At 39.7% G+C, this 288358-nt stretch overlaps 3 protein-coding genes, 1 long non-coding RNA gene and 4 pseudogenes across 5 annotated transcripts; 3 read left to right on the forward strand and 5 right to left on the reverse strand.

Moving 5' to 3' along the window:
• The first annotated feature begins 1818 nt into the window (after window positions 1-1818).
• Window positions 1819-134890, forward strand: AFF1 (ALF transcription elongation factor 1). Its single transcript, XM_024574744.4, has 20 exons — window positions 1819-2450; window positions 37377-37497; window positions 37906-38829; window positions 77165-77209; window positions 82855-82941; window positions 83968-84004; window positions 87397-87448; window positions 100470-100524; window positions 100646-100683; window positions 102726-102882; window positions 110345-111283; window positions 120225-120328; window positions 121105-121366; window positions 122270-122361; window positions 122571-122628; window positions 125264-125400; window positions 125995-126066; window positions 126458-126595; window positions 128565-128770; window positions 129722-134890. The coding sequence occupies exons 1-20, from the start codon at window positions 2314-2316 to the stop codon at window positions 129841-129843; spliced, it is 3783 nt and encodes a 1260-aa protein (XP_024430512.3). The 5' UTR covers window positions 1819-2313; the 3' UTR covers window positions 129844-134890.
• Window positions 134891-138111: 3221 nt separating this feature from the next.
• LOC123478120 (uncharacterized) lies at window positions 138112-139594 on the reverse strand. Its single transcript, XR_008426654.1, has 3 exons — window positions 139417-139594; window positions 138975-139081; window positions 138112-138327 (listed from the first exon to the last, which is right to left on the reverse strand). It is a non-coding gene; the product is annotated as an uncharacterized lncRNA (long non-coding RNA).
• Window positions 139595-144953: 5359 nt separating this feature from the next.
• LOC112317836 (translationally-controlled tumor protein-like) lies at window positions 144954-146324 on the forward strand (annotated as a pseudogene).
• Window positions 146325-152425: 6101 nt separating this feature from the next.
• On the forward strand, window positions 152426-152971 carry LOC128780753 (olfactory receptor 52H1-like). The gene has a single exon (XM_053923462.1). The coding sequence runs from the start codon at window positions 152426-152428 to the stop codon at window positions 152969-152971; it is 546 nt and encodes a 181-aa protein (XP_053779437.1).
• Window positions 152972-154957: 1986 nt separating this feature from the next.
• On the reverse strand, window positions 154958-226477 carry KLHL8 (kelch like family member 8). 2 transcript variants are annotated; one of them, XM_053922527.1, is made up of 11 exons: window positions 226305-226477; window positions 222367-222451; window positions 194530-194892; window positions 182952-183500; window positions 179402-179588; window positions 169731-169874; window positions 167983-168094; window positions 159433-159601; window positions 159051-159210; window positions 156377-156578; window positions 154958-156148 (listed from the first exon to the last, which is right to left on the reverse strand). In XM_053922527.1, the coding sequence occupies exons 3-11, from the start codon at window positions 194740-194742 to the stop codon at window positions 156025-156027; spliced, it is 1860 nt and encodes a 619-aa protein (XP_053778502.1). In that variant the 5' UTR covers window positions 194743-194892; window positions 222367-222451; window positions 226305-226477; the 3' UTR covers window positions 154958-156024. The 2 variants fall into 2 exon arrangements, with proteins under 2 accessions (XP_053778502.1, XP_024430519.1); XM_024574751.3 differs by lacking the exon at window positions 222367-222451.
• LOC112317717 (keratin, type II cytoskeletal 8 pseudogene) lies at window positions 212108-214122 on the reverse strand (annotated as a pseudogene).
• A 14241-nt stretch (window positions 226478-240718) lies between the features above and the next one.
• Window positions 240719-241430, reverse strand: LOC112317716 (large ribosomal subunit protein uL30 pseudogene; annotated as a pseudogene).
• Window positions 241431-262830: 21400 nt separating this feature from the next.
• LOC112317853 (tubulin alpha-1B chain pseudogene) lies at window positions 262831-264168 on the reverse strand (annotated as a pseudogene).
• Between the last annotated feature and the right edge of the window lie 24190 nt (window positions 264169-288358).

A 288358-nucleotide genomic window follows, 5' to 3' on the forward strand; every position in this document is an offset into this window, starting at 1 on the left:
ATTGAACGACCGTCATGGTACAGATGTATATATTGAATGAAGTATTTTACTGTTCCGATTAAGGCAGCCTGTTTACATTTTTAAAAAATTTAAGATATATTAGAAAGATTTTGCCATCTATCTCTTCAATTAAAAATATACTTATATTTTTAAACATGTCTGTCCATGTTTTGCCAAATAAATGATGGAACCTTTAAAAGATTAATCTGTTTTCACTCTAGGATAACAATATCTAGTGCACATGTGTGATTAAACTTCGGATGTGTTGTTCAGGACACGCACTGTGTATATTGTTGCCGCTCCGCGTGTGCAAGTCATTCACTCATTGATTTAAAGAGCTAGTAAAAACGTGCTCTAGTGATTCAAGAACCCATTTCACATCGTAGAATAGTCTATCTAAGTTCTGCCCTGTTTATTAAGTCATTTACCTTTTGTGGTTTTAGCATACCTGGTTGCTAGAGGATTAACAAATTCAGGAAATGTAGCAGTGATTTAGCATATTCTCACTCTACAGAAAAACTTATTTTACTAGATGATTTTTTTTCTTTCAAGTAACATCTTCCCACTGTTTTCATTAGAAATTATCCACTGCGCTCTGGCCAGATGGCTCAGTTGGTTGGAGCGTTGTCCCGTACAGCGAAAGGATGCGGGTTTGATCCCTGGTCAGGGCACATAGCTAGGCTGCATGTTTGATCCTCAGTTGGAGTGTGTAGAGGAGGCAACCCATCCATGTTTCTCTGTCTCTCTCCCCCTTCCTCTCCTTCTCTGTCTCTCAAAAATTAATACATAAACAAAATCAATAAACATATGCTTGGGTGAGGATTAACAAAAATTATTCACCATACCAGGCAATTACTAATATAGTCCTAAGTTTTTAAAGGGGCAGTGAAGATTGACAGGTGATTTTACCACTGATTTGTCAGTTAAGTTGGATGTATTAGTTGGTCCAATTTGAGCATATGCTGGGGCCCAGGAATTCTTCACCTGAAGTCTACAGAGCCTTGGGTCTTGCTAAGTGGGTTACAGGGCATCATGTCTTTGTGTTATTCTAAAAATAGTTTTGACCTCTCAGAAGGTTTTGGGACTCTCAGGAGTCCACTAATCACACTTCGTGAACCACGAATAGATATGCATTGGGCCTTCCTCCCACCCCCAGCCTCCCAGCTTTGTGTGTGTGTGTGTGTGTGTGTGTGTGTGTGTGTATGCCAGACATCAACATGTCTGTATCCCATGGCTTCTTAGTTACACAGTCTGGCATATATATCCCTTTGAGATGGGCAACACTGTCATGATTCTAGCTAGAGTGGGGAGTCCACAGGACAGGCATTCACTTAAGAATTTCCACCTCCTACAGTGTGCTGCGGTCCCCATGACAGCTGAAACACACAGCCTCACTCCATCTCTGCTCACGGAAGTTTCGCCCTGCTTAGCTTTAGACACAGTTTAAACTTGAGTGCTTTCCCAGGCCCTCAACAGTATGTGATTTCTTTTGTACTTCTTACGTTTACAGTATTGTTCTTTTGCATCCTTAGTAATTTTTGAAAATTTAGTCAATCCCTTAAGAACCAAAATGAATCCGTTTCGTTTGTGATCTGCATGTTGTCTCCTAAAAAGGGCGTTTTGTAAATATTTGTCTCAATGTAAAATGAAAACAAAACTGAAAGCGAGCAAAATAAAACAAGTGTGCTTTAGTTGAACATTTCCTGATTGCGAGCTCGCATTGCAAAGATCAAAAGTAGCGAACGTGGTTCGCTGGTTCGGTTTTATTACTTGCTCACTGCAGCCTCTTGGGGCCCAGTCTCCATCAAACGCTCAAACTGGAGCTGGAGTTCTGAGCGGCCGGGTACCGTGTGTTCCGGCGGTGTGTTTGTACATTGTTAAAGGCTGGCAGAGCACCAGCCGGGAGCCTGCAGGCGGGGCTCCACCACGAACGTCCGAATTGGCGAATTGGCTGTGTTCGGCGCTAGGGCTGAGCGCCCCCTCCCGTGCAGTGCAGCCTCCAGCCTGGACCGGCCGAGCGCCTGCCCGTTTAAGGAGGAGGACTGTACCACCAGAACTTTCTTGACGGGTGGCGGGGGGCGTATTCAGCGAACTCGGACAACTTTAAAGGAGCCAAAAGACGATTTCCTTTCTCTTCCAACCTGGCCCGAGTTCCAGTGCAGCTCGGTGGGAGCCGTGAGCTGGTGAGCTTTGGACGCGGGCCGCCTCCGTCACCTTTCTCCGAGTAGTGCGGCGGCTGTGGCTCCGACAGCGGACGCGGTGTTCCCCGGCCCGCCCCAAGTGTGGCTTGCCTGCGGAGGCCCCAGTGCCCGGATGTCCATCAGGATTAGGGAGAGCCAATGCGGTCGGAGCCCGAGGCTGCGTGGAGGACGCCCTGGCTCGGGAGCAGGTAGTCCCGCAACCTCGGGGCGCCGCGCTCGGGAACCGTCCCCGCCCGGCTCCAGCAAATGGTGAGCGTGGCGCTGGCACAAGGGCCGCGGGTGGGAGGCTCTGATGGACAGAAGACCCTGAGCTCTATCAGCTGAATTATGGCAGCCCAGTCAAGGTGAGCCGGGCACGGAGAGAAACTTCTACGATCTGTTAGTGGCGGGGAGAACCGAAGGTGGAGGGTGGGGGGCGTGGGGGGAGGTCGGGTTGCTGCGGAGAAGACGGGCAGGAAGCAGGCTTATCATTGCTTTCTCATCATTCCTGATGCTGGGGTCGTTATTTAATGTCAGATTAAAAAAACGGTTTAGAGAATATACGAGACGGTTCCTGTAGAGTAGAGCAGAGCGACTGAGTTAAAGTCAGGATTAAAGTTAAATTTCTGCCCTCGTACAAAAACAATCGTTGATTTCAGAGAAATAAGTTGATTGAACTTGTCTGCCTTTGCCCAAATTTTCATTTAGTTTCTTTGTGCACCTCCCTGTGGTTCTCGTGATTTCCCCCCTCCAGTGTTGTGAGCAGAGTGTAGTAAACCGATTAGCGTTAACCAGTTCACCTTGGAGAGGGGGGTTGAGAATTTGCCTGCTGAGTGACTGAAAATTTTACCGCTGGGATGTACGACTTCGCGTAAAACGACACAGCTTGAATCTGCTGAGTAGGCAAAGGCCAGGAGCGTCCCGGGCCGGGACCGGGAGAGGGTCCTCAACTTCAGTCGGCGGCAGAGGAACCCTGTTGTGAGAACCTGCAGCTCTGACTTTCCGCGGTTTTTTACCTAATTTGTAACACAAGCGTTAAAGACTGATGACACGGCATTCGTGTTTATTATACAATTCCGACCGTTGTGTGATTTCATTTTAGTTGTGACAGCAGTTGGTGTCAAGGGAAAGTTTGGAGTTAGGTATAGATTCTTTTTTTTTTTTTTTTTTTTTTACTTTTACAATAGTTTTACCAGAAAGCAGTTTGGCGTCAGGAATTAAAGTATTAGGAGGGCTCTTCAGGTTGATATTTGAGGGATAGTGATTTGGGGGTATCTTAGAAGGCTAACCACATTTCTGAAGGTACAGACAGATCACTGAGAGAAAATGAGGTTTTTGATGTTGACTTTTAGGATGAGACTTTGAAAATTTTCCCCAAGAGACAGAACTTTCAAGGAAGAAAAAGAACTTCTCTATATGGAGCACCTCCTATGTGCTACCTGCTTTGTATATTTAATCTTCTCAACGCAGTGGTTTAATCCTTGCCCCCATTTTATTGATAGTTCTAGGAAAGGGGTTCTTAACTTGGGGCCCGGTCGTAGAAAAACTTGGATTAGAAACAAAAGTTGCCTATTTATTTTTGCTGACCTCTACTGAAATGTAACTGTCACGAGTGTCCATTGCATTAAACAGATTAAGATACCTTTATCTAAGGAATTCCGTAAATGTTATCTACTGTATAGAAATAGGATTTGAACTCAGGGTTAAGTGATTTCAAAAAAAAATGCCTTAGCCCTCACAGTAGTTAAGAATAAACAGATTTAGTAGCTACATCACTTTTATTAAGTAGGCAAGTGCTTTTATTTTCCCATTGGGTTAGTTAGGGAAACTGAGGCCCAGACAGCCCGTCCTTGCTGAGGTGAGGTGTTAAAAGGGAGCTGCAAAGCCTCAGTATAAGTGTAGAAAAAGCAGTTTCTGCTAAAAGTGCTTTGTTCCAACATGTAAGAATCTGACTTCTTGGTGTGGCAGTTTAATTTAACAGCAATTGAAATAGAAGGACTTGATGTATTTAATTCTGGTACCTGGCCTTCATACATGCCCTTGAACTAGGAACAAAGCCACAAGGTCCATGTGTGTTGTTTTCTTAGCCTGCATAATGGGAGTATATCTCACAAATTGCAAATGTCCATTTTCTCCAGTTACATGTGGAATATGGTCCAAGTTCACTTAGACACCGGGAGAGTGGGTAACCTTTAAGATCCAAAGAGAGACTATGTGGAGAAGGTTGCAGATATTTGTGGATTTCAGGGAAACCTCAAAGTTGGGCCAAGTTGCCCTGAGTAGTCCCCTGAGTGAAATTGAACCGTCGTCTGTGATATGTATATATAATCTGGGGTGGCGAAATCCATGTGCCACACACAGTATCTGTTTGCTCTTGAGACAAGGAATTTAGATTGCTGGACTCACTGGACCTAGCTGTTCCCAGCTCAGTATATTCTAACCACAGTAGTTTCAGTGTGCGAGTTTCAATTTGATTTTTTTTTCTTTTAGTGGAAGATGTAGGTGGGAACTTAGATGAACTGAATTTTGTGTATTCACTGATAGTGAATACATGAGCTGACCATGGCACTTTTATTGTTTGGCATTGTTATTAGGTGATATTCTTGATTTGTCACTAATAGGTGGTACATGACTAATTTTCATGTGAATAGGGCAGGTAGTGCAATGTTTCTCCATGGTCAGCTTCTTAAGGCAAGATATTACCTCATATATTTTAAGTATCCCCTGAATAAGTTTGAAGTACTTTGTGTAAGGGAGGGACCTACCTAAGTATTTCTTGGTTTGTGAAATTTTATAAATTAAGGTGTATATACCTCTTCCTCATTTTAAAACCTAAAAGTAGGAAATTGATTATTTTGTTTTGTGGTTGATTTCTTCTCTAGAAAAGAAAGACATTTATTGAAAAAGGTTAATTGCCTAAGTTTTAAGAATTAGAATTTGGTTCAATATTTTGAAAACATTGAGTGTTTGGATTGAGTTGTCAGAGTTGTGGTGAAAGGCAATCACAACTGTAACAGTAGTTATGGCAGGAGTGTGCGATGGCCTCAGCTCTCAGATTTGTGTGTGCTTTCTCTGGAATTTATAAGCACAGCAGATACATTGACTACACTTCCTAGTAGGAATTGTAACGAACTTGCTTTCTCTAATGTGAAATAGTTACAGATTCTGGCTTTTGTTTCCAAATTCTGATCTAAAGTGCACAGAGACTATATTTTTAAGAATATATTTTTATGGAAGTATACAACCTGGCATGCCCTCTTTTGAGAACCATTAAGCCTGTGATAGGCTGGGGAGGGCAAAGAATCCCAACACTTTACAGATGTGTCCTTTTCTCTGAGGATTAGCTTGCTTTATATTGAATAGTATGTCTATGAATCAAATAGAAAAGAGGGCTTTGTATGATTCCCGATCCCTGCTCACCCCCTTATTGAAGCAATCTCTGAGTTCTGGGAAGGAGTATATACATACCTTCAACTACCACGAGGGATTAATTTGTTTTAAAATGCGCCTTGTGTTGCCTGAGAAGCCCTGGCTGGCCCCTACCTGAGGATGAGGTAGTGTACAGGTGGGAGCTGGGCAGTTGAACTAGCTTCTTTAGGAGAGTAGCATTTGGTGACTGAGAACATCTCAAAAGAAAGCACTTTCACACAAACAGCAAAAGGAAATTAGGTTTATCAACTCTCCCACAGTTTTTTTGTTTGTTTGTTTGTTTGAATTTGACTTGTTAATGAAATTTTTAAAGAGAAAACAATAAAGCAAAATCAGACTGTTCCCAAGATTATTGTGAAGCTGGTCTTTGGTGGCTCTCTTTGACTTTCATGAGGGAAGTTTTTCCATTACAAAAAAAAGAAGCAATGCTGTTAAACTGGTGTAGAACCAGTTTGCTCCACCCTGTGCCCCCACCCCTGATTTATGTACTCCTGATACCTTGGAAGAAAATTCCTGAAAACAAAGAAGCTCTGAATAAATACAAGCAACTATCAACGACGATTGCCATGGTATTTGGAAAATGCAGTTCAAGGAAGTGATTTCAAGAGGGAAATAATTTATGCACTGTTTGACTCAGTGAATGTCTTCATTTTTTCCCTTATGACAGCATTGTAAACAGTGTCCTTGACAGAAGAGAAACAGACAGGTCTCTTAAATGATTTCCTGGTCATCCTGAGAGCGCAGCGGAGCTTCCTGACTCACAGACTGGAGCTCCTTCCATGATAAAGATGGGAAGGAGGATTGAGTCATTTTTTCAGTCAGCTGGTTTATGGGGATGTTCTTTGGCAAAATTAAAGTGATCCCTTGAGAGATTTAGGGGATTCTATACTAGACCATGAAAAGGTATTCAACCGCTGTTTCTATGTTCTTTTGAGAATGGAATTCAGTGAAAGCTATATTTAAACAATTTCAATATCAAATATATTCAGTAATGAAGAAATCTTAATCATGGATAAGAGAAACCTATTTACTCCTCTTGGTGCTATCAATTATTTGTTTTGAGCACCCAAAGCTATATATTACCTAAGAGCTGTCAAATGGAGGATTAGAAAGCTGACTGCTTCGTGACTGCTTTGAGATACAACATGCAACCTGATTGCTTCTAAATATATAAACTTCGTCTTCTATTAGCAAATTTCTTCGTGTTGTTTATTTTCCAAGATTGGCAGAGAAACTGAACTCCAAGGTCTCCTGTCTTCTAAAAAAGGAAGTCCTGCATGTGAGAGAGGACTGCAAGCCCTGAGTGGGAGAATAGTGCATTCTGACTTCCCCCGTGTGCTGCTGGGGAATGTGCTCTGCAGTGCACCTTTAGGACAGGCTTTCTTGGCTCAGAATTGTCAACATAGCACGCTTGGCTATCATAATCTCTTTGTTGTGGTTCAGATACATTTTATCGGTAGAGGGTGGGTGCATAGCTTTCACAGTTTAAACAATTACCTAGCTTTTTTACTTATGTGAAGAAAACTTGGGGGGTGCTAAACTTGCATTTTACCTCTGCTTCAGAGTGTTCTCGATTCATTTTATTATGAATATGCCATGTATTCATTTGCTCAAAATACGACAGCAAGTAGAATGCACAGTAAGGTCTTGCTCAACTATAAATGCATCAGATGAAATTTGACTTTAGACCTCAGGGGGGAAAATAAGATTTATAGCTTTTGGTGTTAATGTCCTGGACACCCAGAAGTAAAAATTAACTTTAAAACCATCCATGTGCCGACTTTTTGTGTCTTGGCAGTCAGTGACTGTGTGTTGTCAGTCCTTTCTGTGTGCAAACTTTTCCCTTTTCCCATCTACCCACCGTGACTGAGAGCTGAACCCAATGGCCACACAGCCAACAGAATTACTGTCCTGAAAATCTTTTTCTCTGGTGAATGTTGTTTTCTTGTGTTGGTTTACTGGCTTTGTTTTTAATGTAGCCAGATTGAACGCCTATCTGATTCTTTTTTGTTGTTGTTCTTCGATCCTATCAGATTCTTAAGGCTATTATTCAAAGCAGTAATTTGATGTCAGACTTACCTAATATATTCAGAAGAAACCCCAAGTGAAATCTTGTCAACGGGGAACTGAAGCAAACAGAAAGGGACAAGTGTATTGTGTTTCTGTTGACACCTAAATTGTCTTTATTTTGGTATTAGGCATTATATTTCCGAAGGGCACCCACAGTTTGGCCACATTCTAAAAGTACCAAGAATTGTTCTTCCTCCATAATGACTCATGACGACGGTCCCTTGGGGATCTGCAGGCCACATGACCTTTTGTTTGGAGGGGGGCTGGGGAGCACTAGAGGTGTGACTCCTGAGAGGCTAGTTTACCTTTACTTTATCCGGAAGGGTATCGCCTTTCTTTCCAGCATCGCTTACTGTGGGATGGGCAATTAAACAATAGTAAAAGAATATTTTAGGAGCAGTGTGGTCATACTAAGTGCAAGGTTTCCAAGTTGATTAGACTTAGGAATCATCATGCAGGGTGAAGCTTGGGGTGGAGCCCTGCTGGCTCTGAGGCCAGGGGCCTACCTACCGCACTCTGAAATAGGGATGTGTGTGAGAGACATATAAACCACAATATACCTTGTGCAGTGCAGTTGCATTTGATTTAATATATACTCATGTATATACAATGTGCTTTTTCTCCCCTCTGTTGAAATAGGCATGAGGTTGGTGGAGAAGGTAGATACCTACCTATGTAAATGTATGTACTCATTACAAACGGTATTAGTTGAAATGACCAAATGCACCTATATTAAAGAATAAAAGGAAAAAGAAGGCACCAAGAAGTAATGCCCAATGTTTAATTATGCAGAACTTGCCCATGAACTGTTCCAAGGACCTGGATATTTAATTTATTTAATTTACCCTTTCCTATCCACCCTGGGCTCCCTGCCAAAACTGCTAGCTCCCCCACACACCACCTCCTTTATCAGGTGGCATTTGGTTTGGTTCCCAGGGGAAAGTTGTAAGTGTGAATTTGTCAATTATATCTAAAGTTTATGAATCTGAAGCGAAAGGTTTTTTTTTTTTTTTTTAAACAAAAACACTGTCTTGGTTTACTGTTGTTGAACAAATAATATTCAACAAAAATTTTAAAATAAGACTCCTACTGGGAAGTAAATGTTAAAATTATAGCAGATGTTGGTTCCTGTAACGAAATCCAGGAAACGCTTTCTGGTATGTGGGTGTTGTAACTTTAGTTCTTGGAACTTTCCTTCAGGAAACTGCCTTGTCAAAAGCAGGGCAGTCAAAATATATGAAGCACAATTCACAAACTGTGTTGTGCAGTGTAATTAAATTTTGATTTGGTGCACATGCTGTTGTGGTTGTGGTAGAGCTGAGGCTATCACGTGACTTTTATCCTGGATAACGTGCATCTGGATAACTTGTTAAATTGCTTCTCTCCCTTCCCCCATTCTCTGCTTTAAAGATACAGGTGTATCTGATTTACTCTGGATCTATGTTTATGGAAAGTGTGGTATGAAATTAACCAGTTCCCATTGTTTTGTACAAAGTATGAAACGTTTCCTACCCAGCTTTGCAGAAATCACTTATTTTTGTCTCACAACTGAAATATTAATATTTTACTCTAGACATTTCTAAGATGGCCTTATCTAGTAAGTTGGTAGCTCTCTTACCAAAATGCTAATAAAAATTTGAGTCTGCATTGTTATGGTTTCTAAAAAATTATTGAAAGCTGCAATTTTCAACTGGTGTGCCTCAAGAATTTTAAACATTCAATACCTGACTGCTTAGTCAGGGGCACTGACCTCTTTTCCCTCAGATTGTCAAATAAAAAAAATGACAGCAGTTGTCTGGGGTGAACAAATCAAAATTATACCTGGTATCGCTTTTTTTTGTTTGATTGGCAATAATACATATATTTTTTGGTGTGTGAATTTTAGTGATCAGTTTATGTGTTCCATGAGATGGAAACAGTTGAAAATCACTATTTAAAGGGGAACAGAGCCTCTCATTGAGTTAATGTGCTACATTTTAAATAGTTTTTAAAATTCATTAAAAAGGGATATTCAATGGTACAAAGTTCTGGCCAGTAACACAAAGCAAACGCTGCCATTTTATTTATTTTTTTCCTCGTATCTTTGACCTAGCAATTACACTTTTAGGAATTATGTTTTTCTGTTGTTCTTTTGTAGTCTGTGTATCATTTCCTGCCTCAGTCCCCTTTTAGAGTTAGTTGATGGTGTGTAAATACAAATTCATACCAGCTGGAAAAAATTAGGCAGCAACCTTTTCTAACATTAGCGTAGTAAAAATCCAAATGAAAGCCAGTGTGTTACATTTATTTCACAGTGAAATTCTGCTACCTGACAATGTTGAAAAGAGTAATGAGATTAGTGTTGTCTTCCTGTCGTGTTGCTTGGTTTTAGTGAAATTCAAAGTAAACCAATTAAAACTTAGTTTATGTTTTTAAATGGGACTTATGTCCAGAAGACAAATAAAAGCCCTAAATTGAAAGTTTTAAAAGATTAAGTTTGTTAATCCTGTCATTTTGCCAATAGTATTGAGAGTGTGCGGGTTTTGTTTTAACCCTCATGTGGGGCCTCTTCTTACAAACACCTTTATCTTTTTTTTTTTAGCAGTGCTGTTTGTCCAAGGATAAAGTGAGAATCATTGTGCTTACTTACTGCCGAGTTTGTTTTCTAGGTTTTTAAAATGCTGTGACAGTTCTCATGATAAGCCTAGAATAAAACTTCGTTTCTTCCTGAGGTCACCCATATTCCATGGTGACACCCCTAAAATATTTGTCTCATCCATTGTTTTAAAAGAGCAAAGTAGAAGCTGTGCTCGTCTTTGGTACTTCGGAAGTAGCTCCCTTTCTTCGGTGCAGGGAGGGGGCAGTGAGTGTTACTGTCACTCAGGTCTTTAATCTTCTGTGTCATTTCTTAATTTGTGAATGTTTCTTCCTCGCCCAATTTTTTGACAACTTTGAGGTATATTTTACTATCATAAAAGTCACCCATTTCAAGTGTACACTTCACTGATTTTTAGCTACTTTACTGAGTGCCCCAACCGTGGCCATGATCACTGCTGGAACATTTTGTCCCTCCAGTGTGATCCCTGTGCCCATTTATAGGGAATCCCTGTTGCCAGCCCCGTGCAACCACCAAGCTACTTTCTGTCTCTGTGTACATTTGCTTTTTGAGGGCACTGCACATACGTGGAACCTTGTGGGTTTTTGCACAGTTTTTTTGAGGTTCACCTATGGCACAGCATGTGTCAATAGCTCTGCCCTTTTAATTGCTAGATAGTATTTCATTGTCTAGATATGGTAGGCTGCTTGTTTCCAGGGTTTTGTTTTTTTATTATGAATAATGCTGATATGAACATGTAAGTCTTCCCGTAGACATTATTTTCCTTTTTCTTGGTTAGATAACTTAGGAGTAGAAATGCTGGGTCCTATGATAGTTTTATGCTTAACTTTTGAGAAACCACCAAACTTTTCCAAACTATATGTCCACTGTAGCCTATGTTTAAATCGATGTCATTCAGTGAACTTGTTAGTTATTGACTGTCTTCATACTCAGCTGGGCTGTGAAAGTAGTGGTTCGGGATGTGATCGATTTTGCATTTGTTTATTTAAAAATGTTATGTTTTAAATTTATATATGACTTAAAAACACAATTCTTTTTTCTCATAAAATATCCTTTATAGTATTTAAGTTGATTGAGCTTTTTGATGAAGAAACTTGCATCAAGGAATGCTTAAAGAAAACTAAAATAAAATTTAAAGTATCAATGCATGCTGTTGTCAAAAAAGCAAACAAAACTCCCAACCTACAATCCAGAAACCTCTCAAATAACAAAAATATATTATTAAACATAAATCCTTTATTTTGTAACTGTTAAATTGCCATAGAAATTGTTATTTCAGTGTGCTTTTAAATAAGACCATTTAGGCTAAAATTAGCTGTTCTTATTCACTACAGCCTCACATGCAGAGATATGTTATCTAAGTGAAGCTTCTGGAAGTTATCATTCAAACGTGGGCCCTGCTAGGGGAAGGTGGTGACGGTGTGTTCTCAGTTGGTGGTGTGCTCCAAACTTCAGGAAAAGATAGATCTGTTTTATGAACAAAATTCTTTTATGAAGTGCTTTGAAATTATTGTTAGGTGCAAGTGTAATGGTAGCGAAAGTACCTTTTTAGCATTCTGTTGCTATTTGCAAAAACGCCGGGGAGGCCTTGGTTAGTCCTCTCATCACAGCTGCCTTCCCGAATCTGCTGTGTGCTTTCAGCTTCGGGGCCTCAGTGCATCACAGCGTGGTGTTGGAATTCACTGCTTCTAGGTATTAATTTACCTGCTTAAAGATTACATCATATTACTTAGCTTTGTGACTATGGCATATTCGTGTGTGTGAACAGTGCTGTCAGTTATCCGTGTCGTGCATGAAGAGTGCCTGTTGTTCTCTAAGAGCGACCAGCCACAGTGTGCAGGTTTCTAAGTTAGTTAAGATAGAGTGTCTTCCTCCCCACCAGGAGAGGAGTTCCTGGTTCGGTGGGAGGAAACAGGCAGAAAATAGCAAACAAACCGGCCGAGTAAACAGCTGGAACTTGTGTTAACTGCTGTGACTAAAACAAGGGAGCTGTGAGAGAGAATAATAAAGTGTGAGGAGCTTGGTCTCACACGGGCCAGGAGGACCTCTGAGGAAGTTGACCTGAGGTGGAGAAAAAGCAAGTCATGACATGTTAGGCTAGAGGGAGGTGACTGGCCTTTCAGAATGTACCTGGAAGTAAGTGATGATGGTGGGAAGAACGGCACCATCATCACTTTAAGCAGTGCAAATAGATTGTAGGAAATAACCATCATGTGGCAGTTTTTCAAAATAAAATATTTAGTTGGTTTTGTGGATTAATTCTACCAAAGCCTAGCTATGTCGTTTTGGGTTTTTATTTTAATGAGGGCAAAATGAGTTCTGTAACATTGTAACTTGCACTTTCAAAATAGAGACTATATTTTCTTTTCTCTCTTACAGTTTTACATTGAGTATTATTTTATATTAGTTTCAGGAGTACCGCATAGTAGAAAGTCATGAGGCTGTGTTTTCTAGAAGTTAGCTTTAATTGGTGTGTAATTGTAAACAAGCTAAGCATGTGGAAAAGAAATTTGAGAGGACATTTTTCTTAGTTTAGCAGCCACCAAGTGAGGGATGTGATAGGATTAGCGATGTTCCCGCGCTGTGGGTGCGGTCATGAGGGAGTGGATGAAGGCTTAGACAGTCAGGAGGATTTTTAGCCGGAATGTTAAACACAAAGGTGAATTTACAAAGCACCCTTTTCTACATGTGAAAGACTGTTTTCGGGAAGTTGGGCGAAAGCTTCCCTTCTCTGCCAACAACAGATCTTGAAATAATTTATGTATGTTAAGTTAAAACAAAGCCCAGGAATGAATTTATCCTTGAGGTTAAACATGAAAACACAGTAGAAGGTGGTGTTCTTTTAGTAGTTTTAGAAATAGAAAATAGATAATCTTCTACCTTGGATATTTCAGGAAGCAGCAGATGGTTTAAGTACCTTTTCTCAAGGGATTATGTGGCTTCTTGAAAAAGATGCGATCACAGCAAACTAGAACTTCAGAAACTGAAAGTTCTTCTCTCCTGCAGGCATCACAGCATATTGGGTTGTATGAAGTGGTTCCAGGGATCTGCATTCATTATCACCTCCTCTCTCTCTTTTTAGATTTTATTTATTTGTTTTTAGAGAAGGGAAGGGAGGAAGAAAGGGAGAGAAATATCAATGTGTGGTTGCTTATTGAGCACCCCCTACTGGGGACCTGGCCTGCAACCTAGGCATGTGCCCTGACTTGGAATTGAACCCGTGACCCTTTGAGTCGCAGGACGGTGCTCAATGTACTGAGCCAGACCAGCCAGGGCTTACCTCATCTCTTTTGTGTTTCTGTTTTAGTTACTTTCAAATAAATGTATTTGTTATAGGTCTTTTGCAGTATAATATATAATAATTATGACTGCATTGTGAACATAAAAAAGAAAGCATGTTCTTTATTTTCAGGGTGTAGAGTTAAATGTGTGTTTTTATGTTAGACCTGCCTTACATCATTTCTATATTTGTTTATCCTGTCATGTAGTGAGAGGTGAATATGTACCTCATACAATTAAGTTTCTATTTCTTCTAGTATCTTCTGAAATTTTTGCTTTACAAATGTTGATGCAATGCGTTTATGCATAAATATTTATAATTGTTATGTCTTTATTTTAAAATTGCCTCCTCCAGAAGTAGTTTATTATACATTGTTCTAGAAGGTTTTTGTGAGTATTGGTTATTAAAAAAAAAAAGATATGTCTTTAAATCTAGTGTCTATGTGGTGGTTTTTTTTGTTTGTTTGTTTGTTTAAGAGTGAGGGAAGGGTTCCAGAATTCTCCTTCACTCCCCCACAATGAGCAATTTCTGTTCTCTGTATTCAAGAGCCATCATCAAACTCAGTCACTGTACCTTAATAATGTGTTTTAATAAATGACAGAGCTAGTCTCTCTCCATTACTCTTTGTGGTTTTAGATTCATGGATATTTTCTCAGGTGTACTTTTCAAGATCAACTTGAGGATTTTGTTTTAAAAGTCTAGTGGAGCCCTGGCTGGTGTGGCTCGCTGGATTGAGTGCCAGCCTCTGAACCGAAGGGCTGCCCTTTGGGTTCTCGGGCAGGGCACAGGCGTTGCAGGCCAGATCCCTGGTTGTGGGCCGGGCCAGAGGCGACCCTCTGATGTTTCTCACACACGTCAATGTTTCTCTCCTTCTCTTCCTCCTTCCATTCCCCTCTCTCTGAAAATAAATAAATATAATCTTTAAAAATAAAGAAAAAAGAAGAAGCTAGTGGAGTTTTAATAGGATGACTTCCCAAAAAACTTAAAACCTCATCCTGTTTTTCAGAAGTGTTAAAGTTTTAAACAGGATTGCTGTGTTGTCTGTAGATTTTCATGGAATGGAAAACAGTAAGTTAGAGTGCCAGGTACTAGCCAGACACCACTTGTTTATCTTGGAGACCTTTGGGAAATCCTGTTGCCTCAGTTTCTCCAGAACGAAGTGAAAATGTACATTTTCTCTTGTCATAAATAAATGCATTATTAATATAACTAAGTGGAATCATTTCGGTAGGTGATTTATGTCTAGCTTTAGGCAGAAGGAGCATTATGTAGTTTTTGTATTGCTGTGGATAGTATGTCACTTTCCAGGAGACTTTTTCATCATTCACTTTTTCTTAACCATAATGGATATAATTTTGTCTCTTTAAAACCTTTTTCTAGTTCAGTAAAACAAAAGAAACAATATATTAAAGTTAATTCTAGTTGAAGTGAAAGAGAACTGTCTTCATTACTCTCAATAGCTTGACCAAATGCTTTCTTTTTGTTCCTTTTCAGCTTTTTCTTCACACATTAAATATTTTCCCGTATTCTTTGTATATGTTTGATAAGTGATGGAGTCAACGTACAGGGAAAATAAAAGGTCAGACTACTTTAGGCTGTTGTGGTCTTTGAGATTGTCATTCTGTTTTAAATTTGGAGAGGAATAGAAAATATTTGCAGATCTTTTATGCTTAAAAATGTCATGCCAAGAATACATTTTTAAAAGTGAAAAAGTGGCCCAGATCATATTGACTAACCAAGGTGGTATTTTGTGCCTTGTGTACGAGCCATGATGCGTATGGTCTGCCTGTGATGCCGGTTATGGAAGATACACCAAAGACCCTGTTTATGAGTTTCGCTCGCTCGTGTTTACTTACAAAATGGTCACAGCTGAAGGACTAGTATAGTCCACGAAGACCCCTAGGATTTTTTTCTCTTCTGTTCACACATGCAGGTGTATATACACGCATGCTCACATAGAACCCACGCATTGCCTCAGTTGGACGAATTGGAATCATGCATGCAGACTGAAAACATTATTTTAACTCTGCTTTCAAATATTAGTTTTAAATTAGCTGGTGAAAAATTATGTTTTTTTGTTGTTCTTGCTATCAGTCTTGTTTAAAAAATGACAAAGAAATAACAGACTTTTGGTAGTTGACTTTGTAAATTTTAATCTAATGATGTTTATTTAAATAATCAGGTACAGAAAATTCAGACACTTAATTTTTATAGAATTCCTTTAAATATTATGACCAAACTGTAGGACAACAAGAGTCACTGAAATTATTCATTTATTTGAGGGAAACATATCTGATTTAATTCAGAAATTATGTTTTCACTATATTTCCATTGTTGAGCTGGTAAGAGTGGGTGGTTATTTCAGTAGGTGTTGGGAATTAAAAACAAAAGTACAGATTGTTTCCTATTTACTAACTACTTTTCTTCCAAAAAATGGATCTGGAGCACAGATAGTATTTTGCAGAAGGAGCAGTGAAAAATCATGTAGAGTTTTGGCCTTCGGCTGAACCCAGAATGTTTCTTCACTCAGTGCCAAAATGTCAAACCTTTGGAACAATAATGAATAAAATAGTGCAATTGATGACACAACGCATAGAAACCATGCTTGAATATGACAGAGTATCCTACACTTAAGTTGGTTTTTGTTTGTTTGTTTTGGAGGGAAGAATTATGTGAGGGGCCTTTAGGTTTTAATAGGAGAATGTAGGGAAAAATGAATTCTTTTGGGAGCATTTCTGTTGGTAAACTTGAGTACTTTGAGGGACAGAGGCTTTATGTGTAATTTTGATATGTGATGATAATTAATTATCATTTATCGAGCATTCTGTTATGTTCTGAGCCATGAGTCAGGAACTTGACGTATTAGACATCGAATTTCTAAGTAGGAATTGTCTCTCCCATCGTACAGATAAAGAATGTGAGGCTCATGGCGATTAGTTGACCGAGGTTATACCACCAGCAAGTGACAGCCGACATCACAGCCTCTACCGATCTACTCCAGACTGTCCTATAAGTGTGTTCTTTGTCCTTCATATACTGTATTTCGCCATGTGTAATGCCCTCCCATGTATAATGTACAGGGAAAAAAAAATCTTCATTTTAATTTTTAATTAATTATTTATATTTAGAAACAAAACCGATTATTGTATTCCAGGGCATTATTTTGCATACGAATATCATTACTGCTTTCTAGAGTTACTTTTAATGCATAAGCATAAATAAAAGAATTAAACACATTTATATAGATCCGGAATTAGTACTACCCATGTATAATGCGCATCCTTATTTTTCCCTAAAAAATTTGGGCAAAAAATTGCTCATTATACACAGCAAAAGATAGTACTTACATATAGGGCCAGTGGCTTGGAGCCACGGACAGAAGGAGAAAATGGAACGTGGTTGTGTGTGTAAGTCTGTCTTTTACCTGAACTGTGACTGTGAGACGGGACAAGGGAACAAGGGTAGGAAACATGGTAAGTGTAAAATCCCTCTCCAGGTCAAGAAACGTGCAGAGAAATGGGAAGTCAGTGTCCCCTAACCCCCAGCACTGGGAAGTGCTTTATCCCCACAACTCCGTTACCACATGGGGAATTAGGGAGGTGAGGCAACTGTTTCAGGTTGTGGGGTATTTGTAACTCAGGGAACTCCTGTAATACTTGGAAAGGAAGATATATGTGGGTGGAACCTTCCTCATAAACCTTCTTCAGGATGACAGTTATAAGAAACTCATTTTGTAATGAAACAGACATCCTTCTGCCTCTTCCTTTTTGTACGTAATGCAAACACTCCTTTGCCTTTGCTGCAGGACACCACACTTTTCGTTCTGTCCTTGGGTTCTCCTTTCTTCTGCTGGTCTCTTACCCCGTTCCGTATGCTTTGTACTGTGTTTGGTACTGAATTATCTTACTTCCTCCTTGGGAAGGGGATCGGGTAGGAGAAGCATAGAAAGAATGGGGACAACCAAATGCCTGTCTTACTTTTGCCCAGCACTTGGGCTCCAGCTGTATACATTTATTAATAGCTCACAGTTGTTGAATACTTAATATGTGCTAGGCACTGGGCTAAGCACTCTGTATACATTAGTTAATTTAATTCTTACCACAGCCCTAAACCTTTGGAACCGTTATCGCCATGCAGAAAAGAGAAAACTAGAGTTCAGAGAGTTTGTGACTCACCCTGTGGGCAATAGCTAGTAGTGACAGTCTTGAAAGTGCCTGTACAAATGTAGCTACTGGGAAAGACTTCCTGTGTCTGTTTTCAACCTGTTCTGTTGTGATGGTTGCTGTCTGAGTAGAAAAATCACTCAGGGACTTGGGGAATGTTCTCATTCTCTATAGCAATGCAATGGTTCTCAGCATGGACGCGTGCAGAATTTTACCACCACCGCACCCACCCATGGGGATATTAGCAGTGTCTGAAAACCTATTTGATTGTCACAGTTGAGGGAGAGGGTATGCTACCATAATCTTAGAGGCCAAGGACCCTGCTTAAACATCCTGCAGTGTACAGGACAGCTCCCATCAAAAAGAATGATTTGGCTCAAAATGTCTACAGCAGTGCAGTCCGTCATGCACGGCTGAGAACTCTCCAGGTTCCCCTCGTTCATAGGTGCGAGGATATTTGTGTGGGCACCTCTACATTGTAATCGGACTGCTGCTCATTCAGTCCTGGCCTCAGATGTTAGGTATTTACCCTGTTTGTTTGGGACACAATGTGCAAAACAGTGCTAGGTATCTGTGTGGATTACGCAGCCCTATAGAAAAAGGAGAAGTGGTCACACTTTTCTTAGTGGTGAAGAAAATGGAAGGAACACTTCTGAATGTGGTGAAGAGAAAAAGGTTTGTTGAAATAGAGGGAATTTGAGGTGGGCAAAGGCTTGGATGGCTACAGCTGTGAATTTGAAAAGTGTAAAACCCGAGTAGGGTAGATAAAGAGCTCAGTATTCTTTTCGGGGCTGCAGGTACATCCAGGGGACATTTCCACACTTTTCTTACCCACTTGAGTGCTCTCTGTATGCTATACACTTTAACAGTCATTAGCTCACTTAATTCTCAACTTAATCTCAGGGAACTTGTACTATTATTTATCACCAGCCCCCTTTAATGGCTGGTGTAATTGAGACTCAGGTAGTTTATGTGACTTGCCGAAAGGATCACAGATAGCAGGTGGCAGTACCCAGGTTTGAACCCTTACTGACTCTAGAGACCATCTTCTTTAACAAGCTTGCTGGGCCGGGTGTCTGCTGTGAATCACTCAGCCTCCTCTCTGCCTTCCCCTGATTCGGCAGAACCTTGGTCGGAGACTAGCAGGCAGCGGTCTCCATTTGGGGACCTTGAGTGGACATCTGGTTGTTCTGAAGCAGGAGGTGATGGAAGGGTCAGAGTTGAGGAGGGCCCATTAGCAGAGACCCTTCTAGAGGGCCAAGGAAAGAATTCTGAGTGACTAGGGTCTTAATGTGTCTGGCAGGGAAGAGGTTGATTGCAGCTGCATTTTTAACCAGTCAAGGGAGAAAACATGCAGAGAGGGAGATTGGTAGGTGTAGGGTGACCACCTATTGTTATTACAGATTCACTGGTGTAGAATGCGTTCTGAAATCTGGGCCTTTTGTATATCAGATGCAACTCAAACTAGGAGAAACAGAACCATAGAATGAGGCCCTCCTTAAAGCCCAAAGCTTTCTGGCTTGGTAATTTTGTAGAAAGGACTTGCAGGAAAAACACTTTGAGATATGAAGAAGGAAATGTGATTCTGGTGGTGGTACTAAGTCAGTACAGGAAGAAATAGGACAAGAATTGGAGATTAATTTTCCAAAACCTCACAAACAACCTAGTTCTCAAATAGGAAAAAGCAACTATTTCTTTTAAAAGATGAAGGTTGGAGGAGGGAAAGGTAAATTTAGTGTTCTAAGTGGCTGCTAAGCCGATTGCCCTGAAAGCTGTCGAGATGGGAGCCTGAAACTTACTCCTGCAAGGGTGTGTAACCACTGGAGCAACTTACAGTTCCTCAGCAGAGCAAACAGCAGAAGCCAGAGCAAGAGCTGAAAGGAGCGAGGCAAGGTTTCCTCAGCGTGCACAGACCGCTCTCCGGCAGGCGCGCGTGGACTCACGCTGGCTCCTTTCCTCCCCAAGGTCCGCTGTGCCATTTGATCAGAGAAACTTGTGCTTGCAGGTCAGTTACTTTCTGATAAAACTTCAGATTTCACCAGAAGTCTCGAGATGTGCCTAATGGAAAGATGGGTGAGCTCCCAGCGTGTGGCATCCTCTCGGATCCTGCTGTATTTACTAGTTTATTCTTGTTATTTTTCCTGACAGTCTGTGATGAGAGTTTGCAAACACTCAGAAAAGTTCGAAAGGAGAATTTCATGGTAAAAAGCTTTATTCCCAGATTGTGTTATTAATGCTTAATTATACTTGCATTACCAGGTGTCTGTTCATCTCTTTACTGCTGTATCTGTCCACTAATCTCTCTTCTGTGCTGCTTCTGTAAGTTGCAGATATCAGTGTACTTTCCCTACTTCACCTTGTATGTCATTAAAGTTAAGTATTTATTTACAGGTTTTTTTCTGTTGCCATAAAATTTATGTGCCATGAAATGCACAAACCTTAGGTGTCCTGGTAACCTTTTGACAGTGCGTATACCTGTGTAACCTGAACCCCCATTAGGATACAGAACCAGTCTTGGGGTTGTTCTGTGGTGTGTATGAGGGAAGATGATTAGAAGATAAGTGAATATGCACATCGCTGTTTTATTTTTCTCCATTTACAGAGCTGTACAACTGTTTGGCCTCTCTGGGCCTCGCTGGAAGAAGAGTTGTCTTGGGCCACACATTAAAAACATTGTGACACAGACCCACAAAAAAAATCTCATAATGTTTAAGTAAATTTATGATTTTGTGTTGGGCTGCATTCACAGCCATCCTGGGCAGCATGGGGCCCGCAGACCACAGGTTGGACGCCCTTTTAAGATGTCATTTCTATTTTTAAGAAATTGTAAGATGAGTTCTATGTGTTTGATAGTATCTCATTTTGTAGAGAGTATTTAGGTAATTTCTTGAAGTCTCAGACCAAAACCTTTGAATTAAGATACTTTTCCTTTACCCAGGTTGTCTGTAGCTAAGAATTCTCTTTGGTTGCTTCATTGGGTTTCTGGGATTTTCGACCCTCCTAAGGTATATTCAAAATTGTTTTTAAAAATGAAATCTCTCACAACTATTACAGACTAAAATCTCTTCTGTCTTTGACCAGGGATATGGTAACTGCTTTTTTTAAAACAAGCAAAACCTTCTCTACAAAGTGCTTTGAACACTTGAGTCTGACTCCAAAATCATTAATGATAAATAATTTTGGAATTAGCCTTCCTTCATTGAAGACACTTTGTGGGGAGTAGAGACCCCTGTCGGTTCTTTGAGACCTCCCCTTTTCTGGGTAATAGTAAAATGCCCCTTGACAGACTAAGCCACCCCCTGCTGCTTTCAGGGTGCATGGTTGAGAGAGGTGCTCAGGGCATCGGGCCGTGCTTTCCCAGGGCTGTGCTGTGTCGTCATGAGTAGGGAGGCAGAGCCTCCCCTGAAAGAGGTGGACTTAGATTGGATGCCGTCACTCATCCTACCGTGCGCAGGCCCAGGGCTCTCAGGGCTTCTCTCCAGCCTGGAAGAAAGAAGTCGGGGGGTGACGGACTGTCTTCCTAAGTAACTGTGCAGTGAGTGGATCTGTAGGTAACCAGGGACCCCCAGCTGAAAGTGGGTAAATTGTATTTTGTCAGTCAAATTACCTTGTTGCACGTTACTTGTTTATTTCTATTTTGTGGCCTGCAGCTTTTGGTAAAGTCTGATGTCGATGTTCCAGCCCTTTCTCAGCTCTTTTATTTTAAGGGAATAGTTGAGTCTGTGATTCGGCCAGAGTCTAAAGGAAGCAGCAGCGGCCTGAGGGCAGGATTAATTAGAGAGAGGCCCCTAGGAGGTTTTAAATTCTAAGGAATGAGACATAAACATGTGTAAGAGGTTTACTCTACCTCTATTTGAACATCTCAGCTTAATTTTATCAACTGTCAACCTATTTCCTTACACTGTCAACCTGACAGATGTCCTTTTATTTCCATAAAGGTATTCAAATTTAGTGGTGCAGTCTCCCAGCAGATTCTAAAGAACCAGGACATTTGAGGAACAGTAAGTTCTGACCTTTAATAGCAGCCACAGGCTTCATTCTTCATATTTTCCAAACACCACACCCGCCCTCTGGAGTAGATAGCTCAGTGCGGTTGGATGGACTCACTGTGCCTTGGGAGTTCTTCATCCAGAGCTTCTAGTGTTTGCTTCTCCTCTGCCATCTCCTTCATACCCTATGCTTTTCCAGGTATTTCATCCTAAAATTGTAAGGATTGGTGGTGTGAATTTTATTATTCCATTGGAGATGCAGCTGGCATCAGTGACTGGAATGTTTTTTTGTGCCTCATACTGCATCTCCCGAACTTCTACCAGCACGCTCTTTTTACAGCCCTTTTGAGGCTTGATGTTAGGCTAGGCAAGGTGTCGGTAGTGGGGAGGCTGAGGCCTAGAATTGTTGGATAACATCGTAGAGAGAGTGGCCGCCAGCTCGGCACGCTACATTGTACCAATCTTTTGGAATGAAAGAGGAAGGCATTACAATTAGAAAATTAGATATAAGAATGGAGATTTTTCATCTCTCTTTATGTCAGGAAAGCTGGTAAGAGAGACATTTGGTGTTACTGAAAGACCCATATATTTCAGCAGAATTTATTTCAGAAACAACCTGCACTCCACTCGTTTAAAAATGAAACTTTAAAATTTACCCTTTATTTTTCTTTCTTAATAATTTAAGGCCTAGTACAGTGATTGCCAAACCTTTTTTGTAAAGGGCCAGATGGTAAATATTTTAGGCTTCGCCACCCTTGGGTCGTTGTTGCAACTAGTCAGCTTTGCAACTATTCAACTGTTGTTTTAGGGCCAGAGCAGCCACAGGCAGTGTGTCTAAACGGATGGGCAGGGCTGTGTTCCAATACATTTTATTTACAAAATCAGACAGTTGGGCCAGATTCGCCCCATAGGCCATAGTTTGCCACCCCTTGGTCTAGTCCATCTTTCTGCTTTGTACATTTTTAGGTTGAAATTTAAATATTGACCAATATAAATCAAAGAGGAATGTCTAAATTCCGCCCCCACCCCCTCTGCCACTGGTAGCCTTATTCTCCTTTAACTAATTTTACTTGCAAGTCTGAAATTTCTGTACTAAGCATGCCAAGAATTTAAGAAACAGTTTGGAGCGATAATGTTCAACTAAATGTTCCTTTTAAATTTACTACTAAACTGTTTTAAAACGTGGAATTTTCAATGTTGCTTCAGCAAACAATGACACCTGCAGGTCTTGATGTAGTATAAAATCATCTGAATTGAAAAGTCAGGCCAGACATTGCACAGCAAGAATCCACAGTGAGTGGGCTGGTGCGTGTGGGCAGTGAGACTGTGCTCGTTGGGTCCACCGGGAGGGAAGAAAGTTTGGGGGCAGCGATCAGTTTTGCTTTTGTGATCATCGCAGGCCACGGTTAAGGCCACTTGTATTCTAAACTTGGATATCTCCTCTGCATTCATTTTCTAAAATTGACCCTTTTCCACATGCAAAGTAATCTGAGACCACCGTTCAGGCTGAGGACCGGCCACAGACTATTGTCAGGCGATAGCTGCCCTAAGAGGCCATTGAGGATCTAGGCCAGCCCAGTGGGGCTAATGGCTGTAACAGACGGTCATCCCCACAAATTATCAAGTGTCTTTTGGAGAAATTTGGAGTGGGAGTTGGGGGATGAGGTGAAATGGGTGTGTGGATACCCCACAGTGAATGAGCATTCCTGTGACTTAAAAGCTTTTCATCGAGGGCATGGGGCCCCTTCCTCTCTTCCAAACTTCTGCTCATCCTTCAAGCTCAGATGTCACTGCTCCTAATTAAATCATCCCAGGCTCCTCCATTTAGACTTCTTGTTTTTCTCTATTGATTCTTTAGCACTTGTAGCCAACCTCTTCAATCACTCTTAGAGCCTGCCCCTCCCCCCTTTGTTTACTTCTCCCACTAGATTGTGGAATCTCCTCAGGTCTAGCACATACTTGGGGCCAGGGCCATCAGTATTTACTGGAAACAAATAGATTTTCTGCTTTCATTCTGTGAGGCTTAAAATCTTGAATTGGACTACAGAAAGCTATAGTATAGATAAGAGTATTCATGTCCTTAAATAACTTTAAGTGGCATAAATCATTTAAAATGCAATTTTAATATATGAAGACAATATTTTACAATTACAGGGCTTGTTTAATATAAATTATTCGTATATTTGGTAATTTTGAATGTTTGCTTGTTGTTTTCTTAAAAAATAGATGTATTAGCCACTGCTTTTCAAAGAGAGTAAAAAATGAAAACTTGAAAACACTTTAAAGCACTCTCTAAAAATGCCAGAGTCTTTTCTTATCTTTTAAAATTAAACTCTCAGATTCTAGTTATTAGTGTTGAAAAGGTGGAGGAATACTTAATTAAATTTGATAAATATCCTTTGTTTTATGCAAGTGAACTGCCTGTTGGCAGCGATGGGGAAAAGATAATATATTTTGCATATAAATATTCATGGCTGGGCCAAAATCAGCCCAAAGAATCCTGACAGGCTTTGTAAGGCTCATAACTCTGCTTAGCAGAGGTCAGCATGAAGGAAGACTTCTCCAGGAAAACAATGACTTACTGTTTAGCTCTCAGGAGATGCCAGTTATAGTGAGTGGTAGGAGGTGAGCTGGGGTTATGATGAAAATGAGAATATTTAGAAACATGTACTTGTTGCTTGTTGCCATATAAAATACCAATACATGTTTCCAGCTTTTCTCTCCTATAATAATCTCCTTGTTCTTCCTACTTGAATTGCCTGTGGGATGAAATGGAATAGAATAATGAGAGTGCCTTTTTAATGACATTAAGCTTCTTTCTGTGGAAACAAGTGTGACATGCAGTTGAGGAGAGATAACTGTAAGTCAAGATATAAAAAAAAAATGCTGATGATTCTGTAAAAACCGTATATGAACAGTTTGTTCTTACACTTTGTCTATTTTGTGTAAGATGCAAATAAAATTAGATATCTGTGTTTTTATGTCCATTTGTTTGTTAGAGACTGAAAAAACTTTTCAGTCATAGAAAGTTTATCTTTTCCTGTGTGTGTGTCCACAGCAGCCCGTTTCACTGTGTCTAAAATGTAATGGGCAGGTGTGTTTTACCACTTAGGTTGATTGGGGAATGGAGGGCCCTTGAATTTGGCTTTGGATATACGCTCCCATAATGGAATGAGCTGCTTTAAGTGGATAGAGGAGGAGCTCTAAAACGTTTTCTGTTTGCTTGTTTGTTCACTAACTGGAGAACATGTTGATGGGTCTCTATGTACTCACTTCAAGAAAAAGATGTTTTTTAAATGTTTTCTTCCTTTTTTTTTCTCTTATCTTAATGTTTTCTTCTTTAGAGAAATAAATTGCATCTTGCCAGTTTCCTTGGTATCCTATTGTTCCCCACAATCCTGATCAATATACAGACATCGCTTTTCCTTTCATTTTCCAAGTGTCAGCCTTTTCCTGTTGCTTTTTGCTGCTGGTTAGCAAGTCTAAACGCTGAGCATTTGTTCTGGCTGAAGCTATACTTGGTGCATTGGCCCAGTTTCAAACGGTTCTTCTTATCGTAGGTGGTGCAATTGGTTCTCTGGAATGTGTGTGTTAGAAGTTCAGTCATGGGGAGGGACCCTTCCTTTTGGAATGGTAAATCCTGTACAGGTTTCCAAGCTGTTCTATAGAAAATAATTCATTCAGTTCGGTGTGTGCTGGGCACTATCTGGAGCTGTTAAGTGACAAAATCCACTTAGTATGTCTGATTTCTTATAACTGTAGAATTAGTCTCTCCTTTAAAAAAACCAAACAAACAAACAAAAAAGCCCAACTTGCACCTGAATAATTTCTCCAAAGACGAGTTGCCCTTTTTTGTCTTTTAATCCCCTTAGGGACATTTCAGCAGTCTCATGAGATACAAGATTAATTTGGAAATGACTTACTCTCTTGCTTTCTGTTTGGTAGTTGAAAAGTTGATATATTAATCAGTTATTTACAGGATGCTCTTCATAGCTGCCTGGTTTTTTGAAAAAAATAATAAGTCTTTTGAAAATGTTTCTGTTAACTTTAAATTGTATGATGTAAAAAAGAGAGAGAGAGAATGAATGAGCGAGCCCCGGCTGGTGTGGCTCAGTGGATTGAGTGCTGGCTTGCAAACCAAAAGGTCACTGGTTTGATTCCCACTCAGGGCATATGCCTGGGTTTCGGGCAGGTCCCTGGTAGAGGGCATGTGAGAGGCAACCACACAATGATATTTTCTTTCCTTCTCTTTCTCTCTCTCTTCCCCTTTCTCTAAAAATAAATAAATAAAATATTTATTAAAAAAAAAGAGAGAGCAACCACTACTTGAGTTTGCATGTATATGCAGAATTTCTTCCATTTAACCAATATCCTTTTAGCCTATGGGTCAGTATTTCTTAAACAGTGAGGAGCAAGAAAAAAAGGTGACTGACCTGCAGAAGTAAATTCTTCCTAGAGGAGAGTGTCGGGGAGCCAGTAGTAATTAAACAGATAAATGAATAGACAAGATAATTTTAAATAGTGATAAAAAAAGATAAAACAGGGTAAAGTGTTAGACAGCTCCTGCTGGTGGAGCCAAGTGGCCATTTAGATCTGGGACCTACCCGAGGAGTTGATTTTTAAGACCTGAGCCATTAGTGACAACATCCTCAGCTATAAGGACAGAGAATCCAGACTAGGATCAGCAGCACCCAACTTGTAGAGCTCAACCTGTTCCAGTCAGGGAAAGGCCACTGTGGCTAGTATTTGAGGAAGGACAGGGGGAGGAATACATATGGGGGGTAGCAAGTAAGGGGAAGTGTGCTGGGGATGGAGCCCAATAGGCCAGGCTTCTGAGTGAATCTCAAATGCTGAGGGAAGCCTGTGCAGGGCTTTCAGCGGTGGAAGGAGCCACATAATCCAAGGTGCATTTAACAATTATCTCTGTAGATCTTGTATTTTCTTTGTTTTCCCCCAGGATGTATTTATACCAGCATGAAGAACTTTTTCATGGGGGGGGGGGGTTCTGTTACATTTTAATCCTGGGGACAGTTTATTAATATTGCACTGAATCTTATTGATTTGAAATTAAATGTGTATCTGCTATAAATGTGGCTCAAATGTTTTATTTTTAGTGTAGTTTACTTGGGCTTTTATGACTAAATAAGTAAGGCAAACTGAAGAGTGAAACCTGTAACGTTGATAAACATACGTGTGGTGGTATTAGTTGAGGCAGCTTTCATGGCTGATCTCGGAAAGAGTGACGTCAGCTTCCTTCTAGGTTTGAGTCATTCGATGGGCACAACAGTCTGGTAAAATTGGCTCTAGGTTTCAGACGATGAATCATATTTTGTCATCAAATAATAAGACCTGCAGAGTTCAGGAGAATTCTGGATTGTTTGAAATTGAGTAATGCTTAAACATAACAGTTGGCCCTTGAACAGAATGGGGATTAGAGGCACTGACCTCCTGAGCTGCCGAAAATCAGTATAACTTTTGACTTGCCCCAAATCTAGTGGTTCCTTGGTGTCTGGGGGAGATTGGTTCCAGGAACCCCTGTGAATACCCAAATCTGAGGGTTGCGAAACCCCCATATAAAAAGGGGTCGCTCAATGCAAGCTTTCTGCATCTGTGGCCTCCCAACTGCAAATGAAAAATAGGGCAGGTATTAATTGAAAAAAAAATGCACACAAGTGGACCCACACAGTTCCAACTCATGTTGTTGAAGGGACAACTGTAATCATTTCAGTCAAAGTTGTGTATTAAGCACCGCTTTTTGCTAAGCACTGTGCTCTCAGGAGTAGTCCTTGCCATTAAGAAGCTCATAGTCCAATAAGGAAAATCTGTAGGCACTTGTACAGTTCATCTCATCTTTGTAAATGGAAACATGGACAGATGTATCCCGGAGGAAGAAATCATTCACAGCAGAAGATGAGAGGTGAGAGGGGAGGTTGAGGCTAGAGGCAGTGATACTTTGGAAAGTTTTGAAAGTTAAGTTAGGAGTTCATTAGGGAACTGGCAGAGAGAAGGTCTGTGTTTTCCCCAGCCTCCCAGATCCTTTACTCAAAGGGTCAAGAGGTGAGGAAGTGAGTGGATACTCCGTGAGTGGAAGCCAGGTGGTGAAGAGCATTGCTTGGTGTATGCACCCATCAGCTTTGATCCTATAGGCAGCAGGGAGCTCAGAAAGGTTGTTAAGTAGGTGAATGACAAGATATGATTCATGATTTTTTGGAAGATCAATCAGGCAGCTATGTGGAGCTAGATAGCCCGAGATGAGGAGCCTATGCTCCCAGTGAGAAGTGTCCACACAACCCTAAATTGTGGTCGCTTTGTAGATTTAATGCCCAAAACATTTTTTAAAAAGTTGAGTATGAATTAAACAAGGCAAACCTTTAAAAAAACAAAACATTAAGCTTGCTTGTCTACATTCTTTCTTAGTTTGTGACCGCAGCTTTCTGTAATGATACAGACTTTCTCCCGCCTCATTATTTGATAGGGATATGGCGTGGTTCTTTGTGGTCTGTTGAGTGTGCAGTGAGGATGGCCTGGTCATGAGTGCAGGGCTCCGGTGGGTCCCACGCAGACCAGACTTGCAGGGGAAGAGTCAGCAGCTTCTGCCCGTGTTTCTGGTTGGTGCCAAATGAACAGTGCCAACAGAGCAGGCGGTCAGAGGTGGCTCTGATCACTAGGGACCTTTATAACTACAGAGGGAGACATAAATAACTGGTCAGGTGGCAGATTTATCTCTAGTGACCCTGTTGCCACTATAAGGGGGTATTTTCTGTATGTCCTTTCACTGAACTGCCAGGAAGTACTGTGAGCATTTTAGGGAACACTTCTCAGAGAGTGGATTTTCTGGAATTTGTCAGTAACATTACGTTCTCATTTCAAGTAACATTAAACAAATATTTTGTTAACTCCCAGTTATAGATCGTCAAATCCTTGAGGTTGAGAATGACTTTTTCCCACTGGTGTGCTTTGTATAATTGTGTCATTTGCCTCCTGACCCTCCTCAGTCAGTACTAGGTTTTTTTTCTCAAAATGTGTTTTGACGGGAAGGGACTTGATGTACTGCACATGGGAATGCATTGAGCTCATCTGACTCCTTCCCCTCACCGTCCTTTGGTTGGAGCTGCGTGTCCCGCCCACACATTTCTTCCACTCCCCTTTAAGATCAATTAATGAGGAAGACAAGTTCTTGTACTTTTGCATCTAGATGGTAAAAATGCCTCTCAGCCCTGGCTGGTGTGGCTCAGTGGATTGAGCAGCAGCCTGCAAACCGAAAGGTCACTGGTTCAATTCTCACTCCGAGCACAGGTCTGGGTTGCAGGTCCTGTGCCGAGTTGGGGGCGTACGAGAGGCTGATCGATGTTTCTCTCCCTCTCTTCCTCCCTTCCCCTCTCTCTAAAAATAAATAAATACAATGTTAAAAAAAGTGCCTCTCAACATACAGTTCTGTGGTCTAGTAGGAGAAACGATAAGAAAAACAGAATAGGCTACAGTGAGGCTACTCCACTTAAAAACCAGCAGCGGCTGGTGTTGGAACCTCAGGGCATAGTCTCTCCTGTACTGCATTATGCAGGTGGGTCTATAGCTATTATTTAGGAACAATCTGATTCTGAGTCCAGGGTTCGAAATCAGTTTTTAGAGGCTCCAGTGACAGTTACTTCCAAATGACCAATATTGCAATATTTCTTGACCCGTGATTTATTTGTATATGAGACTATTTTTTCTTTTAATCAGAACTGTTAACTACACAGATAAGTGAATAATTTTTGTGAAAAGAATGATAAGACGGACGCTTAAACAAAATACTCCCTAAATCAGTGATCCCCAACATTTTTGGCACCAGGGACCAGTTTTGTGGAAGACAGTTTTTCCACGGACCTGGGAGGCAGGGTGGGGGGCAGGATGCAGAGCTCAGGCAGTGGTGTGAGCTAAGCTTCCCTTGCTGGACGCCGCGCACCTCCTCCTGTGCAGCCCGGTTTCCTAATCAGCACACCGTGGCCAGCCTCTTCCAACCCTCACCTAGTGCTCCCTGGTAGATTTTTGTCACATGTGGCCTTTCAGACGTTGGTCCACAGTAACATGAAGTCCTTAGTACCTGGCAGATTCATTTTGAAAGGTAAATTAACACATCTCTTGTAAGAATTGCAGTGACTTTTTTTTCAAGTTTGCCCAAGTAGGGGCTGTCTCAATTTAAAACTCATAGTATGCTTTTCAGCTATATATAATATCTTAAAGGTTGATTTAATTTTGCAAAATGGACTCATGCACAACTATTTCAGTATTACAGTGAGGCTGAGCATTCTGTGACAAGCAGAAGTGAGTACCAGAGAGAGCTGTTACTTTGAGAAGGATCCCCTGGGAGCTCCTCCAGGAAAACAGCTATGACATAATGCTGTTTTGTCATTTGACTTGGCTGATACTTGTTTTCTATATAAAATCAGATATTGTATTAAGATTAAGTCTCTGATATTTTTTCTTTATGCAGGGTGGGGCAAAGGTAGGTTTATGGTTGTGAATATGTGAAAGTTTATTGTATTATTATTTATTAATTATTGTATTATTTTCCATACGAACAACTGTAAACCCACTTTTGCCCCACTCTGTATTTATTGTGTGTGATAGGGAAGGTTATGAGGGTGAAATCATGGGACGATTTAGCTGAGTGATTTTTATTATGAGAGAGGCTGTTGCAAATTCTTTCATACACACAAAGTAAGAGAGGTGAACATTCTTCATTTGTTTGAAGCAATATTTGTCTGCCTTCAAACATGGAGCCACTTTGACTTCTTATGTTCAAATTGTATTTTTGAGTCATGCATCTAATGACAAAACTAATTTTGTGCTTTGAAGTACATTGATATTTTTCATAAAGGCAATATGTAACAATGTTCTCTGGGTGTTAGATTGTGGCAATAGAAAAACGTGGAAACAAAGGGCCCGAAGGTGGACTTAAAAAGTCAACAGGGGTACCCCGACCAGTGTGGGTCAGTTGGTTAGGTGTCATTCTGCAAAGCAAAAGGTCGCTGATTTGATTCCCAGTCAGGGCGTGTGCCTGGGTTGAGGCATGTGGGAGAGGCAATCCATCGATGTTTCTCTCCCTCTCACGCCCCTTTTCCCTCTCTAAAAATAAATAAGTAAAATCTTAAAAAAAAAAAAAAGAGTCAAGGGGTGGCTTTCAAAATAAAAAAGTTGCTTGCACAAGTAAGAACACAAGCCTGCTGTCCTTTTGCCTCTGCCGCTTTGTGACACTTCTGTTACTGCTCTCTAAGGCAGAGATGCCCAACTTTTGTGAATTGACGCGTGAGTTTTATGTTTTGCTCTCTCCTTTGTACTGTCAAACCAGAATGGCATAGTGCCTCTAAAACAGTAAAAAGACCCATTCTTTTCCATAATTAATGTGCTTTGTTGACTTTAAGATTTTCCCTTACCTTCCTGCCAGTGTCTTTTCCATGCCTCTGAAGATAAATCCACAGAAGAAATTACACTCTATCCTCCAAGAGAGAATTAAACTTTTAAATGTGAGTTCTAGAGAGAGGTGGTCACATCTCGAAGAGGAAGGCCTGTGTGAAGTGACCAGTCAGGGGTGACAAATGGGTAGTCAGCTGTGCACAGCCTGCGCTGCGGGCTGGGAGTTGCCATGGAAGCACCCAGTGGCATTCTGCGATCCTGCATGAGTGACCTAGATTAGCAGCCCGGCCCGCGGGCTTGTGCCTGGAAGAAGGTGCTTCCAGCCTGCCGCCTGCAGAGCCAGCACTCTGCCACACACTTGAAGCCCAATGCAGGCCTTTCTGTTACTGTCTTTTCCTCCTTCTACATGAGTTATTTCCCTTTCAGTGCAGGGGACAGAGAAAAGGGAGGCTCACTCTCACTGATACTTACAGAGCCCTGATTTCTTCATTTTACCACAGTGTTTTCACACATCCTCCCAGAAGCATTTGAAAAGCCCAAGTAAATGTGCCCTGACAGGTCCCAGCATGGGGCTGACTAAATGACTGCATTTGGGGCCGAATGGCTAGCTCTGAATTCCACAGGAGTGTCACCACCTCTCTGAAAGTGAGAGCATCCTGGCATGTTTTAGATTTCCAGGCTTCATTCAGACTCCGGTGCTGATTTACAAAGCCGGTGGAATTGTCTGCAAAAACACCTGTGGTGCAGTTCACCTTAGTCATGGCTTGTGCCTTTGTGTTCTGCAGGGTGAGTCTCACACGCCACTGTTCTCACCAGGCACTGGAAACTGAGTCTGTGGTGTCCCCCATCAGTTTTTCTAGTTCACTTAGTTTAAAAAAAATGTGGTAGAGGAGGTGGTTTGATGCATTTTGCAGAGATCATTTTGATGCATTAGTATTGAACTTTGCAGATGGTAGACAGTAGTATATGATAAAAAGCAAGAACTTGGCTACTGAAAGATATTCTTTATCTAAAAATATTTTTGCAAACTTCTGGGGAACTCATGGACATCTACTAGGTGGTGAGACTTTGCTCCCTCCCCAGGGCACATCAACACGTGGACTTGTTTTGGATGCAGTCAGCTGCTTCAGATGACCATGTGACTTGATGGTTTTTGCTCCCCAGGTGGGGACTCCTGGGCTGACCAGAAGGCTGGCATTGAGGCCCTAGCAACAGAGCCATTGTCAGCCAGCCGCACATGAATGGGAGCAGAGCCTATTAGCAGGCTGCTTTGGTGCAAGTTTATTTACAGTCTGTCCTTGAAAGAAATTAATGTGAAGAATCCCTTTGCCCATTAGAAGTGACTTGTGGATTCAGAGGTTATTATGGGGCCAGTGATCTCAAATCTGTAAATTTGAAAAAAGACTCTAATATGAGCATTGTAGCACAGTTTTTGTAAGTCGTAGAGCGACTTCGAGCTGTCGGCCGTCCCTCTGTCAGAGGGCCCTCTGTTGTCAGGTGCGCAGGCAAGGGCAGGCCTGCGTGGGCGCTTAAGCAAACATGTTCCGTGCTGTGAGATTGCTCTGCTGTCAAGGACACTACCTGGATTGTAGATGGGACTAAGGAATCATAAAGAATCAGAGTGCTTTCAAGTTGACGCACTCTAGCACGCCTTCTTTGTCGTTTCCGTGTTTAACACCGACGGAAAGCTGAGTGTGCAGACTGTGGTTGAGAACACACACTTCGTGCCACGCAAACCTGCCTTTGAATTGTTGATGTATCATTTATGGAATTAATAATCTCCCTTTCACAGTCATGAAATTCAATAGGACACATTTGGTATACCTACATCAGAGCCAGCTGAGTAACAGATGCTAAGTGGTGGCAGCCCTCAGCCATGCTGCTGCCGTCATCATCGCTGCTGTTTTCAGTAAGCCCAGAAAGGCTGCTCTCTCACAGTCCTCAGCATCCCCTAGAAGCTTGTCGAACATGCAGATCTCAAGCCCCACCACAGACCTACTGAATCAAATTTAGGGGTGGAGTCTATGCACGCTGGTTTTAAGGAACCCCCCAGCTGATTCTGACACTCACAGAAAGCTGATAATCTCTTATCCAATGCAAAGTGCTGTGTAGAAATCAGCAACGAAGAACTTGCATCTCTATTCTATGTGGAACAGTGAGAAAGTCTGACAAGGCTGATGTTGGGGTGAGGTTATCCTGTGAGAGCAAGAATGCATTTTTTCCCTCCACACCGGAAAAAAAGTGCCTTTAATTAAATGAAGTGATAGTCAACTTGTAATTATTCAAAGGTAATTACAGAGTCTGTGAATCATATAGGACATTTACTGCTTCCTAAAATCCCCCATTTAAAATATTTCCATCCACCCCCCTCCTTGCTTGCACCTTGTTTTAAAAACAATGATGTGTAGAGGTTGAACAGTGGCTTATGCTATGAATTGTGTTCATGTTTTTTAAAATTTTAATTTCCCCTGGTTTCAAAATGGAACCAAGGAAAGGAAAATCTTCATGAACATATTTGCCTAGTCATTTTTAACAAACCATTTCTTAAGCCATTGCAAACTTGGAATAAGGAAAAGCCAAATAAATCAGAAAACTCCCCAGTACAACTGGCAAATTCCTGTCTAGTTACAAGAAGTTAGGTAACCCAGAAGAAGGAGTGCTCACAGCCTACCTTACGTATTCCTGGGAACTGGGAACTGGGCCTTTCCCCTGCTGCCGCCCTCTGCCCCGCCCTGGAGCCTTGCTGAGTGAGACCCATCAGACAGTGTGGGTGAGAGGCAGTTTCTGTCAAAGTCTGGACCTCAGAAAACGCATCCCACCAGTGACACTCATGCTGTGTTTCCTCACCTGACGACCTTTCAGTTGGAGGGGGTGGTGAATAAACAAAAAAAGATGGTCAGTGTTTGTCTTAAAATTGGTGTAGTATTACATGTCTGCCAATAAAATTTTTTTAAACTCATGTAGTAAAACCTTAATTAACTAGAATCTTTAATTTAACTGGATTTCCTTCCTGTGGGAGGCATGGTTTTTGAATGACGTAACAAGCAAACCAGTGTTAGGAATTTATAAAGTTGGGGTTTTGTCTTTATTTCTGTAGCGGTTTTTATTATTTTAGACTGAAAATCTACAGGTGTGATGAAATCTAGCCGATGCTGAGCTTATTGATTTAGAAATATTTTAGTAACTTTAAGCCAGTGTAGTTTTTTAAAAACGCATGTGTCATCGACAAGAAAATGAAGCGAGGACTCCAAGCAGCCTGATAGTTGAGGTGCTTCTTCTGTTCACACCCTCACTTTTAAACCTGCAACTGAGAATTTTGCAATTTGGGGTTCCCTTTTCTGAGACAAAGGTAGCAATTACTTAGAAGTGGGCAAAACTCTTAATTTATAAAGCAGAACCAAAGACTGTCAACGGTTACAAGCGAATAAAGGTATAGGGACTGCACTGTGGTAACCAGCAGAATCAGGAAAGCAGAGCAGAGTGCATGCCTCCTATGGTCCATGTACCGGGTTGCTTTGGAAAAGAGAAGCCGGAGAGTTCAGGGCACAGGCCCCACCCCTCCTTGCAAACAAAGTGGCTGAAAAACAAGTTTTTGAAGGAAAAAAGAAGTTATTTCCTGATCAGCCTCTTACATGGCTCCCATGGTTGTATGTTAATATTACTTTTTTTTTTAAGCAACGAGAGTAATCACCACAATCCTAAAATAATGGTAATGAATTCTTGAAAGATCATCAACTCTATGGTGCTGTTACCAAGCAGAAGCAGGCCTGTCTGAAATGTGAGATTCCAGACCGTTAAAGACTACGCTCTGGAGTCAGTCTAGTTTTTCCTGGACTTTGTCAGTATGTTGACTAACATAAATTGTGTGTTGTGTAGTTTTAAGAGTTTTCTTAAAATCTGATACTGAGATGTCCATTATCTAGGTTTGGTTTTTGTACGATTACCTAAGCTGAGAATTCTTTACCACACCCTAGGGAATTCAACCAGGTAGCTTAGCCTCTCCCTGCCTTTAGATCTTGGATGAAAGAGTGGTGATTGCAGGGGACCGGATGTGTAAGAGGAACAAATGGTAATGGCAAAAACACAATAAGAATAAATTTTTAAAAGGAGCTATAGAAATAGATCATTTTTAGATGGTTATAATTTTTAAAAATGGGTTTTATGTATGTCTTCTAGAGTTAATATTTTAAAAGAAAATTATAAGTTTATAAAAATATATTGTAAGCATAGTGGCTGTTTTTAATGTTAAAATATTTAATGAGTAGTGTTTATCTAAAGTACCATGCTTTGGCACCAGGAGAGAGAAATGTGAGTCCTGTTATAAATGTGAGTCCTGTTATAAATGGAGGTCACATTCCAGGGGAAAGGGGAGAAGAGAAAGAACCACTCAAGATGTTAATGTCAGCACAAACTCAGTGGATTTTAGGAAGCCTTTAGAGTGGGTGACATTGGAGTCACTCCAGAGATTTGCTGGTGGCTGAAAATTGGAGGTGTGTGTGTGTGTGCATGTGTGTGTGTAGTTGAGAGAGAGGTCGAGGGGATTTGTGTGATTAGCAGGAACGCATCAAAGTTCAGGATATCACTGGGGGCAGGGTGTAGGCTGGTGTGGCTGGAAAATAGAGGTGACTTGCAAGAGAGTTGTACTTTCTGGGTAAGCTGATCCTGGAAGAACTGGTCATCTTTTCAGTAAAAGGGGGTTCTGGGGTAGAGAGCAAGAGGCTGACCTTTACAGGGTATGTTTAGGGGGTCCTGCCAAGTGGAATGCATTTGGCAGGCCAGCAGGGAGAAAGGGTGATCATTTCTAGAGTAGATCTGTACTTGATTATGGGGGAAGTTTAATAATCTTAATGCAAAAGCAAGGATTTAAGAGTTTATTCTGCCCTGATTGGGTAGCTCAGTTAGTTAGAGAGTTGTCCTGATAAGCCAAGGTGGCAGGTTCGATCCCTAGTCAGGACACATACAAGAATCAACCAGTGAATGCACAAATAAGTGGAACAGCAAATCAATGTCTTTCTTTCTCTCTTTCTCTGTCCCCCTCTCTTTCTCTAAAATCAACCAATAAATAAAAATTATTTAAAAAGTAGAGTTTATTCTGCAGCAGTAAAGAGCCATCAGCTTATTATTCTAAAATATGGATAGTGGCATGAGAATCAGGGCCGTAGGTCAGATTTCTTTCCATGAAAAGTCTAAATTAGATGGAAAGATGTGGGGAAGGCAGGGAGACCAGTAAGTAGGCTCTTGTTAGAGAAAATGAGAGAAGTTATGAGAGAGCAGAGAGGCCAGGATGTGGGGTCGGGGAGGATGTCTGGCATCACAGCTAGAATTTCTAAGGGTACACATAACTCTTGGTGAGATAATTGAATATTTCCCTACTTATTTATTCAAGTAATGTTGGGGTAAAAATTCGGTAGATAACTAGAAGCAAGTCTGTGAAGACTAAGTCTTTTATAGTTCTTATTTTCATTATTATATCTCACATGTGCAGTTTGGCAGGGAGAGGCTTGTGTTGCTGACATGGGCCAAGCCTGCTTTTGGGGTAGACGCTAGCTAACACGCTCTTTGGTTTCCGTGTTTTGTTTGTCAGTGAATGCATTTTAACCTTTTTGGTGCCAGGGCTTATGATTTAGGGTACATTTTTATATGGTTTAACTAAGGCAATCAGTTTACATCTAAAATTGGATTTTCCCATCCTTGGCATTTGAAATGAGAAATAAAAATGATCTTCTTGAGTTTACATGCCAGGGCAGTCCCGGTAGAATAGGCTGAGAATAAAGTAAATGCTGTTTTGGGTGCCTGGTAATCTTTTAATTATGGAATAAGCCTTTTGATTTTAATCTTCCAAAATGTACAGTACTGATCCAGGAAAACAGCTTTTTAAAAGTTCACATCCTGCTGACTCTTTCAGATGAAAAGCTGCCACCTCTCCTTCATACTTTGTGAGCTGAAAGTAAAAATAATTGTTAATCTTGTCTCAGTTCCACCACTACCTATAAAACACTGTTCGGTTTGGAGTCAGTCTTGAGCCAGGAAGGTAGTCACCCAAAGTGAATGCTTAGGTTTCTGGAACCAGAACTGAGGCTGGAGGGTCACAGCCTGTTGACTGAGCCTTAATCTAGGAGTGAGTTGAGAGACTTATCCTTTCTGTCAATCACCTTCCCTGCCATCGCTTCTTCTTGACCTACCCTTGCCTTCCTCAGCCATGTATGTACGCACAGCAAAACTTGGATACTGATGAATTTCATTGTTTTTGTTATTCTGTGGCATCTGAAACAGCTTGTACAATGAAGACAGAAATCTGCTTCGAATTAGAGAGAAGGAAAGACGCAACCAGGAAGCTCACCAAGAGAAAGAGGCATTTCCTGAAAAGATTCCCCTCTTTGGAGAGCCCTACAAGGTATTTATTGTATACTGGAAAGTCTGATTTATCATAATATTTAACTCTGTGATAAAAGTGAGTTTGATCAAGGTCCACTTGAAAATGACTGTGAAAATGAGACAACTTACTCTAGAGATTGTTTCTGAAAACAAATTATGAAAATTCTGAACATTGTTAATCAAAATTACCACAGTTTGTGGTAATGTCAGTCTTCTGTATGTAGTAATATTTTTCATGACAGGTGTTTCAACAGGGGACCTTAGTTTAAAATTGTACATTAAATTTTGTGATACACATTAAATCGAAGTGCTTTCTTTTTTAGTGGTATTATTTAACATGATGTATTAAATGTTGGTTTGCTTGTTTTTTTTTTTTTTTCTCAGTATATAACTTTGCTCTTATTTTTCTTTTCCTTTTTTTTTCCAGACAGAAAAAGGTGATGAGCTATCCAGTCGAATACAGAACATGTTGGGAAACTATGAAGAAGTAAAGGAGTTACTTAGTACCAAGTCCCACACTCATCATTTGGATGCTTCTGAAAGCAGGTTGGGAAAGCCAAGATATCCTTTATTTCCTGAGAAGGGGAGCAAAATTCCATCTCACTCCTTCAACACCAGTGTCCGTCACCAGCCTATTAGCACTCCTGCCTCTGGACCACTTTCTGCAGGTAACATTAGCCACAATCCAAAGATGGCACAGCCAAGAATGGAATCAATGCCAAGTCTCCATGTCAAAAGCTATGCACCCCCGGACAGCCAGCACCTAACCCAAGATCGCCTTGGTCAGGAGGGCTGCAGCTCTGGTCATCACAAAAGTGGTGACTGCAGAGCTGATGGAGACCACTGTAGTTCAATGACAGACTCAGCTCCAGAGAGGGAGCTTTCTCCTTTACTCTCCTCTTTACCTTCCCCAGTACCCGCTTTGTCACCTGTACATTCCAACCAGCAAATTCTTCCCAGGACACAAGGAAGCAACAAGGTTCACGGCAGTAACCATAACAATAAAGGCTACTGCCCCGCCAAATCACCCAAGGACCTAGCAGTAAAGGTCCGAGATAAGGAGACCCCTCAGGACAGTTTAGTGACAGTTTCCAGCCTTGGGGTAGTTCCTCCCCCGCCGCCTTCTCAGTCTTTTCCCCCACCCACCCTCCCCTCAAAAAGCGTTGCAATGCAGCAGAAGCCCACTGCTTACGTCCGGCCCATGGATGGTCAAGATCAAGCTCCTAGTGAGTCTCCAGAACTAAAACCTCCGCCAGAGGATTACCGGCAACAGACCTTTGAAAAAACCGACTTAAAAGCGCCTGCCAAATCCAAGCTCACTAAGCTGAAAATGCCTTCTCAGTCAGTTGAGGTGAGTGGAATTTCATATCTGGGGCAATTCCAGTGTGAAGAAAGATTTTTAGAAGGAAGTTCTGGAGAGTTGGGGGCGGGGGGTGCCAGTAGTTTTTGGGTAAGGAAATTCATTTTTGGTCTTAGAATCTTGTTGACTTACACAAACTTCAGGTCTGAGGTGCAGTACTGAGGGCAGTATTAAAATGTGATTTGCACAGAGAGTTTTTGGAAATCATCTTATTGAGCCATAATTTACATACAATAAAATATAGAGGTTATAAGAATATGATTTGCCGTTTCAAAAAGTATGTATACCTGTATAACCCACAACCTAATAAGGTGGAGGACATTTCTGTCATGGGAAAATTTCAAAGAATGTTTTGAGCTGTCTTGACTTTGTTTTATTGATTTTTTTGTTGTTTTTTTTTACTTTGGTGGTGGCTGGGGGGACACTGCCTTCTTTAACGTTGTAAAGAAAATAACTTTTTTGGTTCCTCAGCCCCAGTTAGTTTATCTTGAGATACAAACCATAAAAAATAAAATAAAAACAAGGTCAAAATGTTGAAGGCAAACTACTAATTTTTAAAGATTTGTTCCTTGTAAATTATAAGAAACTTTGAAACTAAAGTTCTGTTCTAATAGATTTTATTTCCCACCTAAGAGAGAAGAGTGGGGTGTGCTGATATTTGAGAGTGGGTTACACATGTAATACAGAATATTCTTCAACTGTGGCTTTTTCAAGTAAACAAAATACTGTATCTTTTTAAACAAAGAAAAAATTCCTTTTTCTTCCCTTTGATAAATGGAAGCATTGTGTCTGAGGTGACTCAGAAATACATCCTATCGCTGTAATTCTAAGTTATTGCCACTGACTCCAAAATTCAGATTAGTAATGTAAAGTAAAATATTTGAAGTGAATTTTTAAAGCTTATCTGTTAAATTAAAGCCTGTGATTTTGTTAACATCTGTCGTATAAACATTCTAATGTGCATATCCGTTGCTCAAAGACTTGTGTACACCTGGATAAGCAGTCTTACATAGTGTTAGAAGGAAAAATTCCTGAAGTTTAAAGAAAAAGAAGAAGCAGATTCCAGGATCCTTGGTTGGAAAGATAACCCTTATTTTAAGGAGAAAAATGTGTTCCTTTATGTTGCCAGTTTTTGGTGTAGAAGAGGTGAGGGTTGTGTGTCCAGTGTGCTCTCGTGTATCCGGACGTCTTCAGAATGTGACTTGTTTGGTGGCTGAGGAAAAATGAGAAAGGGGCAAATAAAGCAACTGGTAGAAATTACCGTGTTGGCAGAACTGTGCCTTTAAGTCCAACTTGTGAAGATCCACCAGAATGAGCCATTTATTGAACATCTTGTGCTTTGATGGGATGTAGGGGGAGGGAGAAAAAATGAGGGAGGGAACAGGCAAAGTGTGTTCCTCCTTCCTCCAAAGGAGGGCCAATCAGCCTGCCTTAGATTAAAATAGTAAAGAACTTAATAGGATTTGCTTTGCTTTATCTGTCAAATAGGATCTGTTCTGTTTTCCTAGTTTAAAGAAAAAACAGATAAGGGGAAAATTTAACATTCTTTTTTTTTAAGAGAAAAAAAAGCTAAGCAACTAAAAATTGCTTTAAAACAATTTTAAGACAAAATATCAAATATTTGCATTGTCCACCAAATATATGCCTAAGCTCAGGGCAGAATGCCCAAGAAGAATGAGTCGAGGTGGATGGGATACACACATGAACCAATTCCAGGACAGTTTAGTACAAACAGCCCAATACGAGGTGCTTGAGCAAGCTTCAAGTGTCAGCTGCCACACAGGGAACCCACGCGAATGTGGCCAGTAGGCTTCCCATAGCCTTTCAGAAAGAGGATCCTACTTCACATTTTGCTTTTTTGGTGAAAAAAAAATAAGCAGAGTTGAGATTTCTCCAAGGTGGTATTTAATGTATAATTTCAAACATTAGGACTATATTAGATGGCCCTTCCATAGTTTCTGAGTGGACATTTGAAATGCTAACAAAATCTTCCATAAGTTTGGTGATTGGAGAATGGGGTTTTCTTGGCACATATGCACCTGCTATCAACACTTTAGTAGCTAAAACTTTTCATCTTTGGCCTGTGTTTGCAGCTAGCATTCCTCTGAATTCTGTGGCTCTGTCTGGTTTCTGCTCCGGCTTCTCAGGTTGGTGGCAGCTATACTGCCAGCCCCCTTGGAGCCCATGGGCAGTGCTGGTTTCGGGAGGGGGGTGAAACTGAGGGCTCAGGGTGTCCTTTGTGAGGAGAGTTAGGACCCATGAGCTTGGAGTGAAGGGGACTAAATCTGCGATGCATGGATAGCGGTACTACCTAGGTAGGTTTTGGATTTGATTAGCTCTTTAAACTAAGATCTCATATTGTGCATACTTAGCATTAGTTTTCTGTTCACACACCCAGTTAAATTGGTATATTTTTATGTTTCTAAGAAAATGTAGATTGAATTTAAAACCTCAAATGTAATATTCTGGTGTCTCCAAAGAAAGCATAGAGATGCGGGACAAAAACAGGGACAAAAACGCAAAGAAGCTAACTCTGAATATAGAACCAGAATGTTAGCAATATCCTGAGTTATTTGTGGCATTGGGCCAAAGGACAGAGAATGAGGCAGAAGAGGAAGTTGGCTATTGGTAGAGCTGTGAGGAGAAGGGGGCTGGGGTAGCGAAGTGGTTTTTCTTTATTTGCTTAATTTCTCCTAAGGCAAGTCCGAGGAGGTTGTCTTTCCTGGTTCTCTGAATGCGAGGGTTTTGTGGTTTGTCTCACTGCTCTCCCTTCCCCACTGCTTCCACGAAACAGTATTTTACAAAGTAAACCGAAATGGGAAAAAGTCGTTTCATCTGTTCGGTGTGTCTTCTTACTCAAGCACACATAAGTGTGGAATCTGCCCTTTTACTTCATGGGAAATACTTGGTTTGTATATTTTAGTGGATTCTCCTAAAAAATGATGTTCTGCCCGGACTGGTGTGGTTCAGGGGGTTGGGTGTCCTCCCGCAAACTGAAAGGTTGCTGGTTTGATTCCCATTCAGGGCCTATGCCTGTGTTTGTGGGCCAGGTCCCAGGTAGGGGCTTTTGCAAGAGGCAACTGATCCATGTTTCTCCCTCTTGCTCTTTCTCTCTCCCTTCCCATATCTCTAAGTCAATAAATTGTTTTTTAAATGATGTTCTTTTCTGGGACAAGTCATTCTTACATTTAAAACTTAATCTTTCCTAAAATCCTAGAGGAAAAAAATATCAAAAATTTGATATTCTGACTAAAGGCCTGGCCTGCAAGAATCTGCACTTGGTTTTCTCTGGGTGTCAGTTTTGGTTTTCTGTCAACTAGAAGAAGATGCATAGTAGCTTAAAACCCGTCTGAGGGCATAGCCAGTGCTGGCTGATCTCATTGGGTAACTTTCAGCTCCAGGCATGTACATCAGAGATGTACCTGCCCAAGTGGAAGGTTGAGGTCTCTTTATATTTGTCTTTTTTGTCCAAAGATAACAATGGAAAGTGAGAGAAAAACCCATGGCATCCCTGTGTGTGTTCATGAGCATGGTCCCCGGAAGGGAGAGTGTGCTTGGATACCGGATTTATGAGATAAGCATTGTATTGAAAGGGAGAAAGGGAATAAGCCGAGATAGGTGTATCAAATTGTGTGCTGGACTAAGAAATTAGAATTTTAAAGCTAAACATAAAGCCCTTTCATTTTGCTAATAAGGCGTAGGAGGGTAAAGTCACTACATTTTGCTGAAATGTATAGTTAGTAGCAGAGCCAGAGTTAGAACTCTCAGTTCTATGACCTTTATGCTTTGTTTGTTGTTACCTATGACTGAAGAGCATTGGAGGATTTTGAGCAGGGGAGTGATATCCTTTTTGAAAAAAATCATTCTGGCTCCTTGGTGGAGAATGACTTGGAAGGGCAGGAGTGGGCAGGAACAGGGAGAACAGTTAGGTGGTGAGTGGCGATGGTGGTGGCTTGGAGTTAGGATTGTAGCTAACCGGTGGACATAGTGAGAAGTGGACACATTTCAGATATATTTGGCAGGGAACTGATAGGGCTTTGTGATTGATTGGAGATGGGAGTGGGCCTGAGGTGAGTGACAGACAGCGGGGCATCAAGGGAGGCTCGTAGGGTTTTTTTGTTTGAAAGGTAGGGATGGTGGGATGATACTAACTTCTTGACATGGATTCGACTTGGGTGAACAGGTCTGGAGGGAAAACCAACAGCTCTGGATAGATCATGTATTAAGTTTGAGATGCCGTTCTATGCCGTTCTGTGTCCAGGTAAGACTTGACCATTGGCAGGCATAAGTAGTAGACCAGCTTAGAGAAAATGTTAAGACTGGAAATAGTAAATTCAGGGTTTGTTTGCATGTGGTAGGTATTTAAGACTTTGGGTGGAAAGAAATGACCTGCTAGGTCTTCAGAAGCAAAAACTGGAGATCAGTTGGGGAACTTGAGAATCTATATATCAGTGGAAATTACAGGTTTCTGGGGGTTTTTTCCTTTCTTTTTTTTTTTTTACTTAAAGTTTGAAGTATACATGGAAATGGTACAGTTATCTTAATTTGCATCCCAAATAAGTCTCTGGAACCTAGCAGCATTTACTGTCAATCTGTGATTACTTCTATCTCCTCATATGGTCCTCCTCCATTCAGCTCCAGATAAATCAGGCTTTGAGCCCCAATGGTCTCTTACTTCTATAAAGCATTGCTCTTTTCCTTGTGACCTTTCAGGACATCATTTAGGAACTTTTTTTGTTGTCACATGCTTCTACCTAATTTCCCAGAAGTGGCACCTGCAGTTGTGAACTCACTGTTGGACTAATTTGACTTATGGCAGCTCTTAAATTGAGCCTTCCGTTCTCAGGAAACTGTCAGCTTAACTGAGTGAAATAATCCACAGTGGAACCCTGTGTGATTATGATTCACTTTGTGCCCATATGTGCCAATAATCTTTTCTACTTCTGTATTTAGCTCTCTTACTGTCTTAAACCTTGAAAGAGGAACTGTCCTATTATGAAATGATCTACCCCTGCAGGCAGCTAACTTTCAGTTTGGCAGTGGTGTGTATTCTGCTGGTGCACCACTCAAGATGCAATTTAGAAGCCCACTATCTTCCATATAATATACACTGTCAATTTAGCAACTTTTAACTCAAGTATCTTGAGGACCTACTGTTTGCCAGGCCTAGTGCTGGGTATGGGGTTACAGTGGGGAGCAAAGCCAGGTGGTTCTACTCCTATCTAGTTGGAAACTGACATTATTCAAACAACCACTGAAGTCAATGTGTGAGACCTTTGACTAGTGCTATAAAGGCATTTATGCACTATTATACGATTGATAAAGGGACTGTGACTTAGAACGAAGGAGCTCAGCAAATTCTCCTCTGAGGAAGTACTATTTGAGCGAGACCTGAGTGTTGAGTAGAAGTCACAAAAGTGAGGGGTGGGCTTAGTCCGTTGAGGCTGCTATAACAAAATACCACAGACTGGAGGGTTTATAAACAACGGAAATTTACTTCTCACAGTTCTGGAGGCTGGAAGTCCAAGATCAAGGCACCGGAATGGTCAAGTTCTCTTGAGGGACCCTGTCTCTGGTTTTCAGCTGGCACCTTCTCATTGTGCCTTCATGTGGTAGAAGGGACAGAGATCTCTCTGGAACTTCTTTTATAGGGCACTAATCCCATTCGGGAGAAGTCTACCCTCGTGACTAAGCATTTCCCCAAAGCCCTACCTCTTAGTATTCTTACTTTGGCGGTTTAGGATTTCAGCATGAATTTTGGGAGCACATAAACATTCCTACCATAGCATAGCAGGTGTGTTAGGGGTTAAGCAGCATCAGTGTACAAGCAGAGGGAACAGTATGTGCCAGTGGCTTGTGCCACGTGATGTAGAGACCAGTACAAGTCCTCTTGGGTTTTAAGCCCAGTACTGTAGATCAAAGGGAAATTCTGCATTCATTCTGGAAGTTGGCAGCACATCATAATCATCCAGGAAGCCTGTTAAAAATACAAAATTGCCAAAAAATAAAAATTCCCTAGGAGATTGATTCAGCAGGTATACAGGTAGGCTCAAGAATCTGTATCTGTGATTCTTAGGAGTTTTGTTCTAGAGCCTGGAAATGAAAGCTGTTCCAGAAGAGATGATAACAGGCCACAGGGAGTGAGAGAAGGGCCGCTTCCCATTGGTTACAGTCTTCCAAGTGGGCCTCGACAAAGAATTGCCCTGAATCAATGGGGCTTTTATCGAAAGTAGGATATGACAGTAGCTTTAGGGGAGAAGCACGGGAGTGGGATCCTAAGCCTTCACTCTTCTCTTTCTCCACAGTTCATATTTTCCTTTCTTACGCCCCCAATATTGTGATGCTTGTGGGGAAAATGGGATTCTGGTACAAGCTTCTTTAGCTTTCTTCGGTTTTCTTTTTTTCTTTTTTTAAAATATAAAGTATTTTTATTATTTTTTCAAGATTTTATTTATTTGTTTTTAGAGAGAGGGGACGGGAAGGAGACAACGAAGGAAAGAAACATCAATGTGTGGTTGCCTCTTGGACAGCCCCTACTGGAGACCTGGCATGCAACCAGGGCATGTGCCCTGACTGGGAATCGAACTTGTAACCATTTAGTTCATAGGCTGACGCTCAATCCACTGAGCCATACCAGCCAAGGCTCTGGTTTTCTAAAACTGTTTTTATTATAGTAACTTTTATAGCAAATTTGAGTTAGACTCCATGAGCTAGCTCTCAGTTAATTTGGGCATACCTACATGGCTTATGTTAGGAAAATGATAGCAAAGCAAGAAGGTAATTTGTGTACACAATTACCTCATGATATTGGGTCTCTGGAGCAGAATACTTTCAATCTATGAGAACTAATGAATAGTAAGTAACCTGTATCATCTTAGAGACTGGCTAAATTTTAGACCCCCAGATATGTAAATATAGAGGTTAAAAAGTGGTAACAAGCTGCAGACAAACGTATCACAGAGACTACGAACAGCCTGAGGGCTACACGGGGCCTGTAGACTCTTGTTTTGCTATGTAGTGTGGTTCACCCATCACCCCCGCTGCACCTCCTTGAGCCAATATTTACAAACTGGAGAATTCTGGTGAGAATTCAGATTTTCTGATTCACCAACTAGGGCTGAATAGAAACTGCCACCTTTAATTTCCTAATCCTGGCAATTTTTTGAGTTTGAAGAAATACTTTAAACTCTGAAGGAAACATTTTAAATAACATAGGCAAAATATTTTTTAAAAGCTCTAAAACTGCTAGAAATGAGCCCTGGCTGGTGTAGCTCAGTGGATTGAGTGCCACATGCGGACCAAAGGTTTGATGGTTCAATTCCCAGTCAGGGCATACATATACTTGGGTTGCAGGCCAGGTCCCCGGTAGGGGGCGCAGAAGAGGCAACCACACATTGATCTCTCCCTCCGTTTCTCCTTCCCTTCCTCTCTGTCTAAAAATAAATATTTTTCAAAAAAAATAAAACTGCTAGAAATGAGGTAGTACTAAGAACAGAATTGCTTATAGTAGCTCAAGAAGAAAGCCTACAGTTGACTCTTGAAAATCTTTTTGGGTGACATTAATTAGAGTTGTACATTTTACTTTCTATTCCTTCTCAAAATGCCAGAAAGTACATTTGGTTCTAGGATAAGAACTTTCTGTTGCTCCCTGTTGTTTTCACACTTGAGATGTTTGTGGAGGGTTATTGGATCCCCCCTGGGTCTCTCATGTTGTGCCTTTGCCAAGATAGAGACATTTAACTCTTCAGAATGTTTCCAGGCTGTGCGCTCTCCCAGGCCCTCATGTAGCCACCCAAGTCATTTTAGCTCTTCTGCAGATTAATTGTTTTTTATTTTGAGCCAACTGATAATCTTCAGGGACAGAAAACCAGATATTCCAGTGGGACTCCTGTTGATGACTTGAGTTAGTGGTTTTGATTTTAGCTGTTTTGGTGGGGGGTGACCAGTACTTATAAGATATTTAGGTTCGTGTTATTATAACAAGTTTATTTTTGACCTTGTATGTCTCCTCTCCAGTTGCCAAGGTCTACTTGAAAATCATTATTTTCCAAGGTTAACTTTGCTGCATGTTCACATTTTCCAAGAACTTTATAAACAGCTATTTTTATATTGATGTTGTTCCTTTCTGTAATTGTTGAAATCACTAGGTTGGCAATTTTTTCTTCCCCCACAGAGATTGAGGGTTCATGCACACCATTAGTTTTCTCTTGAACTTTATTTAATTCCCTGTTTAAGCTTGGCCTACTTTCTGTCCACATTTTCCCCCCTAACCCTGTGGTAATTTGTCAAGCCCCTTCTGATCTCCTTAATCCGTTTGGCTGAAGGGTTTTGAGGTTTAATGTTTTAATCTACAGCCTTACTGTTTTAAGTAATTAGAGGTCCTATTTCTAGCTGTGTCCCTTAGATAAATCGCCTTAGGGTTTGTTTGGTTTTTTGTTGTTTCCATTTACAAATTAATAGAACTCTGAAAATTCATATTGGCAAGAATTTGAAGTTTTGAATAGAACAACATGAACTGAAAGGAAAGCATTCTATGTTACTCAGTTTTCTTACAGTCGTTCTTAGAAACTCAAGCTTTATGGATTCTCCTTTTCCTTACAGCTCAATTTTAAAAATGCTCCACCCTAAAGCAAGTATTTGCTGTTGCATTTTAGAAAAAAAATTTTTTTACAAAATTTTATGCTGTAATTAAGAGTTTCTTCCAATATTTTTCATGCTTGAGAACATGTTAACTGTTAAAAAAAATTTTGCTTATTAAATAATCTGGACATTCCTACAAAATGTTAAAACTCTTTCCTGTCAGGAACAATGTGGTCATAGAAAAATTTGCATTTTTTACATTCTGGATTTATGCCTTTTTAGTCCACAAATATTTAAATATCCACTAGTGTTGAAGGGAGCTAAGGGGGGAGACTCTCTTGCACAGTTAAAGGTATAACATACTGTAAGAAATAAAGTATAATCAGCATGGATCTATTCATTATGGAAAGCCCATACTGTTCTCACGCTCACTTTATGGCGGGAGCTGTTCCGCATGCTCTCTGTGCATTAACTCATCAACCCCACAACGCGCCCATGTGGTAGGCACTGTTGTTACTGCTATTTCCCTGAGAGTCTTAACAGAGATAGAGAGGCTCATTTGTCTGAGCTTACCGAGGCCTTACATGCTGGCTAAATCCAGATCCAAGTATTCTGGCTCTCGTCCACACCCTTAACTCTGACACCTACATTATGTTGACTTTGAAGAGAGGACACTATACATTTTTTTAGAACTGATTTTTGTAAGTACTTGGATATTAGTGAGAGGATTAGGGAAACGAGAGACATGGAGAGAAGTCTGCTGGAGTAGCTGGGCCTGTGGTTCGCAGAGATTGGGTAGAGGCAGAGCAGAGCAATGGGGACGTGAACCTGCATGGGGAGAGTGGGGTCAGTTTTTGAAGTTCTTTTATTGCTTATTGGGTAACTTATCCAGGAACCAGAGTCATTAATGCAAAGGAGAAATTACTTTGGCTTCATGGAAGACAGTGCATCATGGTATTATAACTTTGAGATCCTGGGCAAGGGGTCTACCCTCGCTGTGTGCAGTCAGTTTATCCATGTGTGCGGGGAGGCTCCTGGGCTGAGGTGCTGGGTGTGACGCGCCTGAACGGTGTTCGGTGCATAGTAAGAGCTCACTCAGCAGGTGGTGGTAGGGGCGATTGGAGTTAAAATCTGAACTGGGCTTTAAGGAAAAGTATAGGATTTAGACAGAGGGTTATCAAAATGAGGAATTAGTGATGTTGAGGAAGTAGGGAGACTGAATATATTAACTTGTTCACTGGAGTATACTTAAAAAATGTAAGTGGGATCAGCTCCAAGGGACCAGGATTTGCCAGTTAAGGTGTACTAGGTGGATAAAGCCCTAAAAATTTGATTTTTAAGTGCTGAAAATAAACTGAAAAGCCTAGTGAAAGGAAATATTTCACTTAGGGGTTATCAAGCTTTTAAAAACCGGTTTTCCAAGATGAGGGCAGCACTGCCCCCCGCAGTTCCCACTTCCCACGCATGCCCGATGGCATCGGGGCGCACGCTCACACCCAAAGAGCAGCATTCTCCCGGTTGGGCAGTCCCTGGTGTGAGTGCTTCCCTGTGTAAAGATGTACGCAGTGGGAACTATTTTAGTTTTACTGCCTCCCCCACCCCCTTTTAATTTCCAAAGCACTTGCGTATTTGCTTCTCTCTCGATTGTCACAGCAACCTTGTGCATAAGGCAGGGCAGTTGGCATGGGTCACCATTTTATATGCCATGGAACTGTCTCTCATGAAGGTTACTGTTCCAGCTCGTTAGTGGCAGAGAGGGGAGCACAGAACCAGGACCCTTGGCTACTAGTTCTTGTACTCTTAATACCGTGCGCGCTCACACACACACACACACACACTCACACACACAGGTTTTTGTGTGGTAATGGTCATTTGTGTAACATTTATTTATCAAATTTATTGGGGTGACACTGGTTAATAAAATTATATAGGTTTCAGGTGTACAATTCTATATTACATCATCTGTGTATTGTACTGTGTTCACCACCTGTATAACACTTTTATTTAAAGTGTCAAGGGCTCTCTATTTTTCTGCATGGCCTTGCCTTCATGTCGGCACCTGATAAATCATGCAGATGGTAGGTGTACAGATAATGATTAAAACTCACTTTTGGTCGTGGTGGTCATAAGCCCACTCTCTCAGGCCTTTAACTTTGCTTCTGTCCTTTAGAGAATGAGGCCACCAGCTATGTATCTTTCTAATTCTCTCCACCTGTGATGACTCAAAAAAAAAAATCTTGTCTATACCCATCATTTACCTCTTCACCTTTGATCTCAGAAGGTGGTGTTCTTCCCCTAGCTCTTCCACCTGCATGCCTTCTTTGGTTACCTTAAACTTTTCTTTGATCACTTGGCTCCTTTCTAACAGTCTGCCCTTAAAGTCAGGCCTTTCCTAGCTGAAAGGGCAAAACAAACTTTCTCAACCCGTCGTAGTACTCTAATCACATCTTTCTCATTCCCTTCCCTTCACAGCGAAGCTCTGAAGAGAGGTAAACATTCGGTGTCTGCTTCCTCTCCTTCTGGGCACTTCCTGAACCTAAGCTGGCTGGCTTGTGCCTCTGTGACTCCAGGTGCTGCCCCAAGAGCCCCAGTGGACTAAATCAAGGAATGCTCTGAGTAGCCTGTTTGACCCCTCTGTGGCATTTGATGCTTTTGCCCACCATCCGCTAAACACTGCCCTGTTCTGTTGTCTGAGTTTCTCCTGCCCCTTCAAACATGCCTTAGTCTCCTTTGGAGGCTGCCTGCCCCACAGCCACCCCTCTCCCCAGGGCTTTGCTTTCAACCTTTTCTCCTTCTGTAGCTTTTCCCTGGTGATCTCATCTGCACTTAGGGCTTCAAATACTGAAATACTGATGAATGCCAAATTGACTTTTCTAGCCTAAAACTCCAAAGTTTTCTGAGCTCTAGATCCTTTTACACAACTGCCCACTGGACTTTTCTTGTAGATGATGCACAGTTATATCAAACTCAACCTGCCTACAACTGACTTAATTATGTCTGTCTTCCCTTGTACTCCTCTCTCTCTCTCTCTCTCTCTCTCTCACACACACACACACACACACACACACACACACACACACACTTTCTCTCTTTTTCCTCCTGGTCATCAGCTTCAATGCCTTTCTGGCCCCTACTTTACCCATCTGCTAACCCTGTTCTATGGAGATTACTTTGTAAGTATTGATTGAAAGCTTCTCCTTTCCCTTCTCTTCTCTTTTTGTGGAGCCATCCTGCTCCACAAAAGAGTGATTCTTATGTGTGAATAGCTGGTCAAGTTATTCCTAGTTTAAGGTCCTTGAATACCTTTTCATTCCCTTCAGGGTAAAAATCCAGATTACCTCTGGGCGCCTTCTTGATGAGACTTGCCTGTCTCTCCAGGCTTGGGTTGTCGCCCTGTGCTAAAGTTCTGTGTCCCTGAAGTAGCCACTCTGGCTTTCAGAGCTAACTAACTTCTGAGCACCTGGTGTCCAGGCCTCTAGTCTCAGCACTTGTCCTCGGTGCCATCCACTGTCTTTCTCCAGGCGGTAAGACTGTGGGGGCAGGTGGTGTGTCTCACGTGCTTGTTTGTCCTGTAGCACAAGCGAGGCCTGGGCCAAAACGAACACTTTCTGCACTGTGCTCAGCTCGAGGAGCTCTTACACAATTCCCTTTGATCTGCAGTCTGAAAGATGATCTCTTACAACTGTTTGTCACAGAAGAGAGGGGGAAATCAATTTGATACAGGACTACATTTTCTACTTAGGACGCTCAAATGGGAAGCAGGCATTTAAGTTCAACAATTTTTGAAGGAATTGTTTAACTTTTTATTTTCCGCCTAAGTGTTTCCCAGGTCACTTCAGGCATTGTTGTGTGTGGATTTGAAAACAAGCAGCCAAATCTGATCATTAGGCATTCTTAGTAGACTTCCAGCCTCATAATTGCTGTACTTTTCAGTATTGAGTTTGGAGATTAATCAGGTAGTCAGTATGTACTACGAACATACAGGTGCTTTTCTCTATTTTAAATAAGACACTGAATTTCCTTTAGCATGTTTTGGTTTTTATTAATATGAGGGGTAAATACATATAGTAAAATTACTGTTAATCTCAAAGTTTCTCATTTTTTAAAAATTATATTTTATTGATTATACTATTAAGTTATTCTAAATTTTCCCCTTGCTTCCCCTCCACCCAGCCACCCCCCCCCCCCCCCCCCCCGCTCCCTCAGGCAATCCCCCCACCATTGTTCATGTCCATGGGTCATACATATAAGTTCTTTGGCTACTCCCTTTCCTATACTGTATTTTATATCTCCCCACGGCTACTCTGTAACTACCTATTTGTACTTCTTAATCCTCTCACCTCTTCATCCATTCCCCCACACCCTCCCCTCATCTGCCAACCATCAAAATGCTCTCTGTATCCATGATTCTGTCTCTTCTTGTTTGCTTAGTTTATTTTTTAGATTCAGTTGTTCATAGATACGTATTTATTGCCATTTTATTGTTCATAGGTTTGATCTTCTTTTTCTTAAATAAGTCCCTTTAACATTTCATATAATCATGGTTTGGTGATGATGAACTCCTTCAGTTTTTTCTTGTCTGGGAAGCTCTTTATCTGCCCTTCGATTCTATATGACAGCTTTGCTGGGGAGAGCAGTCTTGGTTGTAGGTCCTTGCTTCATGACTTCAAATATTTCTTGCCAATGCCTTCTAGTCTGCAGAGTTTCCTTTGAGAAATCAGCTGACAGTCTTATGGGAACACCTTTGTAGGTAAGTAACTTCTTTTCTCTTGCTGCTTTTAAGATTCTCTTTTTATCTTTAACCTTTGGCATTTTAATTATGGTGTGTCTTGGAGTGGGCCTCTTTGCATCCATCTTGTTTGGGACTCTGTGCTTTCAGGACTTGCATGTCTATTTCTTCACCAAGTTAGGGAAGTTTTCTTTCATTGTTTTTTTCAAATAGATTTCCAGTTTCTTGCTCTTTCTCCTCTCCTTCTGGCATCTCTATGATGTGAGTGTTTGAATGCTTGAAGTTGTCCCAGAGGCTGCTTACACTACCCTCAATTTTTAAAAAATCTTTTCTTATTGTTCTGATTGGTTGATTTTTGCTTCCTTCTGTTACAAATCATTGATTTAGTTCTTGGCTTCATCCACTCTGCTGTCGTTTCCCTGTAAGTTGTTCTTTATTTTAATTAGTGTACCCTTCATTTCTGACTTGTTATTTTTTATGCTGTTGAGGTCCTCACTAAATTCCTTGAGCATCCTTATAAAGTGTTTTGAACTCTACATCTGATAGATTTCTTGTCCCCCTTTTGTTTAGTTCTTTTCTGGCATTTTGATTTGTTCTTTCCTTTGGGCCATGCTTCTTTGTCTTCTCATTTTGGCGGCCTCCTTGTGGTTGTTTCTATGTATTAGGTAGAGCTGCTATGACTCCCTATCTTGGTAGTATGGCCTAATGTAGTAGGTGTTCTGTAGTGTCCAGTGGCACAGCCTCCCCTGTCGCCCAAGCCGGGTATTTGAGGTGCATCCTTCATGTGAGCTGAGTACATCCTCCTCTTGTAGTGGAGATTGATTGCTGTTGGCAGGTCAGTGGGAGGGATTTACCCAGGCCAGTCAGTTGCAACAGTTGGCTGTGACCACTGACCACCAACCTGTGCTCTCCGTTGTGGATCAGCTGTGTGAGGGTAGGGTGATAGTCCTCTGACATGGTATGTAGCTGTCTACTGGATATGCAAGCTCTGGGATTTCCTGGGTAGTGTAGTCCAAGGTCAGCCCTCACCTGTGTTTTGCCCGGGGCACTCTGCCTGAGCTATGAAGCAATCTGAGATGGCTCCTACTTGTCCTGACTTGAGGTTCCCAAGTGAAGGCAAGCTGTGAGTCTAGGCTTGTTGCTGTTAGTGCTGTGCATGGTGCCACTTAGCAAGAGGTATGGGGATTGAGGGCACACTGAAGCTGGCTGTTGCTTACATGAAAGGATTTAGGAAGTTGTAAAGTGTGAGCCAAGACCAGCCATACATATGGAAAAGCATTTTGGTGGGATAGAGTCTCAGGGGATCTCCAGGGTGGGACACACAATGTTAGCCTGGTTGATACGACACCCGCCTGCTGACTCCCTGGCTCTGTAGGGGGGAAGAGTTCAGAAAAGGGACAATGGCCTTTGCCTGCCTGTCTGTCTGGGATAAAACTGCTCCCCGGCTCTGGCCTTGATGCCAGACGCTTCAGTTTCTCCCTGTATGCCACTGGTGCCTTTCAAGCTCCTACCCTGGTGATGGAGTTCATAGAGAGTGAGTCTGAGTAAATCTGTGTGTGGGTTCTTTAAGAAGATCTGCTTGGGACTCCTTCCTGGGCTGGGCGACCTGGTGTGGGGCTGGGACTCCTCACTCTCAGGGTATCCCTCCTAAATTTTTATCCACCACATGGGGATGTGGGGCCAGCCCTTTCCGTGTCTCCATCCCTCCTACCAGTCTGGACAGATGAGGTTTCTTTAATTCTGTAGTTGTCAGACTTCCATTCAACTTGAATTCTGATGGTTCTGGGTGATTGTTCTATATTTTAGTTGTGATTTTGATGTGGTCATGCTAGGAGGTGAGGCGTGTTTACCTGTGCTCCCATCTTGACCGGAAGTCAAAGGGTTCTCAATTTTAAACATTGTGTCATTCATTCAATCATTTTTAGGGAATGAGCCAACCATTTTGGGTAGGGGCATTAATAATTCTAGACCACTTGGATATCACTAATTGGTATCTTAGTAGCTTAAGAGTTATGGATCCTGAAAATGCCTGTCTGCCAACCTGGGTTAAATTTTCTAGTAAGATTAATTACTTTTCAGGAAAAACTAAAACAGACATCAGAGTCCTTTAAGTACCTTATATTCTCTCAAGATTCCAGTGACTTAGTTGCTAAGATGAGGGAAGACACTGGTGTATTGTTCTGAACCTAATTGAGTCCTTTATTACGTTATGACTCACCTGTAGTTCACAGATTGGTTCCTTGCAAGTCATGTAAAATTACTACAGTGTGGTTTGTTTTGCTAACTTGGTTTATGTTTTTATTGATCTGTCAGGCTGCATTTGCCAATTGCGGAAGCAGGCTTTGGAAGGAGCTGGTGCAGCGAAGAGGGGACCATCACCGGGCAGCAGCGAGTCTGCCTCAGACTTCTTGCCCAGCCCCCTTGGCTGAAGGCCTTTTTAGAATCTTTTTTTGAGGGAAGTATAGATGTCCATATGTACATGGGGCTATGTTTAGCATAAAAAGAGACTCTTCTCTTCAAAATTGAACATGTTTCCCGATCTCTCATTTCCCCATTCAGGAGAGAAGGCGGTGTTAAAGCCAGCACTGGAGAGTGCTCCCCCACACAGTGGGGCAGGGTCTTGTACAATGTGTTGATTTAGTTGCCAGCATCTCAAAGTACTAGATTTCATATTGAAATCTGAATTTTGATTTTTTTTTTCTTAAAAAACTGGAAGCACTGGCAACATAGGACTTGAATTTCTGCAAAGCAACAATTGGTTGACCTCTTAGGGTACATGCCCTGGGTTGCCCCAGTCCTACCTGGGCCTTGCACATCCACTGCTTGACAAGCTCTGTAGTTGTTGGTGTTCTCGCCTGTGAGTTTCTATATCCTTGTGATTATTCCTTCCTTTGGCCTATCGGAGGGATGAGAACCCAAACACGCCAAAGACATTTCTTTTCAGAAGGATTTGTAATGAAGTGTGCTTAATGGTGTCTAGTTAGAAAAAAAAGTGATTGATTTGTCAAAATTTTTAAAGAAATTATGTGAAGTAGGCCCTACTTTGTTACTTTATCTTTTGCCCTTATTTCCAAGTATGGAAAGTTTTCCTATAAGCCTATAAATGTGTGTGGCTCAGGCACTTGTTCATATTTTAATTAAAGAAAAAAATCCATAATTTTAACCTACCATAAAGTTGTTAAACTTTTGTGCTTTTAGGTTTTGCCACCAGAAACCGTAGAACTTTGGTATTTACCTCCTTGTCACCAACGAGAAAAGTGCTCAATTAGTTTTTTGTAGTGTAGCGAGGAGATGGATAGCCATTCGTGCTCTTTTCAGTTCTAAAATATTACGGATCTTTTTAAAAAAGGAGTTTGCGTTCTAGCAGTTGGACTCTGATGTTGTTTCCCACACCAAGTCCAGTAGCATATCTTTTAATACCTTTTGTTCCAAACTACTCTTCTTGTTTTTGTAGCAAATAATAGATAGTTGGTTTTTAGCACCCATTCAGCAAACAAAAGCTGCTTTCCTTCCTTTGATCTTAGCAACATACAGGTCCTCAAATTCAATAGGTCCTCAAACAACGTCATTTTGTTCAATGTCGTTTTGTCATAATATTGATTAAAAAAATCTATTCCAGGCTGGCGCCACTGTCTGTGGGGGGTTTGCACATATTCCCCATGTCAGCCTGGGTTTTCTGTGGGGAATCAGTTTCCTGCCATTTCCCAAACATGTATGTGTTAGGTGAGCTGGCGAGTCTGCATTGTCCCTGGATGAATGGGTGTGGGTATGGGTGGCCCTGTGATCGAATGATGTCCTGTCCAGGGTGGGCTGCCACCTTGTGCCCTGAACTGCCATGAGAGACTCTAGTCACCCTCAACCCTGAATTGAAATAAGCGGTTGAAAGATAATCTCACTTGTTTTTATTAATCTTTATTAAGTGTATGTATAGTTTAGATTTATTTTATTTTTTAATTTTTTAAAACTATTTTATTTACTTATTTTTAGAGATAGGGGAAAGGAGGGAGAGAGAGAAGGAGAGAAACATCAATGTGTGGTTGCTTCTTGCATGCCCCCTACTGGGGACCTGGCCCACAACTGAGGCATGTGTCCTGACTGGGAATTGAACCAGCGATCCTTTGGTTCTTAGGCCCATGCTCAGTCCACTGAGCTATACCAGCCAGGGCTAGATTTATTTTAATATTTAATATTAGAACTATTGGAGTCTTTATTTAGAAGTCTGGTGATGTATTTGTGACCAGAAATATAACACTCTTCTTTATTAATGGGCCTCTGATAAAACTGATTTTGTTACATATCATTTCATTCAAAGTTATAGTTCCAAGAACCTATCAAAGACATTTAAGTGAGGACTTACTGTGTGTGTGTGTGTGTGTGTATATATATATATATATATATATATGTGTTTATTACTGTATGAACAGCCTTTACTGGTTGCAGCTGGAAGTGGAAGAGATGGAGGTGGAGTGGATATGACGGCTCCAGCTCCTGGGGTCTTCAGAAACTCCACTCCTCCTCCCCAAAATACTGATCTTACTAGTATTGATCCTACATGAGTTATATAGACAAGTCATGTTTGTGTGTACAGGTACAAGTTTGTATACAAGTAAACTTACTAGTAGGGTATAAGTGTGACTGTTTGGGAGAATTTTCAAACTATTTTTTTGTTGTTGGATGCCATTTTTATCCTGTAGCATTATCAGTGCTGAAAACTTTCATGTGTTAATATTTATTTACAACTAGAGATGAATAATAATTATATAATAGAACATATAATCCAGGGACTGCTACAAACTTTTTGGTGGTTGTTGGAGGGAAGGAGATATACTTTGTTGTTTCTTTTTCTAATTATATGTGACTTTTATGCATTTATAGGTAGTGGTTAAGAACATGAATTTTGGCATAAGGAAGACTTTGTTTTGAATCTTTACCTGAAATTAGCCTCAATTTCTTATTTGTAAATAAGAAATACTAATAGAATATTCCTCATAAGGTAGTTCTCATATTTAAATAAGAAAATATATGTGAATGAGAAACAAAAATCACATAATCATATCAATAGATGATACAGGAGAAACTTCCAGTCTCACAGGAAAGTCCATTGGAGGGATCCATGGCATCCTAGAATGTACACAAACCCACTAACCCTGGAGTCAGCTCCAGAAGGGCCCAATTCGCTTGTGGGTAGTGGGGGAAGTAGCTGAAAGTGAGATGAGAGCTGAGCAAGCAGCATTGTTCCCTCTCTGACCTCTCCCCCACATCTAATACCACAATGCAGCAAAGTGGCTTGTCCCACCCTGGAAAATACCTAAGGCTCTGCCCCTTACAATGTAACAGGGGTGCCAACACCAAAAAATATGGCCCAAATGAAAGAACAGATCAAAACTCCGGAAAAAGAACTAAGTGAGAGTAGATAGCCAACTTATCAGATGCAGAGCTCAAAACACTGGTAATCAGGATGCTCACAGAAATCACTGGGTACAGCCACAAAATAAAGGAAGAAGTGTTATTTCACTAGAAAAGTGAAATAAAGAAAAATATACAGGGAACCAACAGTGAAGGGAATGAAACTGGGACTTAAATCAACAATTTGGAACAGAAGGAAGAAATAACAATTCAAAAAAAATGAGGAAATGCTTAGGAACCTCTGATACAACTTTAAATGTCCCAACATCTGAATCATAGGAGTGCCAGAAGAAGAAGAGGAAGAGCAAGAAATTAAGAATAGGAAATGGAGAAACCAAAGACCTTAAATGTAATGAACTGGGGGTGATTGGGGTAGGGGGGAACGCTGGAGGCAAGGGGCTGCAGTGCAAAGGGGGTAAAGGGCAGCAAAAAATGGAATAACTAACAGCATAGTCAATAAAATATACTTTACAAAATCAGTAGATGCTTACAAAGCACTTAATAAAGTACAGCACCTGTTTAGGACAAAAAACACTCAGCAAAGTGGGAGTAGAGGGAGCATACCTCAACATAATAAAGGCCACATATGAGAGACCTACAGCCAACATCATGCTCAGTGGGCAAAAACTAAAAGCTTTCACACTAATATCAGGAACAAGACAAGGAAATCAACTTTCACCACTTCTATTCAACATAGTACTGGAAGTCCTAGCCACAGTGATCAGACAAGAAGAAGAAATAAAATGTATCCAAATTGGAAAGGAGGAAGCAAAACTGTCATTGTTTGCAGAGGACATGATAGTGTACCTAGAAAACACTATAGACTCAACCAAAAAACTACTCGGAGACCTAACAAGTGAATTTGGCAAAACAGTGGGATGCAAAGTCAATATTCAGAAATTGAAGGCATTTTTGTACACCAACAGTGAAGTATCAGAAACAGAAACCAGGAAAAAAATCCCATTTCTATAGCAACAAGAAAAATAAAGTACCTAGGAATAAACCTAACCAAGGAGGGAAAAGACCTGTACTCAGAAAACTACACAACACTGAAGAAAGAAATTAAGGACGGCACAAATAAATGGAAGCAAATACTATGTTCATAGATTGAAAGAATTAGCATCATTAAAATGTCCATGTTACCCAAAGCAATTTATAGATTCAACACAATCACTATCAAATACCAATGACATATTTCACAGATATAGAACAAATATTTCAAAAATTTATGTGGAACCATCAATGACCCGAATAGCCTCAGCAACTTTGAGAAAGAAGAACAAAGTAGGTGGGGTCACCATACCTGATATCAAACTATATTACAAGGCTACTGTAATCAAAATAGTCTGGTAGTGGCATAAGAACAGACATATAGATCAGTGGAACAGAATAGAGAACCCAGAAATAAATGCAAGTGTCTATTATCAATTAATATTTGACAAAGGGAGCATGAGCATAAAATGGAGTAAAAATAGCCTCTTTAACAAATGGTGTTGGGAGATCTGGACAGGTACATGGAAAGAAATGAAACTCAATCACCAACATGCACCATACACAAGAATAAACTCAAGTTGGAGAAAAGACTTACATATAAATTGTGACACCATAAAAGTTCTAGAGGAGAACACAGGCAGGAAAATTTCAGATATATCCCACACAGCAATAGTTTCACCGATATGTCCCTAAATCAAGGGATATAAAGGAAAAAATAAACAAATGAGACTACATCAAATTAAAAACCTTCTGTGCAGCTAAAGAAAGCATCAGCAAAGCCCTGGCTGGTATGGTGGCTCTGGTTTTAGTGCTGGTCTGTGAACCAAAAGGTCGCCAGTTTGATTCAGTCAGGCACATGCCTGGGTTGCAGGCCAGGTTCCCAGTTGGGGCTGTGCAAGAGGCAGCCAATTGAAGTATCTCTTACACACTGATGTTTTTCTCCCTCTCTCCCTCCCTTCCCCTCTTCTAAAAATAATAAAATCTTTTTAAAAAATCAGCAAAATAAAAAAGGAACCAACCGTAAGGGAAAATGTACTTGCTAATGATACTTTCAGACAAGGATTTGGTCTCCAAAATGTGTAAAAATCTCACACGACTCCACACCAGGAAGGCAAACAGTTCAATTAAAAATGAGCAAAAGACCTGAACAGAGACTTCTCCAAGGAGGACATACAAAGGGCCTATCGGCATATGAAAAGATGCTCAACATCATTAGCTATTAGAGAGATGCAAATTAAAACCACAATGAGATACCATTTCATACTGGTCAGAATGGCCATCATTAACAAATCAACAAACAAGTGCTGGAGAGGGTGTGGAGAAAAGGGAACCCTAGTGCACTCTTGGTGGGAATGCAGACTAGTACAGCTACTGTGGATAACAGTATGGAATTTCCTGAAAAGACTAAAAATGGAACTACATTTGGACCTAGCAATTTCACTGTTGGGATTATATTGTAAGACTCCTGAAACACCATTCAAAAGAATCTGTGCTCCCCTATGTTCATATCAGTGCTGTTGACAACAGCCAAGTGCTGGAAACAGCCTAAGTGCCCATCAGTAAATGAGTGGATCAAAAACTGTGGTACATTTTCACAATGGACTACTGTGCAGCAGAAGGAAAGAATGAATTCCTACCCTTCGTGACAGTGTGGGTAGAACTGGAGAGTATTATGCTAAGTGAAATAAGCCAGGTGATGAAAGGCAAATACCATATAATCTCACCTATAAGTGGAACCTAATCAATAAAACAAACAAATAAGCAAAAAAAAAAAAAAAAAAACCAGAGACATGGAAGTAAAGAACAAACTAAAGTGACCAGAGGGGAGGGTGAGGGGCATAACAGGGGAAAGAAGGGGATGGGTCAAGGAACATGTACGAAGAACCCACGGACAAGTACAGTGGGGTGGGGATTGTCTTTGGGAGCAGGTGTTGGATGGGGCAGGGGAGAGCAACGGGGATGGGAGGAAATGGGGACAACTGTAACTGAACAATAATAAAAAGGAACAAGAAAATGTACAGACACCCTTAGATCAGTGACTGGCATGTAGTAAACACTGTTTTTAGTAAATAACTTGTATCTACATCATCACCATAGTTATTTTAATATTGTCTCAATGTGTCAGTAAATGTAGTGAATTCACCTCTTTGCCTTGGCTTAGAATCTGAAATTTAGATGGTTTTTTAGACTTGAATGTTAAGGCTTTAAAGAAACGTAAGTGGGACGTGATGTTCCTAAAGGATTATGCTGTGGGGTTGGAATATTGGGGTTCATTTTGCTCCACCTTTAAAATGGGACAGTTCTGCCTGACCTACAGGGCTGCTGTGAAAATGAATCGGGATCTCATTGCCTAGCATGTAGTCAGTTTGGGATGACCCACTTTCCCTTGATACACACGACAATAAAAGCACACTCACCGTCAGGAAGGTTGTTTACTACCTGTCTTTAGGTGGTCTTTATTGCCTTTACAGCTATGTTTAGAAGTCACCAGGATACGAAGACGTTTCCTATGTTCTGGGTTGGTTTGAGGGTGTTTCCCAGTTGTGGTGAAATCACAAATTTCTGTGTCATGGGTTTAATTTTCCTCAGATTTTAAAACATGATGCTTCTAAAAATGAGATTTGAGTAAATATTTTGTGCCACTAATAGAGTATTGAGTACCTGCTGTATTTCCGGGATTCTGGAATTACATTAGTTATAGTGAGAACTGCATGGGGCCAGCTTTCAGTTGCTTTGGGCATCATACGGAAAATGGAAGAAAAATGATGGCTCTGAAGCACAGGTCACATAGCATTTTGTGTCGAGGTCACAGATGCAGTAAAGATAGGCACAAGTGGGCATATTTTCATGTGATTTGTGAATACTTCCTGTATGTGGTACAGAGGATGGTGACACTTGTATAAATTAATAAAGCGGGATGCTTTTACCAGGTCGGGAGTCAAAGTGTTCCAAGATACCCATTCAGATTTGGTTCAAGTGTGGATTGATACGCGAACGTCTAAGAGAACAGGGGCACCAGTCTTTATCTTATGTAACCTAATGGGAGTTCGGAAAAATATGCATGCTAACACATGAAACCCAGAATTTCATACACTGTCTTACTTCGGATGAGGCCAGGTAAGAAAGTGAGTTGATCTTAAGGTGATTTAAATAAAACAGTGCAGGTAGTATTACAAGAAGGTGTCAATGTCATGGTATTGTGAAAATGAATGAAGTTTGGGTAAAACTGTTTTATACTATATTTTGAGTTATGAAGGAAAAAAAATTAAAGTTCAGTTGGAGATGGAACAGTGTCATAGAAGATAGGTAAGCTTGAGGCGTGGAGTGACTTAAAATATTTTCTTGCCTTTACATATGAAGAATCTCTTCATGCCTGAAGAACTTCCCTCAGTTCAGAGCTAAATTTCTCCATTATTTTCTTTCCCCCTTCCTCCACCCACTCTGTCCAACTGGTTCTTAATACATGCTTCTACTACTGACAGCTGCTGTTACTCCTCCAGCAAATACCATACGTGTGGAGAGTTTTCTGGAGTGAGGAGTGTCTTTCAGAAGGCTTTTATAATAGCACTTTTTGAAACTTATTTCTGACCTTGCCAGTAGGTGGTCCTGCAAGTTACTGCGTGGTGTACAGGATTTGCAGGGGACTTGAGCTGGACTGTATCTGAACATTTTCAGAGGTGAAAATGGTACAGGGGATATCAGAATATGATAGAGAATCATTATGTAGTGATGTTAATATATAGCCGATTTGGATAAGAGTGTTACAGCTTGTGTTTTATTTTGTTTGCAAACAGTAATTATTTACTGATTGGCACTGTGGGATAGATCATGCATTCATCCTTAAGAGCAAATCTGATGGCAGAATTTCAGAATAGACAAATACTCAATATTGCTCTAGTAGTTGGTTTAGTAACCCCCACCCTGGGGATCGTGGGCCATCATTGCCCTGTAGATCAGCAGTCTTCAGCCTTTCTCATCTCATGACACACATACATTTATTGACCAAAAATAGGTATGATTTTGATTCATTCACACCAGATGACTATTGTTGTGTTGGCTGTTTTCTTCCTTTTCTTTTCTTTTTTTTTTGGGGGGGGGGAGGGGTCAGTGCCCCTGACTAAATAGTCAGGTACAGCATGCTTTGAAACTCTTGTGGCACACCAGTATTCCTCCTGCAGTACTCCAGTTGAAAATTGCTGCTGTAGACTATACAGGAACAGTTATGGGAAAGGCAGGGTTAGCATGGCCAGTCTTTGCTTTCCCCACCTAATCATGCAGCTCTTCTCAGGGGAAGCTTTTATGCTCCTTCTCTCTGTCCAGTGTATGGCTTGACAGGGGTGGGTGTCCTGCGGGACAGAACCCTACAGGTTTATCAGCACTGGCCTGGTGGACAGCACCACAGCCCCTGCCCCAGCTCCTCCATCCTCCTATTCCCCAGGCCCCAGGATTCCAGCCTCTAACCATTACCATATTTTCCATACATTAGTTAATTCAGAGTTCACTAGAAACATATTGCAGCCACCAGTGTTCAGTAGGTGATGGCTTCTTCGGAGCTGGAGAGACTTTGGCTGCTTCAGGGTAAATCACAGGGAGGTGCAAGCAAGCATTGTACTATCCATGTATTAAAAGATAGAAAAGTTGTTGTCATCCATTCCTTTAGCATTCCCTTCCCCATTCCAGAGGAAGTTTCCATAGATAGCCATTAAGTAAAAATTGTGTTTGGGTGATGCTTTGGAGAAGTAGGAAGGCTTAGAATGGAAGAAAAGGAGAAAAAAAAACCCACCAGAGACTTCTGTATCATGGTAGGATAGTATAGTAATCCAAGTGATGTCTGTATTTTATTGAGAAGTACTGTGTACCACGCACTGTGCTGAAGCCCTTTGCATGCAGTGTGCTCAGCAGTTGGTGCCTGGCAGAGCCATATCTGGAAGCTGGTGTGTGAGACTCGGAAGCCAGCCGAGTCCTAGCTGAGTCCTAAGCACTACCCTGTAAGGCCAGAACCACTGGGGATGACTTGGAGAAACACCTGAGATTTTTTAGAATATTCCAGTTTGCAAAGTCTGCTCAAGCTCCTTCCATAGAATGCATTGAAACTCAGTTTAAACTTCACAAGAATTACTGTGTCATCTGGGCAAATAGCAAGTGATGAGGTAGGGTGAGAAGTAGGGTGTAGGTTATTGAGTTCACGTTTGTAGCTAAGCAGGATTCCAAATCCATGTGTGTTGTACACTTTTGGGGCTGTTGTGAAATCCACAGAGTCAAGGACCTTTTGGGTGTGTTTTTAGTGGCTATATGTATCAGCCAGACTTTTCTGCTTCTATAAGCTCTAGGTAGAGACTTGATGAAAGCAATAGGTCAGCCTTTCCTTTGTGGCTGGAACTCAGTTCCTATAGATTGTCTTTGGAAACACGTGTTTCTAATATGTCAAAATTGGTTTGGCTAAAAAGAACTAGAATATCTACATAGTGAAGTTGAAATGCACTGAATGTTGTTCAGTACTTAGTTGACTATTACTCTTATCATCATTCTGATTTTTATTTCCCGTTGATGTGCTAGATAAAAAGTAATTATGCAGAACATATACGCTACCCATAAAAAGTTTTACTTTTTTGTTTTTTTTCTGATGCATAAACTTACAATATTATGAACTGCTTTAGTGTTAGTGAGTAACTTCAGTAAAATATGAAGGTGACTATGCTGAGGGATAAATAAAAAAAATTAAGATAATTTGTTTTAAAATTCACAATGTTGAAATTAAATGAACTCCTCCCCCCCCTCCCCACTATAGATTTTTTTAGGTTTAGGTTTCGTTGCCATTGGTCCCTATGTGCACACATGTGTTCATAAGGCTGGGCTGTAACGTGAGCATGAAAATTCTCTTACCTACTCCATGAGTAAATTGCCTTTATATCTTGTCTTACTAATATGTATGTACACATGATACCTGGTGGTAGAATTAGTTGTATAGAAAATTATGAACTAAATGGGGTTTTTAGTTCAGACACATTTTCAGGGGTAATTGTACAAACACACTACTTATTAGGTGGGGTTTAATAGGAACTCCCACTGGTGGCTGACATATTTTCCTTATGCACTATCAGCTGCCTTAAATCCGGTAGATTTTTATATTGACTTGTATAAGCAAAGATTAAACCATTTAGGAGGTTTACAGGTAGATGGGAAGAGTAGAGGATTGCCCATTTCATAAAGCTATATATTTTTAAACTATGAGCGTGGTGCTTTGCATAAGTCAAAACTGCCAGAGGGACAGATGTTGCTAATTTCAAATGTACAGGGGGAAGGCAAATATTGCTAAGCAACGGTGCACTTGCGAGAGCATTTTTAGGAGCAGAGCCAGGGGAGTTATGCCTGGGAGCAATTGTAGCTTCTTATGGCTCAGTACTAGGGAAGAAATGAAAAGTTCTTTCGTTTCTGGGCCGCCATTACAGCCAACAGCACAAAAGACAGTGACCTAGTGGCACATTAGCAATTAGGGGCTGCCAAAGGGATGTATGAAAACAGGAAAGCTTGTTTGCCATGTAGGAAGGCATGTTCAAAAAGGTAAGTGCCCCACAGTGTACAGCTGCCCCACAGTAAGTACGAGGAAGTGCAAGCCTGAAGTTCAGGTGGGGAAGAGGAGGCAAGAGAAAGACCTCAAAACAACTGCCCCCCCCCACCCCGCGCCGTTTCCCACTTCTTTTCCTTCCTCCGTCTCCCTTTCTTTTTTTCTTTTTTGCCTCCAGTTAGGGGCTAACATCAAAGAATGATCAAAATAACGTCTGTAGTTCAGTGCTGCTGTGTGCGTGACCTTATAACACTTTCTAGCCACAGGTATTCAGCCCCTCCCATATCCCCTCCCTTGGTATACACTTGATAGGTAGCAGACAGGTGGTGTGGGGTGGCTTTTTTTTCCCCTTTCAGCTGCCACTAGAGACTTGGACTACCTCTTGAGACTTGCGTGGTTGTTGGTTTGGATTATGGATTTTCCTTTCTCTCCTCCCTGTTTCTCTCTCTCTCTTTCTAAGGAAATAATGGAGTAAGAGTAGAGAAAATATAATATTATACTTTTGTACCTGTACAAATCACAGCATATTTTTTGGAGGATGTGTTTTAAGGAGATTAAAAACATTTTAAAATAAGCAATTCCTTACCACTTGGATATTTTGGTCTATCTTTCAAGCTCTGGTCTTAAATTTCTAGATAACTCAGCATATGTTGATGGTGTCTTTTGCCTTCTTAAAGTAAAGGTATAAATTGAAGATACCGGCAGTTAAAAGCTTAAGTATGTGTGTGTATACACTCTCTTCCACCCCTCTCTGCCCCGCCCTCCTTCCCTCCCCTTCCCTCCCCTCTCCCCACCCCCAGATTTTATTGCTTTGTTTTTGTTTTTCAGCAGACCAATGGAATTGAAGTCAGATTTAAAAGATTGTGTAACTCCTACCCAATTTTATAGTAGTAGTTTTGATTTCTGCTGGCCCGGGAAGATTTCAGAGTAGTCGTACTCCGGTACAGGCAGGTGTAGTGGGTAACTTGTAATGTTCTTTATCTTTATGGGTCTCACTCATTTATGCAGCGCAGTCTGTGGTCACACAGTTGTGTGGGGTGTAAAGTTATGGGATGAAAGTCTGGCTGGAGAAGATGACAGTGTTTCCACTTTTCCCTCAGGAGATAAAATTTACTTAGTTTGAGGTTAGGCACTAGTGAATCTTTGATCAGCCATGAAAGAGCTGGGACATTGAGCAAAGATAATGAGAAAAGAGGGAGAACCCTCAAGTCATATGTTGCGAACTGTTCCTTGATTGACTTGAATTCAGGTAATACTGTGTGGCTTCTTTTTTAGTAGGAAGTATGCCATAAAATGTGTTGGAGAACCTGTTACTGCTTTAGGAAGCAGTGGAGTTTTCTAGTGACTTAAGTCCCACACATGTAATTTTTTTAAAGCCAATGTTCTAGTTAAGTCCAGAAAAAACTGAGGGTTTTTTTTTTTCCTTCAAAAATCTTTTGAGAGAATTGTATTAAGGAAACAACTGCCTTTTCCTTTTTACCAAAAACAGAGTAAAACAGATAAGACTTACCTGCTCAGGAGCCAACCTAAAACTTTTCAGATATACAGCATTATTATAGTGATATACATAATACTCTGTGTATTTTTACAGAGGATTTGGCTGTCAACCAATTAAAGAACTTAAAGTTGGAAGAAGGCTCTTTTAAAAAAAATGGCACATGCCCCTCCCCCTCAGCCTTCCTACCCCCCAAACTGGCCATGTGATTCTGCTGGTGTCAGAAAGTGAAGTGGCTCCGGAGCATTCTCCCAGGAGGCTGTGTGCCAGGTGTGGGGAAGAGCTCGGAGAGCCACAGTTGGGTTTGCGTAACAACTGAGATAGGATTTACTGCTGCTTGTTTGACCCTCCCATCATTTAAACGCAGTTTTCAAAGTTGCTTTTGCTGCTATTACAGTGATTGCCACTATTTCATATTATCTGTTCTCTGGCACCTAGACTCTACTCTGGAAGAGTTTAGATGGAAAGGCAGAAACAGGAACTACAGTCGATGCAAGAACATAGGGGCATTTTGACAGATGTAGTTGAGTCACACTATGCCTTCGAACCCTCAGAGTTGGAGACCTGGGCCAGGGCTCTAGAGTGAAATCAAAAGAGTACTTTTAAAAGTTCCTCATTACATGTGTGTGTCAGTGTGAGGGGACGAGGTGGGCCAGGGGACTGTGAGAGAAATACATTGAGAAGGAGAAAGGTGCAAGGAGAGCTACTGGCTGCTTCATGTCTTCAAAATGGGTATAAACCTCCTGTCTGTCACTTTCTGGATTTTGGTCATATATGCTGTGGGTGCTCGCACAAGCTTAAAATTTAGCAGCTTTAGATAACATTTATTTTACTAGCAAAGAAAAATTTTTCCTTGGCACATTTTAATACCAATTTTTAAAAATTGAAGAATAATTTTTTCATATATATTTAAATGCCCCACCCCTTATATTTACAAAAAATACTGGCACTTGTTGAGTGATTAAATATTTGTTCAAAGCTTTGTTATTAAACATATTTTCACTTCAGTTCAGTAAGTCGGTTTATCAGATGAGTTTTCCTGGAAGTCTGATGTAATTTGTCTATACTTTCAGGCCAAACTTACATACAAAGGTAATGCAGGACCAAAAAAGATTAAGTCTACCAGAGATTCAGTGGAATCAGTAAACTTTTTTTATTTTATTTGCCTAAAAAGAATGGCTGAATCTGGTTTTCAATAGATTAGAGAAAAGCAAAATAGTCTCTTAAATTTAGGTGCTCTTTGATAATAGGATTAAATAAATGACTTACAACCATAACATCATAGTATTAAATGAGTTGTACTTTTCACTGAATGCTCTTTGGCCCTTTTATAGACCCTGGCAAGTAACCTGGTTGTTTGTTATCCAACATTAAAGCCAAAAAAGAAAAGAAAAGGAAAGAAATGTACTCATTGAGAATTAAGACGTAAGGGCGAGGCCGTCTCGATTTGCTTTCTCCTCTGTGTTTATTATAGAACCAGTACTCCCCAGGGTCGTGTGAAGCTTAGATTGTTCCCTCAGAGTATATATATCCCTCTAGCCTGTTGCTTCAGTAATTTTTTTCCCTTTTCTCCCCGCTGGGTTCTGTTTTTTTTTTTTTAAAGTCATCGATGTCAGGAGACAGACAACCAGCACCCAGCCCAGAGAGGACTGTTGGGATTATTGCTGTAATAAACCCAGGATAAAATCTTCAGGTCTTTTCAGACAAAGCCTGGATTAAATGGTTTATCTGACTCATATGACTTCAGTTTCTTTCAGCCTCATCCAGAAAGTGATGGAAAGGTTTTTTTTTCTTGTGACTCTGTAGTCTTAACTTATACCCAGCTCTGAAGAAAAAAATGTCCAGGCACCCTGTGAAATATAGAATTAGACATGGTTCCTGCTCATGGTTTGCCCTTGAATTTGATAGGCATATGTGCTCAAAGAAGGAGCAGTGATACAGGTTTATGTAGCTATAAATCTGGTCATGGTTGACAAAGTAACTTAATAGTATTATTTTAGACTCAGAACCATCAGCTAATATGATTCTTGAGAGAACACTTGTGTGTCTGGGTGTGTCTGTGTGAGGTGGGGGGAGAGAGGGAGAGGGGGAGAGAGAGAGGAACAGACAGGCTAGATGGGGATGGAGTGAGTGTGGTGACAGAGCACCAGCAAACTGCAGTTTAACCCCTTCTCCGCAGTGAAATATTTTAGTTGAAAGGGCACTCATGCTTTGCAAATTAATGCACCCACTCAAAAATAAAATTTATATCCCTCTTAAAAAGGAAGTTGTTTAGTAAGAATTGGTTGTAGAGTGGGAGATAAATCATATAGTTAGGCCATTTGAAAGAACTTGTCAGTTTATCATCACTGGAATAGAATCAGCATCAAGACTTGTCTTTTGTGGTGCCTTTTTTTTAAGCAGTGCATTTTAGCCAGTCGTATTCATGGTTGCTGTGCCCACAGGGGGCTTCATGGGATCTCACGTGATCTTTTGTCAAAGGCATGGTATTTTACAGTTTAGACCAGCAATTTTCAACCTTTTTCACCACATGGCATACATAAATACCATATTTTGTCATGTATAATGCACACGTTTTTGCCCAAATTTTTGAGGGAAAAAATAAGGATGTGCATTATACATGAGTATAATGATTACATAACATGGGCACAATAATCCCATGTATAAAGTGCACAAAAATGTGGGTGCACACTATACATTGACAAAATACAGTAATTACTAAAATTCTGCAGCATACCAAAAAATACATTTTTTGCTGTTCTGACAAAAAAAGGTATACTTTTGATTCATTCACACCAGACAGCTATTGTTTATTACTTGTTGTCATTTTTTTATTTGACAGTCTAAGGGAAGAGAGGTCAGTGCCCTGACTAACAGTCAGGTATTGCACGTTTCAAGAATTCTTGTGGCACATGGGTTGAAAATTGTGAGTGAACATATTGCTTCCAAAATACAGGAAAAAATTTCAGAATTCACTTATTCCATAATTTTTGGCAAGTTCATGTTTCTGGATTTTGATGGAGAACCCACATGATCACAAAATCAGATTTATTTATTTCACAAATATTACTTGCATTTCTGTAATCCAGAATTATGCTAAGGCCCTGGAAGGTGATGGAGAAGAATCAACTCCAGTCCCCACCCGCATGAAGCCAGTCTCGAGAAGACAGGTTAGAACACCATGGCTCTCCTTTCTGAGCTGAAGGTGACAGGACAGTCCGCGAAGGAAGACTTCCAGAAAAGGCAGCCTGTGTTTGTGGCACACCTGCTTCCACACTCTCTGCTCTTTTCCAGATGCTTCTGCATGAGTAGAATTGCTTGACCTTTTCACAATACATTTTTGTTGATGATAACTGTAGGTGACCTATAGATTGCTTATCATTTTTAAAACATCTTGTCCTTTATCAATCTCCTTTTTTCCTCTCCTTGAAAAATTCATTTGAAGAACTGTAGAGATTTCTGCAATTAGCATGACAGTAACTATGTTAACCTTCACATCTCACAGACAGTTTAGTGTTTAAAAGAGGCTTCCAGGGTCCATGTGACTAGTTCTTTGTTGCCTTTTAGAAGTTTATCGCCTTTAAAAAAACTATGCCAACCCTTTCCATTATTTGAAAATATTTGGAAAGACATGGAGGGTGTTTAATTTTTTGAAGGGATAATTTAACAAAGTTGTTTTTCAATTTATATAACAATACTATTCATTATTCTTTAAGAAAACTGTTAAAGAGTATCTTATTTTCTGTTTTCTAACTCATTATCCCTCCTTCCATATTAACAACCTATAGCCTTCTTTAAAAAAAAAAAAAAAAAAATGTGTACTCGCCCTGGCCAGTGTGGCTCTGTTGGAGCATCATCCCATACACAGAAAGGTCATGAGTTCGATTCCTGGTCAGGGCACATACTTAGGTTGAGGTTTGATCTCTAGCTGGAGAGTCTATGAGAAGTAGCCAATCGATGTTTCTGTCTGTATATCTGCCTATCTGTCTCTCTGCTCCCTCTTCTAAAATCAGGAAAAAATGTCCTTGGGTAAGGATTAAAAAAAGGCCAAAAAATATTAAGAAGAGAAGTCTATACTATGAGTGTATCCATAAATCTGTCCAGAGATTTTCAAACTTCTTATCCTAAAATTCTGGGTGTGGATAGTTGTCCAGAGGGCTTGATACTTCTGAAGAAGCACTGGTAGCACCTTTTTGCCTTTCCCAGCTGAAGCGTGAACACCCAGGCAGTATGAGTGCATCTTTGGAATGGGTCTAGTTATTTGGGTAACTTACTGTGAGTCCGCAGAATAAAGTTAATTTTATGTCGAAACCTTGTTGAGGCAGGCCTCTGGTTTCCTCCTCTAATCTGTTTTTTGGAAATACTGATTATGGCATATTAATGATAAATGCTTGACTTTATTTGTATGGCATTAGCTTTAACATGTATTGTCTCATTTCTTCCTCAGAACAATCCTATGAGGCTTTATGTGTTTCAAAAGTGTCTGCTCAGTCAGTATTTAAGTGTGACTGATCAAAAGAGGACCCCTCCCCCCAAAAAACACCCTCTCTTTCAAGGGCTATATATAGTCTAGTTTGGGAAATACGAGTGAACTAGCCAGCAAACACGGGGCCACGTTTTGAGAGCATGGGTTTCCCCCAGGAGCACCTCACTGTCCATTCGGGGAAGTTGACTGTAAATCTGTGCACAGGCCAGCGTGCTGAGTGCTCGCTGGGGCAAGCCCAGAGCGCCGAGGAGGAAACTGGGGCCTACGCAAACAGGTGTGTCCTGGGGAGTAGAACACTGCGTAGAGAAAGGCTAATAGAAAATAAAGCAGATGTGGCAGAAGACATTTAGGTGTATTTTGAGAAAACTTTTATCCCTATTTTTTTAATCTCAATTTAATTTTTGTTTTTATTTATGAATAGATAGCATATTTTGTAACTCAGAAATTAAATGATAAAAAGATATACACTGAAGATCTTCCTCCTATTCTACCCCCCACCACCTAGTTTAACTTTTTAGAAATGACTTCCAGTGTGTTATTCTCAATGGTATCTTAGGCATAATAAGTGACTCCACAGACATGTTCTTTTCTTACTGTTACCTTATTTACAGAAATTCTGGCACATACTGCATCTTGGTTTTCTTTTCCTCCTGCTTAATAGTGTCTTAGGGATAAATCAATGCATGAAGAGCCTCCTCTTTGTCGTAGCTGCATAGTCATTTCTGTGGAAGCTGCAGGTACTACATTCTCTTAGCCGGTTACCTGTAGTTGGGTGATTAGTTGGTTTCTAGTATCTTCTATTTTCAAATTAGGCTGAAGTGAGTAACTTGTACTTATGTCTTTTATACATGTAGCAGTTGGTGTTGGAAGTCAGATTGCTGGGTCAGAGTATGAGAAACTAGAATTGGTGACTGTCACCAAAGTGCTCTCTTCAGAGGCTGGGCTGCTCTACCTTCCCACCAACCAGGGTGTTCCCACCCCTCCGGTACTGGGTGCCTGCTTCCCCATGTCTCTCTCTCAGATACCGTATTGTCAGTCCTTTGTTTTTTGTTTTGCCAATCTGATATGTGAAAATAGTTTCTAAGAGTATCTTAATGTTTCTAAGGAGAAAACAATTTCTTCTTTGTCCTTAGTATGCTTATTTCCATGTAGTTTGTTAATTAAGATGTTAATTTATAATTGAAACAAGCAATGGTGTTTAGTAAGTCTTTAAAGCTCTAAAAATTGGAATTGGAAACTTACTGTCGTATTTGGAGTCCTGCAATGGAACACATGCCAGCCAGCAGCGTGCGATAGGTGGTGATTCAGCAAGGCCGCACCGCTCCCTGCCCCACAGAATTTGTAATCTGGACGCCGCAGAGACAAAATGTGCCGTGCTTTGACAGGAAAGTGCGTACAGCTGTGGGAGCACGTGCACAGCTTCAGGAGGGAGGGAGTCAGGGAATGTTCAGGTTTTACGTTTGACCTTCATACCAACCCTCTGAAGCGATTCAGATTGGAAATGCTATGCCTTCCTCACCATGAGGAAGTAGTCACAAACAAGTTGAATCTCATCCAGGATTGCAGGGCCAGAACTGGAATCCAAGATCTTTGGCTTCCTTCCTCAGCATGCTGCCTTTGTGCTCCCTGCAGTTCCTGGTTGGTGATAACTGAGCCTTTTTGAGAATTGCATTGTTATAAAAGTGCTGCTCTGTTGAAACTTGAGAGACTTAAAACACGGTATTGCAAGAGCTTCCTGGTCTCACTGGTAAGGTATATTTCTTCCATCCGGTTCTTTTTAGCTTATTAAAACAAACTGTGCCATGCTTAGAAGACATTCACTAACATATTTTATTTTGGAATCAGCACATTTCCTTATGATCACACAATGTTATTCCAAGAGGAGTGAGAAATCAGACCAAGGCCGGCATTGCTGCCTTTTCTGGTCTAAAGTTTCTGTACTAAGGGATGTATCTAGAGTTGATGAGTTCCTTCAGCACAGTAGCTTTCTCCCCCTGCCAAGCCAATGATGTCGAATCTTATAATAGATGATATCAAATGGAGGAAATAATAGTATGTAAAGAGTTTAATGCACTATCACGTACAATATGTAGTCAATAAGTATTGGATTGGCCAAAAAGTCTTCATGGTTTTTTCTATAAAAGAAAAGATAGATAGTTCATTTTCACCAATAAGTTTATTGATTTGGATATTTTGAGTATGTCAGTTATCTCCTGCTATTGGCTTCCAGTGGGTAGAGGCCAGGGATGCTGCTAACCACCTTCTAATGCGTAAGACAGCCCCACAGCAAAGAATTATGTGGCCAAAATGTCAGTAGTACCAAGAAACTTTGCAAACCACTTGTGACACATTCACTCAGTCATTGCACCTTCCCCGTGCACTTCATACATCTCTTTTTGCATTTCAGTTGCATTTTTACCTTTCTTGAAGTAGTAGAGCATTATACACTGAAAATGTTGCATATCTTCTTTCATCTTCAATATTAAAATAGCTGCACAAAAATTCACCAATTTTGGTGTGTTTTTTTTTTTTAAAATGCACGCTGACATGACAGCTGTCACAATACAATCTAACAAAATTGTTTCGAATGAAGTTAAAGACAACTAAGCACTACTAGGGCCAGCGCATGGAAAAAACCAAATGAACTTTTGGCCAACCCAATAGCTGTGGCCATTAGAATTATGGTTCTTGTGTTAAGGCCGTACCCCACTGGGGAAGTGAGGTCGCTGCTGGGGGTGCTGTCCACACACAGGACTGCAGGAAGGGAGTGCCGCCTCCTCTGGGCACCTGGCTACTGAGGGGGGACAGCAGTGAGATGTGTGGCTGTAAGTGCCCTGTGGCCTACAGCATCTTGACTCATGCAACCAAAATAGACTTTTGTTGTTCCTTTTTATCCTCTCTTATTCATTGCGGATATCTTACTGAAGATCTTCAGCTTTAACTCGGCAGTACTGAAGGGAGGCTGACCGCTTCCTTTTTGGCTGCAGTGTGAAAGACAGCGCCTGAGCAGGAGTGGCGGTCTCAGCTGGAGAGCCAGTGGGGATAGTGGATTTTGTGCAAGGGATAAGGCCAAAATGGTTTGTTGAACTGTCCCTCCCTTTTTGGAAAGTCTCCTTCCAGTGGCAGACTTGGAGGAGCCAAGTTGTACTTCATTAACCAAGGCAGCCTCTTCTTCCAGATCTTGCTCTGCAAACACATCTGAAATAGCTGTACTCTAGTTTAAGAGTCTCTGATTTGGGGGAAGAGCAGAGCTGCGAATCTGAGTTAGATGGGACATAAAATAGGCTCTAATATACAGACTATGTCCTGACCTCCCCTCCTTTAGATGCAGTTTTAAATGTCCCTTGGTGCACACAGAAATCTTTAGGGGTAAAGGGGCATTGATTCTGATTCTCTTAACTTTCAGACAGTTCAGTGTAGATGTGTGGGTGGGCAGAGAGAAAACTATGAAACAAATGTGGTAGAATGCCAACATTTGGGGAATTGGATACGTTTGTGGGAATTCTTTATACTATTCCTGAAATTTTTCTGTAAGTTTGAAATTTCTAAAGAAAAAGTTAAATATATATCTTAGCATTTTTCCATGCAAGTACATATATTTACATTATTATTTTACATCTGCATAACATACTGCTAGGTGTACTGTACAGCTTTTTATCTGGACTGCTGTTATTGGCCATTGATCATTTCCAGTTATTTGCCATTATAAACAGTGCTGCTTAGAGATCTTTAAATATGATGTATTCTCAAGTATTTGAAATGGCATCCCTAAACCCCTTCGAAATATTCCCACTTCTATAATAGACCTCATGGGAAAGTTCACAGTAAATTAACCAATTATTACTTGAGCCTAAGAACTTATTCAGAATTTTTAATAGGTCATGTGGCGATTAGCAATATGTATGTTACTGTGACACTAATAAACAATCAGCTATAGAAAAATGTCTTCAGTCCTGGTTTGTCTCATGTAATAAAAATACTAATTTTGTTTTTTAATAGTTTATTTTTGTATTGTTTCCTTTACCATTTACCGCCCCCCCCAACCCTATTCTACCTCCACCTAGCCCCCGCAGTCAGCACTGCGTTGTCCGCGTTCATGGGTCCTTTTTCTTTTCTGCTCAGTCCCTCCAACCCCGCTCCCCATGGCTGTCAGCCTCATGTAATTAAAATTTTAGAAAAAACAAATCTTTCAGTGACATGACATGTCTTGGATCCAAGTGTTAACTGCTTGAGTCATTATGAAGATCAGAAAGTCTTTTAGTGTCCTGAAGTTGTAGCCTTTCGATCTCCTTCTTTTGGAAGCAGCGGGCAAAATATCTTTTTTGCCCTCAGTCCAACAAGCTTCACTTTTTCATTGATTGCTAGATTTTTTAATTGGATTCCCCTTCCAGCAATAGACAGTATGAGGGGACTGTGACCGGAGTCCCTACAGTCATAGGTTCTGTTCTATCGATTCGCCTTCAACTTCTAATTGTTCTTTTTCCTAATGATGCGTGTGAAAAAGTGAGACCATAGAATATCATTACATTTTCACCTCAGGTCAAAACAGCCTTTATTTCTGCTAAAATGTTTGGGTATTAATGTTCGGTTCAGGATTTAGGCATCTGTTCCTGGCTTTGAAAACAGAGAGGGAGTAAGCAGGTCCAGTTGTCGTGCATGCTGCCTGAAGGCAGCTCATGGCGTGGCAGGTACAGAAGAGAGCCGAGCTTCCTGGATTGGACCTTGTAACTTCCAGGTCCTTCCCCCAAAATAACAAACTGCAAATACTTCAATAACACCCATTCCATGAAATTTATGTGCTGTAAAAATGGACTCAGGCAGGTCAAATCACATTTGAATTTTGACATGTCCATTAGAGTCACTTCTAGGACAGCATGAATGTCGTTTGTTCTTTTCTTTCTTTTTCCTTCTTCCTGTAAGAATAAACTAAAATGAAAAAAAAGAATAAAATGAAGGAAACAGACTTATGAACTCTAATTCAGGCATTAGCAGCCAATGCTGTATTGCATTACACTCAAAATAGAAACGATGGCCGGGAAAAGAAGCCTTCCCCATCTACCCTAGCTGTGAGTCAGATACTGCAGCGAACTGACTAGCAGGGCCAGCGCCTTCTGCGTCGCAGCGGCCGCTGCGGGAGGGGGTGTGTGGTGTAGAACTTGCCCAGGGCACTTGGCTCATGAATTGACACCCATCAGAAGTTACTGTTCCTTTCAAAACCATGAAGTCATAAGTTGTGTTTCATGTCTGTAGTTAAGGAAAAGGGTTTTTTAAATTTTTTTTTCTTTAAAAGATTTAACTTTTCCACTTCTCTTCACTTAAAAACATAAAGACTGTAAAATGACATTTCCTAGACACTGTCTCTGTGGTGTATTGGCAGCAGCAACCATCGTTTGTTTAGCTGGGAACAGGGCAGGGGTGTAAATAGTGGGTCCTTTCTCCAAGACACTGGGGGCAGACACCAAGACAGTGTCTTTCTCTGGGGAAGAATCGAGTGTGTGTACATATGTACATATTTTTTATGCATGCCAAAGATCAAAATACTGACCCAAAGTGCAGCTAGAGACATTTAGCTTTAAAATGAATATTTTGGCAGGTTAAGATATTACCAAGAAATGTGTCCTTAATTGGATGTTGGCCTCCTTACTGTAGACTTACACCAAGACATTCAGACCAGCACCATCTGTGTGCTCATTTAACTTGGCTCACTGGGTGGATGTTGCTCCGAAGGAGCAAACTATAAAACACTGGTTCTGCCTCCACCTTGTTATCTTTGTTATTCCCTAGATTTAAGAATATCCTAAGTTTCTTTACATGTTTTCCACTGGAAACTTTTGACCCAGAGGTCATAATTAGTCTGTTATTGAATCCAGTAGAATCCCCTCCCCCATGCTCAAGTCAGGTTAATCTCTTCTATTTTAATTCATCCAGGGTGTAAAGTTCCTAATATTTAGCAGGTACAGGGTAGGGTCCTGAGGTGATTGCACTTATGAGAGTATTGCTGTGTTAATACCAGCATCCGCTAACACTGTAATTTTTGTGTGTGCTTATTCTTTTCTTCCTTTTCACTTTCAGCAGACCTATTCCAGTGAAGTCCATTGTGTTGAAGAGATTCTGAAGGTGAGTTTATCGTTACTGTTTCTCACTTGAAGAAATGTTTAAGTAGGAGGGTGTATATCTATTTACTTTGACTTCAGTGAAAAGTTGCCATTTCAAACCCTTTTACATAACCCCCACCCCACCCCAAACACTTCCAAAAACAAAATTACCAGAACAGTAATGGAGTCTAAAAACACAGTGGAACTGTCGGACAGATTTTATTAAATAAAAGTGATATCTTCAAACTGCAAGGCGTTTGGACCAGAGTTTTGAGACCTCTCTCTCAAGTTTTGCTGGTTGTCGGGCACTGGAGAAAGTTGCCCACTTCCCAGAAGGGAAACTCCCTGCAGCGATGCAGTAAGGGAAGCAGCAGCTGCTAACGAGAGCTTGATTTACACCTCTTGGTGGTTTGTAGGTGGCATCTTAGGTGTATAGCCGTATCTTCAATGACACCATAAGTTTATTATTTAAATTTTTTCTTTACTTGTTGAGAGAGAGACAGGAGAGAGATCGATTGATTGATTGCTGTTCCACTTACTGATGCAGTCATTCATTGGTTGATTCTTGTATGTGTCCGGACTGGGGATCAAACCCTCAACCTTGCTGTAGCGCAATGATGCTCTAACCAACAGAGCTACCCATCCAGGGCCAAGACCATGAATTTTTAAAGAGGTACAAAGAATAACAGAAAGCAAATGGACACCTTTAGACCTACAAGGAAGGCTTATTTTTTTTGCCCTTGTTTCTCGAGTGTGCCGTGAACAGTGTGCTGCTCCTACATACACATCATTGAACCCACTGCCCGTTCGCTCGTGTTTTCGTTCACGAGGATGGCAAGTTCTTTCTGGGCTTTAGTTCCAAGGAGGGGAGTTTCCCTTCATGAACCAGCATGCTTGCTTTTTATCAGAAAAGGATGGTATAAACTGTTATGTTTCCCATTTTGGCTTTAATTTCTAGGAAATCTAGAGTTGAAATTAATGCTCAGTTACAGTAACTGTAATAATTGAGAGTTTTATTTCTCATTCCTCTATAGCTTTTAATTTTCTTCCATGTCAGTTTTAATGATGCTCTTGCTTTATCTTTCTGTAAGTTTTCTAATTATTTTGGAAATAGAGAAATATATTCGACACATGTACCTATTAATTTGTATTTCTACTACTCACTCTTTTTCCTCCAAATATACACTTACCCAATTTTTTCTTTAATTTTTCATTGTAAAGTGAGGTGGAGCTGAAACTAGTAATTAACTGTACTGGTTATCTTCTCACTTACGAAATTTTTGTAAAAGCAGTGTCTAACCAGATGTTTGGAAAATATTTTTTTGTTTTATAGTCTTTTGTCCAATTGTATTGTAGTTAAGATTTTCTGAGAAAGAAATACCTCTAAGGAAGCATCCTTTGTCCTCCTAAAAATAAGAAAGTTTTGTTAACCAGCAAGCACGAATAATAATAAACAAGTTATCTTGATCAAGTTTTGTTTGATGCTCTCCCTCTGGTATTTCTGAAATTCTGTGATATGGTGAGTCATAAAAACAACAAATGACTTTGAAAATATGGCCATAACATTTCCTCTGAAGTTGTGTGTGATTTGTTTTATAATCATTTCCAAAATAAGTGCAACGATATAGATCAGTTATCTCTGCATATGTCAAATGCTTCTCTTAGGTTTTGATGTGTGTTAATAGATGAGTGTCGAATCCTTTATCTAGGATGTGGTATTAAAGCTTCAGACAAGCATTTTCAATTTAATAAACTCATCCACTCTTCCTCTCCACTCACCCAGCATCACGTTAATGAATTCTTACTAATCTGGAAATGTTTGGAAGTAAATGGTTAATATAAGCAACAGGTGATTATTTTTACTTGAAAACTACAAATAGGGAGACCCAATGTGCTGACCTCTTAGAGTCTGTACCCTTCCCCTCCATCTGTGGCCTCAGTTAAGTTGTGTGTTCTCCCTGGGCCTCAGTTTCCTCATTGCTAAAATGAAGGCCCTGGGCTAGTAGATGACCTCCAGGGTCCATTCCAGCTTTCTCTTTCTGATGTCGATCCAGATACTTTCCTCTTCCTCATGGTTCCTGTTGTTACCTTGTACCGGCAACTTATGAAGATTGCCAGGAACCCTAACGCAAATCTTTCTCGTGGGCAATAGAGGCAGTAAACAGTTTTCTAAAAGAGAAAAATCAATCATGGAAGATATCGTTTGACTCTCCAGGGGAAATACTAAGGATGGAAGTGTTTTAATGAAGGGGAAGTGGTAACCTATAACTTCTACAGGCTGATAGAGTAAGAATATAGCAGACAAGCACTGCTGGAAACCAGGAATTGGCCATGTACAAGGGTTCAGACAGGGCAATGTGCCCTTCGTGGGTGAATGCAAATACTTCGGGATTGCTCCTTACGGTGGTTCAGCCTGTACAGTCTCTTGGGGGAATAATGCAGAACTTGTAGGTGTTACCTTAGTGCAACATTCCAGCAACATTGATACAATGAGTGGTAACACTATTGTTTGTTCACTCATTTATTCAGCGCATACCCACTAAGCTTCAAATACTTTAATAGGCACTAGAGAAGCCATATGAATAAGACAGAGCCCTTGCTCTTATGGATGTCATAGTGGGGAAGATGAATATATAATAAAATGCCAGATATTGATAAGTGGTATGAGTCACTGTAGCAGGCAAATGACTAAGCAGAGGAAACAGTGCAAAAACCTTGAGAGGGGAACAGAGTGGTGTGTTACAGAACATCAAGAACTAGACCGTGCTCAGAACAAAATGAGCAAGGTGGTGTGTGGAGCAGCGACAGCAGCTGTGTCACCCAGAGGCCAGGATTGTGGCAGTGCCACGTATTTCTGCTTCCTGGTGTGATAAGTCATTGTTAATGCTGGGAGCAGATTCATGGTCTCGCAGTTCTGGGCAGCTTCCTCCCCTTATGGTCCCAATTCTCTTAATGCCTAAATCCCTGTCCTAAGCTAGGCATTTAGGGAAGGACATAAATTCTGTCAGACTACCAGCAAACCACTCCGGACCTGAAAGAGTTTATGTGCATTCCAACTTCCTAGTTCAATAGCCAGGACAGCCTTAGGCACTGAGAGTACAGTGGGTGTTTTCTGGGAATAATCGGTGACTGAAAGTCATAGATTGGAATTCTAAAGAAATTGGAGTTTTAAACCAATTCTTTTTTTTTTAAAGATCTTATTTATTTTCAGAGAGAGGAAGGGAAGGAGAAAGAAAGCGAGAGAAACATCAATGTGCGGTTGCCTCTTGGTCTCCCCCACTGGGGACCTGGCCGCAATCCAGGCATGTGCCCTGACTGGGAATGGAACTGGTGACTCTTTGGTTCACAGGCTGGCACTCAGTCCACTGAGCCACACCAGCCAGGGTATAATTTTAAATTCTAAAGAAATCCTTGGAAAATTTCAGGGTGGGACTTTCAGACAGCTTCTGAATTAATTATGTTTTTACACGGTAGCATTGTAATGGTCAGATAAATAAAATGGAAAGGAGCTCTGTTTGGTGCAATATTGAAGTTCTTTAAAAGCTAGACTTTTAATTAAAAGTTGTAATGCTTTTAATTTTTTAAGTGCTGTGTATGCACAATGTATCCCAGCATTTCATTTAAGTTATCCTTAACTCTTCCGAAAATCAGTGGTCTCAGTCTGCCTGTTATTGAGAACTGAGGCACAGAGAGCTCAGGCAGCCAAGGCTCACACGGCCGGTGAGGGTCAGGGTTAGGGTTCCAGTGTGGGGCTTTGGCTCCAGAGCTCTTACATTTTAGTACAGAACCAATGGCTGGATAAGGGGACACTTTAACCTTTAATAAAAATTACTCAAAAAACCCCCAGCATCAGTTACTTTGCTTGTTACTGTGCTAGGCCATTTATGTTGATCGTGGGGCTGTAGCAACCTAGAGAGTGGCTGTGGGAACAGGCCAGGGAAGATGCGGGCCAAGACTGGGAATGGAAAGAACCTGCTAGAGTTCTGTGTCCAGTTGTTGCAAGGATCAGTGGGCACTTTCGTGGTCATAGAGAGGTTGGTCAGTATTTTGAAGAAAATGAAGTGTTATAATACACAGCGTTATAGTGTTACGATACACTATAACGCTGTGTATTATAACACTTCATTATTTATTACCTCCTCTCTATAACACTGTGTATTATAGTGTTATAATGTTATAATACACAGTGTTATAGAGAGGAGGTAATAAAGCCTGAACTAGGGTCATCGGATTGCTGGTAGAGTTGCGTGTCGGTCTTCACACCCGTTTGCCGGCAGGTCTGACACATGTGGTGTCGTGAGCAAGGGAGCATCCCAGACAGGAGTCACTCACACCTGCTGGTGTCTTTCCACCATGCCAGGTTTATTAGGGAACACCTCCCCACTGAGCCAGTAAAGTTACGTACACGTAGAAATGGGCAGAGCAGGTGTCCAGAGCAAATGCCCAGTCGCTGGCGGCGTCTGCAGGGGGAGAGGCGAGTGTCAGTCTCAAGCCAGGCGGCTGCAGGAGCAGCACACGTGGGGTGGCATGGAAGTCTGGCAGGGCTCCAGGCGTGACCCGTGGTACAGCCAGCCTCCAACCTCAAGTGGTTGGAGCTCTGAGTTCTTACAGGCCACAATGGGCAGAGGTCCCACTCACGTCAGTGTCCAGATGGAGCCCTTGTCCAAGTGTCCAGACTTGTGTGGTTTTGAGCGTTCCCTTTCACCCCATTATCTCAGTCTTGACATAGTATTTGGCTTAACTGTCATGGCTGATGGTAACTCCATATTGCATTGTTAAAAGTGTTCAAAAAGTCAGCTCAGCTCTTGCTCTATACATGTGGGAGTGTATTTTTTTCTCTTAGACTGGGAAAGCAAGAGACCTGTATTCTGTGCTCTCAGCCACTGGCTTCCTAGGGCACCCAGTCCAGTCATTTTGGATCTCAGTTTTCACAATTACAAAACAGAAGGGTTGGAGTTGATGATCTTCAGTGCCATTGCAGCTCTTTAACAAAGTGAATGGGTTTTCCAATGATTTTTTTTAGTAAAGTAAAATATAATTCATGAATGTGCTGAGAAAAAAATTATGTCAAGATAAATGTATTAATTTATAAAATTTAGAAACCTTGCCTCTGTGAAGAGGGAATAGAAATTAAACTTCTGTTAATGGAAAGGGAAGATACTTTTTTAAGGCTCTCTCCTCCTAACAGGTCTTATGTACTAAGAGTGTGTATCAAGGAAGGGTCAAATCCATTAAATCTCTCCCAGGAGGAACAAGTGACCTGTATTACTTGTTTGCTCAAGTCAAACAGGAAAGTTCTTCTTCCTTTGAACTTAAATAATTCCAGGAAATGTAATAAAGAAGCTGAGGGAGAAAGCAAGCATTGGGCAGAGACTCAGTTTTCAGTTATATAAGCTCTGGTAATACCTATCACGTTTTTACGCTGTATAATATTCAGAGTGTTAAAACTGTTCCTGTTCTATGCTCTTGTTCTTTATTGAACTGATTTTGGAAATCTTCAGCTTTTGAACATAGCCCATTAAGTAGGAGTTTTAAAAAAAGTAAATAACTTTTAAGGTTTCACTTTTCATTTACCATCAGTTCATTCTACTTTGTTTAAAAAGTTAAGTAGCAATAAATGTTCTATTTGTAACTGACTTTTTCTTCCCTTTCCAAATCTCTTTTCAGGAAATGACCCATTCATGGCCTCCTCCTTTGACAGCAATACATACCCCTAGTACAGCTGAGCCCTCCAAATTCCCTTTCCCCACAAAGGTAATTCCTTGCAAGTGTAGCAGGCACTGCGGCCGCAGTGAAACTCTGGCTCTTGCTGTGAGCCAGATCACTCAATTATTACCTGTTGAAATCTTTGGCGATTGGATTAAAATCACAATTAGTTTGGCTTCTGAAGTGCTTCATAATGCTTTCAAACACTTTACTCTCCAAATTATGTCAGTTAAGACATCTTACATTTGTAAAGGGTTTTGTCGCTTCTGAAGGCATTCAGGGCTTTCCAGTAAATGCTCTCATCTGAGGGTCATTACCGAGAAATGGGGAAACGCGGGTACAGGAGAATTGAGGCAGGCTGTCTGATTCCTAGTTTAGAGTTTAGACATACACATATACATACAGACACACATACATACGCACATACACACACACACATCCCACACATACACACACACACATCCCACACTATTCACATCTCATAAATTTTCTTAAAGTTTAACTTGATTAGCTACACTTGTGCTGGCTTTAATAACAAACCAACCAGCAGCTGACTTACATGCTTCTGTTGCAGTATTTGTGAGCAGTGTAGTAAAAATAAAAACACTACCATTTTTCTTTTGCGGGGGGGAGTCATACTTTAGGATAGCCTTTAGAGTGTAGTAGTATCATCTTCAGGTCTGTGTTCTGTCTAGCATGGTGTGCATGCACATTATTGACATATTATAGCTATTCCTTTCCATGGTAATTGTTTTTAAAAGGTTATGTCTACCCAAGCCAGTATTTGCCATGTTACATACTTTACTAATGATACTTTACTAATTAGATATTTTCTAATGATAGTTTTTTATTAAAGATAATTCATTGTCACTGGTTTTAAGGTAAAACATATATTTTGTTTAAAAAAAAAATCTTTGCTCAACACCAAAGGAGAAATAGACTCTAAGAAAGAAGGGAAGCAATAAAACCTAATTTATGTAAAAATTATATTTATCAGCATTTAATAGATTTAGACATGATGCAACCTTAGACTTACAAGCCTTAATAACTGGAGATTTTTATTTTTCTTTCCAGGATTCTCAGCACATCAGTTCTGCCACCCCAAACCAAAGTAAGTAAATGTCTGGAGCTGATTGTTGCCCTGAAGAGCAAAGCATGATTTTAACTCTTTTAATATTAAAAAAAAATCATTAATGACAAATGCCCCGGCAGAGATAAGGGCTTCCTGCTTTGGAAGACGAGGAAGGGAGGGCACACATAAAGCTGTTCTTTAGGTAGGACTTCAAGGTGTTGCGAAAACTTCGTGAAGATGTCTTAGTAAAGTCCTTAACAAATATAATTTGGTATTACCTGAAGCATGATAAATATCTTGAATGAGACTCTCGAAGCGTTATAATCCAGGAACTGTATACCAGGGTGAGCAAAAGTAGGTGTAAAGGTGTGAGGGACAGTCTTCTGAGTTAATAAAGCTATTGTAATAGTCACACCCTGCATGTATTTTTCCATACAAACTGTAAACCTACTTTTGCCAACCCCTGTATAAGACCTGGCTGGGATATTTTGTGTGGTTCTTGGGGGTTTTTTTGTGTTGTTTTTTGTTTTTAACATAAAAGTGAGAAACCTTCATAAAGAATACAGCACATTGCTTCTTTAGCCCCTCTATATGGTATTCACCGTATAATTCATTTTTGAACCCCTTTAGTGGATTGTAAATACTTGAAAATTCAGGGGGAAACAGAAGAAAAGTAACTAGTTCCAGGTTTTCTCTTCATCAGTAACCCTGGTAAAGTCTTTGTATCCCAACTACATGCAAGATAGTTTATGCCTTACAAAATTGGCTAGGGTATTTGTAATCATTTGGTGCATTATTACTGTGTGTAAGTGCCCAAGTTAGGAAGTTTTAGTCTCCAGTCTTTGATGGGGAGACCAAAGTAGGTTGTGTGCCTGTGCGTGTGGCGGGCGAGGGAGCTTAGAGATAGATGTTCCAGGGAGGTGACTCTGCCTTCATGTCTCCCGGCCTCATTCTTTTCCCTCACTTACGTTTTTCCCCCTTGATCACTCTATCATTTGTTAGATGAGAGGAGAGTAAAAAGATGAAAAAAGCAGAAACAGAGCATCTTTCCTCTAGAGCAGAGGTGGGCAAAACTTCAGCCTGAGAGCCCAGTTTGTTCTGCAGCTCGTTCTTGTAAAGGAGGTTTTATTGGGACACAGCCATACCCATGCATTCATTATGAAGCCACAAGGTATTGCAGGCAAAGTGTGAAATACTCGTCTGGAGGATTTCTGGAGCTGTGAGCTAGGAACTGTGGACAAAGACTAAGTACATATGAGAAATATATTGATCTGAATGACCAAATATGTATTTCTTATAAATCACAATGACACAGCACTTTAAATACATATTTATTATAATTGGAAAAAATACACATACATGTCTGACCATTACAGAAAAAGTTTGCTGCCCTCTGCCCTAGAGATACTGAATGAAGACTTACAAAGAACTCTAACTAGGTTTTCCCCAAAAGCAGAGAAGTAAGCCTGACCATCTTGCCACAGTGTTGTGTGAAGAGCAAGGTAAACTGAACAGAAATCGATGGCTGCTTGGGGAGATCGGGAAACCTCTATCCAAAAACAGCTAACGGGTCGAGTGGCACAAGCGTGTGGGTGGGCCGCCAGCTCAGTGGTGGACAGGTGGCCGCAAGTGGCTCTTCTGCACCTGCAAGGGCTGCCAGTGCACAGATCCTGTGCCTGCCGCTGGCTCACAGCTTCATGGCCACCTCCTGGTCTAGAAAGACCTTTCTATCCTGTAACTGATGTCCCCTTGTAGCAAATATAGTTAAAGATGGATTAGTAAGTGCTTTCTTGTCCAGATATGGGTGGGTCCCGTCGAGGCCTGTGGAGTCGTGTGGGCCGATTATCTGTTGCTCTGATGAGAAATTGTCAGGTGCAGCAGATCTCCGGTAGATCTTGGCTCACGGATGTTGACCCTGGGGTCTTCCGTGCTGCTGCCAATTTGTCTGTCGGTGTTCTGAGAACCCTGCTTACCCTTTGTGAGGATGTGGCCTTTGTGGGGTCTAGTTGGACCCGAGAGGGGTCTAACTGTATGTTGGGTGAACAGGGTGTAGAGTTTATGGGGATTAGCTTTCAGAAAGAGAGTGACTGACGTGTTTGTCAAAGTATGCCCAGCAAGAGAATGTAAACATCTTGAAGAGTGGTTGTAAGGTTTTGGAGCCTTGTAAAGGCTAGAGGATGAGGTCTACCTGTGCAGGTCCTGGCTGCCTGAGGATGACCAGAGCCTCGTGGAGCTTAGGGCCCAGTCAAGAGGACTGCATGGGAATCCCTGTGAGTGGTCAGAGGGGTGATTTTAGCCCCCCTAATTTGTCGTCCTGGGCCTAGCTTTCTCGCCCGAAGGGGAAGCAACTTTAAACTGTCATGGAAGAGCTGCTGACACCATGAGGATAAAGTGACTAATTAACAAATATTCAGGGGTCTCCACATCACATTTCTGAAAAATAACACTCACCATTGTCTAACAGGCCCCTGTATTTCCATTCCACCTGAGTTCTGTTTCAGGTTCTCCTTACCTCATGCTTAGACAAAACCAGCAGCCTCTTACCTGGCCGTTGCCTCCACACTTTTAACGTTTCCTGCTCCCTTCTAGGTTACACCAGGCTGCACCTCCAGGATAACCTTTCTGAGAAATCACTTTACTGAGCCCCGGGTACACCTTTGGTGGTATCTCATTGCCCAGCAGATAAAGTCGTAACTTCCCATCCTGGGATTCAGAGCCCTCCAAAATCTGATTTACACCTGGGTTTTCATGCCGTTCAGCACAGATTCTGCACGCCAGCCTTACCCCTTCCCAATCCGAGCCACTTTGACCCCCCTCGCTCAGTACCTTGTTCACATCGTCTCATCCGCCTGAAGTTCTTCCCTACCTTCCTGCCAGAAGTCATTTTGTCAAAATTTCAGCCATTCCTTGTGACACAGTTCATTTTCTTCCCTGTTTAATTTGCCTTTTTTAATCATTACCAACAGAGGGACCGTTCCCTAGATTCCTGGGGCAGTTAGTTTATGATTGATTTGTATACTTAATCTCACACTGCTTCGGGCTGTAGGGACTTGTACCCTGTTTGATGTCCCACAGTCAACTGTGAGCTCATTGAGGACAGGGTCAAATGCCTTGAACATCCTGTCTACTAGGCAGTCCGTACAGAGCTGTTGAATGCATAAATTTGGGGGCTGTTGGATAATGGAGGAACAGGTGGGAGGGAGAGCATGGTTGGCCAAGGAGAGAGACTGTACAAGGAGTGCTTGCAGATCACTGGTGGATACAGGAGATCATACCAGGTGGGGGGCGGGGAGAGCACCCTGTCATGGTGTAAATGTAGTAAGTGTTCAGATGGAAAAGTGAGGGGAGACAGCAAAAAAGGGAATTTGTAACTACAAATCTCATGAATATGTGTCGCTGTGCTGCTCTAACCACTTTTCCCTCCCCCACAGAACAGTATGATACAGCTTCGAAAACCCACCCTAACTCTCAGCAGGGAACATCGTAAGTAAAATGCTTTTGTTTATTAAAAGTTCATAATACATTGTAATTTCCCATGTAAATCTATTGCTTGGTTTATTTTTTATTTCCTTCTCTCAAGTAATGACTTTCATAATATCCTGCTGCATCGCAGAGGGAAGAAATGACCCATATTTATATATTTGGATTAAGTACTGTTGAAAATTTGGACACCATAGGAGTGTTTGCTTAGGGGGTCCCTCAAAAGAAAGGCATTTGAGCTGCTATTCATATATTTAGTGAGGAAAATAGAAAATTTTAGCGTTACAGATTTTAGTCTTAAGTAGCTTTAGCGTTTGGAAGCAGATTTTGGGGGATGTGCACAATTTAAGATTTTCTGCCCCCCTTTGGCCTACTTTGAAAGAATGAGTCCTATTGCGCAGCTGTTCTTTATTAAGGCCAAGTAAGTCCAGATATAGTTTGGGTTTTTGAAACAGTTTAAACTATATAATAAAGATTTTTAAATCAGCATTTTGACCCAATTTGTCCTTTCTTGATGGTAGTGAACTAATAGTTCTTTTCACACACCTAGAAGTGATGTTGAGAGACTAGGAGAGAAGGCCTTTCTCTCCTTCAGTATCTGAGCAGTCACTACCAATGTGGAGTTGTAGTTACAGAGGGTTTCAGGTTCTAGGTCCAGCTTTCTTCTGTTGTCTAGGCATAGTATTTATTCCATGTATTTTGGAAGGGGGGATTGCTGTGGATTGAATATTTTTTAACCTGCATAGTTGAGGTAAAGAGGTAATTTTGCCTTCTCGCTATGGCTGAATGTGGGACCAAGGTAAATCACAGGTCCCAAGTGCTGCCACTCCCTTGCTGACGTGTGTTTCGTTTCTCCATAGCAAAGTAAGAGAAAAAGAACAATAGAATGAGATTTTTTAAAGGTAAATTAATTATAGTTTAAGTGATGGATTGTGTGTGGGGGGTGTAATTAAAATCTATTTATTTGTGGTACTGGCATGCCAGAGGGTGAGTTTTTGCTTGTTTTTATTGTCCTCTTTAGAAAAAGTGTTTGACTATATGTCAGTTATTCTTTCCCTTTTTCTTTTTTCCCTTATCTTAAAAAATAATTTTACTGGCTCCCAAATTTTGAAAGTCTGGAGTCATCTGCTTAGATTAATGACATGGAAAGGAGGAGGAGGTTTGTCAAGCCAGTCAATAGCTGGTAGAGAGTAGAACCACCTCTCAAGGACCGCCATTGTAATAATTCTGTAAAAGCTCGGTAACTTCCCCAAGGTTTACACTTTGTGCTCTTTATAATGGATGGTAATAGAGCCCTTTAGACCGTTAAAGGCCCCGGCCAGTGTCCTTGGGGGTAGTGAGGAAGGGGGGACTGATGAACTTGCCTCCCACTTGGCAATAAGAGTAGAAGGAGGAGCTCTTCTAGGAGGCAGCACCAGAGGGAAGCAGCTGTGCCGGGGGCCTGTGAGCAGGGGAAGAAAGGCAGTGAGGTCTGATCTAGGCCTAAGAAGTCGCTTCAGATCCAGCGGGTCAAAGGTGCACCCTCCCATAGTGGTTTCCATCAGATTTCAGGCTTAGGTAGTTGTTCAGGACTTACACCATTTTCTATGACAACTTTGCTACTCAGAGAAATGGGTAGTTCTGGAGGTTAAACTACTGGAATCAGAGGCACCTAGGTTTCTAACAGATACACTTACATCTTGTGACACATGTACTGTTTTCTTTACAAAAACTGTTAATTTCCTATATATAAAATTAATTAGAAAATAATTTTGTTATGTTCCTAATTGATTTAGGGGAGGGATGAAAGTAGGGCCTCGTGGAGGCGAAGAGGAAAGGGAGAGTGGTCCGGGAGGGAGAGGTGGTACTGAACCTGGGTGGGGAAGGGGCTGCGCGGCTGTGGTTGCGTGGGGGTGAGGGCGGTGGTATCAGCACATGCCCAGATGAAACGTGTCTCCAGGGTTAAGGAGTCACATTTATGGAGACTGGATGAAAGCTTTGTTCCAGTTAATTTGTAAGGCACAGTCGTTTTGGATTTAGTGCAGCGAGTCTCTTAGTGCCCACAGGTTCGTTTGAGCTAGTGTCAGCATTACGGCTCTTTGACGTGTACTTACCTGTTGGGAGGCACGCACCGTGCCAAGGAGATAGTCTAATGCACTTTGAATGTCAGGGGAAAATGTTACTTGCAGAGTCATTTGTACTTTGGTTTTAAAAATCCAGATCCAGGTCATAATGCATTTTCTTTCAGAGTTACCAGTACTTGGGAATCCTTAGAAAAGTGGAATAGTATGTGTGAAGGAAAACAGAAGGGCCTAGCATGAGAAAATAAGCTGTGGAGAATCGGTATTAACTTATATCTGTCCAGACTTTGAGGGAGGGGGCTGGTTAACCAGGTGGTAGAAGGATGTAGGTGTGAAAGAAGTATGTGCAGAGTCATTGCTTTTGCTTTCTGTAGTTGAAACTCCAGTTACTTCTCAATTGATGAAGTCCTTCTGCCAAGCTCTGCAGGTGAGTGATTGGCTAGGATGTCAGTGCTGGTTACCCCTAAGGTTAGGGCAGGAAGTGTTGCTCTGCAGGGGTGTCTAACCTTTTGGTGTCTCTGGGCCACCAAAAGGAAGTGGTCTTTTTTGGTCAATTGGAAGAAGAGTGGTCTTGGGCCACACACTAAATACATTATGACACCGAATCACAAAAAATAATTCATAATGTTTAAGTAAATTTGTGATTTTGTATTGGGCTGCATTCACAGCCATCCTGGGCTGCATGCAGCCCGTGGGCTGTGGGTTGGACACCCCTGCAAAGGATCCTGGCATTAGAATCCTCCTCTTTTCCAAGGCTTAGATCTGTTGAGTTCTCAGGGCAAAGTACAGACTATTGCAGAGTACAAATTATGTGTGTGTGTGTGTGTGTGTGTGTACACGTGTATATATATAGGACATAATAACTATAATTTATATAACTTATATAATTGTGGACAGTTAGTTCCCTTTCTCTGCAGCCAGATGCAGTGTACTAATATCAATTCTTTTGTCAGTCTCTCAGAAGGGGTAATCTGTTAACGTTTAGGAAACTGTGTCATAGGTATTACTGTTGCTAACTTTCTTTTTCCTTCCCAACCCTTACCCCCAAATTGCCAAGCTCTTACTAGAAAGTACCCTCCTTTATTTTTCTTGTATAGGTCTCAGAAGTCATCAGTACTTATTTACACTAAGAGACAGAAATTAGCCATTCTAGCAATTTGCAGTTTTTATTTACTTACATGGGAAGTTATGGGAAATATCCGAATGTAAAGGCTGGGATTGGGATCATCCCAGAAGTTTGATGAGAAGAAATGGCACAAAGTTAAAAAAGGCTGGGAAGACTCTGATACCTTTTTAAATGAGCCTGAGGTTTCAACTTTTACTCAAAACTTTATTGTTCTTTTAATATCTTGGCAAAGGAAGCCGTGTTCTTTCAGTTTATTGTAATATAAGTCATCACATCAGGACACGTGTCAGCTGAAATGTCCTAGAATTAAGTGAAGAAGTGGCTTACTTGGACCAGTTCATTTGAATTATGTTTAGCCTAAGGAAATTATTTATAATTTTCCTTTTCAAAGTACTTCTTTTTGTCTTATCTTTAAATGTTAGCTTATATCACGTGAGAATGTTTTGCCTGTGTGCTTTATTTTAATGGCACCTCTCACTTAGAGTGCTGTTTGATGATAAATATTATGGAAGAAGTGGTAGAAGTCACCCTAATGTGCAAAGCTTATAAATTATTTGTCCCTGAGATCATACCCCCATCTCCTGTAAAGAAGGAATGAACATTTGTGCCAATCAGGTAGTTGTACATCAGTGAGTCTGCTTTAAACCATCAGCGTCACAGAATGGAAGTGGAGATCCCATCCTTACTAATTCTCCATGCTCACTCCCAGGCGTTTCTGGGAGAGGGTGCACTGTTCTCACTTCCAGCTTATCTGATCCAGTGACTGGGGATCTTATTTAAGACCACAGTTATTGGTCTTCATACTGCATTAGTAACCTAGATAAAATTAAGAAGTGTTTTGTTTGTTTTCCAGAGAAAAGGCAGAGGTGTAAAATAAAAGAAAATAAGGCATTTAGCTTTTTTTTTTTAACGTTTTTACATTCGCTGATGTTCATCATGCTATTGCGAACTGAGAATTTGTAAGATTGAGTATTGAAGAATTTCTGTTCTTGAATGAAAGCAAACAAAAAGAATCATTCTGTGCAATGTTTTGGTTTTTTTTAAATCTGCTTATTTCAGAATTATACTCACTAGGGCACACTGAACCAACACTTAGAAAACACTGCAACTCCCAAATGTAGACTCACCTCTTTGCTCCATCTGCACTGTGCTGTGACTGGCTTATGGTAGAACTAGAGTCTCTTTGGAATAGTCAGCTTCACTCTTGGACTTTCAGCTTTACTAGACAGTATTCTAGCATCTCCTGCGGGACAGTGTTTGACTTACCATTGTGTATGAGTTCATGCTTGGAACTTGAGTAATGTTGAAGGGATATTCTGATGAGGCTATGAAAGAAGCATATTTTAAATAATTACAAAAACACTGCTAAGGTGCTGAATAGATCATCTTCAAAGTATTCATTTTGGAGCTATACTTTCTCACATGATGTGGCTATGGCTTGTACTACTTTGGGAGCACCCCTTTAGGATAACATTTACTCCCATACTTGGCCTTAGACCAAAGGTCAAGTAAGATGGAAAAGAAGAGTTAACTTTGTCGTATAACAGCCAAGTATTAAGGCAGTGAGCCTGTTTGTGTCGTGCAAAAGAAAGGTTGTTCTCATCATTTTCAAACGTGCCTTTTACTCCCATTATATAGATTACTCTTTGGGCTCGCATGGCTCCAGGTGACTTGCAGGTATTTTCAGAAATTGCCATTATCCATTCAGTGCTAAGTATTGAACACAGAATGCTTTAGGTACTAGGGAGAACAGTGGCCAGTAAGACAAAATTCTTGTTTTCCACAACTTTTAACTAAACGAGATGGCCTGTAATACCAGCTAGGTGACATGATGGTGACTGGCTTGGGGGAGGAGTTTCCCTGGGTGGTGGTGATACTTCTGGGTGGGAGGTCAGCAGAGGTTTCTCAGAGGAGGTGACCTTTGATCTGGAGCCTGAATGGTAAGAGGGAAGCAAAGAATGCTTGCTACCTTTAAAGGGGCTTGATAATTTATGCTGCAGGCTCTTAGGCATTGGAAGACATCAGGAAATAATTCTTACTGGAAGTGACTACTTTGAAGTAGTTTATTTGCATATGTAAAACTGGTTTTAAAGGAGCCCCTAAGGGTCCACTTAAGTCTCCCTTTTCATCATAACTGCTAATTTACTACATAAGTGACCCCTGACTGATTTAAACATAGATTGAAAGATTGAATAAAATATGTTTTAAATTTCTAAGACTCTGTTAGGCCTAAACTGATTTGTGCATCTCACCCACTCTGGGATGCTGGGCTGTTAAACCAGCAATCTTTACTTCATGGGTTCATATTTTTTCTCTCTCCCTACTCCTTTCCTCTTACCCTCTCCCCCTGCCCCCTCCCTCTTTCCCCACAAAGGCCTCCAAGGCCATCCATAATCCACCCCTCTGCCTCCTCCCCCACCACCCTCGCCCCGCCATGTAAAAGCGCACTTTCTTTTCCCACCACATTGGCCTCATTGTTGTGCTCTATGCCTTGAATACTCTTCCCCTAATTCTTCCTCCCTTCAGGCTTTTCCTTGGATGCCATCCCCTTATCCACACTGGCTTCCCTACCTACACTGTGGAGAACAGCACCCCATGCCTGTCCTCTCTCTTTTATCCTTTCGTTCCCCTCCATGCGCTTCTTACCCATTTAGGAAGAATATCTGTTTATCTCCCTTTCTCTAGACCAGCTATTTTCAAGCTCTTTCATCTCATGGCACACATAAACTAAATAAAATTCTGCCCCACACAAAAAAATGTATTTTTTGCCCATCTGACCAAAAAAAAAGGTATAATTTTGATTCATTCATACCAGATGGTTATTGTTGTGTTGATTGTTGTCATTTTCTTTTTTTTATTTGACAGTTGAAGGGAAAAGAGGTCAGTGCCCCTGACTAAATACTCAGGTATTGCATGTTTTAAAACTTCTTGCAGCACAGCAGTTGAAAATTGCTGCTCTAGACACTAAGTGCCTCAAAGGCAGGTATTTTTGTCTGCTTGGAGTTGTATTCATAGAGTCTAGAGTAGGGCCTGGCATAGAATAGTAAGCACCCGAAATAGATGTGGAAGGAAAACTCTTACACATAACCTGGAGCAACTGTCTGTAAGCAATATTTAATAAACATTATTTTCAGCAGTAATTTTTCTAGATTTTGTTTTTAGTCATCCAGTATGTCACCTTTGCCACCAGCATATTATTCGTCATAGTTAACTGGTTCAATCTTATTTTTTAACATCAAATTTTCCCTGACTTATACTCTTGTGCTTTTTCATCCTTATTTGACCTCAGATAATCTTTATTTCATCCTTGGAGTTTAAATAATATTTTAAACCTGTGACAACCGTTTTTACCTTACCAACCATGAGCCCAGTTGCTGCACTAAGTCACATAGTGAGACATTCCCCTCCATCTCGTCAGTCCGTAACCTGGTGAACCGTGTCCGTGAGTTTGAACCCCACCTGCCAACTCCCCTAGTCATTCGGAGAGGCCCCGTTCATGTTGTGTCACAGCTGCTTAAGATCTGCTTTGTTATTGTTATTTATTGTATGTGACGGCCTCTTCATAATTTGTGGACTTCCATCATCCTCTACAACGCATTTGTAGTCCTTGTTTCTGCCCTTTATCAAAAAAGAAATCAAAGCCTGATTGAATTTAAAGTTTTGGGAATTGTGTGTCTGTTTGGCACCCCTTTCCCACAACCCATTGCCTCTTCTGTCCCCAAATCAGTTTTAAGCTTGTGAGGTTGTGCAAGTTGGTACACTCATTAGTGGTTTCTAAAATGCATTGCTTTCCTTACCATTTACGCATACCTCATACCAGGACGGTGACTTATTAGTTATTGTGAGCTTGCTTTCACTTGTTCTTTCCCAAATAAAATGTATGGCCTGATGATAGGAAACATTAAGCCAAAAATCATTGTATTTAAATAGTTTTGGGTTTGAAATTGAGACGTCACAAAATATTGGCAGTGAAATCTTGGGCGAGGCCAGCCCTGAGGCATGGAGATGGAATAAAGGCGTCTTGTCTTGTGTGTCTTCGCTCAGTAACAATGGACTCTGAGTCACTGAAGCCTGCCTGCCGGAACCTGCACTTGGCTCTGAGCTTTACGGAACAGCTGCTAGAAAAATGCATTTGTGCAAAGGGGTTTGAGAACTGTTTGTAACCTCTAAGTAAAAAGTCTACCAAACCAGTAGTGTAAAATGTGGTGAGACCTACATGGCAGTGCGAAGAGCGGCTTTACCTGAGCATTCGGCCTCTTGAACAGTGCCAGGGTGGGCCGCACCGTCACCTGTGCTTTGAAATAACTGCTCTGTCTTAGCATTTGAAAGCAAAATGAGTTACTTGACCAGTTTAAAAAGTACATGAGGTTTAAACTTCATTGACTTTTGTAAAGGAAAAATAGTAAATTTATTTTATTCCAACAAGATAGTTATTTTATTTATTTGTCCTTTCTCTTTTTATCGATAGTTATTTTCTTTTAAATTAAAGTCTTCTATTTGTGGGTGCTGGAATTTAGATTCCATTGCATCAGTTAGGCTTTCTAGCCGTTGGGTCCTGTGTGGGCCAGAGTAAGGGGATGGATCAGACGGAATGGCTTGTGCGTCCTGCCTCCGGCATATAGCAGCTTCATGATCGTAGGCAAGTTAGGTGGCGGTTCTGTGCTGTTGCCTCATCCTTGGAACCTGAGAAGATGATCAGAGGCAGCCCATAGGGTTGTGAGTAAAGGGAATGCGTGTGAATTTCTGATCACAGAGTGGGTGCAGCTTCGTGGTACTATTCCTTTTTCAGCAAAAGGGGTGCTTTTCATTCAGCCAGCTTTGTAGGGTACCTGCCAAGTTCTAGACATGGGAATTGAGAAGGTACAGATGACTTGATACTGCCTCAGAAAACCTTAGAGTTAGCTGAGTACGTCCTTTGGGCCTCAGGTTCTCTTGACCCAGATTCTCTTGGTATGAATGGGACTGGGTCTAAGATAATTGAGTCTCGTTTAGTGGGTATAAAGATGCTCACCCGGATGTGCTGTAGTTAATTTTGTCATTTTTCACATTCAATGACCAGTTCTCTCACATATAGTATGTGAAGTATAGTATAGTGTGACATGCTCATGTTCTCAGCCTCGGATATCATTGTTTGTGGGGCAGGTAAGGGCTTTAGCAACTGACTCTTTTACAAAGTTTTTCTTATCTCTAAAAATGAAACTTTTACCTGTCATCGGGTTACATTTTCCCCAACTATATAGATTCTTTTTTAAAAAAAATCACAGTGTCATCTGTGATTAATTTTTAGTTACGGTTTTTAGGTGACCTTTTTTCTTACTAGAGATGCAATACATGATTTTTTATCAAAAACTTTAGAAAATGTTTCTTTCCCCCACTACGAGCTTGCTGGTTTATGTTAGGCTGCCCATCTCTGATGATATAAACTGGTTTCTGGAGGATTCCCTGGTTACTGTTGGAGGGGACAGGCACTGACAGTACACCACGTGTGCTAATTTTCATGTCAGATAAGTTATACCCATGAATTTTGATTAAATGAAATGCCTATGCCTAGTACAACCCATGTAGTGAATAGATTTTGTGTGACTTTACTGGTTTATCATTGCTTTTTGACTAAGTGTTCTTTGGAGATACCTTCAGCAATCTTCCTCCAGTGGTCACTGCCCTTCAACTGTTAGGTCCTGAGTAAGTTTCGCACCTGGAGGCCTGTTTTGTCATCATCTCATCTACTTAATGTTCTGAAGAGGAAATTTTCAGAATCTGAAACAGCATTTTTTTTTTCGGTCCCTTTTATTCCTTAACATCAAGTAGAGGTAAAAGCCACAACATACCCTTTCTGATTTATTCAACATATCTTACATACTTTGTGATTGTCTTTAGGAGAATACATTCATGGAAGCTAGGCATTCAGTAGCTTGGCAAACAACTTACGGGGTATTTAGTCCTTTGCTTACAATGGGAAGCATGTTTGAATTGCATGGCTATTGAAGTTTCAGGAAATTAAGGCAAATCAGTTTTATACAAAACAAACCCAATGAGTAAAGACACAAAGAAGTTCATTTACTGTGGGTTTTTTGGTTGTTGGTTAATACTGAATACACTTTGTGAGATTTCTTTCTCTTACTTTTATTCCAAAGTTATATCTTTTATCTTTTGCTTGTGTGTGTGCCCCAGCCAAGCCACTATTCGGCAGTAAACTTGTTGAGTGACTTTTCCATATATACCATTGTGATTTCTGCCAAGTCCTACATCTGAAGGCTGTGTTTTCGAGCCTCGCTAAAATAGGAACTTAGCTTTCCTTAGAAAAATATTAAGTGAAATGTGTATTTAAAAGCTAACAATTTTCATGTTTTTGAAAAACTTACACAGGATGTTTTTTAGTACATTTGTTGATGAAAATACTTCCTTGGCAGAATTACAACGTTGCATGCAGACAGTCATTATGAAAGAGCCAAGTTTTATCATTTGTTTTCATTAGAAAATACAGTGATTTTACCATGGATTCCCCAACTAATGATGCCTGTTTGTCTCAGTGGCAGGTAGTGGGCTGCCGTAAAAGTAGTTAGTGAGATTATTAAGAGGTATTTTTAGAAATACTGAAGGGTTGTAACCTCCAAGATAATTTGTTTTTTTGAGCATCTATAATACTGAAGCAGACTTTTTTTTTTTCACTTTCTCTTAATACCATTTCCTGAAATACCCATGCTAATAAATTTGGGGGGAAGTAGAAGGAGCATTTACTAATTTATTCCTTTGATATTTAGGCATGCCCATGGAATAAGGTAAAGGGGAAGAGATAAGAAAGGGGCTAAGATGTGAGTTCATGTACAGATTAGAAAGTGTTCACTTTTAATATTTAGGTTCATCATAAACCAAATTGCCAAGAGATGAGTACTAATACAACTTCGGGGCAGTGAACTAAGTTTTTATTTTAACCAGAATGATAGCTGTGAGGTTAAATATTTTCTAGACAATGATGTCATTTGTATTACTACTCTTTCCACTGATCAGTGTTCAAGCAGACAAAAGAGACTTTTTGTATGTATGAAAAATAAAGTTCAATAGTAATAATGTCCTTTGGACAAAACTGCAGGATAAGTGCACTCTTTGGTGACTGTTGCCTGATACTGTGTATATATTTGATTTATATATAGCACTTTTTAAGTGTCTGGCACTATTTTAAGCATTGTACACATATTCATTTGCTGCTAACTCATTCCCTGGTTAATCATTTATTCTAGTTCTTAGAGAATATCAAAGGAAATAATTTGAGTGTGTTCCCTTTCTTTTCCCTCCCTCCTTTCCTGTCTACTTACCTACCTTCCTGTCTTCCTACCACGTGCACATGGGAGCTTTAGTCTTGGGGCTGACAACAAATCCCCATCTTGTGGTAGTTCTACCTTTAATGTTCAGGTGTGTGAAAGATTCAGTTTTGAGATAATAAGGAGCTTTGGACTTCTGTGTTATAATTATAAAACTTATATTTCCATGAAATAAAGCATTGGATGAATAAATAAATCCTACACATATCCCACCCTTTTTGGTGGCAGGGGTGGGGAGGTGGTGGTGGATTATATTTAATTGATTATGCTATTACAGTTGTCCCAAATTTTCCCCCTTTGCCCCTCTCCACCCAGCACCACCCTCTCCCTCAGGCAATCCCCACACCATTGTTCATATCCATGGATCATGCATATAAGTTCTTTGGCTACTCCATTTCCTATACTGTATTTTACATCCCCACTGCTATTCTGTGACTACCTATTTGTACTTCTTAATCCTCTCACCTCTTTACTCATTCTCCTACAACCCACTCCCATCTGACAACCATCAAAATCCTCTCAGTATCCCTGATTCCATCTCTGTTCTTGTTTCCTTAGTTTGTTTTTCAGATTCAGTTGTTGATAGATATGTATTTATTACCACTTTATTGTTCATAGGTTTGATCTTCTTTTTCTTAAGTAAGTCTCTTCAACATTTCATATAATCATGGTTTGGTGATGATGAACTCCTTCAGTTTTTTCTTGTCAGGGAAGCTCTTTATCTGCCCTTCGATTCTATATGACAGCTTTGCTGGGGAGAGCAGTCTTGGTTGTAGGTCCTTGCTTCATGACTTCGAATATTTCTTGCCAATGCCTTCTAGTCTGCAGAGTTTCCTTTGAGAAATCAGCTGACAGTCTTGTGACACCCTTGTAGGTAACAAACTTCTTTTCCCTTGCTGCTTTTAAGATTCTCTCTTTATCTTTAACCTTTGGCATTTTAATTATGGTGTGTCTTGGAGTGGGCCTCTTTGCATCCATCTTGTTTGGGACTCTGTGCTTTGTGGACTTGCATGCCTGTTTCCTTCCCCAAATTAGGGAAGTTTTCTTTCACTATTTTTTCAAATAGATTTCCAATTTCTTGCTCTTTCTCCTCTCCTTCTTGCACCCCTATGATAGGAATGTTGGAATGCTTGAAGTTGCCCTACAGGCTGCTCACACTGTCCTCGTTTTTTTTTTTTTAATACTTTTTTCTTATTGTTCTGATTGGTTGTTTTTTGCTTCTTTCTGTAACAAATCATTGATTTAATTCTTGGGTTCATCCACTCTACTGTTGTTTCCCTATAAATTTTTCTTTATTTTAATTAATGAATCCTTCATTTCTGACTTGGTCTTTTTTATGCTGTTGAGGTCCTAACTAAATTCCTTGAGCATCCTTATAAACAGTGTTTTGAACTCTATATCTGATAGATTGCTTATCTCCTATTTGTTTAGTTGTTTTTCTGGAGTTTTGATCTGTTCTTTCCTTTGGGTCATGTTTCTTTGTCTCCTCATTTTGGCAGCCTCCCTGTGTTTGTTTCTCTATGTATTAGATAGAGCCGCTTTGACCCTGTGTCTTGGTAGTGTGACCTAATGTAGTAGGTGTTCTGTAGTGTCCAGTGGCACAGCCTCCCATATCACCCAAGCCGGGTACTTGAGGTGTGCCCTTTGTGTGGGCTGAGTACACCTCTTTTAGTAGAGATTGATTGCTGTTGGCAGGTCAGTGGGAGGGATTTACCCAGGCCAGTCAGCTGCCCACCAACCTCTGCCCTCCATGGAAGATCAGCTCTGTGAGGGCAGGGTGGTGGTGCTTCGACATGGTCTGTAGCTGTCCACTGGCTGCGGAGGCTCTGGGGTTTCCTGGGTAGTGCAGGCCAAGGTCAGCCCCCAGTGTGTTTGCCCGAGGTCACCCTACCTGGGGTATAAAGCAATCTGAGATGCTGCTACTTGTGCTGGACTTGTCAGTTCCCAGTCGAAGCCAAGCTGTGAATCTAGGCTGGCTGCTGCTAGTGCCAGGCCTGGGGCCCTTAGCAAGAGATTTGGGTGCTGGGGCTCACTGAGGCTGCCTGTTTCTTGTTTCAGAGGATTTTGGAAGTTGTGAAACACGAGCCAAGACCAGCCTTTCATGTGGAAAAATCTCTGTTAACAGCTTGGGAGGCATGCAAATTGGATGGAATGGAGTCTCAGGGAATCTCCAGGGCAGGGCAGTGTTAGCTAGGTTGATAGAGTCTCCCATATGGCACCCTCCTGCTAGTTCTGTGGCTCAGTCTGGATGGATGTTTTTTCTTTAATTCCATAGAGTTCATACTTCCATTCAATTTGATTTTTGACTGTTGAGTGGTGGTTATTCCATAATTTAGTTGTAATTTTGATTTGATTATTCACAGAGGTGATCAGTGTACCTGTGCTGCCATTTTGAATTGAAGTCCTCATCTGTCCCATCCCTTTTTTTAATCATTAAGCATATTTTCTGTGTATATGTTAAAAGGAGTTACTGGAAATCATTCTAAATTCTGCAGTGTCTGTGTCCCTGCCCATTTTAGCATGCTTGAAGATGACCTTCAACTCAGTGACAGTGAGGACAGTGAGATCGAACAAGTAAGTTTTGTATATCCTGTAGCACCAGTAATCCTTTTAAATCTAACATTTCGGAACTGCTTATCCTAACCTGTTTTTTGTTCTTTTCCTGGGCCTTCCTTCCCTTATTGTGAATGCCTAGACCCCAGAGAAGCCTCCTTCTGCATCTGCACCACCAAGGTATCGTGTGCGGGTTTCTCCTCACCTGTACGAAACGTTTGCATTTTCCTACAAAATGGGAAAAACACAGCCTTATTTAGTACTTTGGTAACTTCTTCATGGGGAAGGAGAGGGAGGATCGCAGTTAAAAGAAAGTACCTATTTAATACTTTGGAAGCCTCAAATAACCTCAGAGAGGTTGTTAACTCTGCAAAAGAGAAAGAGCCCTTGCACCCACCTAAATCATCAGTTTGGGTGGTTAAAATTTTTGAGAACTTAAAATAAACCTACATCACTTTCATCAGTATTACGTAACCAGTATTTGAAAAGTTCTGCTGAAGAGCCCAGCGTTTCTTTGAAAGTGACAGCATTGCTGTATTTTCAAAAATTATAAAGCTGAACTTTCCATAGTGCCTGTTTTTTTAGTCAGGAATTTTCTGTTACAGTTGCTTTGTAAATTGACTGGCAGTAAGTACATTTTAGTGTGATGGAAATGGCATTGTTTTCATTTAGTAAACAGCTTCGCCATGTTTTAGAAAACATTATGTTTTAATTTTTGGAAATGGAAACTATCTAAACTACTTCTGGTACTAAATTTAATGATTTAATTTGCCAACATCTGACCTCACGGACAAAGAAGGGCTAAACGGCACCGTAGCTGTTTGACTCCCTTGAGATGTGGTCATCCGTTCTGAGACAAGCTCAGCAATAAAGACCATCGCGTACATGTGATGTTACGGTTAATGTGGAGGAAGCTCATGTAATTGGGCAAGGTCTTATGGATCCATAAGCTCTGCTCATTTATTTATATTCCATTTTGTTCAGTAATTTCTAGCGGCTTATATTGACTCATTAAATATGACAAAGTAGCCTAACTTGAAAGTGGAGGAAAAGAAAATAGAAAAAACAAAGTGGGGATAAATCAAAGGCAGGAATAACACTGCAAGTGATGATCATTCTGTTTTTCATCCCTGACTTAAGCTCTTTAGCTGCCAGGGTGAAAATGATCACAAACTTGAGGCAGCATTTATATGAGGAAATTATGTCATAGTATAGTGTGTTTGTTTTTAAGTGGCCTCAACTCGTTTTATTTGTTATATTTTTAAAATTCTACTTATCCTAATATAATTTTATTTAATAAATTTAATATTTTAGGTAGACTTGGAGACTTTCGAGAATATAGATATTGATTTACTGCTTTCACTAATTCCATCAAAGGCAAGGTTTTCAGATATATTTTGAAATTCTGTGTATGCTCAGCAGTGTTTTCTCTGCTGACATAGAGTTATTGTCCTGTTTTGAAAACCGGGAATGGTTGATCTCTACTTTGGCTGATATTTGTGGATTATCCTAAGCCACTTGTAAGGAATGGCCCATTTTATAATTCTGCCCAGGATTGTGCCTGGCTTGCCTTTGGGGTCACTTTCCAAAGGAACACCATTTATATTCAATAGTCTCTGGCAACCATACAGTTCTCATACAGACTTTCTCTATATAGAGGGAGATTTTAATGTATTTGCTATTCTTTCTTAAATTAACTTGTTTGGGTTACCTATAGCAGGGATCAACAAACTTAAAGTGTCAGAAAGTAAATATTTTGGGCTTTGTGGGCCATATGGCATGTGCTGAAGCTAGTCAGATTTGCTTTTGCAGTGTAAAAGTAGACATAGGTAATACATAAAATAGTAGGTTTGGATGTGTTCCAATTAAACTTTATTTAGAAAAACAGGCAGCCAGTGCAGGTCATGGTTTACCAACGCCTAACAGAAAGCACCCAGCATCTAAGCGAAATTAGTATAGCTTGCAATATTTTCAGGAACAAAATTCCATAGGCTTCTCTTTTATAGACTTATCAGGTAAGCTGTTTTAAGGGTTTTTTTTGCTGATTTTTGAGCCTTTATAGTCCTTTCTGTCAACTGGATGATACAGTAATTTAGTAATGTTTGTTAATATTGAAGCGTTTTCTTTTGAGTAGCAGAAAAATGAGCAAAGCAGGAAATAAGAGGGAAAAAAAATCCACCTTGCATAGTGTCTTCAGAGAATCTCTCTTGGTTGCTTTGCAGCGCTCCACAGTCGCTTCCAGAAGCAGCGGCCTCAGCACATTCCAGTGGTGCAGAGTCAGAGAGCACCAGTGACTCAGACAGCTCCTCGGACTCGGAGAGCGAGAGCAGCTCAAGTGACAGCGAGGAGAATGAGCCCCACGAACCCCCGGCTCCTGAGGTACTGTGTCCCCTCCAGGAGACCATGTTAAGATGGCAGCATTCTGGGGCTAGAGTCCACTGTGGGCCAGACCGTGGGACTGAGTGGTTTTGTGCCCTGGGGCCGTGTTTTCCTGCTCCGACTGTGTGTGGGACCAACTCTTTCTATTTACTTATTCCTTACCAAACGTTTGGCAGTGGAGGTTTGGGAGAGAGATCTTCTCTCTCCTGCTTAAAATGATATGCTCTTCTCTGCTGTGGCTAGTGTGTTTTGAAGGGCAAATCATTAAGAATGTTTGCACACCATTATCTTTTTCCTTCTTTTGAGAAGAAAACTCATTTTTAGTAGACTGCTGTTTTAATATTAATGAGGGTTCTTTTAGAAATTTCAGGAATGTGTGAATTAAGGAAATCAAAAGGAGGCAGCCTGATTTAGCAAAGGGCAGGCACACGAACTACAAATGAGTCCTCAGAGGTTCTATTTTTGAGTCACTAAGAGCCATTAAAAGGATGGTGTAGTGATTTTGTCAGGGCTGTGTTGCTTTGCACCCTCTGCCCCATGTAAAACAGGGATAACTGTGTTTGCCTGTCACCGCCCTTGGGAAATATTGTAAAGGTGAACAGATGAGATTGAAAATCTCAAGCACTACATTTTTCTAGAGGATTTATGCTACCTACTGGATTGTCGATGCACAGGAGATTTAGTAACAGCCACAGGGTTGCCAAATGCTCTCAAGACTTAGAGCAGCGATGTAAAACTTGTGCTGGAAAAGGCCACTTGGTGAAAAGGGGAGGCATTTTGGGTGAACTAGACCAGCTTGTGTAGAGAAAGTTATTCCACATAGTTAAGATGGGAATTCTGGAAAACGAATATTTCTGATGAAGAAAGTGTTACAGTTCTCAGTATTTGTTTCTGCTGTTCAGAAAGCAAGGCAGTTAGTTCCACTGGAGCATCGACCGACTCCATCTGGAGAGCACGCAGGGAGGCCCAGAGCCGCGTCTGAGGGCAGGGGAGGCTGACACACAACCGGGTGTCATTTTTTGTGTGATGGGAATTTATGTCTGGCCCAGAGTCATGGCTCAGTGGATATTCTTTTGGAGTGGATAACCACAGATCAGCGGTAACTGCACTTGCAGTGCCTTTCAGATTTTAGAAGCTGCTCTCTGTGTTTCTGGGGGTTCTTTGTTTCCTTGTGTGATACTAATTGCTATTGAAATAATCTGTCTGTGCCCCGGGGAAAAAGATACTGAATGTGCCCTGCAGACAAATTATGTGATTGTTCACTGTTAATGTTTATAAGAACTTGGCTTTGTGTGTCACCTTGTTCAGTAAGAAAAATCTTCATGCTCCTTATGCTACTGATAGAAGGAACAGAATTCAACTAAATAATAAGATTATATGCAAATAAAGTAGAAATGGCAATAGTTGAAGTTTTAAAGAAAGATTAATCTGGAATTTGATTTTGTGAAACAATGACGTCTTGCCCAAGAGGTTACTGAGATAGAGACTCAGATAAAAAATAAATGTTCCCATCCTACTTTATTTTTAATTTTTATTTTCTTTATTGTTATTTATTTAAAGTGTTCATATCTTTTATTAACCCATATACAAGGACTGGTCGTCTGGGTTGTTTGAAACAGTCGGGCAGACAACATGCACCACAGTACCGCCTGTCAGAGGGGCTGGCCATGTAGCTAGCCTCCAGCACCACTTCCACCTGGAGGTGCTCTGGATGGAGGCGGCGGGTTCTGCCATTCTCATCCACCATGTACTATTTGGGGACAGCCAGCTTAACCCTCTTTCTCCTATGCATATTCTTCTTGGGAGTGGTTTAAGACTTCTTCATTTTCTTAGCACTACCACGAAGTCTCAGCACAAGGTGAAGAGTGGGCTGCTTTTGAATGCTGCGGTCAGACAAAGTACGTCAGTCTTCCAGTGGCCTGCCAGCAGAGATCAGTCTTTGCGTATCTGGAGGAATTCCTTCTTTATCCTGCATCGTGGCCTTTACATTTTCTCTTGTACCTGAGGGTTCGACCTTGAGAGTGTTCTTCCCCATAAGGGTTTTCACAAAAATCTGCATCTTGGCTGCAATTCCACCACAGATGGTGGGTCGGGGGGAAAAAACACCTACTTTATTTTTTTTTAAATCGCCTCACTAAATAGGTTCATGTTGGTACTTTTGTATTGCTGTGCAAGTCTAAACTTGGTATGGTTTGCATATTTTATACTGAGGTTCGACTTCCCTGGAAATATTTTGTCTTTGTCTGGATTTTAAACCTTTAATTTTCCTGAAGGTATTTAACTATTCTCCTTTTCTTTTAAAATGAATACTTTCCTTATTGTAAATCTCCTGTATTAGTTGAGAGTAACATGAATTTTATACATAACAGGCCATAGTTACTAGTTATTACTTTCTCATCCTTTTTTAAATTCTATTTTTAATGCTGAGAAATTTGCTTTTTATGGCTGTATTTTAAATTCATTTGATGAAGTACTTTAGTAATCTTATGAGAATCTGAAATGTTATATGCCTGCCAAATGAGCTGGTGGTGAACTTGGGAAAAAGCAGACTTCAGTGTTTGCTTTATAGAAGGGATCAAAATATAATTCTCAGCTTTTGAAAATATATGGGACACCTCATCTTTTTACTGTTTAAGTAAAATTCAGGGGGAAAAATGATTCTGTTCTCAGTTATTCAGGGATATGCTTAGTTTTCTAATCTGTTCATTGTCTGTTTCTTTGGTAGTGAATGACCAAGGTTGATTGCCTTTGAGGCTCTTAACCCTCCCACCACCCTAAAAGATTGGTAGCTTTCTTTTCAACCGTAGAGAACGTAGCAGCACTGAAGATTCAAACCCATAGGCCTTTCACTCTGAAGCCTTTTTATTTCCTACTGTACCATGCTGCTTCTCTCCGTCCTTATTTGCTTTTCTTTTTTCTTTTAATTCTTGGATGCATACTCCCTCACGACTATGGTATTTTACTAGAAAAGTAGTCATATATTGTACATAGCTCACAGCTTTTTATACAAAATCATAATTCATTCTAAAATATGTGAACTTTTGCCAATTTGAAAAATTAGGAAAGAGAAAGGGACATATGGTCAAACATTTATTAAAATGCTTAATGAAAATGTATCATATTTTTTCACTTCCAATGTACACTGTTTGGGTTCCTGCAGCCCTGGAGGGCTGGGGACAGTGCATGGGGAAAGGCAGAGGGAGAAACGAAGACTCAAACCTCGATCCTGTCCAGCACTTGCACGCTTAAAATTCATTTTAAAATATATTTGTAATCAGTCCCTTATGTAAAAGTTTCCCCCATTCCAACAGCGAAATAATACCTGACCTTGAAGGAATTCTAACCATTTCACATCTTTATAGTAGGTACACAGGAAGGATTGTCCCTACCCCTGCCCCTCCATCTGGGCACACAAGCTCAATTTGACTCTGCAATTGGGCCATACGCCTGCCTTCTGGACATTTTTAGGACTGCAGTTGGAGAAAATGTGTTTTATTTCTGTAACCAGGACGTTCCATTAGGGACTACTAAATGTATCTTACACTGTCCTGTTTGGGGAGAGAAAAGGCAGATGATATCTATACCAGAATTGACTTTTCTCGTCGGTTCCAGCACACATACTTTTCTGTACAGTGTGTCAGTGACTGGAGTTCGGCTGTACATGAAGCCCTGGAGAGGTGTACCCATACCTTTCCCAGGAAAGGGTTTGAAGGGTTTGGTTCCTGACGGGATTGTCACGTGGTATCTCCCCATGCTTTGTCCCCAGTTAACCACTAGTATTACCACACCCCCAAGCTTTCTCAGGAAACAGTGTCTGACAAGTAGGTATTGTGTGCTAATCTTTTCTCCACCCTTAACAGTCATCTTGTCTTGTTAGAATGTTGAGTACAGTTTTAGATTCCACATGACAAAATTTCTGGCACATAAGAGTAGTTTCTTTCTTCCCTTCCTCCCTGCTCTGAAAAATCAAATGCAAGCCTGGGTAGGGAGCTGATGTAGGTACAGGGAACTGTAAGGGAGATGTGTTACTGTAAGCAGCACCATGGGGTAAACAGAAGAAAGCAGTTATGTAGCCATCTTTTTGCTGAAGCATGGTTTCATCTGGTTCCTTAAAGTTCCTATTAACTCTGTCCTGTTTCAGGAACACTTAATTACCTTTTCTCTGGCCTGAAAGCCTTTAAACTATATTCATATATCTTGTATGTATTAAGTTCACATGGTTTTACAGAGTTGAATATTTGGGATATTTCACTTGGGAAAATTGTTAGCAATCTTCCCTGTTAAATATTGTCCACCTACTGGAGTCACCTCCGTATCCGTAATTGAATCAGTTAAATCCTGTATGGAATATCTTTCAGCTAACTTTCTGGTGCATTATGTATGTGATTTAGTCATTACTATAAACCACCTGTCAGGGGGAGAACCAAGATGGCGGCGTAGGTAGACACACTGCGCCTCCTCGCACAACGAGAACTGACAGAAAATTGAACGGCAAGGAAGTCCGACACCAAGGAAATAAAACATAAACATTCATCCAGACCGGTAGGAGGGGCGGAGACAGGCACTGGGGCAGAGAGGACTCCTGTGGCCATGGCAGGACCAAGACTGGCGGAGTGTGGGATGAACAGGGCAGGCAGTCTGACCACTAGCAGACCCTGCGGCCCCACATTCGCGCACAGATAAACCGGACAAATGACAGGGAGCGAAGCAGACCACGTAACCCAGGGCTCTGGCGCTGGGAAATAAAGCCTCAAACCTCTGATTGAAAACGCCAGTGGGGGTTGGGGTGGCAGCAGGAGAGACTCCCAGCCTCACAGGAGAGGTCGTTGGAGAGACCCACAGGGGCCTAGAGTGTGCACAGGCCCACCCACTCGGGAACCAACACCAGAGGGGCCCAGTTTGATTGTGGGTAGCAGAGTGAAAGATTGAAATCCGGAGGAGAGTGGAGCGGGCGCCATTGCTCCCTCTCAGCCCCTCCCCCACGTACAGCATCACCTTGCAGCCACCAGTGTTACCCCGCCCCGGGGAACACCTAAGGCTCCGCCCCTTAAAGTAACAGACGCACCAAGACCCCCCCAAAAAATAATAATAATGGCCCAAATGACAGAACACTTCAAAGCTCCAGAAAAAAATACAACTAAGCGAGGAAGAGATAGCCAACCTATCAGATGCACAGTTCAAAACACTGGTTATCAAGATGCTCACAGAATTGGTTGAATCTGTTCGAAAACCAAATGAAAAAATGAAGCCTATGCTAAGAAAAACAAAGGAAAATGTACAGGGAACCAATAGTGATGCGAAGGAAACTGGACTCAAATCAACGGTGTGGACCACAAGGAAGAAAGAAACATCCAACCAGAAAAGAATGGAGAGACAAGAATTCAGAAAAATGAGGAGAGGCTTAGGAACCTCCAGGACATCTTGAAACGTTCCAACATCCAAATTATAGGGGTGCCAGAAGGAGAAGAGGAAGAGCAAGAAATTGAAAACTTATTTGAACAAATAATGAAGGAGAACTTCCCTAATCTGGCAAAGGAAATAGACTTCCAGGAAGTCCAGGAAGCTCAGAGAGTCCCAAAGAAGCTGGACCCAAGGAGGAACACACCAAGGCACATCATAATTACATTAGCCAAGATTAAACGCAAGGACCTACATCCAAGATTACTGTATCCAGCAAAGCTATCATTTAGAATGGAAGGGAAGATAAAGTGCTTCTCAGATAAGGTCAAGTTAAAGAAGTTCATCATCCCCAAGCCCTTATTGTATGAAATGTTAAAGGGAGTTACCTAAGAAAAAGAAGATCAAAAATAGGAACAGTAAAAATGACAGCAAACTCACAGTTATTAATGACCACACCTAAAACAAAAACAAGAGCAAACTAGGCAAACAACTAGAACAGGAACAGAACCATAGAGATGGAGATCACATGGAGGGTTGTCAATGTGGGAGGGGGATAGGGGGGGAAAGGTACAGAGAATAAGTAGCATAGATGATAGGTGGAAAATAGACAGGGGGAGGGTAAGAATAGTATAGGAAATGTAGAAGCCAAAGAACTTATAAGTATGACCCAAGGACATGAACTATAGGGGGGGGAATGTGGGAGGGAGGGGGTGGGCAGGATGGAGTGGAGTGAGGGCGGGGGGAATGGGACAACTGTTATAGCATAATCAATAAATATATTTTAAAAAAACCCAAACACCTGTCAGATGAAAGAAAAGCATATAGCATGAATGAGGTACTGCCCTTTAAAAAAGTATATTCATTGCTTACCCTATTAGACACTAATATTTTTATGCGGCACATGTTTGGGCACAGTAATACACCTATAGGAATGCTCAAGGAACTATCCCAATGTATACCACCGTATGTGAGACCCAGTAGTGGAACTTGGAGATGCAAAGGTCTGTGTCATTCTGTTAGCAAACCCTAACGCCTCGTTGAAGAGAGATGGTGGGATGCATCAAGCATCAGTTAACAGCAAAGATTTAAACAGTGGAGGTAACAGGAGATGCCGGGGACTTCTGTTAATTTGACAAATCACTTGCACAGATAATCGGTATAATCTCATTGCTCTGAATTGTGTGCTTTGAAGCCTGCCTGTGTGTCTTAGAAAAATAGGGCCACTTCAGCTCATGTTGCCTGTGACAAGAGACATAATGCTTGATTTTTAAAGAATCCAAATGGGACAGATGCTCATCTAATGTGCCCTCACTTGATTCTTTTTATTAAGGTGTTAAATTTGAGAATCATTATTTATCTTGATATACTGAAAACCTTTACAGATAAATGCTTATCATGTTTTTAACTAAATAAGAGAAATGTTATCTAGTCTGAAGAAAGTAATTTTTAGTTGAAAAGTGTGTAAAGAAAAGGATAAAGCATGAAACCTGTAGCTAATCACCAAGACTTGGTTTATTCATTAGTGTTCTTCTGGAAATCCTTGACAAAAGAATTCTTTTTATTGCCTATTATTTTCTTTCTTTCTTTTTTTTTTAAATTTAAAAATATTTGTTGAGCATTGCTAGATGCTGTTTAAGGCTGCCTATTCTGATAGAATAGTTTGTGAGTCAAAGTGTGTCAATTCTGTTTATATAACTAATTACCATTAGAACAAAATATTAATTACTGTTAATACTGTGGTTCCCATTAGAACAAAATATGTTGCAAAGATTTCTCAGCAGGTCAGTGGTCCGCATTGGTCAATACTTAATGGTCTATTATGAGTCAATATCTACTAAAGCAAAACTCCTGTAACACAACAAATTGAAAGATTGGTTTAAGAGTCAATTCTTATAGATTGTGACCTGTAATTGGAGGAGGATAAAAAGGACCTGATCTTAAGTGTGGAATGATGGTGTTTCCCAGGACAGTGCTGTAGGGTTGGGTGAGTAACCAAGGGAAGAATTGGTTACTGTATTAACCTTTGGTCAGTTAACACTTTTCTCTTTTTTCTTGTTTCTAGCCTGAACCTCCTACGACAAACAAATGGCAGCTAGACAACTGGCTGACCAAAGTCAGCCAGCCGCCAGTGCCGCCAGAGGCCCTGGGGAGTGCAGAACCACCACCACAGCACCCAGACGAGAAGGGCAAGGGTGGCGACAGTGGCACCACTAGTCACGAGCGTTCAGAATCCAAAGATCCTCCCCCCAGAGGCTCCGGCAGAGCCCCACGGGTCCCTCCTGAAGGCCCTCACACTGGCAAGAGGAGCTGTCAGAAGTCCCCTGCCCAACAGGAGCTGCCGCAGAGGCAGACTGTTGGAAGCAAACAACCCAAAAACTCCATCAAGGTCTCTGCCCCAGCAGACTCTCGGGCCAGCTTGCAGGTGGAGAGTGAGCCGGGACTTCCCCATGGATCCAAGGACCACCCTTCCAAAGAAAAGCCCAAGGTGAAGACGAAAGGGAGGCCCCGTACTGGCGACGGCAGAGAGCCTAAACCAGCTGTGCCAACCTCCAGTGAAAAGAAGAAGCACAGGGGTGGGCCCCAGGCCCCCTCGAAGGCGCTCTCAGGTCCTGAGCCCACGAATGACAATGTGGAGGACAGGAGCCCTGAGCATTTGGCCCTCGTTCCCCTGACTCAGAGCCAGGGTCCCACACACGACGGTGGCACTGGTGGTAGGACTAGTGGCTGTCGCCGGGCAGTGGTGGTGCAGGAGGACCGCAGGAAGGGCAAACTCGTGGTGCCTTTGAGAGACACCAGGCTGCTCTCCCCACTCAGGGACACTCCTCCCCCACAAAGACTGATGGTGAAGATAACACTCGACCTCCTCTCCTGGGTGCCCCAGCCATCTGGGAAGGGCAGCCACCAGAAGAAACCAGAGGACAAACAGCCATCGGCAGGGAAGAAACTGGATTCTGAGAAGAGAAGCTCAGACAACTCAAGCAAGTTGGCCAAAAAGAGAAAGGTAAGTAGGGGGGACTGGCCTTTCCCTACAGTGTAGCCTGTACCTGCTGTTGGCTTAGGGCTGCCTTTGCTTGGCCCTTGATTGCAGCCCTGAGTTGTCTTAGAAGAGGCTGGAGGTGTGTGTTTGGATTGGAGATGGGCTTCGCTCCTAAACCAGTCACTCCTTTGGTGTAGACTCTGATGCTTCCCACTCTCCTGCCAGGCCTCACCACGTGTCAGATGCCGTCAGCAGTCTCGCCGCTCTGAGAAAAGACGAGACACTCATTGAAAAGGATATCTTATTTTAGGATAATATAGCATTGGGGGGTACATTTTTCTTTATTCTGATAACATCGATATTTACTACAGGCTCATTTGATTTTTCTCTGGAAATTATAAACCTTACATGAACTGAAATGTTAATCAGTATTCTGAGCGTCTGAAAGCGCTGCCCTACACTAAATTTTACTCCTCCTGCGGGGTGATCTTTTTGATACTGACCCTGCGTCAGGGCCATGTGCTACCTCGCTGATTTGAACACACCAGATTTAGAGCCTGTGACCTCCACTATTGACTTCTATTAATAAGTAGAAGATTATTTAATAAGGTTTTAGAGCTATTGTATTAAACTTATGGTTAGGATATCTTGTTGACTAATATAGGCGGGAATGGTACATTGTTAAGTATTAAAAATCTGTCGTTGTATTTATTACAATTTTTGGAAGTTTCACTTTAAAAAGGAACATAGTAAAAAAAAATATCTCTGCATTACTTAAGACCCTCAGTTACATGGACATGTTACTATTTTGGACAGTCTCCTTTCTTCCTTTATTCTTAATCATTGAGCTCCTGATAGGGTGTTTTTGCTGTTTTCTTGATGAAAGATTGGTGAGTTTTTTCCCCAGTGGCTTTCCCGAGCCAACCTGCCTCAGATTCAGAGTGAGAGGCCCTAGAAGAGCCACCTATTTCCTGCTGAGAAGGAGTAAAAATTGTAACGCTCTTGTAACTACAGAAGAAACTTCTTACTCAGTTGTGGAAGTTGAGCTAAGAATAACAAAGGACAAAAAGATCATGAAGTGTGCTGTCATGTCTGTGATGCCTCCGCCAGGTTAAAAATATAACATGACTTTAACAAGTAGTAAGGGTGGACTGTTTTCCTCAAAACCTTGTCGAAGGGGCCCCGAGGGCGTTGCCACCAGGGCTGCCGCAGCCCGGGGGGGCTGAGTGCTCACTGGCCTTGTGGTTCCGGCTGGAAGAGGGCACATTCTTCCTCTCTCCCGAAAGCCATAAAAACAGTGTTTGTGTGTGAAAGGTGCAAAACTTAATGGAGAAAGTTATGGTGGCCCTGGCTTGGAAAAAGGTACCTGCATTTAATGTACCTGAAAAGACTGCAAAAATACATTCATTTACCTTCTTCTCCTGAGAAATCTTTTTGTCACCTATCCCCCCAGCTACCATGGTCTTGTCCTGTTTCCAACACTAATCTCCTGCATGAGCTGGAGTGAGAAGTATTAGCTTGTAAAATGCTTCCTAACCAGGTGAAAATGTTGGAAATCGGAGGCTTCCCCAGACAGTTCTTAGCCTAGCCATTGCTCTCTGCAAATCTAGAAGCATTGCTTGCAGCTCCAGAAAGGGAACCTCAGCTCTCCCTATTGAATATGTGACCTCTGCCCTCCAGTAGCCATTCCCAGTCCTTGGCTAAGCTGTGCTGGGGCGGCTCATGTGTCTTTCTGTTTGGAGCATGGAGAAATAACGAGCCCCTCATCTCAGTCCAGTGGATGCTTTCTCCAAAGCCCTGGCAAGCAGCTGAGTGGTCTGGCCCTGGGAATAGTCTCCCCCTTTGCTGTGGCATTGACGGAATCAGGGTAAGAAGCAGCAGTTGCAAACCCTGCCTTGTCACTGAGGTCCCCTGAGGAGCCTGCAATACTGATGGGAGGGTATGCGTCCTCAAACCCCTCACACCCATTGGTATTTTAAAACTCTCAGTGAATCCTAATGTCTCGGGGTCCGGGAACCCCTGCAGCAGAGCCTTACTCGGGGGCCAGCATCGTACAAAGCTAGTTTCTTTGTGTAGAGAAATTCCTCCAGTGCTGTGTTTAGATGTCATCACCTAGGCAACCAGGAGTTCCTTGCTTTAATTATTGGGTTGGCCAAAAGTTTGTGTGTTTGTTTCCATACAATGGCTCTAGTAATGCTTAGTTGTCTGTCTTCATTCGAAACAGTTTGGTTAGATTGTATTCTGACAGCTGTCATATCAGCAGTGCATTTTTAAAAAACTTAGACCAAAATTGGTGAATTTTCATGTGGCCATTTTAATATTGAAGGTGGAAGAAAATGTGCAACATTTTTCCCATTTTATACTTCATTATTTCAAGAAAGGTAAAAACACAACTGAAACTCAAAAAAAGATTTGTGCGCTGTATGGAGAAGGTGCTGTGAATGATCGAATGTGTCAAAAGTGGTTTGCGAAGTTTCATGGTGGAGATTTCTTGCCGGACAATGCTCACGGTCAGGTAGACCAGTTGATGTTGATAGTGATCAAATCGAGACATTAATTGAGAACAATCAACATTCTACCACTTGGGAGATGGCCAACACACTCAAAATATCCAAATCAATGAAGTTATCAGTGAAAATGAAAACTGTCTCTTTTGTTTTACAGAAACAAACCAAATGGATTTTTGGCTAACCCAATATGTCATTAGTTAAAAATGTTACTTAGAAGCTTTCAGATAAATATAAAAATCAGCTCACTGTATACCTATTTTAAGAGCAGAGGATCATGTGTCATTCGGTTTTACTTCCTGCTGGGTTCCAGGTATGACTAGTGTTCAACATTATTAATCTCAGGTCCTTCCCTGTGTGGGGTGGGACCCCCTTCCTGTCAGGACACTGAATCCTCTGGTCAGGGCAGCCCAGCATGTGGGCCTGGGAGCTGTGGCAGAGGCAGGGCTGTCCTCTTTTTAAAAAAAGTTAGAGCACTTTCCCCCAATTTGGGTAGTAGAGACTTGTCTGTGTTCTTTAAGTGTGATCATTAGAAGAAGCCCTCTGAGGGTATAGTGAGAGTAGCTGAAGAATGGGCCTGATCTTTCACATCAGTGGGATTAGCCTTTTCATCTAAATAGTGTCTGTTCTCTCCTGGCATAAAATTTAGCAAACATTTTCAGAGGGTAAACAAATCCTTGAAGCCTTATGAGAAGATGATCATAAAGAGTTAAAGGTGATTACAGCTGTCATGAAGCCATCAGACGTGGCACCTATAGAAATACACACACACACACACACACACACACACACACAGCCCTGGCTGGGTAGCTCAGTTGGTCAGAGCATCGTCCAATATGTCAAGGTTGTGGGTTTGATCCCTGGTCAGGGCACATACAAGAATCAACTAATGAATGCATAAATAAGTGGAACAAAAAATTGATGCCTCTCTGTGTGTATCTCTCCCCCTTCCTCCTTCCCTCCCTCCCTCCCTTCCTATGTCTCTAAAATCAATAAAAAAATTTTTAAAGAAATATATATATACACATACACATGTATATATAATTTTATTACTTTAATGGAGTGGGTAGAGAACAATTCATGAGGAAAAGTGGAGAAAATTTTGAGGGTTAATAGGCATGAACATAGTACTCTTTACATAAACTACAGAAGTTCATCCTGATTATAGTTTGGTAAATTACAACTTATTTTTTCCTTTTAAATAATTTTTATACCAAGATTGTGTTTCCACATTTGAAAGAAAAGTTGAGGGTGAGAAGCACCGGGGAACAGCCAGCCAGGCCAGCGCAGCTGGGAGAACTCTTCCAACTGCGCGTGGTGCGCGTGGAGCTCCAGGTGTGCGCCTGGCGCTGGTCCGGGCACTGTTGTAACTGATCCCTCATTTAATTCAATCATGTTACAAATTGCCTTTCCAAAAAGTGCCGCACTGTCTTAGTAGTCATTTTCGTAAGTAATAGGACAGGAGGTACATTCCTTCAAGTCTTTTCCTTTTTCTAAATAGTTGCTCTACTGGCCAAGAAGGTTTGACATTATTGGGAACAAATTTCAGAGCCGTCGTTTATGTGTGTTTTGAGGCATGGGAGGGGAAGTTACGGGATGTGGTAGGAAATGTGAAGTTTTACTGCTTGAGGATGGTTGTTGGCTCAGTCCTTCCCTTCTATCCAAGGTCTGACTGTCTTTTTTTTTGCTTTTTTCCCCCAAGGTCTGTCTTTTCTTGGATTTTTCTCCAGATAACATTCTCAGTTATTATTTTTCAAAATCAAGGGTTTGAAAAGTCCGTCATAATTTCCTGAAGCTACTTCAATCTAATTTCTTCATTCTTATTAGTTACTCTAAGAACATTGTAACCGTATGCACGTTAACACTGTTTTAAGACATGCCTGTCTATTCTCTCACCTTACAGAGGAAAAGAAAGTGGATTAATTTTCCTTTTCTCTAGAACTTATCCCAGTGACTATATCCTGTCTTCTCAGTGAGTCCTGCCCTCCGCCTTGGCATGGACTTGGGCTTGGCATCTGCTGTGTCATCTTCTTATCGAGCCTCCTGCAGAGGCACATCCTGGAGAAGCACCTGAAGGTCCATCCCCACAGGCTGCTTCTCCACTTCCTTTGCATTCGTGCTACCAAGTTCCTTCGCTTCCCTGTGGGAGAAAATGGCAGTCTTAGAATTTAAGTGCCGAGACCTCACAGGTCAATTGTTCAGCCACTGCCTGATGTGGATGAGATCTAAGAGGCTCAAACATTACTTGGCTGCTTAGTAAAAGATTTGGAGTTGAGGTATCCTCCCAGTTATTTTCTTTCACAGGTGTCTAGTGGGGGAGAGTACCTTGGAGAGAGTCACAAGGTCATAGTTCAAGACCATTATACTGACTCTGGCAGCTATAATATCATCCCTGGCTCTATCCCTATATTGCCCACACCCTGGTACTCCCTCCCCCACCCACTCCCACACTCCTTCTCCACTTCACTTTCTCTTTCAGATGTTCCTCGTCTCTCCCCATTACAGCCAAGTTCCCATTACACTATCCTAACACCTGTTAGAAACACTGCGGCATAAAAAGGGGGTCAGTTCTGAAAAACTCGCCTGCATTTCCCTGCTTCATACAGGTAGTACCTGGATGGTGAGCCAGGTGTGGGACAGGCTGCAGGCTGCCTGGCAGAGGTCTCTCCCAGAAACCACCTTGTTCTAGCACAGTCCCATTTCTTCCTTTTATGGACTTATTCTGCCCTTTGCTCTACTCTGTGGGTGGGGCACTTCTGGCAAATACTGCAGGGCTGCCTGACCCAACAGGTTGAGAAAAGCAAACAAGTCAGTTAGGACCAGGTCGCCGCCAGCGGCCTCCTTTTGTTGTAGGTGCAGCACCACTGAGACACGCACCCTCCTGTGGAAGGTGCCTTCTGACTCCCGGACCTCAGACAGGGTTCCCTGCAGTGGGGGATACGCCACAGGGCAGAGGAGACGTCTTTTTCCTCTTTAAGAGAAGTACATTACTCCCCTCTCATTTTCAAATGGCTCCTTGATCTGGAAGAATCTCAAAGACTTCTTGCCTCCTGTTTTCCAGTCTGGAAACTCAAGTCTGCATTTCCTGCCACCCGGTATTGCAAGGCTCCCTCTTCCTAAAACCATCCAGGGACCTCAGCCGTGCCTTCAGCTGCTGAACTTCATTTCCGTGCCAGTTAACAAATGCTTACTAAGTGCCTGCTCCAGGGACGCCGCTGTGACTGTTCCAGATGGAGGATGCCAGGGTTCCAAGTGCACAGTGTACAGAAATACTGACCTCAGGCCCCTGGGCTTGAGCTCAGTCAAGCGAGCAAAGTGAACAGAAGGGGATTTTTGATTTAGTTGGTTTAATGGCTTACTTTCTACCAGCTTACTGAATATTACCAGCTTCTAAGTTGCTACATGTCAACATAAAGCACATTATTCTAGTAAGTGCCAACACTTTTAATGCTAGCCTTGAAATCAGTATTTACTGATTTCTTGTGTTTGGGCTGTTCTTTGAGTCACAGATTGGCACAAGCCAGGGTTACAACAACCAGTTTGTGACGAATGACTCACTATGAATCTTATTTTCATATGTGGTTTAGAAGGTCTGCCACTTTGATTTATAGTCATAATTAGCAAGTCCTAAGCAGCATGAAAACACACAAACAAGTTAACGCTCATTCTACCCCTGGGGTCTGGTATTTTCTTAAGGAAGTAACCTTGTGGACAGTTTATGCTTAGTTTTTCCTCAGGAACTTATGTATCATTACGTGCCTAGAGATACCTTCCATTGCAAAAAGTGTGTATTACTAACTGCCTCGTGTACAGTGTCTGGGTATTTCAGCAAATTCTGGGGCTTTTCCCAAAGGTAAGTTTTCCATCTTTTTCACTGCTTGCTGGGCCAGTTTTTCGGCCTTTAATCTAAAACTCAAGAGAACTTACTAGGCCGACTGGTGGCAGAGCCCCTGGGACACAGTAGGTTAAGTGATGAGGAGGGTGCCCCTGGTAGTGGGTCCTCTCTTGACCCAGTCATTTCCAATTGATTCTTTCTTCTCTGCCAACACTGACCGACTCCCACGTGTCACCAGGACCGATTACTGGGGGCATCCTGTGTGCGGGCAGAGTCCCCACAGGCATGCATTTCTGAATGGCGCTTCAGGACTCGCTTCTGCCACTGAAAGCCACCGAAGGAACAGCTGGTGACAGTTCCTGATGTGTTTCAGTTGGGCCTTTGGGTTGCGCTTATTTATGTCACATTTTACCTCCTTGTTAGGGCCCTCGAGATACTTCTCCAGTCTTCTGTAATGAATGATCATGTTTTTAAGGAACTGATTTGTTAGTTTCTTACCTCACCTGTACGTTGTATAGTTCCTTCTTTACGTTGCAGGCTTCCTCTAGGAGAGAGTGGAGAGCAGCACTGTCCATGAGAAATAAAGTGTGAGCCATATAGCTAACTTACAATTTTCCAGCAGCCACATTAAAATATATAAAGAGTATAAAAAGAAAACCAGTTAAATAATTTTCATAATTTAATATCTAAAATATCACTTTAATGTTTAATCAAAATAAAAATCACATTTCCCTTTTTTACGCTAAGTCTTTGACTTGTCACCTGTCACTTGTCACTTGGGACTAGCCAGTCCAAGCACTCCCTCAGCCAGGCCGGCGGAGCAAGAGCGCAGGACAGTGCAGAGCTGAGGGCCTCTGGAGGCAAAGCCTTCCTCCTTCTTAGTGTTCTCACCGAGTGCACAACAAGAGATTAAACACAAGTATCTTTACAAACCACCTGAGATGATCCATTTTGAGACCAGAAATGAAGTGTTTTTCCCGAGAAGCTGATGAAGGGCTGACCGGAAATGCTCGCTCTGGCACTTCCCCAGTGTGGATTGCAAGGAGAGGGCGTGTTTTCTCTGTTTCCCTGTCTTTTGAGCAGGGCCAGGCTGCTATTAGTATTTGGGCAAAGCTGAAGCCTACACATCTTATTTTAGTCATTTTTCTTGGAGCTGTTCAGGGAACAAAAGAGAGACAGTGGTAGAAACTGGGGCCTCCTACAAACAGTTAATTTGAAGAATGTTTTTTCCTTTAAAGCTTGAAGGGATTGTCCTACATTGATGGGTGGTGTCCCAGATTTCTCTCTCAGTGAACTGACAACTGGAAGAGGTTAATTCTACATGGGCATCGGAATTAATTGAAGGACTCCCACCAGTCCCTTCACTGTCACATGCTGGAGACGCAGTGGCTCCTTCCCAGGGGGTGGGGTCTGTGCCCAGACCCTTGGGGAAGGAGGCCACCGTGCTGTCCCTGGGTCTGCATGGTGAACTTTTTGTAAACTTGGTGTGTATGCTGACAGGTGAGCACAGGAACGTCAGAGACTTACACCATGAAGAATTCTTCGTTCTCTTAATGATTTTGTGTATTTATCTCATACTTTAGTTGGTATAAAAGGGATGTTTTGAGGAACTTAACTCCTGTAGAATTAAATATCCCATCTCACTGAAATCATATTCGCAATTCTTCATTTTCTATCAAATGTCTTGAAAAATAAACACATGAGTCTATATGTGTAGAGAAAAATATAAAGACAATACTTTTTTAAAACTGGTATCATTGGAAGAAAAAGTTCACTGGAATCCCAGAGCAACTATTCTTATTTTGTTGTGTCTTTCTGGACCTATCTCTAAAACATCTAGACAGATGATTTTTTAGCCTGTTTTGTTTTTAACAATGTACTTGTGTTTTCATTAGAAGAAAAGCCGAGCCCCCTGACTGGTGTAGCTCAGTGGGTTGTGTGTCGTCCTGCAGACCAAAGTGTTGCCGGTTCAATTCCTGGTCAGGGCACGTGCCTGGGTTGTCGGCCAGGTCCCCAGCTGGGGGCATGCAAGAGGCAACCAATTAATGTTTCTCTCACACACTGATGTTTCTCTCCCTCTCTTTCTCCCTCCCTTCCTGTCCCTCTAAAAATAAATAAAATCTTAAGAAAGAAAGGGAGGGAGGAAAGGGCGAGCTTTAAATACTTTACTCCTAATTTTACATGACCAATGAATTAGTGGGTATAAATGGAAGGTTCTTTTGAACGGAGCAGGGGAGCCTTAATCATAAAATCATCTGTTGTTACTGGATGTGAGTGTGCATGTTTTATTGATTCTTTTATATTTAGAAAAACACATGATGTGTTGAAGCCTACTACTTACTCTTCTTGTTGGCGCTATTTAGACATCCTCCCCTTCCTGGGTATCAAGAATAGTCCTTCCTCGTGCGAAACTTGGTCTCACACAGATCCCAGCAAGTCCGGATTCCTGCCGACCTCGCCCCGAACATGCTCACATAGCGCAGGGACTCCGAAGGCGGTTGTGTGCACAGATGGATGTCTCCAAAAATGGAGTTCTCCTTGCATTTGCTGTGTATTTTTTTGTCCTATTTTGCCTATGCCATTGTGTTGGTAACAGTTGTACTTTGTTATGCCACAATTATAGGGTGAAGCAGAAAGGGACCATGAGGGCAAGAAAGTCCGACTGGAGAAAGAGACTAAATTGCAGTCATCATCCTCATCTTCCCACAAAGAATCTTCTAAAACAAAGTGAGTACGGAGATTAGGAACAGCCTTGAAAGGTGATCGAGTCTTCTTGGGTCTTGACATGGCAGAATGTTTTCTGCAATAGAATGAGTGGATTAATGAACTCGATGTGGCTCGTTTTGATGATGTGTTAATTTTTTCATTTTGCTTTCATCCCTAAGGACCTTAGAGAGATTACAGGTCATTTGCCAACAAACTTGGATTTATCAAGTGTTTAAAAAATGGAAAATCTCCTTAAAACCTGGAAATAATTTTTCTAAAAGAATTTTTTACATGAAAATAAGAAAGGTGCCATTACTGTCCCTGCTTTGCAGAATTGGAAACTGAGGCATAAAGAGAGGCAACAACTTGTCCAAAGTCACAAAAAGTAACTGTGATTCTCTCTGATTTGTTTAAAAAAATGCTTCATAAAATGACGCAGCCAACCAAGTGCATAGTGTCGCCATGTGGGAGGGCTCTGGGAGAGAGGACTCAGATGTGAAAGTGCCTGCCTGTCAGAGGAGGGGCTATGCAGGCTGACTGGGTTCAGAAAAGTTAGGACCACTGGCAGACTCAGCAAGCGTAGGCACAAATCACAGAACTTTATCTATTACTCATCAGTTGGACTTAATTTTTCAAAGGCATCAAAAAGTCCCTGGAATTTGGCCTTTCTACAGAGATGGATTGCACGCTTTCTGACATTTTAGTCTTTCTCAGCCATTGCGTCCTTTTAATTAAACAACTAAGTTACGAGGTTCATGTTCTATTTTAACTTAGTTTTGTATGGTGTTTCATTCCAGAACACCCCGGCCCTCCTCTGAGCCCTCAAAGAAGGAAATGCTTCCCCCAACACTTGTGTCGTTATCCTCCTCCTCCTCCTCTTCCTCATCCTCCCAGAAGCCAGCTAAGCCTGCACAAAAGAGGCCAAGGCGGGAAGCACACCCCTGTGGCCAGGACCCTCCCAAAAGTGCCAGTAGTACCAAGGACAACCATAAGGACTCTCCTGTCCCCAGGCGCAGAAAAGCAGAGGGGAAGGGCTCTGGAAGCTCTACAGAACACAAAGTAAGTAGGGGAAGCCACAATTGCATAAAATGCGATATATTGATATATCTTTAAATTCCCAAACTGGGTAAGTTCCTAATGACACTTCAGAACTATTCACCACTTTTATGAAGGCAATAGTTGTTTGTGTTTAAAGTTCGACTCTTTAGAGAGAGAGTAAAAAGTAGTTAATAAGTAAATGAATATTTAGGGGTCAGCTTATTCTTAAAGTGATTCAAAAGTGAAATATCAGCCCTGGCCGGGTAGCTCACTTGCTTGGAGCATCGTCCCGATAACGCCAGCGTTGCGGGTTTGATCTCCAGTCAGGACACATGCAGAAACAGCCCATGAACGCCTCAACGAGTGCAGCAACAAACTGAACGGTCTCTCTCTCTCTCTCCCTCTCCCCCTCCACCCTGTCTTCTCTCTATCTAAAATCAATTTTTTTTAAAAGAAGTGAAATGATCAGAATAGATGTTTTGTGTTAATTTTCTATCAGGTCTTTTATAGTAAGAAATGGTTACCCTGGCTAGTTCTTGGTTTGCGTATTTGATCTCAGACACTTCCGTTATTGATGGTAATGGGAAAACATTATCCACCTTTCTCAAATACGTATTCCTCTTCCTGTTAACCAGGGTATGGGTTTATTTGGTGTGCATGTGTGTTGGCTAAAATAAAATGTTACATTTGATTTTGTTCATTTTCCATTGTCATGGACAGTTTTGTCTTACGTCTCTTTGAGTCTCCAGTATAGTCAGAACCTTTGATTTCAGTTAAATCTAGCTGGGAAAGTGCTGGACCAAACTAAATTGTGCAGTGTTTTATTTCCTTTTTTAAACTATTTTGGGCTAATTTAAAGGGATGGTATATATAGGTCAATGATCTTAAATGTTAGAGTGTGATCTTTGTAATGATTTTTTAAAGGGATCTTCTGGAGATACTACAAATCCTTTTCCAGTGCCTTCTTTGCCGAATGGTAACTCTAAACCAGGGAAGCCTCAAGTGAAGTTTGACAAGTAAGATTCCAGATGCTTCTTATCCTTTATTTGTCCATTTCTTCTTCCTACTCCCCCTCCTCCTCATTTCCTTTCCCCTTCTTTGCATCCTCCTCCTTTGCCCTCCACCCACTCCCATCCTTTTTCACTCTCTCGGTCTTCTTCAGTCATCCTGCTCCAGCCTGTAATTTCGGTTCCCACGGCCCTCCTGATCGTTTCTTCTTTTTCAGACAAGCAGATCTTCACATGAAGGAGGCGAAGAAGTTGAAGCAAAGAGCAGAGTTAATGGTTAGTCTTGGTCCTTTATCCCTTTGGTAGAATGTTCTCTGACAGAGTGTTTGTAATCTCATTCTGGTGTATTCCATAGCACTAACTACAGTGGGAGGGGTGCCGGCATTGGCCACAATAGAAGCAAGATTGGCAGTATCTTAATGGGTGAGGGATAAGGGATTCTTAGTGAATTTATTTTGTTTGACCCCATTAATTGATCGTGGACAAATACACAGAGTACCTCGTCACAAGTTTTGTGTCTAAATGAAGGAAAGTTGATGCACCTGGTGGTGTTTTATTTAATACCCGAGTGCTTCCCTGTGCCACTGAATCAATTCTTTGGGTATGAAAAATGAGTGCTACTATTGGAAGTTGATCTATTTGTGTTCACCCTGAAATGTTTTAAAAGATGAGGAGCCTATTTGCATTCCAAAATGTCTTAAAGCCCTTGAGAGGCTAACCTGAGGGGACAGCAGACCAGCGCCATCGGAGGGGGATTTTCAGATGGAGGCTACGATTGCACTGTTGGTAAACGTGCTTTAAAAGCGTGAACTTGCTACCTGGTGGCTGTTGGACTTTCTGGAAGTTGGTGGTTTTGGTCTTAATTGCAGACATAATTAAATATGCTTTTATATCTCTGCTGCACTGTAATTACTAATGTTTGCCCTTTGTCATAATTAAGCATTTAAACTTAATGTATTCCCCAAACCCAAACCGCGACAAACACCGTACACTGAACTTTGCACCACAGGAGAGGAGTGTGGGTCGCCGTTGTTCCTTCACACGCAGACCTGACCTTGAGCTCTAGGGGCCCACAGGTTGCCAGATCTGAGCGGTCCGCAGCCGCCTTCGGGGCTGTGGCCCTGCGCGCGCAGCCCCAGCCTGTAGACCAGCATCTGTTCTCAGGCTAGGGAGGGCTGGACTGAAACCCTGGGATCCGGTCCACATTTGTTGGGACAAAAGTTGGGGTCCTTACCATGCTGGATGCTATAAGGGGGCCAAAGACAAGCCTCTGTAAGTCTGAAGCGACCCTGTGCCAGGGTGACGTGAGTCAGATTAAGAGGATTTCGACCATGCCAAGCAATGGCATTTTTCCATCTTCTTCCCCCCGACTTTCCAAGGTTGTTGCTAGCACTATATAAATCTTCTGAGTTTTGAAAAAGAATGGTTGGTATTTTGTCAGCCAGTTTTCTAAAACTTGTCTTGACATTGGACACTTTACTTACTAGATTCCTTCATTATTCAAAAGGCAGTATTTTCAGGGAACTTTGTTTTTGTTTTTCTTTTAATCTGTACCTTTGCACGTCTCCTCCCTACCTAAGCTGACCATGTGGATAACGACAACTTGCTGTATTGTAGTTTCTTTTATTTATACCTAAAGCCAATATATTTGCAAATTTTGGAAATTCCATAAAAATATTGTATTGAAAAAATAAATTTGAAGAGTTAAATTTCCAGCAGTGAAGTAAACCAATAAGGTCTTGTACTGCTGACTAATTGGGCCATGCTAGTTTGATTTTTCTTTCTGTCACTGTCTTTCTGAGCATAGGTGCTCTAGAAAAAAATATTTTAAAGTCAATTTATTTTAAAAAATTGAAATCAGCAGCCCTAAACCAAATTTCTTTGCTGATATGTCACTATCTTTTTATACTCCACTTGCATCTTTACTGTTTTCATTCTTTTTTAATATCATCAAGTTGAAAGCATTAGCAAAAACTACAAACTTGGCAATGTGCTCCTCAGTTGCTTTTAAACGATGTGTGGCGCACACACCCTGTGTCAAATAGAAAGAGGTGCTCGCCACAGTTTCAGTGGAGTTGGCTGTATCCCACTAAGTGAGAAGAGTGTTAAGCGATAAACTGTGTATCCACCAATATCTGATTTCATTTATATTTCTACTTTCCCTCCCAGAGACTCTGGGATTGCCCTGACCAGTGTGGCTCAGGTGGTTGGGTGCTGTCCTGCAATTAGAAAGGTCTCCTGTTCGATCCCTGGTCAGGACGCCCATGAGAGGCAACTGATCGATGTGTCCCTCCCTCTCTCTTTCTCCCTCACTTCCCTCCTCTCTAAAAATAAATACAATCTTAAAAAAAAAAAAAAAGACTGGGATTTTATCCCCGCTGGCCCAGGGGATATCTGTACACTGAGCCCTGACTTCCAAAGGAGATTAGACAATCTGTTGTGCTGTAAGGTACATAGAATGATTGTTGTTTATCATAATGTCGAAGAGTCTCATGAACCATAACATCTTCTACTTATCGGAAGATAAATTCAACCCACACAAAGAAATTTGTGTCTGCATTATTCTAGATGGGCAGAGTAATCTATTTCTCAGGAAAATTACATGATGAGTAATTAGTAACAAGGGGACTGTGTACTCATTGCCTTGGTTTGAATATGCGCTTTAAGGTTTTGCGAGCATTGTTCTGTTACAAAATTATTTTCTTTTGTTGTACTGAATTTGTGTTTAAAGAATGTTTTCAGTAGGTCAGAGCCAATAGGCTTTGTTAGTCATTTTGAGTTGTTTTGCTCTCACACGTCTCTGTAGCCATAATTAAACTATGACAGTGGAGGGAAGTTACAGTGAAGAATGTGGGTGAGCAGCTAAATAAAAGCCTGTCTTAGGCCTAACAATGACCATGTTCTTCCACAGGCGGACAAGGTTGGGAAGGCTTTTAAGTACTTGGAAGCCTCCTTGTCCCTCATTGAGTACGGGATTGCCATGGAGTCTGAAAGCCCGGCGTTCAAGTCGGCTTACTCGGTGTACTCTGAAACCGAAGACCTCATTAAGTAGGTGCCAAGTCATTTTGCCATCCTCTTAAGTACTTCTCTTTCCTCACCTTTACTGCCGTAAGCCATTTGAACCTTAGTACAAAGACAGCTTAATAAAGGGGAACCTTAAAAAAGCTACTGATCCAGGAACTTTTTTTTTTGTCCTGAACTAAAATTATATTCTAGATGAATGCTAGAACAGAAAAGCTGGCTCCAACTACATAATCTGCCAAGTGCGCTGTGAAATGCCAAACCTTTCAGGGAGAGGTTGGATTTTCCAGTTTGGCATTCTTATCAGATGCCCTCTCATCTCGGTTTAAGTTCCCACCTTTGTCATCCGCATTTCAACAAGGGACTCAGTCAGGACACCAGTCTGCTGGGTTCACGCTGCTGGTCAGGCCAGAGAAGAGACGTGTGCTCACCTAGTTTTCTGAATGGCCGGCATTGTTGCTATAAAGCCTCTGCATTGCTCTCGTCTTCACATCCTCAGTATAAGTCAGTATAAAGCCGAGAAGTCAGTATAAAGCCGAGACAAACATAGTAAGATGTCTCTGTGTCAGGGATTTTCCAACCGCTTTGTTTGACCTGATCTATTTTCATGTCTTCCCATAGATTCATAATGTCATTGAAACCCTTCACAGACCCCACAGCATCAACACAAGAGAAAATATTTGCTATTTTATGGTGAGTACATTTTTCTTTATGGGAAAAGTATCACATTTGCTTTTGTATCTTTTGATGTTATAAAAAAGATTGTGAAATTTGTTTGCTTAGCATGAAAATTGGAAAAAAATTTAAAGGTGATCACTAAGATTAAGGTCAGGATTAATCCCACTGATAGTTATTATGAAATGGCACCTAACTGCCGTTTGATTGACGACTCAGTATCCGCTTTGGTCTAGCGACTTGAATTATTTCTGTGTATAATTGTGTTTTTCGGCCAGTGTTTAGTTCTGATGGCAGTGAGCAGGGCAGTGAGACCCTTCATGCCAGTGAAGAGTCCCAGTGTGTCCACTAGGTGGTTAGACGGCTCTCTTTCTTTAGTGGTGACCCCCGCTTCTGTTTATGTTCGCAGCATGCGTTGCCAGGCGATTTTGAACATGGCAATGTTTCGTTGTAAAAAAGACAGAGCAATAAAGTATTCTCGTACTCTTAACGAACACTTCCAGAGTTCTTCCAAAGTTACACAGGCACCTTCTCCATGCATTGCAAGGTAATGATATGTCTCATTTAAATAATTTTCACTATTGGGTCATTATTTGCCTCTTGCTTTTGCAACCATTTGTATATACATGTGACTTTGGCTTTTCAAAAAATTGTATATATCCATGTGCTGATTTGCTTTTTAACTAAGTTATTTGCATGTTTCTACTTTATTAGGAAGTTTAAATTAAGGCATTTCCTGATTGGGTAACATAAAAAGATAACTGCAAAAACTGTATGGTCAAGCCCTGACTGGTGTGGCTTAGTGGGTTGGGCATCATCCTACAAACCAAAGGGTCACTGGTTCAATTCTTAGTCAGGGCACATGCCTGGGTTGTGGGCCAGCTCCCCAGTTGGGGGTGTGCAAGAGGCAACCAATCAGTGTTTCTCTTGCACATCGATGTTTCTCTCCCTGTCTTTCTCCCTCTCTTCCCCTCTCTCTATAAAAGTAAATAATATAAAATCTTTTAAAAAACTATACGGTCAAAATGTTAGACCTTTGAGGACCTTTAGATATGCATAGCACCGCAGACCATAACAAGGGAAAGCCGAGAGAACCAGAACCAAAGTCCTTTCTCCCTCTATCCTTATCATCTTGGAGTTTCAGTAAACAAGAACTCTCCAGAAACACAGGCCCTCAACCTTCTCCAGGATCCATAATAGTGATGTTAAGAATAAAAATGATTATCTCTAGTTAAATTTTCCACCAACTTCTTGACCTAAAATTGTTCATCTGTGCCATAAGTTGTTGAAAAATAATCCTTGTGCAAGTGAAGATGGGATTTTCTTCCCTATAGTACTTGCCTAGTATTTTTTTTAATTGGTTATACCCCTTGAAAGTTTCCAGTTCTGATAGGTTTTGCTATTTTAAGAGTATCGCCTAGAAGATTGCCCTATTTCCAGTACATTCAAAGGAATAGGTTCCCATGTGGTTTCTCAGGAAAAAAAAATCCTGAATGAGAAGTAACTCCCTACCTCTGAAAGTTTTCACGACTCCCACCTCTGCAATATTATTCTAAGCTTACACATTGTCAGTCACATTACTTTAGATAAGTCCTTTACCAAAAGAAGGGCAGGTGTAGCCACATCTTTCCATTTTATATCCATTAGGTGTAAGTGATTTCACTTGTGTTTTTCATCGACCCACATGGAGGCACTTGTTAACTTGCAGGTATATAGTTGAGAGGGGAGAGTAAAGAGAAGGTTGCAAATCCGCTCGTGCTTCCGGGCTCCTGGTCTCCTCGGAGACTGTACTACGGTCATTCAGTCTTGATTCAGCAGATATTTATCTAGGGCCTACTCTTAGCACCTACTTGGCTTAAGTGCTAGAAATGCAAAGGTAAATAACAAATACCCCTACCTTCAAGGTGCTCCTAACCCAGAAAGGAATAAAAAGAAAAGTGTGGAATGTGAGAAATGCAATAGATGAGTTAATAAATAAATAAATAAACAAATAAATAAATGCAAGAGAAAGGCTCAGGGGCAGATGGGAAGCCCTGATGTATCCCCAGTGTCTAGAAGAGTGCCAGGTGCACAGTAGGTGCTCAGTTCGTGTTTATTGAGTGGATGAAAGAATGAATGTGTAAGAGATAATGACCATGTTCCCAGGGCAGTGTTGTCTTACTAGGAGAAGTTGGAGCGGGGGTCGGAAGGGAGTAGACTCCAGGGTTAAGGAGTAGACGACGTGAACAGTGTGGGAAAGCGGGTCTGGTACAGACTCGCCCACCACGTTCTACTCTACGTCTAGTGCAGGACACCTGGCTCCTGTCCCTTTGGTGGGGCCCATCTCACTGTGTTTTATGAATAAATTCCTGGAATACTGAAGGTGAAGTCTATCTCTTTGACCTTGTAGAAGTGATTGTCATTTTGGCAAGTACACACTGAAACTTGGTGACTTGACCTACAGTTTCAGAGGCAGGAAATCTGTCCTTTGGGGGCTTACGTGATTGACCAGTTCTCTCTGATCTTCCGCCTTCCAGAAGCACAGGCACACCGTCCCCTCTCTCTCCGATGCCTTCCTCTGCCAGCTGCGCAGGGTCCCAGCCGAGCGCTGGCAGTGCGGGGAGCAGTGGGATGCCTGCCGCCATCCAAAACATGACCTCTTCCTACATCACCATCACTTCCCACATTTTTACCGCCTTTGATCTTTGGGAGCAGGCTGAGGCCCTCACAAGGAAGAATAAAGGTAAGTGGCTTTGGGGTGGCAATGACTGGGGCATGGGGGTTGGGAGCAGCAGTGTTTGTATTTTGTGTTCAGTTTTTTGAAGAATAAGAAATGTGTATCTATTTACTTTTCTCACATTTTCTCCATTCCACTTCATAACCTAGTTGTGATTCTTGCTTGAGCTCTGCAGCACGGAGCTGAATTTCTGTAGCCAGACCTTAGCAAGGTGGGAGTAGGCGTGGCTTCAGCACCTTGCCCCTGCAGAAGTTCTGGCACCATCACTTTGGCCTGAACTGAAGCAGTAGCCAAGGGCGAGGCAGATGCAGAAGGAAGATCACGTGGCCGTCCGTAGGCAGAGCCGAGTTGAGCTATGAAGTGGCATAACCTAAATCCTGAGTTTAGTGTTTGTTTTCAATATGTGTTAGGAAGATGGTTAGGACAGTACACGAAGTGTGGCATAAGTAACCATTCGTCAAACTTGTGTGAGACGAAGGCCCTGGGAGAACTCCAAAGTGTAGGAGGAGGTGGAGCCGTTGAAGGAATTGCCTGGTGTCGGTGACCACTAAGCAAGTGCTTGCTTATATGTGAACGCCAGATTCACACCATGACATATTTTTTCCTGGCTGTGGCCGCTTAATTTCCTCACATCCTCTTAGAACTTAATTTCTTAGCAGCTAATGATAATTTTTAAACACGTTGTATGTTTTTTTTCTTTCATTCATCCACTGATCCAAAAGTATCCATTGGTATTATCCAGTGCCCAGTTCCTACCTGGCTAGGCTAGTGAAGGCTTGTGGGGAATGAACAGGCCGTTATGGTGGCAGACTCTGAGATTTTGCCGTGCTAGATACAGTATAGGCTACTTTGGGGATTGTTTGTGGAACCAACCCCCCAAAAAATGATGTTTTGTTGCTGTTTTATTTTCATGTGGGCAAGAGTGTTTACCTGGTTTTGGTTTTGCTTTGTTCGCAGAGTTTTTTGCTCAGCTCAGCACAAGCGTGTGCACGTTGGCCCTCAACAGCAGTTTGGTGGATCTGGTGCGCTACACAAGACAGGGTTTTCAGTGGCTCAAACAAGGAACCAAAACACCTTAATGGAGGCCCAAGTTGATTTGATGCCCTGGGCCCTATTTTGCACATTGGAAACTTCAAAAACAGTCCAGACCTTTGTCTCATCAGGATACCAAACTTGAGAAGCACCATGACATGGCCAGGACATGTGTCCACTTAAACTCTCAAGAATGATGCGGTCGTTGGTTGAGCACCATGGTTATGCAGAAGTAGGAATGAGGAGGCTGGCTTCAGAGATGACCTTTGTCTTTCGAAAAAAAGGACAAGTGCAATGTAGCCTAAGGGGGGTATACGAATGGTCTAGAAACATTTCTGTATTTTTTTAACCAGCAGGATACAAATTACAAATGAAATGAGGAAAAACAGTTTCAACTCTGAAAGCAAATTCATGTCATCTCAGTAGCCACACTAGTCCATTCCCAGAAGGAAGTATTTTTTTAACAATGAATTTTGGTGGTGTAGGGTTCTGTGGATGATTTTTTTTCTTTTAAGTTTTTTTGGAAAATATTTGTTTAGTAAATTCTAACAGCCATCTATAAAACATAAATTGTGAAGGAGCCCACTCTGCCCCACTTTCTGCCAGTGAACAGTTGCTCTGATGATACTGAGTATTGTCATAACTTAGAGAATTGAAGGCAACCCTCCCACTGCCTAGAGTCCTGCGCGCTCATCCCAGCCCTGATTTCTTCATTACTGTGTTGAAAGTCAGCCCGAGTCGGAGCAGTGGAAGGAGGCGCCACAGCACACATGGAGGCCATCGGAGGATGGGATGCTGTCATTCCCACCCCCGGCTTCAGCAAAAAGCAGTCTCCAATGACTATATTCTGAATTTTCTACTTAGGGAAGAAGGGAACCAACATTTATACATAACCAGTTGGCTAAAGGGCTTTTTAATTTTTGTTTAAGGAGAGCTGGAATTTGAGGTGCTGATTTGTGGCCTATAGTTATGGGGTAACTCACGTTATCTTACAACTCAAGAGTTTTGTCAGTGAACACAGACAAATGAGATCTACTTAGAGAGGCTATATTTTTCTGCTACGAATTATTTTATATTTATAGCAAAACTAGACTTTCACAGCCCTTAATTGTCTAGGGGAAATTAACTCCCTGAAAGGATATGGGGATTTGGGGTGGTTCGTTAGACTTTAAAAAAATCACCGCCACATGCCTTCGTTCCAGAGTGTTCTCAGCCAGCTAGATTTGACAGACTGAAGAGGAACTGTGGCCTTCCCATCAGTTTGCTGCCGTATTATATACATTAAGCCAAGTTCATTTTGAGTGACCTGAACTGAAAGAACAGATCCGAGTCCCACATATCCATAAGCACGGATTTTCTTTGACACTTTCATTGACACATTGAAGGTTATTATTGGAAGCATTATTTTGAGTGCCAATTTTTTTACCCCTTTTAGAAGTAGAATTTGCACACATTAAAATTGAGGACTGAGTGTTATCTCTACAGTTGGTTTATTTTTCTCCCTTTACCCCATTCTACCCCTCTACACATTCTCTACCAAGCCTGTTTGACATTTGCCTATTTATTTATTAGTGAAGAAGGGAGTGAATGCATCTAAGGTCCATAGAATGAATATAAGAACTTTCTTGGTAATTTGGTGAATATATAAAGGGATGTATAGAAGATGGGAGTGACGCTTGTTTTCCGCAACATGAATTGTGTGAAGCTGTTACTCCACTGACTTATCCAGCCTGTTTTGTCTCATGAGCTAGGGCCCATCTGTTACTTCATAGTTAGGTTAAACCAGAGAATTAACAGTAGTAGTAACCTGTGAGCATAAGAACTTCATGCGTGGTCTCAACATTCTAAAGTGAGCCACCGTCCTTTTTAAATTACTCATTTAAAAAGCAACCTGTGATTAAATGAACAATAATTGCCTGGTAGATTCTATGCTTGTGACATTGTGTGCCCTCTTATATGTAGGAGACAAGATCCTGGAATCGGGCATATGTAATTATTTAACATCTTTTTTTCTTCCCTTTATTCCCTTGGCCAGTCCTGCCCCCTCCACCCCAGCGCTCCTCGGTGTATGTCACCTGTCATTTTGGAAGGACGTGTTCTCTGGGACAGGTGCTTATCTTTGCCAACTGTGCCGGAGTGAGCGTGTCCTGTCAGCGAGCCACTGTGCTCCCTTGGCAGAGGATGTTTCCAAGTTGATTTCTCAGCGAACACTAAAAGAAGTGATTGCTTTTGCAGTGGCCTTAAGCTTGGTATTTTCTTTCTCCCTGACCTTTATGTTAAATTTTAGTTGTCCCTTGAAAAATGAATCATTTTGCAGAGATTAGCTTGTTTTGATCACGGACTGCAACGTGCATTCTTCGTAAACGAGAACGCCTAGTGCCTACTTTTTAAATAAGGGTGTGAAAGGTAGTGACTTGATGGCTCCTTCATGTTCATCAGATTTTTTTGGGCTGTTACAGTTGTATATAGAAATCAAAAGGCTTTGTAAATCATTTGCACTTTTTCACTGCATGCTTACATTTCGAAAGAATGTGTACTGAGGTAGGTAATTGAAAGGACTAGTTTTAAAATTAAGCCTTTGACTATGTGAAGTTCTTACAGCAATAACAGTGTGCACTTCACAGTGAGGCAACGCAAAGCGTCTGGGGCGGAAACCCAGTGTGAAACCTTGCCTTTGCCATTGCAGTTCCGTGTGTCATTGTTAGGAATGGAAGAACACGGTCTTTCTTCTAAAAATGTTGCATGTTTCTGCCCTTTCTGGAGATGATGACTGAACTTGAGGCTCCAGCCAGACTCAGGACCCTGCTAAACAGAGAAAAACACTTCCCTGAAATTTCCTGCATCTCCATGTGCTAGCCGAGGTGGAGAGCCCACGCGCCCAGCAGCACGTCAGCAGGACTAGAGACACAGTGGCCACGAGGCTTAGCTGATAATGCGATTTAATCACAATACTGAGTGGGAAAAGCATCTGATTTCTTTGAACAAAAGGACCTTTAAGATCTGTTTTAACTAGAGTGTTGTGCTATTTCCCTCAGACAAATTAGACTACATTTTTCTCCCTTGTTCTATATCCTTTAATTCCAGAGCTCAGGATATTTAAAACCTAAAAAAACACCCACTTCTGACTGAAAACTTGCCTTAACTGGTCCCTTAAATATTGATGTTAGTAAGATCAGGAGCTTACTATTTTATTATGGTTCCCGTTTCATAATTTTTAGCTGTAAAAAACTCCTAGTTCTGCTACATGAAAGGAGGTGTGTGGGTGCACATATGCATGCCCACGGAATAAGAGGCTGATTGAATCGGACATACTTATTGTGCCTTCTGTCAACCAGACCTGACTTTGGAATGATACTGTGTTTGTTTTGTCATGCTTTACGAGACGTTGTGTGGATTGTGCGCCTTTTGCTGTCCTGCTTCCTGGCTTGGTGTATCTGTGCATCTCTACGTAAATGAATCAAATAAGGCTGGATTCCCTACCTCCCACCGCAGATTCTACTTTTTTTAAGGATTTATTTTCCCAGACACTACATAAAATCTTTGGAAAAATCCTTGCCACTTCATCTATTACACTCTGTACCACTAATTAGCAGCATTTAAGTCTTGCAAGAATATTTTAGAAACACAAACATCAAGATTTGCTCACTAGAAGGAAGTTAGGCATTCTTGGCTGTGGAGGGTGTCAGGGTATGGCGGTACTTGCTCCTCCCCTTTCTGTAGTGGGTCGCCTCGGTTGTTTTTGGTCCTATTTAGATTTTATAGATGCGAGGTTTTTCCTGTGCCTTTTTCAATCTTCTAACTTTTTTGTTTTTTGCAGGAGGTGGAGAGGCAGGATAGCATGGTGTTGGGGACTTTTCCTCCAAACATTGTGATGTATTTCTACCATGTAAATGTCAAACACTCAGTCTAGTTGTGTTGGTTTCTCAGCAACTGAGAATGGGTTCTGACCACTGGCCACAGCCCTTTGGTTTTTGTGGTGAGTTGATGCACATCGTCTACCACCTTTCTTAAGGTAGCTGTAAGTTTCCTATTGTCCTGGAGGAAAATCACACTATATTGTTTCACTGTGTGCCAGATATCAGCAGGTACTGTGATGGGTAGAGAAGTGCCTATGTTTCTGGACCCAGGAGGGCAGGAAGGATACGTACAGCTCTCTGTGAGCCTAGATGTTACTCTATTGGCCTGGAATGACAAGGGAGTAAGACCACTGACAGAGAGGCTGGCCAGGCTGCGCTGCTCAGACCAGGCAGTGGCTGACTTAAGAAGATAACTTGCTTTGCTTAAAAGTAGATGTTTAAGCGATGCTTAACACAGGCAGTATTAACTTCTCCTTTTGTTCAGGCCATCAACATGTATTGTTAAATTACTGCACATCCCCCTTAATAACAAGTGTACACTGTTCATGTTGGTGTGTGTGTGCGCGCGTTTATATGCGTGTCCCCCAAATCTTTTTTTTTTTCCTGAATGTGACTACGTTTGGATGATACCTGAGCAGGGTTGCCTTTTTTTTTTTAATTTATTACCATATATTATATTATATTATATTTTTGCTTTCTTGTAACTTTAAAGTCAAATCTTGGTATTATTAAAATTGTTTTAAAAGGGATAAGTTGTCCAGTTGATAGGAGGATCACTGGTCTGTCTCTAAAATAATAAGAATTTTCCTTAATTATTGTGGAATAATGTGCCAGCTGTGTCGTCCACACAGTGACTGTGTTTGTAGGAGGGAGAAGCAGCGGTGCTCTCTGTGGGAAGACGTGCAGCACAGATAAGGGGTCTCCGTGTACTTTCTCTACTTCAGCAGTGGAGCTGCATCTTGGGGCTTTTGTGAATAAAATTTAGCTGCCTTGTATAGACCTTCGAAAGAGACATGTGATCTATGAAAATTACAGGTTTTTTTTTTTTAGAAGATATATTTGCAAAAGATCTTTCCAAAGAGAATGTGCCACAGATCTTTTGTTTGTTGTTCTCTGTAATGAGGGTTAATTTCTGTTAAAAAAAAAAAAAAAGCATATTTGATTTGTTCACCTTCAAATTCTTTTCACAAGAAGATCGAGCTGTAAAAAAAAAATTAATAAAAATTTAGAGAAATCATTGGGTTGAATCATGCTTCCATTTTTGTCCAAATTTAAAATTCCTAAAATTGTTATATTTAATTACCATTTACAGCCAAGGAAAGGCTCACATGGAATAATGTACCCTCATTCACAATACGGACATATTTATTGTTAAAATGGGGAAAGTGCGGGCCCTGGCTAGCTTATCCTTCTGTTCAGTTTATTTTCAAGATCTTAATCACACATAAATTAGCTTTATATCACAATTGTGGCTTTTTATCCTTCTAACATGTGCCAGGTGCTACATTGGCCAAGTTTGCCGATTTGCCATTTCTTTGCTGGGTAGACAGATGTAGAATGCTGATATTGAATCTAAAGGCCATCTGTTCTCTCCTCCCCTTGCCACGCTGAAAGAAATGCTGTCCTCCAGTGGTTTTATGAAATCAGAAAGGACTGAACTTACTGAATTTGAATCCTGGATTTCCAGTTTGCTATGTGATCTACCTGGTTTTTTCTTGCTTACAAACTTGGCTCATTTGGTATCTGCCCAGTAAAAGCGAGGATCACATTAGGTGATACATGAAGAGTGCTTAGCATAGTGCATAGAGTAAACATTCAGAAACTACTGGCTATTTAAATTTATTCTCCCCTCACTGCACCACAATATCCTAACATCTCACCCTCCAGCCTCTGACTGAACACTCATAAAGACCTCACAACCCACCGCTTCCTCTTTAATTTTGTTTTTCCTTCCATTAGGGTGACTTCTACTCCTATTGGTCCTAATGAACAAATAGGGACCCATCCTTGGCAAGCTTGCGGTTACGTCTCAATAACAAGCGTGCGTTGGCAAGTTGGGTAAAGGGAGTATTTTATTCCTGATGATGCCACAGGGAAGAGCTCATTCGCAAGATGGGTTATAACATCTTTCCTGGGCTCTCATCTTCTTCACAAAATCTTCCATGTCATATCTCGTTTGTTTCTCAGGAGTAGTTGGCCCTCGTGGCAGCACGTTCTAACCAGCGTCCTCATTGTACACTGAGATTGTTTCTAATGTGGGGTATTGTAAAGGGTGCTTCCGCAACCATCCCTGAAGCAAACTACTTGAGCAGCTATAATATTTTACCTTATTTATGTAAATGTGTGCATGTGTGTATTTATGCCGAGTTACATTGCACCCCTAAAAACTTTGGTATGCACTTCCTAGGACAGTTTCCAACACAACTGCAATACCTTCATATCATCTGAGAAGATTTCTTAACATCTAATATTTAGTCCATATTCAAATTTCTGAAATGGTTCCCCCAAAGGTCTTATAGCTTATTTTTGAGCCAGAATTCAGTCATTTCATGTATCACATTTAGCTGTTAAGTCTCTTTAGCCTTCATCCGGAACCAAAAGATCTTTATTTTTTTTATTGTAAGGTTCTCCATCTTAGATTTGTGTTTTCCTAAGTCTTTTGAATTCTTTTCTCTATCTCCATATTTCCTGCAAACTCGGTTAGGTCTAGAGGCTTGATTATATTTAGTAACAATACTTCGTAGGGTCTGTGAACTTCATATTACATCACTTCAGAGGCACCTAAAATCATTGTTAATGATGCTAACTCTTGAGTCTTTGGTTGAGATGTGATCACCAGAAAACTCTGTGGTAAACACAGGCTTTTCCCTGTTTCAACAACCCTTCACTTAGTGATTTCAGCATGTACTGATAATCCATTCCTTTGCCAATTCTCAGTATTGTTCAGAAAATGCAAGGGACAGAATCACCAAATGTGGTAGGTGAAAAGCAGTGTCTTCTGATGTTTTCATTTACATTATTTCTGTTACTGAATATATATATGACCAAAAATTACATACATGTATATAATATATGTAATACATATATGTGATTTGGGGGGGTCACATATCAAGTTGCCATTTGCAGAGCATGGGTTATGTGACCAATAAGGTAGACCCACTGCAAGTGTCTAACTTGGTAGATGTGAGGAAGGTTTTCGCCTCAATCATGAGTTCACCTCTAGGAAGGGTACAGTTAATGAGGAAAAAGGATGCTGAGCAGTAAAAAAAAAAAAGAGATACTTCCAGTCTATTATTCACCTTTTGGATATTAACCTCTTACTGTGTTGTAAATATTTCCAAATTATCTTTTGCTTTTCATTATGGCATTTTTTTTTTTTACATTTTTTTAAGTAGGTCGACTTCTACCAGCGCTTTTGCAGTTTCCGCTTTGGTGTCTCAGGTAGGTGAGGGCTGTTTCCCAGACTGAGTCAGGGTCACTACCACTGGGTAACAGCAACAACTCGGAGGTAAGTAGCAATTTCCCAGTTGTGTCCTCAGTCTTTTTATAAGCAAGTATTTAGGCACTTTGGAGCCTGAATTATTTAAATAGATACTTGTTCCCTACTTGTCAGGGTCATTGGGAACATAAAATATCACAATCCAGGTTCCTTTAAGCAGGACATTTGGTGGCATTCAGGACCCTCCAGTCAAGTCCAAAGGACTTTGAAGCCCAACGGGTCTTAGTGGTTTAGTAGCTGTTACTCTGGTTGTGGTAAGAAAGCTATACCCATCTTGTACGTTTTGTCTTAGAACAGGACCGTTTCAGTGTTTGTGGTTTCCCTGTTTCAACTTGGCTGAAAGCAGGACCAGAGAGACACCACAGCTATAATAATAAAGACCTGTGCCCTTCAAACAGACTGGAGGGCGGCCTGGCAGTACTTCCCAAACACATGATTCCATTTGAGGTTTTTTAAAAGACTGCCTGCCTGCCCCAGATGAGTGCTTTAAATCACCCTTCTCCATAACTGGAGCCCAGTCTCAACCTCTCATTTACCTTATTTCATGTGTGGAAGGCAGAAAGAATTAGGGGTTTATAACTCCACTGCTAAGTCTTTCTGCAAGTTATCATCTAAATACAACAGCAACACACACAGACAGGTGCATGCACACAGGCTTCCACGCCTGAGGACACTACTGAACACGGAAAACAAACTGTATGCAACTGCATGGGCTGCAGAGAAATGTCTGTAACCGTCCAACTCCATGCTGGAGGCTTGAAAGAAGCTCCTCCTGCAGATGGGACTTGGTACCCAGGATCACAACTGAGGACATAACAAGCATCTCAGAAGAGCAATTAAAATTGTGGTGTAATAAACCTTTAACGAAAATAGCATAAAACAAAAAATTTAAAGTCACGAACAAGGTAAAGTCAAAAGGTGAAATTCTCAGCATATCCGAAATAATTAAAGTAGGCAACAGAAGGAAGTTCCCCAGGGCCCTCCCCCAAGTTGGATAGTAGAGGGCTGGAATGAAACTAGCTCAGAAACTGGTGACTCTGAAGGCTGAACGCCTCGGTCCCAGCTGGGTGCTTGCCACTCACCACGCAGTGTCCGGACGATGCCGTCAACCAGAAGGCAAAGCAACAATCATCTACGTCGTGCAAGTCACCTGAATGTCTGCTGCTGTACTTCACCTGTTAACAAAAAGGGGAGGGTTAGTATACACGATATTGTAAAGTCTACATAGTAAAAATAGTAGCAGTGATGTGTTAAAGAAATAAACAGAACTTACTAAAAAAGACCACTGTCTTTCAAAATTAAAATCTGGAGAGGGGGGTGCTCTGAACATTGGTTGCATTTTTCAAAACAATTTATAACACTTCAGATCTGTTTGCAGAACTAGCCGGGCAAGCGTACACACCCGCTGCTCTGTGGTAGTTTTTACGAGAAGAGTTAAACAACACTGTTTTGGCCGCAGTGGCAGAATCACTGGATTAATCAAAATTTCCACCTATTCCTTAAAAAGCAGTGTTCATCATAGCAACATTTTAAAAGTTATGCTATATGTTAAAAATTAATCTTTAATTCAGTTTTCCCTCATGTTCAGTGCTTATCCTGATTTTGAATCAACTTCCTCCTATCCAAACCTTATACCTCTGGATTGAACCCTATTTACAATGGAGTGGAATTACTGTGTACCAAAATGCCCCACAGAACTGGATGGTTCGGCCTTCTTCCTCTTGCCTCCGTATGACTGGAACAGTAAATCAGCTGCGGTTGGGTCCACCCTACGTGCTCTACAGTTCTGTGTTCAAACATTTGGGTACAGATACATACAGACCTGGGCATTTATAGACGTAGGACAGTCCAATTTATTGTTGGGTAAGTGCATTGTGCTGGAGCACAGCAAATTAGGAAAACTTCAGGTATGTGCCTCTTCTCCACTTTCTAAAAAATAAGTGAGATCCTGTTTGAAGCAAAACTCGTAAGTACTTACTTTAAACCATTAAATATTTGATTCTACTACCTAATTTCCTGAAGCCACATCTCTCTCACCTTTTTTTTTTTTCACTCACCTCTTTTGCAATCCTTAAATCCCTGGCCAGATTCCTTCCTTAGCTCACTTGAATTCACTATTTTTAATGTGCACTGTGCTCTCTACTTTCAGCAGAACCCTGGGAGCCTAGAGGCAGCTGAGACCCATTCTCCTAAATTTTTTACAACTCTCTACGGGCATATTTACAAAGTGTTAGCTAAGAATACCAAAGAGCCACCAGACATACCATTTGTGTGCAATTCATTAAAAAAATTTACATTCATTCCACTGGTAAGAATTAATTACTCCTCTGGTTCTGGTTTGAAAGGATGTGGTAGGTTTGAGTCAACAAAACTCTCTGGGCTTTTCCTCCCCTTCATAGGCATCAGCCACTCCACAGGTGTAAGCCCTTATCCCAAAGCTGTAAGTGCAGAAAATGGATGAGATCTGAAACACAGAGGCAGAGTTTTGACTACAGTGCCCCTCCAGGGATTAAACGCCACAGTGAGCAAGCCAGCTCCTGAGGATGATTAACAGAGCTAATACGGAAATTATTACCAGGCCTCAAATTGCACTCTGTGGGCTCAACAATGCAGTCGCAACATGGAACAAATGTAAATTTTAACGAGTTTTAGCTTTAGGCTTCTCATTAGTGCTTTTATTCCAAATGTAATATGCAGAATGCACCACTAGAGAGCAACCATTCCTTTAGGGAAAAAAATACTGTAGGAAACACATTGATTTAACCACGATAAGATACCACTTCACACCCAGGAGAGGCTGTTGTCACAGAAAAACAATGAAGTATTGGAGAAAAACCAGAAACTTCATAGTGTACTGGTAGGAATATAATATAGTATAGCTGTAACAGTGGATAATTGCAACCCTCCCCATTCTTTTTTTTTAAGATGTTATTTTTTTGAGGGGGAGGGAGGAGAGGGAGAGAAGGCATGTGCCCTGTCTGGCAATTGAAACAGCAGACTTTCGCTTTTTGGGATGATGCCCAACCCGCTGAGCCACACCAGTCCAGGCAACCCCACCATTCTTCTGACATCGTTTCTGTAAGTGCTGACTCTAATACGTAGCTTGCAGATAAATAGCACGTGTGTATAAGAATCCTAGGAACCAACTGCTCGAGGGAGACAGACTCTGACCTTCACGCGTACCTGCTTCAGGTTTGCTGGCTTCCATCCATGGAGCCGGGATGACTAAACCTGGACGACGCGCACTGGACCGTCACTCGCCTTATCAGAAAGGACTGTGCTCCTCTGTGCGTAGAGAACTTTGCACCCCCCTCTGCTGTTGATCTTTTTGTTCTGTTCCCCTCTCCCTCCTTATAAAAACCTCTGCCTCCACTGAGAAGTGGACATGGGCTCTGAGTTCTCCATCTTCCAGGTTGCTGGCACCTGAAAATAAACCACTTTCCTTTACATCAGCACCTGCCTCTCGAGTCTAGGCTTTCGTAGCAGCAGGCAGCCAGATCTGTGTTCAGTAACATAGCCACTGTGGATAAGTTTACTATTTTCTTTAAAAGTCTGTTACAACCCAGCAATTCCACTTGTATGATCCCACCTAAGAAAAATGGAAACACGTTCACATTAAGACATACTCATAAACGTTCATGGCAGCATTAGGCATAACAGCCAAAAGTGGGAAAGAATCAAAATGACCTAGTGAATGGATAAATAAAATGTGGTTACCCATAGAATGGAATACTCAGCAATAAAAATGTTACAGTATGGGTGAAATGAACTTAAAAATCTGCTAAGTGAAAGCCCAATGCAAACGACTAGAGTGTTATTTCACTTATGCACTACCCAGCAAAGGCTGCTTGCCTCTGAGGTGAGGCAGGGAGGGGAGGAGAGACTGACTGTAAGAAGGGCCCCTGAGAGTTTTGAGGGGGTGATGAAATGTCCCAAAGCTGGCTTACCGTGATGTCGGCATTAAATCATGAACTGTAAACACAGTGGGTGAATTTTATATAAAATTTACCTCAAAATAAAAAAGACTTGCAAAAAAGCACACTTAGTACTGCATAAGAAATGGAGCAGACAGAAGGAAAACTATGGCACTGTGTTAGTGTGTAACACAAACAGCCACTGTGTCATTCAGCCCTGAGCTCTGGTTTCCAGCAGGAAAAATGATCGTTGTTTACAGACGAATAGGGAGAAATCAGGGAATTTATGGTCAGGTAAAAATGTTACTACTTTTGGCGAACAGCCAAAACAAATTAAAAACAAAAAACAGTTGCAAAGTTCCAGGCAATTATTTTCTGAACCTACATCAGTACACGGAGTCGTACTTACAAAGGGACTTAGAACAACACATCAATGTGCTAAGGGACGGGTGTATATAAAGTGATAATTGAGACATTCAGGGCAGAGATACGAAGTGATGGACACATGTAAGTAATCTTACATGTGATGAATTATACTTTCATAAACTAAATTTACTCAAGGGCTTCAAGTATGAGAAATAGATGGGATCATTCCGTTAAGGTCTACGAAGATACTCAACAAATAACTTTCATGGAGGGACTTTTAGTGCACAAGAGAAAGGTAGGTGAATATTAAGATAAAACTGCCTTTTGGCACCTGTGGAACGGTAGTGGCAACATTCTGCTCTGGGGGTTATGAATGTCCAGATAATATAAAGCCTGTCCTATCACTGTTAGTTCTCAGGTAAATTATAAACAACATACTTTTTAAGTACTTTACTGAATTCTCAAAACAGCAAACAAGGAAACCTCCCAGGCCAATTTATGTATCAGCTGGAACCTGAGCAGGAGTGGTAAGTAAACAGAAGACTGGTTGCTCTGAGGACAAAGGCCATTGTCAAGGCTGAGACTGGGAGACTGAGCACCTCAGTCAAGGGGAGGAGTCAAACCCCAGCACTGGGAATCAGGCCAGAGGAGAGCTAACGAGTCCCAGGAGCAGTTCCTGGCCTGGAGAAGCAAATGCAAAACCTGTCACGGAGGACATGCCCAATTAGGAACCTCTAGATTTCTACAGGTTCCACTAAGTGTGTGAGTTTACAAAAGAATGTCACCAAACTCAGGAAAGGATAGCGCCATACGGAAAAAGTCAGAGACAATAAATAAATTTAGACTCCCGATGACAAGATACTGGATTTATCAGCCACAGGATACAAAGTATGAAAATGCCCAAAGAATGAAAATGATAAAAAAACAAAAAGAACTGAGTCCATCAAACAACCAGGCTTATGTAAAAGAAAATGAAATACAACTTTCAGAAATGAAAACATTGTAACTGAAATGAAACCTTTAATAATTAAGAGCAGATTATACAGAAATGAACGTTAGAAAAAGAGAACAGTAATATTCAAGTTTTGTCCATGGCAAAAATTTTCAGAGCAGAAAGCCTCGCAGATGTAAGAATTACAGCTGCACTAGCATGACAAATACAAAGACACACCCAGGTGGCCTTGTAGGGAAACTGCAGACCAGATGAGATCCTAAAAGCAGCAGAGAGAAAAAGGAAACCCTGTAGATGGCAGATGACTTGAAATACAAAGGAAACCATGACACCAGAAAAAGAACTTCAAAAAATTAAGACAAAACTCACTAGAACTGTGTCTAGTAAAACTATCAAGAATAACAATAAGTGCTGTGGCCCTTATTCCACAAAATTTGTGGAATAAACTTTCTTACCACACACAAAGATAACGGACATGATGGATGAGTTCATCAACCTGTTTGTAGCAATCATTTCACAAAGTATTCATGTCAAATCATCACATTTTGCACTTTAAATATATACAATTTTGTCAATTGTACTTTAAAACTGAAAAATTTTTATATATAAAAAATGACAGTAAAATAAAAACATTTTCAGATGTAATTCACCCCATTACCAGATTAAAGTAGAAAAACCATGTTTACCTCGAGAAGAAAAAAGGCAACTTATAAAATTCAACCGCTATTTGAAATTTCCTTGCCCTAATTAAGAATAGCAAAACCTACATTCAATATTGTAGAGCTGTCAATACTCCCTAATTAACCTACATGTTAAATGTGATTCTATTTCTTTAATCTACTGAAGTTGCTCTTTTCCCAAAATGCTTGACAAACTAATTCTATTTAATGAAAGAGTGAAAGACCAAGACCACTCCTTAAGAAAAATAAGGAGGGAAGACTTGCTCGTCCCTGTGTTAAACCAGGGGTGACAAACTCATTTTCACTGGGGCCACATCGGCCTGGCGGTTGCCTTCAAAGGGCCGTATGTAATTTTAGGACTGTATAAATGTAACTACTCCTTGACTAGGGGCAAGGAGCTCAGTGCTGCTGCTGGGTAGAAACAAGGTGCCAGGCCGGATAAAACAAGGTGGAGGGCTGGATTCGGCCCACGGGGCTTGTGTCTGCCACTTGTGTCTTAAGACCGTTAACGGTAGTTTTTGGAATCCCCAGATCGGCTTCTAGTTCTCACACTGTCACTCACTGATCTTTGTTGATTGTAGCCCATACACATTCAACATTCTCAGGTGATCTGTTGGTTGCAGGCCTTGCAGAACATGGATCACTTTCAACAGATTCTTGACCATCTTTGAAGCATCTGTGCCACACCCTTATGTGTGCTGCACTCATTGCATCATCCCCGAAAGCCTTCTGAATCATCTGAATAGTTTCCACACAGAAATATTCAAGCTTAATGCAGAATTTGAAGCAGATTGGTTGCTCTACTTGCACAATCATTTTGAATGTGATGGCCACACAGTACACATGCTCACTCAATGGTGTCTACCACCTCACTGACTAGTACATTGAAGTTGTCATTGTTCACACATGTACATGCCAGTCCACTCTCCTTGGCCACCAGGTTACACTGATGTCACAAAAACTGTTCTCATTATATTAACAGTGGCTGGACTTTTTCTGGACAGACCTTTTGTAACATATAGCTCAATGAGGTAACAGAAAATGAACACACCTGTGTAACCACCACCCACTGAAGTAAAAATTTGTTTCTGCAAAAGCCCTCTGATTCCTAACTACTGTCCTTTCTGTGCTCCTTAAAGTTAACTACCCTCCCAACTCTTCTAATAGGATGGATTAATTTTGCCTGTTTTATATACTTTGTATAAATTGATTCAGTCATAATGTACGATTTTGTTTCTGGGTTGGTGAGGTTTCTCCATATTTTGTGTAGTAATAAGTTACGTTCCTGATTGGATAGTATTCCATTGTAATGACCATACCATAGTGTGTTTAACCATTTTTTTAATATTGAAGGAAAATCCAGTTAGTATTATGATTGTTGCACACATGCACGCAGTTCTATCGAGAATATACTGAGATAAGAACTGCTGGATCACATGTTCAATTTACAACTTTCTGACTTTTAGAAGAGATGGTAAGAAATTTCTTAAGACACAAAAAGAACTACATTTGAATGTTTAATTAATTTTTCTTACCAAAACACCAAAATGATAACCACAAGCCTCAAACTGGACAGATATGTTCAATAAAAATAAATGGAAATATTAGAATACATTACGAAGAATTCTTAAATACAAAAATAGAAAAAATACAAATAGGAAAAATAGTGAAAAAACATCAAGAAGTATTTCACAGAAGGAACAGGAATGACAAGTAATCAAAGAAATATATTTAATCAATAAGGGAAAAATAAAACCACAATGAAACATAATTTTATACCTGCTAGATTGGCAAGAATTAGGTGTTACAATAGCAAGCAAGTGGTAAACCATGTCAACTGGCACACCACTTTGGAAAAACCTGTATTATTTATAAAACTGATACAAAGCTAACCAAGCACATACCTACAACCAACTCTACTTGTAGGCATATACTCTAAAAGATACTCTTGCACACATGTACCAAGAAACTATATGAAATATGACTGTTCATTTTAGCACTGTTACAAGCCAAGAAAAACTATATGCAACACAAATTACAACTTTTCCGCCAGGTGCCCCCAACCCCCAAGCACCACCTAAGCTAGCATAGCCCTCCTCTCCTCCCAGCTGCCGGTAACCTCATCAGCAAGGATGACATGTTTTCTGGTATCTACAGCATCTGGATGATTACAGTCGGGCTGTGCCTGGAGGGGAAAGAGCAACAGTGGGACAGAGGGTAACATTGATGACTTGGTCATTGGTGGAAACATCTCCACTGAAGGTCCTGAGGGCAAGGTTTCCGAAAGCACAGCCGTCACTGGTGTTGATATTGTCATGAACCATCATTTGCAAGAAACAAGCTTCACAAGAAAAGCCTACGAGAAGTACATCAAAGATGACATGAAATCAACCAAAGGGAAACGAAGAAGAGAGACCAGGAAGAGCAAAGCCTTTTATGACAGGGGCTACTGAACAAATTGAGCATATCCTTGCTAATTTCAAAACTCCTAGTTCTTGATTGATGAAAACCTGAATCCAGATGGCACGGTTGCTCTGCAGAAGTACCGTGAGGATGGTGCACCCCCGCATATGATTCTCTTTAAGGATGGTTTATAGAAGGAAAACAGTTAAGAATCTGGAATTTGGGTCATCGTAACTGGCTGCTGCTTTTCATCCACACACTAGGACTAGGACAAATGGGGCCAATGTTATCTTGAGCTCTTCATTTATTTTGACCTTGATTTGGAGTGGAGGCATCGTTTTTAAGAAATGAATGGCATGTAGGTTGTATAAAAATAAAATTATTAAAACTCATTTGAGAGAATGCCTCTTAGTTTAGTACATATTTAAATTCATCCTGTATAGAATTCCTGGAGAAGCTAAAGCCTGGTTATACACCACTACTAAAGCATAAGACTGTCTTCAGATAATTTCTACAGTAAAAACAACTCGTGAGACTGGAATATAAAAAAATGAGGATCAAAAGTCTTAATTCGGAGTTGAAGTAAAGGGAAAGACCAGGCTCACAGGAGAGCCAACATCTGAAGTGGATTTCTTAGACATTTCATCACCTACAAACAGAACTGGAAGAGATTACCAAAAGAATAAAAAGAGACTAATACAGTTGGAAAAAAATTACAAAAATAAATCTGTTGAATAAAAAAAATAAAATACATAAGACTAACATATCAGTATGATACTATTTTTATTTATTTATTTATTTACTTATAGACAGAGGGGAAGGGAGGGAGAAAGAGAGGGAGAGAAACATCAATGTGTAGTTGCTCTCATGTGCCCCCAGCTGGGGAACAGGACTGCAACCCAGGCATGTGCCCTGACTGGGAATCAAACCGGTGACCCTTTGGTTTGCAGGCCTGCACTCAATCCATTGAGCTACACCAGCCAGGGCGATATATATATATTTTTTATGAAGCTCATCAATAAAAGTAAACAATATGTAACTTAGGGATATATGTATAAAAAACTAAAGGAAAAAAAGCAAACTAATGATCGATTCAGGATACTTACCTCTCAGGTAGAAGGGTAGGCGGGCATTGGAATTGAGAAGGCACACTAATGTAGAGTCGATCCTACCAGAAATGTTCTAGTTCTTAGTTAGGAAGTAGGTATATGAGTGTTTTATTAGTATACTTGATAACATCTATGTTGCATATATTTTATATATGTATCAAATACATACAGAAATATGGTGACCAGTGGCTACCAGAGGCAGCTAGTTGTAGGGAGTAGGTGAAACGGGTGAAGGATAGCAAAGACCAGTTCTAAGTCCTGGGGATGTTACGTACAGCATTGTGACTGTAGTTAGTAATACTGCATCACCTATTTGAAAGTTGCTATGGACGGTGATGGATGTTCAACTAGACTAACTGTGGTGACCATTTCACAATGCACAGAGAGCGAATCATGCTGTACACCTGAAACTAATAGGTCAATTACATCTCAATAAAATAACAGGAAAGTGTCAAAAAAGAAGAAATATAGTGACCAGAAATACTTTTATATTGCTAAGAAGAGACTGAAAAAGCACATCATCTTCCCTTAAAGGCATACAGACCATCTTGTGAAAGCAGAGTTATGTAGCTAGTTAGGTGGAACAGTTAACTTTTTCAGTCATAAAGAACACTGGTCAACTACTGATTAGTTGTGGGTCTTAAAACACTTAATGTCTTTGAAACTATTTTTTAACTGTGAAATGCAGAATTACTGTAGAGATTAAAATATTATTTAAAATGTTGTTATAAAATAACTGGTACAGACTATACATTTAAAAAATTATACGTATCAATACTCCCCATGACTAGTGCTCAAGTTTAAGAAATTCCTATTCTTAACTCATATTCTAACACATTTGTTCAGGAAGACTGAATTTAGCCTCAATCATTAAGATAATGGAAGAACGATTTGTCAAAACAGCAACAAAAACAACTAGAATTTTTTTGCATTCAAGTAAAGTTTGCCCTCAAAGAAGCGATATACTTCATTCACTGGAGGAGCTATTGCTCAGGGTGACTTTAGTACTCTTCCACTAAAACTGTTTACTTTTGAAAAATTTTTTCCAGTGAAAGAAAATATTCTTTGTGGGTAGACTGCACCTGTGATAAGCATGAAATATTTTGAATCAAGTATGATGAATAAAGCACTCAGGACCACAGCCAAGTTAAGACCCTGCTCAAAATCAACGTGACTTTCATGAGACCAGTTCTTAGATGACAAATGGGATCTTCAGGCTGCTTTTCCAAAGAGGAGTTTCAGATTAGTTTTTAGCAATGACAACACAGCTAAAAAAAAATGTACCTTCATGAAGTTACTACCTAGAAGGACAACATTCATCTTAATGCATAATGAATCTTATTTCTATACAGTACAGGTCTGCAATTGCTTGAGAGACAGTTGCTTAGTGGCCGATTGTACCGGTTACCTTTAACTTTTGTAAGGGTAACAAACATCTTCCTATTTTCAATTAAACAGAAAGATCCTTTTTATGAGAAAAATATTGCAGCCAACCTACTAAATCAATTTGTATTTGAGTGATGGAGAATAAATAATTACATTGCTTTGATAAAATTCATAAAAGTAATCAGTGAGAAGTTTTACCGACTGTATAGAAAGACATTCCTATTTAGAATAGATGCAATGTATTTTAATAAATAGCGTTGATATGAACCCAACTCTTTGATCTCAGTACTTGATAGTGTATATAATAATTTATTATTTTGATTTGCTCTGGAGTATTACTATACAAATTTATATATGGTCTTAAGACAATATTATGTTGAAGTTTTATTGCCACCTGTAAACTCCACATAAAGGGGAAAAGAGACAGAGCCAACGGCATCCCAATAGTAATTTCTTTAAAAGTCTGAGATGAGAAATCACAGAAAACATTCTTAACTGATAAGACATGAATAGATTCTAAATGCATTCTCTACACGGAGGAAAAGGGAACAAAAAATGTTTCACATTTATCATTTGCAAGAGTAGTTTATGCAATTTCAACAATCTCTTAACTAGACATTTCATAGCATTTTAAGTTCAAAATACATATGGTAATTAAGAGAATGAATAATACTCCTCAGAGGGAATACAAGGTTTATTCAGACATTAAAAAATAATCAATTAGTTACACAAAATATGGTGAAATTAGTCAAAAACAATATCAAGTAATTTGTTTTTAAAGTGGCAGTGCAATAACAGTAAAGCAGTGGCTTTAATGACTATATGGGAAAATCACACAAAAGCACCTAGAAATATATCCTGAAGAAATAATATGCAAATTTTCATTTTTTCTTTTTTCCATGTACAATTTCAAAATTTAGCTCTATTTTATATCACTTTTTGATGGGCATTTTAACATCTGAGCTAAAGTAACAGGCCTCACAATCACGGAGCCATCTTTTAATATTTCATCTCTTTATACCTATGAATATAATCATCTTTCAACTCCATGATTCCTTCAGCCTGATTCTCATTTCATATCTTAAAGAATATGTGTTTACTAAAGAGATTGGGCATATGATTCCGCTATTTATCTTTTCAACCACTGCCAGGTCCTTCAAGGCTGCGCTTCTGACTGTGCACACATAATGTGCCTGCCAGTCAGCCACATTTCCGTTTGCTTCATGTGACTTCTCCTATGAGTAGTTCGTATTTTATGGGTAGCTGGGGTACCAACTTAGTATGTTAGATGACTACTGTAAAATAAAAATCACAATTGGAAATGTAACATCTTTCTATTCCTAAATTCTATACACATGACAAAGGCAGAGATGTTAAAGAAAAAATATTTTAAATAATCTTAGAAATAAGATCAAAATCCCCTTCACCACCAAATAAACAGAACAAACTAACTAGTAACTACAGCTTGACAAGCACTGTAATACAGGAACACCATCAGATATGACAAATACACAGTTGAAGCCAGGTTTTGAGACTTATTCTCTACATTCGGCCAGTTGTAGCCAGTCTTGTAAGTCCTACAGAGTTAAATGCACTGGGGACCGTCTGAATATGGTTATAGTTATATAAGAGAACACTGGTTCAGATCCAGCAGTGACATATGAACTTGCTCACAGGCTGAGAGCAAAAAAATGGCATAATTTGGGAACTTTTAAATCTGCTTCATGAAAGACCTTTTTCTGCTACGCTGAGCTCTCCTACAATTTTGCCTCTTTTTTTTGGAGGGTCTATCATACCTAATAGATACTAGCTTTTGTAATGTAGCTTTTTGATCTACTGCACTGACAAGCCCAGGTTGCCCTTTAATGAAGACCTCCAGCGCTGCTTAACTAGGTAATGAACTTCAGGGCTGGCTAGATGGGGTTAGTGTTTTTCATTCCCCTGCTTCCCTGTGAACCAGAAGACTGACCAGTAGTGAACTATACTGAATTCTAAGGCATGACTAAAGGAAAATTTAGAAAGGTCTGGAACAGAAGTATCAAACTGCATTGCAAATACAAAATAGAAAATATTTAATATTCTTCATAAATATTTATAAAAATATATACATATAATGAATAGGTCATTTTATAATGCTGGTTAAAACCATCAAAAGCTGTTAAATCTGTAGGTATATGAATATCCTGGCTTCAAATTAACGTACAGAAATATTTTCAATTCAAGTTCAATAAATATACCAAAGGGGATTAAATAAAACAGGAAAGGAGAACCAAGATGGCGGCGTAGGTAGACACACTGCGCCTCCTCGCACAACCAGAACTGACAGAGAATCGAACAGCAAGGGGGACCAACACCAAGAAAATAGAAAATAAACATTCATCCAGACTGGTAGGAGGGGCGAAGACGGGCACCGGGGTGGAGAGGACTCGCGTGGCTGTGGCGGGACTGAGACTGGCGGAGTGTGGGACGGATGGCGCAGGCAGTCCGAGCACTAGCAGACCCTGCGGCCCCACATTTGCACAGATAAACCCGGAGGGCCGGACTCAGAGTGGCAGAGATCGGGACAGGCAGAGCAGCGGGTAGCACCCCGCGGCCCCACATTCGTGCACAGATAAACCGGGACGAACGGCGGGGAGCGAAGCAGATTGCGTAACCCAGGGCTCCAGCACGGGAGAAATAAAGCCTCAAACCTCTGATTGAAAACGCCCGTGGGCGTTGGGGCGGCAGCAGGAGAGACTCCTAGCCTCACAGGAGAGGTTGTTGGAGAGACCCACAGGGGCCTAGAGTGTGCACAGGCCCACTTACTCGGGAACCAGCACCAGAGGGGCCCAGTTTGATTGTGGGTAGCGGAGTGAAAGACTGAAATCCGGAGGAGAGTGAGGCGGGCGCCATTGCTCCCACTCGGCCCCTCCCCCACGTACAGCGTCACAGCGCAGCCACCAGCATTACCCCACCCCTGGGAACACCTAAGGCTCCGCCCCTTAAAGTAACAGACACGCCAAGACAAAAAAAAAAAAAATGGCCCAAATGACAGAACACTTCAAAGCTCCAGAAAAAATACAACTAAGCGACGAAGAGATAGCCAACCTATCCGATGCACAGTTCAAAGCACTGGTTATCAATATGCTCACAGACTTGGTTGAATCTATTCGAAAAACAGATGAAAAAATGAAGCCTATGCTAAGAGAAACAAAGGAAAATGTACAGGGAACCAATAGTGATGCGAAGGAAACTGGGACTCAAATCAATGGTGTGGACCAGAAGGAAGAAACAAACATCCAACCAGAAAAGAATGAAGAAACAAGAACTTGGAAAAATGAGGAGAGGCTTAGGAACCTCCCGGACGCCTTGAAACGTTCCAACATCCGAATTATAGGGGTGCCAGAAGGAGAAGAGGAAGAACAAAAAATTGAAAACTTATTTGAACAAATAATGAAGGAGAACTTCCCTAATCTGGCAAAGGAAATAGACTTCCAGGAAGTCCAGGAAGCTCAGAGAGTCCCAAAGAAGCTGGACCCAAGGAGGAACACGCCAAGGCACATCATAATTACATTACCCAAGATTAAACGCAAGGATCTACATCCAAGATTACTGTATCCAGCAAAGCTATCACTTAGAATGGAAGGGAAGATAAAGTGCTTTTCAGATAAGGTCAAGTTAAAGAAGTTCATCATCACCAAGCCCTTATTATATGAAATGTTAAAGGGAGTTACCTAAGAAAAAGAAGATAAAAAATAGGAACAGTAAAAATGACAGCAAACTCACAGTTATTAACGGCCACACATAAAACAAAAACGAGAGCAAACTAGGCAAACAACTAGAACATGAGGGTTGTCATTAAGGGAGTGGGAGGGGGTGAGGGGGGGAAGGTACAGAGAATAAGTAGCATAGATGATAGGTGGAAAATAGACAGGGGGAGGGTAAAAATAGTGTAGGAAATGTAGAAGCCAAAGAACTTATAAGTATGACCTATGGACATGAACTATAGGGGGGGAATGTGGGAGGGAGGGGGGTGGGCAGGATGGAGTGGAGTGGGGGGGGAAATGGGACAACTGTAATAGCATAATCAATAAATATATTAAAAAAAAAAAAAAAAAAAGACAGGGACATAGTTACTTAGGCTTAATCACATGATATTGCTTATCTACAAAAATAACCATCTCCTATGGTTTATTAAGAAATGTATAATATATATAATGTATATATAATGTATATAATGTATAATGTATATATAAAGGTATAATGTATAATAGCAAATAGAAGGGGGCAATCAGGGCCAATTCTACAGGTGCCAGGTCATCTAGGGGGCAGGAGTTGACTTGCATGTAGGCACCCTGAATGTGACAGTTGCAGTCTTCAACCATGCCCAGTACCAGAGTGGAGTTGTTGTCTTTCATAGCCCATTCTGACAGCTGATTTGTCCTCAGGGCTCAAAAGCCAGTGGATCCCGTACTGAAGTGATCATGTATAACCTGAGCTGTTACAACCCCAGTTCCTTTATCCTTGTGGGAATACCTGGCCTGGAGAAATTCCACATATGGATTGGGATTCCCTTTTGTGTCATCTATGTTGTGGCTATTGTGGGCAATTGCATCCTCCTCTACCTCATTGCAGTTGAGCACAGCCTCCATGAACCCATGTTCTTCTTCCTGTCGATGCTGGCTACCACAGACCTTGTCTTGTCCATTGCCACAGTGCCCAAACTGCTCAGTAACCTCTGGCTTGGCTCCCAGGAAATAACCTTCTCTGGTTGTCTCACCCAGATGTTCTTCCTCCACTTCAGCTTTGTGGTGGACTCAGCCATTCTGCTGGTCATGGCATTTGATCTCTATGTGGCCATCTGCTTCCCTTTGAGATACACCGTCATCCTGACTCCGCAGGTGATCATCAAGCTTGTCGTGAGCATTGTTGCGAGGAGCTTCTCTGTTATCCTGCCAGATGTTTTTCTGCTGAAACGCTTACCCTTCTGCAGGACACGTATCATCCCACACACATACTGCATTTGGTGATTGGCAACACCAGGAACCCAAGCACATGTGGGTTGGACCCACACGCTGTGCAGCAGAAGGCAAAGGGGGTTTTCATCATATTATAGAACTAATGTATGAAGGCAGAATATAATGAAAAAGATACCTACCCTTAAGGTCACAAGATGACTATTTAAGGGAGACTTAAAGTATTTAAACTACAGGGAAATAAGTGAAACTTCTCCAGAGGGTGGTACCTAATAGTATAAATAATAAAAAAGGGCTCAAGTATTCTGAACAATTCAATAACAAGGACTGAGAAAGGTGGGCTATTTGAGAGGCTGAAATAATGGGAACAACCTTCAGGAAAAGAAAAAAACTTCAGAATGTATAGGAAGCACCTTTTCTATAAATGGAGAACCTGAAAATAAAACGTTGCAGGAGCAGCAATAGTTGAGGAGCACAGTGCTGCCTATCTGAAGTGAATATTAAGAGTAGATTAACCCACCACAAACAAATAACAACAAAAAATCACTCAGCAAAATGTTTTATGATTAGTCATTTAGTTGACAAATAAGTATCAGCTTGTGAAAGGGCCTGAGGCAACATTAGCCTGAGGAGCTGTGGTTGCAGAAACTACTTTCTGCCAAGAACTAAAAGTGATTTTTTTTTATCTGATCCAAATGGGATTGAGGTACAGAGGCAAAGTCCACATGCTATAAAATATCACCAACCTCTCATGGTTATTTTATTTGCCTTTTGTCTGTGGTGAGATAGTTTGCAAAAATGATTTATTTACACACGGGCATAATATATATTGTGGGAATTGTTCCAGAAGAGCTGGAATCATCCGCTGACTCTGGGAAAACAGAGGAAACTAAAGAAAAACAGAGAAAACACAAGAAGGAAGCATACCTACTCTTTCTGGCTTGGACAGTTTACCTTCTTCAAAAGTGTTATTACTGTATGGTTGATTGTTTCCACTGTGAAATGAGCTTCATTCCTCTCCTTGGGCTTAATCAGCAGTGGTGAGAGCTCTTGGCCTTTCAAAAGCCCCAAGGGGTTCTGCTCACTCAAGGTACTGCCTGTCCTAGATAGAAGACCTGGAACTGCAAGGACTTAGTAGTCCACCCAGACTTTGGGACATCAGAGCCTCAAGTACTAGACCCCTGGGAAGGGCCTCATTGTGCCCAATTGATTTCGTGGCAATGGTCCCTGGTTGATTTCATGACAATGGTCCCTCAGGATACCACAAGCTTGAGTGCCTTCTTTGAAGTCCAGGAATAGGAATAAGAGGATTGTTCACTTGGCGGTCCTCATCGAGGGCTTGGGTTTGGTGAATATTAGATAATGAGCAAGGCAGACAAGGTGGGAAGTCAAGGGCAGATCTCAGACCCAGATCCTGGAGGATGCCTACTAAAGGACATATAGAGGCCCTACAAGGAGAAACACATTAGGCTAAGAAAAGACAGCATGGACTCAGATCAGCTTTCCTCATGAAATAGAGACTGTCGGCATGGGGACCAGATTTTAATGTCTTAAGGGGTTGGAATGAGGACAGATAAATGGGGCAGAAGAAAACAAGTAGAATTGGGCTATCTTGAGGACACAGTTCAATAGCCAAAACCAAATGCTTTGAGAGCTCAGATCTAGAAGAGCAGACTCGGGCTCTGTGGTTTCCTTGTGATTGAAAGTTTCTATCATTATGTGGGTTTCTGCCATCTGTGTGTATTTGCATGTGTTTATAATAATAATGATATTACATGATAGTTGCTATGCATTGAGAACTTAACATTTCCAGTCATGGAGTTGAGGCCTTTGCTAATGTGGCTGCCACAAAAATTCTATGAAGAAACAGGTGTTTTAGAGAGATCAAGTACTTTGTTTGGTATAATGAAAAAAATAACACCGATCAAATGTAAACCCAAGATATGGGACTTTAAAATTTGATTTCTTCAGCAGTAAAAATAATGTGACTTTAAAAAAAAAAAAAAAAAAAAAAAAAAAAAATAAAACAGGAAAAAAATCTTTGTTTTACCAACAATATCTTTTATTTGTGATGAATGACTTGAACTAACCAGTAAACTATAGTCTACATAAGGTTTATGTAAAAATGCATTCATTTTCTGATAATAAATTAATCCAGATTCTGTACAGTTAGAAACACCAAGATGGTGGCAAATAGCAAAATAAGGAGTTCAGAATCAAACAAGTCAAAAAAGAGTGTTGAACACATATTTTAAGGTTCCCCTCATTAAGCAGTCACATAAGCTATATCCTTTTTTTCTCAAGGTTTCTTCACTGGGCACCAGAATAACATCAACTCTAAAGCCTTCCTGTAGTATTACCCTGGTTCAACTTTTGATTATGTAAAAATTCCTTTTTGTATGAGATGAAAAAATAAAAGTGTACATTCGTTCAGGTGGAATTCGTTCAGCTAGGTCTCTTGGTATCTTAACAAGTCAAACTGAAATTAAGATCTTCTAACACTCCGCAAGTTTCTGAAAATGCAGCCAAGTGGCACTCAGAAAGAGGACACATTTGTTTCTACTTCTGTAAATATCCAAGAAATTGAAAAATCAACACCTACAAAAAAGCAAGGCATAAATTCATCAGCACCAAATAGAATTGCTCTTTAAAAGAAGGTTTCTTACCTATCCTGATATCCTGGTGTTGATGAATAGGTTCTAATGTGCCCTCTAGGAAAAATCCACTGCCTAAGGTTAATACCTTTAGGCAAAAGAAAATGTAAAACTATGCAAATGACTCTGTTTTACATTTTGATTCATCTACACTTTTTAAAAGGGATTCTAACATTTGACATGACTTTAAACCTTTTTTCAGAGCAGGGATGGTTTCAAGTTACAATGTCTTCCTTCCCTACTCAATTATTTGCTAAAGTGGAAAGAAACAAATTTAATTACTAATAATTCTTTACCTACTATTCCAAAAGTTGCACTTAGTCACAATACAACAGTTTACATTTAAATAAGACTCTAGTAGTAACTAAAATTATTCAAAGATGGTCATACAAAATCTGGGTCATCTTTCTTGACTGTCAGACAAGACTAAATCGTTGATGGCCGAAACTCAAATCACATGCAGTCAACCACATTATTGGGCCCGTGCCCTACATCTCGAATTTGGCTAGTTAAACAGGCACACACAGCTACACCCGCTCCAGCTCTGCAGTGAGACACAGATCCAACCAGCTCCCATCTGCAAAGACAGCGCAGAAAGAATGTTATCTTGAAACAAAGCATGATTCACTCAAAATATCAACAAGATAAAAACTGCCTATTACGGGACAGGTTTTAAAAGAGACCAAGCTTTCTTAGGGAGATGAGATATCCCAAATGTTTTATGTTAACTACATCTAGCAGCATTTTAGCACTGTGAAGTAATCAGTTACTGGAAGATCCCATTAAAGCAGATAACAAAAATTACCTATTCAGCACTGGATCAAATGCTTCTACAGTATTTAAGTATGCATTGCCATTATGACCACCAACTGCAAAGATCTTGCCCATCACTGTTGCGATCCCCACTCCACCCCTGGGAGTGGTAAGTGCTGCTACATAATCCCACTTGTTGTTTCGAGGGTCATACCGCTCAACTGAACTCAGAGGAGAATTATCATCAAAACCACCTACAGAGAGAAAAAATTTTAAAGAGCATTACATTTTATAGAAATTAACTGCTAAGTCTCAATTCAACAACTTCAACAAACCTAATCTTTTAAAAACATTTTAGAGAACAGAGAAAGTCCGGGAAAAAATGCACCTCAACATCTATCACCACTACCAACTCCTATTAGATATTTTCTACAATTCAAGATAATTGAAATAGTATTTTATTGCAATACAAGGATTTAATCTTAAAGTAGGAAATACTGTAGTCCCTGTATCTAAGAATATAATTTAAGAAAAAAGAAAAAAAACAACAGACATTCCTATAATTTTTCCTTAGCTTCCTATGAGCAAGCAAGACAGCACTGAGATTCCTCTGTGTGTACATGTGTATTATATTTTTAAACAGTAACAAGGCTTGAGAAGAAAATAAACTACATTAAGTCATTTGACTCATTTAGATATAAGTTAAAGTTTTCCAACTGTTTCCTTTAATACTGTAACTACCATCATAACTAGAAACGGTAAACTAGGATTGAATTCCTACCAATTTTTGCCAAGACTACATCCTCGGGCTACAATATTGTAGGTGATGACAGTCCTCTTTGCAGATCATTCTAACAATGTTACTTATAACATCTCTGAGGGTTAAACATAGGCTGTTATTTTAACAGTGCTTGCTTTTTCCTTTACAAATAAATGTCTCTCTTTAGGCTCTATTTCAGTCTCCATGAGTAACAGTTTTCTTTGGTGACTAACCCTATTTTCCTGAAGACAGAAGTATTGATATTATGATCACCCTATGTAGAAACAATGTCAGTAAAAAGAATATCAACATGTAACTTCTCTAATGGCTTTAACTTGATGTAATCAACTTAACTGAGGTCAAATTCACCAAATTTATGTGCATAACTTGACAAATAAATGTATCAACAAATGATAATAAATATCATCACCACCATGACATAGAACATTTTTTCATTATAATAAAGAGTTTAGTTTTAATTATTGCTCATGCTAATGTAAAAGATTAAGTTTTTATTGGTTATATTTTTCATAGCCCTCTTTTGCACTGGCTCCCTATCATTTCCCTACGTAATGCATATAAATGTCTAAGAAAGAATTCAAAGCAGAGGAAAGAGGATGCAACCAGCTTGTGAGACATATGCATACAGTTACCTCCAAAGCTTTCTTACTCAAAACAATTATATCTGTTTTAAGTAGGATTTGAAGACTTAGAGGGTTTTTTTTAATGTTCAACCTGGGTCTGTTTTATTCTTACCATATTTGTTCTAACTATAAGGTTAGATTTAAAAGTAACAGCAACAATGATACTCCTATTGACATAACATATATAATGCCTATGCTGGACAGGCAGCTGTGAGGTGGCAACTGTGTACTGTAAAATCTGGTTTCTCATAGACCCAAGTCCAAATTCCAGCTTTGTCACTGGTTAGTCATATGACTGTGAGTAAGTTATTCATCCCTCTGCGACTGACTCCTTCACAGAACTGCTGTGATCAGGCAAGATCTGAAGGTAAATTATGTTATCCCTCCTCTTCTTTAATGCACATGAGCACTGGAAGATTCAGCATTACTTTTATTACTTGCAGATATGTAAATGCTAACAATATTCCACTCTCGTTTCAAAAACTCTAAATTATGTAACACCAAACAATTTACGTCAACATAAGTATGACATGTGCTAGTGGCAAACTCTGAATTTGTTTCTTCCTCTGCAAAGGAAGAAATTACTAATCCCAATATAGCTACCTATTCATTGGGTAACTACAAAGTACCAGATGCAGTTGGAGATTCTTAACATATATCACCTGTAATTCTTAAAACAATTTTGAAAGATAGGCATTATTATTCCCATCTCTCAGTCCTTTAAAGCCTTACTATTAGAAATGAGTGGACCAGAAATAGCATCAGTTATCACTAGGGAACCGATAAAAATACAGAATCTGGGCCCTTCCTCTGCATTTCAACAATACCTCCGTATTATTCATACGCATATCAAAGTTTGAGAAAGCACTGCCCTATGGTTCCTTCCAACCCTGCGAATCACAAATCAATATAATGATGCTAATACCCATCCTGTAGTGCTTAAAGTAGTCAACATAATTCCCCTGAGATGCAAAAAACATGTCTTAGATCTTTAAAGATTTTAGCAAAGCACATTCAATTTCTGCCCTTAGATTAAAAAATATGTATCTTATTTAAATGTAATCCCTTAGTTTAGATACACTTACTAGGAGTATGGAGTAGCAAGTATATCTAAACTTCTACATGGAGGCAGAAGTTTCAAACATGAAACAGGAAGATGTAAACAAAAAAGCATGAAGTCAACCCTAAGATTTCAAAAGCAAACCTTAAGACGGATTCCACTTGAATCTAAATGCATTATAATTTGTGTTATTGTGTTGTTTTATAACACTGTAGTTGTATACCCTGTAAAAAATTAGACCAGAGAAATACCATCCACTCACCAACAACGTATAAGCAACCATGGAGCTCACTAACTCCATTGCCCGCTCTTCGTTGACCCATCTCTTTAACTTCTATCCACTTATCCAGATGTGGATCATACCGCTCCACACTAGATAAAGAAGCCACTCCATCGTTGCCACCTACTGCATAAACATGGTTCTAAGTAAAGAGAAAATAAAAACATATCACATCAGACTTTGAATTTACTTATATATTATCCTGATGGTAGACCAGAATCTTGAAAGCAAGCAGCATTTTGTGAAATAATATGGTGTATAATTGATATGTGCACATTGAAGATATGAATATACCAGATCTTCTCCTATTTGGTTAGGGATGTGATACAATACGATCCAATGAGCAAGTTGCCATATAACTTACTATTAGAGCCACAGAGCCAACTCCTCCACGGGGAATATTCATTGGTGCGACTGTACTCCACTGATCACATTCTATGTCATATCGCTCCACATAGTTGAAGCAAGTGTTGTCATCTAACCCTCCAATTGCATAAATTGGGCCTCCTAAGGAGGCCAAGGCAATTCCTCGCCTGCAAAGTTGATAAAACACACTTTAGCATATGGTTTTGTTTTCAGAAAACAGGTAGCAAAAAAACAATTGTGCTAATGCAAGTCATTCATGATGTTAAACTTCAGCGTGTATTTAGACTTATCAAAGCTTCTAAAGGGATGGTTACAGTATTGCCAAATGTGCAAGTCTATGTTAACAGTGCCCTCCAGAATTTTATGATGCATAGTCTATACAGGTTACTTTAAACTCAAGTGAAGTAATAAGGTAAAACCCAACGAGATACTATAAATGGAGTCCAAAATATTCAATTAGTAAAACACGGTTGCATAATTGAAAGGTTGATGAGTTGAAAGCTGATTTATTATGGAGATCAGAAGTCAATGACATTTCCAAATTCATGTAATTTGCAGAGCATGTTTTGTTGCAGGGTTTCACTATACTGCACAAAAGAACATCAATTTTTATATTACAAGCTTTATATCATACTGCTTTACTTATGTAAGACATTTTTTTCTGTTCTTGGAAAAGAGGAGATTTAGCCCATGTTAAACTACTGTAATGATGATCAGAAAAAGATCACATAAATTTCTTAAAAAACACAGTGTAGCAATCAAAAGTTGAACTATTCTAGAACTATTATCTGTCACTGACGTGGTATGTACTTTAGAAAAAGTAGTGTATTTTATAAATCTCTCCTACCTTGCTTTTTCATCTGTAACCCATTTGAGACAGGAGAAGATACAGCTAATATTAATGAGTTAATGCAGATGAAGTACTAAGAACAGTGACTAGCTCCTATTTAGTGCTATGTATTAGCTATTGTTATTGGTGAGAGCAGCAGTTCTACTGAGATTCTAACTCTAAGTTTATCAAAGCAGTATCCTAGGAAAGAATTCTTAAGGATAATGTTGTCATTCATTTTCAGTCACCTTAACCTCTTTTCTCTTGAGTATAAAGCAATGACTCATAAAATATTATGGTTATACAGCTATATGCCAAGAAATATGAAAACCTGGGTGAAATGAACAAATTTCTAGAAAAGCATCTAGGAAAAAAATCTTCCAAAACTGAATGAAGAAGAAGCAGAAAGCCTGAACAGACCAGTAATACCTGAAGAAATCAAAACAGTTATCAAAAAACTCCTGGCACACAACAGCCCAGATGGTTTCACAGGAGAATTCTTACAAAACATTTGAGGAAGGGCTAATGCCTATCCTTCACAAACTATTCCAAAAAATCCAAGAAGACGGAAGACTCCCAAACTCTTTTTATGAAGCCAGCATCATCCTAATCCCAAAACCAGATAAAGACACAACAAAGAAAGAAAACTTCAGGCCAATATCGCTGATGAACATAGATGCTAAATTCCTGAACAAAATATTCACAAACCGCATCCAGCGATACAGTAAAAAGATCATCCACCATGATCAAGTGGGATTCATCCCAGGGATGCAAGGATGGTACAATATTTGCAAATCAATAAACATAATACATCACATCAACAAAAGACAAACATAACATGATCATATCAATAGATGCAGAAAAAGCATTTGCTAAGGTACAACACCCATTTGTGATAAAAAAACACTCAGCAAAGTGGGAGTACAGGGAGCATACCTCAACACAATAAAGGCCACATATGAGAAACCTACAGCCAATATCATACTCTATGGGCAAAAACTAAAAGTTTTCTCACTAAGACCAGGAACAAGACAAGAATGTCCGCTTTCACCACTTCTATTCAACATTTTATTGGAAGTCTTAGCCATAGTAATCAGACAAGACAAAGAAATAAAAGGTATCCAAATTGGAAAGGAGGAAACAAAACTGTCATTTTTTGCAGATGACCTGATAGTGTGCACAGAAAATCCTATAGATTCCACCAAAAAATTACCTGACCTAATAAACGAATTTGGCAAAACAATGGGATGCAAAGTCAATATTCAGAAATCAAAGGCATTTTTGGACACTGACGACAAAATATCCGAAACAGCAATCAGGAAAAAAGTCCCATTTACTATAGAAAAAAGAAAAATAAAGTACCTAGGAATAAACCTAACCAAGGAGGTCAAAGACCTGTACTCAGAAAATTACACAACACTAAAGAAAGAAATTAAGGAAGACACAAATAGAAGCATGTACCATGTTCATCGATTAGAAGAATTAATATCATCAAAATGTCCATACTACCCAAAGCAAATTATAGATTCAACACAATCCCTATTAAAGTACCCATGACATATTTCACAGATATAGAACATTTCAAACATTTATATAGAATCATAAATGACCCCGAAGAGCTGCAGCAATTTTGAGAAAGAAGAACAAAGTAGGAGGGATCACAATACCTGGTATCAAACTATAGTACAAGGCCACAGTAATCAAAACAGTATGGTATTGGCATAAAAACAGAAACAGATCAATGGAACAGAATAGAGAGCCCAGAAATAAACCTAAGTCTATATGGTCAATTAATATTCGACAAAGGGGGCAGAAGCATAACATGGAGTAAAAATAACCTCTTCAACAAACGGTGTTGGCATATCTGGACAGTTACATGCAAAAAATGAAACTTGATCACCAAATTACAGCATACACGGAAATATACTCAAGATGGATAAAAGACTTAAATATAAGTTGTGACACCATAGAAGTCTTAGAGAAGAACATAGGCAGGAAAATCTCAGATATTCCACCCTGCAATACTTTCACCAATATGTCCTCTAGAGCAAGGGACATGAAAGAAAGAATAAAGAAATGGGACTTCATCAAATTAAAAATCTTCTGCATAGCTAAAGAAAACATCAACAAAATGGAAAGGGAACCAACTACATGGGAAAATATATTTGCAAATGATACCTTGGACAAGGGTTTGATCTCCAAAATATATAAAGAACTCACATGACGCCACTCCAGGAAGATACACCACCTAATTAAAAAATAGGCAAAGGACCTGGACAGACACTTCTCCAAGGAGGACAAACACAGGGTCCAGAGACATATGAAAGGATGCTCAGCATCACTAGCCATCAGATATATGCAAATTAAAACCACAATGAGATGCCACTTCATATTGGTCAGAGTGGCCAACATAAATAAATCAACAAACAAGTGCTGGTGAGGTTGTGTAGAAAAGGGAACCCTAGTGCACTGTTGGTAGGAATGCAGACTGGTGTAGCCACTGTGGAAAACAGTATGGAATTTCTTCAGAAAACTAGAAATGGAACTGCCTTTTGACCCAGCAATTCCACAGATGGGATTATACCCTAAGAATCCTGAAACAACAATTCAAAAGAACCAATGTATCAATATGTTCATAGCGGCACAATTTACAGTAGACAAGTGTTGGAAGCACCCTACGTGCCCATCAGTAAATCAGTGGATCAAAAAACTATGGCACATTTACTCAATGGAATACTACACAACAGAAAGAAGGAACTCCTACCCTTCGTGATAGCATGGATGGATCTGGAAAGCATTATCCGAAGTGAAATAAGCCAGGCAGTGAAAGACAAATACCATATGATCTCACCTATAAGTGGAACCTAATCAATAAAAAAAACAGCAAGTAAAATATAACCAAAGACATTGAAATAAAGAGCAAACCAATAGTAACCAGAGGGGAGGATGGAGGAGATAATGGGGGGAAAATGGGGAAGGGTCCTCCAGGAACATGTATAAAGATCACATGGACAAAGCCAATGGAGTGTAGAATCAAGGGTGGGAGGTAGGAATGGGTGCTGTGAGTAGGAGTGGTGGGGGGGAAATGGAGATAACTACTTGAACAACAATAAAAAAAGAAATATTTTTAATTTAAAAAATAATAAAATATTGTGGTCATAAAAATTTGCAGGTGTGCAAACACAAGTCTGCACTCTAGAACACAAGGGTGCTATATGATGGCAGAAATAAGTGTGCCTAATAATTTTCCTCCTCATTCACACACCAAAGCACAAGAGCACATGACATTGGCTAGTTCCTATCCCTCAAAAGTCTCCTCTTGATTTTCATGACATTGCATGTTAGTGTTCCCTCCTACATCTCTGGCTGGTGCTTTACAGCTTCCTCTGTCAGTGCCTTCTTTTCTACTCCTTCATTAAATTATGAAGTTCCCTAAGGCCTCTTGTCACCCTATTGCTTCTCACTATAGGCAATCTCATCTTTTCAATGGATTTATGGTAATTCTAATATCCAGACATATATCCAACTTCTACCTCCAATCTGTCTTGCTGGCTCTTTAACCTTCACTTTAGTGTGACTTGAAACTCACTGTCTACTTCCCCATGATAGGCAGAATTCTAAGATGTCCCCACCAGGGTATTTACTCTCTAGTTTTTGCTTATGATATGCTCCATTATAAGGCAAAGGAGAGATTACATGAGTGTCTACTCCAATCATACATGCCCTATAAAAGCAGAGAGGTTTATCCAGCTGGTAGCAGAAGAAAAGTCAGAAACTTAAAGAATGAGGTGGATTCTGCATGCCACTGCTTGTTCGACAATAGAGGGGAACACTTGGCAAAAACCTGACAGTAGTCTCCAGGAGCTGAGAGTAGATGCTGGCCAGCAGCCAGTACAAATGAAAAACTCCACCCTACAATCATAAGTAACAGAATCCTATCAATAACCTACAAGACCTTGGAAGAAGCTTCTTCCCCAGAGCCTTCAGATAAGAGCTCAGCTCAGTCTACACCTTAATTTTGGCTGTGTGAGTCCCTAAGTGGAAAATCTAGTCATACCTGTTGGATATCCGACCTGTGGAATGGTGAGCTAAAAAATGGATGTTGCTTTAAGATGCTAAGTTTGTGGTAATTGGTTACACAGCAATAAAATACTAACAGACTCATCACAAGACAAACAAAAATTTTATTCTGTTCCTATCTTGTTTTGCCTAATGCAAAAAAGTCACATCACTATCCATATTCATATGCTTAAACCAAGAACTGAAGAATCATCCTTGCCTCTACCTTATTGTTCTGTCTAGCTCCCACACCTAATTATTTTGCTGATAATACACTTTTGAACCATCTCTCAAATATGTCTTCTTTTCTTTATCCCACCTTCTATTACTTTAGTCCAAGTCACCATTATTTCTTGACTGAAATATTACAATAATCCTTTTGCTTTCCCAGACTGTTTTCATGATGGTCTTCAAATCCCTCCTCCATTTCATATGTAGAGCATCTTAGAAATGACAAACATGATTATATCATCCCCATGCTATTAAAAAGGGCATGTGTTTATATGTAATTCAAAACCCACTAGATAAAATAAATCTTGGCAAATCTGAAAGGCCCTCATTCCACTGTGGCCCACCTCCCGATTTTCAAGGATTCTTCATTTCTTTCTGCACACCCCCACCCCCACTCTCTACCCACTACTATTTAACTAGGCTAAATTATTGTATCCCTTCAGACCTTGGGTTAAATGGGACTTTGTTAAGATCTTTTCCACTCTCCAGCACCCTTTCCTTACTCTGTGCTAACATCACTACTGCCCGTGTACTTGTGTCTTTATTTGTATTTTCCATTCTAGAATGTAAGCTCTATGGAACCAGGGACTTTGGCTGTCTTATTGTTGTATCTTCAGCCCTTGGTATATCTTGCAGTGGTCATTTATAACCAGTATTTGTTGAATAAATAAATCAACCCCTAGAGATGCTCTGTTAGGATGAGGGGTTTCAATAAAACCACAGGTTAAAGAAATACCAGTGTCCATTTTAGTGGGGAGATGAAAAAGAAGGGAGGGGAGTAAAGAAAACCAGTTATTTTACATGAGAATATGATCTTGGAATGTATACTGAAAAAAAAAGATTTGGGGGAATACAAATTGGTAAGTAATGACAAAATAATTGTAGTTCTGTTATTTTTTTTATATAGTTGGGTAGCTATTGTAACGTGCTCAGGGAATATTTTAAAAGATTAATGAAATTCAACTGCTATTTGCTAGAGAAGTTTCAATTCTTGGCTAAAAACAGCTTAGCATAATAAAGAGGCAAGAATATAAAGATTAAAAATGTACCTCAGGAGACACACACGTGCACAGGCACACACACTCACACACAGATCCCTTCCTGATCACACCCTGATTTACCCCGGCAGGGACACCATCCTGACTGGGATAGCACTCACTTCCTTGTTTTTCTTCAGAGTTTCACTCCCTAAACAACAGAGTTTAATTTTGCTCATTTTGATTATATAATGTTCAAAATACTATGATACTCAGTATTTTGCTGTGTTTGACTTCTCTTATTAAACATTACATCTTGAAGATTAAAAAAAAATGTACTTCAGGGTTTTCTCCCTCATTTTAGTTTACGCACTACAATTTAAACTCTTAAAATGTCACTTGTAGATAAATGGGAGGTAACAGCGTATTTTAAGATCAGTTTTTTCCCCCTAGGATTCTTTTGCCTTGTGAGGGGAAAAAACAGCTAAAAATCTCTTTTTAGCAGAACGCTCTTCACAGTTCCATCTAATCTTTCATACTTAGTAACACATGAAGAAAACCCAGTTGAAAATTTAAATTGGCAGAGTACAGAAAATTAGATGGCAATGTCTCCCATGTGCAGTTCAACCTGAAATTGCTTGTTTCGGCAAGAAGTCATTTTTAGCTCTTACAGAATGTTGCTATTATTTACAAATCATACTTGCCGTAATTGTTTGAAGTTAAGTTTGTTTTTTTACTTTTTGTTGTTGTTGTTGTTGTTCAAGTACAGTTGTCTCCATTTTCACCCCACCATGGCCCCTGCCCCACCCATCCCCACCTCCCACCCTTAAACCTACCTCCTTTGGCTTTGTCCATGTGTCCTTAATACATGTTCCTTGATGGACCTTCCCCTACTATCCCCTATTATCCCCCCCCTCTGGTTACTGTCAATTTGTTCTTTATTTCAATGTCTCTGGTTGTATTTTGCTTCCTTGTTTGCTTTGTTGATTAGGTTTCACTATAGGTTGTTTTTTTAAAAATAAAATTATAATAGAGATGTTTTGATTTTTGTTCTCTATACAAAGCTACTCTTAAGCATTTTTGGATACTTATTCAGATAGCCCTCTTTTTCTTTCCACTGTTACAATTTCACTCTGAAACAAAGAGGCAGAATTATTGTAGCTGGGTTTATGGAAATTATTAAGCTCAGTCTTTGAAATCCTCACCCTATTTGCTGAATTTTAAATTGAAAAAATGAAGAGAATAGGTAAGTCAATCTCCCACTTCGTGCAAAAAATGTTATCTTCCTGACATATAATTCCAGTCATTGGGAGGTATTATAGTGTGCTGTAGTATTATTATTATATTGAACTATAAATATTTATTCCTTCCAAGACACCATACAGCTCTTAAAATATCTAGATACTTTCTTAAGTGCTTATGTCTCCAGACCAAAACTCTTCAGCAATTTTTTATATGATATGGTTTTCAGATCTCTTACCTACTAGCTTGTACTTCCACGCAGCCCACATTTATAAACATTTTTGTGCACCCCTATAGACCATAACTATTTTCAAATTATAAACATGTACTAACAGATTATGTTCATTATAAAACATCCACTTAAAATAAATTTAAAAGGATGCAATTAAAAATGTTAATCACTCCCCAACTGATACTGCATAGTGCACTTCGAGACCACAGCTATAGATACCGACGGATCAGCATAAAGAACAGTGCAACTGCAATCTCCCTCGATCGAAAGGCTTCAAGTCCTTTCATGTAGGCAACTATATTATATTTACTATTTTCCTCACTCTCCCTTTTTTAAAAATGCTGTGCAAGTACTTTTTCCATGTGAAACATAATCATAAACCTGACATCCCACTATGTTGTACTGGTATAATTGATTTTTTAAAATTACATAAAGCAGGTTTTAATCTATAACTCTAATTTTAATATTTTTAGGTTTTGCCTCTAGCTCTAGAGTACATTTTTGGTCTACTATATTTCTGAATCCTGATTTCATCACATATCTAAAAATGTGGTATTTAACTCGTTTCAAAAATTCTGAACAGGCTAGTCAACATTTACTAAGTCACATTACTAGATACCTTCCTCTCCTTTAGACTGATCCATTTATCAACATATATTTCAATTTATTATAGATGAAGATTTTAAATATTAATACTCATGATAAAAAACAATTAATAAAAATAGTGGGACATTTTCTTATCATGTTAAAATACATATATCTTAGTCCTAAAGCCATTATCTTATTAGAGAAACATTTTTAATTCTCAAGAAAATTTTAAAAAGTTATAATAAAGCATCACATTGGATACTTTAACAAAATGTATTTAAGAAGATATTTAAAGGTTCTAAAAATGTAAAAAGTAAAAAATTATCCCTTTCAATCACAGAAGCTCTATTTTCTACCAAAAAATCAAAATAAATGTCCATGCCGATCTACCTCTTTGTGTTCATTGATGCCTTCATCATCCATTTATTAGTGAGAGGATCAAACATCTCCATGCTACCTAAATGTTCATTTCCATCATGTCCACCTACTGCATACACTTTACCTGTCAAACAAAGAAGTATTTTCATTGGATTCCAAATAAACCTAGTTATTTATATATAATCAATATATGAAGTCTGTCCAGAAAAAGTCTAGCCATTGTTAATATAATAAGAACAATTTACATGACATCAATGTAACCTGGCAGCCAAGGAGAGTGGACTGGAATGCACATGCGTGAACAGAGATGACATCACTGTACTAGTCAGTGGGGGTGGTAGACGCCATTGAATGATCCTGTATACTGTGTGGCCATTGCATTCAAAATGACTGAGCAAGTAGAGCAACAAATCTATATAAATTTTGTGTTAAGCTTGGACATTCCTCCATAGAAACTATTCAGATGATTCAGAAGGCCACAGCTATGGGCAACTGGTGATTGGCAGCTTCATCATGACGACATGCTTGCTCATGTATCACATCTCCTGCAGTTTTTTTGTGAAACATCAAATCACCCAGGTGACTCAGCCCCCCTACAGCCCAGATTTGGTGCCCTGTGACTTCTGGCTTTTCCTAAAACTAAAATCACCTTTGAAAGGGAAGAGATTTCAGACCGTTGATGAGATTCAGGAAAATACGATGGGGCAACTGATGGAGAATGGGAGAACTGTGTGAGGTCCCAAGGTGCCTACTTTGAAGGGGACTGAGGTGTTATTGTCCTATGTACAATGTTTCTTGTATCTTGTATCTTCTTCTCTAAATGTCTCTATTTTTCATATTACATGGCTGGATACCTCCTGGACAGATCTTGTATAGTTAGAACAGCATAATAATTTTCAACAAGTTTTCTTCTGGCCAACATTATGATCAATGTCACTTTTGTAGTCAAGTGAAAATAATGTATGCTGCTACTTAATAAAATGCCTGGAATGTGCTGTTCTACATGGAGTTATTTAAATGCTCAAATGCTATCCCTCTAAGGTTTCCCAACTTTCTTATTACTTGGTAGATACAATCAGTAAACAAGGCTTTCATAGACTATTTAGTAAAATGAAAAAATTCTCTTATGTGACATAAAGAAAATATAAAGCTTAATACAATATGATCAAACTTTTTCTAAATGAAATAAAATAAAATACACAAACAAACTGGAAAGTTATATATCAAAATGTTAACTGTGACAATTTCTGGGTGTTTGGGTTACAGATGATTTTTACTTTTATTAAAATGTTTTATTTTCCAATAAAAGCATTTATGTGTTCATAATCAGAACAAAAGTGATTTTTAAAAGTCTCCTAACAATTTTTCCATGTTTTCTGCAATTAATCATTTTCAGTAACCACTAAAAAAAAAATCTCATTTCAATAATAATTAGATGGGTATAGAAAAAAGCTGATATGTATTTATTACTTGGGTTCAATAAACATTTTTGTTTAGGTTGATTCTTTTGTAAGTATAGTTTATTTTAACTCCCTTTGCCCTGATACTCATCTTCTGAAAAGCAACTATATGCAAGAGACTGTACACTGAGCATCAAAGGGGCATAAAGCAAGTAAATAACTACCAACCAAATATTTTATTGATATACTGAAACATATTTTATCATTTAGCAATTTTCTTATATAAAGAATTCTCAAAGTTCAAATATTTTAAAAGAGCATCGTGATCATGTGATGAGATTTATACAATAGTGATCCCACCTTCCACAGAGATGACACCCACGTGTCGCCTTCGACTATTCATTTCTGGTCCAAAGAACCAACTGTTTTTGTTGATAGAATAGCATTCAATACTGCGAAAAGGGTCACCAGATCCACCTCGACCACCCACACAAAACAGCACACCTAAAGGTAAAGCCACAAACAGAGGTCAAAATCACAGTTGCCAAATTTTTAAAAAATTAATATGAAAAAAGTATTTAGGAAGTTAAAATTTTGATTAATTGTAAAAAAACGAGTTATTTGGGTAACATTCAGTGTTATTACATTATTAGAGATCTCTTTTCTGTTTCTTCTCATTTGGTTTTTCTCAAAGAACAGGACACATTCTTTGTGTCCTATTAGCTACCGCTGATTGCTAACGTCCCATTACAATACAGTTTGATCCTCACCTGCTATGTAAAATTGCTCTCTCTAAGGCCATAATAAGAGCCAATGAACTCTTAATTTCTTACTGAACACAACTGCAACATTTGATCACTGTTTTTTGAGAAATTCCTTAACTCTCTTGGCTTCCCTAATGACGGTTACCTTTTGTGTCTGATCATTTCTCTCTTTCCTATGTTTTTCATGGTTGGTTCATCCTAGGCCTACTTCTCACATAGTTCCTGCTCACACAGGAGAAGTTTATTCCTTTATTTTAAATCCCATCTGTATAATAATGCCTTCCAATTTATATTTGTAAGCCACATTGCCACTTGATGTCCCACAGGCACCCAAACCCAACATGTTCAAAAGGATCTCCCTTCCTCACCTACCTGAACCACCTCTCCCTTCCCTGAGGTGTCCTCCTCCTACCTTGCTATTCCCACTGCCACTGCCTTAGTGCAGGCCCTCATCAGCTGGTACCCACTACTGCAAAGTCCTTATCACTTAGTCGTCGTCTTGCTTTTGGACTGTCAACAGAGTGACCTAATTATAAAGGTTTTTGCAACAGCTTTTCATTACCTACATCAATAGTTTCTTCAAAGTGTTAGCAATGACACTAAATTATACATTTAAAAATGGCAATTTTAATGTTATACAAGCATACTTTTGGAGATACTGTGGGTCCAGTTCCGGACCACCACAATAAAGCCAACATCACAATAAAGCCAGTCACAAGAATTCTTTGGTTTCCCAATGCATATAAAAGCTAAAATGGGGTCTGCCTATGTGTATTTTACCACAATTAACAAGAAACCAAAATTTCAGCATGGTTCAGAATCACCCCAACGGCATAAAACACTGATTGTGGGGCCTAACACCCAAAGTTCCTGATTCAGTAGGTTTGTTGTAGGTTCAAGACTGTATTTCTAACAAGTTCCCAAGTGAATGCTGATGCTACTCGTACAGGCACCACCACTTCCTTCACACTATGAGAACGTCTGCCATATAAGACAAAGCCTCGGCATGGCATAAAGGCCCTGCAGTTTCTAACCTGATTTTCCCCCTCTTTCTCTTAAAACTTCAAGCTCCTGCAACATGGGTATAGTTAGTGCTCATCCTTGATGTTCTGATAGGAACTTAATGGCAACTTTCACTGAATACACTATTTTGAAATGATCTATATTATGCTGGTATTTGTCACCAGAAGCTAAGCTAGGTTAAGACTGTGTGTTAAAGTATTTATGCACTAATAAGAACTAGCATAGTTCCTGGCATGTATTAGGCATTCAATAAATGTAAAATAAACAGAATACCCCTTTCCCTAACTGGCACCCAGAAAACCATCTATTTATTATTAAAAACCAAGACTGAGGTTACTTTTTTATGAAACCTTCTCTGACCCTTGCAAGGTGAAAATTACCACTCTTCTTTGTGCTTCCCGCTATAACTTATGATTAAATCAAAGTATTTGTAATACTTTATGACATTTATTTACTGACATGTCTATTTCCCTAGACCAGACTACAAGTTCTCTCAAAACAGGGATGGCTATTTGTTTGCATTTCTAATGCTAACTAGAACTCAGCACACAGTCGGCACTTAATAAATGTTTGCTGAATGACTGCATAAACGAATGATCAGAACTGCTTGTGCTGTCTTTTCTAACTCATTCAATATTTCAAGTCAGAGAAATTTAAAGTTGGAAGAGACTTTAAAAATCATGCAGTCAAAATTGTTTATAAGTAAACTGAGATCATCAAAAATTAAGAAATCTGCTCAAAATACAGATGTTCAATGGCACTGCTGGAATTATAATCCCAGAATGTAACTGTAATCATTGATGAGGTTTTCTTTAAATGTGAATCAGTATTTTAGCTACACAGGTCACCTAAGATCATGACGTGGGAGAAAAGAAAACAAAGAATGAAGCAAAAAGATCAGGATGCAAATCTTTTCTCTGCTATTTCTCTGTGGGTCCTTGAGCATACTTTTACCCTCTCTGATTCTTAGCCTCATCCATAAAATGGAATAATACCAACTATCTCATAATGAGGATCAAATCCTAGACTGCCAAGATGTTGTCTGAATTCAAACCTAAATCTGAAGAATTTCATTAAATACCTTGACATCCCAAAACAGAATTCACAACTAAAATAAATCTATACTTTAAAGGAATTTAATTATAAAGCAAAATAATTTAATTTATAAAATAATATAAAGTAAAACCAACCGATAAAGAAGGAAAATAAATCAGCAGTCCTTTCCTGTTAAAATTATTTAGAATAACTATACTTCATAGCAGATCTATGACATTCAAACTTTCTTTATACAACCTAGATAAAATCCCACTATATATAATCGAATATTGCCTTCTGTTGTTATTTTAGGCTATCCCATTGGTATCTTTGATAATAACTATATTAAATAGCAGCAAATTTAGAAGAAGTCTCTGGCCAGAGTACTGACACCGGAATTCTTGGACCTTATTTATTCTCCCTCTCTCCCTCATATATTCTTTGTGTTTATAAAGAGTAACATTAAGGAGAACCAAGATGGCGGCGTAGGTAGACACACTGCGCCTCCTCGCACAACCAGAACTGACAGAGAATCGAACAGCAAGGAGGACCAACACCAAGGAAACAGAAAATAATCATTCATCCAGACTGGTAGGAGGGGTGGAGACGGCACTGGGGTGGAGAGGACTCGCGTGGCTGTGGCGGGACTGAGACTGGCGGAGTGTGGGACAAATGGCGCAGGCAGTCCGAGCACTAGCAGACCCTGCAGGCCCACATTTGCACAGATAAACCCAGAGGGCCGGACTCAGAGTGGCGGAGAGTGGGGCAGGCAGAGTGGCGGATAGCACATTGCGGCACCACATTCGCCCACAGATAAACCGGACGAACGGCGGGCAGAGAAGCAGACCGCTGCGCAACCCAGGGCTCCAGCTCGGGGAAATAAAGCCTCAAACCTCTGATTGAAAGCGCCCCTGGGGGTTGGGGCGGCAGGAGAGACTCCCAGCCTCACAGGAGAGGTTGTTGGAGAGACCCACAGGGGCCTAGAGTGTGCACAGGCCCACTTACTCGGGAACCAGCACCAGAGGGGCCCAGTTTGATTGTGGGTAGCGGAGTGAAAGACTGAAATCCGGAGGAGAGTGAAGTGGGCGCCATTGCTCCCTCTCGGCCCCGCCCCCACGTACAGCATCACAGCGCAGCGACCAGCATTACCCCGCCCCGGTGAACACCTAAGGCTCCGCCCCTTAAAGTAACAGACGCGCCAAGACAAAAAAAAAAAAAAAAAAAAATGGCCCAAATGACAGAACACTTCAAAGCTCCAGAAAAAATACAACTAAGCGACGAAGAGATAGCCAACCTATCGGATGCACAGTTCAAAGCACTGGTTATCAATATGCTCACAGACTTGGTTGAATCTATTCGAAAAACAGATGAAAAAATGAAGCCTATGCTAAGAGAAACAAAGGAAAATGTACAGGGAACCAATAGTGATGAGAAGGAAACTGGGACTCAAATCAATGGTATGGACCAGAAGGAAGAAACAAACATTCAACCAGAAAAGAATGAAGAAACAAGAACTTGGAAAAATGAGGAGAGGCTTAGGAACCTCCAGGACACCTTGAAACGTTCCAACATCCGAATTATAGGGGTGCCAGAAGGAGAAGAGGAAGAACAAAAAATTGAAAACTTATTTGAACAAATAATGGAGAACTTCCCCGATCTGGCAAAGGAAATAGTCTTCCGGGAAGTCCAGGAAGCTCAGAGAGTCCCAAAGAAGCTGGACCCAAGGAGGAACACAACAAGACACGTCATAATTACATTACCCAAGATTAAACGCAAGGACCTACGTCCAAGATTACTGTATCCAGCAAAGCTATCATTTAGAATGGAAGGGAGGATAAAGTGCTTCTCAGATAAGGTCAAGTTGAAGAGGCTCATCATCACCAAGCCCTTATTATATGAAATGTTAAAGGGAGTTACCTAAGAAAAAGATCAAAAATAGGAACAGTAAAAATGACAGCAAACTCACAGTTATTAATGACCACACATAAAACAAAAACGAGAGCAAACTAGGCAAACAACTAGAACATGAGGGTTGTCAATAAGGGAGTGGGAGGGGGAGAGGGGGGTAAAGGTACAGAGAATAAGTAGCATAGATGATAGGTGGAAAATAGACAGGGGGAGGGTAAAAATAGTGTAGGAAATGTAGAAGCCAAAGAACTTATAAGTATGACCCACGGACATGAACTATGGGGGGGAATGTGGGAGGGAGGGGGGTGGGCAGGATGGAGTGGAGTGGGGGGGGGAAATGGGACAACTGTAATAGCATAATCAATAAATATATTTAAAAAAAAAAAAAAAAAAAAAAAAAAAAAAAAGAGTAACATTAAGTGAACATGAACTTGGGAAAATATAAAATCTGAAAATTGTGCAAATAAAGGTGAAACTGCATGCCTCCTCAAAAATAAGAGTGTTAGATTTTAAGATTTTAATATGGTCTGTTATACAATGTTAGATTTAGTACCTTTCTTTTGATTTGATAAAATGCAAAAAAACAAATATTTAAGAATGTAGTATGTGTCAAGCTCCATGCTTGGCACTATAGATACAAAACTCAATAAGATACTTATCTGTCTTTGTAGAGCTCAAAATATACCACATAAATGAATTTCAATGCAACATAGTAAAATTTAAAAAATGCAAAAGTGTTCTAAAAGTACAAATGACAGGAACTAATTCTGCTTGAAGAATTAGAAAGAAGTCAAAATAAGAGATATTTTAGCAGGCTCTTCAGAGTGTATAAGATTTGTAATGGCTTTTTTATTTTTATTTTTACTTCTTTTTTCTTTTTCATTGAATTTATTGGGGTGACATTGGTTAATAAAATTATGTTAAGTTTCAGCTGTATAATTCTATATCATCTGCCTAGTGTATTATGTAATGGCTTTTTAAAAAATTGGCATATTGGTAAAACTCTCTGAATCCCGTACAGTAAGAACTCATGGATGATGTCAGAGGAATGGCAGTGTGAGAAATCCCCTTGGCCTCTTCCCTGAAAATTTCAACAATTTGAACAGCTATAACTCACCAAAAGATTCCCTGCTAAAAATATAGGGATGCCTGAGAGATTCACACATTAAAGCATCTAAAGGTGGACAACTGGGAACAAACAGGAGATAAGTAGGGAGAAGGGCTGAGCCACAGATGCAGCCCTCCAGCCAGAAGCTCACAGTGGGGCTCAGCCCAGAGAAGAGAAGAAGCTGGCTGTGAAAGGCAATCCCTTCAGCCAGGAAGAGCAAAGAGATTTGGCGGGCATCTTGGCAAGAGCAAGCAGTATGAGCCAAGGCTGAGCGGAGAGATAATGGGCAAGGACACAGCACTGGGGTACTGGAAACCCAGCCCAGAGTTCTTCTCCCTTTGTCCTTGGTGTAGGGTTGTGGAACACCATTATCCGCAAACCTGAGAACTGGTACTACAGAATAACTATTTTCTCTGAGCAAAGGATGTACTCTGTGACTTGTCCCAGGTCGAGGTAAAGGGGGCACCCGGCAGAGGTCCAAGGTCGCCATTACTGGGAGGGCAAAACAAAGAAAGTGGCTGGGTTCCCCCAGCCAACCCAATCCCATGTATCATGGCTACAGTAACAACAGCCAGAGACAGCTGGCTGGGGTCAGCATTGGAATTTCACTGAGCTAAAAACTTGTGATTTGGTGCCACCTACTGGAAAATAATAGAAAGACACCTTCCTAGTAATCTGTTAGAGAAGTGCCACTCACACACAGATGCCTAGACAGAAGAGGAATCCATCAAATACCATGCATATGGTAACCAAGGTAGTGAGGCAGCACAGAAATAAAGTGAAAAAAATCTACAGAAATCAAACTCAAGCACATCGAAATAGGTGATATAAATAACAGACAATTCAAGACTGCAGTTCTGAAAATACTCAATGAGCTGCAAGAAAATACAGTCAATCTAACATGCTCAGAACACAAATTAACAAACAAAATGAGAACTTTATCAAAGAGACAGAAACTTTAAAAAACAACCAAAAAGAAATTCGGGAGGTGGAGAACTCAATAAAAGAGATCATGAATGAACTAGAGAGCAGAGGAAATAGAGCTGACCAGATAAAGGAAAGAATGAGTGATACCAAAAAAAAAACAACCTAGAAATGATGCAGAGGGAAAGAGAGAGACTTGGGTATAAAAGATGAAAGAACTCTGAAAAGTACCTGACTCCATCAGAAACAGCAATATAAGAATAATAGAAGCACCCGAAGAAGAAGAGAGAGAGAAGGGAACAGACAGCCTGTTCAAACAAATAGTTGATAAGAACTTCCCAGAACTATGGAAAGAGCTACATCCTCAAATCCAAGCAGAAAACAGAATACCTAGTTACCTTAATCCAAAGAGGCCCTCTCCAAGGCCCATTGTTAAAAAAAACTGTCAATAATTAATTACAAAAAAAAAGAATTCTCAAGACACCCAGGGAAAAGAATAAAGTAACCTATAAAGGAAAGTCAATTAGGTTATCATGAGACTTCTCAGCAGAACTCTACAAGCCATAAGAGTGGAACCAAATATTCAAACTACTGAAAGAGAGAAATTACCAGCCAAGAATAATATATCCAGCCAAGTTATTCTTTAGATATGAAGGAGAAATAAAGAATTTTCCAGACATACAGAAGCTGAAGGAATTTATCACCAGAAGATCTCCACTGCAGGAAATACTCAAGGGGGTTATTCTACCTGAAACAAACAATAAAAGATCACAAAACAATGAGTAAGATTACCAACAAACTTATAAATAGAGATTGTTTGTCACAACAAAAACATAAAAGAAGAGCGGGTAAAGGCCTGAATTTGCAAACAAGGATGGAAATCAGATGCATTCAGAAGAAAAAGGACTACTGTGTATATGAAACTTTCTTTTTCATAAACCTAATGGTAATCACACACAAAAACCCAAAACTGAGACACATAGCTATTGATAAAAAGAGGAAACAAAGGAAAGAAGTGTGAAATACCACCAACAAAAACAACAGACAGAAACACAAAGGAAAAGAACCAATGGAGACACAGAGCTACCAGAAAACAAAGATAAAACGGCTATAGGAAATCCTCATATATAAGTAATTACCATACATGTAAATGGACTGAATGCACCAATAAAGAGGCACAGTAGCAGACTGAATAAAAAAACAAAACCCAACCATATGCTGCCTCAGGAGACACAGGTAAGCTGCAAAGACAAAGTTAGACTCTAAGCGAAATGGTAAGAAATGATTCTCCAGACAAATAACATCCACAGAAAAGCAGGTGTAGCCATACTTACATTTGACAAAATAGATTTCAAGTTAACAAAGGGAACAAGAGACAAAGATGGACATTTTATAATGATAGAGAGGACACTACATCAAAAAGACATAATACTTTATATGCACTCAATCAGGGAACACGAAAATACATAAAATAACTACTAACAGAACAAAAGGGAACAACTGACAAAAACACAATCATAGTTGGGGACCTTAATACTCCACTGACAGGTCTTGATAGATTATCCACACAAAAATCAATAAAAATACTGGCCTTAAGTAAGAAATTAGAACAAATGGACATAACTGACATTTACAGAGCCTTGCATCTGTTGATTCATCAGAACATCAGATTATACATTCTTCTCTAGGGTACATGGAATATTCGCAAGGACTGGCCAAATGTTGGGTCACAAAACTAACCTCAACTAGCCTCAACAAAATTTAAGAAGATTGAAATTATACCAAGCATATTCTCTGACCACAATGCTTTAAAGTTAGAAATCAACTGCAAAAAGGAGTAAAGAAATTCACAAATATGTGGAGATTAAATAACATATTACTAAAAAATGACTTAGTCAAATAAAAAATTTAAAAAAGTGAGATTAAAAGATATTGAGAAAAATGAGAATGACAATACAATATAGCAATACTTCTGGGATGCAGCGAAAGCAGTAAAAGAGGGAAATTTATATCAGTACAGGTCTAGTTCAAGAAACAAGAGAAATCACAGGTAAACAACCTAATATTACATCTTAAAGAACTACAAAAAGAACAGAAGCAATCCAAAGTAAGCAGAAGGAAATAAAAATTATAACAATTGAATAAAATAGAGAACAAAAACACTATAGAAAAAATTAATACAACAAAGAGCTGGCTCTTTGAAAATATTAATTAAATTGACAAATCCCTGGTAGACTCACTAAGGACAAAAGAGAAAAGACTAATATAAACAAAATCATAAATGAAAGAAATTACCACAGATATCACAGATATACAAAGGTTCATACTAGAATATTATGAAAGACTATATGCCACCAAATTCAACAACCTAGAAGAAATGAGTAAGTTCCTACAGACATATGTCCTTCCTAGCCTGAATCAAGAACTGGAAAATCTAAATAGACCAATCAACAGTGAGGAACCTGAAAGTACAACCATCAAAAATCTCCCAAAATGTAAAAGTCCAGGACCAGGTAGGTAGCTTCACTAGTGAATTCTACCAAACACTCAAAGAAGATTTGATACCTATCCTTCTCAAACTCTTCCAAATAGCTGAAGAAGAGGCAATACTTCCTGACATGTTTTGTAAGGCCAACAGAATCCTGACGCCAAAACCTGGCAAGGATCACATAAAAAAAAGAAAACTACAATATCTTTGATGAATACAGATGCAAAAATCCTAAACAAAATACTAGCAAGCTAAATACAATATGTTTAGAAAATAGTTTGTCATGATCAAGAGGGGTTCACTCCAAAGGCACAAGATCATTCGACGCACACAAATTGATGAATGTATTGGGTTGGCCAAAAAGTTGGGGTTCCCCCCCGTAAGATGGCTGTTGTAGCTCTTAGGGGTCTTTAACTTTTTTTGAAATAATTTTGTTAGACTGTATTGTGACAGCTGTCATATCAGCATGCATTTTTTAAAAACGTAAATTAGTGAATTTTTGTGTAGCCATTTTAATACTGATCCTATTAACCACTGTCACCTCAATAAATTTAATTTAAGAAGTCATTAACTATCCAGTGTTTCCCAATCCCCATTACTATTTCCAAGATGCAGTTGATATAATATTTAAAAAAAAGAATTCATAAATAACTTTATTTGCCAATTATTCTTCTAAGGCAATCAGATATTAATCATTCAGTTAAGACTGGGCAAATATAACCAACCCTCAGATACAACAAAGATCATTCCAGCAGAGTTGATAAACGAGTAATTTAATTACCAGCGGTATGCTTCCTTGGTGTAGTCCGAACAGAGTATTCAAAGTCAGGTACTGCTCTGCTACTCAAGTGAAGGTGGTAATTTCTTGCTTCATCCAATAAATCTCTACATTTTAGATTTTGCTTGACAATCTGTTCTTTTGCCACAACACCCATAAGAAAATCCACTGGCAACAGCGGCAAACGAACCTAAGATCATGAATATTTGTGGATATAAATTTAACTTGTAACTGGATCACTCATTCTCTACTTCAACTGCAGTACATTATATTCTATTTAAAATTGATTTTACATAGACAGAGGAAGGGAAAGAGAGAGAGAGAAAAACATAGGTTTGTTGTTCTACCCATTTATACATTCATCAGTTGACTCCTGTAGGTGCCCTGAAACGGTATTGAACCCACAACCTTAGGGTATTGGGACAACCTTCATCAACTGAGCTACCTGACCAGGGCCCACTGCAGTATATTACCTTTTACTTCATAAAGACTTAAAACACAATGTACCAAGTTCTAAAGCAATTTCCAGTAGGTCTGAACTAACAAAATTAGATTACATGGTAAATATATCCTCCCTTTTTAAATGCGGCTATAAGTAGACTAAATGAAGTAATTCAATTGTCTTCATTCAAGTTTCTTACTTCCAATAATAGTCATAATTAGAAGGCCCCTTGCTGCTAAAGAAAAGGCACAATCAAAACAAAATTGCTGTTGCTATTTTGTTCATTAAAGCTCAGACTGAACATATGAAAATGTGATCTATTTCTTAAACACAAAAACATTCAGATCTGAAACAAATAGGTGTTGTTTCCTTTAAATTAATTACCTTGGAAAGTTACTGTATTTTGCTGTGTATAATGCACACTTTTTTGCCCAAATTTTTGAGGGAAAAACAAGGATGCACATTATACATGGGTAGTATTAATTTCATATCTATATAAATGTTTTTAATTCTTTTATATGCTTATGCACTAAAAATGTAACTCTAGACAGAAATAACAATATCCATATGCAAAATAATACGCAGGAATATCATAATCGGTTTTGTTGAACTTAACAACAAACTTGCAATGAAAGCAGTTTCGGCCAATCATTCAATGAAATGAAATGAAGATCGATGTATTTTATCTACAGAGTAAGACAGATGATGCCTGATTGTTATCCACTTGGTAAGATAGGTGACGCCGACTTTTTTACCATAGGGTGAACAGCGTGACATTTCTGTTCATACACTTTTAGGCGGGAGAAATGATTGGAAAATCCCTTAGAAAATGTTGAAACAGTTTTTGTACACTGCAAGCTTTAAGCTAAAAGTTACTAAAGATGCTAAAAAGCCCAGCAACAGAGCTGCCAAGAGACACTTTGGACCTGCTCCCACAGACAGTGACATCAGATTGTGGATGCAACAGGAAGAAAAGCTTCTTCAGATGCCAAGACAGAAGAAGGCAATGTGAAGGAAACCTCCAAAGTGGCCAGAGATGGAGCAGGAGGTGAAGACCTGGATTCTGGAGCAGCGTCAAACTGGGATCTCTGTTTCAACCAAGATGGTACAAGAAGGTAAAAGGATTGCACAAGAAAAAAATTGATCATTTCTCAGGGACACCTAAATGGTGCTTTAGAAGGTTTGAACATGAGGACAGGAACAAAACTTGCCCCAAAATTTCCAGCAGCCTATGAAAATCAAATTTTGGAATTTCATTCTCATGTTTAATCTTTGAAAGACTTACAACTCTGAGCTGTCCCAAATCGCCAATATGGATGATGTCCCACTCATATTTGATGTGCCATCCAACAGAACTGTGGACGTGAAAGGAGCAAAGATGGTGGCTGTCAAAACTAGTGGTCATGAGAAAACACATTTTACTGTTGTTCTAGCCAGTTGTGCAGATGGGACAAAGCTACCACCTATGATCATCTTTAAAAGAAAAACATTTCCAAAAGAAAAGATTCCACGTGGAGTTATTGTCCATGTGCAAGAAAAAGGAAGGATGAATGAAGAAGGCATGAACCACTGGTTTAACAAAGTCCGGTCACCAAGGCTTGGAGGATTACTTAAGAAACCAGTTTTGCTTGTTTTTGATCACTTCAAAGCCCACATTACACAAAGTGCAAAAGCAGTCACAGTGGACTTGAAAACCCAACTTGTGGTGATAACCTGGTGGGCTAACCAGCCAACTGCAACCTCTTGATGTGTCAGTAAACAAGCCATTTAAGAAAGAGTGGACATTGTAGATGCAGTCAGCTGGTAATGATTTAACACCTACAGGCAGGATCAAGAAAGCACCCATTGCTGAGGTTTGTGATTGGATCCTAAGATTGTAGAAGGTGTCAAGAAGGAAGTGGTTTTGAAATCGTTTAAAAAATGTGGCATCAGCAATGCTATGGATGGACTGAGGACGATGAAACGTACCGGGATGAGGACAGTGACTCTTCAGAAGACACTGGTAATGTAGAAATTGAAGTCGACATTCCCTCTAATATTGACAGTGATGAAGAGTTCTTGGTCTTCTATGATGCATAAATATTGTACATTTGTTACTGGTACATAAAATTTCTTGTACTTTGTATCTGTTCTTGTGTTTTGTAATTATTTGTTACATAAAATTTGTTGTACCATAATATGTTCAAAAATAAATGCTAAAATTCCTTTATAATACAAAAAACAAATAAAACGTAAATAAATAAATAATTGAATTAAAAAATTAAAAGATTTTTTTCCTGCAAGTTGGGCCAAAAATGTGGGTGCACATTATACACGGCAAAATATGGTGTATACTGTATACACCATAGGATGTAACATGTAACTTCATGCATTCACAACAAGCTCTAGCCACCATACAGTATACACATATTGTATACTGTATCAAGGATGCATCCCCTCATTTAGTAGAAGAACTTACCATTCCTCTCAAAGAAGCATTGATTTTCTAGTGGATTAAAGAGATCATCAAACCCAGTAATACTATTTTGAGTTAAAAGCATACACACACAATAAGAACATATAGCTGCAAGATAATAAAACTTTTTGTTTTTGTTGAAAAATTTGTTTTCAAAGTACTTCTAAGGCCTACTTATTATCCAAGTAACATCTGTTGACAGTAAACACAAATGATTAAAATAGACACACATTTCTGAGATTTAAAAAGTAAAATTGGGTGAGGGAAGAAAATGGGAAGTGATATCTTGTAATTCTTTCCAGATCAAATCTATATGCATTAGGAATGAGTGTACTTTCATTAGCAAAGTAATTTAGTAGAAATTTCATTAAAAATAATAGCTGTGAATTAATTTTGAGCAGTCTCCTCAAAACCATTTTCTAATACCATAAAGTATTCATTACTACTATCTCAGAGGGATATTTTAAATATTAGTTTAAAGAGCAGAGAATGGTATTTCTAATTCAAATATAACAAATTCAGATTTATCATTTAATATAGTGAGTAAATAAGAGAGTAAGAATCAATGGATAATTTACACCTTTCATGACAAATGAAACATGTTGATTTGCTTCTGTATCATTCATTTCTATACACAATCTCATTTCAGTCCCTACCTGTGCAAGTGTTTCATCCAACCACTTGGAATGATGCTGAGGATTGGCAAGAAGCCACTTGATGGCTGCATTATAGACCTGTTTTTCATTCTCAATATTTAGATCACTGGAGGACAATAGCTTATGGAGATGCTGGGGTGACACACTTGCAAAGTCTTCACACTCCACTACTTCAGTAAAATGCTCACAGGCATACTGATCCGCCATGTCCATTAAGTCTATTCGATTGTGACTTTCTGCAAAGGCTCTTACTGCCAAGCAGTTGGAAGGATGAAAATGTAACTTCATGTATTCACAACAAGCTCTAGCCACCAGTTCAACCTGTAGAATACAGGCTGCATATAAGAGAGGCTGGACATTGTCCACAGTCAAAGTGAGCCGTGAAGAGTAGACAAACTTTACCAGGTCTTCTATTGCATCACCATCAAAATCTCTAATCTCAATCACTGTTTGCTTAGCTTCAGCCATTTCTGAGAGAAACATGGCTCTGAAGTAGGGAATAACACAAGCCAATACCAGTTTGTGACAAGAGATTAACTTTGAGCCAACCTGTTCAAAACAAACAAAAAGAGACCCAGTTTAATATCATAATTAGTTTTAGATCAGCTATACCAGGGACAATAACTCCAGAAAAATCTAGTATATTTGGTTTTAACAATGTAATTCTTCGGTCACTTCACTTGTTTTTAATATAGGCCAATTTCTTAAAATCAGGTAATTTTCTTCCCTCAAATTAGCCACTTATCTTTTATACATGTATCTGTGTGTGTGTGTATAATGTATATACAGTAAACTATGATATAACATTGTATAAGTTTAAGGTATACAACATAATGATTTGATATATGTAAATATTATGAAATGATTACAATGTTTAGTAAACGTCCATTGCCTCACACAATTACACTTTTTTCTTTCCTTGTGATGAGAAGTTTTAAAGACATTAGCAACTTTCAAATATTCTGTCCAGTATTATTCACTATAGTCATCATGTCAGGAACTATTTAAGTTCTTTTCATATATTCACTCACTCAGTTGTCCCAATGCTCTATGATTACATACTATTATTATCCAAAATTTATCAGTGGGGAATTTTGAAGCACAGAGTAAATAAGTCAATATTTAGTAGTATTTTCTATGACTTAACTGAGGGTTTTTTTTAATCATTCCTGGCTTATTTTGAAATAATGTATTTTATATAAAAATAATAAAATCACTGAAATCTCACTACCTTAATTATTGAAAGATTAGACTGGTTGCAATAATTTGCCATTACAAATGACCCAGTAATGAACTTTGTTGAAACTGAACCTTTGTCTACATTCCCTGTTATTTCCTACAGATAAATTCCTAAAAATAGAAGTCCTGCTTCAAAGAATAGGTACAATTTGGATGCATTCTGCTAAACTGTCCATTTTAAATCAACCTACAATATCTGTGCCATATTCTGAGTGTTAACTTGTTAAGAAATACTTGCCAATTTGTTGAGGGAAAATATTATCTCATTATTTTAGTTTATCTTTCTTTAACTAATACAACTGATTCATTCATACATTGTAGGCTATTTGTATTTCTTCTATAAACTTTTTTTCTATGACTTTTTTTCTTATTTGTTTGTAAGAGCACATACATTGAGAGTATTAGTCATCTCTCTCAAATATACTTCAAATTTTTGTGTTTTATAGTGTGTTTTTAAATTTTATTCCCCCCTATAGGTTTTTATATAATTAAATCAATCTTTTATTTATGACTTCTGTTTTTGGTACTATGCTTGAAATAGGAGTCATTCTATTGGAGTCATAAGTATTTAAGTATTTTTTCTAGTATTTTTTAATGTTTCACACCACAATTTTTATTTCTATCTGGAAGTTCTGGATACTGAATAGACAGGTATTGTCTTTTTCACCTAGTAGTTATCCAATTTTCCCAGCACTTTATATTGAATAATCAATGAGTATAAGTAATAGAATAGTAGTGTTTTGGCAACTTTCCTGTTTTCATGTAGCATTTGATTATATAATACACTTATAGTAGTGTCTCATTATTTGGGAACTAATTTTAAAATAAGAACTTCTAAAGAAGGCCCAAGGAATGTTACAATATATAAACAGTTCTGCTTAAAAAATGTCCTTGCCCAACTTTTTTTTCATTGATTTAGAGGAAAAATGAATAGCGTACATTTCAACAAATGATTATTTGTCATATACACTATGTTAAATTTTTTTAAAGAATTTGTACGGTAGGGTTTAGATTCTACTGAATCTCAAAAACTACACTAAAGTAGAAAGCTTGGCATGTTTTCAAATTCACTTCAGCCTTAATGAGATCTAAAATCTGATATCAAACATTTTCAGAATAGCCTTAATATATCCCTTTTCTGAATTATGTGCACACACCACCACTGAGATTTGGTTTTTATACAAATATCTGTAAATCTCACATAGCATACACCTGCTTGATTAAACAACTTGCCAACATTCTACTACATAACAGTATGATAAAATAAGAGTTCTAAAATTTCCAGATAGACATTATTTTAACACTGCCTTCTCATCCAAGCTGTACAAATCAACAGTCCATAAGTTATCTTCATGTTGTTTATGATAAGGTTCTTTCCCTTCTGTATGTTTTAATTTTAATTTCTTAATTCAAATAAACAAAAACATTTTTGTGTGCATATTTAATACACACACAAAACACACATACACAATCACACCCCTATGTACCCCTTGGGTAGAATAAATGATGGGCAGAATAAATACCCATCTTAATTTTAAAAAGAGCCTTGAGCAATGTCTATGATATAGGAACATCAAAAAAATAGCCTTTTTATTAATTTTTTGTTTTTATTTTTTTATTATTTTTTAACATATTTATTGATTATGATATTACAGTTGTCCCATTTCTGCCCCTTCACTCAACTCCATCCTGCCCACCCCCTCCCTCCCACATTCCCCCCCTATAGTTCATGTCCATGGGTCATAATTGTAAGCTCTTTGGCTTCTACATTTCCTACACTATTCTTACCCTCCCCCTGTCTATTTTCCACCTATCATTTATGCTACTTATTCTCTGTACCTTTCCCCCCCTCTCCCCCTCCCACTTCCCTATTGATAACCCTCCATGTGATCTCCATTTCTGTGGTTCCGTTCCTGTTCTAGTTGTTTGCTTAGTTTGCTTTTGTTTTGGTTTTAGGTGTGGTTGTTAATAACTGTGAGTTTGCTGTCATTTTTACTGTTCATATTTTTTATCTTCTTTTTCTTAGGTAACTCCCTTTAACATTTTATATAATAAGGGCTTGGTGATGATGAACTCCTTTAACTTGACCTTATCTGAGAAGCACTTTATCTTCCCTTCCATTCTAAATGATAGCTTTGCTGGATAGAGCAATCTTGGATGTAGGTCCTTGCATTTCATGACTTGGAATACTTCTTGCCAGCCCCTTCTTGCCTGTAAGGTCTCTTTTGAGAAATCAGCTGACAGTCTATGGGAAGTCCTTTGTAGGTAACTGTGTCCTTTTCTCTTGCTGCTTCTAAGATTCTCTCCTTCTGCTTAATCTTGGATAATGTAATGATGATGTGCCTTGGTGTGTTCCTCCTTGGGTCCAGCTTCTTTGAGACTCTCTGAGCTTCCTGGACTTCCTGGAAGTCTATTTCCTTTGCCAGACTGGGGAAGTTCTCGTTCATTATTTGTTCAAATAAGTTTTCAATTTCTTGCTCTTCCTCTTCTCCTTCTGGCACCCCTATAATTCGGATGTTGGAACGTTTCAAGATGTCCTGGAGGTTCCTAAGCGTCTCCTCATTTTTTTGAATTCTTGTTTCTTCATTCTTTTCTGGTTGGATGTTTCTTTCTTCCTTCTGGTCCACACCATTGATTTGAGTCCCAGTTTCCTTCGCATCACTATTGGTTCCCTGTACATTTTCCTTTGTTTCTCTTAGCATAGGCTTCATTTTTTCATCTGGTTTTCGAACAGATTCAACCAATTCTGTGAGCGTCTTAATAACCAGTGTTTTGAACTGTGCATCTGATAGGTTGGCTATCTCTTCCTCGCTTAGTTCTATTTTTTCTGGAGCTTTGAAGTGTTCTGTCATTTGGGCTTTTTTTTTTTTTTATCTTGGCGTGTCTATTACTTAAAGGGGCGTAGCCTTAGGCGTTCCCTGGGCAGGATAACACTGGTCGCTGCACAGTGATGCTGTACGTGGGGGAGGGGCCGAGAGGGAGCAATGGCCCCCGCTCCAGTCTGCTGGATCTCAGTCACTCCCTCCGCTACCCATAATCAAATTGGGCCCCTCTGGTGCTGGTTCCCGAGTAAGTGGGCCTGTGCACACTCTAGGCCCCTGTGGGTCTCTCCAACGACCTCTCCTGTGAGGCTCGGAGTCTCTCCTGCTGCCGCCCCAACCCCCATGGGCGCTTTCAATCAGAGGTGTGAGGCTTTATTTCCCCGCGCTGGAGCCCTGGGTTGCGTGGTCTGCTTTGCTCCCGGCCATTCGTCCTGGTTTATCTGTGTGCGAGTGTAGGGCTGTGGGGTGCTACCCGCCTCTCTGCCTGCCTGGTTCTCCGCCACTCTGAGTCCGGCCCTCTCGGTTTATCTGTGTGAGAATGTGGGGCCGCAGGGTCTGCTAGTGGTCAGACTGCCTGCCCCTTTCGTCGCCAGTCTGGGTCCCGCCACAGCCACGCGAGTCCTCTCCGCCCCGGTGCCCGTCTCCGCCCCTCCTACCAGCCTGGATGTATGTTTCTTTTTTATCTACTTGGCATTGGACTTCCCTGCCATTCGATTTTCTGTCAGTTCTGGTTGTGCGAGGAGGCACAGTGTGTCTACCTACGCCGCCATCTTGGTTCTCCTATTAATTCTCTTTTGACACTATATAGTTTCACTATATTGTTGAAAGTTTATCTCTACACTTTCCTTCTCTGGTACAAAAAAAACTTCACCAGAAGTTTAGAATTAAAAGAAATTAAAGTCTGTAGACTGGATGTTTAAAATTAGGTGAAAAATACACAAACTACAAAATATAGACATCACTATACAATTTAAAATGATATAAATAAATACTACATTATGCATCATTGATGCCAGCAAGCTTTCTAATTTATATTCTTTTTTTAAAAATCAGATCAGTGAACATATGAATAATTCAAGATGCTCAAGGGAAAAACATGTCAAGCTTAAACTTTTGTGAAATATGTAGAATATCAACATTAATAATACGATCCCCATTTTTTATAAAAACTTGAAATACAAACTATAAATCACAACCTTGAGTATTTTTCCATAGATTACCCAATAGGGAACAAAATAAAATGAAACAATGATTTTTAGATTGGTAAAGCACTTCCCTTTCAACACAGTGAGAAGGAAAAAGGGGGAGTCATGCATCCTTAATTTTAATTGTTGATACCACATTTAGGTCCAACCAGAAACACTATATGAAAAAAAGTAGACCTCTGTTTGAAAGTATAAATGATATTCTACTGAATTATGAGGTAAAATGAACTAAAACGATAAATTAAATAACATTAAATAAACAAAGAACATCAAAATTTCATTATCAGATCTGACTTGCAAAATGAACCTATATTACATAAAAAGGTCATTTACTTTTCAAGTTTTCTTTCCTCCCCCCTCCTCCTATACAGCATATATTTGATGTATAAAACCAAGAAAGCACGGAAAAGTAAAAGGAAAAAAATTTACTCAAGAAATACTGTCAACTTGTAACCGAGCAAACCAGGGCTAGGCCATGTGGTGCCCTGATACATGACCCAACAATTAGTGTTGAAGGAAATAGGTTTTTATTTATAGGATTCCAACCTCAGGGAGGCTGACAGCACTCCTGCCCAGAGCCCTCCTCTCTCATGAGATCTAGCACTTCCCACACTCCCCAAAAGACTATCAGCCAAAATCATGCCCAGAAGTTCCCTACATCCTTATCTGTTCTTAAGCCAGCTATGCAAACAGGTCTCCATCCCCTCTGAAATGTGCACTTATGAGTTTCAGAGTCATCATCCTCTTGCAGTAGCTCTCTCCCTCCAGATCTGGGGTACATTGTTCTCAGCCACCCTGTACTGGTTCAGGGAAACACGTTACACTGGGTCATGGTGGACTCAAGGGAGGCACACCCCTCCAAGAGAGTGGCTTCTCCATGAGTCTTTTAGAGAAGCAGAAGCCTGCGGCTCAGCATTCCCGGTCACAGTTCCGTTCAGCTCCAAGCATCTCCCACAAATCCATGCTTGTTTAGGCAGGTCCCCACAGAGCTCCATCAGCTTTCTCCTTATACTCTTTCCTCCTGCATGGCTTCTTCCTCCTCTCTTTCAGATCTCATGGCAGAATCCCCTTCTCTTTCAGTCTGCTCTTATTTCAAATACTCGGCCTGGAACTTACTATGTGACCTCATATCTGCGCCCTCCTATGATGTGCTACTTTTGCCAGTTCCCCTGTATCTTTTACCTTCTTTCAGTTGCCATCTTTAGTCAGAGCAAGACTAAAAATGTGTCATGCAGTGACATGCAGCATCCACTTCCCCTGGCTATGTCACAGGTCACTAGACACTCTTAAAGTCAAGTACACCTTTGCCCTGGGCAGTAGCACAGCTATTACCTTGCCATTGTTATGCAAAGCATCTTAAATGCCATATCATTCATTCCCCCTTCCCCCAATAGAGGTTTGCGGGGAATATGCTCTGCTATTTTTGGGGATTCCTATGCTGTACTCAGTTACAAACTTGCTATTATATTTCCTTCAAACCTTTTTCTATGCATTTTGAACATAACTGAGATTGTACTGAGATTGTTTCCTAAGTTTTCCCTTCCCCAAGTTTCTGAAAATTTTTCTAAGCTTCATTCTTATTGGCCATATACTATTTGAAACAGTGGATGTAACACAGTTTATTTAATCACTCTGATATCAGCCATTTAGATGTTTCCATATTTTAAATAAAAGCAGTATCTTAGAACAAAATTTTTTTTCAGCATTTTTGAATATTGCCTTGAGATAAAATCTGAAAAGCAGAATTAATGAATCAAAAACTGTAAGCTTTTTACAGTTCTCAATACATACTGCCAAACTGTCCATGAAAAACAATGAGCCAATTTACCTATCCAGTGTTTGAGAATACCCCCTTCATCAAAATTGAAAAACAGTCCTGGCTGGTGTAGCTCAGTGGATTGAGAGCAGGCCTGCAAACCAAAGGGTGGGCAGTTCAATTCCCAGTCAGGGCACATGCCTGGGTTGCAGGCCAGGTCCCCTGTAGGTAGGGGGTGTGAGAAAGGCAACCACACATTGATGTTTCTTTCCCTCTCTTTCTCCTTCCCCTCCCTTCTCTCTAAAAATAAAAAACATTTAAAAAAATAAAATTTCAAAAGCAGTAAATGTTTTAAATATTCAATATGTTGATAAGTAAACAAATTTTCATTGATTTTAGCTATGTTTAAAACTTTTTAAAAAACTGGCTATCCTATGAACCATTCTTTTGCAAACTAGTTGTTTTACATAGGTTCATTTCATTTCTAAGTTTTAATTATATAATCTCACTAACACAGATTGTTAAAAATAATTTTACAAACATATCAAAATATTTTTAAATCACTAAAACAAAAACTAAGGTATTTTAGGTCGACATGTTTATAATTATGCCATAAACAGTAACTGAAGTGTTTGAGAACTACACTGAAATAAAAGTGCAGAAGACACACAGTGGAACAGAAATGAAGACTGCAGGGGAAAAAACCCTATATAACCACGATTCCTTTTATGTACATCTATAAACGTTGTGTTCTAATTTTTCAGTTTGATCCCTTTCAATTTTGCCCTTTTAAGTTAAATAGCTTCTCTTCAATAATTCACCAATTTTAATGAGTTTGAGTACCCCAAAATGTTTTATTGCTAAGGTCATGGAAGAGTTAAATGTTTAAAACTCAAGATAATCTTAGCTTGCAGCGAATCACCATATCACAATGTCTAGCCACATTTACTATTCTATAATCTTAACTAATTGTACTGAATTAATTTTAAAAATCTACACAATGGAAATAATTTAGACAGCATTTTGAAGGTCAAATAAGGACCTAGGAATATAAAGAGTTAAATACCCCTCTTTTAAAAAATAATTAACATTTATTACTCATACAGTCTGTGGGTATCAAATTTGAGAACAGCTCAGATGGGTGGTTCTGGCTTGGGGTGTCTCTCCTGAGATTTCTTTTCTTTTCTTTTTTTTTAGTAATTCTTTTTTATTGTAAATACCATTCTTCTAAGCAACATGGAAAAAAAATCAAAATATTGACTTATTTACCAGTTGAATGGAGTGATCATTTTATTAGACTTCTTAACATAGAATGCTTAAGTGTTAAATATAGGATTACTTTCTCCTTTATCACTTCTCTTTCATTAGATTACAATATGTCTGCTTTTCCATTAGGAGTTAACTGTTACATCAATAAGGGTAATATGTTAAGATTTCTATCTCTCAGAAGTATATTATTATAATGTAGTTCACATATTTTTTTTCTGCAATCTTTCAGAGTACTTATTCTACTTGATAGCAAATAATAACATGTAGAGCCTTGAAAATGTGTTTTAGAATCCTACAAATATTTATTTTTTAAAAGCATTTATTTTAAAAAAACATTTATTTTTTAAAAATCACAGAAATGTGCACTTTCAAAAAAGAGAAGCCAAAAAATGTAAATACAACACAGATTGGTTGAATCAGGAGGTAATAAAAGGGGCTGTTTTACTCTGATAATCTCTAATTAACCTCTTGAGGCAAAATTAACTATGATCTTTCATAAGGACAATGACATTTCCTCAAACTACATAAAGCATGAGTAAAAGCATTTTTGTAAATGCTACTCTTGTTGATTTATAACATATAAACTAAACATTGTAAGTGCTACGCAATACTTCTCCAAGAAAATTTCCTCCTGCCCTTTCACCAACCAAATTGTTGCCCTGAAGAGGCTTTCTCCATATATAATTTTAGAACTGCTGCTGGATATAGTTTAAAATACTTTTCACTAATAAACATAATAATATATAAACAAGTTTTGCCTCTCCATGGAGTGACCTTAATATATAATCTATGTGAAGTTTCTCCAATCACCTCTCACCTCTCACACATAATAGATCCTTCTCCTATGCTTCCATAAAAATAACATAAAAGTTACAATCACTAAATTGTATTCTAGTTAGCTTTGTATGTGCCTATGTCTGGCTAGTACAGGTATTATTCAAATTTATTTATACTTTTCATGTACTAGTGTAAAACCTTAGTAAATATTAGGCTAAGTGAATTTATTTGTTGTTTATAATACAGGTGCTCACTCTGTAATTTTAAAATGGACTAATAGTCTTATATATGAATAATAAAACAAATTATGATAACTGCTTTCCTAAAATGTTCATCCTAAAAGCAATAATGATCAAAGAAAACACAAGAAAGGAGATGAATTTACATCAGGGAAAAATCTTCAAGGTTATATGAATGTAAAAAGTGAAGTTTATGTTGAATAAAGCACTATAAATTATCCATAATCCTATTTGGTTTAGTTGTTCTGTGATAATTAAATTCTGAAAAGTTGGAGAAATGTGAAAGAAACAAATCCAATAAGAGACCTGATAAAACATTAAGTTGTAACTCTTTCTAATGATAGGAATAGAATACACCATAGCAGAAGTACAGAACGACTTTGGAACAACAATAGTGCACATAATAGTATAACAGCACACACAATGATCCTAACAGCTGATATATATTGTTTGATTATCATGTGCCAAGAACTGTCGTAAGGACTTTACACGTCTCAATTCTCTTATTCCTCACCATAACCTAATCATCATTGTAACTTTACAGTTGAAGGAAAAAATGATAGCCCCTTTACATTAGTGAGGTTTCTCATTCCTAAAAGACTTCTGTCACTGCTTCAAAGAGTATTTTTCATCTTCCCCTAGATTCTTTTCAAGTTTTCATTTCAACCTACTACTGACGCTACCCAATAAACAAAGAAAAGTTGTGAGTTTAGTTATCACTTGCCCTAAAATGGCTGTATCCTTCTTTTTTTACTTAACAAAGTTAATATGCAGTAGCTTGCAACAATTATTCTAAAATCTAATTAAAGTTTATAAAATCAATAATATTTTATTTAATTATTTTTCATGCATATATTGACATGTTGAATTGATAATTGATTAAATTCAAATAATCTGTTTTACAGTTTTTATTTTTGCCAAAGCCAGTGCAGGTCACTGAATATCATGCTAAGGTTGAACAACTCTGTGAGATTAAAACATAATTTACCACATGGATCAACATGTTCTTTCACTAAAATATGTGCATTGCTAAATTTCACACAGAGCTAGTGGAATTATATAATAGTTTTCTTCTCAAAATCTCAGGACCTAGAAATATGTAAGGGCACTAAAAGTTTAAGTAAAGAGACTATAGATCACTTATTCACAGCGGAACCCTATACTCCTGGATCTTCTGGGCCTGAAATTCAAAGCTTATGCTTTCAGTTACAGACTTTTGCTGAGTGTCCCCTGACCCTATTCTCCAAGTATGCCCTCAATTCCCACAACTACGCGCTCAAAGAACCTGTCTGATCAGGAACAGAAAGCAAAATCTAAGAGATCCCAAAGTGGCAAATCTTATGTGAAAAATGCTGCATGAATGTATATGAATCACTAAAAAAGTTTTAATACTACACTGATAGATAAAAATAAGAAAGTACCTTAAACAAATAATGAAAAAAAAATCAGAACACAGGCTCTTCCACTCTACTTGATCCCTTTTCCAATTTTATTAAAACAGTCTTTTGTAACAGACCAAAATGATCCCATAACCCACTGACTTAAAGTTTACTAAAGACTTTTTCATCCAGGTTAAACAGACTCTACTTCACCATCAGGTATAGATAAACAATCTCACTTAACAGACAATAGTTCTGAAGTAGATATTAAATTACCAGGATAGGAACATGAGGAAAACACTAGTGCAACTGAGTAAACAACCAAGAATTCCTGTCTTCTAACTAAAATCAAGAGTAAGTGAATGCATTAAGTTTTTAAATTCACAAGTTAAAAGCTTATCTGGCCAACAACAATTTGTTAATTTTACTAATAATAACGATTTGTTGTTTTAGAATTCTAGAACTCTCAGAAGTTAAACTAAGAAATAATGACTATCAACATTATGCTAATTTCCCTTTATTTACCCTCCCTTATGTCCCTTCCCCTTCAATAAAAAGGACTGAGACTAAAGTCATTATGATTACAACGATAAGTACAGCACCAAAAATTTGCCTATATGGTAATAGAAACCATCATTTTATAATACTCTAAAGCAGAGGTTTCCAACCTGTGGCCCATGGGCTGCATGCAGCTCAGGATGGCTATGAATGTGCCCCAACACAAAAGCATAAATTTACTTATAACATGACATTTTTTTTGTGATGATGTGTCACAATGTATTTAATGTATGGCCCAAGACAAATCTTCTTCTTCCAGTGTGGTCCAGAGATGACAAAAGGTTGGATACCCTTGCTAAAGAGAATGAGAAAAGTAAAAAAAGAATACTCTCACCTTTAGTGTGACATCACAGAGTTCTCCATTTTCATAAAACCGAAGAAGAGACCCATGAAAATCTTTCCAAGCTTCATGTGCTTCAAAGATAAAGGACTCTTCTCCATCACCATCACTAACCGAAGATCTATTCTTTATTTGCTGGTGCTGTTGCCTTTTTCCCTTTGTGAAGTGACTCCTACTTTGTTTTGCATTCATAGATTCTGAAGCCATTTGCAACACTCTTCTTTTAACAGAGCTGTCTTCTCAAACATTCCATTTATTATTTTGCCAACAGTAGCGCAAAAGCAGAAGGTAGATGCACCCACTAAGCTTCAGACAGTTTAAAAACCCACTCAACTGCCATTATCCAGTTTTCTGAAACTGAAAAATGAACAACAAAACACACATAGAAACAAATCAAAGAAAAAATTCAGTAATAACTAGTTTACCAATACTACATATGTAAAAAGACTATATAAATGAAAAAATAACAAGTAACTTTGGAGATCTTATGCTGTATGTCCCATAAATTACATCAGCAAAATACACATGACCCTTGAACAATGCAGAGGGGGTTAGCAGTACCATCCCTAAGTGCAGTTGAAAATCCACATATAATTCTACAATTGGCATTTTGCATTCATGGATTCAACCTACCACAGAACAAAAACATTATTTTCGATTCAAAATTGGAAATGTATGGCTGGGCTGAATCCATGGCTGAGAATGAGAAAACACTGCTTTTGATCCAGGGCTCGTTGAATTTGCAGATGTGAATCCCATGAATACAAAGGGCTGACTATAAAACATCTGTATATAAGTGGAGCAACATAGCCAAACCCATGTTTTGAAGGGTCAACTGTATCTTGTGTAAGTGAAGAAACTCCTTTAAAATCTATTTTGAAAATTCTGGGAAGAAGGTGAAATAGAAAGCACCAGGAATTTTTCTTCCCACCTAGACAACAACTGCAATGGCAGAAACTGTCTGATGTAACTATTTTGGAACTTGAGTCTTGAGGGTTTGCAACTTCCACGAGAAGAATGGATGGTAAACTATGGTTAATTTTTGTCAATTTCAGCTCCTAGAGTATGGTAGCAGCTGTCCATCCCACAACCCCAGCCATGTGGCAAGCAGCTGTGCATGTGTTCCTGGAGCAGTGTGCACACAACTTGCAAGAGCCATGGTGGACAAAAAGGACCCTGTCCTCTGATTGCTGAATACTGTTCCTAAACAGAACATTATGCTAAGTGAAATACGCCAGTAAGAGAAAGACAAATACCATAAAATTTCACCCATATGTGGAATCTAATGAACACTGAACTAACAAGCAAAATAGAGACAGTCTTATAGATAGCAGGCTGGCTGTTCTGGGGGGTAGGGTTTGGGGGGTAGAAGGGTTGAGCAAAAAGGAAAAAGGAATTATGGACATGGACAACAGTTTGGTGATTGTGGGGGGGGAAGGGGGCACAAGGGGGATAAATGGTTAACAGAAAAAATCCCATAAAAAATAAGCTTAAAAAATAGAAACAATACTAGACACTAACTCAAAGCCATAAGGAGAAATAAATATATCAATAAAAGTAAATATCTGAGTAATTGCAAAAGCTAGTATTATTATAACAATAGTTTGAAACTATATTTTTTCTCTGCATGATTTCAAAAACTAATACATTTCTAAAAAATTTTTAATGCAAAACTACTATTAACTGTAACTTTGGTTTGTAATGCCAAATATTGTTTCACACATAATTTAAGGAAATAAGTTAAGTAAAAAATAAAATTTAAATTAAAAAATAATTTAAAAATTTTTAGTTTATGTTTATGTAAAGAGATATAAGTTGGTGAGATCAACAATTGAAAGGGGTAGAGATAGAGCTATAAAAAAGTCAGAGTTTCTATCTATTTACTTCAGAGTTTCTGAAGTTAAGCTGGTATAAATTCAAATTAGAGTATTTTAACTTCAGGATATTAAATGTAGTCCCCATGAACACCACAAAGAAAATACCCTTAGAATATACACCAAAGGAAATAAGAAAGGAATTTAAACATTTCATTACAAAAAAGTTCTAACTAAACTCAAAAAAAGACAGAAATACAGGAAATAAGGGTTAAAAGGGTTATAAGGCATACAGAAAACAAATACACAATGACACAAGTCCTTCCGTATTAGTAATTACTTTAAACATAAATGGATGAAATTCTCCAATCAAAACAATGATTAGCAGAATGAGTAAAAATGCACAATCCAAGTATATGCTATCTACAAGAGACTCACGAGATCCAAAGACACACACAAGTTGAAACGGAAAGGATAAGAAAAATAATACTGGAAGTCCTAGCAAGAGCAATCAGGCAAGAAGAAGAAATAAAAGGCATCCAAATTGGAAAGGAGGAAGTAAAATTATCTTTATTTTCAGATGACATGATACTGTACTAGAGAACCCCAAAGATTCCACCAAGAAACTATTAGAACTGATAAATGAATTCAGCAAAATAGCAGGATACAAAATTAATATCCAGAAATCAGTTGCACTTTCATATGCCAATAACAAACTAATAGAAAGGGAAATTATGAGAACAATCCCATTCACAATTGCTTCAAAAAGAATACCTAGGAATAAACCTAACACCTAGAACTAATGGGTTTAGCAAGGTGACAAAATACAAGGTGAACATACAAAAATCAACATTTCTATATATTAGACATACATAATTGAAAACTGAAATTTTAAAAAGCAATACTACTAACAATGGCTCAGGAAAGGTAAAAGAAAACTGAAAACTTGACTTCTGGTCAAGATGGAGGCATTTGTAGACATATTTCACCTCCTCACGCAACCATAAAAAAATTCCAACTAGGCTTCCAGTCCAGATGGCAACATAGGCAGACATTGCTCACCTCTTCACACAACCTCATCAAAATTACAACTAAAATATAAAACCACCATCACTCAGGAATGTCAGAAATTGAGTTGAATGGAAGTCTGACAACTATAGAATTGAAGAAACCACACCCATCCAGATTGGAAGAAGGGGGAACAGACATGGAATGGGCTTGCCCCACACCAACGTAGATAAAAATCTGAGGGGTAGCTCAGGAGTGAGGGGTACTATACCCACACCAGGCCCCCCAGCCCAGGATTCCAGTGTGAGGAAGATAAGTCCCCACAACCTCTGGCTGTGAAAAATCAGTGGGGATTGAATATTAGTGAAGGAGGCTGCTGGAGCCCAGAGCAGTGTCTCTTGGGGAACCCACACATGGACTCACCTATTCAGGCTTACTCCCTCTGAGCTGCAGCACCAGGGTGGCAGCCTGAAGGGCACCACTCGTAAACAGGGAGAGACTGAAGTGTCTGGCATCTGGGCAAGCAGAGGCCTCTGTTCCTTTGCTGAGCCCTCCCCCCATAGAGACGGGAGGCTGGTGGCACATCTGAGACTCCATCAACATGGCTAAACGCTGTGTGACCCACAATGGAGATCCACAGAGGCTCTCTCCCAATCAACTTACAGCGCCTCCCCTCCCCACAGCTGCCTTTCCATAAGAATGCCTGGTCTTGGCTCCTAAATCCTATCAAACAAAAAACAGCTGGCTTTAGTGAGCCCTAGCTGCGGCAAGATCAGAGTCACAGCTTGGCTTCACCTGGGAATCTCTAAGCCCAGCACAAGTAGCAGCCATCTCATATTGCTTTACAGCTCAGGCAGGGTGCCACAGGCAAAACACAGGTGGGGGCTAACTTCGCCTGCACCGCCCAGGGAACCCCAGGGCCAACGTACCCAGTGGACAGCTACAGACCATGTCAGAGCACGACCAACCCGCCACTGCACAGCTGATCCTCCACAGAGGGCAGAGGTTGGTGGTCACAACTAATCCTTGCAGCTGACTGGCCTCAGTAAATTCCTCCCACTGACCTGCCAACAGCAACTGAGGCTCAACTACAAGAGGAGGGTATATACTCAGCCTACACCAAGGGCACACCTCAAGTACACTGGGTGATAGGGAAGGCTGTGCCACTAGACCCTACAGGACACCTACTACACTACCAAGACACAGAGTCAAGTGGCTCTAAGTAATACATAGAAACAAACACAGGGAGGCTGCCAAAATGGGGAGACAAAGAAACATGGCCCAAATGAAAGAACAGATCAAAGCTCCAGAAATAAGAGCTAAATGAAATGGAGATAAACAATCTATCACATGTAGAATTCAAAACACTGTTTAAAAGGATGCTTTAGGAACTCAGCAAGGACCTCAGCAGCATAAAAAAAGGCCCAGTCAGAAATTAAGGGTACACTAATTGAAATAGGAAACAACTTACAGGGAAATAACAATACAATGGATGAAGCCGAGAATCAAATAAATGATTTGGAACATAAGGAACCAAAAAACAACCATGCAGAACAACAAGAAGGAAAAGGAATCTGAAAAAATGAGGATAGTATAAACGACTCTGGGACAACTTGAAGTGGCCTCATAGGGGTGCCCAAAGGAGAAGAGAAAGAGCAAGAAATTGGAAATCTACCAAAAAAAAAAAATAGTGAAAGAAAACTGCCCTAATTTGGTGAAGGAAATAGATATGCAAGTCAAGGAAGCACAGAGAGTCCCAATTATGATGGATGCAAAGAGGCCCACTCCAAGACTCTGGCCATTATTAAAAGGCCAAAGGTTAAAGATAAAGAGAGTGAAAAGAAGTTATTACAGGAAGGTTGCCAGATGGGAGGGGTAATGGGGAGAATAGGTGAAGAGGTAACGGGATTAAGAATCCCGTACAAATAGTTACAAAATAGCCATGGGGATATAAAGTATAGCATAGGAAATGGAGTAGCCAAAGAACTCATACACAGGACCCATGGATGCGAACAATGGATTAGGGGTGGAGGAGATTGCCTGAGGGAGTAGGGAATGCTGGGTGGAGAGAGGCAAAGTGGGAAACTTCAGGACAACTGTAATAGCATAATCAATGAGATATAATTTAAAAAGAGTCACAACTAAATCTCAAAACAAGTAACACCAGACCTGTCAGAAAATTGAACTCTATGGAAGTCCAACAACCAAGGATTTAAAGAAGCCACATTCATCCAGATGAGTAGGAGAGCAGAGACATGGAGATGGGGCAGAGAGGCAAGAAGATATGTAGTTGTGCAGAGAGGCAGTGGTGGAACATGCGTAGGTGGTCCCACATTCACGTGTGGTAAATAAAAATCAGGATGGATACCTTGGTAGTGAGCAATCCCAGTCCCAGGGCAGACTACACAGCCTAGGGTTCCAGTACAGGGAATCTAAATCCCCATTACTTCTGGCTGTGGGGGTTGGGACAGTGGAAGAAACTGCCAGATTTTCAGGAACTCCACTTAAAGGACCTGCATGGTCTTGAAATATACCCATACCCACCCACTCTGGAATTCAACACAAGGGCAACAGCTGGAAGGGTGCCAGTTGCATACAGGGAGTGAGTGAAGTGACTGGAAATAAGTCAAGTTCCAGGCAAACCTCCAGAAGCCAGGCAGTGGCACAGTCCCCTCTCCAAGCCCACCCCCCACAAAGAGCCACAAAGCGATGAATTGGGATGGTCCACCCTGGTGATGACCTAAGGCTCTGACCCACAAAATTAAAGGTGCCTTTTCAACACTAGGCCATGCTACTAAGACAGGGAGCAAAAGCAGCTAATACACAGAAACAAACATAGGGAGACTGCCATATCGAGGAGACAGAGAATATAGCCCAGAGGAAAGAACAGAACAAAACCCCAGAAAAGGAAATAAACAAAAAAGAGATCGCAACCAGCCAGATAAAGACTTCAAAACACTAGTGATCAGGATGCTCAAAGAATTTATTGAGTGCGGCAATAGCACAAAGGAAGAAATGAAGGTTACACTAAGTGAAATAAACAAAATCTGGAGTTCCGGCCAAGATGGAGGTATAGGAAGAAACCCTTTGTTTCCTCGTACAACCAAAGGAGGATAACAACCAATCTAAAATCAATAAACAACCAGAAGTGCCAGATAATCAAATTGCATGGAACTCCGACAACCAAGGAATTAAAGAAACAGTCAACCAGAACAACCAGCCCAGGAAGGCGGCAGACTGCACGGGCTGGACAGCTCAGAAAAACTAAGGAGAAGCAGCAGACTGGGTTGGCAGGGCCGCCTGAAGGTGAAACTGAGCTTCAGAGCTGACTGTGGACTAGGGAAGGTTTGTCACGTGAGAGAAATTCCCAGTCCCACACGAGAGTCTATTGGAAAGTGCACTAGAGATGAGCAGGCGAGCTGCATTGTTCCCTCTCTGGCCCCTCCCCCACAGGCAGCACCACAGCAAAGCAGAGAGGTTTGCCCTGCCCAGGTGAATGGCCCCACCCCCTTACAACTTAACAGATGTGACAAGACAAAGAAATATGGCCCAAATGAAAGAACAGAGCAAAACTTCAGAAAGAACTAAGCGATGAGGAGATAGCTAACCAATCTGATGGAGAATTTAAAGGCCTGGTAATCAAAATGCTCACAGAACTGATTGAGCTTGGTTGAAAACTGGAAAAACAAATAAAAGATACCCAAAATGAAATAAAGCAAAATATTTGGGGAACCAACAGTGACAGGAAGGAAACCAGGACTCAAAGCAATGATTTGGAACAAAAGGAAAACATAACATCCAACCGGAACAGAATGAAGAAACAAGAACCCAAAGAAGTGAAGAGAGACTTACAAACCTCTGGGACCACCTGAAATGTTACAATATCCGAATTACAGGGGTGCCGGAAGGAGAAGAACAGCAGCAAGGAATTGAAAAGTTATTTGAACAAATAGTGAAGGAAAACCGCCAATTTGGCCAAGGAAATAGACTTCCAGGAAGTCCAGGAAGCCCAGAGAGTCCCAAAGAAGTTGGACCCAAAGAGGAACACACCACGGCACATCATCATCAACTTACACAAGATTAAAGATAAAGAGAGAATCCTAAAAGAAGCAAGAGGAAGGGAGAGAGTTACCTACAAAGGAGCGCCCATAAAGCTATCAGTGGATTTCTCAAAAGAAACTTTGCAGGCAAGAAGAGGCTAAAAAGAAGTATTTAAAGTCATGAAAGGCAAGGACCTACATCCAAGATTACTCTAACCAGCAAAGCTTTCATTTAGAATAGAAGGGCAGATAAAGAGATTCCCAGATAAGGTCAAGTTAAAGGAGTTCATCATCACCAAGCCATTATTATATAAAAGGTTAGAGACTTACCCGTATCTAAGGAAAAGAAGATCAAAACTATGAACAGTAAAATGACAACAAACTCACAACTATCATCAACAACTGAACCTAAAAGAAAAGAAAAACAACAAAAACAAAAACTAAGCAAACAACGAGAACAGGAACAGAATCAGAGAAATGGACATCACATCACATAGAGGGATTTCAGTGGGGAGGAGGAAGGGAGGAATGGGGGGGAAGGCACAGGGACAAGCAGCATAATGAGTAGGCATAAAATAGATGGGGAGAGATAAAAAATGGTATAGGAAACTGAGGACTCAAAGAACTTATATGTACAATCCATGCACACAAACTAAGGCGGGGAATGCTGGAGGGTTGGTGGGGCAGGGTGGAGGGAGGATAAATGGGGAAAAATTGGGAAAAGTATAACAGTATAATCCATAAAAATACTTTAAAAAATAGAAAAGAAAAATCCATGGAGAAACAACAATGAAGGGAAGGAAGCCAGGATTCAAATCAATGATTTGGAACAGAAAGTAGAAATAAATATTCAACCAGAAGAAAATGAAGAAACAAAAATTGGGGAAAAAAAACCAAAACGGGAGTTTAAGACGACTCTGGGACATCTCCAAAAGGGCCAACATCTCAATCATAGAGATACCAGAAGGAGAAGAGGAAGAGCAAGAAATTGAAAACTTATTTGAAAAAATAATGAAAGAAAACTTCCCCAATTTGGCAAAGGAAATACACATACAACTCCAGGAAACACAGAGTCCTAAACAGGAACCCAAGTAGACCCAAAGAGGAACATACCAACACACATCATAATTAAAATGTCAAAGATAAATGTCAATGTTAAAGATAAAGAGAGAATCTTAAGAACAACAAGAAAAAAGCAGAGTTTTTCCTACAAAGGAGTACCCATAAAGCTCTCAGTGGATTTCTCAAAAGAAACTTTGCAGGCAAGAAGGGACTGGCAGCAAGTATTTAAAGTGATGAAAAACAAGGACCTACATTCAAGATTACTCTATCCAGCAAAGCTTTCATTTAGAATGGAAGGACAAATAAAGTGCTACCAAGACAAGGTAAAGTTAAAGGAGTTCACTATCACCAAGCCATTATTACATGAAATGCTAAAGGGACTTATTTAAGAAAAAGAAGATCAAAACTGTGATCAAAACTAAGAAGAACAAAACAAAACTAAGCAAATAACCAGAACAGGAACAGAATCATAGATATGGGGATCATTTGGAGAGTTATCAGCTGGGAGGGGGAAGGGGGAATGGGGGGAAAGGTGCAGGGATTAAGAAACATAATTGATAGGTACAAAATAGACAGGGGGAGGTTAAGACAGGGGGAGGTATAGGAAATTGAGTAGGCAAAGAATTGATATACATGACCCATGGAAATGAACTAAGGAAGGGACTGATGGATGGAAGGGGGGTATTGGGTAGAGGGGATAGAGGGTGAAAAATTGGGACACCTGTAATAACATAATCAATAAAATATAATCAATAAAATATACTCATTCTAATAATAAGCATAAATAACAAAAAATTATTCTAAAATCAAAAACTTAGTTTAAAATGACAATGTGACAATGGTAAATGGATAGTCCAGTGAATTTCAACCTTTTTAATCATGGCACACACAAAATAATTACTAAAATTCTGTGGCACACCAAAAAATCTTTTTCTAGCTGATCTGACAAAAAAAAATAGGCACAATTTTGATTCATTCATACCAGATGGCCATTGTTGTTTTGGCTGTTGCCATTTTTTAAAATTTGATAATCTAAAAGAAAAGAGGTCAGCATCCCTGACTAATAGTCTGGTATTGCATGTTTTAAAAATTCTTTGGGCATACCAGTTGAAATCACTGGGATAGACACACAGCAAAAGAACAGAATAGAGAATTCAAAAATAGACCCACACAAATTTGGCCAATTGATTTTTGACAAGGTATAAAAGCAATAGAATGTAGAAATGATAGTCTTTTAACAAATATTATTAAAGCAATTGGACATCTATATACAAAAAAAATGAACCTTTACCTCAGCCTCACACCTTAAATAAAAATCAACTGAAAATGAATCACAGACTACACACACAAAAAAAAACTTTTAGAAGAAAACACAGGAGAAAAACTTCATGTCTGAGTTTAGTCTTTAGAAAAGAATTCTTAGATACATTTAAAAATATTGATAAAATGGACTTCATCAAAATTTAAAACTTTTCTTATGAAAAAGACTGTAAAAGAATGAAAAGACAATGTACAGACTAGGAGAAAATGTTTGCAAATAAAACATCTGATGAGCCTTGTACTCCAAACATACAGGTGAGGGGAAGAGTAGGTGTACAGTTGTGAATATGTGAAACACAGAGGTTATTTTGTATTATTAATTATTGTATTATTTTCCATATGAACAACTGTAAACCTACTTTGCCCACCCCTATATAAAGAACTTCCAAAATTTAACAGTAAGAAAACAATTACTAATTAAAATATGGGCAAAAAACTTAAGACATTTCAACAATGTAGATATACAGATAGCAAATAGCACACAAAAGATGTTCAACATCATCACCATTAGGGATATAAAAATTAAAATTGTAATGAAATACCACTGCATACCTATTAGAATGGCTAAAATAAAAAACTACTAAAACTATCAAATGCTGGTGATTACAAAATGGTACAGCCATTCTAAGAAAAAATTGTCAGTTTCTTATACATACAACTTACCCTATGACCCAGCATTCTCACTCCTGAGTATTAATAAAAACTTATGTTTGAGGTCCTAGCCAGGTGGCTCAGTTGGTTGGAGTGCTGTCCTGTACACCAAAAGGTTGCAGGTTTGATCCTTGGTCAGGGCGTATACCTAGGTTGCATGTTCAATCTGGGTAAGGGGACACACATGGGGGTGTGTATGGGAGGCAACCAATTGATGTTTCTCTCTCTCTCCTCCCTTCCTCTCTCTCTAAAATCAATAAATATATCCTCAGGTGAGGATTAAACATTATTGTAACTTACATTTGTACAAAAATCAGTACATGACAATTTACAGCAGCTCTACCTACAACTGCCAAAAACTGGGAACAACCCAAATAATCTTCAACAAGTGAATGGATAAACAAACCATGGTGCACTTATACAATGGAATACTACTCAGCAATAAAAAGGAACAAATTTATACATAAAACAACTTGGATGAATCTCAAGGGCATTATGCTGAATGAAAGAAACCAGTCTCAAAAGGTTATATTTATATGATTCCATTTATATGATATTCTCCAAAGGACAAAACCACAGAGACAGAAAACAAATCAGTGGTTGCTAGGGGTTAGGGGACAGGGGAGGGTGTGACTATGAAGAACTGCCACAAGGGAGTTTGGGGGGATTATAGAAATGTTTTGTATCCTCATTTTGGTGGCAATTAGACAAATCTATAATATGTTAAAATTCATAGTACTATACACCAAAAATGTCCAATTTTATTGTAAGATTAAAAAATTGATAAAAAGTTATATTCTAATATATTCATGATAAAAATTTAAAGGACAAAATGCAATATAATCACAAACTACTCTAATCCCTAAAAGGATTAATCAGCCATAGAATAATATATTGGGCAGACAATATCATCAGTATCATCATCATCATCATCATCATCATCATCATCATCATCATCCAAAATGGTATTGTATCATCATCACGACACAAAACATTAACATCTGCCAGCCATTGTTTTAAGAGCTTTATGTATATTAAATTATTTAATACTCACTACAACTCTATAAGGCAGTGACTTTTATTTCATCCTTTTTGCAAATAAGGAAACTGAGCACAATGAGATAGAGTGGACCCAAATGATGGAGCCCAGATTCAAACCTAGGCAGCAGGTTTCCAAGGACCTGTGCTGTTAAGCACTGAAGTACTGTTCACAGTATTCCGCAAATGAAATAGAATTACAAAACAATAACAAAAATACATAAAAAATCAAGGTCCCTATTTTCTCGCCTCTAAAATCAGCCATTCTTTCTAATTCCTTTACTTTTGCAAGTCAAACCCATTTTTTCAGTTGTCTTATTTCAAAACCTGGGCCATATCTGACTTTTTGTTGTTTTTATTTTAATTCTGCCATGCTTTAAAATGAAAGTGATTTTTTATATTTTATTGATTATGCTATTACAGTTGTTACATTGATTTTCTCCCCTTTATTCCCCTCCTCCCTACACCCTTCTCCCACCAGCATTCCCCACCTTAGTTCATGTCCATCAGTCGTACACATAAGTTCTTTGGCTTCTTCATTTCCCATACTATTCTTAACCTCCCCCTGTCTACTTTGTACCTACCATTTATGCTTCTTATTCCCTGTAACTTTTACCCTGTTCTCTACCCTACCCCTCCCTGTTCATAACCCTCCATGTGATATCCATTTCTGTGAATCTGTTCCTGTTATACTTGTTTGCTTAGTTTGGTTTTGTTTTTGTTTTTTTAGGTTTGGTTGTTGATAGTTTTGAGTTTGTCATTTTACTGTTCATAGTTTTGATCTTCTTTTTCTTAGATAAGTCCCTTTAACATTTCATATAATAAAGGCTTGGTAATGGTGAACTCCTCTAACTTGACCTTGTTGGACTTCCATATGGTTTGATTTTCTGGTAGTTCTGGTTATTTTTGTTCTTAAATGTGGTATTGTCCTTCTTTTGGTTGTGCAAGGAGCATAGTGTATCTACCTGTGCCTCCATCTTGGCCAGAAGTCCATATCTGACTCTTTTCTCAACTTAACATAGCCTATCAGTTTCCATTCCCCTGATTTTTACTTGGGAAATTCTCTTTCCCATTCCATTCCTTTCTCCTGCTCTCACTGAACTCTTAATTCAGACCCATATCTCTTGCCTGAATTATAACAGCCTCTATAACCAATCATCATGCCCTTCCCTCCTATCTCTATACATCTATCAAGGGCAAAGCTGCCAGATATACCTAGTTCTAGGTTTCACTTCCATACTCTTTACCGTATTTAGTTCAAACAGCTTATCCTGACATTCAAGACCACCCTTGCTCAGACTCCAGCCTATCAAGCAGTCTTTTCCTCCACTAATTTTTAGCATAAGGTAGGGGAAAGGAGGGGAAAGAGTACTTAATAAACCACTATGTCCCATATATTTTGCCAGAAATCTTCTATATGCTCTCTAATTTAAGCATCACAACTACATTACAGTTGGCCTAAACATCCGACTTGCCCAGTCACACAGGTAGAAAATGGTGAGAACCAGGGTTTCGATTCAGCTCTGATTAAAGCCCATTCTTTTTCTACTGTATCATAGACTTCACCATTCTGATTTCCTCAAATATGTATTTGAGTACTCACACCATTCCTTGTGGAGGAATGATGTAAAGACCCAACTTAAATAATGCCTGTTTCACAAAGCCTTCTCTAAATTCTCCTGATGGGATGTGATCTCCCTTCTATGACTCCACACAGTACTTTGTACTTCCTTAACTCATTCATTTTCTTACCTTTATTTGTGCTTCAGACTTATGTACTTAATACAGTGTGAAGTCTTTGAGAAGGCTATTTCTTAACATCTATGCACTTTGCCCACATGATGAACCTGGGTCACAAGTGACTGAATCAACATGACTTTTGTGAGTTGGGTGCTTCTCCTACCCCCCCAAAAATATATACATAATATATATGTATATATTATATATATATATTATATATGTGTGTGTGTATACTTATATATATATTATATATGTCCTTATATATAAAATATAATATATAATACATTATATATAATATACACTTATGCATTATGTAATATATACATAAATAAAAAATCTGGGTCAACTCTTCATTATTGGTTTAATGAATCTTCTCTAATCTACAACTTTCATCATACCATAGGTTGTACCCTAAGTGTCTGAGTATTACGATTACAGACATCACTAATATCCTGTTTTAATTTTTATTTTTTTAAACATTTTATGTATTTACTTTTAGAGATAGGGAAGAGGGGGAGAAAGAGAGGGAGAGAAACATCAGTGTGTGAGAGACACATCAATCGGGTGCCTCTCACACACCCACAACTGGACACCTGGCCCCCAACCCAGGCACATGTCCTGAATGGGAACCAAACCAGCAACCTTTCAGTTCACAGGCCAACACTCAATCCACTGAGCCATACCAGCCATAACCACCCCCCCATAGTGCTAATATCCTGTTTAAACTTTATTAGGTTTAATTATATAAAATTCAAAACTATCACACACTTTTCACCCTTATAACCAACTACTCTAGCATCTGTCTAGCAAAAAGCTTTATTTATTTTGTTGTCACAAAATTTATTTCCTTTGACCGAGGGCTGTTTTATGAAAAGGGTACTAATAAAAATTCATGTTTATAAAATTTTTATATTTTTAAGTACATTTTATTGACTATGGTATTACAGTTGTCCCAATTTTCCCCCCTTGTCCCCCTCTTCTCGGTTCCCCCCTTCTCTCCAGTGATCTTCTCCCTCAGCTCATGTCCGTGGGTTGTGCATGTATGTTATTTGGCTTCTCCATTGCCTATACTGTTCTTAACATCCCCCTGTCTATTCTGTACCTATCCAATTATGCTTCTAAATCCCCATACCTTTCCCCCCATCCTCCCTCTTCCCCCTCCCTACTGATAACCCTCCAAATGGTCTCCATATCTATGATTCTATTCCTATTCTAGTTGTTTGTTTGTTTTTTAGATTCAGTTGTTGAGAGTTGTGGGTTTATTGTCATTTTAATGTTCATAGTTTTGATATTCTTCTTTTTCCTAAATAAGTCCCTTTAACATTCATATTATAAGGGCTTGGTATGATGAACTCCTTTAGCTTTACCTTGTCTGGGAAGCACTTTATCTGCCCTTCCGTTCTAAATGATAGCTTTGCTGGGTAGAGTAATGTAATTTGTAGGTCCTTGCTTTTCATCACTTTGAATACTTCTTGCCACTCCCTTCTTTTGGGAAATCAGCTGATAGTCTCATGGGACTCCTTTGTAGATAACCCTCCACCTTTATCTTCCTACTTTTAAGATTCTCTCTTTATCTTTAATCTTTTGCATTTTAATTATGATGTGTCTTGGTGTAGACCTCTTCGGATCCAACTTTTTGGGGACTCTGCATTTCCTGGATTTGTATGTCTATTTCCTTTGCCAAATTGGGAAAGTGTTTTTTTTTTTTTCATTATTTTTTTCAAATAAGTTTTGAATTTCTTGCTCTTTCTCTTCTCCTTCTGGTTATCCCTATGATTCAGATGTTGGCCCTTTTGGAGATGTCCCAGAGTCTTCTTAAACTCTCCTTATTTTTTTTTCAATTCTTGTTTCTTCATTTTCTTTTGGTTCAATGTTTATTTCTACCTTCTGTTCTGAAACCTTGATTTGAACCCTGGCTTCCTTCACTTCACTATTGGTTTCCTGTGGATTTTATTTCCCTTAGTAAGAGACTTCATTTCTTCCCTTATGCTTCTGCCATTTTCAATGACATCTTTGAGCATTCTGACCACCAATATTTTCAACCTCGCATCTGATAGGCTGGCTATCTCTGCATCACTTACTTCTTTTTCTGGGGTTTTGTTCTGTTTCTTTGTTTGGTCCATATTTCTTTGTCTCCTGATTTTGGTAGCCTCCTTCTGTCTGTGTACTAGGTAGAGCTGCTCTGATTCTGTTTTAGCATACCTGTTAAGTCGTGTGGGGCGGAGCCTTGGGTAATCACCCAGGCAGGTCAACTGTGGCTCCATGTGTGGAAGAGGGGTCGAAGAAGGGATAATGCCGCTTCTGGTTGACTTTTCAGGGCTTGCCTGGCCTTCGCCTCCTTTCCAGTCACTCACCCACTTCCCATATGCAACTCTAGCCCCTCTAGCTGCTGTCCTGGTATGGTTCCCAGGGTGGGTGGGTTTGCCTGAGTTCAGGGCTCTGTTGAGAAAACAGCCATTTCTTCTGCTGGCCCAACCCCCCACTGGGTTTACAGCCAGAAGTTATGAGACTTTCTTTTTCCCTGTGCTGCATGGTCTGGCCTGGTGCTGGGCTCCCTCACTCACAAGGTATCTCCCTGATTTTTATCCACTACACGTGAATGAGGGACTGCCCATTCCGCCGGCCACCATCCCCTCGCCCCCTCTCCGGCCCTGGTTCACTGCTGCCATACTGAGTCCTCTCCACCCCAACTCTCTCTCAGCCCCTACCCGTCTGGATGAATATCACTTCTTTAAATCCTTGGTTGTCAGACTTCTGTACAATTCTGTGTGTTTTTCTGAGTGATTTTATAGTGTTTCTGGGTGTTTTTCATTTTTAAGTTAGTTGTGTTTCTTCTTATGGTTATGCAATGAGGTGAGGCATGTCTACCCATGCCCCCATCTTGACTCGAAGTCTGTATGTTTACATTTGATTGTAACATTTGGGCAAGACATAGCAACTTGAAATTTTTTATAGCAAATTCTCTTAAAATAGTCTATTTAAAGAATGCAATGGCCTGAACTTAAAAAATCTATTATGTGTAATAGAACAGAAATACAGAAGCAGGAAAAGAATATTTATTTACTTTAAAAAATTTCACTTGAAGAAACTTAGCAGACTTTGTAAATTGTAAAAACTGTATATCAAGGCAAAATGTAACTAAGCCTGACCTCTATCCCAAAACTTTAAAAAATGTATCTAAGATTATGACTTGTATGGAGAAAAAAATATGATACTATCTATTCCCCAAATATATTGATATTAAAAACAACAGGAAAAAAAAAGACATAGTCCATGGAAGTCTGTTTCTATCACACCCTGGCACATTATGACACTGAAGCAGGCTGGAAGTTGAGACCATTTTTTGCTCTTCTAAGTGTCAATAAAGTGATATTGATCAACAAAACAAAGTTCTGAAGAAAAAAAATACATCAAACAGGAGCAGAAAGGTGATACTGGTTCACTGCAGAGAATATACAACAAAACTAATCTATTTTTACATGTAAACACTACTTATAATGAATTACAGAAGATAGAACTTACAGCAAAAGCATAAAGATACTACTATGTTAAGTCAGTCTACTTTATTTTTTTTCAAATTTCTTTGTACTTATACTCCATCACATTTTAGCATGAACTATCGATATGTAGCATTGTTACACAGAACGTGGTTTCTGAAGACAACGAGTGACTTTTATACATTAATCAGAAGACTGCTAAGTAGAACAAGAACTCCAAATGGCACTTTGAAAGACTGAAAGCACCTCTAAAGAACACTCAACGCTACACAGTTACTGCTGCAGTACCTACTATAGGTAGAAATAGTGCTATTAGACTCATTCTTCTATAAATATAACTTTATACTCTTCACAATTCAGTTAGATGAAGATTTTAGATAATACAAAATGTTATATTTTATACCAGTTTCTGATTAATTTTAGAGCTATAACTGAAAGTTGATGGAGGACGTGTGTGTATTTATTAAAATTAACTCATTTATATTTGTTAAATAGTAAGTTAGTTAACCCCACCTCATGTTGTATAGAGTAAAACCTGACTGCATGTAATTCTCCACACACTCCATGTTAAGTTGTTACCAAACTAAAGGGGTTTGCCACGTGGGGTACTCTATTCAAGAACAAGACAAGGTGATCAGGCTGTCACAAGGTAGTTTCATTTACTTGCACCAAGTAAAAGAAACTGGATTCACATCCAAAGCTCTGTCTTCGGAAGGGAAGCTTAGCCATTGCTTATACACACTATCTGGTCAATTACAGATTGACTTGGTGCCTCTCAAACTCATCCTCTTTATAGGCAGTCTGCAAAATACTGTGTTACATTATAACATTTAGCAGGAATAGCATTTAGTAAGAATGGCCCAGACCTTGAGACCCTTGTCCTACCCAACAATTTCATACCTCTCTGCCTCTGCTCAGGCTACACTCTCATTTTGAAATGCCTTTTACCACCACCCCTACCAGCTGACTCTTACGCATCTTTAAAGACTCAGTCAGGTTCATTTGCTCAAAATCTTCCTTCTTCCTCGCCTGGATTGGGAGTACTTCCTCTGTGCACCTGTAACAATCTGATCACATCTTTTTCATTGCACTAATCATATAGATTATACCATACTCAACATGTAGTCAAATTTATAATACTTGTAATAATTGCCTATAAAAGCCCCAAAATATAGGTACCTTCTCTTCACTTCTATTGCTTCCATGCTGAGCATAGCACATAGTAAATAGAGGTACTAATAATATTTTTGGAATGAATGAACTGATTTATTATGAACACTAGAGATTATTATTATACTATTACCCAAATCAACATTTACTTAAATTATTTGAACTGAAATAACACTGCACTCTGAATATATTATTTTAATCACAATTGCACGTAAATATTTTAATAAAGACATTTATTTCCTTTTTTTTTTTGGCAGAGCCAGCTGAGACTTTTTTTGGGAAAAAACATTTGATTCAGCTTTTAGTTAGGGGCATGTTTAAGAGGTGGTCCCCCAGGTTGTAAACTCCCCCAACCCAAGGGTGAGCTGAGGACTGGGGCTGAGCTTCCTGTGCCCTCTGCTCACCTGCATAGCTCCTTTCCCATAGGCTCGGAGGACAGAAGGGACCTGAGTTGTTGTTCACTTGGGCAGGGTATCAGATGACTCAGATACCAGCTTCCTATCATGGGTCTCAATCTTCTTCACAACCACTATCTTGGAGGAGCTGCTGCTGGTGCACCTGAAGGAGCCAGGGCCCCTGTCACAGTTCAAGCTGGCCTGGAAGCCCAGATCACAGTTGAGGTTCTAGTAAGCTGGGCTCAGCCCACCAGAGTAACCGCTGATGGTCTTGGTATGGATACTCACTTTTCTGCATCCCAGACTCCAGACAGTTCTCCTCACCCTCTAGCAGCTTGTGGTAGGTGGTAATCTCCATGTCCAGGGCCAGCTTGATGTTCATGAGCTCCTAGTAGTCTTGCAACTGCCAGGCTATGTCCTGCTTGGCAGTTCTCAGACCAGCCTCCAGCTCAGCCACCTTGGCCTGAGAATCCTTGATGGACAGCTCCCCACGCTGCTTGGTATTAGCAATGGTGGCTTCCAGGGAAGCCCTCTGGCCTTTGAGGCCCTTGATCTCAGCCTGGATTCAGCTGATGTTCCAGTTACTCTCAGAAAGCTCAATGGTCATCCCCATGCTTCCCAGCCAATGCCTGCAGCTCTTCATACTTGATCTGGTACATGGTCTCAGCCTCAGCCCAGCTGTGGGTGGCAATCTCCTCATACTGGGCACTGACTGTGGCAATGATGCAGTCCAGGTTCAGAGAGTGGCTGCTGTCCATGGACAGCACCATGGACACGTCAGAGATCTGGGACTACAGCTCACAAATCTTCTGTTCATATAAGTGCCTCTAGAAACTGATGTCATCAGTCAGTCCCTCCAGGCAGGACTCCAGCTCTACCTTGTTCACGTAAACTTCATCCACATCCTTCTTGATGAAGACAAATTCATTCTCCATCTCTGCGTGCTTGTTGATCTTGTCCTCATACTTACTCTTCAAGTCCTCTACCAGCTCCTGTGTGTTGCCAGACTCCACCTCCAATCTCAGTTTCTCCTGGGCCAGCATTTCCAGCTGCCACTGACAGTTGTTGATGTAGCTCTCAAACACATTGTCCATGTTACTGCAACTCCTGCTGCTGCTCTTGCAGGAGAGTCTACTTGGCCTCCAGAATCTTATTCTGCTATTCCAAGCTCCACACCTTATCGATGAAGGACAAACTTGTTGAGGCTCCTGATTTGCTCCTTCTCTTGGATATGCACAGCCTGAATGTTGGGGCCCACCCTCAGCTTCAGGGGGCTCAGCAGGCTCTGGTTCACTTGGACAGCTTTGATAGACCCCATACTGCCAGCTCTGCTGAAACCCCCAGGCAGATTTATGTTGGAGCCCAGGCCAACCCGGTAGCTACTGCCCACCTGGAAAAGGCTGAGGACCTGCTGCTGGGCCCACTCAAGTATGAGTGGCTGCTGAAGGCTTGAGTGCCAGAGGTGGACACCTTGTAGGTCTTATGGGTCACACTTGTGGATATGGTGGAGGCTGGAGTGGAGGCAAGGATGGTAAACCAGACAGAAATCCAAGAAGGAGCCAAAAAGCTCTCCATTCTTTAATTGTTTTATTTCAAAGGTAAATATGTTTTTAAAAATTTCTTTTTTTAAGTCACAGAAAATTAAACTGTACTCATTATTTCCTTTTTATTTATAGAAGCAAAGTGTAGGGATTTTAAATTTTGAATCAAATAGTCCAAAAAAATATAATGTGCTAATAATTAAAGGAGATTCTGCTGTTTTGACAGACTGGTTGATAGTTTCAATAGTTCCTACTCAGTCAAGGTTTACATAACTTCCAACAGTTTAGTACTATGACTTTAAAAAAATGTCTTTATTATCAACAGCATTCATTAGACATAACTGTTCTCAAAGGCTGCTTGTTAAATACTGATGTCATTTCCAGGATCTATAAACAATACTTTCACTTTCACTGTACTGGATACTTGATATGATGTTTCTACTGGGGGTCTATTTTATTAAGACATTCTATTGATGCGTCACTACCATAATCATTTCCTCGTTTGAACTGGACCACTTAATTTATTATCGGAGTCGTCTGAAGGTCTAGTATTAAGTAGTAAAAAAAAAAGGACTTGAATTTTATCTAAATATGTGAACTATATCTATTACTTATTATTTTTATTTTAGAAGGCATAGAAGTCACAGAGTTTTACTTAAGATAACAAATAATAATTATTTGAATAGAAATATAAAGACTACCAAAAATAAATTCACCAATAATTTGTTTCCAAGTATGAAGAGATATTTCCCACTAGATATCTGAAATAAAACAAAAACCACAAAGTTGAATAATATTATTACTTAGTTCAAGGAGAGCTCTGTTGGTCAGGCACAGTGCCTCTGAGTACAGCGCATGGTAATCTTACATAGGGTTTGGAGGTATGCTCTTCAAGGGTTGGTGGACTTTCAGAAGCTTAGAAGCATAGTAACTAGAAAGGCTATCATTGACTAGTTGGCTTTCCAAATTCTGTTCATCAAGGCAACTTATTGCTAATTGATTATACTGACTTAAAACCAATTCTAAAGAAGTATCATTTATTAAGTAGGTTTAATACTGGTTCTGGTAGCTGTTACCATGGCTATATAAGAATTAGTCTTCTAGCCCTGGCTGGTGTGGCTCAGTGGATTGAGCATCATCAGCCTGCGAACTGAAGAGTCAGTCTTCTAGGAGTTCGGGAATTTCCTTTTATTTTTATAAGGTGAGCACAGAAACCAACATATACATATGTACATACATACTAGTCATGGTTTTATAATCACATTTCAAGAAATTTCAATAAAAAGAGAAATGTCAGTGTGAAGGGAAAACATCATTTTTTAGTTTTAATTAATCAGTCATCACATGGTATATTGCAGGTTGTGGAAATTCAAAGATGAATATGAAAAGCAACAACCGAGTGCTTTTAAAGCAGTGCTATTCACAGCAGGTCTGATCCACATACTTTTTTTTACAGGTATGCAATGAAGTACAAAAATGGATTATTTTTTCACTTGTTGGCCTTTTGGCTAAGATCAAGTGTACAAAATTTAAAAACTCTTTGAGCAAAGTTATATTTGACAGAGTAATTTTATATCTGTCAAATCTAATAAAAAGTTGATATTTGTATTTTTGTGTCCTTTTTTATTTCATTTTTCTAGTAATTCATTTTTCTTTTACCAAAATATTGGTTCACAAACTAGTCTTTCACCACAGAGAGTTTTAGAAGCACTACTTTATGGGACTCAAGAAATGCAGATTTCCACAACAGGTGAGCCTGTGTTATGGTCTGCTACTAAGATACATGCAAAAAGAATGTAAATCACACACCAAGCAAGTAAACACCTGCATCAAAATCTAAAGAATGGTATTGGTGACATAAAAGAAAATCCCTCAGATGATAATACAGCACACTTAAGAAAGGCTGCATCATCCATCCCGTCTAGATGGACTAGGAGACTATACTATATGGAAAAACAAATGACTCAAGTTAAAAATTGTAAAAGAGTAAGCCCCTGAATGTGAATAAATTTAGGAATATCTTAACCTATCTCTTATGTTTTCTTTTTTTAAAAAGTGTATGCACAAGTTAATCTATTCTTTAAACTATAATTTGTCTAAAATAATTTCTCTCCAAAAAAGGAATAAGACATAACATAATTCCTACTGTTAAGGAGTTTGAATCATTTGGCCGGAACAAAAACAGATGATAACAATAATGTGATAAAGGAAACAGTAGAAAGATATACTGGGTATTATGGGACAACCTAAACTCACATGGGTGATCAAGAAGGCTCCCCATTGAACATGATAGGTCACATATACTCAAAGTTCCCATTCAACTCCAACTACTATAACCAAGTTTCATACGTCCTACTTCCTAAATTTCTCTCATATTGTTGACCTTGCTTCCTTTCCAGCCACAACACTTTAGTCACTGTTCTCATCATCTTAGCCTCTCACCAACAGTACATCTTCTTACTGCTGCCAGTTATTCCCTAATTCAAATCTGACCACATCACCTCAATGCTTAAAAAGTTCATGAATAATGTAATGGTAAGTGGGAAAAAAATGGATACAAAACTGTTAAGATCTCTATTTTGTAAATATGTATGAGGTCTGTCTAGAAAAAGTCCAGCCATTGTTAATATATAAGAACAGTTTGTGTGACATGGATGTAACCTAGCAGCCAAGGAAGGTGAACTGGAATGCACACGCGTGAACAACGATGATTTCACTGTTCTAGTCAGTGGGGGTAGTAGAGGCTGTTGAATGAACATGTGTACTGTATGGGCATCATATTCAAAATGACTGAGCAAGCAGAGCAACAAATCTGCATCAAATGTTGCATTAAGCTTGGACATTCCTCCACAGAAACTATTCAGATGATTCAGAAGGCCACACCTATGGGCAACTGGTGATTGGCAGCTTCATCATGACAATGCGCCTGCTCATGCATCATGTCTTGTGCAGAGTTTTTTGGCAAAACATTAAATCACCCAGGTGACTCGGCCCCCCCCACAACCCAGACTTGGAGTCCTGTAACTTCTGGCTTCCCCTAAAATTAAAATCACCTTTGAAAGAGAAGAGATTTCAGACCATCAATGAGATTCAGGAAAATATGACGGGGAAGCTGATGGTGATTCAGAGGGAGAACTGTGTGAGGTCTCAAGGTGCCTACTTTTTAGGGGACTGAGGTGTCATTGTCCTATGTACAATGTTTCTTATATTTTGTATCTTCTTCAATAAATGTCTCTATTTTTCATATTACATGGCTGGATACCTTCTGGACAGACCTTGTATATGTGACAGGTTTCCAATTGTAAGATAGGTTCCAACTACAAACGCTGGTTTGTAATCAATTAATAAAATAATTCTAAAAGCCTCTTTATTACAGAGAAATTTGGGAAGGAAAATAAGGAAACATAAGTTTAAAGTGGGCCACAGAACTTTAAGACAAAGACCATAAAAGTACACATATATTCCCAAAGCTCTTCAAATTGTGAGGAAAGAGAAATGACTAAATGTTTATTGTTATTATAAGTAGCATGTCTATTTTGACTAGGTTACATGAGTATATTCTTATACAGTCACAAGCTGCATAATATTTCAGTCAACAACCATAGATACAAGAATGGTATACCACATAGCCTAGATGTGTTATACGCTATACCATGTAGGTTTATGTAAGTCACTCTATAATGTTCACACCACAATGAACTCTCTTAAGGATGCATTTTTCAGAATGTATCCAAGACATTAAGTGGTACATGACTGTATATCATAAACATTTTATGATACTTTAAAGTCTTATATAATAATTGTATACTTGTTGATTTTAAAAAACATGCAAAGTAGCGTGGTATAGCAGAAATAACAATTCAGTTAGGGAATAGGAGAATTGAATTTTAATAGTTACATTATTGAGGAATCATCTAATCTCTGCAAGTCTCAGTTTCTTCATTTATAAAAGAACAGAGATGGTCCAGGTCAGGGGTCAGCAATCTTTTAATGTAAAGGGCCAGAAAGCAAATACTTTAGGCTTCATGGGCTATCTAGACTCTGTCACTACAGGTGACCCTTGAACAACATCAAGGGGTTTTGAAATACCCTTCTTAAGGGAGGATTTTTTTTTTCAATTGACCTAGATCAAATCCATGTAGTTCAAAGGTCTCCTCCACAACTCCACAGTTGGGAATCTGTATATGAATCTGCCAAAGTAGTTAAATGCAGATTTTCAACTTCAGGGAGGTCTATGCCTCTACATAGATGATGGGTATGCCTCACCCATCAACTGTACTCAGTTATGACACTATAGTAGGAAAGCAGCCATAGACATACATAAAGGAATGTGTGTGGTTGTGTTCCAATAAAACTTTATTTTACAAGACCAGCAGCAAGCTTAGTTTCCCCATGAGACCTTAGTTTTTGGTAATCACTGTTTACTTCCAGGTCTAAACTACAAGAGTACTTTTACTTTTCTACTTAAAATTACTTAGGCTGTTTCCTTGCGTTTTAGAGACATCTATTGCCATATCTAACACAAGGCACATAAACTAGAGGTTAATAGCAGACTTTAGAGCAGGTAGTTTAGGGATTTCCTATAGGCTGAGTACCCTTAGGCAAGTCACTTAAAAATACTGAGTCTCACCCTGTCCGGGTGGCTCAGTTAGTTGGAATGTCATTCAACCAAAAGTTTGTGGGTTCAGTCCCCTGTCAGGTTATGGGTTTGACCCCCAGCTGGGTCACATACAGGAGTCAGCTGATCAATGTCTCTCTCTCTCTATCCCTTCCTCTCTCTCCAAAATCAATTTTATATATATATATATATATCTGTATCTCGTTGGGCGAGGATTAAAAAAACAAAACAACTGAGTCTTAGCTTTCTTATAAGGTTGTTTGTTGTAAAGGAGAAATGAGATAATATATATAACGAACTTAGTCCTATACCTAGCATGTGGTAAATATTCAATAAATGGACATTAATACTTCTATAAATTATGAAATTCTGAGTCATTGATCAAAAATACAATCCTCTATGACTCCACTCCAGGAAGACACAAAACCCAATTAAAAAATGGGCAAAGGACTTGAACAGACACTTCTCCAAAGAAGACATACAGGGGGCCCAGAGACATATGAAAAGATGCTCAGCATCACTAGCCATCAGAGAGATTCAAATCAAAACCACAATGAGGTATCATCTCACACCAGTCAGAGTGGCCAACATAAACAAATCCACAAACAAATGTTGGAGAGGAGGCGGAGAAAAGGGAACTCTAGTGCACTGTTGGTGGGAATGCAGACTGGTGAGGCCACTGTGGAAAACAGTATGGAATTTCCTCAGAAAACTAAAAATGGAACTGCCCTCTGACCCAGCAATTCCACTGCTGGGATTATATCCCAAGAACCCTGAAACACCAATCCATAAGAACCTATGTACCTCAATGTTCATAGCAGCACAATTTACAATAGCTAAGTGCTGGAAGCAACCTAAGTTCCCATAAGTAAATGAGTGGATCAAAAAACTATGGTACATTTATACAATGGAATACTATGCAGCAGAGAGAAAGAGCTCCTACCCTTTGCAACAGCATGGATGGAACTGGAGAGCAATATGCTAAGAGAAATAAGCCGGGTGGTGAGGGACAAATACCATATAATCTAACCTTTAACTGGAATGTAATCAACAAAAGAAAAAAGCAAGCAAAATATAACCAGAGACATAGAAATTAAGAACAATTTGACAGTAACCAGAGGGGAGGTGGGAGGGGATAATGAGGGGAAGTGTTTGCAGGAACTACTATGAGGGACACATGGACAAAATTGGGGGGGGATGGGGATGGAAGCAAGGGGGGGAGTTGGGTTTGGCTGGGGTGGGGGGTCAGTCGTTGGGGAAAAATGCAGACAACTGTAATTGAACAACAACAAAATAACTATTAAAACAATACAATTCTCCAATCAACATTTTTTCCAGCAAAGAAATAAAATATGCTTTATAATGGTCTACATTTTCACTACAGCAAATGATAAGGACTGGCTATATTACTTTAGGTCTTCCCATTCTTTTTATTTATTTATTTTTTTAATGAAACAAGTCAGCATGAGTTGAATGTTTACTATCAATTTACTAGCTGTATGATTTTGGTTAAGTTACATAACCTTTCATTAACTTCAGTTTCTTCCTTTATAAAAATTTAGAAAAGAACAGTACTAACCTCATAGGGTTGTTATAAAAATTAAATGAATTAATAAACTGTCTGGCACATAAACTATGTAAGTAATTGCTATTATTTTAGTTAGATACTTCACATTTATTTATTTCAATCCTCAGGACAACCCAAAGAGGTATTATTTCTATATTTACATAAAGGAATATGGATAATGAGGCTCAGAGAAGTTAAGAAATCTATCCAAGGCTACACAAATTTTAAGTGGCAATGCCCAGGACTCAACATAGGCCTGACTATGAAGCCAAAACTCTTAACACTAGGCCAAAGATGGCATAACCAGATCTCTGAATGGGGAGTGTAACTATATCTTTGTATGGCATGCATACATTATTTATGAGAACTAAAATACAGGCAATAATAATATTCTGCCCATACAAAAAATGTTTTTGAATTTTTAGAGGCTCAAGAGTAAGAGAATACACATAAAATCACTAATCTTCTTAAAATGATAGTACTACCACAGGTAAATTATTTTCTAAAATGATTCCTATTTTCTATATCTAATTAATTTAACTCAGACTTTCATTATTAAAGAAATAAGCAATCTTATACATTAAAATAATGAAAAATGCAGCATACTGACTTATCTGTCATACATAAAGTACCATGCAAATACTGGCATTCTTCTCTAATTAATATTTGAGATCTCTATAGACCTCTTTGACAATTTTTATAAAGAACAAATCTAGAGAGGCAAAGACAGTTGTTACTTTATTTTATAAAACCCCAAATATTGTTTTAGAACCTTGAACTTTGAAAAGCATTTAGATTTCAAATGGAAAAAAACTGACCAGTATCAAAGGGAAAAGGACAAAAAAGATCTGAGGAAAAGTACAAAAAGACATCATTCTGGTGGACAGATTAATTCATAAGTTTGCAAAACATCACTTGATCCACCTCATACTCTTCAAAACTTATGACTGCTACTGGTAACTGGCCCAGAAACAGAAGTCTGCTTCACATTATAAAACCTTATAGCCCAGCAACCTATCACTTACATGGAAAACAGGGCAGCTGATATAACTTACTTCAAATTTTTAGTAGAAGAATGAACTCAAACTTAGAACTTTAACCTAATTCTGAAATTCCCCAAATGCAAATAAGATTAATTTTAAATGTTATAAATTCAAATTATAAATTATGATCTAATTTACATAAGATGATTGTAAATTTCATACTTTCCTAACCAACAATACTGAAAGTAAAATTATCAATTAGGAGTTAATAATACTTTCCACCCCATGCTATGTAGGGAGAAATATTATGCAACACATATACTATGTAAATATCACCTAGTTTGAAAAAATACTTAATTTTTTTAGCATTTCGTTGTCAGGAGCCAACCAACAGCCGATCCTTGACATAGGACGGATGAGATGCGTCTGCACAGCAGAGGCAGCTGTGGCTGAACTTCCTGTATATCTCTTCTTGCATGAATGTCTTTGCTACTACTAGGTGGTGGGATTTTTGAGCACTTGTATTTCAGGTGCACTGATCTGCTGAATTCCAATGCAATTGTACAAAATGATTTCTTGGCCATAGAACAAAAGTCCCTTATAACCCCTCCACAGCCTACTTCCCTACTTATTGGAAGATTAATATTAGACAATGGGCAGGCTAGCTGCCTGAAAAATGGAGAAAAGTTTTTCTAGATGTCCCCCTTAGTACAACCACCCCATACCTTGGACAGGAATAATAACTGACGGAACTAGATGGGTAAAAGAGCAAGGAAAATAGGTGAACTATTATGATTTAAGCACGAGGGAACAAATACAAAGATCATCCCCTGCAAAGTGCATAAATAAAGAACCTAGACAGGATGACAGATGGCTGAGTTAGAAAGCCTAACCACATAGGCCCTTTAGTAGTTCACATATAACCACTGACTAGCCTAGCGAATCTTTTTGACCTATGCCAAATTCTGAAAACTTTGTTAGACATCTGAAACTTTGTACATGTAGTTACTTGTAGTTGTCTGATTGATAGCCCTCCTGGTCAAAATAACTTTTGTTTAGTATGAACAAATCTGTAGAACTTCCTGTACATTTTCTTGATATTTCTGTATAGACTTTTTCTGCTTGAGAAATCATGCCATGCACCTGTTCCTTTGATGTTATATAACAAATCCCTATAAATAAAGCTTGATTAAACTCTGAGAGTTCGGTCAGACCCACAAGGGCTGGCCGTTCTCCGGCATCAAACTTGGTGTCTGATCCCTTGTTCTTCGCCTGCGCTGTCCATCCTTCGGGGACCCTGAGACCCGCTGAGGCTGGACCCCGGCATTTGGTGTTTTGTTGATAAAAGAAAACATGTCCAACTTTTAGAATAAACAAACCAAATTACCTTTTCGCATTTCAAAATAATAGTCTCACATGTTGGATTGTATTAGGGTGCCATTCTTTGTCATGTGTTCTCTTGCACAGCAAGGCTGGAGAGGGGAAGAGTGGACAGTAACTACTTAATGACAATGGATGAATCACTGGTATAATCTCCAGGTTTAAGAAGCAGCATTATTATTCATATCAGAGTATTATATCATAAATATCAACCTCTACTTCTAGCAGAAAAAAGGCACTCATGGTACTTTGGAAGTTACCTGTTCAATTTCTTTTCTCAAAAAACTAATGTTAAAACTAATTAACAAAATATTTAGTAAAAAAAATGAAAAAACTGCCTAGATAACTGAAGCTAATGGTTTTTAGAAACTTTGTGCGGGGAGGATGGCCATAAACCCCTTTTGAACATATTGAAAGCTGTGGTCTTCTCCCCAAAAAACTGTTGTACAGATATATACAGAGTTTACACTCTTGGAAGACCATTTATGGGCACCCCCACAGGACAGGTTTAGAACCAATGAGATGACACTGTAATTCTACCCATTAATGTTTTGTCACTCAATGTGGTAAAGCTACCAAAAAGTGTTTTTATGATTCATTGCATTGTAAAAGAAAGTGGGTCATTTTTAAACTTATTAATCACTCCATGGATTCTGGATATCAAGTATATTGGTTGAAGTTTGCTTCCTATTTTAAAGCATTAATAGAACTTGCATAGGAAATAGTGAAGTATAGTTCCACTCACCCCTACATTGTTCTTACCCATTCATTTCTATAAATAGAACTATTATATCCTTTCACCCACAACTTGGAAAAGATGTGATACTGTGTGCTGAGAATGGGTGTGGCCTATGACAAAGCCCTGACCATGTAGACAATGGCAGAAATATCTTCCAATGTGGTTACTGGGCACATGGGACCCAGGCCACCAGATGAGAAAAACTGTGGCTCAAGGGCTCTCAGTCACATTTTATTGTAGCTATATCTTAGTATCAGTAAGGAAAAATGAATATAACTAAAATGTCTAATTTCTTGCTTCATTGGCTAACATAAAACATGTTTTTTCAGAAAAGTGAAGTGGTCAAGCTGATGAGTTTTAGGACTGAAAATACAGTATTTTGTTTTTCTGTGAAGCATGTCTTCTCCCTCATCTCTCTACTCCTTACTATACAAAAACAAATAATTATTGAAAATTATATAAGAAACCAAACTTTAAACATCCAATTTTTTAAAACATAAAAGCTATTTGAAATTAACTTTTAGGATGTTTAAAATATCCTAAATCTTTAATCTTCTAAAAATGATACTACCCATTTCAGTTCTCTACAAGTCTCAAAAGTTCTTCACTTTTTTCAAAGGAGTCATTTATCTAAACGCATAGAATGTACAAACACCAAGAGTGAACCCAAAGTCCAGAGTAATGTAAATTCTGGATTTTGGGTGATAACAATGTATTAATGTAGGTTCATCAGTTGTCACAAATTTACCATTCCAATGTGGGGATTTTGATAGTTGGGGAGACTGTGCATATGTGGGGCAGGGCAGAGGGCACATGGAGGCAGAAGGTATATGAATCATCTCTGTACCATCAAATCAATTTTACTATGAACCTAAATATACTTGTATTATACTGTTTGAAAAAGGGTTGGGGTGTTATCTACCTTTCTTTCTTCTTAACAATGGGTAAATACTGTTTGTTTGTTTTTAATTACACTCATTGACTGTGAATTAAGTTTCCTTCCAGAATACAGAACATGAAATTACCACAGAATACATTATAATAAAAGAAAATAATAGTAATCTTACCGAAAGCTAAAAGAATTAGTAGCTTTAAATGTTAACATGATGAAGGTAAATGCAATAATAGTTAAGGTACAGTATAAAGATTTTTAAAAAAGAAAAAAAGTGCAATTTATTTGGATCAAAGTACAACAATGAGCCAATAGAAATCAGATCCTACTGATGAAATTTCTTTTTTATATTTATATTAATACTATTTGGTATCTTAAAGGCAATTTATAAAGTGACTAAAAGCTTGAAGTGGGTCATGGGTTGACTGCTTAGAGGTGGCAGTAGCAAGAGGAAATGCAATCAGCAATGAAAAAAGCCACTGCCAGGCAGAGATCCTCTGCTCGCCCAAGTCTACCCCTCTGGCAGGGTCAAGACTGGAGGGACATTCAGGAAGAGGATTTCCTCATAAAGTGAGAATGAAGAACACCAAGAGCTGAACATTTATCAACTTACACAGGAGAAAAGCAAGGCAAAAAGAAAGAAAGAAAAGGGAAGGTGCGACTAGCAGATAAAATACTTCCAACCTAAGTTCTTTCAAAAACCTTTCCCCAAAGAATCCTTCTAAAGTGCTAACATTAGTGAAAGGACCAAAGTGTTTCCTTCCTGAGGCTGCCTTTTGGGGATGTTGATTTTTAAGCTGTTTATTAACAAACAAGACTTAAAGAGAGCTGCTGACCTTCCTTCCCCCTTTCCTGCCGGAGACATTCAGACAAGGAAACTTGCTTCAGGAAGGGTATCTTAGGAAGTCACCTTAACCTAATGTGAATTATGTACGGTAAACAAGAGGGCTTCAGGCTAGATTCCGCCTCAGTGCATTGTTTCTGTGTTGCCCAGCAAAGGTTTGTTTCCTGCCACGTGTGTCCCGCTCTTAAACTACCTGTAAATCGTCCATTCCCCGCCCCCGCCTTTTTTTCCTTTGTCCAAAATGCCTTATCTGCCCAGTGTTGCCTCACTGTCTTTGCCATGTTCATGCTTATGTGAATTCCTTATGCACATATATTAAAAACTGTTAATTTGATGAGTAGCCCAGCCAGAAGAACTTAGAAGGTGGGAGAAAAAGTTAACATTATTGTAGCTTGCCCATTAGCATAGGGTAAATGGGCCAAATGTGGTCATGCTATGAAAACAGACTAAAAGGAATAATGAGAACAGGTCAGTTTTCTACGAAAATTCACCTGATTAAACACTGCCAAGTGGGAAAAATATATAAAAAGCTTTTCAAACCCAGGCACCTGGGAGTGTGTAAATCCATTAAGGGCGAGCCCCAGGCTAGAACACCCCAACTAGAGTGTAGACAAGGCACCCTCCCTGAGGCAACTAGCACGCTAACGAAGCCCAGGACTGCGTGGAAGGAGCTGGCCGGCATCGCCGCAGTAGAACAACTCCGCCGCGGCTGCGTGTCTTGAAAAAGGCTGCAGTCTCCGGTGTCACACCAGGAGTCACTCTTGCACAGAATCTCCACCACAGGTGTCCCTCTCGGGAGGTACACCTGTTGCAGGCTGAGCCCCTGGTACAAGCAGTTATGACCGACCATGGGCCTGGTGAGAGGCAAATCCCAGAAGGGCGACTCACCCCCTCGCACACCCCGCCCAACACCCGCCAGCCCGGGACAGGCAACGTGCCCCCGAGCCAGTCCCGGAGCCGCAGCTCTGCCTCTCAGCCGGCCGCGACTCCCCGAACGGCAGGGCCTGGAGACAGCCCGCCGCCCCGCCCCCCACAGCCGCTGGTCCGGGGGCGTCCAGCGCCCTCTCCGAATCCGACCCGACGCCAGCCGCGCCGCTCATTCCCTGGACCTGAGAAGCACCTGCCGGCCCTCTTTTCCCTGAAAGACCTACAGGAGCCAGGAGCCACAGGAGCGCATCAGGGGGCGGACGGTGACTCTGACGGAGCCGGAGGCTGGGGTTCCCCTGGGGGAACGCGACTCGATCCTCCCGCCAAATGGAGCAACGGAAACCGTGCAGCACTTTAACGGGCCCAATCCCTCTAGGCTCTGCGCAGTTTTGTTTACTGCTGTCAGGGCTGGAGTTTCCCAGGCGCCTGAGGCACAACCCAGGACTGCATCAAGATTCGCAGCTGGGGTGAGAGAGGGCTCGGTGGGAGCACAGGGCGCAGCACAAAGGGGCGCGGAGTGAAGGGCAATGAGTGTCCAGTTACCTCCGTCCTCGGCTAGTCCGTCGGCTCCGTTCCTTCCGGCCTCGCCAGGTCTGCAGCCGAGCCACCAGGTGCCCTCAGCGGCCAGGACTAGCGCCACACTAGCCCCGCTGCGCCAGGAGCCCAGCGACCTCGCGGCTCCGCAAGGGAGAGCGGAGCGGCGCCTCAGGGGCGGGGCGAGGGGCGGGGCGGGAGGCGGGGCGAGGAGCGCGCCGGCTGCGCACGGCACTCTGGGAAGTGTGGTTTGCGGCTCGCTCCCTCGCGTGCCCGCCCCGCGTCCCCGCGGCCAGTTCCCTGTGGGCGGCGGGCGTGTGTCAGCGACCGAGCGGTGTCGTCCCGCCGCGCTGAGGCGGGCCGCGGCCTCGCTGTGGACGGAAACACACACTTTTGGATAGGACACTGCGTAAATAGCTCTGCAGTTGCCCGTTTCCTCATTTCAGCGGCAGTACAGAATTTATTTTTATATCCACCAAGTTTCCTCATGTGCGTGGTGCTCTTAAGGCTTATAACTTTTTTAAAAAGGAAAAATGGCTTCTACTTTTATTCCTATGTCAGTTCCTCCATATGCTGTACCAAGTATATGTGTTTATAAGTACATACTCACAGGTTATAAAACTAGGAAAGCAGTTTATTAACCTAAGCACTCGCTGCTAAAAACCATTTAGAGCAAAAGTGACGTTGAAGTAACCAAATTTTTCAATAGTTTATCAAGGGGGAGGGTGGAGGTGGGGGAGGGAGGTGGGTTCAGCTGGGGTGGAGTGGAGGGACGGGGAGAAAAGGCACACAACTGTAATTGAATAACAATAAAAATTTAAAAAATAGATGAGTGTAGGAGGGTAAAGAGAGTGAAGAAGAATTTTTAAAAGAATGGCATTCCTCTGAATACAGCGACCTCAAGCTTCTACAACCCTGGGAATCTATTTCACAATAGCTTCAACCGTAGATACGTTTGTGAATATTAACACACAGGTTTGTGTTATGCTAGGAAAGAACTTATATTGGTACATTGGGTACATTGGCATGTTATGTAAAAATCCCAAAATGACTTTTTGAATCTGAAATTTCATTTCTAGAATCGAAAAGAAAAATCACTTCTTTTTTTACATAGCTGAAATAGAAATAAATAATTCTTACTATTTCAAAATATTTCTCTTCAGAGCATATTTGGCAAATTTAATGCCAACGCCCTTAGAAACATTGAACAAGACCAGTTTTAAGGTATGCACTCACATCAAAAGAAAAATAAAATTTGTCTGGAAGCGTCATGTAATACAGTGTATATTTAACAGGCTCATGTTCTAATAGAATTTTTAAATAATCTGTACTTTTTTTTTAGTCTGTTTATGTACTGTTTCCTAAAAAGAATGTTTATAGAACAGATCTTTTTTCCTGCTAATTGACATATACAAACAATAGAATACTTGTAGTTACTAGTGACATCAAAGAAATATTGATAATGTTTCCATGTTGTTATTATTTATTTATTCACAAATATTTATTGAACACCTACTGTAAGCCAGACCCTGAGCTAGGACCTGGGAAACACACAGGGAGCCAACTGACCCCCGCCCTGATGGAGACCTAAGATCTAGCAGAGGAGACGAGGAACTAAACAAATCCTGAGAGAGAATGAGGGGGCAGAGGGTGGCCAGGGAAGGGGGAACGCACAGGTATACCGATGTAGAGCTATTTGTTCGGCGCGGGGCGTCAGGCAAAAGTTCTGAAAATTAAATGAGATTCTCAAAGGAAATGACAGACTGGAGGGAAAAGCCCTTCCCTTAAAAATGATATATCCACAACAATGCCCCAAATAATTATTTTTTAAAGTATATATTTTATAAAACAAGCTATATCTTGATGTGTTTCAGGACATGTTGCCCCAAATTATGACAGCTTGGCATATTGAATATCTTTAGCTGAAGGAATCTGTTGACAGAGAGATGAATATCACTCTCCCCTCCCCACCCCTGTTCTCCTTTCTTCCCCTGAAAGGGTCATAAAATTCCCATGTAAAAGGTACTCTCCCTGTTCCAGTAGGAAAGAAGATATTTTTATCACCAGAGAGGAATTTAGGGCTGAGAAGGGTGTATAAACAAACCTTGTTAAACTAACCCTTGTCTTCCTAGATATTGGGTTGGCCAAAAAGTCCATTTAGTTTTTTCTGTAAAATAAAAGACACATTTTCTCATTTTCACAAATAGCTTTATTGATTTGGATATTTTGAGTATGTCGGCTATCACCCACATGGTAGACCATTGATTGTTCTCACTTAGTGTCTCAATTTGATCTCTATCAACTTCAACTGTTCTACACGACCGTGGAGCATCGACCAGTGAGAAATCTCCAGCACAAAACTTCTCAAACCACTTTTGACACGTTTGATCAGTCACAGCTCCTTCTCCCTGCACTGCACAAATCTTTTTTTTTGCATTCCGGTTGCATTTTTACCTTTCTTGAAATAATAAAGCATAACATGCTGAAAATGTGTACTTTCTTTCATCTTCAATATTAAAATGGCTACACAAAAATTCACCAGTTGAGATAACTTTTTTTAATGCAAACTGTTATGACAGTTGTCACAATCTAACAAAATTGTTTCAAATGAAGTTCAAGATAAGTGCTACTAGAGCCATCTTACAGAAAACACCGAATGAACTTTTCTGCCACCCAATAACTTTTCTTCACCATTTACTAATCCCGGCCCAAACCCCTTTGTCTTGCCAATTCTTCATAAATTTGTTTATTTGCTTAAAAGGTATAAAAGCTTCTAGCTCTGGTCACTTCTTTGGGTCTTCGTTCTCTTGTGAAGGCTCCCATCTACAAGTAAAAATTCAATAAAATTTTATGCTTTTATACGGTTAATTTGTATTTGTCAGTTTAATTTTCAGACACACTAGCCAGGGACCTTAGGATGGTCAAAGAAAACTTTTTTCTCCCTGACAACCTCAACTGAAAGAAAAGAACACATATTTCCTAAATCTAACAAAAAGGATCTTAGCTTTCATTCATTGCTGAGAATAAACAGGACAGGCCCTTAATAAGCAAGGATCTCGCATCAGAAACTCCTTCCCTACCTTAAAATCCCATAAGTCAAAACTGGAAGGGATCTGATATCTGTTGGCTCATTGTCTATTGTACTTTGGTACAAGTAAATTGCACTTTTTTTCTTTCAATTTTTATTGTATTTTTCCATTATCATTTAGTCCCCTTATGCCCCTTCCCCAAGCAATCACCACAATGTTGCCCATGTCCATGAGTCCTTACCTCTTTTTGCTCAATCCCTCCACTCCACCCCACCTGACCGCCCCCCCAAACTGCAGTTTTAACCTCAATTGACATTTACATTTACATCTTTATCTCTAATCCTGGAATAAAAGGCCTTAAAATCTCCAAAAGAATTTCAGATGTGGCCTGCAGAGGGATTTGGAAAGATTAATGAAGAGGACAATTTCATCTTAATTTGCAGTGGAGGCAATGCTTGTAAGTAGAGAGCAGTCGTCTGGACAGCTGCCTGTCTATGAAAACCTCCTTAAAGAGCCTTCACACCAGCAGCAAGATCACCCCTTCCTGTCCAGGTCAGTCACTGGACTGTAGGTAACCTTTCTTCTTACTCCTTGACTCCTGTCTTAATCACCTTCCTCCAGAAACCCCCCTTAGTGCGATGCTTCAGCTTCCCTTAACAACAATCACTTCCTTCCTTCTGCCCCACTACAAACTGTTTTCTGGCCCTGGCCCAGTGGCCCAGCTTATGTTATTTTAGTTAGTTTATGACAGCTCTTCCACCCTTGCTAGCAGTCTGTCATAGGTATCTCTAAACCTTTGCTGACCTTTTCCACTTTCACCTCTGAAATATTTGAATTTCCCTAATTTCTCTCTGAGCATTTGTAACTGTTGTGCCTTCTCCCTTTTCTCATGGCTAACTCCTGCTCATCATCCAAAATCAATTTAGATACTGTTTTCATCAAGAAGTCCGTCCTGGTTACAATACCCCTCTATTCTGGCTTAGTGCTTTCTATGTATGCTTACATTGCAACCTACTTTTACCCCTAAGGTAGCACTTAACAGTAAGCATTTTAACTAGGTATCTACTCTTTCATTTGTCTGAGAGCTTCTTAGGAAGTAGGAGCACAGTACTTGATATATAATAGCTGTTTAATAAATACTCAGACAGTAAATGAATGCATATTAACTTTATGCAATAAAGAAGGGCTCAGGAAATGTTTTCTGTAAGGGTTAGATAGTAAATATTTTAGGGTCATGGACCATAAGGTCTCTGCTGCAACTGTTCAACTCTGTTTTCTAAAGAACAACGGCTAGTTCTCTCCAGACAGCTGTGTGGGATAGAATTTGAGTTTAAAATTGAGTGGAAGGAGAGGGGGTGCAGCTTTGGGCTAGAGGACAATACTTGAGAATGTTTCCATAGCTGGTACATTGTTCTTGTTTAGAGTGATTATTTCATGTAGTTTCAGCTTGGGTGGATAAATGGAACTAAAAGAAGGTATCCTTAGTATGGCAACTGCCAGTTCAGTTTGTACACAAAATTCTTTTGAAATTTAGTTATGTTGGTGAGTTTTTAAATTTTATAATTTAATCTGGAGTTGTTTTGTTGTTTTTCCATTTTTTGACATTTCACTTTTGCTGTTCCATCCTTCCCAAGTCAAATCACTTGCCATTTCCCATGAACTTGCCTAGGCGTGGTTGAGCGTTCAGGCTGCATATGTGGGGAGCTGTGGAAATCTCTCTAGAACAATACGTGAATTGACAGGATGAGAGCAGTTTTTCTCCATTCCTATCATGCTCCAGAAGTGCTGTGACTTTAACTATCAGAAAAACACATTGAGAGAAACATTGTTTTCCAATCTCCATGTTTGAAATGTGTGCAGTACACTTTTGAGCAAAATTGTATCCATGTGTATGTTAAAAACTGAGGCAGTGGAATAAATGTAACTCTGTTTCAATTTCAATATGTATTGCAAATGTATGATGTTCCATTAAGATATAGATCTATATTACATTAGCTTTCTGATATCATCTTCACATTCTCATAATGAAATCTATCTCTGAATTGTTCATTTATTTATTTATTTTAATCCTCACCCAAGGATATGTTTATTGATTTTAAAGAGAGAAGGCAGGGCAGAAAGAGAGAGAGAGAGAGAGATCAATGTGAGAAACATCAATTCGTTGCTTCCTGGATGCATCCTGACCAGGGATTGAACCCGGAGCCTAGGTATGTGCCCTAAAAGGAATGGAACCTGCAACCTTTTGTTTTTGGGGATAATGCTCCAACCAACTGAGCTTCCCAACCAAGACTGAAAAATGTATTTTTTGAAAATTTTTAAAATTAAAATACATGCAGCATGGCAAATAATTGCTAGCTGCTTAAACAGTATCTTCTTGCTTCATTAATTTTTTTAAAAACCCAGTTTTTTAGAGAGTGACTATGTACCCAGATAACAGATTATTTTTCATCCTCACTGAAAGACTAAGTTCTATCCATGAGACAAGTTTTAGGACTTTGGGATGGCTAGACAGGGAATTGATTCATCTGGGAGGTAGCTTTCTTATCTTTCTTCTTTTTTTTTTGGACGAAATGACAAATTTTAGCAGTCATCTTGGACTATGAGATAGGAAAGGACTATGTCTAAGCTTCTGCTCCAACTTGATCAGTAACCAAGAAAACACAATAAATTCCTAACTATGTATACTTTCCAACAACTGCAATAAAAAAGATAATTATAGAAGGCAGTGACTGTTCTTTACACATCCTGATAAAAATGTAAAACTGATTGCTTCCAGACCCCTTTCCACATTCCCAATTCCAGGTGCTTGATGACACTACCTTACCTGTATGTTCTCTCCACCTGATGCAAAACTGTTATTCTTTGAATGTAGCTAAAAGTGCTGATGCAGAGTTGTATTTTTCCTTGTCTTCCTGCACATATAAATATGTGCCCCCCACTTTCCTAAAGTTGGAGCACTGTTTCAAGTCTTCTCGGAACTTTGTTCTCAAGCAATGTCCTCAGATAGGCCCAAATAAAAATATCTTTTCTCGAATCTACAAAGGTTCAAATCTTTTTTTCATTGACAACCAGGAGGTTATTTGAAGGTGGAAGTCATGTATATGATGGTGGAAGAATGACAGAAGGTGACTAGTCCCTGATGATCACTGAACCACCAAAATAGTCTCACTACAGGCCCTGATGGGTTGGAATTTCCAGTTGCAAAAAGGATAATATTTATATTTGATATACAAAGTGTGGTTTCTTCCAAGTTTTGGAACTGGCACAGTCCTGCCTGGACTTGAAGGATTTCTTTTCTTATTAATTAGCAGTTTAGGACTGCTCTTTCTGGGTCAGTGGAGAAAGAAGGCGTGACAGTTTGGAGCCAGGAGGAGATCAGCAGATGAAAACTACAGATTGAAGGAGCTAAACTAGCCCTGACTGAGTAGCTCCATTGATTGTAGAGTCATCCAGCTAGGCCAGGGTTGTGGGTTCCATCCCTGGTGAAGGTATATACAACAAGCAACCAATGAATGGATAAGTGGAACAACAAGTTAATGTCTGTCTATCTGTCTGTCTGTCTGTGTCTGTCTCCCTCTCTCCCCAAGGTCAATTTAAAAAAATGAAAGAGATAAACCAGTGTGGTGTGGAGGAGTGACTATTCCATGACATCACTGTTGTCCTGCCAGGCGAGCTGGACCAGGGCCAAATCAGCGATTGGAGATAGCTTACAGAAAACCACCTCAGAGACTGATTATAATTGATGTTTCTCGTGACATAAACCCTACCCCTGCATCCTGCTATGTGCCGGGCCCTGGCACAGACCACTGTCCTGAGCTGGTCAAGCATGGAACTTCCTATCCTGGTAGCATTCATGTGCTAGTACCCTTGACTGTCTTCCCTCCTTTCCCCTGTGTCATTCTCTAGTGCCTATTAAGCATCTCAGGGATCTATCTTTTCTTGCAGCTGCCCAAGACGTGCCTTATATGTAAGTTTCCCTTAATCAACTCTGCTAATTACTATATTGGAGTAGCCAGCCTTTATCTTCCATCTTTCCCTGCCCTCCAATTATGGAGGTAGATTTTCAGTCCTGGGATGTTTTCCTGGGTTTGTGTGTACGAACAACCAGGGAAATATCAGAAAAGCATGTGAACTTACTTCACTAGGCCTTGACCTGTTGGCAGAGATACTTTAAGACAACTTTAAGATAACTTCAAACTTATTTTGTTGCCACTTATGAAGATGTAATTCTTTTACCCAAATGTTTGCTGGCTGTCAGGCCAGCAAAATCAGTTATAGAACTCATGCACTCACAACCCTTGCACAAATGGTGCAAAAAGAAGCTCAAATATTCAGATCCTCTTTGTAAGTGATTCTCTTTGGAACTTTATAAGCCAATGTTGAAAAAGAATTTGTTCAAAAAAGAGAAAAAAAATAAAGAGAGAAATTGTTATAATTGCATTTATTTTTCAAGGAAGCAGAACTGAAGAAAAATTTGAAATTTCCTCAGAGGCACACTGGATTATAGAATAGAATAGCCTGTTGTTCAGCTTATTTGGAAGGTTTCAATTGCTATTTTTGTCAGCAGCTGAGACTTGAATCATAGAAACACCCAGGATGATTAAATGTGTGCCTACCTGCTGGAGGTGCCATGCGCAAAGACTCTTCCTTTACCTAGAATATGATTGAGGCCAAACAAAGCTCAGGATAGAAGATATGTATGTAATCAATCACCTTTGCTACGTGCTCATTGGCAAGCAGACATTTACATGTTATTTAAAGATTTTTAAGCTTCATTCGGAATATTATCCTCAAATTTGGAGTACCATTTTCTGTAGATAAAAGAAATTGAAAAGAAGTGTCCATCTTACCTGCCTCTACTTTTCCACACGAACACTTTCCTCAAGTTCTGCCAAACATTTCATTCCATCTTCTCTCCTCTGACGGAGCCCATTCCCACACTGGCAGGCAGAATATTCCTGGTACAGTTAAGAGCAATTGGAGAAGAATTTAGCAAAAGTGTGGACAGGTTGTAGGAAGCACTACAAGGAACAGTGCAGTCCACCTGGGCTAGTAAGAGAGCAGTTACCAGAACCTGTTACTGGAACCTGGGGAGAAGAGAAAGCTGTGTGTAGCAGCCCACTGACTGTAATAAGGGCTTGATAAAACAAAGCAGCTCACTTGGGGGTTACCCTGCAAAAACGGGGCTGGAATAGAAATACCCCAAACTTCTCCTTTTTTAAGTATATTTATTGATTATGCTTTACAGTTGTCCCATTTTTTCCTCTTTGCCTCCTCTGCCTGCACATATAAGTCCTTCCCTGCACATATAAGTTCTTTGGCTTCTCCATCTCCTGTACTATTCTTAACCTGCCCCTGTCTATTTTGTACCTACCATTTATACTTCTTATTCCCTGTGTCTTTTCCCCCATCCTTCCATAATACCCCTCCCCACTGATAACCCTCAATGTGATCTCCATTCCTATGATTCTGTTCCTGTTCTAGTTGTTTGCTGAGTTTGTTTTGGTTTCTGATTTTTTTACATTTGATTGTTGGTAGTTGTGAGTTTGTTGTCATTTTAATGTTCATAGTTTTGATCTTCTTTTTCTTAAATAAGTCCCTTTAACATTCATATAATAAGGGCTTGGTTATGATGAACTCCTTTAGCTTTACCTTGTCTGGAAAGCACTTTATCTGCCCTTCCATTCTAAATGATAGCTTTGCTGGACAGAACAATCTTGGATGTAGGTCCTTGCTTTTCATCACTTTGAAAATTTCTTTCCAGTCCCTTCTTGCCTGTAAAGTTTCTTTTGAGAAATCTGCTGTCTTGTGGGGAATCCTTTGCAGATAACTCTCTACTTTTTTCTTGCTGCTTATAAGATTTTCTATTTATCTTTAATCTTTTGCATTTTAATTATGATGTGTCTTGGTGTTGCCCTCTTTGGATCCCCCATCTTCTTTGGGACTCTCTGTGCTTCCTGAACTTGTATGCCTATTTCCTTCACCAAATTAGGGAAGTTTTTTTCATTATTTTTTCAAATAAGTTTTGAATTTCTTGCTCTTCTGGCATCCCTATGATTCAGATGTTGACACATTTGGAGAGGTCCCAGAGTCTTCTGATTCTATCCTTGTTTTGAATTCTTGCTTCTTCATTCTGTACTGGCTGACTATATTTCTTCCTTGTGTTCCAAATCGTTGGTTTGAACCCCGGCTTCCTTCCCTTCACTGTTGGTTCCTTGTGGATTTTTCTTTATTTCACTTAGTGTAGCCTTCATTTCTTCCCTTATGTGTTTGCTGTACTCAATGAGTTCTTTGAACCTCCTGATCAGTGTTTTGAACTCTACATCTAATAGATTGACTATCTCTGTTTGGTTCATTTTCTGGGTTTTGTTCTGTTCTTTCATTGGGACTATATTTCTTTGTCTCCTCAATTTGGCAGCCTCCCTGCTTTGACTCCCTATCTCGGTGCACCTGTTACATTGTAAGAGGCGGAGCCTTAGGTGTTTGCCAGGGTGGAGCAACCCGCTTTGCCCTTTGTGGCTCTGTAAGTGGGGGAGGAGCCAGAGAGGGAACAGTGCCACTTACTTGGCTCTCGCCCCATTTCCAGTCACTTCCCCCACTTCCTGTACGTGACTGGTGTCCTTCTAGCTGCTGCCCTGGTGCTATATCCTAGACTGGGTGGGTTTGCTTACATTCTAGGGCTGTGCAGGTGCTTTAAATGGGCTCTTCTGAGAGACCAGCAGTTTATTCCACCACCCAACCCCCACTGGTTTTTACAGCTAGAAGATTTGAGGCTTTATTTTCCCAGTGCTGGAAACCTGGGCTGCAATCTGGCCTGGGGCTGGGGTGGCTCACACCCCACATAACCCTCCCCATTTTTACCTACCACATTCTGCCAGCTGCTGATGCCACCACTGCCTCATTGCTGTCCCCTCACTGCTGCCACACCAAGTCTTCTCTGCCCTGGTTCCCAGCTCTGCTCTCCTACCTGTCGGGATAAATATTTCTTCTTTAAATCCTTGGTTGTCAGACTTCCATTCAGTTCAATTTTCTGGCAATTCTGGTTGTATTTTGTTTTGAGGTTAGTTGTGATCCTTCTCATGGTTGTGCAAGGAGGGGAAACGTGTCTACCTATGCCTCCATCTTGGCTGGAAGTCTCCTCTCCTTCTCTTTGACCTCTATTGATACGCTGCCAAAGGAAGTTTTTGGAAGTCCAAGGAAGTCTGTTAATCTTGTCCATAAAAATCAGCCTTCCTGGCACATAGCAGGCTAGAGCAGGGTGAAGAGGAATTTAGAGATACATTGGGGAGATATTCAGCATAACTCTTATTAACATTTTTGCTCATGCTGGACCTCTCATTTAGAACACCCTCATTTTCAACTGCTGTATAATCCTCTGGTCTGGTGTAGAATTCAGTGTATGACCTATTTTTAAACACAGGAGTGCCTCTCTCCTCTGCATTTTTATCTGTATCACTCACACTGATAATTTTTATATATATATATATATATATATGCATGTGTGTATATATATACACACATATATGTATATATATCTTTTATTGCCACTTCAATGTTTCATATGTATATAAGTTTTCTCTTATATTGTAAGCTCTGTGAACCAGAATTTATGAGTTACACTTCTTCACCATTTCCACAGCACCTAACACGCTATTCAGCACAGAATAGTTGAAGCAAATTGTAATCTTCTTAATTTCTTTCCTCTTTTTATCCCCATTCCCTATCTGCCCCAGAAGAGGCTTACATCTTCCTATTATGATGTGGGCATTCAAGGGAAAAAATCATGTAAAAGCAGTATTAGGAAGCACAGGAGAGCTAGGCATGAGGATTGTTACACTGCTGTTTCAGTAGGGGTGTTCCTGAAGCTGGGCAGTGGAGCATGCAGGTGGAACTCAGGCTTCCGTCTTCTGACACCTGCAGTTCTTTTTTTTTTTTTTTCTGTATTCACCCGAGGACATTTTTAAATTGCTTTTAGAGAGAGAGAGGGAGTTGGGGGCTGGGAGAAAGAGAGACAGAGAGACCTGTGAGAGAGCAACATCAATTGATTGCCTTCTGGTACATGTCCCACCTGGGGATCAAACCCACAACCTGGGGTGTTCCCTGGCCGGGAATCAAACCCATGATCTTTTGGTCTACTGGACAACACTCCAACCAACTGAGCCTTCGTGATATCTAAACATATTTTTGATCAACCTGAGAAAAATTACGGACATTATTTTAAGTGAAAAGTAAATGTTAGTTTTGTTTTATTTTATAAAAGCAACATATGCTTATGATTGAAAAATTAGAAAGTAAAGATAACATCACTTCTTTTTTTTTCAGTGGAAGTTTTATTTTGAGGAGGAGGCAGACAAAGCTTATGAAAATAAGGCCAAAATATGGAAAACTGTATGCTATTTTGAGGCATTTTAACTTTAAAATACTGGCAAAACTTTTAAAAATTTTGTTTCAAGTACTGTTGTCCCCATTTCCCCCCGATACTTCTCCTGACTCCAGGCATCCCCACTTCCCACCCTTAATCCTACCCCTCTTTGGTTTTGGCCATGTGTCCTTTACAGATAAAGTTAACATCACTTCTAAAATAGCAGCAGTTAATATCTTGCTGTATATTTTTTGAATCAGTTTCTTTACATGAATTAATGTTTTTAAATTTCTTTTGCTTCTTTTCCCACTTGAGAATATATCCTGAATAATTTTCCAAATCAAACATATATATTTATATTTAGCAATATTTAAAAATGATTGCAGAATATTTCACTGTATGGACTTACTACTAGTGTTCCTTTAATCAAGTTTTCATTCTTATTTGTTTTTCTGTTTAAAAAAAAAATACTAGGTTATATAACTTGTAGCTAAGTCATCAAAATATTTCCCCGAAATTGAAACTTCTACTTCAGAGAGCACATGAATTCAAAAGACTCCAGATATCTCATCTAAGTGGCCCCTAGGAAGGGTTATACTCCTACCAGCAATGTATAAGATTTTGATTTCCTGACAACCTTATCAGCTCAATTTTCTTTTCTTTGAAGTCTTTGCCAATATTTTATTTTATTTCTTTGATTAATAATAAGGAGAAACATTTTTGTCACTCTTTTCCTTTCCTTATAAATTGCCTTGTTTCTGTACAGGACAGTTGTAGGAAGATGCTGCTGCTGTACTATTAGCTGAAGGTCATGCTATTATTGTTCTTTGTTACTCAGTTGGTTACTCCTTCTCCAACAGCAGACCTAAGAGGAGCCCTGACAGCTCCTTGCTTCAGTATCTTACACTTAAGTTTAACTTTGACCCTTGTACCAATGACCTCACACACCAGGCTTTCCAGTAACGTGATCTCTCCTTTGGCTTTCCTGCCACTATTGAATTTCAGCAGGTTGAGTCCTGATTTCCAATCTGTTACTATTGCCAACTTCCTCAGTGCCACCCCAATTCTCCTGGCCTCCAAAATTTGAAATAGTGGGACTTAAAACATTTATTTTTCTTTTTTGGACCCAAATAAAATCAAACATGATTTCACAGTTTGTTTGTTCACAACATCTCGCAGATTTCGTTCCAACACTGTATATCTACCCCCATGACTCTAATTAAAACCTATCACATTCTGTCAGAGTGACTTCTCCCAAGTCAGGGCCAAAGAGCTTTAAACATATAAATTTTTAATATTTTAACATAACTAAATTTGTCTGGCACTTAATGGCATATGTGTACACATAAGGTAGAAAAGATAATTAAATAAAACTTGTACTTAACCTCTGTGAGCTCCTTTACAAACACATTCCTCCCTCTCTCTCTCCCACAGAGGTAAACATTATCCTGAATGTGTCATTTCCCATATATTTCTCATGTATTTTGCACATTTTTGAACTTTAAATAAACAGTATCGTGTTATTTTTTTATTATTTTTTTTGCTCAACACTATATTGTGAGGTTTGTCTCAGTGTATTTGGCTGTGGTTTATTCATTTTTTGCTGCATGTGCCGTATTTTACTTTCTATCCTGTTGACGGGTATTGAATTGTTTCCTGTTTGTTACCATTACAGACAATGCTGCTATGAACACTTGGGACCTGGACAAGTTAACAATAGCAAATGCAAGAGTCTCTCTAGAAGTGGAATTGCTTATTTCACAGTATTCATGCTTTGATTTCATTAAACAATGCCAAATTCTCTTCCAAGATGGTTATATCAACATAATTTTAAGAAAAGTTTTTGAGCCCTGGTTGGGTAGCTTGGTTGGTTGGAACATTGTCCTGATATGCCAAGGTTGTGGGTTCAATCCCTGGTCAGGAGACACCCAAGAATTAACCAATGTATGCATAAACAAGTGGAACAGCAAATCGATGTCTCTCCTTCTCTCTCAAAATCAATAAAGAAAATTTTTTGAGGATTCCACTTGTACCACATTCTGCCAACACTTTGTTTTGCCAGACTTGAAAATTTTTACCAATCTGGTATATGAGGTCTGTCTGGAAAAATTCCAACCATTGTTACTATAATGAGAACGGTTTGCGTGACATTGATATAGCCTAGCAGCCAAGGAACGTGGACTGAAGTGTGCATGCATGAACGATGATGACTTTGCTGTACTAGTCAGTGGGGGCAGTAGAAGCCATTGGGTGAACATGTGTACTGTGTGGCTGTCACATTCAAAATGACTGAGCAAGTAGAACAATGAATCTGCGTCAAACTTTGAGTTAAGCTTAAACATTCCTCCACAGAGTCTATTCAGATGATTAGGAAGACCACACCTACGGGCAACTGATGATTGGCAGCTTCATCACGACAATGCGCCTGCTCATGCATCACACCTCGTGCAGAGGTTTTTTGCGAAACATCAAATCACCCAGGTGACTTAGGCCCTCTACAGCCCAGATTTGGTGCCCTGAAACTTTTCACTTTTCCCAAAACTAAAATCGCCTTTGATAGGGAAGAGATTTCAGACCATCGATGAGATTCAGAAAAATACAATGGGGCAGCTGATGGCGATTAGAACTCTATGAAGCCCCAAGGTGCCTACTTTGAAGGGGACTGAGGTGTCATTGTCCTATGTAAAATGTTTCCTGAATTTTGTTCAATAAATGTTTCTATTTTTCATATTGGCTGGATAACTTCTAGACAGGACTTGCATATAAAATAGTCTTTTGGTTTTAATTTGCAGTTATCTGGTTATGAATGAGGTTTTAATGTTTCATACATTTATTACCAATTCAGATTTACTTTTCTGCAAAATCCTGTTTAATTTTCCCCCATTTTTCTATTTGATTTTTCTCTCTTTTTCTGATTAGTTTTTAGGAGTAATTTTTTATATTCTAAAGAGTAATTCTCCATTTTTTTTTAGTTTTAAAGCAGTCACTGTTTATTAACTGACCAGATTACAAAAATAACCATAATAGATAGCTTAGTTTATCCTTCTAAAAAGCCTATTGATCTGGTCTCCCCTGTTACCAGAATCTCTACTTTCTACAAAATGAGTGTCTTTTTCTTCATTCCACTTCATATAGAAAATAATTTGAAGCATTTTCCAACAGCATAGACCTCATGAATCAGATCCTCATGCAAATGATGCCATATTTACCAAGAGATGGAGCAAGCCATGTGTTATCTGTAAGGGCAATTCATTTTTTGTTGATTTTGCCATAACCATGCTTGTTGATCGATTCATTTACTGACTTCAGGTTTGGGTACTCCCATGCATATATGGTTCCACAATCCTCAGTGTGTTAATCAAAGCCTTGCTGAGCTTAATGAAGGTGATATTGAATATCTGGTGAAGGTGAAGAAGCTACAGCACCTTCTGGACATTTGGCACCTACTCACACCATTGACACCTTTGATTCTGATGACAAATGCCAATTTGGGTTCCACAGGTACGTAGAAGTTGGCAGCTTTTTTTGGTATCCTAGCCATTCGAATCTCAGTTCTGTACATCTGCCTATATTCCTTGTGATAGTGCTTAGATTTTTCATAGATAAGCTTCCTACATGCCTTTCGAAGCATCTTTTGGGCAAACTTCTTTCTCAGTGCTTGATCTTCAGCTCCACAAAATTCCTTCACTTTTTCTAAAGGGCTCCTGGCATAGCAGGAACATTCTTCTCTTCTGCACCCTCCATGGTTCCAGCTGGAAAGTAGCTGTCCTTTATATAAGTATTAAGTTCCTTCTTCTAGTTTGTGGCTTGTCTTTTTACTTTTTAATAATAATATTATCTCTTGATAACCAGGTCTTAATTAGAAGGTAATAAAATTATCAGTGTTTACCTAATGGGTTGAGCTTTTTATATCTTCTTTAAGAAACACTTTCCTATTCCTGAGACATAAAAATAATTTTTTCCAACACTTTTGAGTTTTATCTTTTATACTTAAATTTTAAGTCTGCCTGAATTGACTTTTATAAATGAAATTTTTATCATGTTACTATTTATGCCTACATCATAGCAACCCTGTAGAAGATACTCAATATTTTCCACCTTTTTTCATTTTTTTATTTATTATTTTTTAAAGATTTTATTTATTTATTTTTAGAGAGGGGTGGAAAGGATGGAGTAAAAACAATGATGTGAGAGAGAAATATCAGTCTCATTCCCGCCCTGACCAGGGACCAAACCTGCAACTCAGGCACGTGCCCTGACCAGGAATAAAACTGTCAACCTTCTGTTTTGTGGGATGATGCCCAACCAAATGAGCCACACTGGTCAGGGCTCAATTTGTTACTTTGAGTAAATGTTTTTTAAATGCTTATTTCAAGCTAAATGTATTTTTTACAAGCACTCCACAATACATTCTTTGTCATTGTTTAGATGTTACATAAGTTACCAAAAGCACAGGCAAGCCAACAATTTGCCACAATCAGCATTCAGTTCTTAGGTGAATCCCTAGATTTAGAGTGACATGAGCTTTGGGTCCATATTGTAGATATAGATATATTTTTACATATTTGACCTGCTAAATAGAAAAACTATATAAAAATTGCCTTGTGTCATCCTTTGAGATGAATTGGATATGCTACATCTTTTGAGGAGGGAGCATGGTTGTCATTTAATCACCTATAATGATCTCTAACTATATAGCAAATTAAGAATTAAAAAATTATGCTCTATACTTCATATTGCATACTTAAGTATGACCTCCTTAATTGAATATGGAGATGTGTGATAAAAATGCAGTGTTGCTCTAAAAAAAAACCCGAGTCTCTCTCTTCAGGTTTTTCAGACCCTAGCATCTTCTAATGCAGCCCTAGGGGAAAGCCAGGGGCTGTTCAATGACTTGGCACCAGAATTAGCCCCAAAACTTCAGTCTTTGGGCTAGGTGGAGAGGGAGGAAATGGAGGCAGGATGGTAATAGGCAGTTACAAAACTTGAAGCTCCCTCTGCTGGAACCTGTTCTTAAAGGAGCAGGGGTCAAGGAAGTGTTCTTTCTCCAAGGTGGAAGGAATGGAAACAAATGGCTCTCTCTAAGTTAGCTTTGAAACTAGGTTAAAGGGAAAGCTTAAAACAACAGTAGGCTTTCTTCTATGGTTTTATGTAGAATTCATCACTTTTGCATTTACTTAAGGAATAGTTGCATTATGGTAGGAAAAAGCATGAACTTGATTTGTTAATTGACACCTTACAGGAGCAGCTTCAGGAAAGAGCACATCATTTTAGAATGCTGACCACTGAACATCAGTGTTCTAAACTTTTATTTATAGCCCAGACTTTTACTCACAGTGTAACTTTTGGAAAGTCATCTAACTTCTCTATACTCTGTCCTAATTTTAAAGTGAAGATGACAACCACAGCCCCAAACACTGCCCTAATGGGAGAGCAAACAAGAAGGCAACAGATGTGAAACAAACTTCCACAGTGCCACAAATGCTTGTGGCTAAAATCCCACAACTGGCTGGTGATGAACATAGTGTTTCCTCCCAGGCACGGAGTCAGGCTCTGTTGATACAGTGATGAATAAAGCATGTGCCTCACCCTCCCAGAACTGACAGTTAACAGCCTACTGGGGAAGACACTATAAGCACACAGACAAAAACAATGAAACATCGCAAATCCTATGATAATATTTTTGAAGATTATGGAGACATAATTTTCTGGATGATCAGAAAAGGCTTCAAAGAAAAGGAAGTTGTATTTGATCTGGGACTTGAATGATAAGGTATGTGGCCAGTATATATTTCTTTCTTTCTTTCTTTCTTTTTTATTGAATATATTGAGGTGACATTGGTTAATGAAATTATGTAGGTTTCATATGTACAATTCTACAATAAATCATCTGTGTATTGTATTGTGTGTTCACCACTCCAAGTCAAGTCTCCTTCCATCACCATTTCTCCCCCTATACCCTCCTCTACCTCCCCTTACCTCCATATCCCTTGGGTAATCACCACACTATTGTTGTGTACATGAGGTTCTTTTTCTTTTCTTCTTAATCCTTCACCTTTTCCACCAGCCTTGTAACCCCTCACCCTTCTGACCACTGTCGGTCTGTCCTCTATCTATGAGTCTGTTTCTATTTTGCTTGTTAGTTTATTTTGTTCATTAGATTCCACATATAAGTAAAATTATATGGTATTTGTCTTTTTCTGACTGGCTAACTTCACTTAGCACAATGCTCTCTGGGTCCATCCAGGATGTTGCAAAAGGTGAGATTCCTTCCTTTTTTATGTCAATGTGGTATTCCATTTTGTAAATGTACCAAAGCTTTTTTATCCACTTATCTACTGACAGACACTTGGGCTTCTTCCAAGTAATAGATGTGCTATGACTCCTCGTCTTCATGGGGTGGCCTTATGTAGTAGAAGTCCTATTGGATCCAGTGATACAGTCTCCTTGATCACCTGTACCAGATGGTCCAAAAATGTCCCTTGTGTAAGGTATGTGGGCCCTCCTATTGTAATTGAGCCTTGATTGCTATTGGCCCATTCATGCATGGGATCAACCCTCAGGCTGGCTGACTGTGAGGCCCAACCCTGACCACGGCATGTGAGCTGCTGTGTAGAAGCTGACCACACAAAGTGGAATCCTCTCAGCAGGGTTTGGGGCCTGCTGAGATGTCCCTTTGGATATGCTGCTTGCAAATCTTACTGGATCCTGTTCTGATGTTGTCAGAAGCTGGCCACTGGGTTTGTTGACTCTGGGCCTCTTGGGAGGTACTCTGGTGCAGACCTATGTCAGACACCTCCTGTGGCTGGCCCTGGGCAACCTGTTTTGACTTACAAGTAACCCATAGTTTGTGGCTACCTCTACTGGGTCTGGGTGCACAAGGGAAGGACCAAGCTTTTCATCAAGACTGGCTTTTACTAGCTCTGGGCCTGGGGACAGGTTAGCAAAATTCCAAAGCACTCTGATATATGCTTTTGCCTGCCTCTACCTGATAGCTGCCTGTTAGGCTCAGTCACTGAAACTGCCTATGTTTATAGGCAGTTTGCCTATGAACCTCACTGTTTTTATTTCGCCCTCCCTCCACTGGAGCATAGGGTGAGTGGTTGTGATTGAAATGTGTGCATTGGCCCTTTAAGCAGGAACCTATTTCTCTAGCTGACTTCTGTCTCCTTCTGGTGAACAGAAACCCCACTGTTCTTCACAGCCAGATGTTATGTGGGCACCTCTTCCTGGCTCCGGTGCTCTGGGCTGGAGATCCTGGCCTGGGGTTTAGAACCCACACTCCTCAGAGGGATCACACCTGCAGCTCAGATATTCCTCAACTGCCATCTGTGGGAGTGGGGCCAGCCCTTTTCACGTCTCTGCCCTTTCTACCAGTCTAACGTGACTTCTCTGTAAGTCCTTGGTTAAAAGATTTCTATTCAGCTAGTCTTCAGTTGGTTATTCAGGAAGATTGTTCTATAATTTAGTTGTAATTCCAGTTTGATCCTGGGAGGAGATGAATATACCTTCTGCCTAATCTGCTGCCATTTTGAATCACATATTTCTTTTAAAAAACTGTTCACTTAGCTGTTATCAGTAGAAACTCTCTTCAAAAAATGTTTAAAAAACAAAATAATTAGGAGAAAAGAAAGTTAGCCTATGTGTATTTTGTTTCATTGGAAGGCTTAACAAACCACATACTGATACAACTTTTGGTTAAATAAACAAATCATTAGACTGAGATAAATATATTAAAAGGGCATAAAAAATAGCGGCTGATCTACAGGTAGAAATTCATGGAGTGGTACATTATCATATATATTTATCATTTATACCCTACTTCTGAAAATAATGTTAAGCTTGATAGTTCTTAGTTGGTGTATTGAAGATAATAGAACAAATTTAACATTGATAGTGATGAGTTTTGTTCTTGCTCCCCCTTTGGAAATAAAGTCTATGTCCTATTAATAACTTTTAGGTACTTGGATGTTCATCATTACATCTTACAGTCCAGGCATTTAGTCCTTGTTGATTTCTCAATAAGCATCTTCTTAGAGCAGGAAAGTAATTGTACCAGCAGTTGTCTATATATTAGGAAAAAAGGTGGGGGGAAAGGAGGGTTTTTTTTTTTTCAATTTTTATTGTTATTCAATTACAGTTGTATGCCTTTTCTCCCCTTCCCTCCCCCCCACCCCAGCTGAACCCACCTCCCTCCCGGAAAGGAGTTTTTTTACAATTGTTGAGAAAAATTTAAAAACAGAAAAAAAGGAATATCTTAAATTAATAACTGAATTATATACTTTAAGGAACTAGAAAACAGAAAATTAAACTGATAGCAAACAGAGGGAAAGAAATAATAAATGAGTGGAATTATATGAAATAGAGAAAAAACAGAAGAGAAGGTCAAAGAAACAGGTTTAAAAAGATATATTAATAAAATGACAAAGCTTAAGCAAAACTGACCAAGAACAAAAGGAAGAAGACTAAAATCACAAATGAAAGCAAGGACATTACTACCAACCTTACAGAAATAAAAGGATTATAAGACAATACTATGACAATTATATGCCATATAGGTATAGATAACCTACATGAATGGACTGATTCCTAGATGCATATCAACTTCTAAATTCTTTCTATGAAGCTGGTATTATTCCAATACCAACAAAGACATCATAAGAGAAGAAAACTGTTTAAACCAATATCTTTTGGTTTTGCAAAAATCCTCAGTAAAATACTAGAGAACTGAAGTCACCATCATTTAAAAAGATTATATACCATGACCAAGTGGGATTTATCCCCAGAATACAAGGGTAGTTAAACAAATGAAAATTAATCAGGTCAGGGAGTACTAAGATGGCAGAGGAGTAAGTGGAAGCTACACTAACCTCCTCCCAGTACCAATGTGGAATTACAACTAAATTGGAGAGAAATCCTCCTGAATAACCAACTGAACAATTGCTGGAGAGAAGTCTTATAACCAAGGACAGACACAAGAAACCACTTCACCACAATGCAATAAAGGCCATCTTTCTCAGGTAGAACACTCCTCTCCAAGTGGCATCAGCCTGAGGGGAGGCAATAGCCCTGCCCAAAGGAATTACTTTGCCCCACCATGTGGGGCTGCTGGTTACAGCTTGAGGCTATAATCACTGACCATTTTAACAACTAAGGCAGAAAATACAAAGCAGCAGCATAAATGGGAAGACAAAGAAACACCCTCAAATGAAAGAACCAGAGAATTCTCCAGAAGAGGAACTTGATGAAATGGAGGCAAGCAGTTTATCAGATAGAGACTTAAGAGCAGGGGTCCCCAACCACCAGGCCATAGACCAGTACCTGTCCAGAGCCTGTTAGAAACTGGGCCAAACAGCAGGAAGTGAATGACAGTTGAATGAACAAACTCCACTGGCATTACTGCCTGAACTCCGCCTCCTGTCTCTCCTGCCCCCTGGCCCATGGAAAAGTTGTCTTCCATGACACCAGTCTTTGGTGCCAAAAAGATTGGGGACCTCTGGTTTATTGTAATGATTATAAAGATTCTCAATAGAATGAAAAAAGACACAGAAACCATAAAAAAAGGACTAATCAAAAATAAAGAATGCAATACCTGAGATAAATAATACACTGGAAGGAATGAAGAGTAGGCTAGATGAAGCAGAGGATCGAATCAGTGATTTGGAAGACAAAATGGAAAAAAATACCCAGGCAGAGCAGCCAAAAGAAAAAGGAATTTTTTAAAAAGGGGAGAGCTTAAGAAACATTTGGGACAACGTGAAGTGTAGCACAACCATGTCATGGGAATGCAAGAAGGAGAAGAGAGTAAGCAAGAGATTGAGGATCTATTTGAAGAAATAATGACAAAAACTTCCCTAATCTGGTGAAGGAAAACAATACACAAGTACAGGAAGCTCCGAGAGTCACAAACAAGTTGGACCCAAAGAGGCCTAGACTGAGACAGATAATAATTAAAATTACAGGCTTGAAGACAAGTAAAGAATTCTAAAAGCCATAGGACAAAAGCAGGTAGTTACATACAAGGGCACACCAATTAGACTGTCATCTGATTTCTCAACAGAAACATTTCAGACCAGAAGGGAGTGGCATCAAATATTCAAAGTGATGAAAAGCAAGGACTTATAGCCAAGGCTACTTTACCCAGCAAGGCTATCATTTAAAATTGAAGGAGAAATAGGAGCTTCCCAGACAAGAAAAAGCTGAAGGAATTTTTTTTTACACCAAACTAGTACTGCAACAAATGGTAAAGGGCTTGCTTTAAGAAGAAGAAAGAAGAAGAAGGAGGAGGAAGAGGAGAAGGAGGGGGAGGAGGAGGAAATAAAGAGAGGAAAATAATCTAACAATAATCACATTAAATGTAAATGACTTAAATGCTCCAACCAAAAGACACAAGGTAGCTGAATGGATAAGAAAACGAAGTCCATAAATGTGCTGCCTCCAAGAGACCCATCTCCAATGGAAAGATACACACAGACTAAAAGTAAAAGAATGGAAAAAGATATTTCATTCAAATGGAATGAAAAAAAAAGCTGGGGTAGCCATAGTTATATCTGACAAAATGGACTTTAAAACCAAGTCTATAGTAAGAGACAAAGAAGGGCACTACATAATGATAAAAGGAACAATCCAACAAGAGGATGTAACCGTAGTAAACATTTACGCACCCAACCTAGGAGCACCTAAATATGTGAAGCAAATCTTGATTGACATAAAGGGAGAGAGCAACAGAAATGCAGTCATAGTCAGGGATCTTAACACCCCAATTGACTTCAATGGATAGATCTTCCAGGCAGAAATCAACAAAGACACAGTGGCCTTAAATGACACAGTAGAGCAAATGGATTTAATTGATACCTGCAGAGCTTTTTGTCCAAATGCAATAGATATACATATTTTTCAAGTGTACATGGAACATTTTCTAGGATAGATCACATTTTAGGATACAAGAGTCTCAATAAATTTAAGAAGTTTGAAATCATATCAAACATCTTCTCTGACTACAATTTTAGGAAACTAGAAATCAGCACAAGAAGAACACTGAAAAACATGCAAAGACATGGAAGCTAAATAACATGTTATTAAACAATGAATGGGTCAACAATAAGATCAAAAAAGAAATCAAAAGATAACTTGAAACAAATGAAAATGAGGACACAACAATCCAAAATCTGTGGGACACAGGAAAAGCAATCCTAAGAGGGAAATTCATAGCATTACAAGCCTATCTCCAAAAATAAAAAATAAAAAAAAAAAAACAAGAAAAAGCTCAACTGAACAATCTAACTTCACATTTAAAGAACTTGAAAAAGAACAACAAATAAAGCCTAAAGTGAGTAGAATGAAGGAAATAATAAAGATCAGAGCAGAAATCAATGAAATACAACAAATGATTTTAAAAGATAAGAAAGATCAATGAATCCAAGAGGTTGTTCTTTAAAAAGATAACTAGATGAACCACTCCTGGGCCTTGTGCTGATGGAAAGATGGCAGGGCATAACCAGGGGGCCAGCAAGCCTGAAGGAGACAGCCGTAGACTGTGGATCATCACTTCTAGTCTCAAACAAGCTGCCTAGGGTGAGACTAGGACACCATCTGACATTACCAGGGGCTGATCCAGAAAGAACACAGTGGCAAACTGTAGACTCTGTTCAGATGAATTCCACTGTGGTCTTCATCATTATTTCAATTATTTTTCTCTCCTGCATAGCTTTTTAACATTTTTTCCTTTTTCTTCTACTTTGTTCCTATTATTTCACTATTTTTAAATTTTATTTTATTGTTTATTTAAAATCTCATATTTTATTCCTGTCTTCTCTTACTTCATTTTGCATTTGTCCTTCTTATTTTTGTTTTAAATTTTATTATTTCCCTTTCTATGACTTGTTTCTATTCTGCACTCTTACTATATATCCTCCCTCCAGCTTCACAAATCCACATTTCTTGCTATTAGTCATCTCACTTTCTTGGCTTCTGCATGGCCAAGGAAACCATCACCAAACTGAAAAGGGAACTGAGCATATGGGGGAATATATTTGCCAATGATACATCAGACAAGGGTTTAACTTCCAAAATATATAATGAACTCATCACTCAACACCAGAAAGACAATCCAATTAAAAAACAGGCAAAGGACCTGAGTAGGCACTTCTCCAAGGAGGACATACAGATGAGATATGAAAATATACTCAACATCTCTAGCCACCAGAGAGATGAAAATTAAAACCACAATGAGATATTTCCTCACACCTGTCAATGGCCATCATTAATAAATTAATAAACAACAAGTGCTTGCAAGGATGTGGGGAAAGGGGAACCCTAGTTTACTGTTGGTGGGAATGCAGACTGGTGCAGCCATTGTGGAAAACAGTGTGGAATTCCCTCAAAGACTAAAAATGGAACTTCCTTTTGACCCAGTGATTCCACTGCTGGGAATATACCCTAAGAATCCTGAATCACCAATTCAAAAGAACTTAAGCACCCCTATGTTCATAGCAGTGCTATTCACAATAGCCAAGTGCTAGAAACAGCTGAAGTGCCCATCAGTAAATGAGTGGATCAAAAAACTGGTATATTTACACAATGGAATACTGCACAGCAGAAGGACAGAAGGAGCTCCTATCTTTCATGACAGCATGGATGGCACTGGAGAATATTATGCTAAGTGAAATAAGCCAGTCAGTGAAAGGCAAATATTGTATGATGTCAACTATAAGAGGAATCTAATGAACAAAATAAACTGACTAGCAAAATAGAACCAGAGGCATGGAAAAATGGAACAGACTGACAGCAACCGGAAGAGGGTGGAGGATAATGGTAGAAAGAAGGGGAAGGGACTAGTCAAGAAACATGTGTGAATGACCCATGGACATAGACAATGGTGTGTGGATTGATTTTGAGAGCAGGGGGTGGGATGGGCAGAGGAGGGCAAAGGGGGGAGAATTGGGATAACAATATAATAGCAATAAAAAATTTTAAAAACTTGGGCTTTGTCAACAATAAAAATTGTGCTTCAAGGGGTGGGGTGGAGGGATGGGGAGAAAAGGCATACAACTGTAATTGAATAACAATAAAAATTTAAAAAAAATTGTGCTTCAAAAGATACTATCAAGAAAGACAACTCACAGAATGGGAGAAAATATTAGCAAATCATGTATTTGATAAGAGACTTGTCCTGAATGTATAAAGAATATCTACAACCCCATAATAAAAAGACTAAAAGCCCAATTTTAAAATCATCAAAGAACTTGAATGATTTCTCCAGAGAAGATAAAGAATTGGCCAATAAGTATATGGAAAGATGCTTAACATCATTAGCAAAATTGTAAATCAGAACCTCAGTAAGTTACCACTTCATACCCACTAGTATGGCTATCATCAAAACAAGCAATAACCAGTGCTGACAAAATGAAGAGAAGTTGGAACCACCTTGTGTTGCTGGTGGGAATATAAAATGGTATAAGCACCTTGGAAAAACAGTTTGGCAATTCCACTCCTTGGTATTTACCCAAGATAATTGAAAGCATGTTTATATAAAAGTTTGCATGTAAATATTCATAGCAGCATTATTCATAGTAGCTCTCCAAGTGGAAACAACCCAAATGCCCATCATCTGGCAAATAGATAAACAAAATGCAGAATGTCCATACCAGAAATATTATTTAGCCATAAAAATAAAGTACTGGTACAGGCTGTGAAATGGATGAACCTTGAAAATATTATGCTAAGTGAAAGAAATCAGACATAAAAGACCATATATTTTATGATTCCATTTACATGTAGTATCCAGAACAGACAAATTACAGGGACTAAGAGTAGTTTAGTGGTTGCCAGGGAGTGGGGAGTGACTGCTAATATATGTGAGTTTCTTTGTGCACTGATGGAAATGTCCTGGCATTAGATAGTGGTGATGGCTGCACAACTTTGTGAGTATACCAAAAACTACTGAATTGGGCACTTAACTGAACTAAACCAATCATATCTTCAACAACATTTTAAAGCTGTGGAGGGAGCTAATAATACCTAACACTGTACCACATTAGCTATTGCTAGTGTTCAAATTCAAAAAATGGGCTTAGTCTTCATTACAAGCCTATGGCATTGTTCTACTACTATATCCAGTTTTCAGAGGTGGAAACCTGAACTCAGAGAAGTTAAGTAACTTGCCTAAGGTAGCACAATTAAGAAAGGGACAGGGCTGAGATTCAAACTCAAGCAGTCTGACATGGAAGTCTACTCAGCCAGTACATTATTTGGCTTGTCATTGTGACTATGCAACAAGGTTCTGATGGAAATGATGAGCAGGAAATAACGTTATAAAAATAATTTATAGTGACAAAAATTATTATGCTTTCTAGGAGATATTGGAAAAGTTAATCTTTTTAAACAGAAGAATAAAACAATATTTTTTCCTGACTTAGGAAAGGCCCATTTCCGGCACTTACATTTCAGATATTATTGGCAGCAGGCAAACCCCAAAGCTTCCATATTAATTTTCTTTGAAAAATGTGTTTCATTACATCTTTGAGTTCTATTTGCAGCACTCAATAGAATGAGAAATGTTCATTTTATTTTGAAGTGGAATTTGGAAAAAACAGGATGGGGCATTTGGCTCTCATAATTAACAAGGGCTGAGTTTCTTTTAATGCTGCCAACTCCAGACTCAGTGAGGCTTGTGCTGTGAGCTGCTAACAGTGGGAGTCAGTTCCCACTGGCGAGTCTGGCCAAGGTCCACTTTGTCTCTGCACAGAGGGGAGCACTTCAGAGCAAGTGAGGGCTTATTCTTTGCTATGCCAAGATTAATTGGCTATATGTTTGCTCATGTTCATTATCAGGAACCCCCAAAAGAAGGTTGTCTCTTGCCCCAAAGAGAGCTATGTAGTAGAAAATATCTACACCCACTGTAGTCATTGATTGTCTGGAAAAATAGAATAATCTTCATGAGAAGGCATGACTTAGGGACACAAGATTAAGGGTAGAGCCTAAGCGCTGGAGATGGCAATGAGTCTGCCTGTTTCTACTCTTGCCCACAAAAATCTATTGTCCACACAGTAGCCAGAATGAGAATTTAAAAAATGAGATCACAATAGTTTACTTTCTTAATGGCTTTCCACTGCAATTGAACCCCAAAATTCTTACAATGGCTTATAAAGCCCTACAAGATTGAGCCCCACTGGCTGCATGTCTTATCTCCTCTCCTACTTCTAGTTTCTTCAGCAACAAATTGCAAAGAAACAAAGAACTGCAGGGAGAACTATATTCGAAGAAACTTAAGAGACCTATAAAACACAAGCAACATGTGGATTCTGGTAGGAATCTGAACTGAGACAACTATAAAAAATTATGAGGCAGTTTGAGTAACTTGAACATAGAGCGAATATTTGTAGTAAAAATTATTGTTCATGTTTCAGGTGTAACAATGGTATTGTGATCATGTTTTTTTAAAGAGCCCTTATCTTTTAGAGATATGCACTAAAATCCAGGTAAAATAATATATCTGAGATTTGCTTCAGAACAATCTAATGAGTTGGGGAGTGTGGAGATATACATAAAACAAGATTGGCCATAAGGAGATGATTACTGAAGATAGACAATGAGAACACAGGAGTTTGTTATTATTTAATTCTCTCTACTTCCCCAAGGGCCCTTGACTTTTCTGCCCACTTGCTATTTCTATTAGTTATAAGCCAGAACAGCACCATTTTTCTCTTTATTTATCCTAAAGCTGAATAAAACCCTTTTGGTGGGGATTACTGCAAATTTCCACTTGATCACTTTCACATCTTCTTAAATTATTCTCACTTCCTCCATTGTGGATCTCCAAAATTTCTCTGTTGGCTCAGGCCCTCAGATCCTTGACTCCCCCACTCCAGGAGAAGATGTGTTCTACTTTACATTGGAAGGCTTAGGTCATTTAGTCTGAAATCTTTTTCTTCTTTTTTGCAAAATCAAATTACAAAATGGGAAAAGGTCTTTAAATGTAAGCTTTATTGTTCATTTGTTTCTATATTAATTTAATTCTTGACTTAGAAATACTGTGCTGAAGTTGGTATTTGCAAGTTTGTATTTTAAGATTTCTGTAAGCATTTAAAACAACAGTCCTTTTTCTACTGAAAGAAGAGGAATGTAAGGGTGTAACTTGTCTTATGTTCATCTTTGTTATCACCAACACCCAGCACATAGTAGACAATCCAAAAGAGTTAGCTGAATTAATTGATATATGATATTTACCACTGTCTTCCTTTATTCATTCAACAAATATTTATCCACAGCCTACCAAGTGCTAATGAAAGATCTTATGTGACTACCCAGGGAGTGTTGAAGCCAGAGGAAAATGCACAGTGAAAGGTCCTGTGGTGTGAAGAAACTTGGTCTGCTGAGAAATAGGAAAAAAAGCAAGTTTAGCTAGAATGTAGTAACAGAGTGACAGAAGTCAGAGAGGGGGTCAGACATGCAGCCAGGAGCTAGATCTCATAGGGCTTTACAGGTCAGTGTAAGGACTTTATATTTTAAGTGCCATGGAAAGCCTTTAAGAAAGTAAATATTATGATCTTATTTTTTCTTGTAGCCACATTCTCATCCTCGCTACTGTTTAGGCAATGGATTATTGTGGGGCAAGAGGAAAACAGGCAGAGTTCTTGCTGCCTACAGTACTCAGGCTTCGCCCTTAACTTTGTGTCCTGCTCTGACTTTACTTGGTGATTATCCTATGCACCAGACAAAGTTGAATCATATAGTATAGAAGATTATAACAGGGGACTTAATAATGCTTAAACTAACAAAAGTATGGGTGAAAGAAAACCCAGGAGGAGGAAGAAGAGGTAAAATACAAAGCAAATATTGTATTTCTTCCCATTAGTCTTTAATCTGGCCAGATCTCCTTAAAAAATCTTATGAATAGTCCCAAATATTCTGAAGAGTTTCCTTGGCCCATGGATGATAAAATCCCACTCCAGTATTTTTTAAAAGTTCCTTTTATTTTCTTTTTTGGGTCATAGTCCAGTTTGTTGAAAAACTAGCAATGTCTTTGATAGAATGTAACAGGGACTGTGAGAATAAACTAAGAGTCAAGTTCAAATAACATACTTAAAGTTTATAGGACAAGAGAAAGTTAAGGTTCTAGGCATAGTGAGAAGTCAAAACATCTTGAAGAATACTACTATAAGGACACTTAATTTAGTAATAATATTTTGGTTAATATTAAAAAATATTCAGAGCACTCCATAGGAGACAATTTTAGAATCAAATATTTGATAAAAATTCAAGTATATTATGAATAAAATATACTTTGATGACACTTTGTAAGTCAACAATAAACAGTGAACAATAAACATATGATAAAATAACAATCAGAGAACTGCAAATATTTTGCAAGTTTTTTGCTTAAAAAATCAATCATTGGCAACGATTTAAATGAATGATAATACCTAGCGTTCAGGAAGGTGTAGCAAAGAGATACGCATAAATAAAATGAAATAACCATGTAATGACTAAAAACAATGATGCAGATCCATATATTAATGACATGGAATTATGTCCACAATCTATTCTTGAACTGAAAAAAAGCAGTACTAGAATCTGATCTTATGTTTGTAAAAATAATAATGGTTGAGTATATATTGGGATTTGCACAGATAATGGCACTTCTCAATGAGGCCTACTTTGGACTCCCTGCTTAAAATTGTACCCCACCATCTTGCATTCCTAATCCCCCTTTTTTACTTGTCCTGTTTTACTTGTTTTTTTCCATAACACTTAGCACCCTCTGATGTATCACATAATTTAAATATGTATTATTTGTTGACTTTCTTTAAAATGTAAAATCAATGAGAATAAGGATATTAGTCTATTTTGTTCATGAGTTGTCCAAAAGTCTAGGTAGGACATTGCCTGGCATATAGTAGGTACACAATAAGTATCTGTTGAATAATGAGTGAATGGAAGGATTCTAGGGGAGGAAGATTAAGGGGAAGAGTGGCTTTTACTTTAAGCTTTATACATTTTTTTATTGCTAGAATTTTTATGACTATGTTTTACTTTTATTATTTAAAATTATATATAACAGAATTATAAATTCTGTCTTTAATCTTATGAATAATCCCAAATATAATTCTGAAGAGTTTCCTTGGTCCATGGAGTTATTACAACCCTACTTTTTACTTTGTAGTAAAGTGAAGGATGTGTCGAAGAGGAGTCACAGCTGTTATTAAGAACCTTGCCTGAGGCCAACTAAAACTAATTACTGAAATATAGAACCAGTGTTTTAGTTGTGTTAACAAAAACTAATTTAATTCTAAGTGTCTTTATCCTATACAAATGTCTGTTGTTTTACAACTTTCTTGACCATTAGCTCCTTGAGTGCAAGGGTTGAATCTTACTTTAGGGTCCTCTAGGCATGGTTCGAAAATCTCATCAGTCTTTTATGGAAATTTTCTGCCTATCCTTTAAGTAATCTTTCATTTTCACACATATATTGTGAACACAAAGCACAAATTTCCCTGAATAATCCAAGATTTCAAATTCTTGGACCATTTTTCCCTCTCTAAAATTCTCAAGACGTCCTAGCAATTCCAGAATTCAGTATCCAAACTGCATCTCCTAAATATTCCTGTAGCCTCAAGAAGGGGCACAACGTACTTCATAAATTTTAAAAACAGGAAGACAGCATGACATCTTGGAAAGAGTATAATCTTTGAAGTAAGACCGCTGGAATCCTAAACTTTGTCTTTTACTAACAGCATCTCCTTGAGTAACCTCTCTGAGTACCTGTTTACTAGGGATTGTAAAACCTAATCTGAAGCAAAGTTGTGAGAACTAAATGAAATGATGTATCTAAACCACCTACTACAGTGTCTAGCCCATAGAAAATGCTTAATCAGTGGCATCTTTTACAATTTAGGAAGAATCAGTAATAGAAGTACAGCACTATATTCCTGCGTCACTCAGTTCTTATTTCTCTGTACTGTTATTTAACTTTTACTATCTGTGCATTTTTTTCTTGCAGACAGGAATGTAAGCTGCTTAAGGAAACTGAAAATTTTAAAAATATTGTTTATTGTTCCTAGAACAGTGATGAGCATGACAAATGACTACTGACTGAACAAAGCAAAGCAAGATATTTGGCTTCTGAGTTTGGGCATCAAGAACTAGTAGTGAATCATTAATATTAACAATGACCGTGGAACATCACGGCTATATTGTTTATTAACTAGAGTTATTAAATGCATATTTATTGAGTGCCAAATATGTGCCAAACTCTGTTCTAGTCACAAGAGAGGAATGAAAGTTAAAAAGAAGAAAATTTTCAAATATTGGTCAACACTATGAGATAAACTGTCTGCATACTTTTTCTCTTATTTCTGTTAATGTAAATGGTAGCATTCACTTTCATCCATTTGCTGCAGTTCTGACATGTTTTGTATTAAGACAAATTTACTTGACATTGTATGTGCTTGGCATTAAAAACAGGATAAGAATTCTATTTTCAAAAGAGGCATAGTTAACTGTGAGACTCTCTGCCAAAGCAATTTCCCCTCCCTCCATTTAACCTCCCAAAGAGACAATTGGTTACATTCTAAGCAGATGCATGCTCACAGAGTGGGCAGCAAGCCGTGGGCAGCCTGCTGGCTTAATGTTAAGCAAGATCTTTGTGTGTTTTATTATATTAATTAGTGTATTGGCAAGGTCAAATGGGATTTTTAAACCAACAGGGGTTTTGCTGATCCCTTAATATGAAGTTTGTGATGGCTCTTTTGTTTTTGTTTAATTCTTCCACTCATTAAACACTTCAATCTAGGATGCACTGTAACTCCCTGTAACACTAGAGCTTTGGGAAGTGATGTATGAAGAAGGCTGTGGTGAGAGGGGCAAAGTGCACTTTCTCTTCAGTACTGGTTTGAGAGTGAGCAGCAACACTTATTTTGTGCACATGGGGACTTTTTAAAATTATATTTTGTTGATTATGCTATTGCAGTTGTCCCAATTCTCATCCCTTTGTCCCCCTCCACTGAACACCCCCCACTCTCTAAAGCAATCCCCCCAGCATTGTTTATAGCCACGGGTCATGCATATAACTTCTTTGGCTACTCCATTTCCTCTACTGTACATTATATCCCCATGGCTATTCTGTACTTCTTAATCCCCTCAACTCCTCACCCATTCCCCCACAGCCCCCTCCATCTGGCAACCATCAAAACGTTCTCCAGATCCACGATCCTGTCTCTGTTCTTCTTGTCTGCTTAGTTTGTTTTTTAGATTCAATTGCTGATAGATATATAGCTATTGCCATTTTATTGCTCATTGTTTTGACCTTCTTTTTCTTAAGTAAGTTTCTTTAACATTTCATATAATCATGGTTTGGTGGTGATGAACTCCTGTAGTTTTTTCTTGTCTGGGAACCTCTTTATCTGTCCTTCCATTCTAAATGATAGCTTTGCAGGGTATAGCAATCTTGGCTATAGGTCCCTGCTTTTCATGACTTTGAACATTTCTTGACTGTCCCCTCTAGCCTGCAAAGTTTCTTTTCAGAAATCAGCTGACAGTCTTATGGGAACTCCCTTGTATGTAACTAACTTCTTTTCTCTTTATCTTTAACCTTTAGCATTTTATGATGTGTCTTGGAGTGGGCCTCTTTGCATCCATCTTGTTTGGGACTCTCTGTGATTCCTGGACTTGTATGTCTATTTCTTTCACCGAATTAGGGAAGTTTTCTTTCATTATTTTTTCAAATAGATTTCCAATTTCTTGCTCTTTCTCTTCTCCTTCAGGTATCCCTATGAGGCAAATGTTGGACCTCTTCAAGTTGTCCCAGAGGCTGCTTACACTATCCTGTTCTTTTTAATTATTTTTTCTTCTTGTTCTTCTGGTTAATTGTTCTTTACTTCCTTATGTCCCAAATCATTGATTTGATTCTCAGCTTCATTTGCTCTACTGGTTTTTCCCTATAAATTGTTCTTTATTACAATTACTGTATCCTTCATTTCTGACTGGATCTTTTTTATGCTATTCATATCCTCACTAATTTCCTTGAGCATCCTTATAACCAGTGTTTTGAACTCTGAATCTGATAGATTGCTTATCCCCCTTTTGTTTAGTTCTTTTTTCTGGAGTTTTGATCTGTTCTTTCATTTTTCCTCATTTTGGGAGCCTCCCTGTGTTTGTTTCTATGTATTAGATAGAGATGCTTTGACTCTGTGTCTTGGTAGTGTGGCCTAATGTAGTAGATGTCTTTTCGGGTCCAGTTGCACAGCCTCCCCTGTCACCGAAGCTGGGTACTCGAGGAGCACCCTTCATGTGGGTTGAATACACCCTTCTCTTGTAGTTGAGCCTTGATCGCTGTTGGCTGGTCAATGGGTGAGATTTTCCCAGGTCAATCAGCTGCAAGGACTGGCTGTGGCCACTGACCACCAACCTCCGCCCTATGTGGAAGATCAGCTGTGCAAGAGCAGGATGGTTGTGCTCCAGTGTTTCTGTAGCTGTCCACTGGGTGGGCAGAACCTACATTTCCATGGGTAATGTAGGCCAAGGTCAGCCCCCACCTGTGTTCTGCCTGGGGCCACCCTAATGAGCTATAAAGTAATCTGAGATGGTTGCTACTTGTGCTGGGCTTGGAGATTCCCAGGCAAAGCCAAACTGTGAATCTAGGCTGGCTACTGCTTGTGCCAGGCCTGGATCACTTAGCCAGAAGTATGGGGGCTGAGGGTTCAATGAGGCCAGCTGTTGCTTGTATGACAGGATTTAAGATGTGAAGCTTGAGCCAAGACCAACCATTCATATGGGAAAGTCACAGTTAACAGTTTGGGGTGTGACTGTAAGTTGGGTGGAACAGAGTCTCAGGGGATCTCCAAGGGAGGGCCAATACTGTCAGCCAGGTTGGTAGACTTTCAGATATGGCACCTGATTGCTGGGTTTGTGGCTCTGGGTGGAGGGCTCAAAAAAAGGGGCAATGGCCTCTATCTGCCTTTCTGTCTGAGAGAATGCTGTCCTCTAGCTCCTGTCTTGATGCCAGACACTCCAGTGTCTCCCTATATGCCACTGGTGCCTTTTAAGCTGCTACCCTTATGCTGGAGCTCAGAGGGAGTGAGTCTGAGTAAGTCTGTGCGTGGATTCTTTAAGGGGAACTGCTTGAAAATCCAGCAGTTTCTTCTACTGACTCAATGTCCACTGGTTTTTGCAGCCAGAAGTTATGGGGACTTATATCCTGGCATTGGAATCCTGGTGTGGGGGAGCTTGTGTGTGGAGGGGGCCCCTTGCTTCCATGATATCCCCCCTGAATTTTTATCTACCATATGTAGATGTGGGACCAGCGTGTTCCACGTCTCTGCCCCTCCTACCAGTCTGGATGGATGTGATTTCTTTAATTCTGTAGTTGTCAGATTACATTCAACTTGATTTCTGATGGTTCTAAGTGATGATTGTTCTATATTTTAGTTGTAATTTTGATGTGGTTGTGCGAGGAGGCCAGCTATGTTTACCTATGCTGCCATCTTGACTGGAATTTGCTCATGGGCATTTAACTCTAGTAGTAAGCTCTGAGAGACGATGCCATGTTGCATGTGATTTTTAATGATGTGTAAAAAAATTATTCAACCTTTCATTCAAGTTTAGATTACACAAATAAAACCCACTTGATTTAGATTTCCTGGGTCATTGCAGAGAAGACTGGAGGAAATGCATCAGGAAGGATGTATTTGTGGATTTTTTGTAATTGAATGTTGAGGGAGATTTTTCCTGTTGCTCTTAAATTAACTATTTGTCTTCTCACTACTGTTTGAGGGCAAAGATACTCCATATGTTATCTCATCTAATTCTCACCATACTCATTGTAGTTAATAAAATTCAGTCCAGTCTAGTTCAATGTTTCATTCTCAAATTCCATGTAAATCATCTTTTACTACCTTCAGTGCAGGCTTGACCCATGGCTTGGAGGGGAAAACCACATTGTGAGTTCTCACACCTTTCTGTCCAGCACGTATAAAATGGAGAAAATTGTTTATTTCTTAAAATATATTTTGTGGAATATTTTTTTGTTGTTGTTGAATATTTTTTAAAAATTTAAACAGGGCCTTGGTGGGGTGGGGGCAAAATGCAAAGGAGTTCTTGCTGAGGAAAATCTGAGAATTAAGGAGTGAATTAGTGAATAGATGCCTTATGGTTAATTCATCAGAATAATAAAACATCTCATTTTAGAAGACATCTCTTTTATATCTTTACAATACATTTTGATAAATTTCCAATGAAACAGGTAAAATTTGTGTAAAAAAATCATGTGGACCCTGAGAAAGAAGATACTATCAAGAAGGGATCCTGGTAGCTCACTTGGCTCAAACTTAAAAGCAGAGCCTGGCAGCCATTTCTACATAGAGGCCTCTCACACAAACTGCAAACTATATTCAGGGGCATTCCTGTACTGAACTGCCTGTCTGCAGTGTTACTGCCAGCTGAGCCAACCCTTATAAAGGAGTTTCTAGAACTGTATTTCAACCAATAGGACTTGAGACTTTCCTCATCCAGTTGGAGGTGTACAGCTTCATCTACATCAGCATCTTCACCAACCAATCAGAGTGCCTCCACCCTGCCCAATTAGGACAGTAACTTTTGGACCAATCAAACTGTGAGGATTTGAAGTCCTCATTTGCATGAGGATGGACTAGTCAGGGACCAGGGATGGGGACTTTTATAATATATATAAATTTTTAGTCTACATAAGTCAGCTCCCTATTGGCTCAAAAGAGCTCACTTTCCCTTTTCACCAAGGATTGGAAGTTGTGTTTCCCCTAAATAAACAAATAATTTCTTTAGAAAAAGAAATAGATGAATATGGATAGTCATTATTTAAATCATTCATTATAAAATATCTGTTATAAATAAGCATGTGGAATGACCTCTAAGTTATAAATAAAGCTATCTTGAAAAAACATCAGGCATTGCATCTAAAATTATAATACACCGTGGAAAACAAAATGGAGGTTCTTCTAAAAATTAAAAATAAAGCTGCCTTATGACACAGTGATTCCAGTTCTGGGTATATATCCAAAGAAACCCAAAACACTAGTTCAAGAATATATGCACCCCTATGTTCATTACAGCATTATTTATAATAGCCAAGCTATGGAAGCAACCCAAGTGCTCACTAATAGACAAGTAGATAAAAAATCGATAGTACATAGTCCTGGCCAAGTGGCTAAGTTGATTGGAGCTTTGTCCCATAAACCAAAAAAGGTTGTGGGTTCAATCCCCAGTTGGGGCACATATGTGGGTTGCAGGTTTGATTACTGACCAGGAATTGATTACTGTACAGGAGGCAACTGATCAATGTTTCTCTCTCACATTGATTTCTCTCTTTCTCTCTCTCTTTCTCTCTTTCTCTCTCAGAAGCAATGAAAAAATGTCCTTTGATGAGGATAAAAAAGAAAGTGATGGTATATATATAAAATGGACTATTACTTGGCCATTAAAAAAGAACAAAATCTTACCATTTGCAACAGCATGGATGGACCTAAAGGGTATTATGCTAAGTGAAATAAGTCAGTCAGAGAAAGACAAATGCCATATGATTTCACATATATAATGAATCTAAAGAACACTACAGATGAACAAATAAAACAGAAACAGACTCATAGATATGGAGAACAGACTGGTGGTTGCCAGAGGGTAGGGGAATTGGGGGACTGGGTGAAAAAGGTGACGGGATTGAGAAGTACAGATTGGTAGTTACAAAATAGTCATGGGGATGTAAACTATAGCCTACTAAATATAGTCAATAGTATTGCAATAACCTTGTAAGTTGCCAGGTCAGTACTGGAAATATTGGGGGAAAACACTTTGTAAAGTATATGATTGTCTAATGACTATGCTGTACACCTAAAACTAATAATAAAAAAGAAAAAATTATTATACACTGTTCCTTTTTGCTTTCTCTTTTTATTTATTTTTCAAGAGAAATTATGTTTAAAGGGGTACATGATGTTTTTTTCTCAATGTTTTTACTTTGGGACATGAGGAGAAAAATCTTAAAGGTACAAATGAAAAAAGACAGACATGATCACAGGTAAAGCAAAGACAATCTAACCAGAAAGCTTTAATGCCTGTCAGTCGTTGAGCCTGAAGTTCTGAGTATGACATGTTGCAGGACTGAAAGGAATGAAAATTAGTATTCCTTTCCTTCTTCCTCACCCTCTCCTTCAACAGAATTTACACCAAACTCCTCATAATTTTTCCCAAGGGCAGCCACATCCTCATGAGCCTCAGAAAACTCTCCTTCCTCCACGCCCTCACCCACGTACCAGTGGACAAAGGCACACTTGGCATATATCAGGTCAAAACTTGTGGTCCAGGTGAGCCCAGGCCTCAGCAATAGCTGTGGTGTTGCTCAGCATGAACACAGTTCGCTGTACTTTGGCCAGGTTTCCACCAGGTACTACAGTGGCAGCTTGATAATTAATGTCAACTTTGAACTTGTGGGCTGACAGCACAGTCCACAAAATGGATGATAGACTTGGTCTTAATGGGATGGTGGCAATGGCAGCATCGACATCTTTGGAAACCATGTCACCACAGTATAGTAGGCATCAAGCCATGTATTTGCTGTGGCAAAGGCCATATTACCACCTGGTTGGCTGGCTCAAAGCATGCATTGGAGATCTCTGCTACAGTAAGCTGTTCATGGTAGGCCTTCTCAGCAGAGATGACAGGGGCGTACGTGGCCAGAAGGAAGGGAATGTGGGGATAGGGCACCAGGTTGGTCTGGAATTTGGTCACACCAACATTCAGAGCTCCATCAAACCTGAGGGAAGCAGGCTAATCTGGCTAATAAGGCAGTTAAGGTTAGTGTAGGCTGGGTGCTCAATATCGAGGTTTCCATGATAGAGGTCATAGATGGCCTCATTGTCAACCTTGAAGGCACAATCAGAGTGCTCTGGGGTGGTGTGGGTGGTGAGGATGAAGTTGTAGAGCTCTACTACAGCTGTGGAAACCTGGGAGAATAGGTAAATGGAGAACTCCAGCTTGGACTTCTTACCATAATCGACAGAGACTTTCCATTAGCAGGGAGGTGAACCCAGAGCCAGTTACCCCACCAAAGCTGTGGAAAACCAAGAAGCCCTGAAGACCTATACACTGGTCAGCCAGTTTCCAAGTTCAGCCCAAGCCAAGGTCAGTTATCTCCTTACCGATGTTGCAGTGTCCACTGGCGTAGTTATTGGCAGCATCTTCCATGCCTGTGATCAGCTGCTCAGAGTGGAAGAGTTGGGCATAGGGACCAGTGCGAACTTCATCAATGACTGTGGATTCCAGGTCTACAAACACTGCTGGGCACATGCTTGCCAGTGCCTGTCTCACTGAAGAGGGTGTTGAAAGAGTCATCTCCTCTCCAAATGGTCTTGTCACTTGGCATCTGGCCATTGAACGGGATGCCATATTCTAGGCAGTAGAGATCCCAGCAGGCACCTTTAATCTGGACCCCAACCTGGCCAATGTGGATGGAGATGCACTCATCAGGACTGTGGGTTAGCAGGCAGAGGCAACAAGAGTAGACACTGGGTCCCCATTACTGTCTCTGACAAGCTAAGACTTGAGTAACACATACTACATGTCATATTTTTGAAGTGTTATCTTCATTCACTGATAATGAGAAATAGTAGAGGGAAACAAAAATGAGACATGTGTGGTATTGAAAACTATGAGTGGGACTGTTGTAACATTTTACAGTCCATCTATGTTCTGAAAAGTGTAATTATTTTGGAAAAATTAGCAGTGGTTTGAGAAAGACTTGTGTAAGGTGTTTGTAAAGTTTCTGAATATGTTTTTTTCTGAGACATGTTTTAGGGTAGGTAAGATACATTCTGATAATTTATATCTTAATGGGACATTTGTATTATAGTTTGATTTTTAAAACTTCCCTTTGAATTTTATTATGTAGTATTTATTCTAGCTGGGCATTTATCAGTGACATGTGGGTTATAAAAAATTAGTCATTGAATATCCATGTAGCTTATCACCTTACAGAGGAAGAATTCTTTTTTCTCTAAAGCAACATGCGGCTTCTGCTGTTCCCCAAATTCTTCCTTTGAATGTCCTTGTAAGGAATTAACCCACCCAGGAAAGTGATGTATAATGGCACAGAATTATGACAAAACAATGGTCTTCAGAGTCAGACAAGTTTGACTTTGAATCCAGGTTCCATAACCTACTGGCTATGACACTTACAACAAGTTACTTAACCTCTTTAAATGTAAGTTTTCTAATATTTAAAATGGCAATTATAATGGTACTTACATCTTATACTTGTGTGAAGCATAGGAGAAACTGTACATAAAAGTGTCTAGCACATGAGTTGCCTGGTACTTAATAATACCAGAAGTGTATAACTATAATTATTTCTTCAAAGGCCATCACTTATAAAAATAGGCCTCTGTCTCTTCAAGAGGCAAAGGCACATCTCTTTCTTATATAAAATGTGCGCTCACTGAAAGTACATAGACCATTTAATTGAATGAAAATCATAGATTATGGAGAGAAGGAATGTGTTGGCTGCTGAGAGAGGAGAGATAGAGGCATAGGTAGATACACTCTGCATCCTCACACAACCAAAATAAGGACAACAAGTTTAAAAATAAAAATAACCAGAACTGCCAGGAAATTGAACTGAATGGAAATCCAACAACCAAGGAGTTAAAAAAGAAACATTCATTCAGACTGGTAGAAAGGACAGAGACAGGCAGCCGGGGTAGAGATGACAAGCATCAAGGTGGTGGCTGGTGCACTGGGTGGCCCCACATTTGCATGTGGATAAACCGGGAGGAACAACTGGGGAGCAAGATGGATCATACAACCTGGGGTTCCAGCATTGGAAAAGAAAGCCTCAAAACCTCTGGCTGTGTAAAAATCTGTGGGGGTTGTGGCAGCAGGAGAAACTCCCAGTTCACAGGAGGGTTCATTGGAAAGACCCACAGGATCCTAGAACGTGCACAAACCCATCCACCTGGGAATCAGCACTGGAAGGGCCCAATTTGCTCGTGGGTAGCAGGGGAAGTGACTGAAAGCCCGTCGAGAGCCAAGCAAGTGGCATTATTCCCTCTCTGACCCCTCCCTCATATACAGCATCACAACACATCAAAGTGGGTTGTCCTGCCCTAGCAAATACCTAAGGCGCTGCCCCTTACAATGTAACAGGAATGTGGAGACAAAAAAAATATGGCCCAAATGAAACAACAGATCAAAACTCCAAAAATAGAACTAAGTGACAAGGAGATAGTCAACCTGCAGATGCAGAGTTCAAATCACTGGTAATCAGGATGCTCATAGAAATGGTTGAGTATGGTTGCAAAATAGAAAAAAAAGTGAATGCTATGCAAAGTGAAATAAAGAAAAATATACAGGGAACCAACAGTGACAAGAAGGAAACCGGGACTCAAATCAATGGTTTGCAGAAGGAAGAAGAAATAAACATTCAACCAGAACAGAATGAAGAAACAAGAATTCAAAAAAATGAGGAGAGGCTTAGGAACTTCCAGGACAACTTTAAACATTTAAAATCCAAATCATAGGGGTACCAGGAGAAGAGGAAGAGCAAGGAATTGAAAACTTATTTGAAAACATAATGAAGGAGAACCTCCCTAATCTGGCAAAGGAAGTAGACTTCCAGGAAGTCCAAGAAGCTTAGAGAATCCCAAAGAAGTTGGACCCAAGGAAGCACACACCAAGGCACATCATAATTTCACAATCCAAGATTAAAGAGAAGGAAAGAATCTTAAAAGCAGCGAGAGAAAAGGAGAGAGTTACCTACAAAGGAGTTCCCATAAGACTGTCAGCTGATTTCTCAAAAGAAATCTTGCAGGCAACAAGGGGCTGAAAAGAATTATTCAAAGTCATGAAATGCAAGGACCTACATCCAAGATTACTCTATCCATGAAAGCTATCATTTAGGATGGAAGGGCAGATAAAGTGCTTCCCAGATAACGTCAAGTTAAAGGAGTTCATCACCACCAAGCCCTTATTATATGAAATGTTAAAGGGACTTGTCTAAGACAAAGAAATCAAAACTATGAACAGTAAAGTGACAACAAACTCACAACTATCAACAACTGAACCTAAAAAAAAAAAAGGCAAAAACAAAACAAACTAAGCAAACAACCAGAACAGGAACAGAATCACAGAAATGGAGATCACATGGAGGGTTATCAGTGGGGAAGATGAGGAGGGAGAATGTGGTAAAAGTTACAGGGATCAAGAAGTATAAATGGTAGATACAAAATAGACAGAGGGAGGTTAAGAATAGTATAGGAAATGAAGAAGCCAAAGAACTTATATGTTAGACCCATGGACATGAACTAAGTGAGGGGAATGCTGGTGGGAGGGGGGTGCAGGTTGGAGGGGAATAAAGAGGAGAAAAAAATAGCATAATCAATAAAGTATATTTAAAAAATAAAAAATAATTAAAAAATTTAACTACTTTGGGGAAAAAAAGAAAATCATAGATTAGGAAATATATCCAAGTTCTTATAAATGGTAAAAAGGATAATGATTTTCAAGTTTCAGCAGAACAAATAGAAATCAGCGGGAGGGATCTGGAAAGAAAAACAAAAACATACCAAACTAAAGTGCTGAGTGGAAAAAAATCAACAACATGTCATAGCATTGTGATAAAGAACTGAGACTCTGTTGTCAGCCTGCCTGGGTTCAAATTCCAGCTTTACTACCTACTACTGTGATATTGGGCATGTTACTTAACCTCTCTGTGCTTCAGTTTCTTCTAAAATGAGGTAAATGAAAATACCCAAAAGATTTATTGAGATGATTCCTTGATGGAATATTCATAACATGCTTAGAATGTGTCTGGCATATGGTGAAAGCCATATAAGTATTTGTTCAATAAATAAATATGACCGTTTTCTTATTACCTTAAAACAAATCCATATGTCAATTGTTAGGGTAACTTAGTATGAAGATACTCTCTGAAGAAATACTTGTGACATGTACAAGACCTACTACTGCATTTTCACTATATCTTCTATCTTCTTATTTTCTCAAAAGAAATATTATTTTGATCCATTTAGTTGTGTGGGGAGGAGATTGAAAATCCAAAATGGCAGCAAAGTAGATGGAAGCTGCACTAACCTCCTCTGAGGACCAAACTGGAATTACAATTAAATTATGGAAAATCATCCAGAATAACCAACTGAACACTAGCTGGAGAGAAGCCTTATAACCAAGGACTTATAGGAGAAACCACACCACCACAGTGAGATTGGTAGGGAGTGTAGAGGAGGTGTGCGAGGGGTGGCTGAGCTCCCACGTTCAGCTGGAACGATATTTCAGTATCTGGGGGGCTCCTCCTGACAAGTGTGGGGTCTAGAACCCCAAGCTGGGTACCCTAGCCTAGAGCACCAGAACCAGGAAAGGAACCCAAATAACATCCGACTTGAAAAGCAGCAGGGTTTCTGTCCACCAGGTGGAGATGGCTAGAGACACAGAGAGCCTCTTTGTTTGCAGGCACTTACCCTGGACTCTGGCACAGGGAGGCAGAGTGGACTAGAGACACGCGAGGGGATTGTGGGATTGGTGGCTCTGGGGAGAGAGCTAAAGGGTCAGCTGCCAGGTCCCCTGTTTTGAGTCATTCCCCATATCATAGAAGCCGTCTTTCTCTGGCAGAGCACTCCCCTCCAAATGTCATCAGCCTCGGCGTTGGGGGCCGGGGGAAGCAACAGTCTTGCCCACAGGAATCCTTCTCACCCCACCTGTGGAGCTTAAGCCTGGCTGCTAAAGAGTACAGCTGGAGGCTATTTCAGACACAAAGCCTAACAGAAAGCCTGCAGGCCAAGTTGGATCTCTGGGAGCTCTGAGACTTTAGCTGACTCTCCCCCTGGCCTAGTGCTGGTAAAAGCCAGCCTTGGTGTGCAGTCTGGTTCTTTCTGCACATACCCAGGCCCAGCAGAGGAAGCCACAAACTGTGGATCACTGATAGCTCCAAACAGGTTGCCCAGGACCAGTCACAGGCCGTGTCTGATGCAGGTTGCACCAGAGTCTTTACAGATCTACCTAACACATAGAAACAAACACGGAGGCAGCCAAAATGGGAAGACAAAGAAACAGGCCCCTATGATGAACAAAAGAAGTCTCAAGAAGAAGAACTAAATGAAATGGAAGTAAGCAATTTATCGGACTGAGTTTAGAATAGTAATTATAAGAATAATTTACAGCATGAAAAAAAGACATAGAAACCATAAAAATGGGCTAGTCAGAAATAATTGTGTGGGGATGGGAGTGGTGATTTAGTCATATGTCTTATTAAAGTTTTTTTTGTGTGTAAGAACTTGTTTCCATTGGACACATGATTTGGTGTCCAGCCTTAATACTTCCATCAGCATTTTGGGATTTGGCTATAAGGCCATAGGAAAATTATGGAAGAATTGGCCTTTACAGTGCTTTCATTTTTCTCTCTAGCTCAGATGACCAAAGGGACCAATACAAACAGAGCATTCTCCAAGATTGGCAGTTAGACCCTGAACCCCTCACCCCCTAAAAGCATGCTTTTAAAAATTGGGAGCTTTCATTTTAGATAAGGCTGTAACCAATGTTTATTTTGCAGCAGAAAGCTTCTATTCTTGATAAAGATGTGCCTGTTGCTCATTAGCATCATTGTTTTTGGCTGAAGTAATGTTTAGGGAAAAGCATATCTCTCGTTTTCCTTCTGGGAGCAGTTACTAGATCCCAGATCATGGATTTTAAACCATGGATTAGTTCTACTTAAAAAACACTTTTATTTATTAAAACCCAGTTTGTTTTCTTAATATCTACTTTTTTTTGTTTAATTACAGAATTACTTAGCCTCAAACAATTCCAAACTTAGTTATAAGAAACAATTTCATTGAGAAGGAAGTTTCCTGAACAAGCAGTCCTTTCTTTGCACTGCAGTATAAGACCATAAAAGTAAGCTCTGTAAGCTGAAACCATGCAAAGAAATCTTAATAATCACTGGGAATAATTACAATTGTTCTGTGACCTTGTGCCAAAACATTCAGAACTGTCTTATTGTTGGTTATGAACGTATAAGGAAATGAAAAAGTACTAAAATTAGTATTTATTTAGTACACTATAATTTAAAACACTAGACACGTTGGAAATTTAAATGTTTATTTGTTAAAAAAAACTTATCACAAATAGTAAGGAAAGTTAGATTAGGGATCAAAGGCTTCAAGCTCTGCCCCACCCGTTCTTGAGCACTGCAGATGTGACTTTTGAAAATGACTATAGTCCTTCACTCCTCCCTGTTCCTAGGCCCTTTTCAATATGACTTTTTACCCCCTGTGATGAAGGGATGAAGTCTATTTCTCTCTTCCTGAAATCTTGATTGGGCTTGTGACTTGCTTTGGCTGATAGGATGTAATGATGGTGTGCCAGTGCTTTGCACCTACCTGACCACCTACCTTTTCACTGCTTTCCCTTCTCAATTTCCTGTATTTAAGACAAATGAAAACTGGTCTCAACCAGATTTGGCAGTCATATTGACCTAAAAGTGACCAATATGGCCATTACATTATTATAATAAATTTATGGTTTCAGGACCACTCTGCCTCCTGAATCGCCATGACAGTTCCAAGAGAAGTAAAAAAAGAAGAAGGAAATCACTATCTGGAGAGGAGGAACAAGGGCAGCTGCATCAGCAATCACCCCACGAGAATCAGAAGCTGAAGACCACCCTATTCCCCCATTGCCTGTGTTTAATAGAAGTCTTCTCCCAGACCCCATTGGGGAAGCTTGTTCTTCAAATTCTCCTGCTCTCACTTGAGTTCATACTTTCACTTTAATAAATTTACTGTGCTTTGCTGAATCTTTCTGTCTTGTCCTCAATTTCTTTCTTGTGCAGTGATAAGGATGTGGACCATGCTATCAGGTTGAAGCCTCCCTTGGCCTCCCCAAGTGCCCTCCAAGATCACAAGTAGTTTGAATAGTGCTTGCCTCTCCTTGTATAACTTATGCTGTAAAGAGAGAACATCTTTTCTTTGCCCTGGCTAATTCTCACACTCCTTTCGAAGTTTGGATAAGCTTACATTTTATCCTTTGTGGTTTCAAGTCATAAAAAATTTCTGAGAATTGCTTTAATGTAAAGTTGTTTTGTTGTTGTCATTTTCCCTGGAACATCTTTACCCTTTTTGTTACGACCACTTTCCTCATTAATGTTTGTAAGTTTGCCTTCACTAAGTTCCTCTGGCTGCGTATGTCAACAGTCCCATTTGAATTTCACAAATAGCATTATCACTTTTGTTTCTTTGTTGTACTTCTATCTTTCTTGGCCAAGTCCCTCTTTCAATGATCCATTGTTGTAAAGTGTCACGTGGGTTTGTCACTGGGAGACAAGAAACACCACAACTACAATGCCTTGCTGTGTGTGCAGCAACCAGGCTTTGAAAAGAGTGATGTGAACCTGTTACTTACATAGTGATTTGTGGACTAAAGAGCAAGCGGTTAACTTGATACTTTCTGTAATCCTTCCAGTTACCATACCATGATAAGAGGATTGGAACTGTGTTGTTGGGGGATGGTGCTATTCAACTAAATCCGTGGTAATTGAATTTTATGTGTATCAGAGCCAGGCAAAGTGAAGACTGTATATAATGTGTGTGTTCTGTAGCATTAGTTAAGGAGTATTAAAACAATGGCTCTTAACATATTGCCAATTGATCATTCTAGAACACTTACTTGATTACACCATTGACCTGCTGAAGTTCCTTCAGTGACTTTTTGTACAAAATTATAAAAATGATTATAGTTCTTCACTCCTCCCTGTTCCTAGGCCCTTTTCAATATGACTTTTTATTCCCTGTGACGAAGAGATGAAGTCTATTTCTCTCTTCCTGAAATCTTGATTGGGCTAGTGACTTGCTTTGGCTGATAGGAGGCAATGATAGTGTGCCAGTGCTTTGTATCTTTCCTCTCTGTCGGGACCCTCTTCTCTGCTGTGGGAAGCAAACCTGCAAAGGTCAGTTCCCAGCTTGCCCAGAAGTTGACTGTAGACATATGAATGAACCTAACCAAGATTAGGAGAATTTCCAGCTACTTCCCCCAAAGTGCTGACTCGCAGAATCATGTGCTAAGTAAATAGCTTTGTTTTAAGCCCTTAAACATTGGAGTGGTTTGTTATGTAGCAATAGCTAACTGATATTCTTCCCAATGTTTATAGGACCAATTCTGAAGAAGAGGTCTGCAAGCCACGACTCGGACACCCCTAGCAACAGGGACTCCACACCTTGTATAATAACCTTTTCTACTTTTGTGTGGTATGAAATTAGAAGCAAAACAAAAAACAAATAATGTGACTCTGATAATTATAGTTACCAAAAAAATAAATAACATTGAGTATTTTTAAAACTTATTTCTTTATAAGTAAAATTGATTGCACTCCAGTGTTTAGTCATTGAACCTAATTTTACTTCTTAGGTATCAATAAAAAAATCTAAATCTCCCATCCAGATGGGTGTTCTTCAAATACTTGAAGATAGCAATTGTGTGCCCCATGAGTCAGTCCTTCTTCATACTAAACATTTCCAATTCTAACTAACATAACTTTGTCCCGATATTCTTGTCATTTCCACTTCACCAATAAATGCCTCCTCATTGGTCAGAGTTTGCCGCAGAGTATCAATCCCCTAGTCACTTCCTCTACATGATAAAACTGTCAGGCAAGTCAGGAAATGTTCCGATCACTGCTTTTCAGCTGATTCAAATGTGGCAATTTTATAATCAGCATTGTGAAGGCAGCTTCCTTTTTTTCCCCTCCATCTGGCCTGCCATATAAGGGATTCTTTGGAAATGATACTGAAACTGTTTCAAGGACAGTAAAAAAAAATTAGAAGAGGCTAGGATTCAAGAAATTACACTTGCTAAGCACAGTTTGGGACTATTCAAGAATCTTTTGTATCCAGTGTTCTTGTTTTAGGTGCATTCCTTGGACATTTATCCTTTCAGGTGTTGAAACCTTGGAGAAACACTTGTTATGCCTTCCATATTTCTTATGTTTATTTAACGTTGCTAGTTGGGCCTCTAAAACCATAAATATTGATTTTCATCTGGATGCCCTCTCTTTTCGTATTGGGTTTAGGAGCAAGAGTGTGGAGTCCTCACCTAAGATAATAGGAGCTGCTTCTGCCAGAGAGCTGTGCAAAATAAGCAATATCCTCACTCCAGGATAGAGTACCAGAGTTGAGTCCAGAAGTAGGGACCAAAGTTTGCTGAATATGTAGAGAGCCAAGAATCAAATTTGGGAAGATGTGGGGTTTCTTGGAAGAATGATTTGTGTATTGGAACACCATTTATTGGTTAGACAGGATATAATGCATGGATGCGTAATCAGTCACTAGGGTCCAGAGTGAACAAGGGGTAGTGAGTTACTTCTGTACCTTTTAACCTCAGTGGAGGAGGGTAGGAGGTCTTTGAACTTGACTTTTTACAAGAATTTTTTTGCTTAGATTACTATTGAAGCAATGTTTTCCAATTCACCCTGGTTTCCAAATTGTGTTCCCTACCACCTTGATGTGTCTTTCATAGCAAAAATCCTTTAAATATTAACACATATGTGGAGGTCTTTCTAAATTCCCATTGGTACATAACCCCCAAATTGGCATATGAGTTATAGTAATTTTCTTATGAACTCTGGAAAGCATTTTCTCACCAATACATGCACTGATGTATTTGATTCGATGGCAGTTCCCAGTGCTGGACCCTGCACATTTTATATTAATTGTCATCCTTTCTTTATGTCAGTGGTATGTTCTACTTACAACTCCAAATCCTCTTCTTCCATTCTTGCTCTTTTCCTAAATGTCTCTGGTTACTGGTGATATGTAGCCTAGACCAGGGTTCCCCATATTTGCCATGATCACCAGCCCTACAGAAGCCATTGTGAACCCTGAGAAAGAAGACACCTGCTAAGAAGGGCTCCTTGTGGCTTACTGGGCTCATCCCCCCCACCCCCCAAAGAGCCTAGCAGCCATTTCTACACACGGGTCTCTCATACAAATTGCACTTCAGGGAGAAAGCTGCACTGAACTGCCTGCCTACACTGTGTTTCTACCATCTGAGCCAGCCCTTACAAAGGAGTTCCTGGCATCCTATTTCAACCAATAGAACCAAGGCTTTCCCCATTTAATTGGAGCTGCACAGCTCTGGCCAATCAGAGTGGCTCTATTCTGACCCATCAGGACGGCGCCTTTTGAACCAATCAAAATGCAAGGATTTGGGAGATGAAACCTCTGTAGTCATTATTTTCTGCACACTTGATGATTGTTTCCTGTCAATCTGCGTGAAGGAGGTGGTGGTGGTCTCAAAGGGATGTCACATGGTAGGAAGTGCTAGCCTCTTTCCATTACCTCACTTCCTTCTTTTCTTCCTCTCTCTCTCTTTTTTCTTTTTCTAAAACTAGCACAAAATCCATCCCCTTGTCCTACATAGAACATCTACCCTCATTCAGACCCTCTCAGTTTCTCAGCTTCCAACACACACAGGTTTGACAAGGCATCTCTGGGCAAATAGAGCACTCTCCTTGAAAGAAATTCGGTGAATTCAATTCTTCCACTTCATTACACTAGGGAAACAGATTTTGAAAGGTGCTGCTATGGCAGGAAGTACTTCCAGCCATATACTAGAAGGAGGCAAAATTTCATCTTTATTTTTGTAGTCTATTTCTTTTTTTAGTTGATATTTGCCAAAGAGCTTCAAATAGTGCAACCTAGAATAACTTTTTATAGGCATCTGAGACAAAGAAATACTTTACCCTTGACCCATCTATTGTTTATTTTGTAATGTTTTCTGTTTGGATCTCCTTGTAATGGGCCCTCCCCATTGGAAATGGAGGAAGGGTGGGGAAGCACCGAGGTGGCATATGAGTGGCAACTGCAGTGTGCCTGCGGGACCAGTGTATGTAGCCCTGACAATCGGGGTGATGATGCAACTACTTCCAGCAGGCAGGGCATTCTGGGCCTTTAAAAAGGGAGCTCACACAAATGCTGAGCCGAGCTCTTTGTTTTCCCCTCTTTTCTGGCTGTGGGCGCTGGAGTTACTGGGTGCTGGGCCCTGAGGACTGTATGGTCCAGGAATTCCCAGCTCCCCTCTTCTAGCGCTCCATGGCCTGCCTGGAGCACAGGTGCTAGGGTGGAAAGAGGGGAGGGAAAGAGGCTGGGCCAGCAGACCCAGAGCTCCACATTCCTCCCCAGCACAGGAAGCCATGGGAAGCTGCTCTGGCAGCCATCCACCTGCCGCGTTCGCGCTCCTCCAGCGGGGGCCCTGTCAGCGACTGCAGTGCCTACAATCACTGTCGCTCCGCCCACTCTAGCCGGGGCAGGGCCTCGGACCCACTGGAGCAATTGGCGGGACAGGGCTTAGTGAACCGGTCAATGCCATCCTGGAAGGTGCTTGGCCAGGCAACAAGCCTCTGCCCCTCCCCCAAACGGGAAGCCGCGACAGCGCTGACGACTGGAGCTGTGCTGTGCAAGTCCTGCATGGCCAGGCGCACAGTACACTAGAGGGCAGCGTGCCACAAGGAGGACGCCTGCAAGTACAGACTCACAGGACCCCTGAAACCAGTCAGTGACTGAAAACTGGCTAAGCTACCTACTTTTCTTAAATGACAGTGCCTTTGAGTAGCAGAAGGGGTTCCTGGGACAACCTTGAATTGAGCTGGCAGAATGTTGCGGGATGGTTTTCTTTGGGTGTCTTATAGAAAACGGGCTTTGAGGCAGAAACCTTCCATTATTTCAAACTTTATATAGTTATATATAGTTTCCTGTCCACCTAATTCTGTTTCCAGAGTTTTTGCCTATTGACTCTGAGCAGTACGACCCCACTGGTTGTTTGGTTCCATCTTTTTCTTGAACCTCGAATTTGATGCAGAATCTCAGCTAGTGTAATTAGCTGATTTCTCTTTATTTCAGTGAAATGCTCCATGCCCTCCTTCCTCACCATTCTTCTTATTCCTGCTCATCAGTTCATTCCTGTTTAAGCAGATTGTTTGAAAAGAGGGAAGTCTAGGAGAGGGGCAGAGAGGTATGGGAGGAGAGGGGAGGAATAAGAAGGAGGAGGGCTGCTTAATCATTGTTGCTATTTCCCCTTATTTGCTAGAAAGGCAGTCTGAAGCCCTGGAAGTCGTCCTTTCCAGCAGAAGACACCATGTATTCTCTGAAAGAAAATATGGGGTTTTTCATTTGATGTACATTGTTAGACATGATTTTAGTAAGTGAAAGAGGACAAACTATTAATGGGGTACATGGCCAAGAATGGGTTATAAGGAAATGCATTTTTTAATCTATATTGTATTATTAGTCATTAAGGGGAGGAAAGAAGTTTTCATCCTTTTGTTTATTCCATTATTTCTCTTTCTTGGAGAATCTTTGTGTTTTACTTATTTTGTCAAAGTTTAAGTGAAGAAATTTGAAGAATACTTTTTACTTTAAATGCTTAGGGAATTTACAAAGTTATTTTTGTAGCCTGTTATTACATCCATCCCAGATGGGACTTCAAAGAGTCATTTGGCATAGTTTATGTGATAATATAACAAAAATGGTCATGTTGTAAATTTCTGTTTAATGTACTCTCTCCCTCTCTATATATTGATCTATATCTCTCTCTGGTTTTATTTTTCAGTTTTAGCCTCCTTTTTAAATATTTTACAAGCATTTGACATTGTTTCTTCTCACTTCTTTTGACATTGACAATTTTATACTCTTTCCCTTTTAGGAGGCCAGTGCCTTATCCATTTGGCTACTGGGGCCTGCTCTACTACTTCCCTTTCAGAAAGAAAGGAGAATATAAGTACTAATACCTCTACGAAATGACTCAGAGTTTTGTTACAAACACTACTTCTATAAAAATGAGAAATGGTGAACAGAAGGCAGATCAGAACCTTCTGCCTTAAGCGATTTACTGCAGTAACCACTGCCCGAGTTGCTTTAGGCTTGTCCTGATTTCTTTGTTCTAGATCATGAACCAGCATAGATGACTTAGTCCCTTAGTCTTCTGTCAGATTCAGGGAGTACCCGAACTAGCCAGAATAGTCCGCTTCTTTTTATTTCTTAAATAAATGGATTTATTGAGCAATTATTTTAATATTTTATTATATACTGTTTGACAACTGTTCTAAGTAGTATCAATTTTTTAACCATCTGCCTTTTTATGATTTAAATTTTTATCAGAGAAATGCATGTACTTAGAGTTTAACAGCCTTGTCATGTAAAACAGGGATCCTCTCACCAGAGGAAACATTGACTGGTTTCAACTAGTTTTTCAAGTATTTATTTCCAAATTTGTAAATAACATGTTTATACTACTATTTTCTCCACTTTTACATATTCCTGATTACTTTCTATGAACTAGCCATCTTACACCCCCAACAGCTTCTCTCTAAACTCATGCAGTCTTCCACACTCTATCCTCCCAATGTAGTTAGATGATCATTTCTACAGGAAATTGTTCCATGTGTAGCTGAAGATTCATTCCGTCCCTCCAAGGAGGTGAGTTCAGGGTCTTTCTGCATTGTCATATTGAACTGGAACCCCATGATACTTTTTAATTAAATATTTGGAGTTTACATTATTATGAATATGCAAGCATAATTCACAAGTGAGCCACATAATGTACTACAATTATATTTTCTTTCCTATACAATTTCCCCCGGAGTTAATTGACTTTTTTTTAGCTTATTCTTTTTTATCCACCTTTCCTTTATTTGTTTATAACTCTTGGCAGCAGGGTGAATCTCATCTGAAGTTATACATATGTATCAAGCGAGAGATCTGCTCTCCCCCAGCCTCCTCTCTTGCTCTCACTCTTTCTGCAAATACTGCAAATAGCACCACCCTGGAGCTCTCTGACCTTTTGTTCCAGCTGGAGTGGGCTGCTCTCTAGATCTGAGACCCAACTTCTGTTCTAGAATTGCCTTTGTTTCCCTTGTGTTGGATTCCTTATTTCCTAGATTCCAGATCTTTTTTTAGTTTACTTTCTATTGTGTGGAGAACCTCTTCTAGTACCTTCCCAAGAACAGATATATGATAGGTGAAGTTTTTGAAAACTTGGAATATCTGAAAATGACTACATTCTGCCCTCATGTTGATTAGTATTTTGGCTGGGAATTAAATTCTAGGTAGAAAATAATTTCCCCGGGGATCGTGAAGAAATTGTTCTATCATTTTCCTAGCTTCCTGTGGGAATGCTGAGAATCCCATTTTTTCATTTATAGTCTTTTGTATATAAACTTTCTTTTTCCAGAAGATTTTTGGAGTATTTCATCATCCAGGTGTTCTGCAAATTCATGGTGATGGGCATTATTATCAATCTTTTATTTATTGCAAATGATATTCAGTGGATTCTGTCTAAAAGGTTATCACTCTAACCTTCACTTCTGAGTAAGCTCCATGAGATCAGGAATTTTGCTGCTTTACTGTTTACTGAGGAATTTTCATCACCTAGAATAGAGTCTGGCATATAGTACACACTCTCTAAAAAGTGAAGAAATGAGTTCACAATTAAAAGAATAGGGAACATTTTGGTAATAGTTGTTTGTTAATGTCCTCCCTTTCTTTCTGTTCTCTAGAACTCTTCTGGTTTTCTTGTTTTCTTATCTTCCTCTCCTTCTGTTTTAAATCTCTCTGTCTCTTTTAATATCTGTGAAATTTCCTTGGCTTTATCTTCTAAATCTTTTATAACATTTCTAATATCTGTAATATTATGTTTAACTTCCAAGATTTCTCCTCTTGTTTTCAAAATAGCACATTTTTCTTGTTCTGAGGATATCTTTTAAGCCAAAAGCTGGGTGCATATGTCAGTTTGCTTCTTTTTGGTTTACTCTTCCAGGGGTTGAGGTTTCGGGTTTCTCTCTTCCACTAAGTTGCTTATCACTCATCCATCTGCCATCTGTATTCTCTTCTCTGTTGTAGTCTTACCTGTTTGAATCCTGACACTTTGTACTTTAATTTAAAGATTTCTTCATTGCCATTTTAGAGAAATTATGAGAGGGAATGGTGATAAGTTTATGTTTCAATCTATCAATTTAACTAGAACTTTCCACTACATTTTCTGTAAAAAATTTGAAGGATTTAGGGCCAGGTAGCTTTTTCATAAGGACTTCAGCATAGCCTTGGGAAATAGTCTTTATCATGAAAATGGTGAATGATATTATTATTGCTTTTAGATAATAAAATGTAGCATTTTAGTAAACTGTTGTAGTACATAAAACATTCTTATAAGTGTGAAAAGGTAGTCTCCTGGATTTTGTTTTAAAGTTCTAGTGATTTTTTTTTTTTAGGATATATACCACTTTAATAGGCATTTGCAAAAATCCAAGGGCAAGGTCTAAGGGCTTGTCTTACCCAAAATGGGGAGGAAAGGAGGGAAAAAATAACATCTCTAAAAATTTTCCTTCTGTATGTATTCAACATAAAAACAACTCAAGGACACTGTCAATAGTGCTTTCATCCCAGAGTAGGCACTTAGCAGCTCATTTTGCTGCCTCTAGGAGGAGCCACCTTCAAGGAGTTTGATTAATCGCTGATGTCTGCCCTCCCCTGCCAAAAATGGAGTCATTGTATAGAAGGAGTCTTCTAGAAGTATTAAGTCAAGATAAAACTTTGGTTTACCTCAATAATGGAAACTGGTCTTTCCATTAGAAAAAGACCAGTGGGACTGGTCTTTCATTTTTTAAACAATTTACTTAAAAACAGTATACATATATATTAAAAAGTCAATCAGTGCTAAAAACTTAAAAATGTGTGCCTCTTTATCACTTCCACTTCTCATAGCTATTTCTTTTGATATTTACATGCATATTCCAAGAAAAAGGTATATACAGCCATTGTTTGATTAATTATTAGGTATTACTAATTGATTTCTGTTTTAGTCCAGACTCTTTAAGAAGCAGACACAAAAGCAAGAAATTTATTAGGGTAAATGTCTTTGAGAAAAAATGAGGAGGAAACCAGGGAAAGGCTTGGAATGCTATCAGGTTGCCCTGCAGGTTTTATTAAGTCAGGAGAGAGAAAAAAGAGGAAGGTTGGGTAGAATCACCTTAGACCAGGAGCAGAGCTAAGGAAAGGTCAAGAGGCCTTGGGGAGTCCTCAGGTTGCAGTCACCCATCAGAGGTATCCTCTACTCCCAGGAACCGGCCTCCCTTTCCCGCTCCATCATTGGTTAGAAGCAGCCCTTCAAGAGCATGACCTCTGTGTAAATGTAGTGGTGGGTTTCAAAAGGCAACTGGGCCCTTTGGACCAAGAGGCCCCTGTAGCTGGGGATCTTTTTTTTTTTTTTTTTAAGATTTTATGTATTTATTTATTTACTTTAGAAAGAGGAGAAGGGAGGGAGAATGAGAGGGAGAGTAATATCAATGTGTGGTTGCCTCTCATGTGGCCCCCACTGGGGACCTGGCCCAACCAAGGCATGAGCCCTGTATGTATCTAATTGGCAACCGTTTGGTTCACAGCCTGTGCTCAATCCACTGAGCTATGCCAGCCAGGGCTAGCTGGGGATCTGAAAAGGGGCAATCTCATGCCTGCCACCACTTCCAATATGACTGGTGAAGATTTTACCTCTCTTACACAGACCCCCTTCCCTTTTTCTTCCCTCCAATGTAATTATACTACAATTTTGATTAAATTCACGTTTAGTGCTTTCATTATTATTATGATTATGTAAATTTTGCCCATGGATGAGCCAGATAATGCATTATAATTACAGTATATTTATTGTATACTTTTAATTTTTTTCTAGAGATAATAATTGCCTCCTTTTTTCCCACTGGCTTAGTTTTCTTTGAAATATTGACTGAAGTTTCTCACAATTCTCGATAGCTTTGTAAAACACCTCTTAATATAAATTTCCATATAGTCAAACTTAGGAGCAAACCTGCTAAATTCAGGAGTGAGATGGTAGATGTTTAACAACCACCTCTCTTTGGGTGTAGGGAGGACCAAACCCTGATTTTGAGGGCTTCCTTCCATTGTATAAACACTCCCTCCATAGCAGATTTCAAGCTCTCAGCAAGACTTTGCTGATTGCGGGCTGGGAAGAGGAGCAGCAGCCCTGTGGTCCTGTCCAAGTCGGCTCTGCAACGCCACTGAGATGGCCTCCCGGAAGCCCTCTTCCTCCGGCTCCAAAGTGGACTTGTCACTCTTTAGTCCTGCTGTAACTTCACTTTCTGTATTTCCCTGTTTTTCTTCTAATTCTTGCAACACACAGTGTCTTGGTTTGCTCCCTTATTTTGACGAAGCCTATCCTATGACTACTTCCTGAGAAAGGCTATATGGCAGATTGACAAGCTTCCATTGCTGCTTGCACTTACATTTGCAAGCTTGCATCTCTGAGAATGTCTTCTTCTACTCTTATATTTCCTTGGTAATTTTCTTGAGTATAGAATCCTAGTTCTAAAATTGTATCTCCCAGAATTTTTAGACATTGCTTCCCAGTGTTTTAGCCTCCCCATGCTGCTGCTGAGACGTTTGATGCCATTATCTCCCCAGACCTTTAAATGTGACATTTTTTTCTTCCTATAATCTTTTAGGATCATCTCTCTCCCTAGTAGTCCACAATTTAATAACGATGTACTTTGGTAGAAATCTTTTCTCACTCACTGTTGGTAGCAATCTTTCTGTCAGGATACTCATGCATAAATATAAGTTGCCCTTTTGATTTGGACACTCATTTTGATAAATCTTAGATATTATGGTTTTATTGACAGTTTTCTCCCTTTCTTATTTTTATTTATATATTTATTTTTCTGGTTCTATTGTTATACAGATATTGGGTATCTTGGGTAGACTTTTTAATAACTCTCCCTCTGTACCTTGTGCCTACATATGGCCTGATGATTGAGCATATGATCTTTATGCATGGCAGAGATTGCTAACAATCAGGTCTTCTCTGAGTTTTCACGGTAAACATGGCTGCCTAGTTGGGCACTATATGCTCAGCTCCCCTTACAGCTGGGTGGGACCATATGACTAAGTTATGGCTGAGCCATAGGAATAGAAGTGGTATGTGTGCCTTCCAGTCAAATAGTACTTAGAAGGAAGCTGATTTCCCCCATTTCTTCTTCCCCACTTCTCTGGGCTGGAACCATGACATGCAGGAGTCACCCTAGGGGAAGGTGGAGCAACAAGGTAGAAAGAGTCTGAGTCCCTGAGTGATACTGTAGAGTAAAGCTGCCCTCTTCCCCTAGACCACGCAACAGCTTAGACTTTTAAAATGAGTGAAAAGTAAAACGGTTCTTTTGTGTAAGCCAATATTAAAAAGCAATTGAGCCAAATATACCACAAACTAGTCACAACACATCACAGAGTCCTAGAAGAAAGTGTGGTATAGTGGTTAAGAACACAGACACCATTGGATAGTGGGGCCAGTCCTGGCTGTGCCACACAGCAGCTGCATGTTCTGGCCTCCTTAATTCCTCGGTACCTCAGGTCTTTTATCTTAAAATAGGGGTAACAAGAGTAGCTACCTCAAAAAAGTTTTACTGTGATTCAAGGCATTTATAGCATGGGCTGGGGCATGGTGAGGGTTTAATAAATATAACTATATAGATAACATCTAAGAAGGTGAGAATAAACTCTAAACATTACAGACAAATAATGACTGAGAAGGTATTTTATTCGAATAGAGATGAGTGAGGAGCAGACAGGGGTCATTTTTAAAAGGAACACTTCAGTGCTTTGTCCCTCTTCCTTTCCAGGTGTGGCATTAGAGGCTAGATGTCCACCCAAACTTCGTGCTTCCTCTCCAGTGAGGAGGTATCACTGGAAAGCAGCTGCCCAGCCAATGAGTATTTGTTACCAGACTCTTTCGACTAGTTCTGAACTGAAGGTTTTTTAAAAAAATATTTTGGTAAAATGTATGTAACCTAAAATTTACCATTTTTAAGTATACAATGGTGTTTCATAAATCCACGTTGTTGTACAATTGTCACCACTATCCCTCTGGAACTTCTTAATTATCCCAAAACTAAAACTCTGGACCATTTATACAATAACTACTCATTCCCTCCTTCCTCCAGCTCCTGGTAACCACTGTTCTACTGTCTGTCTCTATGTATTTGACTATTCTAAATACCTCATGTGACTGGAATTGTACAATATTTGTCCTCATTTGTCTGGCTTTTCATTTAACATGATGTTTTCAAAGATCACCCATGTTGTAACATGTGTAAGAATTTCCTTCCTATTTAAAGCCTGAATAATACCATATGGATATACCACATTTTGTTTATCCATTCACCTGTTGATGGATATTTACATGGGGCTGCAAGTCTTATAGAAGTTGATGAGGCTTCTCCATTCTCTCTTACACCATCACTTCACAAGACACTGAGATCCTAGAACACAGAGGAACTAAAACACGGAAGGACCCCATACCCTGGAATAGCCATGGAACCTGCTCTCTGACCAGGCACACAAGTATGGGTCCTTAACATGAGTAAGAAACACACATTCATTGTATTAATTAACTGCTGCTAATGTGGAGTTTATCTGCTACAGTGTCCTGTGCTACCATAGCAAATATTACCAGGCTACTCATACTTCTTTACTTACTTGACAAAATTTATTTTTTGTCACTGACTCATGACAATAATTGTTTTCTTTCTCTTTGCTACCACAATTTTTCTGCTTCTAGAAAACCACAGTCCCTTCATGGTCAAGAAAGCAAACAATATTGAATGGGCTCTTCTTACTCTTTCCCCTTCCTTAAAAGTAAGAATTACCACTTCATTTCCAGAACCTACTGTAGATTAGCCCATCTTTTTTACCTTGACTGAATTTTTCTCAGGCCAACTATTTGCCTTGTGTCAGATCAACTGAGCTCAGAGTTTTCTTTCATACTTGGCCCAGGTGTCTAGAGCTTTATCTTTAAGACTTGTGCTTGCTTACTGGAGAATAACTACTGTGAAATTAATAGCTACTAATAGTTTATAACATCAGGCCCAAAGATGATATTAATTGTACACAGGGCCAGGTGTGTTAGCTCAGATTGACTGAACACAGAGAAAGCTTTTGATAAGCTCATGCAAGCACACAGGAAGAAAGCATGAAGAAATTCATGAAAATACAATTATATCCAATCATTAGGGACATTGTTCATTTAACTTGTATGTATTTCTTCAAGCTAATAATAAATTAAAATAACACTAAGCCCTATTTCACCTATTTTCTCCATGGCCCCAGTTTTCATGGTCATTTTGCAGATTAAAATTCTATTTTTATAGAAAAAAGTCAAAGATTAAGAACTCAGTGGGTATCTTTGTTTGGTTGTTGGTGCCTGACCCTCCTTTACACATCAGAAAGGTAGCTAGGTCTCTGGGCAGGAGGCTCCCAACATGTCCCGCTGCTTGCTCAGAGGTAGGATAACCAAGATAATTGTCTTTTTATTTTTCCTTCTTATACTATGTGCATTTCACAATCTCTAATCCATCAAATTTGGGCTTTTAAAAGGGTAAATGTAAGTTTTACTCAGATGCCAATTATTATTATATTATTGATTGATTGATTTTTAGATAGAGAATCATCAATTTGTTGTTCCCTTTATTTACACATTCACTGGTTGATTCTTGCATGTACCCTGGCTAGAGATCAAACCCACAACATTGGCGAATCCAGACAACAATGCTCCAACCAACTGAGCTACCCGGCCAGGTCTGAGAAGATGCCAAATATAATATAAAGAAACTACCACTCAAAACCCTTTTTCATTTTGAAATAATTTCAGATTTACATAATGGTGGCAAAAATAATACAAGTACGAAGGGGGCCCCCCCAAAATGGAATTTATTTATAAAAAATTGTGTATTTTTACATGTTTAAACTTCAGTCATCTTCAAAGTACTCTCCATTTGATGCAATACACTTAATGAGACATTTTTTTTCCTACTGCTCAAAACAGGTTTTTTAACTCATCAATTTTGATGCCTTTTAGTGCTTCTGCCGGTTTTTTGTTTCATTTCTTCCACATTGGCAATATGTTTCCCTTTGAGGACTTTTTTCATCTGGTAAAATAAAAAAAAAAAATGTCACTTGGGGTGATATAGTAATGAACTACAGAAATGATCTCTCAAAGTATAGTCTTGCTTGGGGTGAAACAGGATGAATAGGGAGAGTGGGGCATGGGGGAGCCATTCCATTTTGGGTCAAAAATTGCTGAACACTCAGTGTGTTGTGGGCAGGTGCACTCATGAATCACCCATTATGAAATGGGCAAATGCACTGAAAAAAATCCTCAAAAAAAGTTCACTGAAGCTGAATGCAGCCTCTCACAACAACACCAGCTGGTACACTGACACAGATGGGTTCCTAGAACACTCACTTAGCAGAGGGAAGCCTGTACTGCAAGGGGCCTGCCCTCCAGGAGATAATTCCAGGGTTTTTTGGGTCCCCCCTCATATAATCTTCAACCAATTTCTCTAAGTGTTAATATCTTACATAAACCATAGTTACAACTATTAAAACTGGGTAATTAACATTGTTATAATTCTATAATCTATAGATCTTATTTAGATTTTGCTAGTTATCCCACTGATTTTTAAATATTCAAACTGATTTTATAGTAAGATGCAGCTAGAAACAAGTAGTTTTCTAATTTAAGAATTTTTTTTCTTAAAGTGTGTTTACCAGTTCAGTTGTTTGTAGTCTTAGAGCAAACACTGATGCTGGGAAAATCTGAAATGTTCACATTAAAGCAACCTCTATAAATTGCCCAGTTTTGGTGCTGGAATGGGGAGTTTGTTTCCTCTTAACTCTAGAAAAATTGTTGAGCAGCGATAAGAGTGCAACAAATCCCTAGATTAAAAAAATTGAACATTTTACCCCTGATAAGCTCTTTTTCCCATTTAATTATGTCCTCTGCCCAATTTTATATCATGTAACATGATTACCCAGAGATATGTGACATTGTATTAGGTAGTTAGTATGAATGGCCTTACTTGGATTAGATTAATATTAAATAAAGAACGTTTCCAATAATATGATGTGTAGAATTTGCATAAAAAGAATAGAAGAGGTGAAAGCAATCAGACGAATAAAGAAAATGTGGCATATACATACAATGAAATATTAGGCAACCTTAAGAACGAAGGAATTTCTGTCACATGCTACCACATAGAGGAACCTTGAGGAAATTATGACAAGTGAAATGAGTCAGTCACAAAATGACAAACCTGTATGATTACACTTATATGAAGTGTCTAAAGTAGTCAAAATTATAGAAACAGAAAGTAGAAGGGTGGTTGCCAAGGACTGGGATCAGGAGAGAAGGGGAAGTTGGTGTTTAAGTGAAATAGGGTTTCAGTTTTGCAAGATAAAAAGTTCTAGAGATCTATTGCACAACATTGTGGATACTTAACACTACTTACCTGTGCACTTAAAAATAGTTAAGATGGTAAATTTAATGCCTGTGTCTTTTTTTAAATCACAATTTAAAAAAATAATAGAAGAAATGGAAGAGGGTAAAAATATAGATCAAATAAGTTGGCCAAGAGCTAACGAGCAGAGGCTGTGATGGGTATAGAAGATTCACTTCACTATTTTAATATATTTTATGAATATCTATAATAAAAAGCAAAAACAAAAAAACCCTAAAGCTGTCAAATACCTAGGTAATGTTTTCTTAACACCATTTATAACCACTCACCATTCTTTATCCAAAATTGAAACAGCTCTTCTCTTATGGAAGTTTGATATTTTAAATGTTAACTGTCCGAAAAAAAGAAAAGAAACCTAACCTAAACAAATAAATAAATTTAAAAAACAGAAACCCTGGAAGAATCTTGACAACAGAGATGACAATAGAAAAAAGTTAAAAATCAGGAGAACCAAGAGGCGGCGTAGGTAGACACAGTGCGCTTCCTCGCACAACCAGAACTGACAGAAAATCGAATGGCAAGGAAGTCCAACACCAAGGAGATAAAAAACAAACATTCATCCAGACCGGTAGGAGGGGCGTAGACTGGCAGCCAGTGCGGAGAGGACTCGCGTTGCCATGGCGGGACCCAGACTGGTGGAGTGTGGGACAAAAGGGGCAGGCAGTCTGACCACTGGCAGACCCTACGGGCCCCACATTCGCGCAGATAAACCGAGAGGGCCAGACTCAGAGTGGCGGAGAGTGGAGCAGGCAGAGCGGCGGGTAGCACCACACGGCTCCACATTTGAGCATAGATAAACCTGGACGAACTGCGGGGAGCGAAGCAGACCGCATAACCCAGGGCTCCAGCGCAGGGAAATAAAGCCTCAAACCTCTGACTGAAAACGCCCATGGGGGTTGGGGTGGCAGCAGGAGAGACTCCCAGCCTCACAGGAGAGGTTGTTGGAGAGACCCACAGGGGCCTAGGGCGTGCACAAGCCCACCCACTCGGGAACCAGCACCAGAGGGGCCCAGTTTGATTGTGGGTAGCAGAGGGAGTGATTGAAATCCGGTGGAGAGTGGAGCGGGTGCCATTGCTCCCTCTCGGCCCCTCCCCCACATACAGCATCACAGCGCAGCAACCAGCGTTACCCTGCCCTGGTGAACACCTAAGGCTCCGCCCCTTTAAGTAACGGTCGCGCCAAGACAAAAAATAAAAATGGCCCAAATGACAGAACACTTCAAAGCTCCAGAGAAAATACAACTAAGCCAGAAAGAGATAGACAACCTATCAGATGCACAGTTCAAAACACTGGTTATTAAGATACTCACAGAATTGGTTGAATTTGTTCGAAAACCAGATAAAAAACGAAGGCTATGCTAAGAGAAACAAAGGAAAATGTACAGGGAACCAACAGTGATGCAAAGGAAACTGGGACTCAAATCAATGGTGTGGACCAGAAGGAAGAAAGAAACATCCAACCAGAAAGGAATGAAGAAACAAGAATTTGGAAAAATGAGGAGAGGCTTAGGAACCTCCAGGACATCTTGAAACGTTCCAACATCCGAATTATAGGGGTGCCAGAAGGAGAAGAGGAAGAACAAAAAATTGAAAACTGATTTGAACAAATAATGAAGGAGAACTTCCCCAGTCTGGCAAAGGAAATAGACTTCCAGGAAGTCCAGGAAGCTCAGAGAGTCCCAAAGAAGCTGGACCCAAGGAGGAACATACCTAGGCACATCATAATTACATTACCTAAGATTAAATAGGAGAGAATCTTAGAAGCAGCAAAAGAAAAGGAGACAGTTACCTAGAAAGGGGTTCCCATGAGACTGTCAGCTGATTTCTCAAAAGAGACCTTACAGGCAAGAAGGGGCTGGCAAGAAGTATTCCAAGTCATGAAAGGCAAGGGTCTACATCCAAGATTACTGTATCCAGCAAAGCTATCATTTAGAATGAAAGGGCAGATAAAGTGCTTCTCAGATAAGGTCAAGTTAAAGGAGTTCATCATCACCAAGCCATTATTATGTGAAATGTTAAAGGGACTTATCTAAGAAAAAGAAAATAAAAAATATGAACAGTAAAAATGACAGCAAACTCACAGTTATTGACAAGCACACCTAAAACCAAAACAAAAGAAAACTAAGCAAACAACTAGAACAGGAACGGAACCACAGAAATGGAGATCACATGGAGGGTTATCAATAGGGGATTGGGAGGCGGAGAGAGGGGGGAAAGGTAGAGAGGATAAATAGCATAAATGATAGGTGGAAAATAGACAGGGGGAGGGTAAGAATAGTGTAGGAAATGTAGAAGCCAA

This window comes from Desmodus rotundus, chromosome 4 (assembly GCF_022682495.2).
Source record: "Desmodus rotundus isolate HL8 chromosome 4, HLdesRot8A.1, whole genome shotgun sequence".
Taxonomy (NCBI): domain Eukaryota; kingdom Metazoa; phylum Chordata; class Mammalia; order Chiroptera; family Phyllostomidae; genus Desmodus; species Desmodus rotundus.

Excerpts from the sequence above, each read along its gene's own strand:
- AFF1 (XM_024574744.4), top strand. The coding sequence starts at position 2,314 with ATGTCCATCAGGATTAGGGAGAGCCAATGCGGTCGGAGCCCGAGGCTG. Across the intron at positions 100,525-100,645 it reads AGGACAGTGAGATCGAACAA|ACCCCAGAGAAGCCTCCTTC; the intron begins GTAAGTTTTGTA and ends GTGAATGCCTAG. Across the intron at positions 121,367-122,269 it reads GAAGCTCTACAGAACACAAA|GGATCTTCTGGAGATACTAC; the intron begins GTAAGTAGGGGA and ends GATTTTTTAAAG.
- LOC128780753 (XM_053923462.1), top strand. The coding sequence starts at position 152,426 with ATGTATAACCTGAGCTGTTACAACCCCAGTTCCTTTATCCTTGTGGGA.
- KLHL8 (XM_024574751.3), bottom strand. The coding sequence starts at position 194,742 with ATGGCTTCAGAATCTATGAATGCAAAACAAAGTAGGAGTCACTTCACA. Across the intron at positions 168,095-169,730 it reads GGGTGTCATCTCTGTGGAAG|GTAAAGTGTATGCAGTAGGT; the intron begins GTGGGATCACTA and ends TTTGTTTGACAG. Across the intron at positions 159,602-167,982 it reads GCATCAATGAACACAAAGAG|GCGAGGAATTGCCTTGGCCT; the intron begins GTAGATCGGCAT and ends TCAACTTTGCAG.